The sequence below is a fragment of the Chamaea fasciata genome, unplaced genomic scaffold (genome assembly GCF_029207755.1).
Source record: "Chamaea fasciata isolate MVZ Bird 193981 ecotype frontalis unplaced genomic scaffold, bChaFas1.0.hap1 SCAF_10, whole genome shotgun sequence".
NCBI classification, from domain to species: domain Eukaryota; kingdom Metazoa; phylum Chordata; class Aves; order Passeriformes; family Sylviidae; genus Chamaea; species Chamaea fasciata.
The window spans coordinates 26,897,779-27,141,571 of NW_027094095.1; the positions used below are offsets into that span (position 1 = coordinate 26,897,779).

General features: G+C 41.5%; 10 protein-coding genes across 20 annotated transcripts in view; 5 read left to right on the top strand and 5 right to left on the bottom strand.

The window, feature by feature from the left end:
• Positions 1-841, bottom strand: part of KTI12 (KTI12 chromatin associated homolog) — a 1,627-nt gene extending 786 nt beyond the window's left edge. The window contains exon 1 of the mRNA XM_066192815.1: positions 1-841. This exon is cut by the window's left edge and continues 786 nt beyond it. Coding sequence (XP_066048912.1) covers positions 119-841 — 723 coding nt within the window. The 3' untranslated portion in view covers positions 1-118.
• The window catches only part of TXNDC12 (thioredoxin domain containing 12), a 9,750-nt gene extending 5,078 nt beyond the window's left edge, over positions 1-4,672 (bottom strand). The window contains exons 1-2 of the mRNA XM_066192816.1: positions 4,470-4,672; positions 2,397-2,457 (exon numbers count right to left, since the gene is read on the bottom strand). Coding sequence (XP_066048913.1) covers positions 2,397-2,457; positions 4,470-4,563 — 155 coding nt within the window. The 5' untranslated portion in view covers positions 4,564-4,672. The remainder of the gene's footprint in view (positions 1-2,396; positions 2,458-4,469) is intronic.
• On the top strand, positions 4,075-12,142 carry BTF3L4 (basic transcription factor 3 like 4). Of its 2 annotated transcripts, none has more exons than XM_066192818.1 (6): positions 4,075-4,137; positions 6,398-6,461; positions 7,315-7,428; positions 9,439-9,640; positions 10,830-10,889; positions 11,754-12,142. In XM_066192818.1, the coding sequence occupies exons 2-6, from the start codon at positions 6,408-6,410 to the stop codon at positions 11,798-11,800; spliced, it is 477 nt and encodes a 158-aa protein (XP_066048915.1). In that variant the 5' UTR covers positions 4,075-4,137; positions 6,398-6,407; the 3' UTR covers positions 11,801-12,142. The 2 variants fall into 2 exon arrangements, with proteins under 2 accessions (XP_066048915.1, XP_066048914.1); XM_066192817.1 differs by lacking the exon at positions 4,075-4,137 and adding an exon at positions 5,219-5,302.
• A 19,623-nt stretch (positions 12,143-31,765) lies between these two features.
• Positions 31,766-87,974, top strand: ZFYVE9 (zinc finger FYVE-type containing 9). Of its 3 annotated transcripts, none has more exons than XM_066192820.1 (20): positions 31,766-31,921; positions 41,791-42,051; positions 48,228-48,330; positions 52,955-53,059; positions 53,823-55,885; positions 60,990-61,089; positions 65,107-65,283; positions 65,619-65,788; positions 66,536-66,659; positions 67,810-67,932; positions 69,082-69,237; positions 75,969-76,193; positions 78,575-78,657; positions 79,401-79,505; positions 82,303-82,453; positions 83,580-83,660; positions 85,017-85,179; positions 86,005-86,110; positions 87,014-87,190; positions 87,710-87,974. In XM_066192820.1, exons 4-20 carry the CDS (start codon positions 52,990-52,992, stop codon positions 87,869-87,871), a joined length of 4,236 nt encoding a protein of 1,411 aa, XP_066048917.1. In that variant the 5' UTR covers positions 31,766-31,921; positions 41,791-42,051; positions 48,228-48,330; positions 52,955-52,989; the 3' UTR covers positions 87,872-87,974. The 3 variants fall into 3 exon arrangements, with proteins under 3 accessions (XP_066048917.1, XP_066048919.1, XP_066048916.1); XM_066192822.1 differs by lacking the exon at positions 31,766-31,921 and adding an exon at positions 32,350-32,409; XM_066192819.1 differs by lacking the exons at positions 31,766-31,921; positions 41,791-42,051 and adding an exon at positions 33,022-33,146.
• Positions 87,975-90,114: 2,140 nt separating this feature from the next.
• Positions 90,115-118,209, bottom strand: CC2D1B (coiled-coil and C2 domain containing 1B). 3 transcript variants are annotated; one of them, XM_066192823.1, is made up of 25 exons: positions 118,155-118,209; positions 117,745-117,847; positions 114,712-114,853; positions 111,945-112,060; positions 111,079-111,198; positions 109,827-109,964; positions 107,622-107,883; positions 107,003-107,127; positions 106,800-106,875; positions 105,553-105,663; positions 105,100-105,230; positions 104,751-104,823; positions 102,541-102,653; positions 101,589-101,754; positions 100,224-100,396; positions 99,996-100,121; positions 99,419-99,477; positions 99,064-99,180; positions 98,506-98,579; positions 97,809-97,867; positions 96,059-96,110; positions 95,323-95,422; positions 92,475-92,565; positions 92,018-92,148; positions 90,115-91,237 (listed from the first exon to the last, which is right to left on the bottom strand). In XM_066192823.1, the coding sequence occupies exons 2-24, from the start codon at positions 117,808-117,810 to the stop codon at positions 92,029-92,031; spliced, it is 2,610 nt and encodes an 869-aa protein (XP_066048920.1). In that variant the 5' UTR covers positions 117,811-117,847; positions 118,155-118,209; the 3' UTR covers positions 90,115-91,237; positions 92,018-92,028. The 3 variants fall into 3 exon arrangements, with proteins under 3 accessions (XP_066048920.1, XP_066048921.1, XP_066048922.1); XM_066192824.1 differs by lacking the exon at positions 118,155-118,209 and having other exon boundaries at positions 117,745-117,891; XM_066192825.1 differs by lacking the exons at positions 111,945-112,060; positions 114,712-114,853; positions 117,745-117,847; positions 118,155-118,209 and having other exon boundaries at positions 109,827-109,938; positions 111,079-111,189.
• Positions 118,210-118,702: 493 nt separating this feature from the next.
• ORC1 (origin recognition complex subunit 1) lies at positions 118,703-134,294 on the bottom strand. 2 transcript variants are annotated; one of them, XM_066191930.1, is made up of 17 exons: positions 133,977-134,294; positions 133,666-133,770; positions 133,124-133,251; positions 131,769-131,938; positions 131,204-131,585; positions 130,261-130,558; positions 128,789-128,893; positions 128,242-128,428; positions 127,595-127,701; positions 126,787-126,888; positions 126,053-126,224; positions 123,752-123,859; positions 122,850-122,999; positions 121,530-121,649; positions 119,902-120,068; positions 119,581-119,668; positions 118,703-119,074 (listed from the first exon to the last, which is right to left on the bottom strand). In XM_066191930.1, exons 2-17 carry the CDS (start codon positions 133,752-133,754, stop codon positions 118,880-118,882), a joined length of 2,568 nt encoding a protein of 855 aa, XP_066048027.1. In that variant the 5' UTR covers positions 133,755-133,770; positions 133,977-134,294; the 3' UTR covers positions 118,703-118,879. The 2 variants fall into 2 exon arrangements, with proteins under 2 accessions (XP_066048027.1, XP_066048028.1); XM_066191931.1 differs by lacking the exon at positions 133,977-134,294 and having other exon boundaries at positions 128,242-128,371; positions 133,666-133,788.
• Positions 134,295-134,784: 490 nt separating this feature from the next.
• PRPF38A (pre-mRNA processing factor 38A) lies at positions 134,785-138,519 on the top strand. The gene is made up of 10 exons (XM_066191932.1): positions 134,785-135,000; positions 135,084-135,243; positions 135,760-135,881; positions 136,024-136,109; positions 136,258-136,368; positions 136,893-137,005; positions 137,508-137,534; positions 137,613-137,710; positions 138,058-138,106; positions 138,192-138,519. Exons 1-10 carry the CDS (start codon positions 134,871-134,873, stop codon positions 138,232-138,234), a joined length of 939 nt encoding a protein of 312 aa, XP_066048029.1. The 5' UTR covers positions 134,785-134,870; the 3' UTR covers positions 138,235-138,519.
• Positions 138,520-139,500: 981 nt separating this feature from the next.
• Positions 139,501-183,988, bottom strand: TUT4 (terminal uridylyl transferase 4). Of its 4 annotated transcripts, none has more exons than XM_066192826.1 (30): positions 183,888-183,988; positions 175,074-175,736; positions 173,229-173,392; positions 169,705-169,821; positions 167,467-167,644; positions 165,210-165,298; positions 164,282-164,333; positions 163,637-163,706; positions 162,580-162,706; positions 161,992-162,111; positions 161,391-161,612; positions 161,064-161,238; positions 158,966-159,708; positions 158,351-158,501; positions 157,701-157,787; positions 156,202-156,305; positions 155,782-155,839; positions 155,584-155,687; positions 155,103-155,192; positions 153,085-153,198; positions 151,897-151,974; positions 151,327-151,504; positions 150,920-150,967; positions 150,746-150,828; positions 149,247-149,362; positions 147,463-147,623; positions 146,400-146,497; positions 143,441-143,966; positions 141,076-141,249; positions 139,501-140,052 (listed from the first exon to the last, which is right to left on the bottom strand). In XM_066192826.1, exons 2-30 carry the CDS (start codon positions 175,633-175,635, stop codon positions 139,961-139,963), a joined length of 4,881 nt encoding a protein of 1,626 aa, XP_066048923.1. In that variant the 5' UTR covers positions 175,636-175,736; positions 183,888-183,988; the 3' UTR covers positions 139,501-139,960. The 4 variants fall into 4 exon arrangements, with proteins under 4 accessions (XP_066048923.1, XP_066048924.1, XP_066048925.1 ...); XM_066192828.1 differs by having other exon boundaries at positions 139,502-140,052; positions 143,774-143,966; XM_066192827.1 differs by lacking the exon at positions 141,076-141,249.
• Positions 183,989-187,765: 3,777 nt separating this feature from the next.
• GPX7 (glutathione peroxidase 7) lies at positions 187,766-198,125 on the top strand. Its single transcript, XM_066192830.1, has 3 exons — positions 187,766-187,972; positions 194,219-194,480; positions 196,321-198,125. The coding sequence occupies exons 1-3, from the start codon at positions 187,766-187,768 to the stop codon at positions 196,482-196,484; spliced, it is 633 nt and encodes a 210-aa protein (XP_066048927.1). The 3' UTR covers positions 196,485-198,125.
• A 16,055-nt stretch (positions 198,126-214,180) lies between these two features.
• On the top strand, positions 214,181-233,153 carry SHISAL2A (shisa like 2A). 2 transcript variants are annotated; one of them, XM_066191934.1, is made up of 4 exons: positions 214,181-214,362; positions 222,052-222,191; positions 228,421-228,498; positions 232,555-233,153. In XM_066191934.1, the coding sequence occupies exons 1-3, from the start codon at positions 214,181-214,183 to the stop codon at positions 228,450-228,452; spliced, it is 354 nt and encodes a 117-aa protein (XP_066048031.1). In that variant the 3' UTR covers positions 228,453-228,498; positions 232,555-233,153. The 2 variants fall into 2 exon arrangements, with proteins under 2 accessions (XP_066048031.1, XP_066048032.1); XM_066191935.1 differs by lacking the exon at positions 232,555-233,153 and adding an exon at positions 229,203-229,268.
• The last annotated feature ends 10,640 nt before the right edge of the window (positions 233,154-243,793 follow it).

A 243,793-nucleotide genomic window follows, 5' to 3' on the forward strand; every position in this document is an offset into this window, starting at 1 on the left:
CCGATCCCCGACAGGTGGGAGCCAGGCTCTGCAGGCTCCGTGCTTGAAGGCACATTCTGCCCGCTTCGAGCTCTTCGGGGCCGGACCACCGCCACTGCTGGGTGGCAGAGGTGACCCTTCACTGGATGCTGCGGCTCAGGTACTGCAGGAACATGCTGGCCAGCTGGGGCAGGTTTTCATCGCTGGGCTGCATCTTGGTGTAGCTGATGAACTGCCTCCGCAGCCGGCTCAGCTCGGCCACGCTCACGGGCCGGCTCAGCACCAGCCCCTCGGCCACGCCGGGGACGCGGATGGTCTCCCCGGGCTGCGCCCCGCTCCTCTGCGCGGCCAGCACGGCGGCCAGCACGTCCTGGGTGACGCGGTCCAGCTGGTGCAGGAAGCCGCACGACTGCAGCGGCTGGGCGCGGGTGGCGCGGTGCGGCGGCGGCGGGGCGCTCTCGAACAGCGCGGCGCGGATGGCGCCCAGCGGCAGCGGCTCCTCCCCGCTCACCGCGAACAGCGGCCGGTCCCAGCGGCAGCTCGGGTCGGGCTCCTCGAAGGGCGGCTCGTCGGGGCCGCCCCCGCCGCCGGCGCAGTGCAGGAGGCAGCGCGGCGTGCCCGCCTGCCGAGCCGCGCAGTACAGCTCGTAGCGGATGCTCCGCAGCTCGTTGCCCGCGTCCACGATCACCACGTCCCGCCGGCTCAGCCGCCGCTCCACCTCGGCCCGCAGCGCCGCCCGGCCGCCCTCCGCCTCGGTGACGACGTGCGCCGGCCGCTCGGGGCCGCCCAGCGCCTCCCGCAGCTCGGCCGCCCGCCGGCTCTTGCCGCTGCCCGGCCGCCCGCACAGCACCACCAGCGGCATCGCCTCGGCAGCGACGGCCGACCCGGAGGTGGAGCGACTGCTTCCGCCGGGCACGCACGCCCAGAGCCGGCGCCGGCCCCGCGGAGCGCCGGGACAGGCCCCGCGCGGCCCCCGGCGCCGGGAATAGCCGCGCCCCAGCACGGCGCCGGCCCCGCCACACCGCCCTGCGAGGCGCCCCGCTGAAAAACGCCAGCGCAGCAGCGGCTGGAACGAAGGGACCGCGCCCTCGCCCGCTGGGAACCTAAAACCGAGAAGTCCCCAGCATCCCACGACATTCTGCGGTTTGCAAAATTGAAATAGAAGATTTGAAACTTCCTAGACCGACGGCTCTGGTGCACCTCACTTGATGCATCCCAGAAAATTTTGTGTCATTTTTCATCTCCTGATTTATGGTCAGACTTAAAAAAAAACCAACTACTTTTTAGGTTTATGTTTTCTTTGCCACTAGTAGCTTCTCCCAATCCTTCAATTCAATAACACTCAAATGCTGCCGAGTTCCTCACCCCTGCACTCAAATCAGCGAGCAGATCTGTGCATCAGCAATGAGAGAGTGTGGTTCACACCCATCCCATCCCTCGCTGCAGGGTCTTTTTGAGCAGGAACACTAATCCTGCCCAAACCTGAGAGCTCAGACCTTGCCATCCTTCCCAGCCTCTCTGTCTCATTTCAAAGCTTCCTCTGCTGCATTGCAAAGCAATGCTACAATTATAACTCAAAATACTGAAATCATCTACTTTTTTTTTTTTCCCCCTGAAATGCTAAAGTAGCGAGTTATAAAAGCTTGTAAGACTTCTGAAGTGTACCATCTGGGTTAATTCAACGTCTGCACTGGAGTGTACAACTTGCCAGATGGATCAGTTTGAGAGCAGAGCTAAATTAAACAGCAAACCTGGAAGGCATGAGCAATTTCTGCTCATGTCAGCATTGTCAGATCTAGGTTATAAAGTTAAAATACAAGGAGAATTTATAAGCATGCCATTCTCCTTCTTGCACTTCCACAAGAAACAGAAGAAACTATGAGGAAAAAAACAGACAAGATGTCATTTTTCATAGATAGTGTTCTTTTTAGAATTTAAGCTTAGCCCAAACCAGGTTCTGTCAGTTCAATACAGTTTTAAACTTCCAGATTTTTGCTGCAGAGGGAAACAAAATACCTCATGCTGAGGCCTCATCTATACAGGCACAGGGAATTTTAGGGAAGCTCTTAGCACTGCTGAGTTTAAGGGCATTGAGCCCCAGTTACACTTGCATTTGTGTGTTTGAGAACCTTATCTTTCTTTACTGTGATAAATAATAATTTTCTTGTTTCAAAGACATGCTAGGGCTTCAATCATTTAATTAGACTGCAGTGATGAAACCTAGTTGGTGCCTTAGCAAAGCTAACAGAAGTCTGTATTTTCTCTCCAATAAGCTAGAGGGATATGAAGAGTCTCCTAAACCACCCTCATTTTTGTTAATAGAGACTCTTTTCTGTGGTTAAATTTAGGGCTGAAATAGAACCTTTGTGAATGCTTCTAAAGACATATTTCTGTATTTAAAAAACTAACAAACATACCTGGCTGCTGCCTCTTTCTTCCCATCTTCTAGTGTTCTCCAATGAATATGATCTCCAAAACCTGCCAGAGAGAAGGGTTTATGAATGCTGCATAATTTAACATGCCAGCTAACAGAGGAAAACAGCCCAGCCCTCGAGAGTATTTTCAACTGGTTTTATATTCTTTTTTTAAAGCCAACTATAGCCCCACTTCTGGAAAGACTTCTGCAAATACTTACAGCCCACACAGTCGTATGAGGAATCCCATTGAAATTAATTAACAAGAACATACCATGCTCATGAATATTTCTATATATGTATGTAAATGACACTAAAATCCCCCAAACAGATATTAAAATTGAAGGGCCTTCTGATTATTCTCCGTTCTTTTTCAATCTGTGAACATTTATTATCTGATGAATGACAAATTAAACGTGTCAGCATTTGGCTTCCTAAATTCCATTGAAGGTGAACTAAACTGAAACTTAAAAATTTCTAGGCCAACATACGATCATTAATTGCTCTAAAGCTACTATTATGCTAAGTACTCCTGCCGATGATAATATCAGGGAAGAGTAAGAACACCATTACACAGATTTCTGAGTGTTACAGTGACTGAACGAAGCAGGAACTCTTTTATCTGGCATCCAGATAACAAGCCTTGTTATATCAATTGATTTAAGAATGAGTCAGTGTATGTTTAACAGCTGCAAAGCACCGAGTGCCAGGGTTGGGTTTGTTAAGCAGCCAACACAGCACATGGCCAAAAGCCACCTGGAGAGCTTAGATGAAGGAGATCCAGGAGCTGTACAGAGAGGAACTCGCTTGGAACACCTCCTCAGAGGTCTTGGTTCAAGTAATTAACAATTATTGCTCTGGGTGGCCACACATGAGCCTCGGCTTGCCCCTTCCCATCCCTAAGGGCTCGGAGTCGTCAGGAACCCGCCATGCCCAAGGTGCTGAGGGGAGCAGATTTTGGGAGCTACACAGAGATCAGGAGCCACAGACTGCCCAGTGCCGACACAGGGGAAAGTGGACATTGTCTCCAGTCGACAGCTACGGCAAAGAAGCTGGAGAAAGCCTGAAAGAGCATCAGCAAGTCCTCGAGAGACCTCAGTTCAGCATCCGGGAGGTGAGGACAGTGTCACAGTGTTTGTGTTACCTGATCCTCTCTGCTGATATGAGCAACTGATACGAACATAAGTGATGCAACACATCAAACAGATGAGCTCGCAGCAGGGTGGGGATGCCTCGTCCCTGTTCCTCCCACCCACACGGCAGCTGCTGAGGACACAGGGCTACGTTTGTACGAGTCCAACATCCCAGAGCAAAACCCGGCTGGATCAGCACAAGTCACATTTACCCAGAACATTGACACGCCAGCTATTTCAGTCAAAGGCCAATATGTTACAACAGGGAAAACCTTCTATTGTTCTAGCTGGGAAACACTTTTCAAAAGCTTTTCTATATTTAAAACAAACCCCGCTTTGTGGTGAGCTTCGGTGTGTTTTTAAAAGCATCGCCCAACACATTACAGAATGCATCTTTTGAATGAAAGTCATCTGGGGAATTAAAGGGTGAATGTCTGGCTGGGATCCACACCACAGCTTTGCTGTCATTGATCAAATTGGTTACAACCAGCCTTGAGGAGGAGATTTACCGCTACGGCACAGCCACCACCTGGGGTGAAGCTCAGGCCCCGGGTGAACCGGGCCATTAGACACGGCGATTAGACAAAGAGCCTGGGCAAGCCAAGAGCGGGGTGAGGAGCGGTCACGAAGGGCAAGGGAAGCCGAGGGCGGAGGGAAGGGCCATTCATCGCCTGCCAGGAGCCCGGCGGAGGCTGGGCAGGCACGGGGCACTCGGGACGGGGGCACCGAGGGGCGGCTCGCCCAGGGCTCCGCGGCGCCCCTCAGAAGGGCTCCAGCCAGAACCCAGCCGCGGCGGCGGAGACCCCGCAAAGCCCCCCGCACCTCCACACCCCGAAGCTGCGCTCTCTGCCCCCGCCCGGCGGCCCCCGCGGGCTGAGGGGACCGGACCCGCCCCGAGTAGGGACAGAAGTTGGGGAAAGCCCGAAGAAAGCGTTTGTCTGACCCTTTCCGAGCCCTCCCGCGGCGGCGGAGGCAGCGCAGGCCGCCAGCAGCAGGCACAGGCAGAGGACGGAGGCTGCCGCGGGCTGAACCTTCATGGTGTGGGCGCGGGCAGCGGTGGCACCCGGGTACGGTCCCGGACCTCCGGTCAGGACGGGACCCGCTTAGCTGGATTTTTTTCTTTTCCCGTTTTTTAAAGCCCAGGAAGTGATGTGTGGCGGATGTGGGCGGTGCGCCGCCCTCACGGCTCGGCCCGGGGGTGCCGGCAGGAGCGGTGCGGGGGGCTCGGGATGAGCTCGTCTCCTTACAGGGAGCCGCGACCCCCGGCGCAGGGGTCATCGCACCGGGGCCCCAGAGCCCTGGTTACTCCCCATGGGCAAACCCCAGCGTTATCCCGGCGGGAGCCGGCAGCGGTGGGAGGGGGGTGGTTCCGGATTTATTTTCTCCTTCCCAAGTAAACTCTTTTGTCACGCTGCTCCCCGGAGTTGCCCAGCTGTCTGGAAGGCAAAACGCGGGCGCAGCGTGTGAGGGAGGGTTCACTGAGGGGAACAGAGCGGGTGGTGACGCGTTTGGAAGCGCCGCGTCTCGGGTTTGGGTCACAGGACACCCCTCCCTGCCCTGGGGCCCCGGTGAGTGCTGCCCCCTGGAGACTACAACTCCCAGGAGTCCTTGCGCGCCCCGCCTCTATGTTAATGAGTGGGCGGGTGTGCCAATCGCCCGGCGGGTTGGCGCCGTCACGTGGTGTGGCGCTTCCTTTCTCTGTGCGCCTCTCTTTCCTTCCTCGGCCGCCATCTTGTTCTCGCCGCGTGTTGGCAGCGGGGGCTCCGCCGCGCTCAGGTGAGGGGGCCCGCAGTTCCCGTCTCCCGGTGTCTCCGTGTCCTGGTACCGCCGCATCCCCGCCGGCCTGAGGCGGGCGGGGCGCCGCGGTAGCTTGATCCTATTCCCTTGGGCCGTGCTGGGCCGTTCTCCGAGGAGAGGCCGAGCGAGCGACCCCCTTGTGCGGGGGCTGCCCTGGGTGGCGGGGCCGCGGCTCTCCCGTGGGACCGCGGTTACACGGGCCTTGAGGGATGAGCCGTGTTTTCCTCCCGCTCCCCGTGCTCTGGGGCTGCCCAGCGAGCCGCCCTGGGCCCCTTCTCCGCCGCCCCGCGGGGTCCCTCCGTGCGCCGGTCCCCGCCTCGCTGCCGCTCTTCCCCCGGTCGTTCCCGGCACAAAGCGGAGACTTCCCCGTCATTCCGGGATCACTGGTGACTCGCTGGGGCAGAGCAGCGAAACGCATTGCTTTTGCTGGAAGGCTTGAGGCGTTTCTTTCACCCATTATGGATTTTCAGGGCTTTCAGCATTTAAAGGTCCTACCTAACCCGTGGGAGAAGCACTGGACTAACTTCCCAGTCACTGTATTGGATGAAGAGGTGCAGAAGTTCATGTAGCAAATCTGTCTATACGCGAACTTCACAGAGTTTGGATCTCGCTTATTAGTCATAAGTATCATAGATTCATTTAATGAATGCTATTCTAGGCAGTTTAGTGATGAATCTGTCCCTGGGCCCTCGTAGAGATCGGGGTGTGTTCCTAGACCCAGTTGTGTATGTGCTGGTTGGGGTCTGGTTGGAGTCAGTAATTCAGTTAAATACTTCCAGCAGTAAACTGGCATCCTGGAAATGAGTACCTCGGCCTGATGCAGAATGAAATGTCCTGTCCAGTTGCCTCATTGTGGCACAGACACTTCAGCTAAATGCAGGTTCTTCCTACTGCAGGACCACTGTGGATTGCTTAGGTGGTGTGGCTTTAAAGCTCTGTTTATGTGTGTTTGTTTGGGTGATGTTCTAGAAGTTTGAAAAACCCACTGCAATTGTAAGAGTACTCTTAAAATGGACTGTGACTTTTTTTTGTTATTGTTTTGATGGTTAAGTTGAACTTGTTCTTGCTCTTTAGACGTAGCACTATGAACCAAGAAAAGCTGGCCAAGCTTCAAGCGCAGGTCCGAATAGGAGGAAAGGTAAGAAAACCACCAGAGATGCTTTTGAACACATAGGCTGCAGCTCAGAGAAAGGGAAGAAAATAATTATTCTCAGGCTTGACCAATGCAGGTTTTGTGTGATCTGGCCTATAGTGCAGCTGCCTGAAATGCAAGTTTCTTTCAGTTCACAGCTGCTGGATGAGCACTCTGCAGTGTGCTAGCATTGTTTTAATTCAGTGACTTGTTGTGACCTGTGAAGGCTCCAGCTAAGCTCACCTGTTGGGTGTTCCAGTTCTGCCTTTCTGGTCTCCCTGTTGGGGATTTTCATCTTTGTGCCTGCTTCAGGCACTGAGGCACTGGCTGTGCACTGAGCTGTTTCATTCCTCTGAGCTAGTGGTAGTTAATATGACCAATAAAAGGGCATGTCGTCTGTTCAGTGTGGGCACTCATCCTCTGTCATAGGGATGATTGCACAAGAGTTTGCAAAGCAGGAATTCCAAAATTGCTGTCTGTGGAACACTCTCAAAGTGTTACTGACTTGGTTGCCAAAGTGGGACCATTTAAATCACTATGTGTGCTTTGTTTCGGAAAAAATATCTTGGGGAGACTTTATTGTGTATTGCTTAATATTAAGTAGTGTTTCTGGAGTCTGGTTTTGTGCAAGGAAAAATGTGCTGCTGTCTGGTATTTCTTTGGTCTTTTACACTTGAAAAAACTTTAAATTGGGAATGGTGGCCAAAGCTGTAGGTAAAGGCAAATAAGTTGAGAAGCATTCCTGTCTACAGAAATGTCTCATAACTTGAAGGATGTTGCTCAGACTGTGGCCTGACTTTTCCTATTAGTGTTGAGAGATTTTGAGCAGAGCTGACTGTTGTCTCTTGATTCTTCCCAGGGAACAGCTCGCAGAAAGAAGAAGGTGGTGCACAGAACAGCTACAGCAGATGACAAAAAACTTCAGAGTTCCCTCAAAAAACTGGCAGTAAATAACATTGCTGGCATTGAAGAGGTATAGTGAAAAAATAAGTGTTTCCTGCTTGAAATTAAATTTTCTCTATTGTTTTGGTGGTGGTACGGTGGGGTTTACTTTTGGTTTTGACAACAGTTTTATCTTCCAAGGAAAACCATAGAGACCTGGTTATTGAGAGGTCAAGTTGTTTGATGTATTGTCTCTCTGGTGTGAATGTGTACGTACCTGGAGAAGGAAACATGAAGATTATGCTGGTCAGACAGTGTGTGGTGGAGGTAGTAAGCTCTGTGCTGTGCTCTGTGTGTGTGTCTTGCATTCATTGCAAAACAAAACTTCTCTTCATTCTTTTGTGAAGCTGATTACCTGCTCTAAAGAGAAGAGCAGTAAATGGACGTGGACTGTGCAGGCACATCTAGAGCAAGTGTGGTAGAGAAGATGAAGGAAGGTTTAAAAACACCCTGAGTAACAACTTGAGTCTGTATTATCAAAATTAGGACCTTTTACTGCACAAAAATTGCTGGAATTGTTTGCAGTAGTTACAGGAGATGTTTTTTATAACACTGCAGAGACTCTACAGAAGCAGCTTCTGTGTTAATGTAAGTAGGAATGTGAAGGTTTCAGATGTTCCTGGAATACCTCTAATTTACATGTATTAATAAAACATATTTTCCATAACAGTGTAGAGAGTGACCCTCACACATGGGAGGAGGAGGAGATTCCTCCCTCATGAGCTCAGTGTGGCTGTAGTTCTTGCACTACTTGGTTAAAGAAGTGCAATATTTAATGTGTGATTAATTAATTTAAGCAGGATTGCAAGGTGCATGCAGAAGTCACTAAGTGCATTCCTCCCTTCCAAAGGCAAATGCAGATTCAGTGTGATTTTCAGACCTGTAAGTTTTCAGACCTCTGTTACAGAAACAGTTTGTCTGTTTCCTTAAGCTTTATACAAATATGCAGAGCTATATGACTTAAAGAAAGACATAGTTCTTCTTAGTGTACATTCAGGGTTTTTTTCTGCACAGAGCACAGGATCTTTATTCAAACACAGTTATTAAGGATTTTAAATATCTCAGTGTAGGAAGATGATGCAAAATGCTTCTACCTTGATAGCAAACGACATAATTGTGGAATGTTTTATTCAAGTGAACGCAAGTTGACCTTGGTAAGCTTCGTGCAGATAGAAGAGTGATGTTGAGTCAAGCATGAGTAACACATCTGTGTCACTTTGAAAGAGGCTTTTAAGTAACAGGATGCCTGTGCTTGGAGCCTTTGCCATTTCCCCATGAGCAAAGGACAGGACATTGCTTAGTTTTGCAGGAAAGCAACACACCTGGATTCCCTGTTCAAAACATATTTGGAACGCTGCTGCTGTGGGAGGATTGAGATGTTTCTGTATTTTAAATCTTGTCTTTAGTTCTGAATCCTTCTTTTCTCCCTGTAACTTAAAGACATAAATTGATAATTTTTTCATGTAAGTTTAATACCACTGTTGTGTTGGATGGGGATTATTTTTCGCATAATAGTTTAGCCATGCCCCAAAGGAAAAGCTTTTCAACTTTCTAAAGCAGGCCACTCCCCTGGCTGTAAAATAGAATTCTCAGTGATTCAGAAGGCTGGGGAAGAGGAAGAGAGCAGGATCACTATGTGGTGTCCTTAGTCTTAAGAGCACTCATGGAATTATTGGGAAGGTATTGGAAGTCTGTTCTAGTGGAGTGGGTACATGATCCCCCAGTGCTGTGTGTGCATCCCTGCCTTAAGCCGGTGTGAGTCCTGTGCCTTTGCCAGCTGGGCAGAAGCAGGAATGTTTTCCTGGTAGGTGACACAGGTACCTGGGAAAGGCAGTGGCTTAACCTGATGTACAAAGTGCTGCTGTTGGAGTTTTGAATTTAGATGGTGTTAATTCCAGGTGCTTTTATCATGGTTATATTATCCTTTAGCAGGAGTGCTAGTTCTGTAATTTCTAGTATTTCAAATCTAGATTCTGATTATTATGCTTGTATAACAAGATGCTGCAACACTTTGGTAAATGTTATTAATATATTTAAACAGGTGAACATGATAAAAGATGATGGAACAGTTATTCACTTCAACAACCCCAAGGTTCAAGCTTCCCTCTCTGCCAACACTTTTGCAATTACTGGTCATGCAGAGGCTAAACCGATCACAGAAATGCTTCCAGGCATCTTAAGCCAGCTTGGTGCTGACAGCTTAACAAGTCTCAGGAAGTTAGCTGAACAATTCCCAAGACAAGGTAGGTCTTCTTGGAATCTTTCACAGCTGACTTGAAGGAACATATGAAGTACTTAAAGTTTTAACCCAAATTTAACAACAGCATGTGACTTAAAAAGTCAGTAGTGTGTGTGTAGGCTTTTATTTATTGGCCACTGTTGTGGAAGTAGAGGATGGGGAAAGAACTTTATTTTTATCTTTGTTGATTCAAGATTACATAGGCAGGCCCTGATTTAAACGAAATAGATAAGTGGCATGCTGTGATAGCAGGTGTGTATGGCAGAATGCTGAGGGGAAATAAAGTTCAGGTTTTTATTTGGAAAAACTCAACCAGTTCTTTTTGTCAGGTAATCTACTCTGTTTGTTTATACAAAACATATTTCTATTGCAGTTACAGAAGAAGAAATATGTTCTTCTGCTTTACAATTGGCTTTGGAATTCAACCAAGACTTGAAAAAACTAGTTAAAAATCAAAGTTTTAATGGAAAACTAAAAAAAAACAAATCACAGTTATGCATGTGATTTGTGATTTTGTATTAATTTTAAAACCTTGGGAGCATGGGTGGAGGGGTGTATGTGGTATAACTATTACTGTAATTTTTCAGTTAAATGAAGATTAGGTGTAGTTCCAGTTTAGACTGTTATGGCCGTTAAGTTGACTGCAGTTGTCTGTGTTTGGAATGGAATATACATCACCTGTTCTAATGTTTTCAACAATTAGTTGTTCCTTTCAAATCAGTTTTAATTTCTCCAACATTCATGTTCAGAGTTTTAAGTGAAAGGTAATGGGTTTGTTTTTCTTCTTTAGCAATGTGTAAAATACCTTCTAAAATTTAGAGGGATGGATCATCACAAGCATATTTAAATCATATATGTTGGTCACTGGTGGGGCCATATTATTGTTGCATTGAAACACTTCACTTAGAAGATTGAGTCATGCTTGGGGTTCTCTGTATCACTTGATCTTTGCAAACTCTTTATGAATACCCCTTAGCATCTGAAAATGGTTCTGCTAATGATTTGCTGGCAGAATGTCCCCAAGGACACCTTTTGATCATGCTGTTACCTCTCAGTGCCTGGTCATTTGTGTGTTTGTCTCTACTGGGGATTGGGGAAGTACTTGCTTTTTTCATATGTATGGTTTTTATTTTGTTCTGTGGGTGTCCCTGATTCTGTATCGTGAGAACTCAGCACCAAATTTCTTTTTATAGTGTTGGATAGTAAAGCACCAAAATCTGAAGATATTGATGAAGAAGATGATGATGTCCCAGGTAGGCACACACACACTTTTATGTCCACTCAATATTTATATATTTTGATTCATTAATTTAAATAAGTGTCTTTAGATGTGATTATGCTCCTCACTTGCTAAGGGAGGCTTCTTATATAGGACAGCATTAAAACACAGCTTGGGATTCCAGCTTTTGTAAAAGGGATTACCTTGTGCAGCTGCCTTAATTATTGAGTGAAACTAGGTTAAAATAGTTTCAGTGAGGTCGAACAGGTGTCTGAATATCCAAACAGGGGTTTAGGACTGCAAAATGACATAATTGACATAGTTACCAGGTTGGTTTTTTATCAGGGTTTGGAGGGGAATTTTTATTTCTGTAGCAGAAGGAAAAAGGCTAATGTCAGTGTCTGAAAGTAAATATGATAAGTTCTTTATTTATCAGTGAATAACTGTTTTATCAATAACCACATTCCACTGTATCCTTCGGGATGGTGTGTTAGCTAAAACAGTGTATGTGTGGACTAGACATTCAATTCCTCATGCCTTGGCAATGGTCTGTTTCTTTGTGACCTTGCATAAAAAAATAAATTCTCTAGAATGCCAGGCATTTAAAGAATGCTGATGCTCAAAACTGCAGCTAGTAGAGTATCTTTGAAAAATCAGATCTTAATCACTTAATGTTAGAATTTTCACTGTTGGAGTGTTTCTGCATTTCTAGTTCTTTGTGTATGTTTAAACAAACAATATTTTTCTAAAGCCCTTTGAAATCTGCCCATAAAGAAATGGTTTCTCTAAGTGTAATTAAGTAATATTTAACCTTTCCTGTAATTATATGCATTTTCGTTAAACTTACAAAGGTAATCTTACGAGGCATTACTGTATTAAATATCTTCATCTTTTTCAGATCTCGTAGAAAATTTTGATGAAGCATCAAAGAATGAAGCTAACTAAAACATTAATAGTTCTGGAAGCTGGCATGGACTAGATTTAAGAAATCAGCTATGTGGTTCCAAAGTTTTAAAGAAACAGAGAACATCATCTGTTAATAGTTCAGTAATATAAATATTTTGTATTTTTATGATGCTGTTTGTTCAGCATTTTCTGTCAGTTGATTTTGCATTTTGCACTTACTCCCAGGATCTACTCTTTTGGTCAAAAAGAAATGTCAGTGCAGTTTGAGGGGTGTGTGTATGTGTGTGGGTGTACATATAGTGGAGAACAAATTGGAGAACACCTATTTAACCATTTACCCTTTTCCTTTGGAAGTAGAAATAAAATGAATCTTCAGCATTGTTACTTTGATTATCACCAAATAATGCCCAGAGGGACTTAAGATTAACGTTTTGTCCTCATTTTGTGACCTGAAGGCATTAGACCATTTAAACTTGGGGTTAATTTGCTATAACTATTGTACTTGCAGGTTGTTTCTCAGTGTATGCATATTTGTTATCAACCTTGTGTTGGTCCCAGGTTTTAGGGGGGATGAGCTGTTTTAGCAGCTTGTTTGGTATAGTAATTTTTTTAAAACTTGGTCTCATCAAAGTGTGCTTTCTTTAACCTTTTTCAAAATTTATTTTTCAATTTGGTGGTGGTGGGTTTGGGGTTTTTTTGGGTTTTTTTTTTTTTTTTTTTTTTTTTTTTTGGGTTTTGGGGTTTTTTTTTTGTTTGTTTGTTTGTTTTCCTTTGGTTGGTTGGTTGTTTTTTTTTTAGTTTGTGGGGGGGTTTTTTGGTCTCTAAAGTTTTGATACAAGCTGATATTTGACTCCTTCCATGTAGGCTCAGCAGTATGTTCTCCTGTTGGTTACTAAAGTATTTCCAGTCAAAAGAAAAACACCTTGGTTCTCTGCTGTCGGGTCACTTCCTAAGCTTGGAGGTCTGGTTGGTAACAGTCCAGTGCACCAGTTTTGCACAGTAACAGGTTTTTGCTTGAATAACTTCAAGCTGTTCTCTTGGCATGACTGCCATTAACTAGCAGCTGATGGTCCACTCTCATTCTTAGGGCACTAGGAACTAAATGCACAGTGTGAGCAATGTTTAGGGTGGGAGGAAAGAGTTGTTGACACTTTGCCTTGCTTCCTGCTGGGCAGTCTGTGCAGTGACTAGCTCGAAAGGGATTTTTTTTTTTTTTTTTTTTTTTTTTTTTTGCCTGTAACTTACCTTGGCCTATAACCTACCTCTAGGTTTGGTGTCATCTATGTAGTAGCTTCTTACAAAACACAAATGCTCCTCAGGCATAAGGAGGACATTGGGAGGTACTGTTGGTACAGTGCAGTATTTATGACCTTTCTTTCAAATGCTTAATGTGAAGCCGTTTTCTCAGAGGCTCTTTCAAGGTTCTTGATGTAATGTGCATTACAGTATAGTTAGACATCATTGTAACTTCTGTCAAGGGCAGCTGTGGCTTACAAAAGCCACTTTTGTTTTTTTTTCTCTACATCTGTCACTTAACTATGGCTTAATTGGAACATATCAGCTTTTGGTGTAGGCTCATATGCTAGAGAAATGTAACAGTACAAGCAAACAGTCCATGAGTTCTGGAGACTTCATGAACCCACAGAAGTAGAGCTGTAGTGGTTCGTCAGCTGAACTCCTCGGTTCATTTTCTAGGCTTTGTTCAGTTTTTCCTGTTATATTTTATATACTACGTGGATCTTACTACAAAATAAAATGACAGTACAAAAGAGGAAATGCTCCCTCCTGTGTGTTGTCTGCTCCTCCTACCAGCACTGGCTGAGGAAAGCAGGTGGATGCAGCAGCTGTTTGAGACAGCACTGCATTCTTGGTGGCAGTGACCAAGGAAGACATGCAGGGCTAGGGAGGGTCCCATTAGAGCTCTAGGATTTCACACTCCCTACACTCACTCCTATTTTCTGTTTGGTGTTGAATGAAACTTTTGTTTGTTGAATGGCTGATCAGCTGCAGATGATTTGTTCTGTTTATAAGGAGATGTCTCCACAAATGTGTGCTCAGGCACATGGAATTACCTTCTGCTGCCTCTGTGAGCCCAGGGAGCAAAGGAAGGACACGAGGCCACAGGTATTTACAGTGTTCCTCCATTTGCTCAAGAGGCACAAGTGAAGAACCTTTTCAAGTAGCAACTGCACGGAGTTGGTATATGGGACATCCCCTTCCTAAATACTAATCGGATACTGAAAATTCCTGTTTGTTTCTTCTGATGTAGGAAGTATGTCAAAAGTAATTCTGTGAGAGACTAAAAGTAAGCCTTGGAAACAATGATTCCGTAAGTTTATATAGCTGAACTTTCTGATTCCTACAAAATACTGATTTAGTTTTTGCTCTTGAATTTACATGTTAAACCCTCAAATTTTTCCTATGTTGACAAGCAGTAAACCAACTAACTATGCTAGCTTATGTAGTTCTATTATCTTCAGTTTTTTCACTGTCTCTGGAAACAGTCAACCACTTATGATTTGCTGCTGGAAATACTAGAGCTTATCAATCATTAAACTGATTTTAATTAAAAGTAGCCCATCGAGGCTGTTGTGGGAAAAGCTCTTTTTCTTTTGTATTCATTCATGGTATAACACAAATAGTGTTTGTATATGCTGATGGAAATGCAAGATTACTAAAAACAGGTTTGGGGAGTGCTGGTAAATAAAAACCCCTCATAAAGGTGAACATTAGTTCTTTGCTTGGCTTGAAGTGTGATAACCACGATATTTCTGAAGCCCTTGTGCTTGCTTGCTCACTACTTAACTCTGCTGAATATTAAAGGTACTGGTAATGCTATTGACGTGTTAAATAACTTAGCAGTGATTGGAAAGTAGGAAGATGGAGCAGAAGGGAAATCGAAACGTCCCCTGGATTGTATGTGAGGGAGTCAAAGCTGGAGCAGTGAAAATCAAAGAATGGACAAATGTGTGAGACAGCAAACTGACCTTCCTGCCCTAGCTGCTGGTGCATTTGTGTAGTTCACCAGTTTATGGCTGGGAAACCTGGGTCTGGCTGGCTTCTCTGAGGCAGGAGAGAAGTCTGTAAAAACCTGCAATTGTTTCATAGTTTTCTCTATGAAAAAGAAATGCTTGTGTGTGATGGTTGCCGAGGTTACAGCACAGGCAGTGGTGCTGGAGACTTGGAGCTGGGTGCATGGATTTCCCATGCAGAGCTGGAGAACAAAGTGAATTTTTATTTTTAGCTTTTGTTATGTAGCAATATTTGAAGAGTGCACAGGAATGATAAGGATGAATTTAGAACTGCTTTGAAAATATATTGGTAACTTGCTCATATTTGTCAACTTTCCATGGGAACTAGGAGTTGCTATGAGCTTCCTTCTGCCAGGATCTTCACAGATAATGTTTTGGATTTGGTGTGTACAAAATGAGCACTGGAGGTCTGCACTGGAGTCAGAACCCATGCAGCTCTGGACAGTAGGAATTTACAGAGGGCTGAGTGAACTGCCCCTTAGGTGAAGGTGAGTGAGTGAATTCTTCCACTAGCACTTAAGATCAGTCCGCTTTTATTATTTGAAGGCAGTACTGGTTGGTTCAACAAAGTGAGTAGTCTTTATTCTGGGGATCCAGATTGCACTAATGAAATGATCCCTGGTTTGTACTTGAGCACATGAAGTGGTGCAGAAGAGAAGCACATCACAACAGCAGCCATAGCAGTTTCACAGAAGTGACAGCACAAGTGTAGGGGATGGTTATTCACGTTTAACTGCTTTCCCGTTGCATTTTTTAAAATCCCTCTCTTTTAAAGACCAGTTTGCAGACACTGAAGAACTTAATGGCTTTATCCAGAAACATGAAGGGTGCAGTATCAATCAAGGATTTGGGGAGCAAGCAAAGACACTAATTCTAAAATTGGTTGTCTTGGTATATTTGGGTGGAAGCTTGGGTTGGTATCTAGAAAAGGGTTATTGGGGCTTTCCTTTCACATCCACCACTGTTAGTGGGCAAGAAAAACCAGACATGTACATCTTCCAGGGCCTTGGTTTGCCTTTATTTCAGGAGTACTACTCTGCCTCCTCTCTGTGCTTTGTAAGTTAATGAATACCAAACTGGATGTTCCTTTAGAGTAGAGAGCTGCATCTCTGTGCAACTGGTATAAAAAGCTACTTCTGTGTTATAAACACATAGTATTTGGTGGGTTCTCTGTGCTGTTCAACTCCCTCTCACTAAGCAACAGACCCCCAGCCTGCTCAGATGCTGGTTTTTTGTCAACTGTTATCTGTCAGATTCTCACATATTAGACAGCATCTCCTTGAATTTTGCATTGCAGGTAGATTTTTGTAGCTAAGCTAAATTAGTTGCCTCTTTGAAGTAAAAGGCAACTATCTGCTCATTTGAGTTTTTGAAGCTGTTTTTGATATTTTTGTTAAACTATGAATGCTAAGGCAAACATTAGAACAAAACACCCCTATTCCAAGGCCTTTTGACCTTTCAGTGCGCATATCCCAGCTGAATAAAAGGAGTTGTGCAACCTCATGCACTTCCTTGCAACATCTTGCAGCTATAGTAACTGCTTATGTCAAAAAGTAATATTAGAAAGTATTTAATATATTTTTAGATTCTGTCTAATGCAACTTAGCTGACAAAGAAGAGCCAGTGCTGTGAGACCAGCTCTCTACAGACATTGGGAAGTGTGGCACAAACAACATTTTGAGAACAGCAGATCTCATTTTGAGGCCATGTGCAAAGCTGGAAATTTCCAAGCAATGCACATTATTGCCTGACATAGGTAAGTGAAGACATAAAATCTTGGCAGATGTCAGCAGGATGCCAGACCTTTGCACACCAAGAGTGAAGCTCCCTGAAAAGCTTTCACTGATCTCTGGCTTTTCTGCTGCCAACAGAGCAAAGCTTCCCAAGCTGATGCCTGATGTCAGCAGGACCAGCTTGCTCTGAAGCTACAGGAGCCCATGTTGTTGCCTTTGCCTCACCACCTGCCAAGGAGCTTGAAATTTCTGGGAGATAAAGGCCAGCCCCCTACAGGGAAGCGTTTGCTGGCAGGCTGGGTGGGGACAGCCAGCAGCAAAGCAGCCTCGAAGGCTGAACTCAACTGGCCTTTCGGCCCTGCTGCTGCTGCTGCTGCGAGGGTCATACCAAGTTTGGGAAGAGGGAAGGATTGGCCATCCTAAGCTTTGCGTGATGATGTTGTCAGACCCTCTAACTGGCAGTTTGTTTCTAAATTTTTTGTTGTGAAATAGGGGTTCTGTCCAGTTCACTCTGCCTGCACCATGGGCAGATAAGCTGCCCCATGTGAGCCCAGCGAGCCCTCTGCCCCAGCCACCCCACTGCTCCACAGCTGCACGGCCTTCCCAGTCAGCCTGTTCTGCATGTCTCCTTCTAGGTGAACACTGATTTACTGGGGCAAGCTGCTGAAGTTTTGACATTTCATGCTGCAGGTTCTTGTTCACTGAAAATCACTTTTAAAGTTACTGATGGAGATATTTAATATGGAATTTCCACTTTCGTGACAAGATCTGGTTTCAAATGGTTTCTGACACGTGTTGAATTGAAACTAACTCTACCTTGCTTACAGCATTGTTATAATCTCCAGTGAGTAACAAATGCAACTAAATTTGTGCTCTGTTCATTTTGAAACCTTTGCTCTATTGCTGGAGACTTGGTCTGCTCTGTGATTGACAGTTGTAATTAGTGACATTTTGCATGTTCACATGTTTCTGAAAGAATGCAAATGTGGCCTTAATTAATTTTTACTTTGAATAAGGATTTCTTTCCCTATACGTCTTAAGTTTCCCACAGCCTACTTCCACAGTTTGACTGAAAGACACCAGCTTTTCTCATGATCTCCTGCTGGATATTTGGGCAATTTGCTGAGACTTCTTTCTATTTTGACACAAAAGTGATGTCAGTCTTCTGAAAAACAAGGGATGTGTTATTTTCCAGTCTTCACTATATCACCTTTCAGCAGCATGATTTCAGTGTTGTTGTAAATTATTAACTTTTGAACACAGGGATATTACTGCCTCTAACTCTTCTCCTGCCCTTTGAGTTGCAGGGTTGCTTTCATTGGCAGTGTGCACTGAGAAATCATGTTGGCCACTTGCAGCCCTGAAATTGTAATGTTTTATCCCATTACACGGTGATTTTTCCAGCTCAGTTCTCCTGAGAACCTTGAAATAGGTTTTCCATAAAAATATTCCAGACGCTCTTTTTTTCTTTTAAAGGCTCTAGTCAAATTTGAAGGGATAATCTAGCTATTGTTTCTAGTGGAATACATGTTCTGTCCTGATGATTTTGTAAATTATAGAGGATTCTTATAGTGCAGTCTGGGTCACTGAGAGCCTGGTGAGTTCTTTGAACAAGCTTGCTTGTTCTTTGGCTACAAGCAGACGAACATCATTAGCATCTCACTGATGGAAACCCTTCCATGAAAAATGCACACAGTCTTACTGGTTTTAATCAGCACAAGCACTTCATGGATTTGCAGTAAACTGTAATAAAAGGTTGAGGTGTCTTATACCTCCATTTCCTCAATGGCTCACAGTAGCATCATCAGGAATGTACACCCATTGTGTTTGCCTTTGTGACTGCAGTTCTGTCATCTTCCTTTCTCTATAGCTGTTGTAGTATTGTCTGAGAAACAGGACTGCTGAATTTGACTGCCATCACAGCGTGCTGATACTTTCAAACTGCTCTGGTCCTCATGTTCCTTATGGTTCAGGATGGCCAGTATTTGTTGGAAAAAAAAAGGAAAGCACTAACCATTCAGAACAAGAATTCACTTGCATTGAATAAAAATGGTGAGCAATTCTTTTTATTACTTTCTCTGCTGAGACATTAATCTGTGTTAAAATTTGTATGAGATATGCCTTGGTTCAATTTTTGCCCTTTTATCTTAACACTTAGATAAGAGAGAGGTGATTAAATACTTGTCCTCAATTACTCCTGCCCTCATAAGCAGTCCCATGAAAAATTGCTGCAGGAGGAATTATATGCATTGGTCTACTTGCACAATAAAAACAAGCTTTAGCAGTTGTTCCTACCATATTTAAGTAATCCTGTTAAAGCAGAAACATTTGCGAGTTTTATGCTCGGAATGTCTCTCTGGTTTGATGAAAGCAAAATTAAAAATGTCAAAGATGCCAAAGAGCATTTTTCTTTCTTGCCCCCCACTCTCTCTCCCAAGAGTGCAGCTTCTTGATGTATGTGCTGTTATTTACTGTGCCCTATTTAATCTGTATCATAGTCAAAAATGTTTGCAAGGCTTTTGGCACTTTGCAATGGGGTACCAGGCTTTTTTAGCAAACTCAAAGCATTCATCTGACTGACTGGTGAGGTACAAACATGAACAACACACAGACATCTCTCACTGAGATCTTGAGGAAAAAGCTGCTCAGGCCTTCCCAAGTGCCTGACTCACAGCACTCCACAAAATCTCAATCATGTGATTTAACAAGGCATAATTAAGCCCAAGGTGGTTTTTTATAGGCTTTATTACACCTGGTAAAGCGATGTCCTTTTGCTTGAGCAGGGGCTTGCCACACTGCTGCGAAGGCAAACCATTGCCAGGAGAACAGGAAGGTTCCAGGAGAGCCATGGAGTTCATGGGACAAGCAGGAGGAGAATGTGTGTACACTTCCATGGGATTTTGGTGGTGGGGTTTGTTGTGACGGTAAGACAGATTGATTCCCTGTTTGCCGGCACTGCTGACTCAATAAATGACATGATCAGGAGGAGCATGCGTGTCTCAGATTTTTTTTGTGTTTGTTTGGATCTTTTCCCCCTCATATGGACTAGTGAAAGAGAAATGCACCAATGGCATGCCTGCCTAGAATAATTAGTGGTTGTATTTAGTCAGGAGATCTTTACATAAAATCAATGACACTCTTGTTCCTTTCACTCTACTTTTATGATTTAATATCTATAAGAAATCATGATGGCTTTGAGAGGACATTAAAGATCATCATCAAGTTTCACCCCCTTGCCATGTTCCAGTGCCAGCAGGATTCTAGACTCATCCAGTCCATGTCTAACACCACACCTGGCAAATGGGAATTTTAAGTATGTTTCCATGAATAAGGAGGCCAGCACAGGCTGGTATGTGAAGCATTTGCTAAGCTCATGCAACATGGGATATTTTCTACCATTAGGGGAAAGGGCTGGAGCCACTGCTGGGCTAATGCTTGGACCCCAAGGATTGCCTGTCAAACACGGACGGGAAGTGCTCAGGGGAGAACACAATGTTCCATTAATGTTGCATCATCGTATTGTGTAATGGGCCTTGCTGGATACTAACTCCTTTGTTAGACTGTTCTCTGTAAAAACGCTGAATAAAAGATGTCCCTTCACCTTAAACCTCCATGGGGATTGTAAAATTACTGACAGCTGGTTTCCAGTAGTTGTGAACGGCAGTGAAGTCCAGTTACAGGGCTCCTGGGCCTATTCCTTACAGAAAGAGCAACAATGTCCCAGCATGAGGACATGGATGGCAGGATCCATCCCACACATCTTCCCTTTGAAACAGACATAAAATTATTGAATAATCACTGTTTTGTGAAAGTTGCATTGAGGTGTTTGTCATCTGGCAAAGCACTCTTGTTTAGTGGTCAGCTTTCATTTTTATGGCCTGTTAGAATAAATGGCATTTTTACCAAGCTCAAATCTTTTCTCAATCAAAGTCTTTAGTAGTAGGGATTGCTTTGAAGTCAACTTAGAAAGCACATTCAGTTCTTTTTAGTATTTGAAGTTCTTTGCCTATTCCATAAATTACAGGCGTAATGTACTTCCCTTGCTGCCACGCATAAATTGTATTGAAATTCAGTCTGTCTTCCCCAACCCTGAATTTGTTAATCACTTGGACACTGCCTCACAGTCATGAAACTGAACCTGCCACAATTCTTCTGAATGATCAGAATTCCTTCTTGTAGCCTCATACTTTTTATTCAAGCACTCTTTTATAGCATCCACTTCCATGTAGCCATACTACATAAAGTCCTGGCTCAGTTTTGGCTTGGCTCCATTTTTCAGCCAAGAGACAGGATTTTAATTGTTATTTTTACGATGCTCAGCTTCTTGCAAACTATAGGGGGAGATGTTTGCTCATCAGGTTTTTTTTCCCAGTGTGAAGAACTCCTTTTTATTGGAAGAAAAGAAAAATCCAGCCAACAAACAATATTTTTCTGTCTGCCTAATAAAGGAACCCCCTCCTTGCCAAAGGGAAAATGAGGGAGAGGGTCTGCTCTGTTTTTGTTTCAGTTTCAAGATGTTTGGCTTCTTTCTGCAGATGGGTACTACTCTTACTCTTTGATGCTTGGAAACATGACCTTTCTAACCAGTCTGCTTTTCCCTTAATTCTTTTTTTGTTTTGCTTTGTTACAATTTATATAAAACTGTTACATAATTAATACAAAAAAATTGTTCAATAAAAAACTATATAACTCCATAAAGTGAATAAGGGATTTGGTGTGAGATATAACAAATGGGTAAACCAATTCCTTAATTTTCTAAGTTTTTAGCAACATTATTCCCTTTACACAGAATTTTCTCTCATGTCATACGTGGTACGTGAGAATCAGTGAAGGTGACTTATTTCTAAAGGAAAAAGCCCTTTTTTCTAAGCCTTTTCCTGCTTTGCGATTGCCTGTACTGTAGCAGCCTGGAGGGAAAGTGCTAATGCTGGAGCCAGGCCCTGTGTGTCCTGCACAGAGCACAGTCACTCCAGGCTCCTGTTTTTATAACATTTCAAAATTACATCAATTTCAGAAAAATAGTTTTGATGTCGTGTGAATGTGATCTTCAGAGAGTAAATTAAATGGGTTATAACTGTCTTCCCTAGTGAATTTATGGCGTGGAGAATTGCAGGTCAGCTCAGTTGACTGCCTCATTTTTCAAAGCATTTCACTATGGGTTCTACATTTTCAGTTAAGCTGTTGCTATTTAAAAAGATGACTTCCATGTCATTTGCAAAGCATGTAGAAGCTGGAGGCAATTCAGCATTTTGACACTCTTAATTAACTGATGGCCTGTCATGAAAGTAGGTTGTAATTAAATGATATAGTAATTTTGGCCGTGCTGCTTTCCAAACTATTTTTATATCTCAGCAGAATAATTCAGGTGGTGACATCATGTCAGTATATGTGCTTCTCCTTCCTCAATGCCTGCTTAGGAATTGTTACTCATGGTTTGAAATAGCTGTAAGAAAAAATTCCAACCAGTTCTTGGTGAAAAAGGAAATAGAAATTTTTAAAATTTCCTGTCACAGATTGTGGCCTGTTATCCTGTTGGGGTCTGTGAAGATGACTTGTAATATGTGACAACCTACATGTCCTGTAAAAGAGACTCACACGTTCAGGGTTTCTAGGGCAATCCAGATGGGTTCATGAAAAATGGTGGGAGAAAAAGGTAATTTTGATGGCTCCAGAGCCTGAGCCTTGGGATGCTGGTAATTATTGGAGTAAGACTGTATTTGGATTTGAGCCCAAAGTACTTTTGACTAATGAAGATTATGCTGTCTTCAACTAGAGAGGTGGGTGTTGAAATGGGAGTGCTTTTACTGGATAAGCAAACAGTTTTATGGAGGTATTCCAGGATGGACATGTCCCTAACACAGCCTGACAGTGTCACTATTCAGAAATGAGTGGGATTTGTCAGGAGCCAGTAATACCCACTGCATTTTGAGTCAGGTTCTTTTGATGTCCATTTTCTGATGTGCTGCCCTGGGGAAATCTGCCATCTATTCATCCCTTCAATCCTTTAATAACATCCCTTGTGCCAGGAACATCATAAAGCTGAATGCCGTGACTGAGGCGTTACTATGAATATGCTGAAGATCCTTGCTTGGTGTACGATGGAACAATCTTTGGGGAATAAGTGAAACAAAAGAGTGTGTCGGATATCCTTTAATTCAATGAAGAATGTGGGTGGAGAAGTAATTCAAATGAACAAGATGCTTTGGATTTTCGTTAATGCCTTGAATACTTCAGGGTGTACTTTAAGCTTTGTGTGTGTGTGTGTGAACCGTTTCACTGCTCAAAGAACTGATGAAAGCAGGAGCCCATCTAAAGCAGGAGCCCGTGTTTTTAACCATTTTTTACCTGCCCCCCATCACACCTTTTCCCTGAGGCATGAGCACTGTATTCCCTGTGGCAGTTCTGATAGAGGAGAAATAACCCTATGAAGAATTTTAGGCCTGTGTGTGGCTGACTGACAGCCACCTGCTGCTGAAAGCTCCTGCAGTGGCTGCCTTCCCTCTCTGCGCCCTCAGCAGTGGCAGCTGTTTTTGACCCTCCCTTACAGCAGTCACCAGTTGCCTCAGTCAAGTGTGGTTAAATTTGAGCAATATATCCCTTAGTTATTTAAGAAACAAAGTAATGCCTGCAATCTGCAGCACAGGTGTGTGAGCCTTTCTCTTTTGAAAGACAGCTTCAAATATTCTATGCCCAAAGGATGGTCGTTTTGATGCCCACTGCACCCACTGTCGTTAAGGAGAAGTAGGAAGGGAAAGACCAAGATGCCAACAGCAGATAAACCAAGAAAGTGTTGCAAAAGTGATGCCTGCCAGATTCTTTCAAAAATAAAATCCCTAAAATCACACCTTGAATGATTTAATTACCAAAAGTCAGTAGCCAGAGCTTGAGAGTCATGTATGTCCATGCATAGCAGCTATCCATCTATCTCCAGTGCAACAAAGAAGGGAAATGCTTAAGATAACAACGAGCCAACTACATCTATCACTTCCTTTCAAGTAAGTTTCAGTTCCTCCCTAAAGAAAACTCAGCTTTTCCTTTGAATCTAGAAAAACCTAAAGAATAAACTCATATATACTTATTTGATCAAACCTTTCACATAAGCATTGAAGGGGGAAAAAAAAAAAGTACCATAGGCGGAGGTTTATACTTTGGTTTACTTACATCGTCAAAAAAAGGCCACTCAAACAACAAAACCAACCAAACTGGAAATATGTAACTGCATGGTCATAGACAAGTTGACAATGCTACACTTGGACTGAAAACTTTGTCTGAAACCTACTTCCTACCTGAAACAGAAACTATGACCTTCATGGAAGATGTGTGCCCTCACTGCTCCTGCTGTCCCTCATCCTCTGCATTCCTCTGCCCCAGCACTCACCAGGCTCCTTCTCTCTATGTCCTCCCTTCTCCTACTGAGACTGGCAGCTTTCCCTCTCCTCCCTCAGGTTCACAGACCTGCAGATCTGGAGGAATTGGTGAAAGAAATAATGAGAAAAAAATGGTGTTATAGCATTTCCCCTCAGGGCCCCAGTGCTGCACACCAGTGCCGGTAAGGCACAGAGATGGGATGTGTCCCTGTTTGCTGTGCTCTGGCAGCACAGGCTATACAAGAAATCAGACACAGCAATTTCTGACCTTCATCTGTTTGTTTTGTCTGTGTTCCCACCTTGGACTTCGATTTCTATTTAGGTGCCTTCCACAGAACAGCAGAGCTTCTCTAATTGGTGACACAGCCCCCTCAGCTCTGCCCATAACCCTCACCCTGTCAATAGGGATAGAACTGAGGAACTAAAAGCTGAAAATGACACCATAGAAAGATGCAGAGAAACTTGAGATTTAAAGATACGTTGAAAACATCATAATCTTTACAGGAGAAGGATAAGGAGGCACATAGCAGAAATAAACAGAATTGAGGGTTATACAGAGAACAATTTTTCCTATATGAGGGAAAAAAGGGTATTAAGTTAAATTGTGCAATAGAGCATTTACATCTGCTGGAAGAAAATACTTTTAAAGTGCCACAATTAGTGCATGGAACTCACTGTTATAAGACACCACAGACTAAAACAGGATTTAAAGTGATTAGATGTTATTCTGTGTAAAATGTGTCTCCATTTATATAAGTACAATGACGAACAGATTTATTTAATTTGTGTACTGAATCTGTAAAAAATTCTGACAGCTTTTTTGGTCATAGAATATAGATATACTGGAAGAAACGAAAGAAAAGACACATCAAAAGATATCACTTCAACAGTCATAATAATGAGTTATTTAATAATACCAATGTTGATGTGATTTTTCAATTTGTAACAGTTTTATTTTGCACTGTATGTAATTAAAATCAAGTCAAGTTTGAATTGTAGTGTTTTGATTTCTCTAAAATTCTTTTGTCATTAGAATTTTCCTTGCATGTGAAGCGTCGACATTCAAGGGAGAGGGTTTCTGCTCACAAAAACAGTCATTCAAAAATCCTCCACAAAACATCCTCTGTGCTACTGTTAGCTGGTGGAATTCCTCTCTGCCAGTGTCTGGTGGGGTTTGCTCCCAGCCAACACATTGCATAAGCCTTGCTTCTAGGAGTGAGTGTCCCAAGCATGTTCACTGAAGCCCACACAAATGCCTGAGATGTTATTTGTAAGCTTCTAAGCTCCATTGTAGGGCCATTTCTGGTCTAGGTTGGAGACTCTCACTTTAAAAATCACCTGTTCTTCACCATTGTGCTCCCTATTGGCCGTGAAGTGTTGAAATTTTGGTGGTACATATGGAAAAGTGCGTTGGGCTGCCAACAACTCAGAAACTTCCTTATAGAAGTTGTGAGATACATCTTTATAGAGTTGTGCTTGGCCCTCCCCACTCACCAATATATCACACTCAAGGCAGGTTTTTTAGATCAAACTGGCATGAATTATGACTTTTATCCAAACAATGAGAATGTCAATTCTCTTACCTTCCACCATCCTCTGGCACAGCTCCAACATTATTCCTGGAGTACTGTCAGCCTTAAAAGAGTTTTATATGACTGAGGAAGTTAAATAATAGCACATCCCAGGGATACCCTAATATACATGGGGGTATAATCCTGCAAAATCAGGAGTTCTACAATTCCAGGCCAAACCCTGAACGGCATTTTTTCAGTGATAATGAGCAGGTTGTTTAATCCTCACAGGGCGACTAGCAGGTTTCAACTATTTGTAAATTACTTTCAGATCTTCAAATGGAAAATACATATTTGTCAGCATTTTAGGGAAATGAATATGGAGTTAATGTTTCAAACTCCTATTCATTTTTGAATCTCAAAGTTCTTTTGTCTCAGTGAACCAGAAAGCACATATTTAGGTGGTGATTTCATATCTCCCAAATGATGGCTTTTCATGTAATCATCATAACAACCTTTCCCTAAGAAACTCTCAAAGTGGTTTCACAGACCTTCCTAAGAACTTCTGGAAAACTTACTCTTGCCGTTGATAGAACTACTTTTAATGCACATAGGGAGAGGGGATCAGGGGGGTTAAATGTCACTCAGCAAGGCAGCAAAGAGTTGAACAAGAACCTGATTCTCCTGATTCCAGATCCTGGCAGGTTTTTTGTTACTGAACACAGACGTGTTCATCTGGAACAGACTCACAAATACATGAACCCCATGAGTATTCACTAAAGCCACTTCCAGCTTCTGGCCAGAACAAGAATGTAATCAAAAAGGTACTTAAGCAATTCCAGGGCTTCTAAATATGGATGAATAACAAAATAAACAATAAGAATTAAATGCTCCAGTTGTTTATTGGAACTACTAAATCCTGTAATTTGACTTCTTGCTTAGCAGAAGCTTTCAAATTACCTAAGTATCACATCTCAGGCTCAAATACCGAGTCCAAAAAACAACCCTTGAAAAGCTGTCCTGTGAGTATAAGTGAGCTTGTACACAGATTTGTGTCTTCACCCCCTCATCTCTTCCTTGCATTAACCTCAGCCCTGCCATGACCAGGATGATCCTGCTACCACAATGACTTCAGGTCCCTCCAGATTCTGTGCAAGGCCAGGGCATTGACTGACAAACTGGCTCCTGTCACACTGAGTATGGACCAGCAAAGCTGGACTTGCTTTTGATCAGCCCCTCTGTGTCTGGCCGTGGATTGACACAAAACCTGTAAAATTTCCTTGGAGACTTACCACCTTTTCAGCTATGGCAGAAATTGGCCAAGGGATCCTAAAGATACAGGAAAGAGGGAGTGGGAGAGAAAGACAGACAATTTAATTGAATATGTGCTATTTCCTTATGAAGTTTGGTGTAATAATCTAAAATGGGTGCCAGAGGGAGAGAAAGAGAAAAAATTGACATGTCCTTGAAGTCCAAAGCCCTTGCTCAAGCTCCCATAGAGGTTTAAAACAGATACAGACACAGATCTCTTACAGCCTCTAGGCCAGTATCTGGAGTATGGACAGAAAAGCAATGGATGTTTCAAGATTTAGCCAGCATAGATAGTAAAGAAGTTATACCCTTTTCAAATGCACAAGCTATTGAGTTTACAGCTGAAAAGGATTATCACACAATCTTTTTTTTTCTTTTTTCTTTTTTCTTTTTTCTTTTTTTTTTTTTTTTAACTCCTAAGGATACACGGCACATTTAAAATTTAACCTGGACAAAATAAGAACAGGTATTCAGCATGGAATGACTATAAACTGACTCACACAATGAGACGGTGACCTAGCAGGCCTTTTTTCTTCCAAGAGATTAAGTCCTATCTGGTGGAAAATGCATCATAGATTAATTAAGTGCCCATGTATTAGTGGCTTTATCGTATGACTCACTAATACTGAGTTAACCTTAATATAGGATTCTGAGAATCTTAAGCCAAGGATTTTATTGATTCACATTGTTCTGGTGCAGGTAGTACTTGAGTTTAATGGATGAAGACTGCACAGAATTTAGAAAAAAATTCAAAGATTCAAGGCTGATGAGGTAATCAAAACGTATTAAGACACCACCGGAACTGGGCCAGTCCCTCAGCCGCTAGAGGGCAAAGCCAGAGCACTGCAGTCGGCAGCGTCGTCTGCTCGCCTCTTTCCAAGGGTGTTTTCAGCGACGGCGTTTATTTTACTGCAAAAAACTGGTTAAATGATCGCTAAGCCCTTCACTAGGAACGGCGTTAGTAATGAATACTTAGAGTATTGTTTCTGTCAGAGTGTGGCATGCAGGCAGTTATTAGCTACTGTGCAGAAAAAAAAGGCAATGTTTTCTTCCATGGATCTGTGAATAAAATCTTCAGTTATTTAAGAGGTTTGGACTCAGGCTCACAGCGCAGGCCTTTCCTACTCGAGATCTTGCATATCACTAGAAGGCTGAGCACTTGTATCAGGAACTACGTTGGGAAAGTAATGAACATTTTGCTGCGAGATTTCCTAGTTTTTTGATGGTACCAGATCAGATCAAGAGACTCCTGAATGTTTCAATGACAGATTTTGGAGACGTCCAGAGCCTTACATACAATCCCCTACCCAAGTCAGCCTTTGACCTTCTAATATTAAGAATTCTTGTTCTCTCCACTGGTTCTTGCCCTCTCCTGTGCAATGCAAGTTACCAAACATCTATTCTCTGCTCACACTAAATTTCCACTGCACCTTTCAGAGATCAGGCGTGGGTCAGCTTTGGTGTGGACCTGAGAGACAGTTTGGCACAAGATCACTGTGCTGTCTGTGACAGTGGCCAGAAGCAGATGCCAGAGGAAGAGTTTAGTAGCAGGATAATCATGTAGTCACACTTGTCAGGAGTAACCTCCCAGTTTCCAGCAATGTATGTCTCAGGCTTTCCTGAGTGAGAAAAGTTATCTTGGCATGCAATATGCTTCAAAGGCTTTGCCTTCTGTGAACGAGTCCACCCATCCCTTCAACCATTGTAAACATTGCCATCCCCACGGCTGCTCCCGTCATGTGCTGAACAGCACATGAGCTGTGTCAGATGATGCTGAAGGGGATGACAGGTTGTTACTTCTTAGTGCCCAAGGAAATCGACTCCTGCATAGACAGTCAGCCAGAACCCGCTGCTACAGACACAGAGTTCTACCTCCCGGGGAGCAGACTTACAGGACTGAACTCCTGCTTCTGTTCAAATTAAGTTTTTATGACCTCCTGATTTTGACATTCCCAGGGCTGGGAAATCCAGCCTGTCCTGTCTTAAACTATCTCGGTGATTAATTACCTTCCTCAGTAGAAGACCTCACAGGAAGATGAATGTATCTGCATACACTCACTGAATCTTGGAGGTCCTTAAAACCTTTGATTGAGTCATCCCTTTACCTTTTTATTTTATACTGAAATAGATTGAACCTTTTCACTTTCAGCCTAAATCACTCTTATTGATCTTCCCTGAACCATTTCTTTTTCAGCTTCTATTAAGGAATTAAGGAATTTGGGTATCAGACTTCAGGAACAGTGGGACTAGTACCACAAAAAAAAAAAAAAAACAACCAAACAAAACCACAAAAAAACAAACAAAACCCCCCCCCCCCACAGATATCCTTCTCTATTCTCCTGTTTATAAACCCAAGGATTGCATTATCCTCGTGGCTACAGCACCACACCATCTGCTTATTTTCTTCTGATTATATGTGATGATTCTTGAGGTTTGTGAGCATTATCATGTAAAAGCACAAATTCCCTCATCCTATAATCACCCCCTCTATTCCTTGGTGCATGTTTTTACATTTGGCTGTACAGAAATGCACATTACTTCTTATCAAGCTGCCTCAGCTACTTTGAAGCATGAGTTGTTATTTATGAATCCCTAATGCTTACATCACTTGCAAACTCTTTAAGTGATGATTTTATGTTTTTCTTAAAACCATTAATATCAATACAATACAGTGTAGAACTAATTGCCATAGGATGCAGAAACACATTCTTTGATGATGACTTTTTATTTTCCCACTTTGTAACTGTTAGTTAAGAGTCTCAACAGTTTAATAAGTGCTGTGATGAGTTGGTATCATTTTGGCTTCTTAATTAAAATGCTGCAAGTTACCAGAACAAATATTTTGCAGATCTACTTACCTTCATCAACCAAACTTGTAATACCATTTAAAAAATCAAATTATTTTCCCAAGATTTATTTTCCACATTAATTTGCATTTATTGTGTTTCCACCCTTTAATTCTTTTTAATCAAGCAATGTAGATAATGTCCCATTTTATTACCCAGAATTCTTGTCAGTCTGGCAGGTTGTAATTACCTTGGTCACCTTGTTTACCCTTTTAAAATATTGGTACAATATTTCATCCAGTCCTCTGGAACTTTAACAGTGTTCCAAGATTTATTGAAAATCAACATTAATGGTCTAAAGATACTCTGTGCCAGTGCTTTTAAAACTTTTGGATGCAAGTTACCTGGACCTGCTGATAGCCAACTTCATTAGCTTCTGCTTAACAACCTCCTCAGTGCTTTTTATTATGGAATGTATTTCTTCATCATCACCATCATCATCATCATCATCATCATCATCTGATACTTGTGTATCAAATGGCTCTTCCCCAAAAACGGACCAGGAATAGTTATTGGGTTCTTCTGCCTTTCCTACTTAACTGGTGTTAAGCATTCCACTATTTCCACCTAGAAACAGAGTGAAGCCATTATGAAACTTCCTTTTCTCCAGGTTTCTGCAAGTTTCACCACGTAGTTTAAAAATCCTTTTATTTGTCCTTAACTCTGTTGTTCAAAAATTACTCTGGCATCATTTTGAATCCCTAGAATTCCCTGGAAGTCCTAGATCCCAGTGCACACACATTGTTACACAAATCTTTGTATTGACTCTGTAACTCTGTGATTGCTCCCTGCAACCAGGGCACCTCAGAGGTTCCCCTCACCTTTCTAATTGTGGTCCTCTCCCTCCTTTTCCCAACCCCTGCCTTTTGCAAATTGGAGTATCCTTTTCTCTCTGCTCACCTTTATGCCTTTTCCTTGGCAGCTTCTCATAAAGAGGTGGGAAAAAGAGGCAAAATACTTGGGAAGAGAGGTGGCAAGCTCAATAGCAAGCTGTCATGTGGGATAGCATCAGGCACCATTTCTTATGACAATGCTGTGGAAGCTCATGGACATGGAAGAGCTGCAGATACATTTTTTAGAGTTTGTAACTAGGACTCTTGTGCCAAGTGAAAGGTCATGATCCATGTCTTACAACCTTGCTGTGGCTTGGGATCAAAACGATTGGTTTGGTTTGTACACTGTTTCTCACATTTCATCAATATGGAAATGTTTCCTCTTCTAGCAGAGGGAGCACATTGAGAACACAGGATGGGCAACCTCCCTGCTCTAAGCTCAGGTGTCTGGCACCACAACTGCCTGGAGCAGCACCCTGGAGTTTGTGGAGTTTGCTGCTCCTCTAGATACATCTTCATTAGGAACAAGTCATGTGGCATCCAAGATACCCAGAAGGGATGGGAAATGAGACCACGTCCCATCACCTTAACTCACAGAGATGATTCCCATTGCCCCTAACTCCTGTTTTGCATGCTTTCATGTGACAGCCTTCTTGCAAAACAGCCAGTTATGACACCCTTCAGGAAAAACCTCTCCATGTTTGGTGAGAAGACATCCCAATGAATGGCTGTATCCAGAGGAATAAAAGTAGAACAAAATTATTAGTGATATGCCTCTGTGAGACATTCATAGATGGCAAAGCTATGCACTTGCATGCATTTGGCCAGAGGTATTTGGCCAGAGGTTATGGAGTGTTACGCCGCTCACTCTTTAATTAATTTCCTTTTCTTTTCTTTTTTTTTTTTTTTTTTTTTGTCAGGCATGTTGAGTATTTATCAGTCTGAGGTGTTTCATGAGAAACATTTTGAGGACAGTAATGGTGTATTGCACCAATGTGAACCCCTTATCTGTGCTTCACAAGCATGACAACACTAATTGCTAAAGAGATAGCAAGATGGGGTTAACCAGGAATGCTTTATGGGAGAAAATAAATTCCATCTCCATTAACATGCTACTCCCAGCTATGATGGATGAGCATTTTTTATTTCCTCAGCTATTTGCCCATGGATTGATGATTCAGTTGATTGGGAGTATCTCATATTTTCTGCTTGAAAAGCACATAGTTCCACCAGAATCAATGAATAAACATTAAGTGCTTCCCTTTCATTTCAAGCAGGATGGGCTGATGCTCTTGGAGCAAGGAGGCCTAGATTTTATCACCGGCGCTCATTATACTGCATTCACCGACATATGTGGGAAGTTAATGGAGAAGCCCAACCTGCTGGGAAGTGATGGCCAGCAAGTGTGAAGGCCTGGGAAGAGGGAATGGCCGTGTAACTGCATTAGCAGCCACCACACTCACCTTTTCCTCCTTCCTGGGCTGACATGGCGCTCCTGCGGCTGGGAGGTCACGGACCTGCACAAAGGTGAGGGGACAGCGACTCCTTCCCATTCCCCTGGCACCGAGCGAGCCTTTCCCGAGGGGGAACCGTGGTGAGGGGTTCCTGAGGCGAGGGATGGGCTGTTCCTGAGGTGAGGGGTTCCTGAGGAGGGCGCTGACGGGTTCCTGAGGCAAGAGGTTCCCGAGACGAGGAGTGAGGGGTTCGTGAGGGGCTGGGCGCCCGCTCGCCCGGGTGAGGCTGCAGGCGGCGGTGAGGGCGCTCTGTGCCGGTCCGCAGCCCGGGACCTGCCGCCCCCCGCCAGCCCTGCGCCCTCCGCACCGCGGCACACGCGGGGAGAGACATTTCCTGGAGTTCCCGAGCGCCCGCAGCCGGGCGGAGAGTCCCGCTGCCGGCATGGGCGGCCGCCGCCTCCTGGAGAGAGAGCGGGTGAGACACCGGGCGCCGGGTCACGGTTTGGAGTAGCCGGTCAGCTCGCCTTCGCGGCTTCTGTGGGGAACGAGCGCGTGTTGGTGGTGGTGTTTTTTTTTTTTTTTATTTTTTAAATAATAATTTCTTTTTATTTCTGGAAGCCTCTTCGCTGAGGATTGAACGTGTCTGCCAGCGAATGGCTCCGGGCCTCGCACCTCTCGGGGCGGCTGAAGGCGTCCCGCAGGATGGTGTCCCTCTCCGATAGCGGAGACACTCAACGTGAAATGGCGAAATAACACACCCTCGGCTCCCAGCCGCGAGTCCTTCTGACCAGGTTTTGTGGAGTGGTCACACTGCACACAATGCAGCCGGTGCCCCGAGGCGCGTCCCTCGGCCGCGGGGCACCGGCAGCGCCCGGCGGTGGCGGTGGGTGCCCGGTGCCGCCCCCCGCCTCTGTGTGTGCGTGTGCGCGGCTGCGGGGGCCGCGGGCTCGGCGGATCCCCGCGGGCACAGAGCGGGCGGCCGCTCCCGCTGTCCGCCCGCCGTGGGGGTGTCGGCGCGGCCCCGGGGCCCGGTGCGGGGCTGGCGGCGCGGACCCCGCGGCGCGGGGCGGGGGCGCGGTAGCTCCGCGCCGCCTCCCCGGCGGTGCCGCAGTGCCGTGCGCTACCGCCGGGGCCGGGCAGGGGGCGCTGCTGCCGGGCGCTGTGGCGGCCTTGGCCGCGGAGGCAGCGAGCGAGCCCGGCTGGCGGCGGCGAGGGCGCGCCGGCCCCCAGCGCTCCCGGGGCGGACCCGGGGGATCCCCCTCGCCATGCAGACCCGGCGGCGCCTGCTGCCTCCCGAGGTGAGTGAGCGGCGTCCGGCGCGCCGCCCGCGGGCCCGAGAGGCCGGGCTACCCCGCTCCCCAGGCCCCTGCCGCCCGCAGCGAGGCCCCGCGGGCGGGCGGGCGGCGAGGGCTCCGGTGCCTCGGTGGAGCCGCCGTAACGCCGGCAGCGCCCTGGGCCTGCGGGCTCCGGGCGCCCCCTCGCCCCGCCGCCCTTGTCCTCCGCACGCCACCAAGGGGAAGGCAGCGGTCGCCCCCCAGCCATCCCCGGCAGCCGCCGTGGTCCTCCGAGCCCCCTCCCCGCCGTTCCCCCCTCCGTCCCCGGGCGTCCGGACTGCGTGACCCGCTCGCCCGGGGCACCTTTCCCCCCGCGCCGGCGATCCCGGGGATGGGGAAGGAGCTGCTGCTCCCCCCGGGACGCCCCGGGTTACCGGCGCGGGGCAGGGCGAGGTTGTGCCGGGGCACCGCGGCTGCCGGCCCGGGCAGGGGAGGGAGGATCCCTGTTTGCATCTCGTGCCCTTTTTTTATGGCCTGATCTCCGCTCTCTCCCCGGGCAGGGAATGTTACTTGCTCGTCGCGATGTGTAACAAGTCACTCCTGCAATGGTGGTAGTGGTGGAGGGGGGATGGGGAGAGCGGGCGGGATGCGTTTTATAACATCTCTAATTACGTGAAATTGTGGTCATGTCTCACTCTAAGAATAACTGGCACTCTTGGCATGTCAGACTTTTTGCAGAGGTGGGCTAGTTTCTTGCTCATAAATGTTACGGCTAAATAGGTGCCGTGGCAGAGCGTGGCTCAAGAAATGTTTTTATCTTCTTAACCAGACAGACAAACAAGTAGCAGATGGAAATTGATAACTATTATGTTTTCGTGCTAACAATCTTCTTTATTTATAGACAGGATATTCCTTATTATTTTATGACAGAGGTTTTTCAGAGGGCGTCATTTTTACACATATTTTCATGAAGTTCAGATATTAAAAGTTAACTGAATTCCGTCAGTCTTGTTATGTGTGGTTGTCTCGGATTAGAATTTGTGAATAACACTGCCCTCAGTTTTGGGGTCCAGACTGAACCAAACCCAGAATGAGCTCTGTAAAAACAAATAAAATAGTAAAAATAAAAAAGGTGCTCTACCTGAATAAAAGCTCTTATTTTCTTTGGGCAACATTTAACTGACTATGCAAGGCTTTAAAACATTGTAATTAACTTCTATTAGGTAGTAATTTTTGGTTGCATGGAACAAATCTAGATTTTAGATACACCTTCAGGGGCTGAAACATCCAAATCCTTTGTTGCTGCCTGAACCCTCCGTGTGCTTCTTTTTATAAAGTTACAGCATGTGATGCAAAATGAGAAGAACAGTCTCCTTGACCTAAGAGAGACAAATTAAAAAATCTCTTCAGAGGTTTGGGGAATCTGAAATGGAAACCGAAGAAGGGTCTAAAATTTCAAACAAGCCTCTGTCTCTAATTGAAGCCCCGATCAGCCCTGAACAAGTTACCATGTTCTGACACACTGTGATTTATTTGCATTGCTTTATGGTGCCTCCTTTAGTGTGCGAGAGAGGAAGAAACCCACCCCAAAACCGCCGTGCTGACTCCTGATATTGGGTGTTATTTTTGTGTGTTAGCTTTGAGTCAGTTACGAGGCTGGGGATTAAATCCTTTCAAACACACACTCATTTCAGGATCTGAGGCCTGGGGCTAAGGCTGAGATGAAATACAGTTTTTTTAGCTTGGCATAAAGTCTGACTGTGATTGTCTCAGGGAACAAAGGTGGAGACCGAACAAAGATGCAGCATTAAAACTTGTGGCCAAAGAATGATAAGCTTTTAATGTCTGTTGTAGTCTGTCCACTCGCTGTGCCAGCTTTGGCACAAAACAGCTTGCCTGTTTTTCAGTGTACAGGCTGTCTGTAGAAAATTACCTGGAAATTATTTTGCTGAAGGATTAGAGTGGCCTTTTGAATACAAGTTGGCCAAAAAGAGGTTTTGGGAAGAAGTTGTGTGTTCATGTTTTGTCGATCAGAAAAATCTTTTTGATCTACTAAGCTGAGAATCTTCCCAATAAAACTGATTTTCTTAGCTGTAAATCAGTTGAGGAGTGATAGTTTCAGTGCACAGTTAGTCTGTGTGCTGATGAACCTGTGATCTTTTCCAGAACACTGTTGTAAGACTCCAGTGTATTCATAGGCTTCTTTGAAAGTGTTATATAAAGGCTAATGTTTATTTTTGTAATGTGATTGAGATTAAAGAAATTGAAGGGTGGCCTGTTAATGGTTCTATTTGTGATTCTTTAGGAGACTCGGGACTTTTAAATGGCCAGAAATGTGAACTAATATGGTTGGTTTTCCCTCCTGTTGTTTCTCTAAAGCACTGAGAAAGGTGCAGTGGTACTACTAAGTTGACAAAGCTTTTTGTATTGATAAGCAGTAGGAAGTCAAAGGTAAATGGCTGAAAGTAACTGAAAGTATTGGGTTTTAGTTGATAAGAGACAGCTTTTACTTCTCTGTTAGCTAGAAGTGTTGGCTCTGCCTTGCAATACTGGGAAAATTGTGTCAATTAATGCAGATGGATAGGAAGATATAAAATATATATCAAGGATCCTTCATTGACATAGTAGTTTCTGCCTGAATTGGAATTAATTATTGAAAATTGAATTCAGGATATGTATTGATACAACTTTTTGGACTAATGACCACAGCAAAACATGCTGTTAGTTTAAAAAAAAATAGCACACTGAAAAATCACTGTGATAAAAGTAAATTACCTTTATCATAATGCACACAAATATAATTTATATGTAAAGAGTGATTATTTGTCTTATCTCTATAAATAATTTTATTTTTACATGCAAGTAAAGTACATTCCTACTTGCTGTTTGTCTGGCTGAGTTTCACTTTAGCTGCTGTTCAGGCTGCCACAGCAGACAGGCAGGATAGGAAAAACACTTTTAAGGTGAGTTTATATGTATTCTTTCACTGAATTATTCCAGTCTGGTTTATTACTGGATTATTCCATCAGTAATTATATTACTGCTGTATTGCTGCAAGAGACAAGCAGAGATGGCTAATATTAGTACTTCTTTTTCAGAAATAACAGCCCTCCAAGTAGTACATCAGCATCAAATAGGCTAAACATGAGTGGTGGAGGAAGTCCATAAAGTGTCACTTAAACGATTTTCAACGTAGTTACTAGAGAAATCTCATTAATTTCAAAAACATAGGTTGAAGGCAAGCAGTGCTGGCCAGGAATTTCAGGGTGTCGATAGAGGGTAAATTGTTCCTTCTCTATTCCTTTATCCAGATCTGCTCAAGGGAGAGGGGAGGTAAAGAAGCAAGTCCAGTCAGCTGAGATTTGCTCAGGCATAGTTCTGTTTCAGTAAAAGAAAAAAGAGGAAAAAAAAAAGGTGATAAACTATGTGAGAAACAGGTGTGGAGTCACAACCTGTAGATCCTGTGTGTTTTAGGAAGTGTGGAGCTGGAGTGCTCTCTGAAGAGCTTGTGTGATACCTTCAGTCTGAGGATAAACTAAGACAGTAGTTGTGTTAGTTGTGAAGGCCGGGGAAAAGAGAGCTTTAGGAAACTTCAATTGTTTTGTTTTCATGTGAAATTTGATGATTTGGAATTGTCAGTATGCGGCAGTATGACCATACCTTATGCTTTGAAATTCTGGCCTTAAAATATCGAACTTTTCACATGTTTTGTCCCCAGCGTACACTGAGCAAAGGAAAACATGGACTTGAATACTGCATTTCCACTTGAATTGGTTTTTTTGTTTGTCTCTATGTTTCTTGAGTAGAAATGATCAACTTTCAAATGGAATTATTTGCAGATAATGCTGATAGCTATACCCCTCTATATTTTGTCTCTGTGTTGTATACAGAATATATAAATATCTTTGTGTTGCTTGCTATATGTGTTAATATTGTTAATACGATACCTCTGATATTTTGATGGCAACTGAAGTTACAAACCTATTTATGAATCAGTGGGGTATTAGTAGCATCAGTTGTTTAAGGGAATACACTGAAGGTCCAGAAGCATTTCCAGTAAGCTCTACTGGGATTGTCTAGGTTTGTCTGTCAAGAATTTTATTGCATGCTGCTTGTTTCCTACACTTCTTCCCCTTCCTTTTAATACCCACAGGAAGCTTGATGAACTTTTGTTTTTAAGAGCTTGATGGCATACTGGAGTTGAGTAGGGCTTTACGTTTGGAAATGGTATTGCCCGTTAACAAATTTTTCAAACACTGTTTTGTGGGATTCCTGTTGCAGTTTGGTTCCAGCATAGTGACAAAGGTGGAAGGCTTTCCCATGGAGGCTTGAGGCATCAGCTGGTGCTTTAGGCAGTGCTGCTGAACCCTGTGCAGGGGGTGGTTTTGAGGGTAAAGCAATGCAGTAATTGTGCCTTCGCTGGTGTCTTCCTGGCTTTTGGCCTGACTCAAGCTGAACTGATGTTTGCAGTAGTTGCAAAAAAGCACTAAAGCTTAATGTACACAAAGCTGGAAGTGTTTCTTCCTGTGCTATTTTCTGTGTGTGAAAATGTTGTAGAATTCATTGAATAGTTTGATAACTATTTTAGGGCTGTTTTCCCAGCTATTCTTCATTAGAGGAATTAGGTATAATAAAAGATGCTTGAAGTGTTTTGTGCTTTTCTTTGCTTGAGCTGAGAAGATCCCTTGTCCAGTTAAGAGCTAGAAAAGAAATGCTATATACCAAATTATTACCATGCTGACTGGTAGTGTTTCAGAATTTTCCTTATTGACTACTTGTACTACAGTTTTGCAGAAGAGGCTTTTTTTTTGTTGTTAGTAAAATGGTAGCTGGGAGGAACTTGTCATTCCCTCTTCCCAGTGTACAAAGAATCCAGAGGACATTTCCTATCAGGTGATAAATTGAAATTAGGCCATGGTTGGGTCAGAGATTCATGTGTGCTCTATCAATTACAGAAGAGCTCTAGCTGCTCTGGTAGTACTTAACAGCCTTCTGGATTCTTGCAGTTTTAAAAGATACTGTAATTGGTAAGTTTTTATTTCCTGCTACAATATACTGAAGGCTTTTTAAATAAATAATAGAACTCAGACTTTATACACACTTTGGGTACAACATTTCTATTTCACTCCAAGTTTAAAATTTTATTTGGGGAAGTAATATGGGTGAAATGCATTAGCAGATTCATAGCAGATTATCAATGGAAGAACATACACTGGTACTTTTTTCCAAGAAGTAATGTGATGCACTTAAAAGAAGTTGGTAAATGTTCAGTGGAAGAAGATCAAAGAGCTTTCTAAATCGCATAATACCTTCTTTATCTGTGAGTGACACTGACTATTAGAGGAGCTTTTCTTGTTTCCAGGTTCAGTTTTGTTGTGTCAAAACTCTGCTTTGAACTCAGTGTACATGTTGTCTTACCTGTTTGCACTCCAAGTGTGAACTAGGAGATTGATTTAGGAACGCTAAAATAAAGGCCAAGCCATTTGAAACTATGATTTTACGGTGTATGTAGTTACCATAAATTCAAGGAGAATTGGCAAATCATATGAATATGCATAAAATTTATTACTTGACCAGTTGGCCAGTCAGATAATTGGAAGTTTATAAGATACTACATGACAAAAATTGTAGATATTTTCAGATTTGTGAGGGTTTTGTTTCTCATTTTTACTGTTTTCTGTGCTTCTCTTGCATTTCTTTTAACCCAGTCAGTGAAATTTTTCTCTCATCTGTTTCCTTTTCTTCTTCAACAACTCCAATTTCTTTTTCCTCTGTCTTTTTTAGACTTGTTGGATTTTAAGAGGAAGGTTGAAGACTGGTGTCAGTAATAGTAAAATATGGGTCCTGGTTTCTGAGGATGTAGATTCCTCTGGTCTGTGTGGTGCACAGACCTCATTCTGATCTTGGGTGTGCCACACATCCAGTATCTCTGGGGTGCACTTTGGTGAGGAGCGTGGGGGTGAAGGTAAACCCTGCCCCAGTCATCTGCTGAAGGTGCCTGGCAGAATTAAATTTGTATTCCCACTTCAAGTTCTGCAGCTCTGAGCTTTGCATATCAATTTAAACAAAATGAAGTTAATCTTGTTTCTCTGCCAGGTCGGGAAGTGCAGTGAGTGAAGTGGTGCACATTTGGTTTTTCTGCAGATGTTGTAGAGAAGCAAAGGCAAGTGGGCTGCTGTGGTTTATTGCAGAAGAGAGGTGAATAACTATGCTGGTGGTTCTTAAATAAGTGTGATATGAAAGAGAAAAGTTTATCTTGTGTGTTATTCTCACCAACTGCTGAGTAGGGGTAGTGCTGACCTGTCTTTTTAGTGCATCACAGATCCAAGGAGCTTGTTGCCTGACGCCTTCCAATGCTGAGGACAGAGAACTGGGCTTGATTAACCTGGTGCTCTAAAGATTTCAGTGGTTCTTGGATTGAGTCAGTGCAGTGTGCTGGAACCAGTAATAAAGGAGCTGGAACACTGGGAATCTGTTCCAGATTTGTTTCTAATGGCTACGACTTATTTTCCACCCGTAATGGTTTAGATTTTGTGAAAGATTTTGTAAGTAGCAGGGAATTTCTTCCATAACACGGAGATGGAGAGAAGTATGTTTTGTTTCAAGTTGGAAGATGTGTTGAATGAGTTTATTATAGTGTAAATCTTTTCTGATGTTATATGTATCCAAGTCCTTGGAGATACTATATTAGTAAGCATTTTGTTCCACCATCTGTGGAATGAAAGAATCTAGTTCTTCTGTAGATGTAAATCCTTTTTGCCCCACAGTATCTCTTCCCTTCCTTCCCTCTCTGCATTAGTCCCACCTTTCTCACCATAATTCTGGGGATTTGTTCCAGAGCTGTGTGAGTATTGATTGCCCAGCAGGTTTCTGCCAAAATACATAGAGCAGTTTGCTTTTCTCTGGGAGGGCAGTCACTTGGATTTGTTTTTACTGTGTAGATACTCATTTTCTTGACAGATATATATATGTAAATATCAGCATAAAGAATAGTAAATGAACAATATAATCCCATAGTTTTAATTTCTATAGGAGATTAGATTAAAGATACAACACCTGAAAAGTGGCAGCATCTGAACACTTCACCAGTATGGAAGTCCTCTTGTTCATATTTCTGAGGCTGTGAATACTGAGCTTTCTTTGTAGGCTGGAGGAGACACAAAAGTTCCATGGTTAAAAGACACCCGGCAAACCAATCATGCCAATGTAATTTTTTGTTCCCTATCTGCACTGTAATGCAGATAAGTGAACATTTAATATGAATTGAGATCATGTAAGAGGAAGGTGATTTTTATTCATTTATCTTGCAGTCTTTGAAATTGCACGTTCTCCTGTGATACTGTAGAAATACATGCTGTGGCTTGGAGCTAGCTTGCTTCTGAGGCTTGTGTTTTGTAGAGAAAGGCACAGGTATCTGATTTACACCCTTTTTGGGCTTTTTACTCCAGTGTACAGCTGCTGTTTCTGTTTGCCAGCCACATTGATAGTCCTGCAGAGCATATTGGTTGTCAGTGTGTTACAAACGTACATTGTAAATGCTGTGTTGGTTAATTCAAAATGAGTATTTTAACGGTCTCTTATTTGGTGAACTTTAAGTGCATGCAAAGCCGACTTCTTAGGTTATATTATTAACAGATTACTTTAAATAGCATATATATTGAAACAGCCTCTTAGCTGAAACACCAAATTGTATTGATTGTAGTAATTTCATACTGTGTTTTTGTATAAATGATGAAGGCTGCACAAAACCCCAGCATATTTCATGGGTTTCACAGTGTTTTCTTGACTCTTTTATAAATGTAACTTTAAAAGGTTGTTACTTAAGCATCAGTCCATCTGCGTGCTTTTCTGCTTTCAAGTAATTGTATTGGTATACTGGCTTAATGGCTTCTATTTTGTATTTACCTTGGTTTCACTTAGCAAGTCACCTGTAAAATGCATTTTAACCCGTCTCTGGAATTTGCTCCTAGGTTTTCTTTTTATATGCTCATGTGGAATGAATGTGGGGTTTATTATGATGCCAATTAGAAATTGTTTCTTGAGACTCATGGGCAATAGATAAATGTATATGTAGTGGTTTTGTTCCCTTATTAATTTCCTGTAATACCCCTTGTGGCTATATTTTTTTTCATTAAGCTTAATTTCTGTACAGATGGCTTTTAAATGGAATTGTACCTTCTAATTTGAGGAAACATGCAGTAGTGCCTCCTATGTAGTTAACAAAACTTGTCTTGAGTAGAGGTTTCAAATACTGAGATGCTGGAGGGAAGTGGTCCTGGATGCTGAATACCCACTGTGTATATGTGTCAGAAAATGCATTTCAGGCTACAAGGCTGGGGGTTTAAATGAATTTGTGAAGGAGCTTAATGATGGTCAGTAATGATGAGGAGGGGTAGGAGGCATATTGGCAGTTAGGACAGTGTCTTAGGATATGGCTTTTATGTTAGCAATACGGGGGTTTTTTTGCTTTTTTGATGGCCATCCCTTTAAAGCCTTCCATTTCTGTTTGCAAAGTGGATGTACCACCATTGCTGTTGGGTTTGCTCCCACTGTTCTTAACCTCATGTGGTTAATAAGGTTGTTTACAAGTATGTTTATACCAGTAATGAACATTAATGTTGGAACATGGGGTTTCTCATGTTTTTCTTTTTTTTTTTTTTTTTGTCAGAGAAAGAAGAAAGCTTGGGTAGGGAGAAAACAAATGGAGGCAGGAAGAAGTGAATGGTGAAGGAATGTGAGAGGGGAAAGGAACCCTCCAGATGAAGAAAACAGGAATATGCCACAGGCTAAGAAGGAGGTGGGGATTCATGGCTGAGCAGAATCAACCACTCTATCAGTGGACAGAAGAAGTGGGAGAGATTTCTCGGTTTTGATCTATCTGAGAAATGTTGCATCTGAGTTTAGAAGAATTTGGAGTTCCCAGAGCTCTGTAAGATTTCTGATAACTATATTAGTACTCATAACTCATTAGTAAGGAAGATTTTCAAATGTTCTTGGGTTTTTTCTGTTAAGTCTTTATTTCCTGTGAGTGCTAACAGAGATACAGAATTATGGACACTTAGTATTACAACTAAAACTTCCTGGAGCCCAACATAAATTTCAGGTAGATGTCCTGCTTGCCTCAGTGGCACAGTATATCAGTGGAAAGAAAAAAGCTTTACAGTGCACTTAAATGCCTGTTTCTGGTGGTTGGTGCTCAGTCCCTCCAGCACAGTTACAGGCATGTTAATGGCCCTCAGCAGAGATGAGATGCAAGCTCAGAAATAGCAGTTTCAGTACGCACTGTTGCCATGGATTATTGAGTTGTATCGAGTGAGTTACTAGTTACAGATGACTTAAGACATAATGCACTGTGAGCATCAGCAGTGATGTTAGACCATGATCACCAACGTGGGAGGGAACTTTGCTACACTTGACAACAGCGTTTTATAATGTGTTTGGTGTGAATGTGAATATAAAGGTCTACACAAAATGGGAATTAAGTTACCTACTTAGAGATAATTTCAGGGAGAAGAGAGTATGAGATAAAAGTCCATATTTATTTCAGGGATGTATGGTAATCCAGCTTTACATAACATAGGATTTGAGAAAGACTAACCGTTTGGTGTCTCTAATTATGCTATTTCTTTAAAAGCGATGTCAGAATTTAGAACACTGTTGTGTGACACAGTTATCAGATGGGCAGAGATGACCACAGGAGTGCTGGAAACAGAGCCTGTTGATAAAGGTGGTGTTAGTAGCTGCCTGACTGCTCTCCAGTGGTCTTTCAGAGTTTCTGCCTGTTCGGATGGTCAATTCTCCGACGAGCAGCTGAATGTATGAATTGTGTTGCTTCAGCAGCTTCTCTCCCCGGTGGGTACAACTCGGAATTGATGGGCTGCTAAATGGTAGCAAAGCACTTTCCCTTCTTGCCCATTGTCCTTTGGATCTGTCCCATTCTGGTTGTGTGGCAGTTCTGGCTTCTATTATCAGCTTTTGCTCACTGACACGCAAGTCAGCCCCTCTGGGCTTTATAAAAAAGACAGTTCCTTAGGAGTTGTAGGCTTTCAATTAGAGATTCATGGGGACCTCAGTCACTTCTTCCCTTATTGCCCAAATCTAAGAAAGATCTGAAACAATGTTGAGTCTCCTTGGGTTTCATTCTTGTCTCTACCCTACATTAGAAAGAAGAAAAATTCATAAAGTATTCGAATACAGGATTAATCCGCTCTGGGATAGAGTGTGCAGCTTTAAATCATTTTATTCTTCAAATGTGTTAAACATCAGAGTTAAACCCTTCTCAAATACTGAAACATAAAAATCATCCCATAAACCTACTTGTTCTGTATGTTTACTTTAGTTTGTATTTGAATAAAGATAAATAACAGCTTCAGATCAGTATGTTAAATGGATTAATTTTTAAAAATAACTGTGTTGTTACATTGATGACATTACTTGGAACCCATGCACAAATTAAGAAACATGATTTCATATTAAATTCATGTTTAATGCACTGTGCAGTAGCTTTTTGTGGCTTACAGTATTTCAGACTTGGAAGTTGCATGAAACAAAGTGCTATAAGACATTAGATACACAAACCACCAAATTTTGTAGTGACCTCTACGAGCCTATGAGTAAGCGCAGGAAAGGATTTTTCTCTTTTTCTTTTTCTTTTTTCTTTCCAGCTGTATTCCTCTGGAAAAACTTGCGTGGAAGGCAGAAAGCGCTGTGGTGTAAACCTATCTATTTGTTCTTCCCCAGAGCAGGGCTGGATCCTTTTCCAGGCATCCAAGGCAGTTACATAAGCAGGAGCTGGTTCCTGTCTCCAGGTGCTGAGGCCCGGCCTCTGCAGCGGGCTGAGGCTGCCTGGCTGGGGTTTGTGTCAGGAAAACAAATCAATTGCTTTCCCCTTGAAATAGTAAAAAAGGGTAGGAAATGGAATTGTATTTCTACTGTAAATGGTTATAAAGCAGGTGTCCTTTTCAGTTGGGCTGCTTTTATTTTCTGGAGCACAAAGGTTGATAACGCTGCTGTAGTTTGTGTTGTCTCCCTGTTACTTTTGACTGTGATACTTCCTATAATGCTGCTTTGAAGTTGCTGCTCTTTTGACTGCCTTACTACTGCTCAGGCATGTGTGAATGTCTCCTTATGGAAACTTGGCTGGAGACAAAAGTGGAAATAATGGCTTTAAAATGGCACGGGGGAGAGTCAAGAGAAAAGATGCAGATATTGGTAAAATAATTAGAGACTGTTCTGCTTTAAGCATCGTCCACAGACAATCCGATGCAACATTGCATTAGTTTATCTTTTGTCAGCATTCATGGGTAGTGGGCTGGTACAAAGTGTTGTGTTACACAGAAATAGCCTGCCGTGCCCCAGCATGCTCTTGGGGTGCATTTTCATTGAATAGTAGGAAAATCAGCAAATGATGGAAAGTAAAGCTGAAGGATGCTTGGTCATCCTGAGCTTTTGGTGCCAGGAAAGGATTAGCAGTGATTGTATCTGCTTTGTATGTGTTACATTTTTGCTGCTGTATTTAATATTTCTAACTAAATGGATTTATGATGAGTTTTAATTGGATTTTTCTAATCTGAACTGTGCTATAGACCATATAATTAAAAAAAAAAATCTGTTGTGATTTGCTGAGTTTTCCTTAATAATTCAGAATTTTGAGAACAATTATTTCCTTTTTTTTTTTTCTGGTTGCACTGAACAGCTACTATTTTAATTTATTGATAGAACACTTATTTTTGGAATGTTTAATTTGGGGCCTGATCGGAAGTCCTTGCCATTGCAGGCATTTTCAGGTGTGTGACAGATATTGCTGCTGCTGTGTCACAAACACCATGTAATGCCTGCCCTTCCCTTCATTTGGCACGTGCTAGGTAGTAAGAACTCCATGTTTGGGGACAAAATTGTTGGGCATGTGGTAAACCACCATTATTCCAAGCATTACATTACTTGAGTGAAGAACCCCCTTTTCTATTTGTGAAGGTTTGGCTTCCAGATCGCTTGATTAGATAAAACAATTAATTTTACATTTTTACTGATGCGTGTCCTGAAACTTTCCACCTGCCTCCCCCTTTGTTTAAGTACACTGATTTCCTGTTCATGGCACCCCCTGCTATGGTATTTCTTGTTGTAGTTTGTATTTTCTTGCACAGTTGGGGCCTGAGCACATCCCCTGTCTGTAGTCTCTGAATCTCCTGTCTGATACTTCCAGAGTGTAGACAAGGTAGGAAGTGAAGATACCAGTGTTGAAATCTGGATTTGCATTTAAGATAATGCCTAGTTCAACTAATCTAGCAATAATAAAGTGCCTTAAAATGGCTGCAAATGTCTCCCTGCCTACTCAAAGACATCTTCTCACTGGTAGCACATTATAGAGGATCTGTAGTGTAGTTAAGAGTTGGATCTTTGCCAGTAGATGGAAGCATTTTTTAGCATCTCCTCATGCTCTGAGCATTTTTTGCATTTTTTTACCATAGTATCCAAATTGCTTCTTTTTCAGTCTCTTTCCATTTATTACAAGCTATTCCAGTTTCTGCTAGTTCAGATTACTTTCATTTAATGTTGTAAACATTTTATTGCATTCTTTTTTGTGGAAGATATTTCTCATTTTGTATTTTTAGCGTTCTTTTCTTCTCTTCTTCATCCTTTCTTTATTCTGAGCACATCTCCGCTTTTCAAACTTCTCTTCAATTTCTGTTTTGCTTTTGCAGTAATTGGTAGTCGCCTTCTTGGAGCTCCTGAGGGAAATCAGACATGTAGGGTACAAGCAAAGCAGCACCTGAGTGACACCACTGTAGGGCAGGAGACAGAGGAGTTCAGCCAACCACCAGCAGAAGAGATAAGGAACTGAAATGTTCCGAGCACCAAACTGGTTGGGCAGGGACACTGGGCCTCCTTCACTTGCAGAGATCTTAGGTCTCAGTGCGCCCATAATCTTTAGGTGGAAATGTATGTATTTTTTACAAGATCCCTTTTTTGGCAGTGTGTGTGATTCAGAGAAAACCTAATAATCACTAGATTATATGTTGTTGTGAGTATTCTTGGCTCTCATTTGTAGTTATTCCTTTTGTCCTCGATTTTCATTTAAATATACTTCTCTTACATTGAATTCTTACTGTAAAAAGAACTTGGCTCTGTTGCCAACTTGTTCATTTTTTCGTGAAATCCAAATGTTATAATTTACTTTTTTTTTTTTTTTAAACTTGCTTTTTGTTTAAATACACTACGTTCATGTCTGTAAGCACGATTTGATTTTTGCATTGATCTTTGTAAGGGGAAATGACTGCTGAGAGTAAATGTTGAACTGTAAACAAAAAGCTCCAGGACCTCCAGGTAATATCTCTTCAAAGCTTACTTTGGAGACTGGCAGCCATTGATTAGATCTGTGTTCTTCTCTGTTGAGTGGTTACACACAAAAAAGTCATTACCTGGGAAGAATGGAACAAGGCAAGAGGAGCAGAATAAACCCAATGAATAATAAAGCTGTGCTGTTGCCCTGAATATTGCTTGCCTAGAAGGTTTGCTGGCTTAGGGCATGAGTGCCAGCGCAGCTCGTTTCAGCTGTGGGTTGCTAGGACTGATCCATTTCTGATCAGGGAAGGTTGAACTTTGTGGTTAATGTATGACTGGTTCACGTGATGCAGCTGACAGGCCCTGCCGTAAATCACAGACAGAATTGTCATTAATTGATCTGTCTTTTCACAGGGGTCATGAAAACTGAATCGTTTTCCTGCACTGCAGGGTGAGAGGGGACATGGTGGTGGTACAGAAAACCTTCCCCACTGCCACATGTACTTCACATCCCTTTGAAAAGGCTTCTTCTGAAGCCTTTGAGTGGAATTAAATTTCCTTCACTTCTGTTTTTGCATGCATGTGAAGCCAATCTGAAGAATGTTGTGATAAGATAGCATCTACTATTGCCCAGATAACCAGAACTAGTTTTCATTTATAGAGGTAGAAATACACATAGCATCAGAAATTTTACTTGTATACAGGAAGAGTTCTGCTGGCATCCGAAGCTGTGGGATTCTGAGTTTGAAAACAGTGCTACTCAGAGTGCTACTGTTCAGTTCATTAGTTTCCTGGAATTATTACCGTAGCTTATTTCTGAGAAGAATAACAAACAACCCTGGGAAAAACTTAGTGTAACACTGAATATTGCTTTCATGCATGGAGAATTGATTTTTTTATTTTTAGCACTGTTAATTTTGCTGGAACTTTAAGGGTTTTTTTCTGACATACGTCGTAGCTTCATCAGAGTACTAATAAATATTTCACCTACCCAACAGGTTAAAATGTCAGTGCTAGCAAACCTTAAAAAATGAATTTAATGTATCTCATTCCTTTTCTTATTGCACTGTTTGTCAGAAGCTTGTTTCTGTTTTCTCTGCCCATGGCTCTACTGGATTTTTGAGCTGTGTTGGTTGTTGGGATGCAGCCTGGGAAAATGAGCATCTGACCTACAGAAGTGCTGTGGATTGAAAACCAAAAGTTTCTTCAGATGACTTTTTAGTTTTTCTCTTGGGTCCTACCTGCTATTGAAGGTTGGTGCTATTGTGGGTTTTGTGAGAAGAAGCCTTTAGGAAACTAAGGGAGCCTAAGATTGTACGAGGAATAATTTGTAGACAAAACCACTTGTTTAGCTGTAACAAAATCAGTGGGAAGCTGATGAATACAGTTTACAGAATTCAGAGGGCTGTGAATTTTTGTTGACTATCAGAGCTACCCGCTCTTTATTTTTGGAAGGCCTATTGTAGTATAATATAATTGATTTCAGAGGCTAGTTTTATAAATTGTTACAGTCAAGGTCATCAGGAATATAAGGACAGTTGGAGTTGCTGCATTACACTGAGGGTTTACAGTTAAATGAAGAATAATGACAGGTAGGTAGCAATGTGCTTTTTATTAGCAACATTTTTCACCAGACTATTGGAGAGCAGTGGTGGCACAGTGCACACACATCCCTGATTTTAAAGCTGCAGATGTAATCCAAATCATCTGAAGCTTGCAGCGTTTGCCAAATATGCCTGTGCTAGCTGCAGTAATGTGTTGAAAAGAGCATGGTTTGTGGCAGAATTACCAGTCATAAAATACATGTTTGTATTTTCTTCGTAGGATCAAGTAGGACACCCTGATTCAGCAGAACTGGCTGGTTGTGCTGCAGTCATCATGAGAAGGCACAGGGTCATTTGTTTCTTAACATATGTATAAGAAAAAGGTAAGAAGCAAGTTCTGCTAAAGAATATAAAGATTCAGAGTTCTGCACCTGAAATGTTTTTTATGTATTCTTATGGATACATATTTATACACATACGCCTTTGTATATGGATGGATCTCTTATAGAGGAGATGATGGAGGATTTTTAGCAATTTGTTGGTTTGTTTTTTACTGAGAGTAATTACCCCATTTTACAGAAAAGATTGTGTCTTTTTTTGTTTGGGGGGGGGGGGGGAAGGCGGGCAAAGTCTTTCTTTCTCAGTCTGTGCTGCAGCCAGATCTCATCAGTTCTAAATAAAGCTATTGCTCAACTCTGAACAAAGTGTTCATTACAGCTGAGGTGCCTGACTCGCGGGGACAGGTAACTCACGGGTGGCCCAAGGGAGCTGGAACAAGATGTGCACTTGACCATTGTTTGTTGGGGTTGAAGGAAGTCTTCAGGAGCCCTGGGTCTAATAAATCAGTCTGTCCAGCCAACCTGGACTTCTGTGCTGTCATGCTGTGGGAAAATGACATTTTCTGGATGTGTGATTTTTATCAGGAGGAATGAGCAATGTTTGATTTCAGGTTGATCATGCCCTTTGTGACTTCCATCTTAGGAGCTTTTCGTAGATTTTTTTTGTGAGGACTCTAATAAACTATTTGAGTATTTTGTTTAGTAGGAGATGACTGAAATGTGTAGGTTCACAGTTTGATATTGAAAGAGTTGTCTCCACAGGACAGCATGACAGAAAATCCTGAGATCCTGTTCTGGTTATTTACATATTCTCTGGTTTTTAGGTCTTTCCTGTGAGGCCAATAGTTGAATGTCAGTATTATTTCCTTTCAGTGCATTTTTTATTAGTGTTTTAATGTGATTATGAGCTGATCATCCACTTCTAAAGACAATTTGAAAGACTAAAGGCTGCCAGTTCCCATGGTGAAAACATCCCAAGGATAATTTAGGACGTACAGTGCAGAAGATGATGGGTTACATAATCCCTTATCACAGAGCCCAACACAAATACGAGTCTGGCTGCTTTGCAGGTATAACACAAGGCCAGTCTCTTGTACAGTTCATTTCCCAGGAGCAAGCTGGCACGTGGGATAGCTGAGCTCCTTGAGAGGCAGTCTCCAAGGCTAAGCCTCTTCAGAGTAACACCTAATTTTCAGGAAGGTTTTTCTGTCCTTTACTTCTGTCTCCTTCTCTCCCCCACTACGCAGCTGAAGTTTGTGTTGTGTCTGAATGCTGTGATGACAAGGGCAGTAATTCTGGGTCGATATGACACATACACATTTCTGGTACATGGGCCTTTAAATTTGGACATCAAGGGAGAGTGAAGCGTGTAAGCTTCATGGAATGTAAGTTCCTTAGTTTCAGAAATGAAGATGATGATAAGCCCGTGCTGTTGTTGTGAGGAAACTGATAAGTAAAACACACTTCCTGAATTATGCATGATCCGTGATCCAACAGGAGCTTGAAAATAATCTAATTTGACAGGCTGCATGTTTTAATTAGCTTTTTGCCCTGAAAGAGAGAAGATGACTCTGCAATGGGTAACTAGTGATCTTGAGCTCTGGACTGACATACCAGTGGATAGTAACTATTGTATTCTTTTTTGTATACAGGGTTAAAACATAAAATTTTACTATTTTTTCCATAGTTAGTATTTTCTGCCAAATCTTTGCTTGGAGGACTGTATTTTTGAAAAAAACATTCCTGTTCTCTGCTCATTGGTGGTTTATACTTTCTTTTCCTTGCAATGGCACAGGATCCTCTCCTTTATATATACTAATAGAATATAGTAATTTAGGAAGTATCTCTCTTTTTTGGTGGCATACAGCTAAAATTACCACTGAAACTTCTTTCTGATTTGCTCATGTTTTTATTCTCCTTTTTCCAGAGTCTAAGTGTTGTGTGTTTGCTCATCAGCTTCTCTCCATGCCATGACTCAGGATATTTGAGCAATACTACAGAGTTTCACAACTATTAAGGATCCTTTAAAAAATATTATGCCAACTTTTGTCCTAAGAGGAACTTGGGGGTTAGAGTAATTCTAAAAGTCTTCCGAAGTTTTATAGTGGTACATGTGAGATGCAGTCAAAAGTTTCAAAAGACTTGTAAAGGAAAATGCTTTTTATTTAGCTTGGGGATTTAATAAAAATATCCAAAATAAAATTAAATTCTAAACCACAGGGAAAACAGCTACTCAGTTATTACAGCATCCGGTGTTAGAGCATTTTATTTTCTCTTTTGATCTTGAGTTGCTGGCTATGGAGAGTTGAAGCATTAGATCTTCAGCTGGCAAATATGTGAGTTGCTGACAATCAGGAAGCCTTGCTGATACCTGTTAGGAACATGAATACTCATTCTCCTTCACTGTCAGACAGAGGAAAGGACATTAAGGACTTCTGTGGATTTGGCAGTGTGTTTTGCCCTTGGCAGAAACTTGCAGAAAAGCTTGGGGGGTTGTTGTGTTCTTTTATATAATAATAATAATAATTTTAGATGTTAGAGCTGAAGATTTGCAGCTGACCTTTCTTGAGAAACACCTACTGCAGCAGACAATGAGATCTCATTTAGAGTGGCTGTCATCTTAGTGACTGTGAGTTTAAAAATAAAAGGTTCTCCGTATATCCTGGTACATCAGTGAGTGAAATAACAATAGTGATATAAAAGGTCTTTTCTCTCTTCAGTTGGAACTCATGAGCACAAAAATTCTTTATGACATTTTTCAGTCTTGCACTGCCTCACTGACAAATACTCTTTGCATCACTGACCTCAGTAGCAGGACTTTGCCTAGGAATAATACATGTCTTCATCAATTGTTTGCTAGGAACAGTGTAATCATTATAATGTAAATTAAATATATTATAAATGGATGTGAAATCACCTGGTATTTTGTACAAATCAGTCCTACTTTTTGAGGCTCCTGAAATGCAGCTGGTGATCAAGGTGAGCAGTTTTTCCATTGCTTATGTTATGATCTGTGCATCTGTGCACAGTAAATGATTTGGCAAATCATCTGTTTTCCTTGCAGAAGGTGTTAATCTAAAATCCCAGAACAGAGGACAAATCTAGGAGTATGTCAGATGACAAGTCTAGTTTATCTTGGAATTATTTTGCAAATGGTCTTTTTTTCTGCTCATGCTTATTGCAATTCTAAGTTACATTAATTTTCTTTAAAACTAGCTTCTGTGTATATCTTTAACACATGCCTTAGTCTAATTATATTAAATAGAAATGTATTTATGTTGTATCATGGTCACCTTTTAAAACAGCCATGTATAAAAATTTAAGTTGACCTTGAAAACTTGAACTCTGCATTTTGTGATATTTTAATGCACAGTCTTTTGCTATCAATAACCTAACTGCAGCTGTTGCCTCTAATAAATACAAAACTGTTGTACCATAAATATTTATAATTTGTAAATACAAAATGTTGTAGTAATGGAAATAAAGGCGGTTGATGTTTTCTTCAAATCCAGATACTGTGGGAATAATGGTAAGGTATTGTTTTAAATTGGAAGCTTCCTCTAATATGTTGTGTCTCTGGTGGAAAAAAGCAGGTTTTTAATTGAGCTGTCAGGTCTTACACTGCTTCATGCTGCAAAACAAGGTTCTCACCCTCTCCTCCTCCATTGCCTTATTTCACAACAGCTCTGAAATCCAGCTCTGAAGAGAATAAGGCTGTTTTGGATGGTGTTCAGAGAACAGATCAAATCAAGGTCTCTCTGTGGTTTATAGGTTATGGCACACATTTCCCACTGAAAATGTCTCTACTGGTAGTGAGTGTTTGGATAAAATGAATCAGGGTGTCTTGTTGTTACAAGACTTTGGTAGTGAGGAGTCCATGTTACTGCTGTTAGGGCAGAAAATTAGTTATTATGTGAAGACAGTTATGTAATGATTCAGGGTTGGGTTTTTCGCTTTGGTTTTGCTTTTTTTCCCCCAAATTTCTCTCTTGTCATCTTCTTTTCTAGCCTGAGAGCATTATGTCTTGATGAGACTGTTTACTTCTGTGCATTTTGCTGGATTTCCAGTGGCTGCCTTTCAGGGAAGCAAGGATTATTAAAGTAGACATTTTAAGAGGTAGCACAATTCAAGTAACACCCATTAAGTCCCTTAACAACTTTTACAAGTATGAATCTTTGAAGCATCTCGAGAGAAATGAGGACTGACACAGAGTACTGCTAGCCTACTGTACATTAAAAAATCAGAAGCACAGGGAGTTTAAACTCCTTGCTCAAAGCCACATGAGCTAATTGGTGGTAGCACAGATCTGAAAGTCAGGTCTTCAGATTTTTTAGCTGGCCTTTCTGGTTCTCTAGACTGTGGGGTTTTTTTCAGACTGGTGTCGCAGCAGTTTTGCTCTTACCATTATGGTGATCCTGATAGCCAGACACATTAATGTGAGAGACTGGAGGTAATAAAATCCAAAGCAAGTTTGGGGAGGTTGTTAATCTGAATGAAGCAAGTTTCAGCACAGAAATAATTTTTATTCCTGGAAAATACTTTTGATTTATGTCTGCAATGTATGTAAAATTTGATTTACAAAGGACTATTCCCCTTAAATCAGGACAATATGTAATGGAACACTGCTGACTGAAGGTTAAGCATCTGATTGTAATTTGTTCTCTGGCAGGTTTAGACAAGGATCTGGTGGTCGTTCCCTGACAAATGGAGAACTATTTCCAAGCAGAGGCATATAACCTCGATAAGGTTTTAGATGAATTTGAGCAAAACGAAGGTGAGTCATTTCAGACAGGATTGTAGATGCACATTTCTCTTCTACAGAGAACACTATCCAAGAGGGGGAGATCTGTGATACCCTTTGTGGGTTTGAGTTGCAAATTAATCTCAGAATTTACAAAAAACATCTGTTAATTTTGCATGGTATCTTGAGAATTTCTTAGTAGCATTCTCTTCTGCTTCCATTCATCTTGTTTGCCTTTGTAAAATTTCTTACTCTTTTAACAGCAAATGTGCCATACACTTTTAAAGAAAGGTTTTGTGAAGCTTAATCTCAGTAGCAATATTTAAATCATTTATTTTAAACAAATCAGGCAAAACTTATTTTAAGCTTCTTTTGCAGAAATATTTTATTAGGTCACATAAATCATATAATGAAGGTTATCATGTTCAGTGCACATGTTTTGCTTAGTTTAATTGTTAATTCTTTGCTGTCAAGGAAGTTGAACTGTTCATTTTATGGGGGTGAGAATCTTTCTAGGCACTTGTAGCTGATATAATAATCAATACTTTAAAGTTACTTTTGCAAATTCAACCTGAAACTGTTTGGAGTAGCTCTAAACTTCTTGAGTTCTAGAAACATTATGGAATTACGCTGCTAGTGATTGACCAAGGATGTTGGTTATGGCAGGTGAGCTTTATTTTTGCGCCTATATTTGAACACTTCTGCATTTCTATTTGGGACATTCTAGTGCAGCAGGATTAATAGAACCTGTAGCTTTAATATGACAGTAAGTTTTCTTGTTTAAACACTTTTTCAGATGCCACTGTGTCACCTACTCTGCTGGGAGCAAAGTGGAATCAGATTCTAGATCCGCCCTCTCGTCGCCTGTCATTCAACTCGACTGTGGCCAACGTGAATGAAGCTCCAACTCCTAATGAATGTCAGCAGAGATTAAAGTCTTTCTCCTTGTCCCACTCAGTGACTACGCCAACAGGAGGAGGAGATCGCTGTGCTAATGGAAAGGATTTTAGCATAAACCCAGAGACCTCAGTCATGTGGATTGATGATCAGGCAGCAGCAGATGATCAGTTGATTAAAAGAAATAGCAATCGGGATGATCAGTGTAACTCTGTGGAAGCAGGAGAAAAGAAATGTGGAAATACAGCTTGCTTGCCGGAGGAGAAAAATGTGCTAGTGGTGGCAGTCATGCACAACTGTGACAGAGGAACACTACAAAGTGGTGATGTGGTGGATTGTACAAATTACAACAGTCAGTCCCTAATGGACTCTATTAGCTTTACACTGGATAATGAAAACCGACAGAGTGACCAGTTTAGCGTTACTGTAAATGGATCCACAGAAAAGGATATTGATACAGAAAAGCAAGTAAACAGGCTGTGCACTGAAGATGACTCTCTAAGTCATTTGGTTGATGCTTCATCTGAAAGCCTGACTGCTGCATGCCCCTCCTCTCGATTGAAGGAGGATTTTAATATGAGTAAAGATTTGCTCTTTTCAGAAGCTACAACTGCAGGGATCAATGCAGTGACTCTCTTACAGAGACCAGTTGATGGTACTGCTAAAATGCAAGAAAATTGTGTGTCAGTTGAAAATTTCACTAGTAAAGCCATTCCTCAGAGAACAGATCTAGAAGCTAAGAACCCTTCTGGTTCCAGTAGTGGAAGCTTAATCGTAGAACAGGAAACAACCCAGCAGTTGCAGTCCAGGCTATCTGGGCTCGCTGAAACCTGTCAACCCAACGTGGCTGGAAGTGGCAGTTACAAGGAATGTGTTGCTGAGGATGTTAGTGCCACTGAAAGCGAAGTCATTGAATGTGATAAAAATCTCGGCACAACAGAATTGCACAGCATGGCAGAATGTTACCCTGAATCTCAGGAGATGACTAATTGGGAGCTGACAAAGTCGAATGAGATGAATAATAAGCAAACTCTAGGAGAGAATGAAAGACTTCTGCAGACCAAACAGCCTGATGATGCATGTGGGAATAGCAAAGAAGATGAAGATGGGGTATTGGAGGCAGGCATAGACTTAAAAGGGTGTGGTACAGATGAGCTTGGAGGATCCAGTCTCTCTGATGTGATGGCTACATCAGCAGCAAGCTCTCTGTCTAATGGTTGTGATTCCTATGGAATGCAGAACCCAGTTGTTGCTCATGTTCCAAAGACTTTACCCTCCAAGGAAGACTCGGTAACAGAGGAAAAGGAGATCGAGGAGAGCAAGTCAGAATGTTACACTAATGTTTATGAACAGAGAGGAAATGAGACCACAGAAGGGAGTGGTCTTATTTTAAACAGCACTGGTGACCACATAAAGAAAAACTATTTACATAATCTTTGTAGTCAGGTTTCATCCATGCAAGGGCAGACTTCACCAAAACCAATGACTAACCTGCAATATATCAGTGTTCCTTTTGGTGGTGCAAGACCTAAGCAACCCACAAATCTGAAACTGCAGATTCCGAAGCCATTATCGGACCACTTACAAAATGACGTTATTCCCCCAAATTGTGGAGGTAATAGTAAAAACAAAAATGTCTTTGGTAAGACACAGTTAGGGGATACAGCAGACACGTTTCCTGGTGAAACATCCTCAAATGCCTCTGGTACTGGTTCTAATGGGGAACATTTGGACGAGTATGAATCTGGAGTCTCTAATAGTTCGTGCCTTGCAGTAGCCCCAGATAGTCCAGATAATGATCTCAGAGCTGGTCAGTTTGGAGCTCCAGCCAGAAAGCCTTTTACGACTTTGGGTGAGGTGGCTCCAGTGTGGGTTCCAGATTCTCAAGCACCAAACTGTATGAAATGTGAGGCCAGATTTACATTCACCAAAAGAAGGCACCATTGCAGAGCCTGTGGGAAGGTAAGTTCATGTTTTGTGAATCAGCTCAAAGCACCTTTTTTTCCCCTGATACTGCACAACGTTGCATCAGAGGGTTCGCTAAGCTACTGGATACAGTTACCTGTGACATCTCTTCCTAAAAAGCTGTGTCTGAGTGAAGCAAAAATGGGAATTTCTGAGCTCTGATCTAGTCAGGGTGCCAGTAAAGAATAATTGTTATTAGTCTGAATGAGCAGTATTTGCAGATTGCCATGATCATCGTCCTTGGGTTTATGTCAGAACTCTCATAAAATGACTAAGTGCAGGAAACTGCTTTACAGAAATTACTGCATCAATAATCCCATTACAGTTACTGAAACAAACTTGTGCATTGGGAATGGGCTGTTGGATTGCTGGCATTCCTGCTGGTTTACACAGCTGATCAACTCAGTTCTTCTCAGTCTTTACTGTTCTCATATTGCCTACATTATTTTAAATAGTATTAACATGTATTAAACATACATTTGCTCCGGGGGGGGCGGGGGGGGAAGTGGTTAACTGTAACCTGGTAGATGTCCACAGGGTGAAAAATGTCATAATGAAGGCAATTAAAACATAATTTCTGTATCACTTTTTGTTGTGTAAGAAATACTTCATTGTAAAGGGTGTTTTAAAATTTGATGTATGTACCATCTAGTGAACTCCAATTCTTATGTGATGAGTTTATTGTAAATTATTAACTTGTAAAGTATTTCCAAATATCTTTTACTGAAATACATGTCAGTGACATAAGTAGGAACTCAGGGAAAAAGTAATGATGATTCAAAAGCAGTAAACTAACACTCTTGTCAATTAGGTATTAATGAATACTGTAAAAAGAAATACTAAAACCAATGAGAACTGGAATAAAAATAACTTTGGTTCATTTAGGCCTCATTCAGAGGTTTTTGAAGTTGATTACAAGACCTCCTGGCTGCTATGGGTGATAATTTTTGCTGCTAGAAGAGTGCACGGAAAGCAGAATGATGTGGATAAAGGAGTTAAAAGAAGCAAATCTATCAGGAAAGCTCAAACCCTTATTCCAGCTGGTTGTAGAAGCAGCCCAGCAGAAGCCCCAGGCTTGCTCCTGTGAGATGGAACACGTGTCCCTTTAGGAGCCAGAATACACAGCTCTCAGTCTCTCACTGCAGAAATGCTGAGCTGCCTTTCCCAGGACACTTTGAAAGGCTGAGCACATGTTCCTTGTGCACTGCTCCAGGACTTGCGGTTGGTTCTGCCCATCCTGCTGCAGCTTGGTTGCAGTGGAAGTCCTGATGTGGAGGCAGTAGCCACAGGTGATCACTGAGCATCACATAAAGCACATGCTTCAGTGTATTTGTGGTTTATATCATTCTTCTCATGGCAGTAAAGGAGAATCTGTAGGGCATGGTAGTTAAAGGCTTGTCCATGATTGTAGTTTTGATATGTTAACTTATACTGTTACTTAGGTATTTTTTTTTTTTTAGTTGAACAAATATAACTTCAATTTTCATGTGCAGTAAAATTTTCTACTTGTTTTTGTGTCTTAAACAAGTTTGTTGCTTGGATTTAACTGCTTCTCTGTAACAACTGAAGCCCTCAATTGCACAAATGAATGCAGAAAATTATAATATCTGTAGATGGATCAAACATGAATTGATGGAACAAGGCCAAAAATTTCTATGTATTTTTTTTTCTTTTTCTTTTTACATTCTTCTAACAAACGCTGAGAAGAACCACAAGTGCCAGTGGGTTTTTTTGATTATATGTGGGAAAAGGATAAAATGAAAAATCCCTCTGCTCAGTAGACAAACAGTTCAGTAGACTTAGAATGGATTGTTTTTAGAAGCTTTTGTTAGCAAATGTTTGTCTGGGCCAAATTTGCACAAGTGCAGCCAAAAGATGTGGCAGAAAGGACTCATTAATAAATGCTAAGGATCAGTGTAAGTCAAATAATACTTAGCACTTACTGCAAATTGCTTTACAGCCCTTAATTCCTGTAATGATTCTGAGCTGAGAGAGAGAGAGCAAAGCTTTGACAGACAAGCTCTGATGAATGTGGCTGCAGTGGCTTGAGAAATCCCAGTTCTCAGCTGTCTGCTCCTGCTTTCTGTTCACCATCCCCAGCCCCAGAGCAAGTCCTGTGGACCATGCGTGGTGTAGGTAACTACTGAGCCACAGGGATGCTTCCACTTTTTTAATGTCTCAGTCTCACTTTAAAGAACTGGGGAGACAACACCTTCAACTCTTTCAGTTCATTGTTTCTAAAGGAAGTCATGGGATTAAATGTTTTGAACACCAGCTTTAGCATAATGGTTTCTTTTTAAGCTTTATTAGCATCATGACAAATGATTTTAGTAGGGAGGAATGCATCTGTTTCATTTGGGAATAAACACTGCATTTAAAAATAGTTGAGTGGCAACTGGGAAGTCTGTCCGGGTTTTTAATTTCAGAATAATAATTGCAAAGTTAAAGGGTGGTATGAACCGTTTGGATTGGTTACAGTAAATTTTGAGTTAAAATTAAGAACCCAGTGAATGTGTGTGAACGGATTCATAAATTATATGTTATGAATTTATGTACTTTCTGTTGTCAGATGAAATCATCACCCTTGATAGGACAACCAGAAAATTTGTATGCAATCCTTTTTATTTACAACCAAAACTGTATTTTTCCACTAAAATATTTAAAAAACCCCAGCAATTCCCCTAGCAACTAATGCTTTAACAGCTCCTGGTGAACCTGAAAAGCCTAGTAACATAAAAACTTGCTTTGACACAGCTCTGTTGTTTTTTTATGGCATGATGTACTGAGATAATTACTTGGTGATTGTTAATAACAAGTCTGACTTGTCAGTTGTGCTGGATTGCATTCTCTGCGTTACTGCTGCTCAAGGCTGATGCAGCCTGAGAGAGGAGGTGGGGATGTTCTGTCATTGCTTCTGTTTTCTCTTTTAATATTTAAATCATTACATTTGGGAGCTTTCATGGATGCACAATGTGTTGTTTGGAAAAGGGTCCTAAATTAGATATTAATTTGTGTTGGGCCTTCATTTATGGTTCACAACATTGATTTTTCCATGTTCAATACCGAATGAACTTTTGACTGGAAGTTTCACCCATTGAACTGAAATGCTGTCAAATGTCTCTAAAATACGCTGTGATGTTGTTATTAATATTCCCTAGAATACTTGTAAATTGGGTTAAGATGTAAGTGCAGAAATCAGATTGTTCAGGTGTATTTAGTTTGGTTTTTTAAAGGTTTTCACATATGTGAAAGGGTGGATTTTATTTTTGCATTAAAATTCCAGTGTATGCTTAATTATATTTTGTTTTTGAAATGTTTGAGTTGTCATAATTAGAAAACATTGAAACTGGTTCTAATGAGACAAGGCTGAGCTTTCTGCACCTTTGATTTTCAACTCTCATGTTGAGTTCAGAACCTGTATTTGCTTATTTTAAACACTTGCCACTAACAATCAAGTGCAGATTCCTTGCAAGCAACAGGCTGCAAAGTAGTTGTAATTTGGTGTGATCTTTAACTTGGTTGAAATTTAATTAGGCTTAAACATATTTATATATAAGAATCCTATGTAACTTCTTGTCTATATTACAGAAATAATACTGCTGGGGTGATGGATTTTTTTTTTTTAATTTAGAAAGCATTATAGATCATCATAATGCATAGTGAATTGCAGAGATAATATCCACCCATAATTAAATTTTGAAATTCTCTCTTGATATCTGAACTCATTTGTTAGGCAGCTGCTGCTGTTTCTAGATCTCCTGAGTGTGACATTACCTTTCTGCAGGAAATGGATGTTCATCAGTATCTTCACATCACCTGAAGAACAACCTTGAGGAACTGCTGGGTTTTTTTTAAAATAAAGACAATATAATCATTTGAAACAAATAAGAAATCATTAGCGCACGTGTTCTGCAGGATTTTAAGAAGGCAGTTGCTATTGTAGGATCATATCTGCGTGCAAGTGTGTTTTGGTGCACAAGCCATGCTCGTGTTTTATGGTTTTGCTTGTCTGGAGGAAGCCTCAGGACTGTTTCCTGCCCAGGACTGGGGAGTTTTTAGAGCTGGCTCAGGGGAGAAGGAGCAGCGCTGCAGCTGCATCTCCACTGCACTTTCTGCTCCCTGGGCTTTGCCCCAGCCCCTTTAGCAGCCAGGGTGCACAGAATGCAGTCCTTGAGTCCTCCCAACTCTTGTGATGCTGTGGTGTTTGTATTCATGTCAAAATGAGCTTTTTTCTAGGAGTGGAGCAAGGTTTTCTTGCAGTACTAATGTCATTCAGCTTTCTTAAATGTCTTGGTTTATATGTTGAACACTTAAAACATTTTGACAATCACTATTCTTCCTCAACCAAAGAATAGCTTGCTGGATATGAAGAGATTAAGCAGCTGGAGTTGCTAATAAAGAATCACAGAATTTTTAGGTTGGAAAAACACCTCTTGAGATCATCAAGTTCAGCCTGTGACTAGTCACCACCTTGTCAACCAGATCGTGGCACTGAATGCCACGTCCAGTCTCTCCTTAAACATCTCCAGGGACAGTGCCTCCAGCACCTCTCTGAGCAGCCCATTCCAATGTTGAATCACCCCTTCTGTGAAGAAATTCCTCATGATGTCCAAAACCTCCTTCTATTGTCCAATTCCATGTAGATGAATTGTGCTGCTGCAAAAAATCAGTTAATTAAGTTTGAATTAATCTGTGCCATAGCAGTCTCTCACATATATGGAATACTTGTGCATTGGATTCCTGTTTAATTCTAGGAAGTACTCATGCTTCTTCTAAAACTGAAGTTAATTCCCAAATTGTTAATTCTATGAGGGATTGTAATGTGGTAGGTATTTATTATGCCAAACAAATTTAAAAAACCCCACAGTGCAGTATCAGGACAAAATGCATTTATGTGTTCCACACAATAATCATCAGGATTAGTAGTGCAGGCACCCTGGGTAGGTATTGGTCACTGTGGCTTTAATGGGAAAATACTGATTTTTTTTTTTTTAACTTCTGTATTTTGCATTTCAAGAGCTTTGCAGACACTCAGTTGTCCAGATCCATCAGTTTGTCCCGTATCTGTGCCCAGCCCTGAGCAGTTTCCCCTGTGTTCCAGGTGTTTTGTGCTGCGTGCTGTAGCCTGAAGTGCAAGCTGCTCTACATGGACCGAAAGGAAGCCAGAGTGTGTGTGATCTGCCACTCAGTGCTGATGAATGGTGAGTGGGGAGGGGATCCCACATGTGGCACTTCCCTGGCTTTGTGTGCAGCTGCAGTCAGGGCATTTAAAAAGAAAAATATCAAAATACTTCATTTGTATGGGTCGGTATTCTAAAAGAGTAACGGTGCTTGAGAGGCTGGCGTGGGATCCCTGTGAAGAGTAGAAAAACTGGTAAGGTTGCAGTGAGTTTGACAGCTTTCATTTGGGAGTGCTCTACCAGGATTGCAGAAGCTGTGACTTTTGGGGTTTTTTTGCTGTTGATTCAGAAGTGTACTCTGCATCTTTGGTTGCCTGAGTAGATAACCTGCTACGCATTTAGATGGAATGCCGAAGAGTAGAGTAATGCAGTTGTGCCTGTTCTAGATTGTGCACTGTAGGAGATTGGGAAAGTTGTATTTATCCACAGATTAATCCAGCTCCTCTTCTTAACTCCTTGGTGCTAGAGTAGGAGGTCTTGTCTAAATACAGGTCCACAAAAGTAGACAGCTGAGCTTAGATTGTTACTTTCAGGCATTCCTGGAGAGTGTCAAACCCAGGGTGGTGCTGTGGCTAAAAGCCTGATGAGAAACATAGGACACAGGAGAGAGGTCACAAGTGGTTCTGCAGTTAACATGCAGAACTGATAGGAAGTTCTATCACCTCTGCTCGGTGTGAGGAAAAACTCTGGGTTTGACCAGCAGGCTGTGGAATGTATTTTGTGTGTTCTTTATTGTATTAACACTTTAGAGCTGTGCGATAAATATGGGCAAACACAGAGCACTCTCTTGAGGCCTGTGAAAATCTCCCGAACTTCCCACACTGGCAGTGATGATCTGTCCAGCTGAGTTATGCCCATGGCACTGAGACAGCTGCTGCTGGAAGTCTCAATGTTTAGTTTTTCTGTCTTGAATTGAGAAAGCAGAGAAATTGGATTAGGTTGAGAGAGGGCCCATGTGAGTCCTTAAATCATGAGATAACCTGGTTCGTCGTGAGGAATTCCAGGCATTTTGGCTTATTAGTGGGAAGGTGAATGGGTGTCTTGGTCCTGGGGTATAAATATATATCTGGATCACTGAGACTTGATGCCAGAAGTGAATTCAGTGGTAGAGGAAAGTCTGACAAGTGCATTCTAACATGTAAAAGGTAGAATGAGGACTCAGAAAAATTTAGGCTATTAATGCAAACTTTTAATTGTTAGGATAACTGTTCAGTAATTATCAGGATGATTTATCATGGAATCCCCATTGCTGCAATTGTTTAGCTAAACTTTGGAGACTGTTAGCAAAGATTCTAACCAAGAATTGGTTAGGAAAATTGTGGTTTGTGTCAGCATCACACAAAGTAATTATGGCAGTATCTTTCCGTATTACTGCATAGTGGATTATTTGGGCTGTTTTCAGAAAGATCTCTTACTTTGTTGAACATTTAAACTAAAACACTAAACCTAAGGTCATAGCTTTATTTTTTCTCTGATGAATTGAGTATTGGTTCAGGTTTGGTTGAAAGTAACTGAGTGCTTAGTCTTGAGATGAGAATATAAAATTAGTAGACGGTATCTGTTATTAAACAGGAATATAATTTTCTCAAAAAAATTTCAAAAAGTTGAAACGTTTCAAAAATATTTACCATTTATCAGTGTGCAGTGGTAGGTTTTAATTATTCTTTACTCTAGGCCAAATGTGTAAGGTGTCAGGAAATCGTAGGTTATAGTATCTAGAAATTAAAAATGAGTCCCAGTAATGGTGCTGAAAGGGTTCTAAACTGTTAAATTTTGGGATGGAGAAATGAACACATTTCAAGGTGTGCAAGAACAAGGAATTACAAATACACTAAACAAGACAGCTGGCTCTGTGGCGGTGAGTAGGATTAATTCTCATCTGGGGGAAGGGAAGAATCTGCAAATATTTTGGTTGAAACCAACGTGTTGTTTTAAAAAGACCGAATAAAACTGATCATATTATAATGATTTCATTTGGAAGCCTCTCTGTCCTGTTGCCAGGGCACACGCACATTAATGGCAGCAAACAGTGACACCAGTGCCTGGTTCCTTCCAGGGCCAGTGCTGTGCTTGCCCTGTCTCCTCCTGTTCCTGTCCCTGCTGCCGTGCTTGGTGGTGATGCTTTGGGCTACTGGTTAGCTAACCTGATTGTATCCCACCCCTCCTGATCCTTCCAGTGTCTTTGTCAGTGCAGGTTTGGGGTTTTTGTCCCCGTCAGTGCTGCAGGTTAAGCATTAATGTTTGCACAGTTCTGGAAGTGGGGGTAGGAGCTGTAAAAGCAGTTGTTTAATTTGATTGCTCGGTACCTGGTTTGTGTTTGACTGGGGCGTGAGGGGAGGGTTGTGTGTGTTTTCTGGCACGTTTCCATGGCCAGGCTATGTGTTTCATCAGTTTCCAATGCTATTTTTAGCGTATTTTCAGTTGGTAGGTATGCTGACTTGGCACTTTGCTCCATTTAAAGGAGGCTTTAAGAATGCTCTTTTACTTTTCTAATAAAGGAGCCCTGGATGTGTAACTTTGTGCATTTTTGAAACTTTCTTCTTTCAGGACTGTGTTAGTTTAGCACAGATAGTCAGGAGCAATTGGTGATTTCCTTTGAACTGATAACTAAAATAGCCAATTGCATGCAAGGATACACCTCGGGGTCACAAAAGTTAGAAAGAAACTTGAAATAGCTTTCTCTTTCTTCCGCCTTCACAGGAGGTAAGGCAGTCCTGGCTCTCCCCTTTGGAGGGGGCCCGGCCTGCCCGGGCTTTTCACGGGAGTCCCGCCCGGCCCGGTGACTCCAGGCCGGGAGAGGGGATGATGTGCTCCCATCCCGGCCTGGGTCGGTTTTTAGCAGCTGGAAAACACCCTGGCACTCCCCTCTGGCGGGGGGAGCTGGTCCGAGGCCTGGCCGAGGGCCTGGGCACTTTCTCTCATCAGGGGAGGGGAGCCTGCAGCCGCTCCAAGCATGGCCCACCCTGAATGGGTTAATGTACTAGTTACTAAAACTGGTACAGAATTGCTGTTTAAAAAGCGCTTCGGTTCAAGTAATTTTCTCAGCTGGAATGCCAGTACTATTTTCACTGAGAAGCATTTCACTATTGGTTTTGCAGCTTGATGGGGGAAGCAGGAGTGTTTGTGTTCTGTTGAGTTCTGTTTGGGTGGGGTTTTTTTTTTTCTTTTTTTTGGTCTTGTTATTTCCACGTTGGTTTTCTAACAATTTGCAGCTGAAGGAACCCAAGGATGTCCATGCTCTGAGAGCTTAGGTGCCATGATATTTGTGCCTGACTCAAAGAATGCATTTCTTTGTAGCACACTGAGATGGTTGTGGGTGCAGGCACACATGTGAATTTTCTGGCATCTTGCTACAAGCCTTCCTTCGAGGTGAAAAAGAAGTAGCACTGTGGAGATAGTCTGGTTTACTCACCGGAGGAGATTTTCCTGGGATGAATGTTGTTGACAAAGGAGATTTATGTCTGATTTTTTGGCCGGTTGAATTAAGGCTCAAGTCATGCCTTCCGAATTAATAGCATAAGGGTTTTTTTTGCAGTTAGTAGATGTTGTTCATCTGTACACAACTGCCCTGGACACAAAGAAATGCAGGGTGCTTTTTATCATAAATGAAAGCTAAATCTGCTCAAGTATTCTGTGGGTTATGAAACATTTGCAGTAGGGGTGTCTGTTTCTCCATGCATTGTGATACATTTATATACATACATATATTTATGTACACATTGACTGTTTCAATTAAATCTTTGAAGAAGAAACAAAATGAAGCATGAGGATCTAAGCATCACTCAAGTCAAAGTGTATTGTAACCATTTTCAGAAAATACTTCCCTGTGGACTGATATTTTTATTGCATGGGATCAGGGCAGTTTCTCCTTGTGCTTTTCTTGCTTGATTGCAGTCTCCTGGGCTGTTACATGAAGGGAAAGGTGGCTTTGGGAGGTGGCAGGATCCATACTGACAGCAGCTGAGAACTTCTCACAGTGTTTTGGACTGTTAGATACCTTCCTCTGTATTGATGGCTCTTGTTCTTTGTTTGCTTTAGCTCAAGCCTGGGAGAACATGATGAGTGCCTCAAGCCAGAGCCCTAACCCTAACAATCCCGCTGAATACTGTTCTACTATCCCTCCTTTGCAGCAGGCTCAGGCCTCGGGCGCCCTGAGCTCCCCGCCTCCCACTGTCATGGTGCCTGTGGGAGTTCTAAAGCATCCTGGAGCAGAAGGTGAGGACACTTCCTTTTTCTTTCAGTTCACTTGTAGTAAGAATTTGGAAAGAATATCTGCACTTCATCCGTTCCAAAGAAGGGCTAATGCCTGTTGTGCTATCCCTGCCCTCAGCAGGGACATCAGGTTTTTCAGGACATGTAAACTGTTCTCAGTGGTTGTGTCTGTACGTGATGCTGCCATACGGAGTGCACTAGGTGATGCCTTAAGTTCCTTCCAATCTACTTTTTAATATTTATTTTTTCCATTTTGCTGTTTTATACTCAAGATTTTCCATTTTCCTAGCCAGTGTTGCTGTGAGATGTGAAATGCTGTTTTTTTGCATTCTCTCCAGTGGCTCAGCCTAGAGAACAAAGGCGTGTTTGGTTTGCTGATGGGATTTTACCCAATGGAGAAGTTGCCGATGCAGCAAAGCTGACAGTGGCTGGGACAACTTCCACAGGAACCTTAGCAGTGTCTCATGATCCATCAAAGCCCATGGCCAACAACACTTTATCACCAGAAGTAAGGGAGTGTTTGGCATTCAAAATCCTGCGTTTGCCTTGGTCGTGAGTGGTATATGAGTTGCTGTGGTGACTGCAGCAAGACTGATGTAGGAAATCTGCTCAGGCTTGTCTTAATATGTTGCATAGCAAGTGTTGTCCTTGTTTGAATGTTTACAGAGTGCTGAAACAACCGTATTTTTTACAATGAAATTAATATTTTTGGGGCAGAGCACTAAGAATGTTTGTTGTCTGTGTGGCTTGCAACTGTTTGGCTGTACAGCTGGTGTGTGAAGGATATTTGTGTAACGCATGTTTAAAAAAGGTGAGCTGTGGTCAGGACGGAGTTTGAAGCTGTAAGATTATCATAATGTGTATCAGAAGAGTATCTGTCACAAAATGATGTATGCAGGAAAGTGCGGATAAAATCTAACAACGTTAAGTCCACTCTACCCTGTGGAAGTGGAACTGAGACTCTACAGAATGTTCAAATGGGTATCGGTGCTGCATTAAGGTTTTGTGAAGAAATGGGTATGTGTGGTGTTAGAGAAGGGAGGTGCAGGCTCTAGGCAGATTTTCTAGCAGTAGTTCACAAACAGGAGTCATCACATGACCACCTATTGTTACAGAGCCAAATTATTTGGTGCTTCTGTTTCTCCAGCAGACACAGACTCCTTCACCTACATCTGTAATAATTTACCCAGCCAGCTCTTACATTTTTATCATTATTACTGTGTTAATGTTGTCCTTCCTTGTTTGCTTCTTGTAGACTGATAATGCCTCTGTATTCTCGGGAAATATAACTCAGGTTGGCAGTCCTGTTGGCAGCGCAATGAATCTGATTCCTGAAGATGGTCTTCCTCCAATTCTCATCTCCACTGGAGTAAAAGGAGGTGAGGGTATAATTTGGCAGCCAGCTTTTATGCTTACCAGATGCAACAACCTAATGGCTTCTGTGTTTATTTTAAAAATAAGATGCTGGCAGTGTGCTGAGTATTGGAAGGAGTTGTCAGTAAGCGCTCGTGGGTAAAGGTTGGGCCACTCCTTTGCACGATTGGTCCTTATTTGCATCCAGGAAGAGCCCCACCTTGCAATGCAATTCCTGGAACAAGTAAAACATGAAGCAAAAAATTAACTGCAGTCCAGAAACATGTGCTAATTTCTTCACTAATCGGACTGTGGGGAATGTTTCACACAGAGATAGGTTTTAATTAGACTTATGAATATTCATGCTTCCCTTCTCTGAAATTCTGTTGGAACATGGGCTCTGTCTGAGGCATCCCCAAGCACTTCATTCAGCAACACTATTGCACATCTTGGCCCAGAGTGCAGCTTTTAGTCATTGTGATGTCCTCTTATAGAGGATCCAAATGGAGGAAGCTTCAGAAAATTAAAAACTGAGTTTTGAAAGATGAGAAATGTGTATTTGTTATTTGAAATTGCTTTCCACAGTCTGATTCATGACATCCTTTAATGCATTCCTGGAATTAACTTGTTTTCTCTTCTTTGGTTGTTTTATTTCTATTAGATACTTTGCTGACACAGTGCATTTCTAATGCTAAGCTGGAAGTAACCTTTTATTTCAGGATAGTGTCAAAACCAAAATGTGAGCAGCATTTAATTTCAAAACAGATTTGTTCCATCCTGTGTGTACTGTTCATGGTAGTCCAGGACTGATGCCCTTCTGCCTTACTGTGATTCAAGTAACAATTCTTAACTTCTTTGTCATTCGGGATTTCAGTTGACATTGTGACGCATTTCTCAATTTGATTTCAATTTTCTCCTCTTGTTGATACTGAAAAATAGTTATTTTCCTGAAACAAGCTGCAACTTTCTAATGGGTCTACAGAAGGTATCTCATAAATTCTGTTGAAATTTGAAAATACCAGTCTAGGAAACAATCAGTCAAACCAGCAATACTTAAATTAAGTGTTTGTCTAAAAGGTCAAAACAGTAAAAAGAATTAGAATTGGGGTTATCTGATTATAATATAGAGTCTGTACCAGTAGTTTATGGATTTCATTGTGTTTGCTTCTTTTGTAGACTATGCTGTGGAAGAGAGACCTTCTCAGATCTCTGTCATGCAGCAGCTGGAGGATGGTGGCCCTGACCCTCTAGTATTTGTTTTAAATGCTAATTTGCTGTCCATGGTAAAAATAGTAAATTGTAAGTGTTTATTATTAAATAAGTCCTAGTCTATGAGAGGGGAAATGTTATCTAGATTATTAGTAGGAACAGCAACATTTTAATTAGGTAGGATAGTCTCTAAAAATGTGTACAGGTTGAAAACTTTGTGCTGAGCCAAATTAAGTTAAAGAGCAAAAGGCCCTTTTCTGGTGACTTAAGGATCATTGCAGATAATTTTGTATAGAAAATATAAACTTGACTGATAGAGGCTCCAGTCTCAGGTTTGGAGATCAATGTCTCCTGTAGAGCTTGGTAGGGCAGGGTATTTTATCACCTATTTTCCTTTGGTTGCTTTGCTTATTCCCATGTCATCCCATTCTGGAAAAAGCAGATGGGATCCCATAATAATGCAGGGGTTCCATTCCCTTGTGCACCTCCTCTGTCCCTTTCTGTCCTGTGCCTGTGTGTGCCTGTGCTGAGGGTGGAGTGGGGAGGCAGATGGAAGGCTTCTCATGCCAGTTCCTCACCTGATCTCTGCTGGATAGGAACATGATGGAGAAATTGGGAAGGACAGTTTTATATTAATAAATTGTTTATAAACCTTTCAGCATCTCTTAGATTGCAGTTTTAGATATGTATAAGTAGGTAATATATTATAGACAGGTTTTATTTCAATAACTTGGTATTCTCAAGAAATGAAGCTCAGAGCATGTGTCATTATTAACATCCCTGTGAAGCAGAACAACACAGTGAGGTCTCATGGAGACACCTGACATCCAGCTCTCCATATTAAGAGAGATATCACTGTTGGAAACTGTTTTAGCTGTCAGGATCACACAGCCACCAGCCTGGCCTGTTCCCAGGCTCCTTCATTCACATTTAAATCCTGTCCTTTCATTTGAATGCAGAAACAGCTAAAAGTCTGCTCTGTGGTGTTAATCCCAAGATCTGACTGGGAGTTGTAATACTCTGCCTTTTCCTTAGCTGTAAGCTGGGAATTATTGAGCTGCTCTTGTTTTGGATGTGCTTGCCCTCACAGTAACAGATGTAGGACGTAATTTGTGTGACAGATAACACAACAATACATGCTGTAAAACTGATCCTTGCAAGAGCTGTCTTCCTGCAGTGAAATTTAGGCCTCCTTTTTACATTTCTGCTCTGCTGATGCATGGTTTTCCCTCTGTGCAGATGTGAACAGGAAGTGCTGGTGTTTCACCACGAAGGGCATGCACGCCGTGGGGCAGTCGGAGATCGTCATTCTCCTGCAGTATTTGCCTGATGAGAAATGTTTGCCTAAGGATATCTTTAACCATTTTGTGCAACTTTACCGGGATGCCTTAGCAGGTAGGGAATGCTCTCTGGTAAAAATGCTTTGAATAGATGATCCTACAGGGTCGGATATGTTTTTGTCACAACAAATGGCTCTTTTGGGGAAAAAAAAAAAAAAAATAGAGAATAAGGATCAAAGCTGATCGAGGGATGAGTTGTTGGTTATCAGTATCTAGTGTTCTGGTCATCTCACCAAATAAAATGCTGGTAACCTGGGGAGCTGCTCCAAAGATCTTCCAGCTAGAAAGAAAATGTTAAGAATTCTTGTGGATAGTGTGTTCAATATCTCCTGACCAGGTAGTTTGGAAGTTTGATTCTCATAGTGCCTGTATTTATTCCTACATTATGGAGAATCTGTTTCTGTCTTAAAATAATGTATGTATACGTTGCCCAGAATGAACTGTACAACATTTCAGAAATGATCCCTGAATTTTGAATTCTTGTATCTTGTTTGCAAGATTTTTATATAAACCATTGCACATTTTGTATTTGCTAAGTAAATAGATTTCCACTTGTAGGTGTTATTGTTGGACCTTAGAATTCAAAAATCCTTGCATAAGGAAAAATGAAAGTATTTGGTTCCACAGATCAGAAAATAAAGCTGTTTTCCAGAGGTGAGATTGGATCACATTAAGGTTTTATGCTGAAAATACATTTACAAGAGGTTCTGCTTATCATTCGTAATGCCTTTGGAGTGATTGAATCCAGTACTTTAATAAAATAATGAAAGGTACTTGTTCCCTAAAATATCTCTGTGCAGCAAAGGTCAGCTTGTCCAGAGAGGTTGCCAGGTTCAGAATGTATTATTATCTCATGTCATAATGGATCTTGTGTGCATGGCAAACAACTACTGTTCCAAACCTCAGTTCATTTTCTTTGTCTTATAATGATGTTATTCAGAGGGAGATAGAAATGAAAAATGGCAAGCATGTGTATATAAATGTGTGTATATGTATATTGCAGATATAAATCCAGCTTGGTGTATATATTGCTATGAAGTTCTTTATAATTACACTACAGAAATACATAATTTATAACTCCTACATAATGTATTTGAAATTCTTTTTTAGTACTGTAGTGGTAGTAATTTGATATCCTACAGTTCCACTGGTGCAAAGAGCTGCTTACTATTGTGCAATTCTTAATCAGAAACCGAATGTCGCCGTTGAAGAATTCCACTGTGTGTTTTCTGTGGGTAGGATCTGCTGTGTGTTGTGTTCCAGGCATGAAGGATGAGTCGACAGACACCTTCAGTTACTGTGTAATGCCTGCAGGTTTTGTAGATAGTGCACCTTGATAAACTCCCAAAGCACTTTGGAATGCTCTCTCCATACCCATCCTTTTTCTCTTTCCAAGGCACGCGTTGTTTGAGAGGCAGAAGGATCTGTTAGCATATTTGTAACTTGGCTGCTTTAAACATTATCCAGGCAGAGAGGAGGGGATGCTGTAGGGGTTTCAGTTTGGTGTCTGTAATCCCTTGGAAGTGGTTAGCAGTTGTGCTCTTGGAGGTGGAGCCGTGCTTTCTAAGCTGTTCATTTCAGAAGTACTGCACCTCTCCTGGCAATGAGATGATTTAGACATTTAGAGCAAACAAGAATTCCCAGTAGAATTTAGAGACTATTTAACAGCCTGCCTCACCATTTCATTTTTCATTATATAATACATTGGTTTAAATATATTCTGTATCAGGAAACTGAAATAAATTCTGTGGATGTTTTTTATTTATTTCCTTTAGTATAAGGTTTTTTTAAAACAGTAATAAAATAAAAAGGCACATACAGTACTTTTTATTGGAATGGAGACAAGAATTATTTTTAACATTGTCGGTTTTGCTTTGAATTGATTTTAGATTTCTTGGTCTTGTTTTCAGTAGAAAAACACAGCATCCCTTTTTGTTTGTTCAATTAAAGCCCAATCCGTAGCAAATGATTTCTTCATGAGTCACATGAATTTAGGAGTTTGAATTCTGTGTTCAAGCCTGGAAGCACAAAGTACATGTACGTACTCATGCCTCTTCCCAGATGTTTCCTCTTTCCTGAAGGGATAGCTTGTTCAGGAGGCAGAGTCCTGCCCTCTGTGCTGGGTATTGTTTGCAGGCTGGCTCTGGTAGGGTGGCAGCAGAGAGATTTTGGAGGGAAAATGGCATTTTTCACTATAGGCTGTATGCATGTGAGTTATAAAAAAATAAAGTCAGTTCAGGCAAGTCTTTGTTGCTGCTCACTTTTCATCACTTTACTTTTCCTCTGGCCCCTCTGTCATCAAGCTCCCTGCTGTGTTGCTTTTCTTGTTTAGAAATTGGAAGCTAATGATTTCTGTTGTGGTTGTAGTAGTTGTGCTGCTGTAGTAGTAATCCCATGATTATCCTTGTCTGTTGGCTATAAGCCTGGCAGTGAATGGGAAAATGAGAACTCCTGTCCGTCTGAATGGGTACTTTGAGGCAGTTGGATGTGTTAATGTAGTGCTGCCAGAGATGCCCTAGTGCATCAGCTCTGTGCTGGAAGACAATAAAAGCTACTGTTACTTTTGTAGTGGAAATGTAAATCTGACAACTGCCTGAAATGCCTTTGTGCTCACCCTGGTTTTTGGGGATATTCCTTGTGAGGCTGGGTCTATCCCAGACACAGTTTGTGCATTTTTTTTACTCAGTGGGGTTTTGATATGGTGGTAGTTAATAGGATATCTTTAAAGAAGCCCATGTAGATGTTCTGAACAGAGAACAGGTTAACCAAGCAATACACCCCTGCAGCTGGTCTGTGGAAAGGTGGAGACAAAATCAAACTTCATATGAGGTGTGTGAGTGATGTTAGGAAGACTGCCATAGAGTAGCCTGAGAAAGTTTTGGATGCTGGCAGCTGCTGCTGTCACTGATAGTAAGTGAAGCATTATGGCCCTTGGCAATAGGAGTGAGTTCTTCCCAAATTACTTTCTGATGTGTTTCAGTAGAGATGCTGGCCATGGCCAGAACTTTGAATGTGGAGCTGATGTGGTTTTTCTCAGTGCTGGCATCTGCCACAGATGTATTGGGGCATCATTCATGGTCTTGGCTCTTCTGTAGCACTTTGTGGCTCTTGGAGTGGTTGGGTTTATGTTCCTTTTCCAAAGGGAATGTGCTCATTTGCTCTTGAAGAAAATCCATCTGGCAAGATTGCTCGCAGGTGAATATTGCTTTGCATCTCCTGCAGGACTGGGTGCTGGGCTTTTCAGGATGCAGCAGAGTTTGGTACATGGCAGTTCCTGGCTGTTCCGGACAGGAGTGGAATGAGGCTGGATGGATTTCCTCAAGCCACAAACAAATGCCTTGTCTGAGTCTGGGTGCCACTACCTTTTCTTGACCTGGCAGTAACCAAAAGATAGGAAGCATACATTAAGAATTTAGCCTCAGTGTTTTTTGGTAAAAGTACCTAACTGGCTTCACCACGCATTGAGGGCAATAAACAAATGCAGGAATCTTTTTTTTCCCCCATCTACCTTTCCTGGTGTAGACTATTTTGAGGCCAGAAGGGATTGCCAAATCTAAGAGAAGTATTCAAAACACCATGGATAAAAGCATCTTTTTTTTTTTTTTTTTTTTTATGGAGAACTTTGAAGAGATGCTTTAAGATTTAAAGTCAAGGATAACTGAGTATAATTGAGAAGAGTGTAAGTACTGACCTACCGCAGACCTGCTTTAGATGCATCATGCACACTGTAAGCACTTCCTAAATAATGTCAGTTGTCTGATGTCAGGTGCTAGAACTTAATATATGGAAAGGCACCTTTCTGCTCACTCTGAGATTGCCTCATTAGAAAGGAAGTTGTGATATGTTTTAAATTAAATTATATGCTTTTGCAAAGGATAGTTATTTTTGTAGGTTTTTCTGACGCCTACACTTTCTCTACAAGCCTCTGAAACAGTTCTGTGCTTAAAATGTGTAATGGTGCAGTGGGTTGGGTTTGACAATGTCAGGCTGGGAATAGCAACTTCTTGGTGGGGTCTTGGCTTGGAATCACCTTCAGAGACAGGGCAGGAAAGACTGACAGCCCCTGGTCAGGGCAGAAATGTTTGAGGGACAACCCAAAAGAGGCTTTTTGACTTGGTTGTGCTGACTGAAAAGGGACTAAGGAAGTCTGTAGGAAAACACTTGCTTCTTCCCATGCTGTCCACATCCAGGCTCTTAAGCTGTTATAAATAATGAATTGCAGCGCAGCCACCTAATCCCAGTAATTTGTCCTCTTAAAGTGATGGCAGGCTCTTGGAGCTTGCACTGTGCAAGCTGCTTGTGTCAGAAGGAGTAATTTATGATGCTGTGGCTTATGGAAGGAAAGGGCTGAACAGCTGAGTTGCAGATTCCACTCTAAGGGTTTTTTTCACGTTTCCGTTGGCTGAAAAATTCTTATTAAGGCATCCCAGGCGTGTGAGCCTTGAAGCTCCATCTCCTGAAACGGAAAAAATAAGTAGTCATCCCCTTCTGCTGCAGCACTTGGCACCAGTCTCAAGTGGAAATGTCTGGTTGCTTTGTCATTCCAGTGGGCAGTGCCACACGTCTCAGATCCGTACGGGATTGTACGGCTGCACTTTGCCTGGCCTCTTGCTCACGTAAGAAAGGGGGCAGAATTCAGGGCAGTTTGGCAGTTCATACACGTCATACACTTGAAAGGTGAACAGGATTACTGTGGTCATGTTGCTGGAACTGAGAACCTCACCAAGTAACTTCATTATCAGGCCTGTAGCTCTATTTGGGTAAGAACAGATGGGAAGGGGAAAAGGAAGTATAAATGAAGAAGAGGCGATTAGTGAGGGTAGGTGGGAACTGCAAAAGAAAAAGAGTGCCAGCAGCTATTTTAGTGAAGTGAAAAATCTTTCTCATGAACACCGGTGGATACACTGGTTTGCACTCACTAGCAGGGTGCCCACGTTGGTGCATTGGTGTTTCACTGAGTGTCCCAGCACAGCTGACAGAGCTGCATTTGCACACGGGCAGGAGCAGGGATTCTCAGCAGCTGACATTTGATGTGGCTCTGTTACTCATGGTAGCTACTTTTCATCAAGTATGCTCAGCTGAGAAGCTGTAGCTACTCTAAGAGTTCTGGAGTTTTATCTGGATGATCATGTCAGCTTTGGCCTGTGTGTGTCTGGAAAATTAATTACAGGTTGGCTTTGCAGGACAGTGGCAAGCTCAGAATGAGCCTCAGCCTGCTATGCTGGGCTGCCAAAGCTGTCACCTTCAAACAGGGAACCTAAAAACTTACTTTGTGCAGCATTTGTGGGTACAGAAAAAAAATCCACAAGAGAGCCCTGAAATTTGAAAAATAAGGAAACCCCTGAGCTTATTTGTTAGTTGCAGTATAAAAGGAGCCTTTTGCTTACAGACCTGCCAGTCACTATGTGTAAAGCTGGAGGACCCAAGGTCATGTGAAGGACAATATTGAGTGATGATTGTGCCAAGGTGGTCTGGAGGGGTGCAAAGCAGCAGGGCCACATCTCCAGAGAGAGGGCTGGAATAGCTGTATTGTTATAACTGGGATTACTAAGGATGTCAAAGTATCATTTCTGTGACTCATATTTTTACTTAATTAAAACCCGGCATTTGTCTGTGTGTGTATCATGTGCGTAAAAGGAAGAAACTCTCCAGGTAGTGTCCAGTGGATGTGCAGATGGAGACCTGCACATCACCACTTCGAGTTGAGATCTAAACACTCTGTTATGAGGTGGTGGAGAAAGAGCAGGAACTCCTGCTTGGCAGTCTGTCTGCAGGTGGGAAAGCCTGGGACTGCTCCAGAAGCCCAGGAGGTCTGCATGAGTACCTCAATCCCATGCAATTCCTCATGAGTGGTGTGATCAAGCACACCACGCTCTCTGAAATTGCCTTATTCTTTGAGAGCAAATCAGCACCATTAATATTCAATCTTCCTATGGAGAATTGTGATCAGCTGTTCTGTACATTATTTGCATGCTGTTGTTGCCATTTCATAAAAGGAATCACACCATGGTCCTTTGCTTCGATGTTAAATGCTGTGTTGGATGCTATAATAACCTAATCAACATTCAGACTCATTCAGCCATTTGAGTGTAAACATTTTTGGAAATTAGAAGCATCAAAGAGTAAAAATGTGAATAAAAATTAGTGATGTTTCTCCCCTGTGTCTCTCTCAGTTGCATTTTACATTAAGTGTACTAATGAAGTAAAGAGTCTTTTGTGTAATTCTTGAAATGACCCAGATCTTCAATATGTGTCTGAGCAGGCACCCCAGTGGTTTGCCTAAATGGAAGGACAGCCAGGGGACATTAACTGTTTGACCAGGTGCACATCCCTCCTTAAATTGCAGCTGAATCCAAAAGTTTATCTCAAACAACAGCAGCTTCTGCAGTGGAAGTGCCTTGGATATCTGTAGGGCACTGAAAAGAGGCTTTGTGTGGGTGTGTCTGTAGTGCCAGGGGGAGGTTTCACCTTGGCAGCAATACTGGCCTGAGCTCTCCTGTGATGTCCTGAGAGGGCAGTGAGGGCCTGGCACAGGTTTCCCAGAGCAGCTGTGGCTGCCCCATCCCTGGAAGTGTCCAAGGCCAGGCTGGGGCAGTTTTGCACAGGAGGTAACCTGAGCACCCGTGTGCAGCAAATCATTGTTCAGGTGTGCTTAATACACATTACTGTTCCAGGAAACAAAGTGAATTTAACATGGAATTTTTTTCCCCCTTCTGAAAAACTCCTGACATTCCTGATACAGCTCTCAATCCAGTGAAATAACAAACTCTTGCTTTTTCCCCATAGGTAACATTGTTGGCAACCTGGGACACTCCTTTTTCAGCCAGAGCTTCCTTGGAAGCAAAGAACACGGAGGGTTCTTGTACGTTGCAGCGACCTATCAGTCCCTGCAGGACCTGGTGCTCCCAACCCCACCATACTTGTTTGGCATCCTCATCCAGAAGTGGGAGACTCCCTGGGCCAAGGTGTTCCCCATCCGGCTGATGCTGAGGCTCGGAGCTGAATACAGGCGTGAGTAGCAGGCACTGCCGGAGTAACTTCTGCAGGGGAATGGATGAATTCTGCTTCAGAGCACAGCCCCCAGCCGTGGATTGTTAGCTGTCAGAGCCACCCAGGCTCAAACAGGCAAGGAAGAGCTGTGTGTCAGACCCACGGTGCAGCACTGAGGTGCTCATGGGACCTACAGCCTTTTTTATGACTCGGCTGGGTCGTCAGGGAGGTTTTTGTGGAGACAGATATAGTTCTGAGCATCTTTGTATCCGTTTAGTGACCTGAGAGTTTTGTGCAGGAAAGTCTGATGAGGTGGTGTAGTTAGCACAAGGGAGAGAGCCTTTGAGGTGTTAAACTCTTCCCATGCTGAAATGAAAGACCATTTGCTTTTAGGTTTTTAAAACAGTATTCATTTTCCAGAGAGTAACAATACCTGTGCAGGGACAACAAACTTGGCAGTTTGTTGCAAAAATTCTGCTGCAACTAATAATACATGGGCTGGAGAGAATGTTTCATCTGAACAACATCTTAGCAGTTACCATGAAATTAGCATGAAATTAAGATAAAATAATTTTCAAAACACATTTACCACTGTTGGAGTAAAGACATTGCTGGCAGTTTGTCCACCATGAGGGGCCAAAAATTGTATGTCTCACTCATCTACAGTTTTGATTGGTATATCTCATTAATCTAAATTACTATGAGAATGGTCTGTTGTTAATTTTTCCCAGAGCTCTTTCAGAACATTTTAACAAAGTAAGTTTTGTAATACGCTATACAGAGATTTGTCACTTTAACTTTTAAAATTTTGAGGACGTTGGGAATTTTCCACAAAATACATGCATTGCTGGAGGAGAAAAATAAAATCTTCAAAATTTGCCTTCTGAGGATGAGGACTGAAGGTTAAACTTGTCCAAAGAAACATTCATGTTAAAGGTTTTTAGGTTTTTGTGTATCCACAGGCATTTTTTAAGCAGTGCATTTATTCCCATCAGTATTTAGAAAAACAAACAAAAATGCTCATATTTTGGATGTGACATCTGTCTCTGAGCACAGAAAGAAGTGTTTTGATAGTGACAAACAAAAGTACCTGCTCTGATGTATTGGGAAGCCTTTGCATCATTCCTACAGCTGTGGATTTGGATTTAGGCACATTCCCTGGAGCTGTGCCAGTTGCGACTGCAGGGCACCGCCTCAGTTTCTCCCTGGAAGGCGCTGCTTTTGTGGCCCATGTTTCCTGGGTTTCCCTCCATCCTCCTTGCTGGTGGAGCTGTCAGAACCCAGCCATTTGTGCAGTTGCCGGCTGTGCAGTTGGGATGCAGGAGGCCCTCGGGTTGCTGGGTGTGCAGAAAACCTCTGCTGAGCAGCCACAGCTCAGCCCAGCAGCTCAGGCCCAGGGAATTCTGTGCATCTGGGATGGAGCTGCGCTGCTGCCTCAAACCAGGGTGGCAGACACGGGGAATTCAGCCCTTGCTGGGGCCTCAGGGCACTGTGCATGGCTTGGTTGCCGTGTGCTGTGCGGTGCTTTCAGGTATCGAATCAGTGTGCAGAGGCTGGAGCTGATTTCCATCGGGAAATCCTCATGTTATTCACATGATGCTGAGCGCTCTGCAGTCCCTTCTGACCACACTGGGAACTGGGAGTGTGGCATTTGGGGAAATCAGGCTGAGTGTTTGCCTGAGGATAGCTTAGGAATCCTCCTTCAAACATGTGTTTAGGAAACCTTGGCATTATGTACCAGTGCATGAGTCACGTTCCAAGCGTTGTGATGGCTTCTGCTGCAACATAACGTAATGCAGCCTGATCCCTGCCCTGCACTCAGAATTGCATCACAGATGTTTCACAGGTATGGATGTCAGCCAAGGAATGCAGATCTTTTACGTCACTGACATACCATGAATGTCCTTTAAATTGTTTTTGATGTACCCCTGTGGAGTTTGCCACATGAAATAATGAAAACAGGAAATAAAGTAATCTGGGTTATCACTTGAATGTCACGTGTCGGCCACAGAACTGAAAGACTGATGATGCTGTAGTGGAGAGCAGCAGGATGGTTGGACAAAAATAGAAGCCATTTCAAAGTAGTAGCCTGAAAAAAGCACTTAGAAAGGTCATTTTTGCCATCAGGGCCCAGGTCACTCAGCTCAGCCCTGCAGTGTGGCACCTGTAAACTTTCCATGTAATTATTCTTGTTTCTAGCATGGTGGGCAAGCAGCCATAACACATGTAAGGTCATTATAATGTTGAACCCTTCTGCACTTTTGCTTTTTGAATTCCAGTCTTCCCAGTCTCTTCTTTAGCTGCTGCTTACCACACTCAGTTGAGGAGGTATTTAGGTCTGCTTTTGCAGAATCTGAGTATGTAAATTTCCATCTGACCTGTTCTTTCCTGTTCTATTCCAGTTTATCCATGCCCACTTTTCAGTGTCAGATTCCGTAAGCCTTTGTTTGGAGAGACTGGCCACACGATCATGAACCTCCTTGCAGTAAGTCTGTGATGGAATTTGTGCTTCCATTGGTGTGAGTGGATCTGTGTGGGGAGAGGGGGGCTCCAGGTGCACTCAGGAGCTGGGAGGTCCAGGATAAGCAAGAGGAAGTAGTGGGGATTTGGGAGAATTTCCCTGCTGTTACTGAGAGGGGGTGTCAGCTTTCAACAACAGAGTGAATTGTAACAAGGTACCCTAATCAATATCCCAGACCTGGCAGCTGGAGGATGTTTGGATTCTTGAAATAAGTGCATTGTTTGCTCAGAGCGCTTCCTCAGAAGTGCTGGGTCATCACAGTGTGCAGTCACAGCTCTCTGATTACACAGTGCTCCGACTGAAGGGACGTTATTATCTCTTCCTACTTTGCAAGTATTTTCAATACAGGAAATTCTCTTTGATGTACGACTTAATCTCACTGCTAGAAAAACTAATAACTCTATCTAGTAATAGAACAGAACACAGAGAGCAAATTTTCTTACATACAGTGATGATATTCAAGGTGGGAGAACATTAATTTTGATGTAAGAGAATGTGTGAAATGACTAACAGTCACAATGATATTTTTTTCATTTGTGTACTGCAATTATATGGGTTCCACACTGTGGTGTCTCTGTCCCTCCCTGCCTTCTAGTCAGATTACAATTATTTGAATGGGCTAAGTAGTAGTCACCAGGATAGTTATGAAACCGACAGTGCTAATGATGATCATCATGCCTAACTTAAAATCTTGTTTTAATTATCAGGACTTCAGAAACTACCAGTACACACTGCCTGTGGTCCAAGGTTTAGTGGTTGATATGGAAGTCAGAAAAACCAGCATCAAAATACCTAGCAACAGATATAATGAGGTAACGCTTATAATACATACATTTGTGTACAGTTTCTTTGTGATTGGAGTACCTGGGATCTAGAGGAACTTGTATTCTGTTCACTACCACTAAGGAAAAAATGCCTCAAAAGCAAATAGTAACTGTGTGATGCACACAGCTTTTGGAAGTGAATGAGCCTGGCTTCACAGGAAGAATGCAGTTCAATTTAGTATTAACTAAACTCTTAAACTCTTTTTCTTCAGGTTTTTGAACTCTTTACATAAAGTATCATATGTTTGATTTGAGCAAGTAAGTTGACAAACTTTACACTCGAGGTAAACTAGGAAAAAAAATTGCATTAGTTTTTCTCATTTGTGTTGTGTGTTCCCACTCAAAGCATTTCGTAGTATTTGTTGGATTGCTGATTATTTTATGTAAAAGTTCCGTCAACATGAAAATTTTATACTTGATTTCTGGTGTGAGAAAATCAGTCAGCATCTGTAGGAGTTAGTGCTGCTAACTAGAGAAAGCTGGGGGAGGAGGTATTTGAACAGTAATGAAAGGGAACAGTGGAGAAGGGGATTGATTTCGTGTTCTGTCTGAAGAGAAGGGGGTAACTTGGTAGTTTGAAACCTGTCAGAGCTGGAGTGAGAGCAAACCTCCTGAGCAGAGTGGTATTTGTAAAAATTCTTGAAAGAGCAGAGCAGAATGCAGCTTTATCTCAAGAGGGAATTTCCCTGCAAGAAGCATTTGAGTAAAAAAAGTGAGGAAAAAAAAATTGAAAAAGAAATGTTCTTTTATGAAGTTTGAAAAAGATGAAATTGATGAAGATAAAGGGTCTGTTAAAAGGTGTTTTAATTTTTGATGCAGTTGTGCCAGAACAGAAGAGGTCAGTGAGGTTTGAATGAATTCAGTCTGGAATGGCACAGACAATGCAGTTCAGTGTCAGCTGTGCCTGGTGTTTGCAAGGTCTCGGCTTCACTGGTACCAGACAGGGACTTAGCAGGACTGAGAGGGAATTCCTGAGTCAGGGACGTAGCAAAACCTCTGCGTTGTGCTTGGGTTCTCTTCCCGGTGTCATGCAAGGATTCAACTTTTTAAATGGAGAAATTGTTACTTATTTAACATTGTTCATAGCTTATGATTCTTTTGAAAAGTTGTATTAATAGGAATTTTTCATGAGTTTACTTTGAATTAAGAGTCACTGATTCACAGAATATTCTGAGTTGGAAGGGACCCACGAGGATCATCAAGTCCAACTCTTAATGGCTCATACAGGGATCAAACCCCTGACCTTGGTGTTACCATCACCCTCCTCTAACCAACTGGGCCAGTCTCAAGATGAATTAAGTACTAAGACCTTTACTTTTATTTAATTAGAAAGGACTGTTACTCAGATGTTTTCACTATCTAAAAAGTGAAAAATTAATTTGAAATCTCATGTGTGTATTAAATGGGGAGAATTCCACCTGTGATTAATGAATTACACATGAATATATAGTTTTTCTATTAAATACATACTTTTGTCTTCAAAATTATTTAAATTTTCTTAAGCTTAGAGGTCCCTAATTGCCTGCTTAGTCCCTCAGCAAAGATGACTGTAATTTCTTAATCAGTTGCCTTCTAAGGAAGCACAGTTGCCACATCCAGTTGTTTCTTGTGCTGAAGGCAACTGCTGGGCTCCACAAATGTGGCTGCTGTGGAGCTAAAATCCAGTTTCTGGAGCATGACACGATCAACTGGATAATGAAAGACACAGTTGTCTGATGCAAAATCCTAATTAAGTTTCCTCCCCAAACATTACACCTGTGCTCATTTGTCAATAGCGAGCATCAGTTAATGTTCCTGACACTGTAATTAGGGTTTTACGTGGAACTGAGAGAGACAAATGTGTTGTGTGTAGCCTGCATGCTTATCAGCTCCAGGAAGCAGAGGTGGGAGTGTGAGTGCTGTTAGGAGATGTCAAATAATTCCGCATTTTTCTGGGTTTTCACTGCGGGGGGATTTGTGTCATTTAATTTGACTTATTTTATTTTAAGCAAACATGTCATTTTCGTGTTTGAAAAAAATTCCAGAGTTGGGTGACTCCCTCAGTTTTCCTTTGGATCAAAAATCACTGAGTCTTGAGCCCCCACAAAGAGGAATAGTGGAGAAAAGAAACTATATAATCTACCAAGGGTATTTAGTCAAGGCGTGTAACTCGGTGTGCCTTAGATAATAGTCAGCAGAACTGAAGGGCAAATGTGTCACAGACTTTTTTGGATGCTTTCTGGAGGCCTCATTTGCCAGGAAAGCAAATTTGGATGTTTTTTAAAAGTCTTAAATTGGGAACATTGATCCCAGTTTCACCGGCTGATGCAGGTGAAGCAGAGATGCTTCACCGAAGCTTTGGTGTCTGGTTGTGGCAGAACAGGAAGAAATGGCCCCAGTCTGAGAGCCCACGTGGCACTGAACTGTGGAGGGGCGTTCATGATTTGGGTCATTAACAGCTGTAGGTGTGTAAACAAGTCAAGTATTTCCTCCCAGGGTTTTTCTCATGGTTTTTCCCCCCCGTGTGTATTTTTAAAACCAGGTAGAGGTAACAGCTTTTGCAACTTCTGTAGCTCAGCTATCCCTTATACCATTTACCTTAATTGCACAAAAGATGGCACTTTAAAGCATCCAGGCAGTTAAAGACCTGAACCCTCTTCTCAAAAGCAGTTCATGGTTCTGAGTGCTAAAACCTGACATGGAATATGAGAACTTGAGAAGCTTCTGATTAAACCACTCCAAGAAGCACCTATTTATGGAAGTGCTTGATGAACTGGGTGGAAATGCTAAAGGTTTGTGTTTGCAGATGATGAAAGCCATGAACAAATCCAACGAGCACGTGCTGGCAGGGGGAGCGTGTTTCAACGAGAAGGCAGACTCGCATCTGGTGTGTGTGCAGAACGACGACGGCAACTACCAGACACAGGCCATCAGCATCCACAACCAGCCCAGGAAAGGTGAGGGGAGCCCTGGCTCTGCTGCTCTGCACGGCTGCTTGGCCCCTGTGTTGCTGCCCCAGCTCTGTGGGGCTTTGTGAATTGGCTGCAGCTGGATTTGGCTGGGTTTCACCCAGTTTTTGTTAGAGAAAATCAGTCTGACCACTGGTGTCCCTGACTGGGCAGCTCTGTGCTGGAACTGGCTTAGGCAACACGTCTCCATTAATAGTGAGAGCTGGCTTTGGCGTTACTGGATGTGCAGGTGAGGTGGTGGTTGCCTGTGCTTCACCTACACTATGTGAAAGAAAGACTAGATTGAGCAGGACAGAAAGTTAAATAGGAATAACCAACCACAGCAGCATTGTAATAATGCATTTTCAAGAAACTTCTCATTTTCACCTTAATTAGACCATCTAATTTCCAGGGTATATTTTTGTTACAGTAGGCTGAAAGGCTGCAGCAGCTGTGTGCTGAGAATTTAAATGTGGGTTTGGGGACATTTCTGGCAAAGACATTTATACAATCTCCAAATGAGAACAAAACAGGCTGAGCTGGATGTTTTGCAAGTATCACTGGTGACTCCAGCAAGTGTACTGGTGTGGAATGTCACTTGGGACTGATGGTCTTGTCTGACTTCTGTTAACTTCACCTATGGGACAAGAAGAGGGATTTCCAGCAGGAATTTCATGATGCTTAGTAGTCATTGAAGATAATTTCACTTTAAGGCAGGTGGCTTTGAGCTGTGGCCTTGCCAGTGGGTTGGTGTTACAGCATGATCCATAAACAGCTCACTTAGAGTCTGCCACCTGTGTGGGAACATTTAGGGAGTTAATTGTGTACGTGGTTAGCCAGAATTAGTAATTCTGAAACTCAGAGGTATGTAGGGCATGGAGAGGGAGAGTGATAAAGTACAGGCATTCATTAACTTAGACAAAAACTGTTGTCCAGTTTAGAAAATAACGGGATGATCATTTGCCGTTGCATATCCAAGCTTATGATGTGCAATACAGGCACCATAATTCCAAGCAGCATTTGTCCTGATTCAGGGTAATCACCTCTCTGGCTGACTGAGCTGATACCTGATTCTTGGGTGAGGCATTGCTTTGACGAAAGCCTCACTAAATCTCTCCTGTTGTTGCTGTTGCAGTGACTGGTGCCAGCTTCTTTGTGTTCAGTGGAGCTTTAAAATCCTCTTCAGGCTACCTTGCCAAATCCAGTATAGTGGAAGGTAAGAACTGAACTGCTTGCTTAAAACACACTTCTCTCTTTGCCCAGCTCAGCTCTGCAGCTAGCAGGGATCTCTCTGCTCCTATGCCTTGGGCCATGGAGTCTTGCTGTTGGGTCAGCTTTATCCTACTCCTTAGCAAAAACCACCCTGCTCCCTTTAACAAGGAGGAATTAGTGCAGATGCTGCAAAACAGGGTCACAAGAAAATGAGGGTGAGATATGAAATACTTGGCTTGGGAGCCTGTGATCGATTCACTGGTTTGGGCTGAGTGAGGAAATTGTGAGCCCAAGAAATACAGAATGTGTAATCCACCAACCAGCAGAGGAAACCCTGCTCAACTTCCTCTGCTGCCAAATAGCTCTGCAGTGTGCAAGGGTATGAGTGTGCATTGTTTATGTGCTTGTACGTGGGCAGATGAGAACATGACAGGTTGAGGGCACTGAGCTGGTCCCTCTCAGATTTGGTTTGTTGTATCACAGGAAGAGCTGCCACGGGGGTACTCCAGCTGGAAGCTGTTGGTGCCTGCTAGCTGAGCTGCACAGCTGTGCATTCAGGTCCCTGCAGCTGTGACAGTGCAGGCAGGAGTGGTGTAGCAGTGCTCCTGCCCTGGGTGGTGAAGGATGCCCACGTGAGCAGTCAGTCGGCAGAGCCCCAGGGGTGAGCAGGAGCTCCTGGTGCTGCACCAGCTCCAGGCTTGCAGCCCTGAGTGTGGTCCCTGGGCTGGCAGGCAGCCCACTGCCAGCAGAGCATGCAGGTCACTGTGCCATTTCCTGTGTCTAATGGGTGGTTAGGGAAAGACAGAGGCACAGGGGGACTCAGTCTCTACGTGGGGAATTGTTCCACTCCTGTTACTTTTGCCATAACTGAGATTGACCCAAAGCGGTGCTGGGTTAATTGGCTGGACTGGATGATCTTGGAGGTCTTTTCAGCCTTAATTCTGTGAATCCAAATTCTGTATCTTTGCCACTGTCAGGCAAGCACTGACCTCTCAAGCACTGCCACTGCTGCTTCCAGAGCAGCAGAGGAGACAGCTCAACGGAGTGGTGTCACCTGGGGTTTCTGAGGGTGGCCTAGGGCAGGTGTCAGGTTGTGAGGCAGACTAACAATGGGGACTTTGCTGCAGCTGACTTCACCAGGGAGCTGCCCTTCTCTTACTGTTGTGTTTTCTCTCGTCAGCACTCAGCAGGTTTGCATTTTAGGAATGTGAGAGTTCAGAAATGGGCTTATGGAGAACTGCTGTGCTGAACGTGAACATTTAACCTCTGTTGCAAACAGGGGAAGGATGTTTATCTTTTTCTACATAGGCTCTGTTTGGCATGGCTTGTCTTGGCTTATGAGGATTTCTTGGTTCCCCAGATGGAGTGATGGTCCAGATAACTGCTGAGAACATGGACTCTTTGAGACAGGCCTTGAGAGAGATGAAAGACTTCACCATCACCTGTGGCAAAGTAGATGCTGAAGACCCTCAGGAACACGTTCACATTCAGTGGGTAGAAGATGATAAAAACTTTAATAAGGGGTAAGTAGAGGAGCAGTCACTTGATATTGGTGCCTGTTGAAAATTTTAATTGATCTTGTAAGGCACATGAGTCCTCAAATCAATAGGAATTAAAAGTCTGCACCTCTTGTGTGATAAGATGCAATTAATTGTAATGAAAATGGAATTGAGATACCAGAGCTTTGGGGCATCAATTTAGAAGATTGGCAATGCTATGGATTTTTTTGGCATTGCCAGTATCCAGTTACTGGAAATCACTAATCTGTCTCCAGCTCTCAGTGCTGAACCCTGCACAGTGTGGTCAGTTTGCTCTGTTGGTGCTTAGTTTGCATTAAGTAGAGCTGGACACAAAATTGCTGAACATCAACAGTATCTTTGGACACTTGAAAGTTAAGCCAAAAGGAAGGTTGTTAGGATTTGGCAGCTGAAGTATTTGTGGCAGTGAAGTGCTGTTGTGATGGATTCCGTATTTCAGGACTCAGCACCTAGAAAGGAGGATACTTCTGTAGTTTCAGGCTCTCCAGATCTATCTTAGGTTCTGCAATCAAGTCCTGGGCTGTGTAAGTTGTGTTTCAGGTATTGCTGGCCTACACTGAGTTTACAAATGAGCAGAAATCCAACCTGTATGAAAAGCCTCGTTACTCTGTCAGAACCTTACAGGATCTCAGCTCTGCTGCAAAGCTCTGTTGAAAACCTTCAGGAAGGTCCTTCCTGCACCTCCATTGTGCATGGGACCCCTTCCAGGAACTGCCCTCTGATTCCAAGGCCATTCTCTTCTGCAGAGGGCTCAGTCAAGCTCAGGTCTTGAGCTGAGTCAGAGCTCACCTTCCTCCCTCCCTTTTGCAGCGTTGTGAGCCCTATTGATGGCAAATCCATGGAATCTATAACCAGCGTGAAGATATTCCACGGCTCCGAGTACAAGGCCAACGGGAAGGTCATCCGGTGGACAGAGGTGGGTGTGTCAGCCCGGCACTGGGGCCAGGGCTGTGTCCAGCTGCTCCCCCAGTCACCACAGGAAAGCAGCACAAGCTTCCCCACGAGCCTGTGGTGCCCTTCCTGCCTGCACAGGGTGGGATCCTGCAGGATAAAACATCCTCCACTGAGGCAGCCACAGCTCGAGCTGCACCAGTCGCTGCTGCTCACATCAGGGTGTTCAGCATGGGGGGAACCACAGCAACACTTGCTGCGTCACACTCAGGAACAGTTGGTTTCATTTGCCTTTGTGTTAAAAGCTGCCTTTCTACATGGAGACAAATCTTAATATAAGGTGTTTTTTAGAAATGTTATTTTGAGTCACTTTCTCTAAAATGCATGTTGAAGTGCTGTGGCATACATCCCTCAGAAACTGCTTGCATGGCTGATGCTGCCTGTGACTCTGCCAGTACACAAATGCTGATGTCAAAATATTTCTTCAAGTGTTTCACTTCGCCTGCTGAGGAGGAATCAAGTTCTTTACTCTGCAGCTTGGCTCTCATGTGCCCTTTTTTGCCAGGTCACTTGGGCTAAACAGAAACAAGTTCAGTGACAAAAATGGCAGAGATCTTTGGGATGGTATTAAAAGTGTAATTTTTCTGTTTAAAAGCAGGTTTTTATTAAAACCATGTGCCAAACATAGTGAATTTCCATAGCAATGCTTTTGACCAGATCTGAGAGGTTTCAGAGGACTATTTAAATTTAAATATTCCTTCTCAAGTTTTATTTTTTCCTCCCTAAGGTGACTTGTCTTCAGGGGTTTTTGCTGGGCTTCCCTGAACAGTTACTTCTGAAGTCTTCATTTGTAAAAGTTTAAATGACATCCAGCCTGAATTTTCTAGAAATGCCGAGTTTTATGTCTTGTGTTGACTCTTCCCTTCAGGTGTTTTTTCTGGAAAACGATGAGCAACACAGTGGTCTGAGTGACCCAGCTGATCACAGCAGACTGACTGAAAATGTGGCAAAAGCTTTCTGTCTGGCTCTGTGTCCTCACCTGAAACTGCTGAAGGAAGATGGGATGACTAAGCTGGGTCTGCGTGTGACACTGGACTCGGATCAAGTAAGTCTTCAATGGTTTGGGTTTAACTGGGGAGTTGTTCTCTTGTTCATTCCCCAGAATGGGAATAAAGCACTTTAACCAGGAGAATGCTGAAGTACCGGTATCAGATGCTAATCAGGTGGTGCTGGCTGCTGTTTGGTGTTTTGGGACATCTGTTACAGCCAATGCCCAGCCTGAATTAATGTAGGCTTGACCCCTGAATTAATGTAGGCAGCACCTGCTCTGTGCTCAGAGAAGACTCTTAACTGGCCCTTTTGCCAGCAATTACTGCTGTGTGAGGATCCTGCTCATCCCAAGGAGCTGCTTTGAAAAAACAGGAGAAAAAAGAGGCTCCTTTTGCTCAGGCAGCCACTGGGAACACCAAGAAGCACAAAGACAAGTGGAAGAGCAGCTTTAGTGCCTGCTTGGTCCAGTTGGAGTTCCCGACTTCCCTGGGAGATGCCACAGCTCCTCCTCCCTTCTTGCCCCCTGACTCACAGCCTCGTGTCCTGTTCTTAAAACACTCTTTGTATTTTTTAGGTTGGTTATCAAGCTGGGAGCAATGGACAGCTGCTGCCCCCTCAATACATGAATGACCTGGACAGTGCCTTAGTGCCAGTGATTCATGGAGGGGCCTGTCAGTTGAGTGAGGGGCCAGTCATAATGGAGCTCATCTTTTATATTCTGGAAAACATCTCATAAGAGGACTTCATTTTCTGTTCAGACCTGTTCCAGCAGCAGTTGTATCTGAATCATTTGCACTTTAAAACTGGAAAATTAAGCTTTTGTTAACACTATTGGGGAAGGGGGGGGAGGGGGGCGGGACAGTTGTTCCATAATTCTAAATCTTCTATGCATTGTCAACAACCAGAGGATCAGGGCAGCTTCTATACTACAACATGGCTATGCTATCCTTGCAGCTATTCCACTTCTGTTACTGTTTAGAAAAATGCTCATGTTTAAAGACTTACAGTTGTGTACTCTCAATGCTCAAAGGGTGCGAAGATCACTGGGGCGTAAATAAAAAGTGAAATTCCAACCTTGTACTGTCTGTAGATGGACATGTAAGAAACAATCAAGACCTCCATTCTGACCTCATTCTAATGCCATTTGTGGTTATTCTGTAGACATTAAAAAGTAACGTTTACATTATTTTGACCAGATTATTGGTTGAAATATGCTTGGAGAAGCCCTTGAGAGATAGGGAAAGATTCCCTAGCCATAACCCTGTTTGTCTGTGCATCCAGAGGAGCAGGACAGGCATCTCTGAAAGTTACTGAACTGCAGTTGTGTATGTGTAATAGGCTAGTTTCCTTTTCTCCTCTATTTACCACAAAAGTCCGTCACTTGGGCCCGTTTCTGTGATCTCCCACAACAACTCTGCTATTCTGTACTTTGTTTACAAACTTGTCTGAGGCAGAGGAAAGATCAGCCCTCAAGTGCAGTTCCATCTTGTTCCTTGTCCCCAGTAGGTCCTGCTTTTTAGAGGCAAGTCCCACCCAGGGCAGCTCTGTCCCCTCCCTGCTGTTCGCCGTAGTGTAACGCCAGTGTCATGTAACCCAAGCCAGCTTGCACTTCTTATTGCAGCCCCGTGTCCAAGCTTACCTGTGATACCAGTGTAGAGTGGCTGTTCCTGCATGTTCTGCTGAAAAAGGCTTTGTGGTCAGTTCTGAACACGTGCACTCGGCCCAGTGCTCTTGGTCTCACCTGAGAGGGCTTTGGTAAGGAAAGCAGCTGCTCGTGTCTGCCAGGGCATTAGGGAGCTGGAATTGAGCATCAGCCAGAGGAAATGTGGTTCCATGTTCTTACTGTCTCCATGGAAAGCTGCTAACCAGTGGCAAGAGCTGTAAGCAGGAGAAGGGGTTTGATTTGTTTAGCCAGTCATGCAGAGCAGCTCTTTGAATCCTTCCCAGGAAGAGGGGTGAAGGTTTCTCCTCCTGTCTAGAACTGATTAATTTGGGAAGAGAGGTGCTAATTTATGGTGCAGATTTGTGGTGTCAGACATTCCCTGTTGCCGTCGGTTCTGGGGGAAGCAGCGGGGCCTGGCTGGGCTGAGCTGTGACACAGTAACACCAGTGGCCTTGCAAAGGGAAAAGGAAGTGCTAGGCCACTGGGAGACTGAGGCTCTGGTTTTCAAACAAATCAAAACCATTGGCTGGGCAAGGGAAAGGTGACTGCACAGAGTGACACATTTTATGGAAAGGCAGCTCAGAGTCTGCACAGAGTGCACTTGGGAATAAATGGCTGCTGCTTTTCAAAAAACAAAGTATGACAAATTCAATGTTCCAAATCACAGCTGGCAGCACCCAGCCCTGGGAGAAGACAGGCCAGGGAACTGGGGCCAACTCCACAAAAAGCTAGCCAGCAAGAGGGAGCACTTTAAAGGGTGCCAGATCCAAGTGAAGCCTTACCTCTGGCATTTGGGAGAGGGTGGATGACTTAAAGCACCTCACTTAGTGGTTCCTGCTGGCCAAAGCAGGAGCTGCGACCCAGCTCCTGCTCCTGCCTGTGCAGCCCAGCTGCACTGAGGCCACCTGATCCCCCTCTGCACCCTGGTTCTGCACACTCTGGGACACAGCTTGGCATGACACGGTGTAGGCACGGTTCCACAGCTGGAAGAGCATTCCAGAAACTCAGTAATAATCTTCCTCCTAGAGCCTGCACTCCAGCTTTGCCACAGCAGCAGCTTTCCAGTTACTTTAGTTGCATTGTTATGCTTAATAATGCAGTAGAAGAGGTGAAAAATGTTTATCTTCTCTTCCTTTGCCCCAGAAGTCTTTTGGGTTTGAATTCTGTTTGTGCAAAACACTATCAACTGGTGACTGACATGTCTGCTTCAACCATAGCCTTTGAAATGACCTTAATTACCATGTTGTTAAGAAATGAGTACTTGTTTAGAAAAAAATTGTACTTTTAAAATTCAGTTAGTTAACACTGCAAAAAACTGCATATTATATTTTTATTTTCAACATGTAGTTTTGTATATTAAATTTATTGAAATTAAAAACTAAACACTGTATTGTCTTCATCTGCTCAGGAAGACAGAGGCAGAGCTGCCTGACCTGTCTGAACTCTGTTCTGTCTCCCAACCTGCCCATCCCTGGCACAGGCACATCCTCCCCTTGGAGATCCCTGGTTCCTGTTAGCTCACAGAGATTTAAAAACACAAACAGATTTAGTACCCTTTCTTGTATGCTGCTGATCAAAAAGCATTCCTGAAAATAAGTCATGATCCAGTTTTCTTAAAGGACAAAGTATGACTATTTTCCCCATCACCTGGAAGAACTGTAAAAGCCTATTTTTGTAAAAATACAAGGAACATTTGGGAAGCAGCAGAGTCTAGTGTACTTTTTTCTTTCTTTTTTAAATTAAAGCCCCAACACCATCAAGGATGAAGGCACAGTACCATTCTGCGCTGGACGAGCAGTGCAGCAAGCACGGCACACAACTGGGGGCCAGAACAAAAACAGATCTGTAAACACCAACCTGGGGCCTTTCCTTCAGAAACAGACAGCCCTTGGTGCCAAAGGCATGCACAGAAGAGGGACTGGCACCCCTGAACTGCTGCCTGAGAGCTCTCCTCTGGTTTAGGAAACAAAAAAGACCCCAACCCAAATAGGCCTGGATAGGAGAGAACAGAAAAAGCAGTAGCAGACTGTTCACTGAACCACGCCAGCTGCTCAGACACTTGGGAATAGGAATTCTGGTAAAGGTCTTACCTGGGACTCAACTGAAAAAGCTCTGGCACTGCCTCAGGGAATTTTTAAGGGGCCAAACCCTTCTCACAGCACTCTGCATAGTTAATGTAACATTCGTCCTGGTGCTACATCAGTAGTCCCACATTAAGGCAATTCTGTCTATTTTGGGTAGAGCCGGTCCCAAGCCCTGCAGCAGCACATTCCCAGAGCCTCCCGTTTGCCTTGGAGTTATTAATAAGCACTATGGCTGTTATCAAAATAGACATTAGGTTCAGTAGTGCATTCATTTAACATCTTTGGTGCTTGCAGCTTAGCAGCATCTTCCTGCCTTCGCTCAGCCCACGACTTCCATTCCAACATTCCCATGGATCTGGGGAAAACAAACAAACCCATCAGAATTCCTTGCTGCAGGATGGAACAGATGTTCAGAGTTCAAGGTGACATTATATGGAAAATGCTGACACCAAGGTTCTGGATGGTCAACAAGAAAAATCAATGGAGCAAAATTATTAAGCTCCAGTGATGGAAAGTGCTTGGGCAGGAGGCCAAGTTGTTATTTCAGGTATGACCATCAAATGTGTCCCTCAGCCTGACTGGAGCTCACAGGACCTCCTGACCTCCTTGGCTGGGAGGAAACCACTAAAACAGGCCCTTTGATACCCAAATGGCGACTCCTGTATTAAATGAGACTTCAGTCTCTACAGTCCGACACCATTTGCCACACCTTTGCTTCCAAACAGGTGACATCACTCTGAAGCTGATGAATAGTTGCTTAACTGCCATTTATAAATGTAAAGTGAAACCATATGCTAGGGAAAAGGGAGCACAGAGGCTTCAGGAGATCAAGGAGAGTAAGATGGATTACTTATCACTTACTTTCTAAATAATATTCTTAGTAAAGGTGATCCCAGGAGCTGTCCCTGTATTTCAAATGACTTATCTCCAAGATGCTGCTTCACAAACTAATCAGAGATTCTGTAACCTCATTTATGAAATGAGTTCAACTCCCCACCACAAATATAAAGAGGAATGCTACTGAAGCCAGAGCTGTGTAATTAGGTCAATGCCAACAAAAGGCATTATTCAAGCAGAGTTTCTCTGTAGCCCTGTCAATCCTGCCCCAGACCACCTGTGGATGCAGCGTTCGTACCTCAGACAGAACTAGCGTTCAAGGACCAGCCAATTTTCCGTAACTGTTTGAAGATCTTGACCACTGAGGGGCTCCCTGAGTCTCACTTTTACCTCCAGTTTCCCTCCAGTGGGCTTTCTGCCGTCAAAAATCTGAAATAACCACAAAAAGAAGTGCAGTTGGGACAAACAGGGATTATCACGTTAAACTATAGAGCCTCAGGCAACCGTGACTGCATTTGCCCATGGCCCCAGGGTGACAGAGATCCCTGCAGGTGACTGCAGTGCTGGGAGTGTCACAGCCAAGCACTTCCTCAGACTGGAACTCAGCAGAGCAGGTCCCCCACAACCCAGGCAGGTTATCAAATTGCTTAATACAAAACTCAACTGCACTCACATGCTGTGAGTAATCCAAATAATCATTTCCCCTTTGGGTTTAAATACTAAGAAGAAGAACAAACCTCATCCCAAAAACGTACCTCGATGATCTCTCTAACTTCACATTCTGATTCCAGCTTATCCAGCTTCAAGTGTGCTGTCCCCACGTGTTTGTCACTTCTGAAAAAGGACCTGTGCCAAAGAAGTGAAGGGTAAGGATTGCCAGAACATTACAGAGAAAACAAGCCCGGAGGCCATCACCATTTGCTCCATCCCCACATCCTGAGAGGGCTGGTCAGGACATGCTCCTGGAACCCTGCACACCACGGTGCCAGAGGCAAACCCTTAAAAACCAGACTACAAGGGACAAGATAAGAAAGTACTCATTTGTTAATTATTCTTTTGCAACCAAGGTAAAGATGAGGACAGCAGTGAAGAAAAACGATCAACTAAATCAGCACTTGGAGGGGCAGCAGCTTTTGTCCCTGCCCAGGGTGACCGGGAAGGAGGTCCCAGTGGCCAGGACGGGGCCATCCTCTCCTTGGGGCTGTTTAACAGAACAGGCTGAAGGAATTCTCAAGGAAGTTGCATCTGCCAGCAAAACAAACATTTCACAGGCACCTGCTGCTTTTGGCAAACTACTTTTAGGAAAAACTCACATGAATCATTCTGTTTCATCTCAATAAATCCAAACAATTTCAGTAAATAAGAACATTTCAGCCATTGTTTTGATTCACCTACATACTGGTAGTTTTAGGAGTCAAAAATTGTAATTTTAGAATTTCCAGTCTGCTGGAGTTAAACACAGAAGCGTTTTTATCCCGCGAGGAAAACAAAACAACTTCTTGCTGTCGCTTTTGCTGAAGAGTTTGATCAGCAACAGGTCAATCCTGACCTGAACAGAGACAGGGGTTGCAATGTTACAATCCTTATCTAGACAAACTCCTCCAAAAAGCAACAGCCAAGACTAAACCACCCGAATTGCACAGAACTGTTCAGCTCAAAGCACAGCATTTCTTTGCCTGCATCCAAGCATCTCCCTGAACCAGGGATTAAAGGTTTGATAAACAACTAAACTCTAGAGTTGAGATAAAGAAGATAACACAGCAGGTGTGGCCAAATTTTCTTGGAAATTTTCCAAGATTTCAGGAGCTTCTTTTCTTACCCACTCTGTTTCAGAAAAAACAGGCAACCAAACCAAAACATAAAAACCCCATCCCTCACAACCCCAAAACACCCACCCTGCTTCCTATTATCATTAAGAGATACTAAGATATTATTAAGCAAGACCTGGCATATGCAATGGAAACTCAAAGACTGTTAATGGAGCCTCATGATCACATCATTGGTGCAGGAGGGGACTGAGACTCCCCATCAGAGGGGCCACAGCAGACTCACAGAATCATTTAGGGAAGTTCAGAATTTCTCAGCTCACATGTTGGAATACTTCCTTCACTTCACAAGCACCTTGAAGTGAAGGATTATGTAACTGTACTGCAGCATGTGGGACACTTTGCTCATAAACTTCAGAGAATCAGCAATTCTTGCTGAATTTTTTAAAGCATTTTTTGATTTTATAACTCAAGAAACAATAAAGACTGGGTCATCCCTGCTTAGTTCCAGGGGATTGCTGTGAAGACTGAGGACTTGCTCTAGGCTGTGGCTTCAGAAACAGCTCTGGAGAAATCCCCTTTCATCTTCAGAAGCTTTTAGGAGAGGCTCAAGAAGAAACTTTTCCTTTGGAAAAATACATTGCTGGGTTTTTACCTGAAAGTGCTGTTAAACTGAAGTTTAATATATGTGACCTGAAACAAGTGTCCTTTGCCCACTGAGCAAAAATAATTCCTGGGAGATGGTCAAAGAGCTATCAGGGACCCCAAAGCTACAACGTCCACAAAAGCACTTCTGAAAGTATTATTCATTTGTAGTCTTAGAAAAGACAGGGAGCAGACAGTCTTTAGAAAAGAGCCTGGATCACTTCATCCTCTCTCCTGACGAGATAGCTGGGAAAAGGTGATAAAAACCCCATCTTAAACAAATGCAAACACTTCACAGCTCTGTGCAAAAAAAAGACAGGGGATCTTGAACACAGAGCAGTGGAGCAGTCAGAACTGACAGAAAAAGAGTAAGAAAATCAACTTTTGCTTCAACAAAGATGCCAGTGTATGATCTGGAGTAAAACATTGGCGCTTGAGGTCCCAAACAGACACCTGCAACTTGAAAATCATCTCAGAAAACCTATGGATGACTTCTGCATGGCCCAGTAACAGCAACAAGGAATAGCAACAAGAGCCACCAGACAAAAATCAGGTTATCTGGTACCCCGTCACAGCCTTGGATCACAACCAAGGCAGGGAATACAGGCCACTCCCGTTCTGAATAACTCAGTTATGAGCCTGGACTGAGGATGATTTCCCTGAACTATCACTTGTGAACATTCATCCTGTGATCCTGCTCTCTGAGGTGAGGGGCGTCTGTCTCTCTGAAGGCAGCTGCCAGCGGTGCTCAGGAAGTATTGCAAGATCCAATGAATGAAAGTACAAAAATACAACTCTAGTTCTGCCATTATCTGTCACCTGCTGTGCTGCTGTTCGTATTTTGCTGCCACTTTATTATTCTACAGAGTTATTCCACAGAATATTTAAATTTTCTAGTCCTGATGACTGAAACCAAACTGGGTAAGAATACAAACAAACTGAAGTAAATCACTGCTTTCTCAGTCTCACCAACTCCTTTTAACACACTAATCCTCAGCTGATCTGAACCAACTTCACTGAATCTGTCCCTTTCTTCACCCCCACAGGGGAAGCTACAGAGCTCAGGCACATTCTGAAAGCTCTCAGACACGAGTACCAGACAACTCTTTAGTGCTGGCTTAGAGATTGCGCTTCATAAACTTCAGCTCCAACACTCTTTCCAGCTGTTAGGAGAAGCAACCTGTGGACTCACCCTTTGTGAAACACCTCAAATTTAATTCCTTTGGAGCGAATTGCGCGTCGGAAGCCTCGGTGGTTCCGGTTGATGTTCAGCTTGAACAGCTGGTTGTACTCTGCAAGTGGAACAAAGGGGAAGGAAAGAAAGCTGGGAGTCAAATGGTGGGCAGTGTTCCACTCCATGACACTCCTCAGAGCTCTTTCATCTCAGTTTGCCCCGCATGTGAGACACTTCACAGCCACAGAACTCCTCCTCAGGAGGGTCTTTCAGTCAGTCACTGGGACACTGTGTCCCTGTGCCACAGTTCATGTCACCCTCACCCTACAGGGACAGAAACCAAACTGCAGGAACACCAAGCCACTGTGAGCTGACAGCAAGGTACTGGAGGGATAAAACTAGAGAGTTTAGGTCTTTCAGCAAGTAAAGGGTGTTTGTGGCTAAGATAGAAGGTACAAAATATTAAAGAAAAAGCAGAGTAAGGCTGGAATGACTGGGAAGGGATGTTTTGGATAATGTAATTAGTAGCGGTTTAATTCATGACATGATAGCTACCACCAGTATTGGGATGAGGGGGAAGAAATGGCCAATGCAACTGGACTTCACCACCCCACAAACCCTTTCCTAAGAAAGAAGGAAAAAGGTGGTAGGGGGAGGATCTCTGGCCTGGTTCACAATCTGACACCAGACTGTATTGTCCAGGAATTCCCAAGGTGCAACATTTTTCCTGCTGTCCCAGAAAAAAAGGACTCACCTGGACAATTGTTATTGTTAATGACAGGTGTTTTACTCTTTTGAGGTTGTTCCTACCAAAAAAAGAGACAGACATTACATAAAACTGTCAGGTATTGTTTGAAAACAGACTAGTGACCATTTTTATTGCCAGCTCTATTTTATGACTATAGCAGAACTGTAAGGTTTTAGGGGTTATCTAAATAAGAAGAGTCATGGTATATTCAAGACTAAAATACTTGGATTTCACTGTGGTAACAAGGATAATACTGGAGAAAAAATAAGCCCAAACATTACATTAAATATGAGAGCCATAGATAATCTACACAGTCACAGTCAATTCAATCCAATCATCATAAAGTTACTGACTGGGGCTGCTGAACTCCATGACAAACCGTGCACCTTCCACGACACAGTAATTCTGTTCCTCCTGCATTAGCTGGAATAATGAGCTACACACGGAATTCATCACAAATCATTCAGGGAATTGGCCTACTATTATTTTCCCTGACAATCAATCTGCCACCAAAATGAATTAACTTTTAACCTGAAGTGGAGTACAAACTAAATCTCTGGGGAATGAACAAGGACAGTGTGGCCTAATTATTGCAGCTACTTTGCAAAACTGATTTCAGCTATAAAGGAGAAAGGTGGTATATTTATTTGACTGTTGGCTATGGAGTAGAGATCTGGTTTTTCTTTAAACAAAGGAAAATAGATTAAAAGGAACTATGCTGATTCTTACTCATTCCCCAGAAAATTATTCATACAGACCAGTTCTGGTTTCAGCCACCCTAACTGAGTTACTCCTTCATTAAGGCCTCATATCACTCAAAGCTGAACACAAACCTGGTCTGAGCATCACCAATTTCCAAGATTTATTGGGAGGTAGAAGCCTAGGCTCTGCACACTCCCAGGGCTAAGCCTCAGTCCTGCAGGAGCAAGGTCTGGTTTTGCCCTACATACAGAACAGCAAAGCCCCAGGACTCTTACTGACAGTAAGAGACCAGTCAGTCCCTCCTCAGAAGCCCTTCTAGCTCTAAGATTTGAGTATTTTTTAGGCCAGAGACTGCTTTTAAAGGTGAGAGGAACAGGATGACACTGGGGAATTCCAAGGAAAGAAGTAATACATATGTGTATACATATTTTTATATACATACACATACATACATGCACATACACACAAGTGTTAATCAGTAAGGGCAAGAAACTTGCGTGGTCCAAGTCCTTTCTCCATATTTATATATATTTGCTAATTAAATCACCATTTATTTGACGACAAAGATTAACTCTTTCAATCCATTTCTACAATTGTTACAGAGGCTCAAATGCAATGCCTTTAAAAGCTTGATTTTTTTAACCCAAGAGGACTTAGGGAGATCACATCTAAGGTGGCCCTTGGCAACAACTTTGTGTGCCCTGGTGTTTGGTGTGTTTGTACCCCTGAAAGAAATGAACTTTGACACGTATTGCCGACATTGGAAAGAGCCTGATTGTGCCTTCAGGGGGAAGAGGTGGGCACAGCTTAGCACTGGGAGTGCTGCTGACACAGAACCTGCCAAGGGTAAGGGTGGAGAGCATCGAGAGAAAGGTGCAAAGCTCAAACCTGCAGCCAACACGCTCAGCAGTTCTGTTTCTCAGAAAAATAAATCTGCTTTAATGTAGATCCAAGCAGGGTGTCTACAAGTGTTCCCCTTTCCCTGGAGCCCTCACAAGCTCGTGCAGTGGCAGGGGAGACAGACTGAGGGGCAGAAGAGGCACAACACACTCACCGCACTCGGGTACTGAAATTCAAACTTCACAAACGCATCCAAATCTCTTGGTGACACACCTGGGTGAGACAACAACCAGCCAATCCCAACAGCCAGTACAGACACTGTCATTGCATCTGTCATGCTGTCATGTTGAGCAGGATTCTCAAGAGCACCCAACTGTTTTACAGTAGGACTCGTGACCTGCCCCTTGACAACTGAAAAACCCATCCATCAAACCAAAATCCACGGAAAGCTGGCATCCAAAGGAAAACACCTGGGGTTTTTTATGCTGTTAGTCCTACGACAGTTTGGCACAGATGGTTTACAAGCTCCCAGGAACAAGAGGCTAAAAGCAGTAACACTGGCAGGAGCAAACCCTGTCTACTGAAGGGTCAAAATACAACTCGTGGGCAGGCACTGGTAACAAAACAGGAGACAAAAATGAAACCTTAACTGTGACCCAGCTATGAGTGAACCCAGGAAAATTTAAAGTTCTCTCTGTCCAGACAGAACCCACATCCTCTTTATTCACCTGTCTGCTTTTTTAAAAATACTGTTTAAAGGTTTTGAGGGGGCATGAGCCCAAAAGGTGGGTACTTTGTTTTAATGAGTGCTGGCTCCTAAAGTGGCCTTCAAGATAGAGAAACTTTATTCCCCATTACTTTTCTTACCCACTCAAGAGGAAAAAAGCCCATGTGCCCTTTTGAGTACACACCTGGTGGGGCTGGTAAGTTTATCCCTCTGACAACAAGAAGGTGCATTTCTGTGCTGTTGAGATCAGAAAATATCCTGTGAAAACAGAAAGACATTCTGAAAAAAGCACATTCATGCCACCATCAGCTGATCCACTGCCAGACCAGGATGCCATGGCTATTTGTCAGAGCTTTTTCAACAGTGCACTCCTACAGAGATCATCTCCACAAAATACAGCAGAGCAAGGCAAGAGCACAAACAGAGCTAAAAATATCTCTGAGGCCAGGAACAAAGCCCAGGAGGCAAGAGGATTGAAGGAAAAACACAGAGGAAGGAGGAATGGCTGAAGTAACAGAATATAAGAGGGGAAGCTGGAGGCATTCTGAAAACAAAAGAATCAGCAAGATAATTTAGAGAACAACTTCTCTGTATTTAAGTTGTTGAGAGTATCCTTTCAGGAATGCTGAGCCTAATCCTGGATGCCACCCAAGTTTGCCAAAGCCCAGAATTCCCTAAACAAGGGCAAAAGACCAGGAAAGTCATTCCAGCCTGCCTGAGAAATCCTTTTGTTTTTCTTCACCTTATCATTTTAAAGGTTCTTTCCTCAAAGTGATGGCTTGGAGGATCCATTCCTTGTGCTCGTGCAAGCTGTAGGATCTCCATATCCTTTTTACAACCTTGGGCCAGTTTCTCAAACCTGTAAAAAAAGGAAAAAACAATCAGTAAAAAAACCACACGTGCTGGAAATCAAACAGAGCACAGAGTAACCCCCAGCCAGAGCTGAGAGCAATGTGGAGATGCAGGAACCACAGTCCCAACCCTTCCACACAAGGATAAACTTACCAACTCAAACCCCAACATCTTTAGTGAGTCAGGCAGACTCAACCTCAAATAACTGCTTTGGGGGATGATTGAGAGCAGGAACTGGGTCTTACCGAGTTGTTTCCGCTACGTTTCCCAGATGCATGAACTGCTTGGAGTACTGCAAACACCTCTGTCAACACAAACAAAACCAAACAGATTCACTCAGTGATCCTCACGCACAGCTTCATGACTGGCAGAGTTTTCTGAGGTTGATGATAACCTAATTTAAGAAAAACCAGGCATTTTCCCAAGTCACTCAAGGACATTCACCACCCCCTTCCTCAAGTCCAACACACAGCATTTGTTTGAGCTGTTCTCCCTATTACTTTTTAATTACCTGATTTGTAGATATGAGGTTCACCTTAGGGCTAGTCTTAATATTCAGGTGCTATTTTCAAACTGGAGTGCTCATATTTAACACTGATAATTTGCTAGTCCCAACCCTTCAAGCACACCCTCTGGCTTCAACTAGCCATAGAATCCAGCTCTGAAAATTCTCCATTTTAGGACACTCAATATCAAAAGTATTTTAAAAGAAAAAAAAAAAAAAAGGCCCCACTGGAGCAATGATGGGATTATAACATTAATAAACTCCAGAGAAATGTACAAAAGAAACTCAAACATTTCTAAAAAATATAAAATGGTCACCTCATGTTGGTCCTTCAGCAATTTTACAAGCTGTGCATAAACTTCATCTGCCTTCTGTGACAGCCTGACATCTTCATGGTGTACGAAGATGAAATCACCCTCATCATCTGTAGGAGGTGATGGCAGCTGCCACACAAGAACATCACATTTCAGAGCCTTTATAAGGAAAAGTAAGCACTTAGATGTCCAAGAATATGGAACAAGCAGCTTATTAACAGTCCTACTAACCTTGGAAATATCAACAGTTTTGCCAGATTTTGCCTGCTCAATCTTTAGGTCAAGGCCCTTTGCTGTTCTGAGATACGTCTTCGCCTGTTCGAGGTTGTTTTCCCTCTTTGCTTTGATGGCTGCCTTCAGGTACTGCTTCTTCCTGTTCTCCAGAAATTCCAGCTGTTCCCTAACTGAAAAACAGTTGTACAGGAACATTCACTCATCTTACAGCCAGGAAAAGATCAGTGAAAGTACAGATGTCAAATCGGGACATTTCTGTACTGCACTCAACTGTTTCTTGGGCACTTTCAATTTCAAACATTAAAAAAAGAAACAAGCTACTTGCTAGAACAGCATCCTTCATCAAAAAAACCTCCCAGCACTTCACAAGTATCACAAGAGTTATTACAGCCCCTAATTTGCAGGCCTGAGATAGACTCCAGCACAGCTGATTGGTCCACGGGAGAAGCTGAATCCAAACTTTCAGCTCTCCATGTTAACTTCTAAAAACCAGCAAATATCATGAGCATCCTCTGGAGTAATTTCCTTCCTCTCTCCTGATGTAGCAGAAAAGAACCCACATGAACCAACGTGCAGGCCCACACAGACATATTACCTCTGCTTCTTTGTAATCCCTTGTTCTCTTAGTTTCTTATTAATGCTTGAGTCTCTTCTTTCCTTGCCAAAACAGTAAGGACAACCACACCAGTAAGATTCCTTTACATTATACCAGGTCAGTGCATTAGTCAGCCAGGCAGTTCTACTTCATCCTGAGGGAACTACCCAGGGCTGAAGAGAAGGAGAACGGGATAACAGCCAAGGCATCAGCAAGAGCCTGAGCACTGCTTGTGTGTGCCCAAACCACACTGTGAGGTGGTGGCTGTCCCTTACTATCCGTACGGTTCACCTTGTACACACAACTGCTCAGTGATCTCAGCAAGGCAAGAGCAGAGATTGATGAAGCCCTGCCTGCACTGCCAGCCTGAGATCCTTGGGTGAAGCACCAGGCAGAGATCTCTGTCTGATGGAGGGAGCTCCATTAGATCAATGAATAATTCACACTGGCAATCTGTCCCCTTTAATTAGAGTGTATGGAGAGTTCAGCTGTGAGCAGAGTTAAACATTATGAATCGATACACTTGTTACATCAAAATTAATTAAAAACCTAATCAGCCTTATAATTATACATGCTGTCTCTGTGAAATAAAGCTGCATGGCTGGTGTGGGTCTGCCCTCCAGCACACACATACTGAGGCTCCTGTCAGAGGAAATCTATGACACACATTGACAGGCTCACACCTAAATCAGAATGATAAAGTCTTCACCAAACTAGAGCAAACAACTTGCAAGTGGAGCACTGGGAATGGTGATCCTTTCACTTACCAGCTGGAGGGAGATCCATTGACTCTGCCTTGTCCAGGGTGGAGGGTGATGCCGCTCGTTTCAGGTGCTCAGGAGAGCTCTCCTGAGCCGCAGCACATGGAACTGGAGTTGGCTTAACAACCTGAGTTGGCTTCTTGGCAACTGGGGCCTGGGGCAAAGGCTCATTCTAGCAAAACAAAAAGAATTGCATAATAAATGCATTAAATCTATTCTAGGGTTGAGGACAGCATCTCAAGTATCAACAACCATGGTTATCACTGTATCAGCCTTTGGGTATCCCTTTTGAGGGCAGCACTGCATTCCAGACAGCAAATTTTAACTTCTGGAGGTTTATGAGCCATGTCAGACCAGCGGGCAGCTGACCTATGCAAGTCATAGATGGAATAAAAGGAATGTTCAACAAGGCGGTGATTTTTAAAAAAGCAAAGGCATGCAGAAAATCATCCAGGAATTCTCTCCATTAAAAGCTACTCCAGTTGAAGGCACAATCAATCAGCAGCCAAATCCAGAGAGAGACAGAAATCAAACCAAAGTCTAAATGCTGGTGCAGCCTGACAAAAAGCAGTAAGTGTTGAACATCCTGGGGAAGAACAAACATAGGAAGCTACTGGGATGCAGGATAAAAGTGCAGACTTAAGTACTTTAGAGCAATGTGAAGAAGTGGTGAGGATCTGAAGTGTTTGCATTGAAAGTAATATCTACATATAAGACAGCTATGAAAGAGCCAAACCCTGCACTCACAGGCTCTGTAGGTACTGACTGTAATAACATCTCATCTCTCTCCCCTACTCTATAAAGGAAACTGAAATTACTACTGAGATCCTGTACTCCTCAGACTTTTGGGAAATGTGTTTCACCACAGTACCCTTACCTGGAAATCCAATGGCCTCACCTCTGCATGCCACAAGAGATGACAACTGAACTTTTACACATCCTACCAGGCAACACTAACCTCCTCCTCTTCATCATTCTCCTCCATGTTTGCCAGTTTGCTGGCACTCTCCAGGACAGCAGCGATTGTGCTGCCACCATCTGTTGCTGCAACACCAGGAAGAGGGGGAAATCCTGTGAAGGAAAGGAACACAGAAGAGAGAGTTGCATAAGCCCTACGGTATGTCTTCCATGGATTACTTGTTTACTTTAAAGCTGTTTCTATCCAAATACCTATTATCTAATGTATTTTAGAGTTCAGTCTAACTAGACTGAGGCCAAGGCCAAAAAGCCTTGTTAAATCAGATCTGAGTTGGTGGGCTTAAGATCAGATTTCTCACAGATACCCAGCTTAAGTGGATGATAGTAAAATGATGCAGTAACTGAGCATTTTCCAAGGTGAGCAACTGGCAGCCAGCCGAGCAATCTCACAACCTCAAGATTTCAGTAGTAGGGATGCCCCCAGAACCAGCAGAGAACTGAGTCTCATTTTCCCCCCCTCACTGCTGCCTCATTTCAGCAGGCACATAGCCCAGCAGAAAATCAATGCTACCCCCAGAGTAATAAACAATCCACTGCTGACAGCTGGGTAACACACTCTGCTGAAAAGGTACTGCAATGCAGAGGTAGCAAACTAAGGCGGAATCAGAGGAGTTAAATGAGAAGTGTATGAAGAATAATAATGCTCTTCATTGTTTTGTTATCCTCTTAAGGATGGGAGGAAGGCTTGATGATGGAAGATAAACTCACTGCCACATGACCAGTTTAGTGTCAGCTTCAGAGAACAGAGACCCAGAGCCATTACTATAAAATGTCTGGTAAGAACTTTTCTCATTTAATATATAACAAGTATTCTTGCTGCCAGTCTCATGAGAAGTGCTAAGAAACAGTGACTAAATTGCTTCTAAACCTAGAGATGGCTGCTACAGCACAAATTCGAGGTACTCAGGCAGGCAGAACAGAGAATCCTGTGCTGCTGCCCTGTGTGAGATTTGATCCATTGCTCAGCAGCATTTCTGTTTCCAGGGAGTCCAAGGCTGGTACTTGTCACCAGCCAGATGCCATGAAGGGCACTGCCACCCCAGGATAATTCCCTGGTGGTTTCAGTGACTGCCTGATAACTGTCTTCAATGTAAATCACGTGGCCTCTGAATGACGGCTGAAAACCACACAGCTGATGTGCAAGGACACTGAGCAGTTCCCCGTATTTCCAGAGGTACAAATATGGAGTACCTCACTCCTGCAGAAACTGGTATTTACCAAGAAAGGGATCACATTCTGCAAAAAGGGATGCTAAACTGCCTTTCAGGGACAGCTTCAAAGCAGGAAACCTTCAAAACCACACATGACCTGTCAGAGCTGGCAGTGCCTCCTCTACCACCACTGCAGTGCTTGCCATTGTCACATCTGACTGTGACAAAAACACCACAAGGTCCATCTCTATCCTCTAACTTGAAAAACCCTGCTTTGCAGTGCCGAGTGTATCCAGAAGAACACATCAGGCCCAAGATAAAAGGAAAGATGTTTCCTAGGGGAGAAATGGTATCATGCAAATGACAGGCAGAGCATTCACAGATGACCTTGCCCAAACTTTTCCAGACACAGCACTGAGTGTTCTGAAGAAGAACAAACAGGATACAGCATCTCAAGAAACAGGCTCAGCTGCTGCCTCTGCTACTGCCTCAGTGTGACCACGGGCATGATTTGCTTCATCTCTGCTGACTTTTACCAGCAAGGAGAGCTGCAATGCTGATTTGATGTCACAAGGTACTACAAGGAGATATATTATTTAGGTATCAAATTCTGAGGCTCCTGATAGGAATCAGCAGAATGGGGGACATCAGGAAAATTTTTTCACTTTTAAAAATCTCTTTCCAGCAAAACTAAGAAGGCAATATAACCCAAATTTAGTCTTTCCTCTAGGAGGGCTGACACAGAGGATAGACAAGTTACATTTTTAGCACCTGCCTATGGTGAAGTTGTTGTGATGCCCTGCACTTTTCAAATAGTGCCAGTTTTAAGTTCCCATATGCAGGAATATTCACTAGTGTCAGCGTTTGAGAGAATATTAATAAAAAATTTCACAATACCATCAAACAGCAAGGCCAGCTACTCACTGAGAAAAAGGAGGAGCTGTTCCACAGGATGAGCAGGCAATATCTGTACGGCCCCTTCAGAGCCTAGCAAGTGTACAAAAGTTTAGGGATTAGGACGTTTTACATTCACACTTACCAGGAGGAACAGGTAGCTCAGAAAAATTCACTTTTCTCCCTGCCTTATGGGCTCTTATGGCATCTTGGTATTGCTGCAATCAAAGGCACCCAGTAAGACAAAACAGAGCTGACTGTGAATTAGCAATCATCTGTATTTAACCAGCATAAACACTGTACAAGACTCAGTATTTTACTACAATATGTGCATTGTCTCTATTTCTTCCTCCGAATGCTTTCCAGCTTCCCCACTGGACCTCTTTTCAAACAGAGAGACAATACACAAATTATTTCAGCCTTGGAAAAGTCTTCAGCAAGAGAACTAATTCAAATGGCTTTGCTGGCTGCAAAGGGCCACACTTGAGCTTTACCTTGGCTATCCTGTCGTGCATCCTGCCCTTCCGATCGTCCCCGCTGGCTTTGGCCTGAGCTGCTGCTGCCCTGTACTTCTCCAGCCGCTGCTGCAACGCCTCCAGCACCGTCCTGGGCTGCTGCAGGGACTCTGCAAACCACACACACAGTTAAATGCCACATCATAGAGATTTCAAAACACACAAAACAAAAAGCTGCCTTTCTCCTCCCCTTACTCAGAGAACATCACTGGAAAGTTTCACTATGAACACTGCTGTTTTAAAGGAAGTTTATTAACTTTTAGTTCCATCACTGATCCAGAGCAGAAGTAGACTGGATCAGCAGCAAACAATACTCAGGAACATTAGCCAGGTTTACTCAGTCCTGCTCCAGTTCATGGCAGAGGTCAGACCTTAAAGTGTTTCCCAGTTGTGCTATTTCTATGATTTACTAGAGAAATGCAAAAGTCCTACCTGAAGCTTCTTGGGTCTGAGGTTCAGGTGTTGCAAGATCCTGGGAACTTCCAACCCGAGGTGGTACTTTTTGCTTGGATGCATCCTGTACATGCCCTAAGCTTTCAAGATCTGCAAAGGAGGGAAAGCAGGAAGTTTCACAGAATGTTCCATATACAGCAATTACTGCTGCACGTCACCCAGAAAACCATCAATTTGATCACATCATCTTCCTGAAGGCTTTTTGGCTTCCAAACAATATCTCCACGGCTAGCTAAGTCTAAGGTTCCCCTTACCCACAGAACATGCTTTATAAGAGAAAATCTCAAATGCTGATTTAATTTTGGTTAGGGCTGCTTGAGGGGGAAAAAAAAAAAAAAAGTAAAAGTAGTTCAAGTATTCTAAGAATTCTCTCCCCAAAATATAACTTGGTATCTTGGCAGATGGAAAGAGTGAACAAGTCTGCTAATTGACTAAAATATTCTAGTAACAAAAGATGTGCTGGAAAAGGGAAGAAACTCTTATCATCTATTCAGAAACTCCAGTTTCTAGTATTGTATAAGATAAAACTAGAAGATTATTCACTGCAAAAATCTTGCACTTTTTAAGGCAAGGTTATGCCCTGGGTGAAGTTTTTTTGCAATGTCATTTAGTGATCAGCAAACGTGAGTCATGAATCTCACCATTTAGTGAAATAACCTGTCATTTTGTTTCTTGGAATAAAATAATCTACTAAAATAAGTTTTTTAAAACACTGGGATACAAAGACCAAGTATTAATTATTGGTGGGGATACTGCATCTACTTAAAAAACCACCAAACCCTCTCTCACGAGGACTGAGGTACCTTTAATATTGATAATTTGCTTTAAAAATTAGACTTCAGTGCACTGCAATCTGTTTGTTAATCTGAACATTATTAACTTTAGTTGAAGCACGTAGCACCATCAAATATTACAGTAAATTTTAAGAATGTGCCATTATCCTTCTTTCCCTTCCACTTCAAATACTGGCTGCTATTATCTACACTTATAAAACCAGGAATATCAGACATCAATACTTGTTTGAACTTGTAATTCACAGAGGGTAACTGCAATATAAGTAATGATACCTCATTTCGCTTCATTGGTCTTGATTAGACTGAGAACATGCAGTGAGCCTCACTCCTAAACGATCTCCAGCTCTTTTAATAGCTTTGCAATCAAATGCAGAATCATTCCATTACAGCACAGAGACACTTCTGAAAAGGTTTCCTGAAGGCAAACCTTACCCTGAGGAGATGGAGGCATATTCTGGAGGTCTACTGGCTGCCCACTGTCCAAAGCTTCCAACACCACATTAAATTTCTAACATGGAAAAAACAAAAGGTTTATTCTGGTCTGTCCAAGACCTGCCACAGTAAATATGTGACATTTAATGCATGTGGGTACAGCACAGGGTATGTTCAGCATTTGGGATTTCTTGAGTGCATACCTTGCCTGCCTTCATGTATTCCTTTGCTTTCTCCAGGTCCCCTTGCTGCTTGGCTTTTAGAGCTGCTAATTTATACTCCTTCTGCCTCCTAAGCAGGATTGCTCGTGTGCCGCTGTGCTGGGGATCTGGGAGAATGAGACAATGCTGAGATTGACACAGAGCACACAAGGTTTGCATCCCTTGCTACATCCATCTATGCAAACCCACATTTGTCCCCTTTTGCTCTAAGTCACAACAGCCATCTTACAAATATCCTTTTTCCTCCAGTCTCCACAAGTCCTATCTGACATAAGAATTCCACTTATCCCAATTTAAAGAAAAAATATTAGGTCTTTAGGTCAGCATCTCAAAACTCTTTAAAGGCTGGAACTCCATATGTCAAATAATGAAGGAGAAACTGAGGCACAGGAGAAGTTAGGGATACTGATCCAGTGCACAGAAGAGCTCTAAAACAATAACTGATTCCACTGCCAGAAACTCAGCATTCCATGGACAACTCTGAGAGATTCAGCAGGGAAGTTCCAACATAAGCAGCGCTTTGCTACATACAACACAAACATCAGGGAGGATGCAGCACTGAAACAGGGTTGCAACTGCTTCTCTTCTCAGATCACTGTACCTGTTTCCACAGCAGGAACAGCAGCAGCATGACCTTGCAGAGACTCTGATTCCAAATGCTCCCCTGCCTCAGGAGAAGCCTTCTGCTCATCATCTGCAGCAGACTCAGCTTTATTCTCTGGTGAATCTCCTGATTTCTCTAGCTCTGCTCCCATGGCTTGAGGTACATAAGAAGAACTCTTTCCAGTTGCAACAGGAGGTGGCATTTCTTCCTCATTGATTTTTTTGCCTTTCTTCACTGCAGCCAGCATGGTTTCCAGTGTCTGGCATGGAAGAAACAACAGAGTCAATAGGCATTTTCATCAAACGTGTTACTAGCATAAACAATTAGAAGACAAATTCATCCCCTTATATATGACAAGCTCTGTCACACACACCACCACAAACTGCTGCCCTTCAGCTCCCTGTTTTTCTGAAAGAACTTCAGTGCCAGTGAAAGATGTCCAGATACCAGAGCAACACAGTGCAAAGCCCTTGTTACCCAAAGCAGGTAACTGCAGGTGCCTCAGCACCCAGAATTACTGGAGAGCTGATGTGATCCACTCAGCTTTGTCACAGAAAGTCACCAAGGAAGCCATTTAACCAACTGTAGATGGATTTTGTGCATCTTTAAAATACAATAAAATATGCTATTCTGAAGTGTCACTGCCTACATGGATCTGGGGAAGGAAGGGGACTGCTAACCTATTTAATGCAATGAGAAAAGCCATTAAAGAGTAACAAAGGAAATGGAGCCTCAGCGCATCACCTATGGTAAGGAGCTCTCACCATCTCTAACCTGGGTTAACCGCTGCTCACTCTTTAAAACCCCTCCTCCACCCCAAATATTACCTTCCTCGGTATTTTTAGTTTTAAAATTTAATTTGAGGTTCAGACAAAAGACCACCATGTACTTCAAGCCAAAACAAAAGTTTTACTTCTTTCATCTTCCAAAGAAACTGAAATGGAAGCACAGAAAGACAACAACAACAAAATCTCATCAGTGCCAGAATCACTGCTGTTTTTGTTTAGTCATGGCATTGTTTGACCTGTTGAGTAACAGTGGCAGAGATACTTTGAAATGACTGCATGTGAGACTGGAGTTCAGACCAATCCTCTCCCTCTTCTCCACGTGAGGGTGACAGACTGAGACTGAAGTTCACAGTTCCAAGAATGACATGTAACAGAGAACTCTGCACCATTTGTTGACATGCAATTTTGCTAATTAAGTAGCTGAGAGCTGTGAAGTGAGATCTGGTCTATTATCCTCAGTTACACTGCTTAGGCAGAGGGAAACTCCCTACCCTGAGAAATAAAGGAAGTGGCACGATGCACTAAGCTCATTACTGGATGGAATAGCTGGTCTGCCCATCCCTGTGGCTCTCAGAAAGGCCAGGTGGTTTCCTGTACATTCCTGTCAGAGCTGGCAGGCAGTGGACACTCACAGACATCTTTTCTTCGCTTTTTCTTCCCTGAGTTTGGCCTCAGTTGTTCCCTTTGCACCCCAAGACAGCTGGTAGCCAGCGAGCCATTACATCCTGCCCCAGTGCACAGCCTTGAGCTGTAGAGCTCTGCTGCTGCCTGAGGTGATGCAGGAGAGCTGCTGAAAGCAAGGGGAGAGAAAGGCCCTGCCCAGCAGTAAACAAGCACTGCAGCTCACTGCAAGCACGCCACCTGCCTGGGACCACGAGAGGCTGGAGAGACTGCTCTCTGCTGCAGTTCTTAATTGCCTACATCAAAAATGCTGCTCCATTCCCTTCCAAGCACAGCCAACACACCCAGGGAAAGGCAACACCTCCCTCTGTCTGACAGAAGTGAGTGGAAGGTTAGTACCTAAGGGAAGGCAGCAGTGATGAACTGCAAGGTGTATGTGCTAGGAAAACTCCTAAACTTTGCTTCAAGGTAACACTGAGCACTCACCACAGGTCAAACTCAGATCCAGGCAGGTGGGTTTAACTTCAGCATGTACCACAAACCCTGCCTCCAGCTACCACCTGCCACATTCAACAGAAACAAAGCTGACACACAAAAGGCAGCTGAAGCCTCACCTTATCTGGGTTGTTTGCTCTATCAGGTGGGTAGTCAGTAACAACAAATGTTTTTAAAGTAACACCAGGCAGCACACGAAGGTTTTACTCCCCTGTCAACACACACACACAGCTGGAAGACCACACTTCAGAGCTGACTCTGCCTCACCCTCACTCACACCCTGACCATCCCAACTCACCTTCAGGCCTCTCTCGTACCGCCGAGTTTTGGCCCCCTCCCCCGACTCCTTCGCGTTGCAAATCGCCGTCCTGTAGTCAGCAATCCTCCCCTCCAGCGTCTGCTGTAGCTCACTGGTAACAGCAGGAAGTGAGGAGGTCTCAGAAAAAACAATAAAACAAATCAAGAAAACTTATTTCATCCAGCTAGACGAGTTTTCCCACCGCACTGAAAAACAAACACTCCTCTCCTACACAAACGCACACACACACAGAGTGCCGTGAAGTGAGCGCAGGGAGGAACAGCCCCTGACACAGAGGAGCGTTTGTGCTGAGCTAACGGGCCCTGCATCCACCTCGGCGCCCTCTCAAAAGCCTCACAGAGAAGAATGGGTGGAGAAACTTGGGAAACTCTCACTCACAGGGTAATTGGAGCCATGTGGTCGGTGAGTAGGTGAGGAGAACACTAAAGTCTCTCAAACCCCGCACAACAGAGGGTGTGAAGGGGTATTCTGGCACAAATCTTGACTTATTCTTTTCTTAGTTTTAAACCATGCTAGTTTGCTCCCTTCTGGGCTTCAACCTGGTTTTACAACAAGAGCTCTTTTTCCTCCTCCTACAGGTTGGAATTAGTTCAGTGACAAAAGCAGCCTAAGTCATGAGTAGCTACTTACAAACTCTCCACAGCCAGAGAGACCCTGCAGATGGCTCCTGATGCAATTACTGCCATTATCTCTATAGAAACCCTCTCAATCCCATTTACTAATGGGCCCAATGTACAAGGCACTGGAATCTGCGGCACACAACAGAAACATGCAGTGACTGAATAAAGGATTTGACTACATGAGGACTGACAAATAAAGCTGGGACAGATAATAATGCTACTGCTAAAAAATCTAAAACGATGTCAGATATCCTGAGTTATCATGTCTCACAATTTCAGCACATTGCCCAGTACTCTTAGGGAGAAGATATGAGCTCTAGAAACCTGCACTGCAGTCTGCATGCTCCTATGTAAAATGAGGGACAAGACATGCTTGACTCCAATTGTTTACCTCTTCAATTCTATGCTAACATTAGCATTCATCCTTGGAACAAAGTTAAAGGATCACCTGCACCCAGACAGCACTGGTTTCCCCAGAGGAAATAGCAATAGTGTAGTTTTTTCTTCCTTGGAAGACAAGACTTCCCTATATTCTTGATAATGACCCTCATACAAGCCACATGACAACAGTGATTGAGCAAAACTGTCAGAAACACGAAGCTCATTCCTACCGGTGACTGCAGTTCAGGTAGTTCATCCTCTGGTTCGGCTGGGGATGGCTCTGTTGCTGTCATTTCATCCTCACGGCTTTCTGTCTCACCTTCTTCCCCCAGAACTTCTTGCAGCTCTGCCTAAGGTAAAAGTAAGCCAACGAAAGGCTTTTCCTCAAAATTTTCTTTGTCCTCAAAAGACAAAAGTAAAATCAAGTCTCAAGTGTCAAAAGCTCTGGACAGATCCTGAACCCAAGTGAAGAGTCTGAAGATCTTCTATTCTAGTCCTTTTTAAATTCAATTTTATTTTGTATTATTAATTTAAACTGGTCCCAGATACCACTGAAAAGCCACACTGCAGCCCCAGGATCACCACTCAAGCTGAAGAAGTTCAGAGAAGTACTTTTACAAAGATTATGCAAACCTAAATCTCAAATCTCCAAAAAGCCTCTACTAGCAATGGCAGTCAAAACCACTGCTTAACACTCCTTCCCTAAATCCTGCCAGTTAGATGAGTCACTGAAACAACAAAGACTTTCTGAGGTGTTCTCTCAGGCCAAGTACTACCTGAAGCAGCAGCAAAATGGTGGCAGACATCACTTTAAGGGGACTGTCCCTGGCTGTCTTTCATCAGCTGACATGGAATGGGATTCCTGCTCTTCCCTCAATTCTCTAAGACTCCCACACATATAAATGTTAGGAAACTCTTACTCTGCTGTGCAGGGGGATGGATCCTGCATCTAATGGTGCTTTTGCAATGTTTTAGCTTCTCACCACAAAGTTAACAGACATTTTTGCTAAATGCAGTTCTGCTAAAACAAACAAACAAACCCCCAAACAACAACAAAAAAAACATACTAAAACTGTTTGCTAACAGTTAGGCATACCAATAGGTCTGTATCTTTCTCCAAGTCGTCATCATCTGTATCTTCCTCTCCATCTTCATTCAGGTCCTTCATACACTCTGCAGCCATCTTTTCAATATGATCCATGGGCAGAGGAGCTGTAAAAGGAAATCCCAAGGAGCCATAAACCCAAAGTTTATGCAGTCACTGGGTATAAATCCTGAGGGAGCTGCTACCAGCTGAAAGAGAGCATTGACTTCCCCTCCTGTGCCCCCTTTATTGCACAGTGTCATAGGTAACTGAGAGTGTGATGATGGATAAAGGGCAAAGCCTGGGAAGTGAGCACCCAGGAAAAGCAGCACTGGTGTTTCTGCTGTGGCAGTCAAGGCAGGCAGTAAGACACTTTTCTGCACTGCTGTCTCATGATGATGAGATTCAGCCTTTTCCAAATTTTTCTTGGCTCCCTCATTTTGCAATTTTGCTTCTGGTCTTCATCTTGAAAACTTGACTTAACTCCTCACTGCTGAGTTCTCATCTGTGCTTCATCCTGTGCCAACCACATCTTCCTCAACTCCCAACTTCCCCCACATACTCTCAAAGGTGAGGCTGTTTGCCCACAAATGCCAACTGTCCACGTAAATGCCTCTGATACTTCCCTATGCAGACACATGACTGTGACTCACCAGTGGCAGCAAAAGCTGCAGAAAATACAGATCTCCAGGACAGAGCTTTACAGCCAATTTAAACGGATCCCGTTCACTCCCTGCTGAATCAGCTGAAAATTAACCCAGGTACAAAACTGTTTCTGTTCAAACAATCTAATTCACCCCCTCAGTGCTTCAGTATTTGTACCAAACACATTACTCATAAATTTGACCCTTAGCAAAACTTGGACTGCAGGCCATATCCAACCCAGCAACTGGCTGAGCAGAAACTGCAGTAGAGGCAAAAAATCTAATCAAGCCTCCTCAGATGGTTTTTCAGCTCTAATCCCATGCAGCAAGATGAGGCCACAATTTCAAACACGTGAGTGGCTGCCCAGCTGGCACTTATCAGAGAGAGCAGGGATCTCTGTGCTTAAGATGTTCCAAGAGTGCAGCTTTTGCTGGAGGAGGAGGAGGCCGTTCCCCCACACCCAGTCAGAGCTCCAGGATGTAATCCAGGAGGGAATTACTGCACCTGGTGCTCGGCCAAGAACCAAGCACATGAGTTGCACTGGAACCCTCTTTTGTGCCCTCTCCCAGACAGGATCTGTTTCTCCCCTGTCCTCACTGTAGCTCCTCCTTTCCTGCCTGCATTCTGTTCCTACCACTGCACTGGGAGAGCTCTCAGGAGTCCCCAGTGCCAGCTGCTCATCCTCCATGAGCTTCTAACCCACACACTTCCAAAGAAAAAAAAACAGAATAGCTGCACTTTACTTTGGAAAATCCTTTTTGAACCACACATTTAGAAGACACAGTAAATGTCAGGCAGAGTAAATGTTAATTTTGCACAGTCTGAAGTTTTATTTTCCTCTTTCGAATAAAAAGGCCGAAACAACGAAGTAAGTGACATGATAAGGGTGAAAGGGAAGTCAGCCCTTGAAAATCTGACAATTCAAGAGCTCCTGATACACAGATTCACCCTCAAAACATTATTCTGCATGTTTCAGCCATGAGTAACCTACGTTCAATGGCAGAAGTTCTGCTATTATGCCTACCTGCACAATTATGCTCACTAGTTTTACGGGTTTACTAAAATTTTGAAATGTGGAGAGTAGAAATTATTTAGAATTTAGTTTCAGACACAAACATGTCCTTTGTTCATCATCAGCTACCGTGTTTATAGAGTTGTCTTGCCTAAACATTTCAAAATCCTTCATTTCTCTACTGGTCTGTGTAAAGTTCCTTCAAATATTACAGGGAAATTACTATAGAGCTGCAAATAAGGCTGTAGGTGCACTATCCCTTCCTTCCTGCACCTGCTCACACACCTCTAAGTCCCATTTTCCCTGTCCCACCTCAACCACTGGCTGCCACCCCAGGCCTCAGGCAGGCAGGGAGCAAACCTGGTTCAGCTGAAAAGCTCCCACAAGAACATGGGTTTGTTTTTGCAGAGGAGCTCCTGAACCAGCTCACCCTGCAGCTCCACAAACAGGGACATGCTCAGAGGCAGAGCATGCTCACTGGAGTGTCCCTCACAGCAGCAGCAGCAGCCTTGTTTTATGGCAGATTACAGCAAGCCTGTAAAACACTGCAGGGCTGCATGCAAACACCACCAGACAAAATTAACAGATACTTAAAACTTTTAAGAATGGTAGTCCTTTCCAAGAGACACTCTAACCTGCATAACATAAGCTACAGGATTCTCCAAGTAATTGCATCAGTATTTGCCTCTGAAAATGGGATTCAGTTTTGGTTACAGACTCCAAGTAACTAAAAATATAATGCTCATTATGTAAATTCATTCTTCAAACAAAAACAGAACAACCACATGACAAACAACTCACCCTCCACAAGAAACACAATTTCCCTTCTGAAATCATCTAGCGCCTACTACACCTTTTTATGATTTCATATGCTAAAAAAGCATGTCTTAATTTAGTCATTAAATGGGCCAGCCACCAGAGATCTCTTTCCTGTATCTACAAAAGCATCAACAACAACAAAAAAAACTTTTACATTGTTTATGGAGTAACAAATGAAACCTTTCAAAGCAAAGGAAAGAGCAGTCGCAAACTCAGCCTCTACCAGTGATTTAAAAAAAAAAATAAATAATAAATTTAGATACGTTTATTGAAGGTAAATAAAATTCCAATATTTTAACTTACTTTTCACCTTTGGTTTTGGTTTTCCTTCTTTCACTTTTGCTCCTGTGATAGCAGCAAGCTCTGCTTCAAGGTCCCCATCATCCTCACCTTCCCCTGCACCCAGCAGCATCTCTTCAGGACTGAAATCCACAAACAGCCCCAGCTGGAGCCAAGGGAAAATAACAATACAGAATAATAAAATACCCTAGTTAGAACAAAGATGACACTCAAAAATGTCACACTGCACGGATTATTTAGATATTTTCATGCATTTTGAATTCTGTTCATTTTTTTTTTACAGCTCACTTTCATACCACTTCTATTACCACAACAATGCATACCAGGCACCTGTAACTGGTGTAAAGTACATAACTCTTTATACCCCACAAGTATTCCCTTTAAAACTCTACACAAACCATTTCTTGAAATCAATCTTATTTAATAGTCCGACATAACAAGGTAGAATTAAATGTTTGTTTTACTGAGCCTCATGGAGCAGATACCATCAGGGAAGCTCAGGGCAGTGCCTGTAACAGCTCAGCTAAAAAACATTCACTCAGGGTTCACACACAACAGGTCTGACACGTGCACACTGCAGAGAGTTCACCCTTATCTCTTGAAGAAGCTACATTTATAAACACAGAACTGTTCTGTCTTCTTCCATCAGTTTCTAAATCCCATAGAAACAAACACAGCCATTAAAACCCAGCATGCCCACACTGCACTGGAGAAAACCATCAAACTGGCTGGCACAGATCATCAGCTAAGAGACAACATCTCAGGCAAAAGTATTAATAACAATAATCAGGATATGACAGTAGGAGTTCTCACTCTCTTGTGGCAAAACATTCCAAAGTACATCAAAGGAATCTCTGGGGTCTTAGTCCAAAAGGTATCCTTTTAAAATGCCATTTTATCACCGTTTCTGTATTTCTGGTTAAGATACTAACTGCCCCAGGAAAAAAAATTATCATAAGTATGTTAAGATCTTCTATATACATGAATGAACAAGATTAGATTCATCCTATGAGGTAATTGAAGCTTTCCTCAGACTTTTCCAAAGCACAAACCCTTATTGATCCTCACACGGCCAAGGAGGCAGCACTTCAGCTTCTCCCCAGCACAGGAAAAAAGATCAGCTATCATTATTCTAAGGGTTGGCAATCTCCTTCTGTCTCGAGGATCTGAAGTGCTGGAAGAAGCTGTCTGTCAGTTTATAAATTAATGTAATAATATATTTTTTTAACCCAGTAGGAATGGAAGTGCTGGTGGCTACTGCCCAGAAACATTCTGTGCCCCTCTTCGGACCATTTTGTAATGCCAAAGGAGAATGTGAAACACATAGCTGAGAAACACAGGCTCCAAGGACCAGCAACAGCACTTAAAAATCAGCAGCTGTTTGTTTCCCAGCCCTGATCCTGCCCCTGCCATTCCACAAGGCACTGGGCTGATCAGTCAGCCACCCTCTGCCTTATCCACCACCCAGCTTTAGGGCAAAACTAAAGTATTAGCACACTTGGCCAGAACAGAAAGAAGGCGAGGACAAGATTTAAATAGGAAAAATTTACAACGGTGATCTAAAGATTCAAGTTCTATGGAACACACACGGGCCTTGCATCAGTGTGCAGAAGGGACCAGGAGCACACAGGATCTGCACGTCACCACACCGCAAGTGTGGACAGTGAAGCAACTGCAGCAACCACGGAAGTCAAGAACACAATTCAGCAGTTCCAGCTCCAAGTCCCAATTCATTCCATAAGGAATATTTCCAATGAAATTAATAGTATTGAAGTAATGTTTAATAAAACAGAAAAATTAAGTTATAAAAAGCTTGCAATTGATACACTACACAACAAAAAAACATTTTAAGCTTAATTAATTTGAAAGCAAACAAGCCATTTGTTTCAAGAAACACTTATCCATGCTGTAAGACAGGCTGAATAATTAACTGTATTGAATTAGAAATCAGTAAAATACGTTAATCAGATCCTTGATTTACTGTCTTATCTTTTCAGAGCGTGGTTTCTTTTTTTTTCCCCCAGAAGGAGGAAAGATATTTTCACCTTTTATCTTCTCTCCTGCTCAGGTAAGTTATACACTACCTCTGAGAAATGCAAACTTTCACACTGGAGCCACAGTGACACTATGGATCACTAACTACAGCATTCTGCCATCAGTATGAGAACACTGGCTCCTAAGAAATCACCAAAAGAGAACACCTCAGCTATTTTCTCTATCCTAATAACCTGTTACAATCCCTTTTCACATTTCTCTACATTCTTACCAGTTATTCCACCTGTTACTTGCCTCTATTCTGCTTTCAAAGGTTTCTGAAATTCCATTCTGGTTCTAACATATTCTTTAACTACAGTGTTTTTCTGTCAGTTTTCTACCCAGAATTTTGCCTTGACTGTATTTCTAATTTTGACACTGTCGCCTGACTTTCTACACCCGCCAACCATGACTAATTATTGTTTTTCTCCACGAGACTTCTGAAACTCCATCCAAAGGTAAATAATCATGGGAAAAAACTCCAACATCTATCCGTTACATGAAAAAATGACTAGAGAAAGAGAAATTAAAATCAACTGTCTCTTGTTTAGCACCTTAATATTCTCCCATATATATCCCTTAATTTGTTATCTGATATTCTGCTGATTTTATTTTTGTTTTCCCAGAGATGTAAGGAAAACCTCCACAGAGTCACTGAAGTTATTATTAAATCTCAACATAGCTCGGCTGAGAAAATACTGTAAGCATGAGTCATGAGGTCTCATGCAAAGATTACAGCGTTACAACACCGTGCCTTCCCCAAAGACCTCCACAGCTGCCTCTCAGATTTTTACTTGAACAAGAATGCATTAAAGATGGAAGGAAAACAGGCACCATACAATCTAATTTTTCCACGATCTTGCAATGCTCTTAACACATGGGAGATCCTGCAGGAAAACAGCAGCAAGAGGTCTGAACGAGACTATCCCGAGGAGCGGTGGGAGTAGGAGGTTTCCCTGCCTGCTCTGCAACCACATCTCCCTGGCCCTTCGCCCTCCTTACCTGCTTTGCAACTGCAGCTCCCTGGCCCTTTGCCTGAGGGCTCTTTTTAGGTCTTCTGCCGAGCATGTCGGTTCATGAATTTCAGAGGGCCGTGTCTACAGGACTGAGAGCACACGGAACTTAAAGTCAGTACCCTGCCTGTGCCAAGGCAAAGCCCGCCGGACGGAGGCGGGCAGCGCGACCCCGCCGCTCCCCCGGCACCCCCTCACGGGCTCCCCCGCCCTGAGGGCAGCGCTCCGCGGGGGCCGCAGCCGCGCTCCGCCCGGGCAGCTCGGCGGGACCCGGCGGGCAGGGCCGGCTGCGGGCGCTCCCCGGCCGGCGCAGGGACGGGCCGCGGGGGCGATGGGCCGGGAGCCGCGCGAAGAACCGCGGAGCGGCCGCCCGGAGAGAAGAGCCCGGCCCCGGCTCACCTCGGCTCCCGCCCGTGCGGCCGCAGCTCCGCCCGGCGCGCTCGCTGAGGGCCCGCCCGCGGCCCCGGCGGCTGCGCGGCTGCGCCGAGAGGCGGGCCCGGCCCGGAGCCGCGGCCCCCGGCTCCGTCCGCACCGGCCCCGGCGCGCAGCCCCGGCTCCCGGGCGGCTGCTGCCCGGGGGTCCTTCGTCGTGATCCATCTAAGGAGCTGGGTATCTGGAGGGCACGAGTCGTGCGGTATTGTTACAGTCTCCTCCGTTCCAATATCGAGCCTGCCTTGCAAACTGGAAGTTCCTTTTAATTATGTTAGTGAGGAAAGTTTAAGCATATTTGAACGACGCCTTTTGTTGAGTATAAAAGTCAGAGAGGAAAATCCACAGTGTGCCAGACTCCATTACTTTTTAACAACAAAAACTAGTGATGCTGGTATATCCATTTCCAATAACTCATTTCAAATAATCCATTCCAAGTTCATACACATCAATTAAAAGGGGATCAGCTACCAGCACTTAAAAATACTTCTAAAAACAAATAGTTTGAAATACTTAAAACGCTTTGAAATTAATTCTTTATTATTAAAAGAATGCTTTCATACATCAAACAAGTGAAAAAAGCATTTAAAAAAATACATCTCACTCTTTCCATTTTATCAATAATTAAAACAAAATAAAAATAGATGGCATTTAAAATATTTATACATACTAAAAGCAATAAAATCTCTTTTGCTCTATTCCTCCCTGAGTGCGTACATGACATCGTCCTGGCCGAGGTTGAGTCGCACCCGCATGTGCAGGTATTTATTGCTGGCCTCCACCAGCAAGAGCCTGCAGGCACCAAGTCTCGAACAAATTGCCATCATTTCTGACACCGTGGGGCTCTGCAGGCCTTCCATCCTGCACAAGGCCACGTGGTGGTGGTAGATCTGTTGAGAGAGAGAAAAAGGACACAGGTTGTGTTTACTGCGGGCCGCAGCTGAGTGCCAAGGTGACACAGAGAGGAGCTGCCTTCCCCCCACATCCATGGGAGGGGAGATAAAATTGCTCCAGCCCGTTCAGATGCTGTTATTTTATATAAAAATGTTTAGAACTACATCTTTCTGTAAATATTAACATCTAGCTTCCACACTACTCATGACTAGTCCAGTCTTCACAGCTCTGCTGGCACCCAGTACTTTATGGGTCTGCTTAAAAAACCAAAGCCACCAGTGATGTATCTGCCTCTATGAAGAAAAACGGTGAAACACAAGTTGGAATCAACTTTCAGTTTTCCTCCTTGGACTGTTGCCTGATAATTTCAGCCTCTCTTTGATTTTTCCTGTTATAAAGCATGTCAGGGTAGAAGCATGAAATGTTTTAACATGCAGGCCAAAAAAAATAAAACCACCTTGTGACCCAGATTACTGGTGTCAGTAACAAAAGAGCCCCGTACCTGTTGAACTGTCGCCTCCTCAACTCCTGCCCTGCGAAACTCTGCCAAAATTGCTTTCAAGAAGATTTGTTCGTGCAATGAAGCATTCCTGAGTCAAAAAACAAACCAGACAAAGATCCATTTGTGAAGTTCAGAACCTATGAAACATCAGGAGGAAGTCTGGAAGGGAAATTGCTTGGGAGCTACATAATTAAACATGGGGTGGCCAGTTTATGTCACAAGCGGCCATTGTATCACAGCCTGCACCTCTGGCATCACAGATTTTGTTTCTGAAAAACTAGTACTGTGAAAGAGACACAAGAGCAAAGGAAATGTTTTTACCTGATTGCATTGACATATGGTGATGAGAACATTTCATCTATGGCCTCAGTCACGTGGGCCATCCTGACAATCTCCGGGCTTCCCTTCTGCCTGGTGAACTCGCAGATCTCCGTGGCCCTTCGGCAGATATCCAGGCACCGCCGGGCGTCCCCGGACAGGGCTGCCACCTGCCAGAGAATGGGACAGATTCAGGACATTTCCAAACAGCTGGGGAAAGAGCTGAGCAAGAATCAACAGACAAACCAACTCCAAACACCCTGAGCACCCACTGGGAGAGCAACGCATCTCTGAATTATCTTATCACAGTCCCACATCCTGAACAACAAAGCTTACTGAGCAAAACCAACAGAAGCAACTCCACATCTCCCACCACCCCACCCTGATCATCATAAATTCAAGGCTGAACTTTTTTCTATAATGCAGAAGTCAGAGGTTTGAAAAAAAATTAAAGGTGAGCAGTTCACTTCAACACCAAAAGCTTTCAGAAGTACCAGTTTAATTATCAGTGAAGACCTTTACCATAATCCAGGTACATGCAAAAGCAAAAAAAAAAAAAAAGGGGGGGGGTGGCTGTGACACCAAAAAACTCAAGTTTATCTATACTCATTGAAATACTGATTTTATGAGTACACCTAATAATTTTAGAAAGTCTCAAAGAAATATTCAGCATAGTCGATTTACAGTTACAAGTGCCTGAAAATTTTTAGGTGTCTGAAATTTCTGAACCTAAATACTTGTTAAAACCCCAATTGCGCTTTACAGGTTTAATAAAGCTATGAACATTCACTACATATAGTACTGGCCTGGTTTTCCCAGTAGATGCTGGTAATGTACAAAAGCCTTAGAACCCAGCTGGGGCCAAGAATGAGAAACCCTGTAGAAAATTTAATTGCAAGGTATATTTCTGTATTTTCTGAAGAAAACTCATACTAGAAAAACACTGCAATTATTCCCTGTGTAAAATCATCACCATTATTCTTACAGAGAGGTGGTTCTTTTGCAACAAAACACATGCTTGTATTTACTTCTGACATATTCATGAGCACTCTTTATTAATCCTATGGTGATGTAGGATGTTTTGACATAATTTTAATAGATTACTTTAATATAGAGCTGCTAATATAACACATTAGCAGTGCACATATCTCAGTTTGAGAAGCTACTGATCCCCAATGCATTGCTTACGTTTTGTACAACTGAGTATTAAGACTTGCAAACAGAACAGCTATTATCTATTATGACAGGGCACTAAACATTTTGAGAAATAAAATTATTAAGGCTATTTCCACTGCCACTGGCATGCTATCTTTTTCAGGATTCTCCAATGACTCACATTTATGCTAAACAGTGGAGACAGCTGACATCTTATCATCACGACTCTTGTCATGCCTTCAGCTCTTGGAATATGCTGCTGCCTTCTCAGAGTAGGTGGAAAAAGCAAGGACACTGCTCCAGCAATGTCTTCTGAGAAAATACCCTAAATAATGTATGATCTAATTGTGCCCCACTTGTCTCCAGTACAGAACACAACCACAAGCCAGGTCTAACAGCTGTACAAAACTCTCCCTGCTGTCCCCACACTTTTCACCCGGTGCAACATGAAGGACATTCATCTGCTCTGTGCTCACCTTTCTGGAGACCAGCTGAACTGCATCCTCTTCAAATGCCTTCACACCCTTCAGTCTGGATGAAATGATTTGCTGTAACTGTTTGTAGGTGTAGGGCTGAAAGGACATTCTGGTGAGGCCCTGCAACAAATGACACAACACAGTGAGAAGCGTCTGGAAAATTCTCAACTGCTCAAGCATGGCCTGTGTGGTTACTTTTACTTTTTCTGGTAGGAGCAATCAGTCTTTTACATCCTTTCTCTCCTGGTGACGTGCTTTAATCAATCACATTTGTGAAACAAATGTACAAATCCAGAGAACTGTGACTCAGTGGTTGGATCTCCCCACTGAAAGGCCCAAGGAGCAAGTGAAGCTGCTATCAGAATTCAGATTTCTCTTATAAAAAACTTTTAAACAAATCAGAGCTCCTCAACACAAAAAAAAATTTGATTACATCTGTCTACACATTATTTTTTAATACAATAACAGTAGCAGCTGTGGAAAAAAATTAATGACTCCTTTAGCAAACCTGTGTATATGTGCGTTGACTTCAAGTTAGCCATCAGCCAAGAACTAAAACCCTCTTCTGGCTCAAGCAAGTAAGAGCTGCCCTCAGATGAGGACAATCCATGTTACAGATGGTGCACTGCCTTTCATCCTACAGGAGACCCGAGTTTTGAATTTCTTATGCAAAACTCTTCTCTTGTGACTATATGGACTCAGCTGATCTGCAGTGGGCTCAGTGGGTGGGGGAAAGCAATTCACACCCTGGGGAGCTGTTTTTGAGTCATGGAAGGATAGAGGCACAGGGAACTGTTTTTGCAAATCACTTTCCAGAGCCATGGTGAGATGACCTAGGAAAATGTATTCAAAACAAGTGGAGAGAACATCCAATTTTCTTTGTTGGATACCTTTATATAATCTACTAACTGATGATGGTAAACAGAGAAGTAAGGGGGTGCCTGGAATGAAAGGGTAAAGAGGAAGGGAAATCAGAAGAGAATTCTTCTGGGCTCCAGAGTAAGCAGCTTAACCATGAAGCACGGCATTTGATTATCCAGATCTTAATATATTTAAATAAGGCATCCATATTCTTATTTCATTCTTACAAGAACATAATGCATGTACACAGCCTAATACCTGATTAGCAAACAGGCTCCTGAACTTACTTTGCTAAGATTTATATGTTCATTATCAGTCCTCTGGAGAGGGAATTATAAAAAAACATTGTTCAGCTTCTGATATAACCAATCCTACTTTTCTCCTGGGCTGCTTTTGATTGCACCCAGTATTTAATCTGTTCTCCTTTTATGGCGCAGCAACAGAACTGCTGGGACATACCAGCCTGCTTGCTACTCTGTTCATCATGATCCTCTCTGGCAGGTCCATGGTGTTGGCAATGGCCAGGATGATGAGCTTGGAGTGCTTTTGGGTGGGCCAGTCAAATAAATTGTACATCACGTTCTGCTTCCGGGTCCACAGCAGATCCAGCTGCAGAGATACAAAGAGAAGAATCAGACTGGGAAAAGGAATGGCCTCTTATTTACAATAACTGATGGGGGTTTGAGAACCAGCTCTGCCACAGAACATTCCTCACACGACTCTGAACAAGCTGTCTCTGTTGCTTTTCCTTTATCCATCTACTAATAGGACTGCATTTGCTGAGTTAGGGCTCTAATCTCTTTTGGAAAAGCACAGTCCTATTGGATGCTTGAACAGTAAATGTTAAACAGCTGGAGTTTGAAAACACTGCTGTGATACTAATACTACATGTAACAAGATTCAAAGACCCTCCAAGTGAGAACCTGAATTAGCTTACAGCAAAAATAAGAGTGCATATGATTATTACTGAACATAGCACATTCAAGGTTTTTCAAAACTGGGTGTGACTTATTTCTGTGTGAGTTTTCCCACTGGAAAAGCAGCAGCTTCCAGACAAAATACAGAAAGTTGAATCCTCTGGGATTTAGAATCAACAAACAACTTATTATTCCATGTCTTGGAATAACAGAACATAAAACCAATATGAAATCCAAGGCAGAGAACAAGATGGCAACAGGATACTCTGCCTTTTTAGGAAACTGAATTTAAATAGGTAAGAGGAACTATTTGCATCTCCTCTCTCCTAAGTCTATTCCTGTTACATCACGTGATACACTCACAGCATGCATAATTTCCCATCCACCAAAAACTCACTTCTTACAATCCCTGGAGGAAAGAAAACAAAGGATTCTTTGGCTCACCTCATCCACTACCAGCACTGTGGTATTCCTCTTTGGTCCAGGTGTACTGAACAGCTTTGCCAGCAGTACTGCAGCATGGCTTGCTGTCACCTTCTGACCTGTCAAGAACTGCACAAGGATTGAACAAATATTGCAGGTTAATCACAGCAAAACCCTGGAAATACAAAGTTTGACTCCACTAAATTTTGCCTTTCCTTAACAATCAACACCAAGCACCTGGATTATTTTTTCCACAGGGGAGTAAAAAACAAGGAGAAAGTAGCTCATAAGACACTCTGGTCTACCAAGAACTGCCCATAAAGGAGAAGAGAAACAAAACAATAAAAATAAAGGCCTACAGAATTCTCTGCTATCTTAGAATCATTAAGAAATCCTGAACCCACCCAGTCTAGAGGGCTCTAAACCCAGCATATCTCTAAGGTATCTCTAAATGTACACGCCTACTGAAAACCCAAGTCAGCTGACAAGAATAGCCTGACTTGAGTAATCCTGGACTGCTGTTAAAATTCTAATGAATCATCAGCAGGATCTATAATTACATTTATTCAACTGCGAGCTAAAAAAGTACCTGCACTACCTTTTGCAATTGTGTGGCAGAACAGATGAGCTGACTGTACATTACCTCTTCCCTTGCAAGTCCAAAGATATCCAGAAATCAAAGCACGACATTTCCAAATTACACTGCAGATGCTGAATCAATTGTTCATCATAGTGCAAAGTCCAGCAATAAAGCCAAATGGAGACTGCATTTGAAAACTATCTCTTTTCTAAAATCTCATATAAACCTAAGATTTGATGATTACTAAACAAGTTAGGATACAAGATTAATGTATAATCTCTACTTATTTCATGTTTCCAATTCAGTCAGGACAGTCCAAATCAGTCACAGACAGAAGCTGAACCCCAGAGAACCCTGATTCTGCAGCTCTGGAGCCGAGTATCCAACACACCACGGAGTTCACCTGCTGTGGTGGAACTGGACTCTTACTGTACCCAGCTATTTAACCTCATCTCTTTCATCTGTCCAGGGCTTCCAGTCCCTGTTCCACCTCTAAACTTCCCTACAACAGTGAGGTCACTGCAGAAGGGAAGCTCCAGAATTTGCTTCATTCATGCAAAGAGAAACACCAGCAAAGTGGATCTCGACCTGCAGCAATCAGGAGAGCAGCAGCAGCCTAGCTCTTAGTTAGGGTTCTCTCACAGCAGCTGAGGCAGAAGGAATTGGAGAAGTACGTGGTCCATGTCACTTTGTATTCCCCTAAAGGATATTTCACTGGGCTACCTTAGAGTTCAGGACCAGTGAGGGGCAACAGATTGTACTTCCAAAGGCCTATTCTTTATTCATTTTTAGATTTTGTGCTGAATGGGGTTGGAACAAAAGATGTTAAAATACATTCACATTACCATGAAATAAGGTAATTGTCAGGAAACCTCCCACTATGCTAAAGAAACACAGTGGCCTGGCCTCAGCAAATCCCTCAGCAAGACACTGTCTAAGCTGGTTTGAGGACAGGATGCAAAGATGCAAATTTAACTGCCAGCTATGAGGATAGGGACATTAGAACACTAATGTATGCCACTCCCTGCTCAGAAAGATGATGTCAAACTTAAATAAATGGAGCAGAAGTTTATATGAAAATGGAGCAGATGCTTCAGGAAACCATTTAATTTCCAGGTCACTGGTTTAAAGTTAGCCTAGACAGAGAAAGCTTTTGAGCAGTTACTGTCTAATGCCTACTGGGTGATCTTAATCCAGTCCTCAGAAGATTAATTCCCACCCATACAACACAAGCACTGTCAGTAGTCCCAGACAGATGCTGCAGACTGGTTTGTCATGGATATCAGAAATACACTTTTGTTGACAGAGGTGACCCCTCTTCAGCTGAACTACTATTATGGCTGACCAATTAACCATTATGACCCTCTCAGTAATTACTCTACTGCTGCACTGACTTTCAGAGTTATCACTTAGCAATTGTTTAAGCAGATGTGCAGAAAAAGTTACACCATAGGAAAATCTAAAAAGCTGGTTTAGATTTTTTTTAGATGAGTAGATGCAATAAACCAGACTATTTCTTAGCCACTATCCTTATGCAGCAGAGAACAAAACAGTTCAAGAAGTTGGCTAAGGCCTTAAGTTAATTATTTTCTAACCTGCTGTAAGATAAAAGCACACAGTCTCTTGGAGGGATTGGGAAGTACTGATAAGATCCTTGAACACTGTAACATATCAAGGATCTGATGGTAAAGCGTAAGATCTCTTCTTTCAAACCCAGGAGCCACTGAAAATGCTTTACTTACCTCTAATATCTGCACATAGGCTTGGTGAGGGTCTGTCAGCTTCATGCCATTGATCTCCACAAACTGGAATGGTGGCAGCTCATCATTTTCTGCAGCTTGCTGAAGACACCGAATCACTTCATGAACAGTTGCAGTTTTCCCTGTTCCAGGCACTCCAGAAATGTACATGCACCTACAGAAGGACAGCATCTCTTCAGCAGCCTGAGCAAAATGGTAACACTCTTGGGATTAATGAGCTGGAATTCCTGACCTCTGACACCAGTCTGGAATGCTCCTCTGACACTTCAGGTAACTCCCTACATCTTACTTTATTTGCAAGCTGAGACGCATAACACCTTGGAGGATCATGAGGATTTTTATTATTACACTTGGGAGGATCATAAGGATTTTCATTATTTTTATTATGATTTTATTTTTATTATTTTTTATTTTTATTATTAATTGAAGCAATTAACAACTAAGACATTTTATAAACGTAATTTAACTTTTTTTTTTTTTTAAATAAATAGTTTTCCAGACTTCTAAAACTGGCCAGTTATAATTTGGTCTTTAATTTGAATCTGCAGAATAAAGAAGCCCATATTTTTTAAGGAAGAAAACCACCAGGAAAATCGAGCGAGGAACTTTAAATGAGGACAACCTTTTAAATATAAAGTATTAAGTAAAAATATATTATGTGACTACTGTTATGCCATAAGTAGATGTGATCTTGGTCACAGTCTATCCAAACTCACCCTCCTGTACCATCAATAAGTTTGCTTTCCACAAAGTTATAGATATCCTGGAATTCTTCCTCACGACAAGGCAGAGATTCTGGGACAGCAGAAACATGCAGCCTTTGAATTAAAAAAGAAAAAGAAAATTAAAATTGCTGAAGAACTGATGCAAACAAACAGGCAGATGCTCACCTTCCTCCCATGTGGAGTTTTCCAAATCTCTTACATACTTTTAAGTCTGAGCATCAGTGTCAAGTATACCAAAAGAAATAGCCTAGTCTCTCTCTATGTGTTCTTAATTTATGCAGCAAAAAAGATCTGGTTTAATTCACAAACTATTTATAAGTCAGTGCAGAAGTAGGAAAAAACAGGAGAGACTGCTTATAGGAAACAGAAGTAAAACCCAGTTTGAAAGACAGTCAGTCCTGAATGCCTTCTTGTTTCCACTGTGAAGATCTACAGCGATATCTGTAAAGTTTTTCATGCACCAAGAAGAGACAAATATTGTACCTGTACAATCTAAAGCTAATCAGAGAGGATCTTTGTTTTTCTAATGTTGCACAGAATAAAGATACCTAATTCTGAAGAACTTAGCATGGACTGGTTAAAATAATCTGAAATAGTGAAAACAGTACTGTAAATACTTCCATTATTTGTAAATCTAGTATTGTACTGCAAATTATTAAATACTCTTCTTGCATGAGAACACCAGGCATTTTTACCTGTTTTATTCTAAATGATAAAGATGACATTCCCCATTTCAGCACAGCCTACTTCTATGCACACCTGATACAAAATCAAGATGATTTTCCTGAGCACAGGTTACCTTAATCTGGCTTCTTCCAGTACACTGGCTGGTTCCTGGGCTGCCTGGATGCGCCTGGGAATTTCTGGAGTTGCATTCCTGGGTGTTCTGGGTGTTCCCTGTGGAGGCTGCAAAGGGAAATTACAACCTCAAACAGATTTTCTACAAACAGCAATTTCTATCAGGAACAAATCACTCATGTGAGTTTCCCAAACATTACTTATGCCAGAGTGCAAGATGAACTGAGAACCAGTATTTACACAGGGAACTACCAAACAAGCCTTATGGTGTTTTCTTCCTAAGAGAAGAAGGAAACTGGAAAGGGGGCGGTGACAATTACACCTTTTAACTCTCTGAAGAAATTTTGAGTTGTTAAGTCCTTTTCTGAAGTGCTGCCTAACAGAAAGATCTGGTTCTTAAGAAACAGCATCCAAGCCAGTAATTTCTTTGTTTAGGCTACAGTTTTCTAATCAATATTGTCACAATATTACAACATGCAAATGGTTTCAATATTTGCATAACCTATTCATATGAAAGATTAAATTAATCCAAATAATGCTTCATTAAAAGCTAAGGGGTGCAGATGCCTAACTCTGGTACACAAGCATCAAGCACTCAAATAACTGGCTCAGAAATAATAAAAATCACTCTTTTATGTGGAACCTTACAGTTTTCTTCAGTGTCTTTGCAGGAGTGTGAACTGCTGACTTCCTTGAAGATTTTGGGGTGCTGAATATCCTGCTGGATTTAGTTTTCTTTTCTGGTGTACAGGGCACATCATCCTCCTCCTCTTCCTCACTACTTGAAGAGTAGGAACTGTCAGAGCCAGAAAGAAGGTCTTCCTGGTCCAACATGCTGTAAGAAACACAAATGATTTAAGCTTTAAAAAAAAAATACATACAAGTCTACACATCACAGAGCAACATTTGTGCACTTTCAGCTTTTCCTGGAGCTCTTGTAAACAGCAACCCAAAACGTTTTCCACTTCAGCTGCTCATTTTCCAAGGCTTTTTAACAGACTGGTTTAAAGTCAGTTTTCTGAAGAACCCCATGAAGAACAGTTTTATGTTTCTGAACATAAACCAGTTTTCACTCCAGCTGCAATTAAACTGTGCTTCTAGAACCATCAGCGTTTCAATATGAAGCCAGACAAGCTCTCAAGGCTTCAAGCTCTCGAGAGCCATCAGAAGAGGAGCTCTTGGCTGCAGGGTTTACCTGATCTGCTCTGCAATGAGAGCACTGGTTTTCTGTGCACATGTTCTGTGAGAACGAGGGGTCAGCACAGGGCTCTGCCTGCCTGCTTTCTGACATCCAACTGGACTGGAAAGAAAGAAAACAACGCTGGTTATATTCCCTCTCTTTGCATCACACTTGTAAAGACACAGAGAAGGCCTTTCAAACTTCAGGCTCAATTGTTACCACTGTCCATGCAGCATGAATTCTTATTTGTTATGTACAGATTGGCTATGGCATGGATGCTGGCAGCACAATTTCCCCCCTCTTGCACTGTGTCTTCAATACATCTTTGCAAAGAAAAGCAAAATATTTGCTGTATTTTGCACTGCCAAACTGAAGGGACAGGGGCTCGCAGCAGCTGTGGTTTTATTTTATTGAGAGGTGGGATTTTTTGCCTGTTTTTTTTCTTAGGAGAAAGATAAGAAAAAAGATATTTCCTTTGGGCATCTCTCTGATTTGCTCTTTGGAATGTACTCTTCTCTGTGTGTTTTGATATTTTTTGGTTGTCTTCCTGGGTGCTTCCTCATCCCTGCCACTGAAACATTTTACTGTTACTACACAACTTTCCTACTGGTTTAAAGTACAAAATGAGATGAATTACACATGCTTTCATTATTTGTTGACAGTTCCTATAAGTTTTTTTAGATCTATAAATACTACTGAAATGCCATTACCTTATCAATGAAAGGTCAACATTTTCATGCTATATATAATTAGTGAAAAAAAAAAGGTGGAAATTCCACTGTTGCATCCACATCGTTACTCTTAGAAAGCAGGAAAAGGACTGGTTTCTGGCTTCTTACAACATTTTGCACAAGAAAGTCTGTTCCATTCTTCTCCTCCCCCAGTTTATGCCATTTTTAAAGACTGTGTGAGGACATACATGAATAGTTGTGCTTTCTGGGCTTTGATTTCTTTCCTACATAAAAATTAGCATGGAGGTATACATACAATCCTCATGAAGACTCTCCTGAGGCCAATCAAACCACTTTCTACAGTCCAGCACCCCTCAACACTTGTCACAAATTGGGCACATCTGAGCCTTGATTATGGAGTGCAGGGAAACAGATTTTCATCCGTGTTGATGGGTACAGAACAACAACCAACATGGCTTCAGTTTCCTTTCATATCATCCTGCCATTCCCATTTCCAACATGATCTCTCTGTTCCTGGAACCATGAACTGCTTTTCCATCTGGAAAGTCAAATCCTCTTTGTATCTCTCTGATCATTCATTCATCTCCAAGTAACATTTTCTAACGTTTCATCACAGTGCCCTTGTCACTGCTGAGGTTCTCCCCCTTCTCTCCTTGCTCTCAACAGGCAAAACATGGCACATGCAGAGCCTCCACCTACTTTTTTCCCCAGAAGTCTTCCATAAATGTGTTTTAAGAGAGCTTCATACAACGAGGAATCCCATACTAAGATAATAATAAAAATGCTGTCACTTACGATAGAGTGTTGTCTTTCTCGTGAAGATTCTTGTCTTTTTCACTGAAATCTTTGAACTTAGTGTAGGGGGACAATCTCATGGTGTCAGTGAACCTCTGATGGTGCTCTGCAGTCTCAGATGTTGACTTGGACTTATCATTGCTGCAGGGGATCTTGGGTGGTGAGCCCAAAACATCACTTGTGAATTTCACCTTTCTTTTCGTGGCTGATGGTTTCAATGGTGCTATGGCATCACAGTCATCGTCCAAAAGACCCAAAACTTCACATCCCAGCAGCCTGCCTTTGGATCTTGTGGGACCTAGAAATGAAAAGCAAAATGAACTTTCGTCAGGCTTCAGTATGGTTGGTTTGGTTAACTTTCAGAAGACATGGTACAGCTGGCTCAGTGACTGTTGTTTAAATGAAAGCAGATGGACATTTCACTCCAGGAACAAGGAACTGGATCACTAGAAGGCACTTCCTCCAAAAAATTACTAAACAGAAGGAAGAGAAACAGATTTTTTCAGTTTTCTAATCCACCTCCATCACTTACAACTTTAGTCAGGTTCCATGTTAAAAATACTCCATGTTACACAGGATCAAATGTGCTTAGCCAGCCAGCTCAATGTAAACATTTTAGTGCATAATTAGTCAGAAGATTAAAGAAAGTGGGACACTGAGGTCAAGTGAGGCTGATGGGTAGCATTTCAGTCAACAAGCACTTTGATTTAGATTTATCAAATACAAATAACAAATGTGCAGCAGCAGCTGGATATAAGCAGTAGAGTGCTTGAAACAACAGACGAGACAAACAAGTGAAGTCCCTACAAGGCTTGGGCTGATCCCAAAGCCTGAACAAGGTAACACTGATGTAGAATGTTACAACAGTTTGAACTAGCCAAAAGAGAGAAGCACAAAACATATACAGAACTACTGAATGGGCAGAATATTGCCATCTACATACTGTTTAACTCCAGCTTCTTCCGTGCTGTTGGGGTTTTGATGTGATCATTAGCCACCCTTTGAGAATGCCTCTCCTTAGCAAGGGAGGACTTGGAAGTAGAATGTTTGGATTCTACTTCCATATCAACGTTTTTTGATTTTGTGGCACTCCGAAGAACACTCTCTGTCTCTTTTTTCACAGGTGTAAGCATATCTGAAGGGATAAATGCTTTTGAAGAGTTTGTGATGACATCTCTTTTCTTGTTAGCTTCTTTCAGCTTAGAGAATGTGTCCGGGGACAGAACTTTAAAGCACTTCCCATCCCAGGACTGTTTGACATAGAAGGTTTGCTCCTTGTTTAATGTAATAATAGGCAGCTCCTCACCCAGATGTAGTGGTAATACCTGCAAAAACAGGAAATATCAAAACAATCATACATTAACACTTCCTGTTAATTTAGAATTCAGCTCATTTCTATTCACAGATCTTATTACTCCAAGTCATGCAATCCTTAGTTTCTCATTTACACCACGGGGCTGTTGCTGTTTCTTTCTTCCCTCTCTGTGTAGAAGGGTTGCAATACATACCATGACGCTTTTAATAATGGTCTCTGCAGCTATATCGGTGTCATAGCCAAGAATTTGATCAAAAAAAACCTCCTGGGCAGAAATCTCTCTTTTCAGCAGCTTCCGTTTGTTCTGAGGGATCTCCTCCAAACGACAAAACCACTGCACAACTGCACGTTTGTGCTGAGCCCCTGCAGCAAGGAGAGGAAGTCAGGGAACATCAGGATTCTATTCACAAATAGTGCCAGACTTTAGCTGAAGTGCCAACAAGGGTTGAAATCCTGCCTGGACACAGCTGAGTAAGCACTTGGTAAGAGACTGCAAGTCCCATTTTCTAAGCTAAATTAAAATATCTAAGTTGAGAATTTTAAAGGGTTAAGGTAACGCCTGCACAGGGTCTCAATCACAAAAGTACTTGGAGACCAGCTCCAGACCACCAGTTCCCCATCACAAACGAAGAGGTTCCTTATTTGCATAGATAGGATCTCCTCAAGCCCCAATAACTAAAAGCAGTGACATAAAAGGAGAACTGAGAAATTTCAGGACGTTACTTGCAGTGCCAACTGTACTTTGAGAAGCCAGAAACATTTTTTTTTTTCACTGGCTGACAAACCAGGGAATATTGCTGATGAAATATCTTGTTTTCAAGGAAGTTTCATGGGTTTTGTCCCAGCATGAAAAGAATATTCAGTCATGCTACAAAGAAGTGCATTAGTAAATAAATAAGGTGGAATTATACATATTTATGTTTTTAAAAAGGTAAAGAAGATTAAAAACCCTCAAAGTATTATTATTACAGCACAAAAGGCAACAAAAGCTGCTCAAAGTAATCAGATATAGCCAATGAGTAGCTCCCAATTCAGACTCAGACAATTTTTGTATCACCCACCTCCCATGATTTATCTTTTCATATCCATCTCTGTATAAATAAGCAATTCTACAAGGAACAGAAGTAACAAGTCCCATTTATTTAGCCTTGTACTTTACTGTTAAATTGCCTGATGTCTAATGAGAGGCAGACTTCAGGGCTGCAGTGCTCTTGCTCCATTTGGATTCTCCAATCTCTAAATAAAGCATGAGTTCACACTTTCTTTCTCAAGGACCACTGCTTTTAAATTAGACAACTAATAAAAAGACTGCAAAAATTACAGTGTACCTTAATTTCCATTTATGTATCAAATTTTGATGGAATTAGCCATCAGTCCCAAATATTTGGGGGAGCATGTGAATACAGATGCAATGATTCCCAAAACTTGATTTTCTTCATAAATTAGGCCAGTGACATAGTGTTAATGCTAACTACACTCCCATGAAAAAGGTAACTTTAAAACATTTTAAAATTTCTCACACAGAATGTAATTTTTTCATTCTCTTACCATCTTCATATAAATCCATGAGCTGTGCCACGTAAGGCTGATCTGCATTCACCCCTTCTACTAAAATAAAGTCTCCAAGGTGTATGCAGGTTTCTGTTTTGGTGCTTTCTGATGTAATAAGGATCCCCCTAGAGAGTGATAGACACAAGAAGAGAATTTCACATTCCTCATAATTCACAGATCATTAAGGCAAATATCCTGTCAGCTTTACAGTTAGTTATGCCCCTTCTTGCAATGCTTACAACTTAGTTCCCTGATCAGAAGATTTTATATGTAGATCAGTTAGTTAAAACTTACTCACAGATTTGGTTAAGTTTTTTTTTGCTTATACAATTATTTTTTATTTTACAATTAAAATTTTTGCTTATATAATTCAAGAGCTTGGTGACAATGTTTCTGTTACATATATACAGTGTTAGATCAAAATACTCAAAACCTTACTGGTATTGTCACTGACTGACAAGCTAACCTAAACGCTGTCAGAAAGGTAAAGAAAAATCCATTAAGTTTCCCTTAGCAAAACAGAAATAAATGTTATTTACTTGTACTGGGAAGTTCTCAGCTTTCTGTCTGAATTCAAGGGTTTTCCATACCAGGAGTAGATAAGTTTGCTTTTCTGCCGAGTGTTCATGATTCCCAAGGAAAAACTAAAATAAATAAGCAAACAGTTTTGGATTATTGTTTAATACCAAAAAAAATTAAAGACGGGAAGATACATAGAGCTGCTATCGATTCTTTCAGCGTGCATGCAGAACGGTGGCTGACAGAGGCCCACCTTCCCCAAAGCCCCAGACACCCCTTTGTGAGGGATGAGGAAAAAAAGAAGACATTTAGAGGAAAAAAAGGAAGATACTTTTAGTAGTGATTTGTTGTTCAATTTCTTTTCCATTCCCCCGCGGCTCCCCGGCCCCCAGGGCCATGGCGGGGCCGGCTGCCCGCCCTGAGGAGACCGAACCTCGCTGCGAGCTGGCTGAGACCGTCACCGACGTTTCACTTTCACTCAGTTCTTATGGTTTCGTTTTGGGCTTTAATTCCCTTTTTTTTTTTTTTTTTTTCCCTAAGTAAGAATTTTCCTCTGGAAAGTCGGGGAAAGGCCACACACAGGCAGCCCCCCGTGCCCCCGGCCCGGGCAGCACATGGCGGCTGAGGGGCCACTGTGCGCCGGGCGGACACGCTGCGGGACACCGAGGGGCTTCGGCAGCACCGCAGAGCCACCAAGCCCCCAGAGCCCCTCACCCGGCCCCTCACCGGCCCGATCCCCTCACACAGCGAGTGAGGCTGCAGGAGATCACAGCGCTCTATCCGCTCCCACCTCCCCGCTCCAGCAGGGTCGTCCCAGAGGGCATTGCACGGGATCGCGTCCGGACCCCTCTGGGATATCTCTAGCGAGGAGAGAGTACCCAGCCTCCCTGGGCAGCGTGTCCCGGTGCGCGGCCACCCGCAGCAGGAGCCCTGTGCCCGCTGTGTCGCCCGTGTCCCCTCACGGCCCCAGCTCACCGCGTCCCCTCAGCGCGTCCCGCCGGTGCCGCGATGGAACTTCGCGCCAAAGCTCGCGCGGAGCCCCGCCCCCGGCGGCGCGCGCAGGGGGCGGGCGGAGGCGCGGCCCCGCCATGTTGGTGCCGGGCGGGCGCGGAGGCGGCTCCGCCCCGGAGGCGGAAGCAGGAGCGGAAGGCGGCGCGGCCCTCACGGGAGCGGGGCTGAGGGAGGCCGAGCTCGGAGCGGCCAGCGGGGCTGCGCGGGGGCCGCCATGGCCAACCGCACGGTGAAGGACGCGCACAGCATCCACGGCACCAACCCGCAGTACCTGGTGGAGAAGATCATCCGCACGCGCATCTACGAGTCCAAGTACTGGAAGGAGGAATGTTTCGGCCTCACGGGTATGGCGGGCGGGAGGCCGGGCCGAGGCCGGGGACCCGGGGAGAACCCGCGCTGACGGCCCGGCCCGTCCCTTGTCTCGCAGCCGAGCTGGTGGTGGACAAGGCCATGGAGCTGAAGTACGTGGGGGGCGTCTATGGAGGGAACATTAAACCCACGCCCTTCTTGTGCCTGACGCTGAAGATGCTGCAGATCCAGCCCGAGAAGGACATCATCGTGGAGTTCATTAAAAACGAAGACTTCAAGTAAGTTGTGGTGTGATTTTTCCCTTGTCGAGGTTGACGTACCGAGGGGAAGTGCCCTAAACAGCCAGGTTAACCTCAGTGCAGGGTTTAGCTTTCAGTGCACCCTGATAAACTGTGCTTGCTCAAAATCAAGCCTTTTTTCTTGCTTTCGAAACTGCTCTCCTTGTCACCTGGCCTGTTGGAAGGGCTTATCTTTGTGGCATGTACTCTCTGTGGTAATAAACCTCTGCCTGAAGTATTTGGAATGAGCTGCATTAAGGGATTCATGGTAATATTCGGTTCTTCAGTATTTTCTCATCTTTGTCAGTAATAATGCCCTCATACATACATTTTTTTATGTACAGTGTATACATGGCTTTGATAGTATTGAAAAAGTGATAGAGCAAATCTAAACGGTTGTGTATTCTGGCCAGTGTACTGATTTTCCTCAGAAACTTGTGGGGAAAGAACTCTTTTTTTAATCCAGACTGCTAAGTGTGCAGGAAGCCGAGATCCATGGAAGGGTTTCCTTTGCAGGTATGTGCGAATGCTTGGAGCACTGTACATGAGACTGACAGGCACTGCCATCGACTGCTACAAGTACCTGGAACCGCTCTACAACGACTATAGGAAAATTAAAAGCCAGAACAGAAATGGGGGTAAACACTCTTATGTCTGTTTAGCAATATAAATCTTAAAAACTGTGGCACAGCCTGTTGACATAAGTTGCCTGAAGTGTTTCTTCTTTACTTTAGCCTGCAGTGTTAATTTTGTATTTTAAATGCTATTTTTCACCCCCAGAATTTGAGCTGATGCACGTGGATGAATTTATTGACGAGCTGCTCCATGAGGAACGTGTCTGTGACATCATCCTGCCTCGACTGCAGGTTGGGAGATGTAGATGGTTGTGGAATTCCTAACTGCACCAAGTTCAGTAGCTGGATCAGCTGCTGGCTTGTTGTGTAAGCTGTGGTTGCCTCCTTGGGTGTTTGCTCTTACTTGGGTTGTGTTGAATGAAGTTGCGATTTCTCCTAGAAACGGTACGTTCTGGAAGAAGCTGAGCAACTTGAGCCTCGTGTTAGTGCTCTGGAAGAAGACATGGATGATGTAGAATCTAGTGAGGAGGAGGAAGAAGAAGATGAAAAGGTTGGTGAACTGTTTGGTGAACTGTTTTGGAAAGGAATAGTTGAAGCTGAACCCCTTTAGGACACTTCATAGTCTATGACAAATATTTGAGGGGAGGCATCAGGAGGCTGCTGGCAACTCTTACCTCCCCTCATATTTTCATATAAGCAGCTTGTGAGGACTTGGACCCTGAAGCAACGCTCAGGTTGCCATGTTTTCCTGTCTCTTGAATTCCACAAATCTGTTCGGTGTTAAGCTTATTTAGATCAATTGATTTACATGCATATGTAATGGAGAGAACTGAAGGTGATGATGGAAGGTCCTGTGACCACCAGTCAGTGCTGCTGTACTTCTTCAGAACCAACACTGAGTTCCAGCTGGCAGTTTTGGGCAGCACCACTCACCCCTGAATAAGAAATACTTGGGGATGGGGCAGATTGGCTGCCTGACTTTTGCAGTTTCTATTCATTGTTCAGAAATCTTTACAGATAGCATAAAACTTTGCTGAAACAAGCCTGACAGATCCTCCCTGCTCTTGCTTACAGCTGGAACGGATCCCATCCCCTGACCACCGCAGGAGGGGCTACAGGGACCTGGACAAGCCCCGCAGGTCTCCGGTGGTGCGGTACCGGCGCAGCCGCAGCAGGTCCCCAAGGAGGTGAGGGGACTCTCCCTTGACCAGTATTTTTACTTGTTGCGCTGTACATGGAGCACAGCAGTGAAGGTGGCAGTTCAGCCAGAACCTCCCACACCTCCCAGTTCCTTTAGCACTTCCTGAAGTGAGGCATTGCGGTGCTCAGCCACAGTCAACCCCTCTGCCTGCTTCTCCAGTCATTCTCTAACTCTTGAACTCGCTGGCCAGCTGTAGCTAAATTTGACAATACAATGAAGATGTTAAGGAGAACCAAGTACTTTGTTTTCATAAAAGCCAAAGGCTGCAGAGAAAATCCTATTAATTGCTCTTACTGATATTAAACCAGGAAGAATTAATCACTAAACTGTTACTCACTGCATAGTCCAGTCCTAAGTAGGTCCATGTGGAGCAGGCCAAAAACACTAACGGGAAATAAAAGCCCTGGTGGCGTTGCAGAAGGATGTGGGAAATGAAGCTCTTCTGCTAATGATTTTAGTGACTTTTTGCTTTTCTCCCCCAATTGCAGGCGGAGCCGCTCTCCGAAGAGAAGGAGGTACTGCTTAATTCTGTTATTTTAGCTGAGCAATGCGCATTTGTGGTACAGCTCCCTCACAAGCTGCCTTTCCCTCAGCCCGTCACCGCGCCGGGAGCGGCATCGCAGCAAGAGCCCCAGGAGGCACCGGAGCAGATCCCGGGAGAGGCGCCACAGATCGAGATCCAAATCTCCAGGTATTTCTGCCACTTCCACAATAACTCTGGCAAGTCTTTAGCAGCAGCACATTCCACTGCAAGAAAAATCTGTGTCACCATATTGAGATGGTAGCACAGGTGTTAAATCTGGATGATAAAACTGCTGCTCACATGAAAGCAGAGCTGGGGAACTCCTGTAATGGCTGCAAAATTGTCTTTGAGTAGGTTTCCAGATCCTTGCCAGGAGGTTAATTTGAGTGCCTGGTTAAAGCAAGGGTTGGTCTGGCAATATCTAGCACATTTGGTCACTAGAAGCAAATTGCATTAGCAAAACAATGAAGAATTCCAGTGGCAATGGAAATAACTGTTGCCTTTTTATCTCACAGGGCATCACCGTAGTCACAGACACAGAAGTCATTCCAAATCACCTGAAAGGTAAAGGCTTGGCCTATTTTTTAAGTGCAATTTGGGAATTAAAGATAGGCTTTACAGTATTGGCTTTTTGTTTTTTCTGTTTCAGATCTAAGAAAAGTCACAAAAAGAGTCGGCGAGGGAATGAATAACAAACAAAACCCAGCCCACCATTTAAGGGCCTTGAACTGCAGTCTAATGCTGTCCTGTTTGCTCTACAGGACAGCTGGCTCTCTACTGGCTGCTTTAGCAGTCCCTTTCTTTAATCTTTCTCATTTTGTTGTCTTGGATTTTTTTTATTAAAGGTAAGCTAAGGATACATTTTATGTAGTTACTCATTCTTGTGATAGAATTTGAAGGTTGTTTTTTTAATTGTTTTTCTTGAAGCCTGTAAAAACATTGAAGAGCAATAAAAAAAGGAAGGTTTGTCTTTAAAAGCTCCTGGCTGTTTCCTTCATAATGTTTTGTTGAGATGTCCCCTGGTTCTCAAATCAGGGCATTGTTTTGTCAAGCTGCCCCTGCAGTCAGGTGCCAAAGGAAGTCTGTATTCAGTCACAAACACTCCCAGCCCTGGCCTCTCAGAGCTCCAGTACAGGAAAGGAAGCAAGGCTGTCACAATCCAGTGTATTTACTCAAAGCTCACTTGAAAGTGCTGTCCAACAAGTGGTTGTCATTGGGTGCTTTGTAAAAATCACCCTTCAGTGTAATCTGCTGCTTCTGATGATGCCATCAGCGTTCAGAAGGTTAAAGGAGTACAAAGCACTAATTAATTCCTTTGGAGTAAGAAGTTCAGTATCTTTAAAGACAGTACATACACCACTACTTTGAGCACAGTTTGTGGCCACCCTGTGACTGGGGACAGAATATGACGCCATGAGGTTCAGTTCTACCTTCTCTGAGTGAAGTTAACTTTTAAAATTTAGAATAAAGCTCTTACTGAAGATGTAATCTTCCTCTTACTACACTTGGAAATCAGTTGTGTTAAGCCCTTGTCTACCATGTCTTTATTCACGGCCCTTCCTCAGGAGCAGGGACAGGCAGGTTTATCCCTGAACTCTGCATTTAGGGCTTCAGGATTCTCATACTGCCCTGGGAGTGCTGACAACACAAATAAGCGTGCCTAGTGAATTTATGGAAAGCCCTCTTTAAAACTGCTTCCCCGTACAGCCTAATTTTTCCAAGGTATTTGCGTATTATTTTGCAAAGCTGATAAACAAAAAGCAGGTGTGCTCTTCCTTCAAGATTAACACACACATTGGCTGTGAACATCACAGGCAAGAGCACCAGCATGGAGAAAAACAGGTCTAGTGCTTGTACCACTTGTTAAAACTGCTCATCTTCCCAAGATCTCCACATTACAGCCATTTTTATTATTCCCATTAAAGTGAGCATGCATACAAATAGGGAAGAGGAAAAAGCCTTATGTCCTTTTTTTGCAGTTTTATTTTTCTTTTTAAAAAGTTTTTTGGCACTACATAGTTCTGTAAAGAATAGAAGTGACAAATTTTTAAACACATGAAATCCCCTTCTAATTTTATTTTTTTTTTAGAACAATATATATAAAGTCTGAAGCAACCAAAGTATGAATACAGCTAATAGAAAATAAAGAACTTAATTTTAAAAATTCTCTCTCTTTACAGTTTATCAAGATAAAACAAAACACAATTCCCCTTAAAAATAGGGTAATAAAATAGATGAAATTTGTATCACTCAGTTTTGTGATACTAGTAAAAACTATAGTTCATATCTATGTACAAATGATACAGTTTAAAAACAGTCTTAAATAATCTTGTATCTAAACATGTTGCATTAAGATTTTAAATCAGAACCTGAATTTCTTCCTCCCCTCCCCCCACCCACCCACAATCCCATCCAATTTCACTTTTTCTGTTGAATGTAATTCAGATTCAAGTGTGGGTGTCCTTGAGACAGAAGCGAGAACCGCTGGTTACTCTGCATCAGTGGACCAGCTAAAAGAAAATGGATTACAATTACTTCAGCAAATCACGTATTTAACAGTGCTTGGCTATATTCAGTGTACTAATCTAACTTAGAAATAAAGCCATTTACTAGACTGACACAAATGCTCTCTGTACAACTAACCCATTTAATGGGACAATGCAGAATTACTTTAATTCTATCTCCAAAATTCCCTAACAATCACAAACACATTATTTTGTTGCTTTACTTCAGTTATTAAACAAAAGTAATTTCAGGATTTTAAGAAATTCAGTTTTTACTTGGAAACCCTGCTAGAGCCAATGGGTTAGACTTTGAAAAAGGATTTGGTGCCTGTATCTCTCATTTTACACCAGGTGGCCCCAGCAACATGGAAGCTGCACATCCTCCAAGTAAAATTTCAACATTGTTTCTCTGGTAGTGGGGTCTTTTTCCTACAGCCTTTCCCCATCCTGCCAGATACTGAACATCTTTACCTTTCATAAACATCGGAGTTGAAATCTAGTCAGTCCTTCCCAGTTCCCTGATGAACTGAGCCTGACCTAACTTTGCTGCTCAATGCTGCTCTGACTGTGGATGGGCTGGACTAAACTTCCAGAGGTCCCTTCCAACCTCAATTATTCTATGGTCTTGCAAGTTTTTATCTATGTAAGTCATTTCACAAAGCAAGGTACAAAAGCCAAATAAAGTGAATTACAACAAAAATTTCTTCATATTCTGAACATGCTCATGGGCCAATCAACCTCTATTGAAGCAGAAGCAGCTCTACAGTGAGCCAGCAGCAGCAAAGAAAAAGAGGCTGGAAGTGCAACAGGCTGCAAACTGGCTCAGAGTTCAGAATTTTATTTTAACCCTTCCCTCCCACAAAGGCTTTTATTTGTCCACAGAGGGAACTGAAGCACTGATTTGACTCTGGGATTCCTTATGGTTCCAGGGAGCCTAGGGAGTGACACGATTCCTTGGCTTTTAAAGCCTTTGAGACAGTACAGAGACATGGTGCATGAGCTGTTGATTCACATACTGGTTTCTAGTACCTTGAGGGTAGAAAGGTTTGTTCGGTGGGTAGCTGGCATTTCCCTGCTGCATGTAGTTCTGAGGCATATTGTAAGGCCACGCTCCTCGGAGGAGAGGAAAATGGGTAGGGGTCCCATGGTCCCAAGGGACAGAAGGAGGGTTCATTTTACCAAACTGTCCTTGGAAACCCTGATCTAGTTTTCAATTGAAAGGGAAAAGCACATTGCAAGTTGAAATAATTAAACAGTAAGTCACAAATACAATTTACATCTTAAATAACAGTTTGCAGGGGACTTAATGCGATTAGTCTGATGTGCTATTTTTTTTTTAATATATACATCAGTAAAAATTACCAGCTAAATGACTTCATTATTCTCTATAATAGAATTATTGGGAAGAGAGAGGAGAGGATGAATCAATATTAAAATCAAGAGCTACAATTTCACTATTTTTATGACTTTCTCATGATGAAAAATACAAGGTCTGAACAATGTTCTGAACTACTGTCTGATCCCACACAAATATCCACTATCACTGACAGAGCTGTGATATGAAAGCTATTACCCTACTGCAAGAAATAACTCTCAGATATACACTGGAATTCCACTAATACTTACATGCTTAAGAAACTTGCTATCTAGATCACTGGACTGACTTAAAAAGTTATTTTTAGAGAGAAAATATAAACTTTGGAAATAAGTATACAAATTGTAAAGCTACTCCATTTACAATTCTGATATCACTGCAACATTAAGGATGAGAAATCAAGCATCCAAGGAGGCAAGACCCACAACATGAGGCACAGCTCTGGAGTATGCATGAAAAAGAGTTGTCTGTCTTGATACTTCTAATGATCCTACTTCTGATCAGTTGTCTACTGAAAAGAAAATTAAAGTAGGTCCTTTCAAGTCAAGGTTATGTGAGCCAGGACAAAGCTTCCTCAAACTTACTGTTCTCAAATTGTCCTGAGGAGGTAAGAAACCAAGCTTCAAACAGACAGGAGTCAGTTCATCTCTAGTGTGCATTCACCTTAATGGCATCTAAGCCAAAAAGGAATTTGAATCAATTTTATTTCCAAGAGGAAAATTACTATGATTGGGAACTAGGAAAAGGAGTGTGATGAGGTTGGAAATTGATGGAAGATGAGGGATGGGAAAAAAATACTGTGACTGACAGCACATGGAGAAGGAATTAGACATTATGGAGCTTGTCTGAAAGAAGGCAGCTACCTTAGCGGACATGTGGATTGGAAGGAGCTGCTTGAGGGAAGAGGACAGATGAGAAGATCCGAAATGGAGAGATAGGGACAGAGCACACTGGAGACACAGAAGACACAGGGGTAGAAGTTCCTAAATATATTTAAAATATATTCCCCACAAAGCTTTAAATAGAAAATCATATATCTCCAGCACCATAATACATGTTTGAAGCCCACTGGTGACTTACTCATCATCCAAAGCTGTAGACTCAGCTGAAAATCTACTGTTACTGACAATCATGTTATTACTGCAGAGAAAGGCTGGGCAGGAGATTCAGCATTTCATCTCAGGATGAACAACTGCAACAGTACACTGTATTATGGATTTATTTTTTTAAACATAGGAGGACTTACACACCCAGAATAAATCAGAAGACCACCACCACGATTAATGATGTAAAGGTTAACAGTTAAAATTTAGAGGCTGCCAGTTATTTTGCAGAGAAAACTGAAATGGGCTTTAATCATTATATACTGCTTTTTCTCAGCCTCAATCGTACCAGTAGTACTAGGCTCTGCTATGAGGCAAGAGGCTGCTGCCCACTTGTCACAGGAAAATGTATTGTCAGGAATCAACATCGGGATTATGGAAGTTAAATGTAGCAGGGTAAGCCACAGGGACGAACAGAATGGATAAGATCATATTATGTTGTACTTAAGATGAGGAGATGAATACTCAGCTTGCACAACTGTAATTCTGCCAGTCTCGAAGTTCATGGATGCAACCTCAGCATTTGTCTAATAAACTATGTAACAATGTGTTGATCTTAGAGGTCTTTTCCAACCTTAATGTTTCCATGATTCTCTGATATAAGGAATCCATTATTTGTCAGCCCATTCCCAGAAATAAGAGTGATTCAAACAATGATGAGGAGGTTTCTCAGTTGAATGCAGGATTTCTCATTGTTGCACAGCCATTAATGGCAGCCAGGACTAAGGCCAAGAAGGTATGGTGTTCAATTCTAGTTTTTTTTTTTCCTATGAAAATGTTAAGACACGTAAAAGTCATGATTTGGTTTCTTAAGAATCATATTTTTATCAAACAAGCTGAAAGAGGTAGCTGTTCCTGTAACAGTTAACACTTGTACACAAAGTGCAAGAGGTTTGATACAACAGAGAAGAGTTACCTGAATTCCCCACAGTGCCATTGTTCACCAGTGAGTTTGGAGTCACAGGATTGTGCCAGTGTCCCTCATGAGAAGTGCTGGGGATTCCCATGGGCCTGGCAGCAGGCTGTGCAAAGATGATACTGGGATCATTCAAGCTTACACTGCTCTGGTTATTTGTGGTGCTGCTGCTGCCAGATCTCATAGAAAATGGAACATTTGTAGAATGAGGAGGGTTACCCGGTGCAGAGTGAATAACAGGCCCATGAATAGGCCAAGAAGTGTTGGGAAGCTGAATTTGGTGGTGATGGTGCATCTGAAGTAGTCCCAGGTTATGCAAGGTGGAATACTGACCTGGGGGAGATTGGGGAAAGTTAAACAAAGGCAGCTGGACCTGATGGGGTGGCTGTGCACCCTGCTGTGGCTGAGGAACGTGCTTAGACTGGGATATTGATTGTGGCTGAGTCTGGTTAATGGAGGCTGGCTGAGAGGAATTCTGTGGGAATTGTTGAGGTTGTGGAGAGTAAGATGACTGATGCGAATCAGACTGGAGAAAAAAAAAAAGTATGCATTTCTGATTAGTTCACTGGCTATTTAATGGTGTTTTCTTTAATAAGCCCCCACTGTATTAGACTATTTATAAAACAGCAAAGCACTCCCCAGCAACACCCTAAGCACTGCACCCCAGTTTCTGCTGGCTTCAGTAAGTGCAGCTCAACTGACACTGACTTTCACCAACAAGTAATTTGGTCTGTTAATGTGGCACATCCCACCATCAGAAACACCATTCTGAGTGAATATTAGCCCCAAGCTCTTCATTAGGCTCCTCACACACTTGTTTCTGATTTTTAATCATTGTCTTCCCTACCCTACTTTTGTACAGCCCAGTCTCTCATTAACTAATTGCCTTACTTCTAAATAGAATGGTTCTTATTACTGCACAGTTTTCTAAGTAATCCCAAAGTAAGCTCCTAATATTTCTTTCATTTTTAAATATGTTAAACAAGAAATGCAAATTCAAAAACCCAGTTTCAACCTTCATATCCTGGTGTTATGCCACGGCTAAAGGCACAGTAATAGCAATTATTACAGCCTTTGCAGAGTCTTGCAAAGCTTTCCCTTTTACCAGCAACAGAAACAGGTATGAAGCTATTTTACCTGTTTGGAATTGCAACTGAACAGAGAAGCACTTCAAGAACTGGAGTGGTTGGGGAAAGTTTTACTCAGTTTATGTGCCAACACTTAATGCCAGTATCTGGATTCCCCAGTCTGGTTTTAAGCACTGAGACAAGATGCTGATGGAATAAGTGCCTTCAGAGACATTCAAATGACACAGGAGGAAGACCTGAATGTCAGATCTCATTTTCCCCCTGAGACTGACTCTTTCTCTACAGACCACAGCAGCCAAGCTCCAAGTGCCTCAGCTGCTGTTGAACACATGGAGTTAAAGGTCTCTTCAGCTTGTCACTATCCCCGACTGCTCACCTGTCCATTTAAACCAGCAGTCCATTTAAACTTGTCTCCAATAACCAGAGGTGTCTGCAGGACCTGCCCATGCCAGAGCATCCCCTCCAGCAGCACACTGTGTCTGTGCCTGGGCAAAAGCTGGGATTGCTCCCTGCTGCTATTCCAACTGTGCCTGTGTGAGTGCCTCCTATACTTTTCTATGGAACCAGGAAGAGAAGGTAAAACCTGGGATTTGAAAGATGATCACTAGTTTAACACTTTAAATGTTATAAAAATAAAGCACATGCACTGACCACAAGCATCCCTACAAATATCAATCCACCACAAGCTTGCACTGAATGTGCCAGCAGCAGGAGAGGAGGCATATTACACACCAGCCTCTTGATCTGCTCCCCACTCTCTCCCTCTTACTCCACCAATATTTCCTCTTCCCATTCTTCTCAACCAATTCCTGGACAGAACATATTCACCAAGAAATCCTGGCCAAATGACAACCATGCAGCACACAGAGAGTCCATGACATCCAGGTGACACAAGAATGTGCACACGATGTGTCTGCCTCTGAGTGCACCCACGTGTTCAGTTCAGTTCCTAAGGCAGAAATATAAGGCTCCTAAAAAAAATTCCCCTGTGTCACGTTCAGCCCTTCACTTAGATTAGGGCTGTATCAGTCCCTCTTCAGCAGCACACTGTAAGTCATAAGGTCTCCATTACTGGAGCCAGCAATCCAATAAATGCTTGCTGATCAGTCAGGAGAGCAGCAAACTGAACAAAGAGCATCAGTGATCAGCAGCCCTGATTACTGTATTTGCTTACTTGCCAGCTTCATTAGCAGGCACACGCTTCTCAGACTAACAGCTTAAAATAAATTAATTTCTGCCGTACTGTCTGCTCCAAAAATATTAAATGCCAGCAGTTGTATTTGCTCAAATACCCTCTGCTACCCATCTCCACTCAGAAGCAGGTTAAACGTATTTTAAGCAGCTCTGCAGAGACTTGAAAAAATTCTAGATAAAAACCATCAAAAATTTCCCCATTGTTCTGCTTGTGCTCCTAGTCTGCTCTGGCAGACTTTTCAATGAAGTACAAATCAGCTGTGTTCTGTGTCTGTACATGTCAGCCCTTTAAGGCAGATCTCATAAAAACCAAAGAGTCATAGTTGTCACTAACCTAAGTCTCCAGCATGTTAACAATGAGCTATGCTTTGTCTCCCTTAGTAACTCCAGAACACTACCAGAATAATGAGAATTTGAAAGGCATCCTAGCTTAATCTGCCCTTTCAGAATCACAAGCTATCTCATACCAAATCTGACTATGAGGTTTCCATACTGAAAAACCATCAATGCTCCCCCAAGACACAGTACATCATAAATCGAAGTTCCACTAACTGGCAGAGTGAAATGTTGTCATTATCAGGTCCAGAATCTGTTGAGATAAACCATGCAAACCTGTTCCCTGCCTGGCTGGTTTGCTACAGCTTTGCTCCCTGCAGTCCCCTGCCCCCAGCACTTACACATTCTGATGACTGCCTGGTGCGCAGGGGTCGCTCCACCTGCTGCTGGCCCACAGCCACCAGCTGGGAATTCACCATGCTCCGCACCAGCTGCGTGCCTGAGCAAGGAACACAAGTGTTAATAAAACCCACAGGGTGATGGAATAATGAGCAGAACTGGGAGTCAGCAATACCTGAACTCTCATGTGACACACAATAGGTAAATCCCTTTCATCTCTCCTCTCCTTTAAGTGGAAACTTTTCCCTCTACTGGCAACAGACAACAGTAATAGGTATAGGAGCTAAGCACAAAGTCTATTTTTGAGTAAAACAAAGTCTAGTAGGAACAAGGCTCACCTGGCTATCAGGCAGGAGCTCTACTTTATATACGTTTCCATATTACTGCTGTGAGCAGCATCATTTTAAATAGCAATAGTGTGACAGCAGAAACTTCTAGGCAAGGAAAGTAAACTAAAAAAAAAAGACTAAAAGATAACAGAACACAGAAGCAAGGCTCCTCTGAAGTTCACTTATGAATGCTTCCTCTACTTTTTCAACTACCATAGGCACCCACAGGCCTAATTTGAATGAGTTTGCAATTAATCTTCTCTAAGTACTATCAGTAATTTGAAAGCTGGATTTAGCATAATTCATCTGTATGCTTTTTTTGAAGTGTTACTTAAAGAGCGCTGATTGTTGCTGAAAATACATTTACTTACCTCTCACAGATGATGGAGGGTTAGCTAACATTTGAGAAACATTTGGAAGAGGAAATGCATTCAATTATTATTATTATTACTATTATTACTTCTAAATGCACCAATTGTGAGTGGAAGACAAATAATGCAATACCCTGAAGTACACTGTATTTTACTGTTGACTACATTTTTACCACCCATGCAAAGACTGTACTTCAGGAGACATTACTCCCCTTGCAGAAAAGCAACACAGACTAAAAGCTGTATCTGCAGCTTTACATTACTTGTGAGATTATTTTTTGAAGATAATTACCACGTCTGTACAGAAACCTAGAGAAAAGGGATCTCAGAGCTTTCAAATTATCCTAACACATAAACTAACTTACCTGGCACACTATTATTTCTCTGACGGGTTTGTTTGAATTCAGGACAATCTCTCCTTACATGACCCACATCCCCACAGATGAAACACCTTTTCTCTCTTGTTTCTCTGTCATCTTCTTTCACCTCCTTTTCATCATCTTTCTCATTCTCCTTTTTCTTCAACCTGAACAACAATTTTCATTAGCAATATCAAAAACAGCCCACACATACAAACACATAATCTCTGTAGAGCTGTTGTGCTGTTGTGTTCAAAGGGAATGGTTACATAACCAACAGCTGTACCAGAATACAAATATCTCAGGAATCCCAAAAAACACTATCAGACTCTGGGCTGGCTAACAGCCTGTAAAAACTTAATGAAGTTAGAAGCTCCTCAGACTTGTCCAAAAGCTGTTTGACTGTATTAGGGCAGAACTATGCCTGAAGTTAAGCAGGCATAGCTGGGGAGCAGTGCTATGCAGCAATCCCACTGAGTCAGAATACACCCAAAATAAGTGAGCTGCACTTGTTCATACAATCTCCCCCTCACTGGACAGGGCACATTTCTGTCACTGTCTGAGCCCAGACAAAAAGTGCAACAAAGCACTGAGGCTCTTTCAAACACTCAGTTCTAACACAGCAGGAGAACTTGTGATCAGGAACCAAGACAAGAAGTAAAGGTCTTTTTCCCCAAGGGATCTGCAGGATTGTTAAATAATAATATTATTTTATGAGCTGTATATACAATCAGAGAGAAATTCAGTGTGGCTGTGCTGCAGTAGCAGTTTGTGTGAAGAGCAGATCACAACTTCTTTTCCTGAAGCAGATGTAGGGAAAGAGGTGATGCAATTCCATGTGCTAATACTTGTACAGAGAGCATCTGAAAGAAATGGTCCACCTGTGACCACAGGGTTCCAGTGCACTTTCATGTGTCTTGAACTCTGCTGACTGAACAAAAGGCTGTAAATAAAGATTTTGTAGCAGGAGGAGACCAAGAATCCTTTGAAGAATTATGGGGCAAACAACTGAACATCTGGAGCAGATGAAAGAGCCCAGATTAATTTGCATTCTAAGGACTTCTACAGGCTTTAGGAGAAGTCAGACAACCTAGGCTGAGTGGGTCATTAAATAGCCAAAGCTGTAAGAAGTTAGGAGTGCACATTTTCTGTCAATTCCTACTAAACTCTCTTTGGAAACAATGACCTGCACGTACCAGGGACTCCTTTTGCAGGAGTTCTGGACCCAAAATTCCTAAATGGAATTAATGTACAAGTGCAAGATCACCAAGTGACTGGCACTAATATGATGTTACAGAAATGCACCTTAACTATGTACATTTTAACTAATCCTAGAGTTTAATAAATGAACTTTTACCTGCCTTGCAGATATACGTTATCAGATCTACAGAACAATTCAAATTCAACACTGTCCTCTGAACATGATCACTACAGGAAACCCATTTTAACACATGATAAATTTTGCAGCCAGGTGGTATGTTCTCCATCTGAATGTTTACACTATAAAAAGGTAATTTAGTGACCTAAGTTTTAACTTAAGCTCAACTACATATTAACACACTATAGACTCTTGATTTTACTCTGTGTGCTTCCATAAATACTTCAGATTTAAAGAGGTGATCAGAAACTGTTCTAAGAAAAGAAAAAACAAGATGGGAAACTGAAGATCAGACATGAAGCTTTGATTTTCTCTGCAACTGAGCTATTTTTCATTTCCATTAACCTTCAAATATCCAAATCCCTCATGATTTAATCTCCAAGATTTCATGATAGCTCTGTGTATTACTTACCTCCTCCTCTTTGGACAGTCTTTCATGTAGTGACCAATTTTTCCACAGACACGACAACATCTGTCATTGGGTGCCAATTCCCCATCTGTCAGCACTTTTGAGTCAAAAAAGTATTCCTATCAAAACACATCAGACAGATAAAAAATATATAAACCATTCACTGACAATACTGAGGAATGAAAGTCAAATTGTCAGCTTTCATCTTTTATTGCTCCCTGAATGTTACTACTTCTGAGATTACACCTGGTCCTTTTCTTCCCCTAGGTAATGGCAGCTTTTTCAGAGATACGGAGCAGTTTGGGCTAAAAAGGGCTATTTGGTCTTAGGGATAGAGGCTGAATTTGCAGAACAGCTTATCCAGGCTCCAGCCTGCTGCCCACCTTTCGCCTCCCCAAAGGCTCTTCAGAGAGCATTTTTTTCACATGTGATCTCTTTTGGTATCTGAGCCACTGCCTGTGTGCTTTCCAAAGCAGCCAATGTCCCTTCCCAGATGACGTGATTACATCCCTTTAGACAGAACACAGCTCAGGTGGGAAACAGATGGGGCACCTGCAGACTGACCTGTACCCCTCCCCTCCCCTGGAATTTGCTCAGGACAGCTGCAGTTCTGATGTGTGTCAGCACAAAGGCCACAGTTTACAGCCTCTGAGCAACAGAAATACTGTGAAAGTACTGCCTTGCCTGAAAGACTAAAATAGAGGTACAAACTCAGAAGAAAAACACAGATAAAGCAAGCTAATGGAGAAGAGAAGATAGGGAAGGATAAAGGGAATTAAAAGCTTTCAAAAGATTTTAAAAATTCTTTAGAAACTCAAGTTCTGTTAAAAGCCACTGGGAGAACAGTCCTCTAAACTGTTTTAGAAAATGCCTTTCTATGTTGATCTTAAAAATATTACAGTATTTTATTTGTTCATATTAAAAAAAATAGTTGTCTCTTACACATCAATGACTGGACCCTGCAGCACAGAGCAGTACTTTCTCCAAAATGATATTGCATGAACACATTCCTAACCCTGACTCACTATGCAAAATTTAAAGGTCAACTGTTAAAAAAAAAAACAACCAATCATCATCCTTTTCCTTGCTCAAGCAGTAATCCTTACTATCTCCATCAAGTGGAAAAATAAATGGAACATCTCTTGGATCTGTTTTCTCTAACTACATGAAGAGCCAGTAAGGTTCCTAGAGCTGTTTCTGAGTTTTACAGCCAAATTTGCAGTTTTTGGCAATACTTAACATCATGCAGTGGGAGGTTTTATAAAAAACAAAACACAAATTAAACTTACTTTCCTCAAACCTGCCAGTAATACCCATCACCCATCCCACTGCTCCTCTGAATTTTATATTCCAGGAGCCCAATATAAAGCTATACATTTAATGCAGACAAAGTATAATTACACATATTGTGCATATCCAACTGATAAATATGTACAAGAGATTTGCATCAATTCAGTCGACAAAGAAAATCAAAAACGATACTAAAAACTCTGAGAACTTACAGCTTCTCTTCCAACAGCTGGGTAGAATGGGGTACCAAATAATTTTCTCCCATTGATAAATGCCTTCATTATGAAATTGGTCACTATTGAAGAAAGACAAAGTTATTGGAAAACAACAAAAAAAGCACAACTCAATTAATGAACATTAATCATTAGGAGACATTAACAGCTTACTTTTCCTAGAGACTCCAGCACCCAGATTATGATTCAAGTCAAAAGGATCTGCACAAAGGAGAAAAAAAAAAATCAGAGTTGGAAAAAATATGCTGCAACAGAATTTTTTATTTTAATGCAGAGAATTCCCTTTTACATGCTTTCACAGAGTAAATTATAGCAAAGCAATGTTGACAGTTCTAAAACTGTGACTAACCATAATACAGTAAGAAGAACAATTCACTGACATTTAGCAAAAGTTACAGTCTCATCAATTTTGTGAGCTGTAGGACTTGCAAACAATGTTTCTCTTTAAACCACTTGACTGCAGTTTCCTCACATAAAGATCCTGCGCAAAGAGAACAGCCTCTCAAGCAACAAAGTTTCTCACTCCTGGTGAATGGAAACTCAATTCAGCAGAGGAGTACCTTCGATTGCAATGCACTTGGACGTCCACTGCTTCTCGAACGTGGTTAACAGCTTCTTCTGCCGGATGCTGATCACGTATTCCTTGAAGTCAAATTCCTCAGTGTAGAATCGCAGCAGCCCCAGCCAGAGCTCTCCAAGGGATTCAGTGTTCTTTCCAAGAGAAGGCAGACGCTTCTTCTGCATGCAGTTGAAGACAATTTATTCAGCTACAGTTACTGCAGTACTGCTTCTCCTGAAATACCTCTCTAATTGCAAGTTTGTCTGCTGTGAATAGTTTCTTTTGGGTAAAGTAAGGTTAAGTCACTACAGTTAAGACTAAACCTCGATTATTTTTAAGAATAAAAAGTATTTTTCCTGATTTATGTTATTTAGAAATGACTTAAACCAAGCATAAGCAGAAACTCATTTTAGCCAAAAAGGACTCATTTGGGAAGTAGCAACACTACGGATATGTTCGTTTAATCAATTAATAAAATTAATCTTTTATATATTACACTATTAAAAATTTATTACTTTTCCTGAAAAGCAAGGTTTAAATTTTAGTTACTCTTCTGGAATTAGAATATTACCAATTCTTCCATGTCATCAAAGAAAAACGCATTCCAGCCATCCACCATTCTTTGTGGAATCTGTTTGCCATCAAATATCTGCCGGAACAGAGAGTGACAGTTACCACTCGATTTCAAAGTCCCTGTAAAATGCTTGCAGCTCTTTTGGTAAAAAAAAGAATATAAAAATATAAATACTTAAATTTTAACAATTGCTTCTTATACAGACAGAATTTCCCATTGGTAAAAAGTCTGAAAGTCTTTTTGCATTGTTGCTGCGGCTCTCAAGTTATTTGGATATTTAATTTTACTTGTCCTTTGCAACGAAGAAAGCACGACTGAATTACCTTGTCAAGATTCCAACATCTCTCTTGCCCACAGATTCTCTAAGGAGACTTTATATGATTTCTATTACATTTTGACTTTAGCACAGCCAAGGGGAAATTCCACTGTTATTTAAATGCACTCTCGGGGTAGCAGTAAAATAAAAACCCCCGACCACTACTAAAGTATCAGCAAGAAAGTCTATGAGTCTCAACTGCAATGCTTAAGCCAATTTTCCTCTTGCACAAAGAAACCAAAAGAGGCAGAAAGGGATAATTTTCAGACGTGCTTGGGAGTTCCAGAGTGTATCCAGGAAGAGGTAATAGCTGAATAATTATATTTTCCCCACCCATACAATGGGGGTGCAGAACTTTTATTTTCTAAATAAAGTTTCCTGGCACATGTGAAATATTTCTTTAAAGTTGTACCAAAGCATCAATTATCTTATTTTCCCCTCATCAAATAATAAAATAAACTTTTTCTCTTACAGATAAAGTGTTGAGCAATAAATAACGTTTCTGACAATAACTGGTTGAAGAGCTGGACTCACATTTCAAGAGCATCTGGTGCAGTCTCATAATTACAATTCCCTTCTCTCCATACCACCTGCCAATTTTTTTCTATCCTGTTCAGCATATAAACATCATCGTAAGACCAAAATCCCAAAGTAAATGTAATAGCAGAACTTAGGCACAACAGACTCCCAATTTTGATCTAATTTCCTTGCTAAGTTTTACCTACTAAAACCAACAGGGAGTTAAGAACCTGCTGATTAGAAGGGCCCCATATTTCATTTATTCCCCCTGATCCTAAAATCCCAGACTTCTCATATTTGGCTTAAAGAAACAGTCCATCTATTTTCATAGCCTCATTTTCTGAACCTACCTCCTGAAGAACTGGAATAACCGGTGGATTTCTCTGCTGCAGAAAGTACAAAACCATAAGAATATAGGCATACGAAGACAGACTACCACGGGATGCATCACCAATATCGCAGCGCTGAAAAAATACATTTTAAACAAAATGCTGAATTTACATTTCACTGTTCAAGACTAAGAACTATGTCAGAGAGCAAACAGAAACCCCTAAAGTAACAGCAAATACATTCACCTCATAATTAAAAATTGTTTTATGAAGCCTGAAAAATAAATGCACCCAAGAGTCAACTGCCATCTGGCAAATCCACAGCATAATTTGTCTAACATAAAAACAGAAAAGCTTTTCATAGCCAAAATACTTAAAAAAAAATTTATAATGTGACAAACTGAAAAAAAAAAACCAAACTCAAATCAAAACCCCCAAAACATAAATCCCAGGTTTCAATACCATAAAATTTAATTTTCCTTAACTCATGCTGCAAGAGCTGTTTCTATGGTTCCTTATTGTTTTGGTTCCCCCTCCCCTTTTAAAAAAAACAATTCACTAACAACAAGTATTTCCATGCTGTATTGGCAGTACAGGCCATACGTGGCATTTTGCTAGCAAACATACACATACCTAATTAAACCACGGTGCAGCCTGCACAACACAGTGCAAAACAAACATCCCTGACCAAGTCAGGGAGCTGGAACCAGATGGGCTCAAGGTCCCTTCCACCCCAAGGCTTTCTGTGACTGATCAGTGAAGTACCTTACTATGCTTGAGTATCTCATTACAGTATAACCTTTCCACAGCACCTGCTTCTAAGCTATCCTGTGTTTCAAGCCTGTGTCATATCAAACAATGCATTTTTAACCTCCTAGGGCTGGAAAAAACAGGGATTTGCAAATTACTTTCACATTAGCAGCAGCAGTGACAGCTGTTCCTGAGTTTTCTGCCAGTGCAAACAGAGGAGGAAGCATTCTGCTTAAAAACAGATTATTTGTATAGCTATGTAGTCACTTCCTTACATGTACATTCAGGACTGTATATCCCACAACCTGTAAATTTCATCTTTGCAGTAATATTTTTAGAACGTGCACAATAGCATGCAATGCTGCCAAAAATGTAAGATTCATTATTATCAATTCAAGGCATTTTTAATCTAGGCACAGAAGAGACGTGGCAATATTGTGGACTACTGTGACCACATCAAGAAAAAAAATCATTGCTGGTCTCAGTGACAATATAATGAACATATCCATTCCATTCTGGCACAAAGTTATTTTATTCATCTTGATGTATTTTATTACAGGAACATCTGGTAGCATGATGCACCATCTCTATAAGCCACTTTTTATTTGCCCCAGTTCCACTAAGCTTTCTTTGGATGTGCTGTATTTAATACTGCAGCTTGAAAAAAAAAGCAATGCCACGTTTCAATTATCAAAGGCTGTATAGTGTAACACTTTGATAGAATATCATAACAAAAGATGCAAGAGATCTGACATTTCCAAACTCTTAAAGTCAAGTGTACACCCTAGGCACCTCACATAGAGGCTCAGGCATTCACTCATCACCATACCTACCTAATCCTGACTTTTATACTAAGTCAAACAAGGCAGTTGTGCCAGAAGAAAGCAGCAATAATCTCTGGGCTGGTCCCAGATATGAAAACTTGGGAAGCCCATGCACATCCACATGCCCCTACATCTTACAGTCACCAATTTCTCCAGTTTTGTCTGGGGCTTGGGAGAGGTATTTTGTTTGTTGTAATTGCAACTAGTTTGAAATTGAAGAAAAAAAGGAAAGTTTTCCTTTCATCAGCTTCCTCTTACACAGAAATCTTTCAACAGATAGCAGAAGGTACCAGGATTTGATTTTGACACACACAGTCAGATGGAGCACAGTAAGCTTAGGAAAGTGTACTTCCTATCAACAGCATTCTTCTGTCTCCTCTCCAGTTGGTATTGGAAAAAGGCAAACTCAGTGGCTGCGGCAGCAAGCACTGTATTGCACAAATAAGTACCTTATTTTTGTATTACCTTTGCAAAAACTTTCATTGTGTAGCCCAGATATTGCACCCTAGGATCAATAGCTGCGTAGGTAGCCAGCATCCTGGTGTTATGCTGTGCCTGGAAAAAGGGGAAAAGAAAATTAAACTGGTGTCAGGGTGAGCCAATTATGTAAGAAATTGTGCAATTTCACAGTGTCAAGTGAAAGCTGGAATGAGCTGTGCTATTCATCATGGTACACAGGCCATGGTGGATGTGTGGCTTTTCAGAAGTATCCCCAGAACAAGACATTTTGTGCTGTAACCTGCTCTGCCATCAGTTCACACACAGCTACCCAGGTCAGGTTGAGGGTGTGGGCCGCTGAATTTAAATAATGTAAAAGAAAAAACACAAACACACAAAAGCATTTTCAATCTGGTTTCAAAATTATTCCCTCAAACGGTCATTTGGGTAAGATAGAAAGAATTAAAAATCTTTCTTTGAACACAAAAGGACACAAGCAGATGCTCACCAGTGTATTGTACAAACTGATATCTCCTTCCAAGCCACTCCGCCTGTGCTCAAACTTCACTATAGGCACTTTGGCTGTTGTTATAGGCAAGATGTTCCTCAAACCTGGGGAAGCAACACTTTAGTACATAAAACATTTCCATTAACAACATTTACAGAAAATATAACTGCAAAACTAGTAATACTTTAAAGCACCTACCTGGATGCTTCTTAAGAACTTTTGCCAAACCTTCTATTATTTCTTTACAGTTTAATTTCTAGGAAAAACAAAGATCACATCTTCAGACATTAAAACATGGATCCTGTTGCAATAAGCACATTTGCTATCACATATTTCATAGATGAAAAGTCTATGTACAAAAAGAAGCAAGCATCAAGCTAGCACATGAATTTACAAGACCTCATATGCTCTGTGCGGACATCCATAGTACACTGGGTGACTATAAGGCATTAAAAGTAAAACAGGCAGGACCTTGCTTCAGTTGTGCAGCGTGCAACAAGCCAATGTGCAGCTACCAAATCCTCCCTTTCCTGCGTACGCAAACTTTAACTGAATTGAAAAACTTTAAAGAATCCTTGAATTTAAAATAGCAGATTTTATCCATTTCAAAACTCTTACCTCTGCATTTTCATGACCTTCCAATGTCATGCAGATATCTAGATCGCTGTCCCGAAAACCAAATCCATTCTTTGAGGAGCCAAATAAGCAAAGCCTGGCTTTGTCTGATCAAAAGAATAGACAAGAAAAAGGTAAATTCTTTTACAGTTGAATGGTTAAGTGCTTAGCATTAAATATTGCTTAACTGCAATATGCAGGTGCCCATAAAAATGAGCTTCAAGAGGGAGCTTACACTGTCTCTTCAAAGACCTCAGCTTTGATAAAGGAGGAAGCACAACACTTCAGAAATTATTTACAGAACGTAAGGCAGGATAAAGACTTACTTTATGTATTTTTTTATGACTGAAGTACATTACAGTTACTATAATCATTAAATGGCATCTCTAAATGTGGTGCAATGTTTTGTGGTACGCAACTGCGCTTTCCTGCTTTTAATAAATCAAAATAATGTGCAAACCCAGTCACCAGTACAGCTTTACTCCACAGATAAGACTGAGCTACTCCTAGGGTAGCCAAAGTAATATTTGTGGTTCCATTCTAAGTTTATCTAGGTTGCATATTTTTCCTATGACTAGGTAAATTTGGTCAATAAGTTTTTGTAATCATAACATACTCTTCAAGAAGACACAAGTAGTAAGATTACAATACTTCATGGAACATTCTTTCCCAATTGCTTTGTTTACATTTTTGTTTGAAACACAATATTACTAAGTATTTTCATTCTTGGATGGCAAAATCATGTTGTTCAAACAAATTCTTTCCTAACTGTAAAGAATACATTGATCTGTTCAACTGAAATTAATGCTAAGAAAATAGATCAAACACCTATTCACAGCCTTTTTTTCCCCTTAACTTTAATAGAATTAGAAACTTGAAGTGTTTGAAGGCTTTGTAACAGATCTCAATCCTCAGCTGCTGCCAGTAAGTGAAGGCCCAGCCAGTGGATGAATTCCCAGTTCCTTGATGACAGGTCAGCCATGGCAGAATGGCCTTCCACGGACTGGAATTCAGGGAACCTGTGTTTGGTACCTGGCTCTAGCACTGTTTTACACCTCCTACAAGAAAATCACTTGGCATCTCTGTGCCTTGACTTCCATCACTGTAGTAAGACACTTTTGCTTGTTTTATATAAGGGATGTGAAGATAAACTCATTAAGATTTCTAAGATACTCAAGGACTGGTGACTAGGCAACAAAAATCCTTGGCCCATGACCAAAGCTAACACTAAACCCAACCAAACTTTCTCCTTGGCCTGACTGGAGCAGCGCTGTTCTTGCATTACTACTCTGGCAGCTCCTCCTCCACTCTAGGGATGTTTCCATGGAATAGCATAAAAGGATATTCAATGTTGAAGTCTGCAAGATAGCTTTACAAATGGAAGGAAAAGAGATGTCCCTGCTTCAAGCAAGGAAAATAAAATGAGACAAACCACATCTTTATGTTCTGGACAACATAACAGGAAAAAGCATTCCCAAGAATCACTACCTAAGGTTACATACCATTATACTCTTTTCGAATAAATCTCTCCAAACTTGCCAGTATTTGTTCTCTGTTTTGCTGCTCAGATAAAGGAGGGGATAATTCATCTAAGTGAAAACAAATTAAAACACAGTCAGACATGACATTCAGCACCTCAAGAATGTTTTTCAGCTAATTAAAAGATTGGATGGGGGTGTTTTTGTTATGTTTGCTTTGTTTAAATCTGTGGTTTTCTTTTTATATCGTTAGAGACTTCAGGATTTTATTTCAAGACACCAAATTTTTCAACCACAAAGTGCCTTGGTGGGCATGTGGCATCCAGCCAAGGTTAACCCACCACAGCACCCCCAAAAGACGCCACAGAATTTCATAAACAGAAAAATGAGTTTTGTCCAGAGCCTGATTCTTGGTAGCTATTTACCAGCAGTTTTTTACAAACCCAGTGAAAAATTCCATAAAATATCAGTTTCTCAAATCCATTATAAGGTATCACAGCCATGGATTATCTGAAAATTAAAATAATGATCCATTTGTAGTCTAGGGCACCTGAAAGAGCTTCTTCCTACTGAATTGTGAATAACTGGAAATAAGTAATTTAACCCTAGAGTTTTAAGTCTTCCACGTTACAGATCACAGTATATGGTGGAGTACAAACACTTTTTGAACTTACCAAAACATCTTTTACACACTATATCAAGTATGTCCCGAAATCTGTCTGTCATTGGTGGTAGTGGTTTTAGATCAATTTTCTTGAAATCCTCTGGGCAATCATTTTTGGAATGTCCATCCCGTTTGCAGATGCTGCATACTATAGTCGGTGGCTTTTTTGGGGGGAAAAAAAAAGGAAAATTCTATTTGTGCACTTAAGACAGTTCAGCAGACCTAACATTTCCAAACAACCAAGAATATTTAACACATGAACAACAACAGAGCCTCTACAAAGAGCAGAACACCTGTCAGCAAGCTGCATTTAGTTCTCACAGTGCCTAAAAGCACCTGGAAATTCTACAAGAAAGAAGGAGAGGAAACGCAGAACTAACCAGAAAGAAACCCAGATTTTTTTTTGCGTGGAAATCAAAAAGCTTAAAATGAGGGAAACAGACCATTTAATCCAAAATGTCACACAGGGTGGTGTGTTTCCAGTCGTGAATAACAGGTACTCCACAAAGGCCAGAGCTCCCACCCATAACCCAGACTGAAACAATCACTGTGGGAATCCCACCATCCAAGCACCCTTAATGACTTAAAAGTAATGGCCCGGTGATACAGGACCAGCCCTGCTTACCTTTCCTGAAGTAAAAATAAACTTATCAAACACATAATGCATTTCTTCTGTTGAGAGTCTGCCTTCCTCTTTGAGATCCTGGGTGTCCAGCCCTGCTTTGCAGCTGGCCGAGGTAGCTGGGGTGCCAGTGCACTTGGCCTGCGGAGACGACTCCGCCACCAAACTGTCCCTGCTTTCAGCGTCAGAAAACTCATTACTGGAATTGGTGTCATCAGGCTGATGTGCACTGCAGTTACAGTGGTGGCTGAGCTCACCCTCAGTTAGACACATTGAGATTTCTAAATCATCCCTCTCTTTAGGTGATTTTTCCTTTAATTCACAGCATTCATTGGAAATAAGGGATAAAGCTTCTTCTTTGTCTTCATCATAGCTAGAGTCCAATGTTGAAAGTAGCAAAGAGTCCATGTTTTGGGAAGTACATCTTTTGGCTACAGCTTCTACCACTTTATTACATTCAACTTCATTCTCTGGGATGTTACAGCCACTTCCTATAACTTCTTTATCTACAACACTTTCCTCTTGTGGAAGGCAGCAGTTTGCTACAGGCTCTTCAGATCTTGTGGATTTCTTATTATTCATTTTCCCTTTTTCTCTTTTCTTGGTATCTGGCTTGGATTTAATCCCATCTTTACTTTGTGGACATGCAAAATATTTATATGCTGTCCTAAATCGCTCCAGGATGTACTCAAATACCATCTGGCTATTCAGACTTCGTGCAACGTTCCTCTTTAGTGCAAAAGGATCTGGGAAGAAAAAGAACAATTTAATTAGTAATCTTAAACTTCCACATCTCACAAAGCAGCTGAAATCCCTAAGTTATTACAGGGCAGTTAAGGAGATTCTTATATTATAATCCAGAACTGTATCTGGATACACTTAGAGAATGAAAGACCCACAAGTTTTTTCAGAATTCTTCCATATAAAACATACCCACGTGCAGCCATGAATGGCTATTCTAAATTCTAAATAGTGTTACTCAAAAAGAAAACCATGGGTATATTGCACCATTCATTATATTACGGCTAATTTCTCAACTACAAATTATAATAAACATACAGAGGTAAAATAAATAGAGGCCAGCCAGAGGCTTTTTTCCTCCACTGAAGAAGGATTTTCAATTCCCTTAAGAAATTACTTTGTCTAAGAGTAACAGTAACAGTAAGGATGTAAGGATTGTATGAACCAATCTCACCAGGATTCATTCTTAGTCCTTCCTAATGATTTCTAGATCAAACATGTTTTCCAAGCAAAAAGAGCTCCTGCATAGTTGCTCTAAGTTTGCCTGGAAGATAATACCAAACTGAAATTCTGTTACTTCATAACATCAGCAACAAACTTAACATGGGAAAAAAAAAGTCAAAAATGAGAAGTAAAAAAACATAAAGCCAACAACAACACAAATAACCCAACAACAGCAGGTGTCAGAACCAGAATGCAATCTGGTTTTTTGCAATTATTTCTCATTTCTTCCTCAGTGATTTGTCCTGTCCCCTTACATCCCACATGTTGAATAAACAACTCCCTACTTTTTCTAAGCTCCAGCTAAAAGTGATTGAAGAAAAGAACTGGGAGAGGAAATTAAAGTCACAGGAGTGATCTCAACATCCACTACTCAACCTGTGCCTCGAGAATTCATTGCTTGTTTTTCTGTTCTACTTTTCCTTCTCACTCCTTGTACCTCATTGACTCATCCTTCAATGTACCTCTGTACCTCATTCTCTGTCTGTATGATTCTCTTTGTCCTCTCCATCGCCTCAAGTGTGACAGATTGCCACTTCAGCAACATCTCTAGAAAGTGTTCAAAAGTCATTATTCATGCTTTTATAAAAGTATTGCCTTACATGGTTTCTTAGCCTTCCTCAAATACCCAATTTCTCTGTCCTTAAGGCCAATTCAGAATGCCATGCATTGCTCTGTAACTCAGTGACTTTCCCTGCTTTTTAGACAGAGAAAACTTGTCTTTAAAGAGACTGAACTGCTGACAAAATACATCTACTTTAAAAAACTTATTGTCCAGATTCTTGTAAAAGATTTGCAAGTTAAGCAAATAAAGATGCTAATGCAGGATGACTAGAGAAGTGGGAAGGGATCAGCCTACCTTCAATGGCTATTCGCCTCTTAGGCCAGTTTTTATTCTCTCTGGTTAAGAGCTCTTGTACCCGTATGCTGATGACATATTCCTCCAAAGCAAATTCCAGTGTGTAAAACTTCAAAAGTTCCAACCACAGTTGCCCCAGTGAAACTTGGTGAGGGGTTTTGAATGCTAAGAGAGACTGAAAAACATGGACACAAGTGCTCAACTGCAATAAGAAATTAATATTCCACCTTTTTTTGGCCTGATTCCATCCAACATCAATGTTTAAAAATAAAAAAATAGGGATGAGAGATAGCAAATGTCTTTCAATTAAATAAAGTCAGGACTTACAATCCCATGTTTCTCTTTTGCATTGCTTTGGTTGTCCACTTCTGAGCTTGTTGCCTTCTTGCCACCACCTTTCTGTTGTTCAACTTTAGCTTTGCTTTCTGCTCCAACAGAGTTTTTTGCTGCACCATTTGCGGGTGGTTTGTACTCCCACCTTACAAATTCTTCATCTTCCACCCCTTTCAGCTGGTGGTCATCTGGCCTCTTCGAATCAAAGCCTTCAATCTAACAACAATTAAAGTGGCTCTGAAACAAGACTGTATATAATACATACAACCAACAGTTTTCAGCAAATGTCACACTGACTACTGTGGTATTCATATCCCTCAAGATTAACAGCTATCAGAGACAGAATTTCAGAGAAATAAAGAAGAAAATTATTGCCTTTTCTCCAAAACACAGATGATACAACTATACAGCCTGCTACCAATGCCTTTTAAAGAAGTCTTCAGAATCATCAAACATCATCTGTGTGAGCATTAAGTACCAAGGCATTTTATTTATCAATTCCTTTGGCAATCAAATTCTGCATTTTAGTGAGGTTTCAGAACACAGAAATAATGCCAACAATTTAATAAAGTTACTGTATTACCGAATAACTTACCCAATTGCCCAAATAGGACGGTAAAATACGCGGTTTTCTTTGTTGAAGAAAAAATATCACCATTAAGGCAAAGGAATATGAAGGAATCCCACCTTCAGCCTGACAGTCAATGTGACAGAGCTGTAAGAGAAGAAATAATTACTTTTCTGATGTAACACCAGAATTTCAGTTTACAATCTATTATAAAAGGACAAATACTAAAGAAATGTGAGAAACATACTAGAGTAATATACAAAATGTTGTATCTCAGAAACTGGGGAGGTCATGCCATGCCACGTACAGACAAAATACAAACTGTAGCAACACAGTACCTTAAGGAATACTATCTTATTATTCTTCTTCTTATTATTATCTTAATATATTATTCTTTTCAGTTTCACCACATTCTGTGATTGTGGAACATATTTATGGCCTCGTCTAGAATTTCAGTCAACTCTGAAATGTGTTATTGTACAGTGGGACCTCATATATGGAGGTGGGGTGAAGCAGTGGCACAAAGTCCTTTCTGCAGACATATTCATGGTACATTATACACTACATCGTACACAGTGCTTAACAAGAAGTCTTGAGGATAATTAAGTAACTTACTCTAGCCCAGTAGCGGAAAGCCAAAACCAAGGGGATCAGGACAGGCTCCAGTTTACCAAGTGCAGCCAGCAGGTCAGTTGTAAGGCAAGCCACGTCATTCCTAGCACTTACTTTACACGTCAAGCCACTGCAATCACAAATGCAGAACAGATAAAGGGTTATCACTTTGTGATAGAGATGATGCTTGGGGCAGAGAGGAGGTGAGGCATCACACCCGCTGTGATAAAAACATCCACCAGTATCTCCCTATGCAAGAACCTGAATTTTTTTAACAAAAAGCTACAGAATCTGATTACATTTTCTTTACTATTAACTTATCGACTGCATCTGGAAGTTATGGAAGTTCATTGCAGCCAAAAACACAAAACAGCATGAAGAGTTTGCTCTAAGTTCTGCCATTACTTAATTATGTTATCTTGCACAATTGAATTGCCAAATATATCATCTGCATTCCAAACACTTAAACTAATTAATTCATTAATTAATACTCCAGACCTGCTGTATTAAGAGTTGGTAAACCCACAAAATAGCTTCTCTAAAAACTTTTCTTTAGCTTCTCAGAACGATTATTTCTATTCTGTTACAAACACAGGAAAAGACAAGCCCACTCTTGTTGCATTTACATCCCCAGAGTTTCAGTCCATACCTCTGGCCAGTCTAGAAATCATGTTTCATTTTGGAGGTTGCTACGTCTTAGGAATTTACTGAAACTGTCAGATGATGTGTCCTTTCTGGCAACATGTATCTTATAAAATGTTTTTAAAGCCTTGGCTTAAAACTGCTGGCAAAAATTTTAAATAACTGAAAACCACTACACTTTTCCCCCAGTTAACTAAAAGGAAAACGGTAATGTCAGATTCCTACACCCAGTGAGCTCTGTGTAGCACAAAAACAAAAGCAGCTTTCTTTCTAGATTACATTTCTGTGTATGAGCAATTCCCTTTTAGTACAAATGTTAGCTGAATGTTACAGTAATACTTCTTGTCAGGAGTGCAGGCAAGCAGCTGCTATGAACAAGCACAGTAGCTCATTATAAACGCTTTTCATTCACACATACCTTTTAACATCTTTGCAAAAGACAACAGGAACTTTGGCATGGAAATCCGACTCCACATCTGAGTAGACAGCTAAGCAAGGAGGGAGAAAAAAACCACTTTGTTTCAGAGTTTCTTACAGTTTTCCCAATTCTGTCTTTAAAATTATTATATTTATACCATGGTATTTCAGAATAACTCAAAGTGCTGCATAGGTAAGCAGTACCAATATTTTCTGGTTACTTTTGATGCTCACCACCAGTATGAGACAGCAGACTGTGCTCCTGACAGAACCACAAGGCCACAAATTTTAGAAGTCTTGGAACAGCTCTCACTCATGTACATATGCAAATGGAAAGCAGCTTTTGAGTTTACTGCTTAGAATTCATCCTACACAAGGTTAAAAATTTTTGCTTTGCCATCTGACATTACTGCCCCAGCTTCTGGCAACCTGAACTGGACTAATGGGGCTGCCGTTCTCTTGCTGCAGCTCCTCATCTCTCACTCACACAAGCACTGTTGTTCATAAAAATCACATTCCTAACAACAGCCCAGATAATTTGGTTGAAAACCAATCAAATTTTCTAAGTTTACAGAAAAATTGAGCATAAAAACAACTAAGCAGCAGATGGAATGTTAAATAGAAATGGGATGCAACTAAAACTCACCACTGTTCTTCAAGATCTCAAGCACCTGGATCAGAACATCTGGTTGACTCATCTACAGTGAGAAAATTAGAGCAGGTTGCATTATTGAGACTATTTATTTTACTTTTTATTTCAAACAACTTCGGTTGCACAAGTAACCGTGTCCTTCACAGTTTTGAAGTCTGGACATTCTGTGTCCTTCAAAAAAGTGAAATCATGCAACAGTATTAATGAAAAAGTTAACTGCACCTGTCTATACCATGAAAACAGATGCCAGTAAACCTCACAGCCAGCTTTCCTTTAGCTTACAGCTCCAGTCAACACTTCCGCTCTAGTTCTGCATTAGCAGGATAAATAAAAGCACTTGCCATATATTCAACAATTTCATTGTCAATGTATTCTACTAGAAATGGACAGCAATAAAGAATTTAATGTCAGGACTTTCCCAGGGGTTTTTAAAGGTTATCATTTTAAAACATGTGCAAGTGCAGCAGTTGAGTGTCCATCAAGAATGTGCTGCTAATATCAGATGCTAAACATGAGCCAACAGCTTCATTACCTAAAGAACGTCACTTTCATCCCAAATTTTTAAAGTGGGGGGAATCAAAATCTACAAGAGTTTACAGTCTGAATCATGAGCTCATGGAAGCACACTTAGCCAAGCCAGCAATTCTCATACTGCTACAGTGCTTACTCAAAAAAAATTTATAAAAAGCCTAGCATAAGGTTGTCCAACCAAAACAAAAAAAAAACCCGAGAATTAAAGTTATCTAAAGAGCAATGAAAACTTCCTCCACTGCACAGCTGACATCAAAACAAAAATTAGATGCTTTGTGCTATTCAAACATCATGAGCCCCAAAAGAAGATGAAGGCAATGGAAAGGAAATAAATGTGGATGGCCTTGATTTAAAAACCAGTCTTAGTTAATTCAAGATAGTATCTACACACCTTAGGGGGGAATTTGATATCAATGTTAACATCGCTGGTCTTAAAAGCAAATCTAGTTAAACAGGAGCCATACATCCTCAGGGAACAGTCTGGAGAGAGAGAGAAACATAATTATTTAACAACTAGTACATAAATTTTTCTTTAGTGGATGATATATACCTTGATTTAGATACTGCATCTCACAAATGGCACTCCCAGATTAATGAGCACTGAACCCCTTTCTCACTCCTGTGAGGGTTAGGCATTTACATAACACAGCATCACAGGAAAACAAATAAGTCAATACTGTAACCACCAAATGCTCAACATTTTCCAAGCTGTTTTAAAGATTTTTTGCAATGTAGCTTTAGTTCTGTTTGTTTTAAATACAAAATTAATTATGAAGTAACAATAAGCGTCACCATCTCAGTGTAGGATTTTCTGTAACAGCTTTTTTTAACTACAGCTTGATTTCACTGTAGCACTTAGCCAACTATAAAATTCTTTGTTGCCTAACAGACTTCTGTATGAGGCATCAATCTGTTGATTCCATCAGCAGGTTCCAACACACAATTCATTACAAAATATGCATATAAAGCATAATTTCAATATAATCCAAGGCACAGAGTAGTGTCCATTCAGTGTTTTAGATAACAGTTACCTGCAAAGATGCAGAACAAATCCAAACCAACTTGGAAGTAGCTACTCAGCAATAATATGAGAAATGCCATCCCATTCCATAAACAATAATTTATCCCAATTCACAATGAAATTTTTCTTCATCAGGAAAGATGAAAACTTTCCTGTAATAGAAACTAGGGTCTCCCATACTTAAATCAGCTGAAAAATGAGTGTTCTCAATCCTTCCCAAATCCAACACCCTGCCCAAGCAGGGTCACCTAGAGCAGGTTGCCCAGACTGTGTCGTAGCTGGGTTTTGAAAATCTGCATGGATGGAGAGTCCACGACCTCTCCAGGCAACCTGTACCAGTGTTCAACCACCCTCACAGCAAAGAGGGTTTGTCTTGTGTATCTTCCTTTATGTGTGCTCTGACCAAATTCATTCAATTAGAAACATCAACAAAATTACCCTTAAAAGAGAAAATAGATCTTACACATACAGAGATCCAAGCCTATTTTCACTGTTTAGAAACCAGTCCTCTCAGAATGAAAGTCTGTATGGTTAATAATGATAATTTGCAATTTCTTCCAATGGCTTATCATAGTAGTAAGAATTTTTGCATAGTTCTAATGTGAGCTCAAGAGAAAATCATGCCAGAAGATCAGATGTTGTCTACACAGTGCATGAATTAAATTTTTTCTGAATTTACAACTTAGGAAAACACATTCACTAAAACATAGCTGGCTTTGAAAAGGAGAAAAACAAACTGTCATTTACTATTACAGACTCCCCTTTCACTACTCCTACACTTCCACAGAAGCTCATCAGTCCAAGTCAGCCAGACAAAGTAACAGTAATTTTCCTGAGTATTTATGTAAAACTGCTATGTGAAAAAGCTTTGTCTTAGGCTTCCCACTATCAGTGGAAAGCTCCCTAGAGTGCCAGAACAGAAGTTTGCACTAGGTGCCACTTATAGAGCAAACAGATGAGCAAATCTCCACCCTAAAAACCTCCATTCTATTCAGCACCTTATGTTTAGGCAGATACTTCACAGAGCACCTAAAACTAAAGCTGATCACTCTGCAGATAAAATCTTTCTTACTGCTGTATTTTTCTAGAGCAAAGGGAAAAAAAGGTATTTCTAAAACAAATGGACCGTATATAACAACGCCCAATTCCAATAGAAATGAAATAAAAAATTTAAAGCTTTTGGCAGTGAGATAAATATTTCCTTCTGTTCAGATGCACTGAACAGCAAACCACTGTTAGCACAAAGTCAACATCACTGCAGCTCCAAAAATCTAATTCCAAACTGCCAGTGTATTAACCATAGGAGCTGATGGGAAATCAATGCAAGGAAGCAAATGTAAATATTATCCTTCTTGTTATGTTATCCCACCACTTTCAAGAGGATCAATAAACATATCAGAAAGAAGGACAAATAAGCACAATCATGTTTTCCTCTTTTGGTACATTTGTTAATTCCTTTAAAATCAACTGCCAGCCTGATTTCAAAAGTCTGTATATAATAATATTGTACACTATCAAGATAATTTAACCCTAAAGACACTCATTCACCATTAATGAAAGTATCAAAAATATACGTAAAAATAATGAAACGTTTTCACCTAAAGCAAATGGAGAATACTATGAATACCTGGTAAAGGCTGTTGAATAATTTTCTCCATCTCATTTACAATTTCTTGCCGAATTCTGAAGTCCTCATCTGAGATGCCTTGTTCATTTGCTGCCTCAATGAGGGTGAAACTCAGAGCAGCCAGCTGTGCAGATGAGGGCGGTGGGAGCGCCCGCAGCTCGTTTTCTTCTTGCTTTTCCTGAATAATTAGTGGATGATAGAAGTAAAAACTGGTATTTTAAGAGGAAAAGGCTATCTCTTACTGCTCTGTGATATTGGAACACGCTGTTTGCTGTTTGTGCCCTGAACAAACACTTCCAAAGGCAGGAACTCTGCCTGGCCTAACTGGCAAATACAATAGTGTAGTCCCAGGAATGAGAGCAGATGCTCAGTGTTAAAGACAGAAAATGTTGTTTCACAGCTGGCAGCTAGGGAGGGAATCTTCTGTATTCCATTCCTGAACCACATTTTCTGACAGTTCTGAAGCAGAATTCATCCAAGAAAATAAAAAGCTGTAATTGTTCCGACATAATAAAAGTAACTGAGCTAGAAAAATCACACAGATTGTTTTCAGAGTGGATGGTACTTGAAGAAAAGTTATCAGAGGCAGAAAAAGTATTCCTAACTCCAAGAGAATTTTATAAATTGAGCCCCATTACTGTTTAAATAGCTGATGCCAGAAAGTACTGGATTTAGTGCACCCAATCCAACAGCAAGAACATGTCAGATGCATCAAGTCATTTGGGACTCAAGTTATTTGGGACTAAGTACAACAACCCCTTGCTTCATGAATTCATCGACTACATGGAAGATACGACTGAAACAAATAATAACCATAAAATAAATATGCACTAAGAAAACAGTACAGTATGAAAATGTTTGTTTAGTTCTAGGCTGCATCTCTTAACTCTTCTGCTCTTATCTGAACAAATTTAGCATAAGAAGGAATGTGAGCATTTTTAAAGCAGTATGGGATTTTTTTTGCCACCACGTTAGGACTTTTCTTGAATTGGGAAACCACAGCTGCTCTGAGCTTGTTTGATTGTCATGTATCTCACAGAGCTGTAAACAGGAGCACTCTAGGAAGTAACATCAAAGACGGTTACATAGGTATCATCATGATGCTGCACACAACACAAAGCTATCTGAGGTAAGTGTTAAAAAGTGAAACTGCTCCCTGTCCTCCAGAATTCCACTCAGTGTTGAAGAATCCTCATTGCTCAATTCTCATCTTCCTGCCCAGATGAAAAGCATGGTAAGAAAGTGTTTACAGATCAGTCAGAGAGCTGGCTCTTTTATTTAAGCACGATACAATTTAGGAGACAGTGAGAGAACCAGAATCCTTTACAAATAATCACTGACCATAATGTAAAAATGTTACTTACTGAGATTTAATGGATTTATGGCATTTTTAGTCTTCCAGGTGATGACTTGCACACGTTTTAGAATTAGAGCATTAACGAAAACCAGAAGTATGGCAAGAAATCCATGGAAACATGTGAAAGCAATTTGACTGAATTTTGAGGAATGGTTATAGAAAGAGTAATTTTAACCATCTAAATCACAAGATCTAGCATACTGGAGAATCTGTAGCTCTTGATCAGCATTTACAAAAATGGGCTGGCAAGAAAATCTTTGCATCTTTTATCAGATTTCTTGTATGTAACAGCTCTTTAGAGCAAACCACAGCACCGTGGTATCTGATAAGGGAATTGGTTTTCTCTTTGTAAGCCTTAGAACTGTTTTTTAAATTAATCACATTAATAAACCCAGAGCGATGATAAGTGAACTGAATCCTTCCCTCCTATAACTCTTCTAAACTTCACAAGTCAGCCAAATTAAAAAAAAAACCATAAAAACAACATCCCCAACCCCACCTCCAATTCCTTGTGTCTTGCTACCAATGGTGTTATTTTCAGAAAGCAGAAAAAATTAATATATTTTTATGTAATATATATTTCTCACCTAAGTTGCCCTGCATTCTGTTACTAGTATGATGAACTGCTCACTACTCAGAGACACTAATTCAGCAGCAATGACCAAAAATGTCCTTTCCTCTCTGCCTAGACAAATCAGCAAGCCTTTCCTCTTAAACAGAGAACAGAAATTTGTGGATCTCTGCTCAGCACACAAACTTTCACCTAAATGAACATGATCAAAGAAAACAAACCACGTAACAAAAAAAAAAAAAAAAAATTAAAAATAAAAGAAAAAAAAACAGAGGAGAAAAAAAAAATAGCCATAATTTTGTTAACTTACCATTATATTTTTCTTATGACGTTTTTCCTTAATATGCTTATGAGCTCCCTGGATATTTTCAATGTGGACTAAGCAGAGCTTGCATAGATACTGACAGTTGGTGTATTCTGGGGAGCGCTGAGGAAAAATGGTCATAGATTAAAACAAATATTTCTACCAGTAGGGTCTGAAAAGCACAATTCTTTGATTAATAAACTGTACTTAACTATTACGTAACACTTTTAACATCAAGGTGCTTTGCAAACATTAAGCAATCCTCAAAAAACAAGCAGAAATGGATTTTCACCTGTATGACAAGAGGGGAGAGCGAGAGAAGGAAGTGAGATGACTTGAACACTACAATTCTCAGTAAATTTAGTGAGGTAAGATTAAGACTGAAGAGTTTATGCTTCTTAAGGCTGACCAAAAGGCCAGGAAGCCATTCCCCTGTCAGGTGAAGCTTTTAATTAGAGGATAAATCTCAGCATGTCCCCGCCTTTCTCTGATGAGGAAACGGCCCCAGCCCAGCCATGTCCAGCCCTGCTGTTCTGTCACAGGGCGCTGATGCACCGGCTCTGCCCTGTTGGAAAGGGTGTGGCCAGGCAGCCTGGGGGAACACAGCCACTTCCTAATGCCTGTGCTCGGCCAAGGTGGGATCCTCCGGCAAGGGCCGATGCTGTTCCACGCTGGGAAATACTCTGGGATGTTCAGAATTGGAGACACCTGCAGAACAAGCACCTTTTTGCACAGACAGGCTGGCAGAGGTGGAGTACGCAAATGGAGAGAGGCTGCCTGGGAGATCCCCAAGGCTGCAAGAAGCACCCAAACCTCCAGAGATGATGAGGAAGAAGGGAAGCTGTTTTCCCAGGGTCCACGAGGGGATTCCATGGGGTTTACTCCGCCAGGAAACCACTAAGACCTGCTGGGCTAAAAGGCAGAAAGGACTCTGCAAAGAGAAGGGGTTGTTCCCCAATACTCCACTTTATCTGTCTCATCCTGCAACTGTATTTTATTGCTCTAACAGATCACAGCTACAGAGATTGGAAACCTTTTGAAAAGCTCATTGCAGAGACAAAAGGGTTCAAAAAAAACCCCACTTCAGTTTTTCTCCAGACCTGTTATACTTTTTCCATAACTGGGGGAGAAAAAAACTACTTTAACATTTTCATCCTAATTCTAATACATCTATATTTACTAAACCCCAAAAGTATACTGAAAACACCAGATGTTTAAACAGTGACACAACAATGAATGAACACCATTTTAAGACACTGAGGTGGACCACAGATCAGTTAAACAAATCTCACCTACCATATGGAAACCTACACCACTGTTAAATTTGGGCAAGTTTTTCCACTTACTGCTTACTGAGTTTAACCTTTTGCTTTTGGAAAAAAAAAAAACAAAACAACAGTCTGATACTCTCCAACTACAGAGTAAATATCAATTTAAAATATTGTTTTAATTACTAATTCTCTTTACCTCTATTTTTTTCTAAGACAGGTACCTAGCAAGATAAAATTGAACATCCATTTGGAAAACAACTTATAGACAGTTACACCTGGCTACCTGGGAAGACCAAAGTATTTGATGCCTGATGACTGAAGTAAATAATAAATATTTTACCATTCTTTTATAATAGAGTATCAGCAGTGAAAGTATTTTTGAAAAATTTTGCATTCCTTCACAATATTGATCTGCAGTATTATGCTAATAGATGTTGCCAGTAAGGCTGAATCACGTAATAACTTTTATTTTGCCCTTATTGTGAAGATTTTAAAAATTATCTAGCTATGCTTAACTCCAATGAGAAGGGCAAAAACTCAAAATAACATGACAGAAAAGTTACAGACTATTATTTGTGTAAGATGGATGCACCCAAATAAGCTATGTCTCATGAAATTTGTCCTTGGACACTCAAGGAGCTAATCTACAAAAGAGCCAGTTGTATTTTAAAGAACTCAGAGAGAATGGGAAGGTTCCAGATGATCAGGAAAGAGAAACTTAAGAATATCTGCAAAGGGCTAAATAAGACGAGCCAAGGAATTAGACACCAGTGAGAATTAGCATTCAAAAAAATACTGTAGTAAATTTTTAATAAGCACATAGGGAAAAAACAGGTCAGAGGTGACAACCTGATCTGCTACAAACAAATTGCACTAACCCAATCTTAGGGTTGCTTTTTTAAAGAAAAGTCACAGCTCTTGAAGAAGCGGCAGCAGACATTGTATTTCAATTTTACAAAGTCTTTGTCACTTGTCATAGTATCAGTCTCAAAAGGAGACCTTAAATACTATCTAAATAAAAGAACAGTAAGGTGGGAGCAAAACTGCTGAGACAACTGTCCTCAGAGCACTCATACCTAGAAGCATGTGCCAAGTATTCTTCAGCAGGGGTCCTTGTAGGGGCAGAAATCTCCACATTTTTGTTGAAGAGGTGGGGAATGCAACAGAAGGTGTGCTGACTATAAATGTAAAAGATATTAACTTGGAAGAGGATACAGAAGTTGTAAAACGACAAAAATTTAGAGATCACAAAAAGTTAGAGAAATGGAATAAATAAGCTTCAAGTAAATAATATCACAGGAAAGTATCATTCCTTAGGTATTATCAACTGCAAAACATACAGGGCTGGAAACACCTGATGGACCAATTCTGAAGGAAAGGCTATGGGAATCATTGCTGCTCCAACTATAAGCCAACATCCTGCTGCTGCTAAAAAAGCAGAGATCTTAAATAAAAATGCCATATTTCAGAGAGATGAAGTCAGCTTTCCTCTTTATGTGTAAGGCTTCAGCTGAAACTGCATGTCCGATTTTGAACACTGCTTACACAATGTGTGTCTAGAGAAAAGCAACAAGAATGAACCAGGAACTAAAAATTCCCAAGACCAATGAGCAAAGAGAGCCTAAAGAAGGCTTGACTGCAGGAATGGGAATGATTTTCCCATGTGCAGAATGGTATGAAAAAAAAGTAATAAACTTTTGGTTATTTTCCTAGGATCACGTATGAGGGATTAAAATGCTTCCATTAGGTATTAACAAAAACTTTCGGGTTACCTACACTGACTTCAACATTTGTTTCACTAGAGATAATATTAAGAACAATTTAGGTGAACATTTTTAAGGAGTCATCTCCAATATAGGGACTAGGACCGGTCAGAGGTAATACACTAAAGAAAGCCCAGGGTTCTTTTCAGTCCTGCATTCTGAGTTTCCATAAAATCAGATTGAAATTTTGTAAGATAAAATCTTATTTAAATACTGGAGCTGTAAACCTTTGGATCTAGAAAATTTAAAAAACACTGCTCTGCAAAGGCTACATGTGCCACAAAAGGAACACTAGGTTTCCAATCCATATCATCTGCCACGAGGAACAACTAGTCAACTACTGGAGACAATATCTTAGATCAGAAAGTGACTCATTATTCAGAAGAAAGAAACAAGCAGCAGGCTGTAGTAGAAATACCACCCAACCAGAAATATGGTGATGATAATGAAAGAGGACACACATTTTCTTTTTTATCTGATAAATAACCCAACCTACTTTTTCAAGTCGAGAGATATAATCTCTTTCCAGACGTTCTTCAGCTTGTTTCAATCCTAGTTGCTGTTCAACTGTCAGATTGGATTCATCAATAACACCAGTGTTTTCTAAATAATCCGCTTCCAATGTATGTTCTTTTGTTGATTCAGAATTCTTTATTTTACCTAAAGCAAGAAACAGTTACTGTCTTCAGAGTAATTCAAGGAGAGGAAAAGGGAAAATTAGAGTACAGAGTGGCTAAGAACCAGACACAAATTAGTGCTACATTCCAGTTTTTTGTCCAAACACTGGCCAAGATCACCTTAAACATTAAAATCGTTCCAGTATGTTAACCAGTATTTTAAAAAGACTTCAGAGACTAATCTGCTACTAAGAGTGCTGTCAAAAACGCAAATTCAAAAGGTAGATTAATTTTGTGTTTCAGTCAAATTCACAGTCTGAAATTGTTCAAAGCAAGGAAGGGTTTTGTCATCCAGAACAGAGTAAAAAAGATCCCGGTGTAAAAGAAACTGCAAAAGAAAGAATAAATATTAGGCATAAAATTATTGTACACAACACATTCTGTTGAGGAAGTAAGTCAGAGAACTGCCTCAAAGACGTTCACCCAAATGACCTGAGAGTCAGCAGGCAATGCCAGCCCTCAGCCTGGAAGCTGCTGGAGTCACACCTGAACACTCACCCTGTGACACCCCTCGCCCACAGGCAGCAGCCACTGAGCTCCCCAACGCTGCTGCTCCCAAACTCAGCCCAGTGCCACGGGGCCAGTTCCTCCACATGCCTATGCATTGGTCACAGAACACTCATCTCTGCAAACATCTACAGCTAATTATTCCAGTCACTTTTACAGAAGCAAAAGTGAGGGTTATATGTGCTTGGTCTTTTCTTCTCCTTTTTCTTTCCCTTCAAATGAGATCGGTGTCCCCAGAGTAGCAAGGAATCAAAGCTGAGCAAGTTTTCAAGTCCTGGTTTCTCAGTGACAGATGGTCCCCACAGTACATAATGGTGGTCTACAAAGAGCTGACTGATCACAGGATGCTGCCACTTGAACTTGTTTTTCCTGTTAAACACTATTAAGACAGCTAAAAAACCACACACTTTATTATTTTCCTTGTATTCCCATACAAGGAACTGCTGTAGCTGTGGGAAATACTTCAAACAGGTGGTCTACGCTGGCTGGCATCTTAAAACAGCATTTTCATTAAAGAAAAAAAATGCATTCTAAAGAAGGGTGACAAATCCTGAGCTATGGAATTAACCTGGTGAGACAAAGCTTGATCAATATATTTAATTTTGACACTGAAAATAATGTGTAAGAAATGCACACTGATAAGGGTAAGCACTGAGAGGTATTCCAGAGCTCCCTAAATCAAAAAGCCACCTGCCAAAGCCTACTCTAAACATTTTTAGTAACAAAAAGAGCACAACGGTCACAGAAAAGAAGTAAATATTACCCCTCTACCTACAATGAGAACTTTTCTTGCCCATTTTCTCCCTGATCTTTCTGAAAAGCAGTAATAACCAGCATTTCCCTAAGTGGCAATGATATTAGGAAGGGCTCCCCCTTCATAAGACACTATATTCACAAAATTGCCTAAAACCCACGCACACTAAGTGGCTTACAAAGATGTTTAGGTCTTAGGCATAAGAAAAAGGGACAGCTATTATCATAATTTCTTGTTCTCTAAGCAATGTGCTTTTATTAACATCATGTTCTCTCTAAATGCAACCAGCAACTTCGTACATGTGAAAAAAATAACACGAACAGAAACATTTCAAAGCCGATTTCAGACTGTCAGCAATTGCACCAGAAGAAAATGGAATAAGACAGTGCTAACTAATACTTACTGAAGTCATCAGGCTTCTGTTCCACTTTTCTTTGATCTGCAGCAGTCTTACCAGGATCACAAGCCTGGTCAACACTAGTCTTCAAAGTATGAACTCCCACTGGATTTTCCAGCATCAGTTTCCCTTTCTGAGTAGCTGATAAGCTTTCCATACTGACCCCATTCCCTGAAACATGGGAGCCTGGAGCATTTTCTCCCACTGGTTGGGCTTTTGTCTGTTTCAGGTTTTCCATTGCTGATGATAAATTAGAAAATTTTTTGGCTTTTCCATGACTTCGATCCGGAACATTTGATCCCGAATCTTTAGTTCCAGGAATACAACTATTTACTTTGCATGATTTATTTTCTCCTTGTTTTTCAGAACAAACATCATTCTGTTTACTTTTTCTGCTGCTATTCCCACTCGGAGAACTTCTCCCAACGTCCTTCACAGATTTGTCATTTCTATTATGTTTATAATTTTGATTAATTGTAACTTTGACTGTTTTGCCTTCCTCACAGACAAGACGGACAGACTTCCTCGGGTCATGATTTCCATTCTTTGAGCTCTTGGCCTCTTCCATTATAGTGAAGACCTGCTTCTCCTGTCTTGAGTGCAATTCCTCAGCAATTTGTGGTTGATTTTAAATCCTCTGTGCAGGCAAGGATTGTAGCTGATTGTCTACTGAAGAAACAATGATAAGACATTTTTAAAATTAAAGAAAAAGACTGAATCTCTGTGTAGTCAGCACATTAAATAAACTTGTCTAAAGGAAGGTGTTAATACAAATTCTTATAGGAAGCATATCTCCCCCGAAGGCATAAGTGCATTTTCACAATACATTCCAGTATTAAAGTAAAACTCATGAAAATTTTGACCATTTTGATTTGCATTTAAAAGAGGAGGGAGGGCTATGAAGAGACAAAAAAATGACAGAACATGCTAAAAACACTCTGTGATATACTCAGAGATAAACCTGCCAACAGCTTGCTTTTTTATTTCCTTCCTATTTCTGTCTTTCTGAGCAAAAATAAGAACCAAGATGTCTGCAACTACACTGGGGGGAAAAAAAATTAACACATCTAAAAAATACCACTCAATGAACACACAGCTCAAATTAGCCACTAGAGAAAACTAATTCAGTTTCCAGCAAGCAAGATCCATTTTATTAACTGATTTTAAAAAGCATTTAGAGATATAGCTCCAAGTACTAATAATAAACCTGACCTATCACCTGTACCTCCTAGTCTCATATAAATTAACTGCCAGCAATTAAGTAAGATTTTTCTTAGGAAAAAAAAACAACCAAAAAACACAAATAGTAAATATTTTGTTTAGCTGCAGATTGACTTTCCCCATCTAAACCTCAGGCCTTTAGGCGGTATATGATCATCTGAGATTTATGTTGGAGACAACTCAAATGTTGTGTTTCCAGTGGGTTCAGCACAAGTTGGTCTGTTTGTAAGGAATTGGTCTTATTAATACAGAAAATGAAGGCAAGAATCTGCAACAAGAACTTGGATTTCTTTTCTTATAACAACATTTAGACAGCAATTGAAAACTACAAGAATGAAGCATCAGACAAAGAAGAAAATTATTTTTGTAAAACCATAGCAAAATATGGAGTGCAGAGTCTCTGTCTTTCCTGTCCTGCTGCACGCTTGGTAGGTAAATGCATGGAAATTTCTGGGTTTTAGAGAACCCATCACTTATCATTCAGTGAAGAAAAGAAATAATAGAAAAGTCTATTAATTGCAGCTATTAAAAGTACCACAACATACTTTTGTACTTTAAAAGCAAGAACCAGAACGAAGAATCAGATTAAAATATCTGCTAAAAAAAACCCAAAAACACAAAAAAACCCCAAACAAAATAAACCCCTTTCTGAATATTATCGGTATAAAGTACTGCAATTTTTTTTCAGGCTATGTAATACACTTACTATCTCTCATTTTAATGAGACACAAATCAGAAAATACTTCAGGACACAAAGCATGTACCAAAAATGGTTATCTTATGCCTCTATTAATATAACTGAAAACATGTGTCTTTCAAAAGTGAAAAATCAAAGAAACAAACAAAACTCACAAAAATTTTCCTGAAGATGCTGTTAGCATCACATTTTTGAGTAAAATATAAAACCCGAAGAAGAAAAAAAAAATCTCCATTCCTAAATTTATTCCAATGGCCAAGTATTTTATCTCACAAATACATTCAGTTAATATTGCAACTATTTTCTATTAAACACTGACTGCACCTGGTTCTTACTTCTAGATCGAATATCGCGAAGATTAAATAATATTTGCCTTTGGATTGCGGCCAGTCTTTCCCGTAGCAATTCTAATCAAAAAGCAGCAGGAACTCCTGCCCACAGGGTGGGAAGGAGAGCCCACGGTCCCTCCAGGTTGGCTACATTCAAGTTACTCCAGTCCCTGAGCACCAGCATAAAGCTCTGCTCTAGAGAACGGTGAGCTGTCACAGCTCTGTACACATCACTGCCTTTAAACTCCACGGTGGGTTTGGTTTTTAATTTCACGTAGCCAGAAGAGAACTGATTTTTTTCACCATGAGCATGATTTTTTCAAATTCGAAACTAATCGTGCTTTACTCGTTCAACCTGAAGAGGGGAGAAAAACTGCACAAAAGCACCAACCAACCCAAAGCACAGGGCAGTTCCCCGTTGAGCTCCGGCCGGCAGCAGAGCGGGGCAGCCCCAGCTGCAGCCCTTCCCTCCCCGGGCCGTGCTCCCTCCCTCCCCGCCCCGGGCAGCTCTGCCGGCAACCAAACCGGAAAACCAATCCAGATTAACATAAAGCTGGCACCAGGCTGGAGGAGGAGGAGGAGGAGCACGCCTGGCAATAACAAACAACTCGCAGGGTGGGGACGACTCCTGTCGGCACTACTTCCAGATTAAAGCTGCCATGAAACTCCGGCATTGGAGGAAAAGTGGGGCTGCGTTTTGGTTTTGTCCGTGTCGCGTTGCGAGAGTCGAATTTTGAAGGCAGGTTTTAAAAAGATCTGCAAAAATTATTCAAATTATTGATCTCATCCATTCAATTAAATAAACAATTATGTATTCAAAGAGAATATATAATCTTTAATCAAATGTACAAATGGGATGGGAAAAAGTAACTAAAGAAACCGCTAGTAAAAACTAGAACCCAGCTAATGAACTGAGTACTGTGATAGTGTTACATATCAAGAATGTAATCAAATGTAAGTAGACAATATTAACAAACAGATACAGTCTTTATTCCTAAGAAATATGAATAAAGAGAGGTCACGACATTTCATATGACAAGAATACTCTGTATGAAAAAAAAGTCAGGAGTTCCACAATGAAATGCAGAATCTGAAATGCAAGTGCAATAATAATGTTGCTGAACTCTAGAATTTCTTGTTCTTTCCTTTTGCTCTTTAATACTGAAATGATTTAGCAAACAAAAAATAATCTAAACTGCTGCAACATATTCAGTAGTAACCAAATTACCATCTCACAACAAACTGCAAAATAAACCAACTAATAAAACTTAGTATGAGAAACAAAAAGAGACCTCCCCTGAACCCAGGGCAGACTCAAGAAGATCATCCTCAGTCAGATATCAGCTATCTACATATGACAGAGGGAGAGAGGGAAATGGGGAGAGGGAAAGGAGTGCCTCAAAAAAAAAACAACTTGGTTGGAAACAAAGCACTGGAGTGGAGTGAATCAGTGCTGAGGTGGCATCTTTGTAGAAACCTGGATGGCACGTCTTATTCACAAGCTCAGGCTCATACCAAATTGCCAGACCTGGAATCAAAGAAGAATTTTCTTCCAGCCAGGCTGGCAACAAAACCAGAGCATTTTGCCTGCGTGTGCAAAGTGGGGTATGATTAACCTGCTGAAACCATTTCAGCATATTTCATTTATTCAATATCCCAGTATTACAAGGGACTCAGTTTCCCCTGCGTTCTGAGTCTACAGTGCCAGTCACTCCTCTGAGATCTAGTTCAGCTCTTGGCTCTTTTAAGAAAAATAAACTGGCTGAAATACAACAGCTTGAGGTCAGACAAGATACCACCTGACTTTAAACTCCAGAAAAGTATAAAAAAAGCTCTACATATCTACAGCAACCAAATTAAAAATGTTTAAGATCAGCTTTGGTTAGAATTCATTTTAGGCTCACAAAATGAAGAAACAAGAATGTTTCACTTTCATTTCTGCCAGTTTCTTTTGTTTCCTCCACCTTGCAGACTAGCATTAGAAAACTCTGCATTTGAATTGCAAAGAATCAGAGTAAGGCTTCCTTCCAAACGGGGGGGGGGGAAAAAGAAAACCACCAAAAAACTTTCAGGAAGATATTTCTACCTCTTCTACCACTTCTTCTTCTCAAGTTGTTCCACTGTATTCAAGTCCCTCGAACACATACATTTTGGGTCAGACTTTGACATAACAGGGCCTCTTCAAAGATGAAGGCCAAGTTAAACTGGGAGCTCTTGCCTTCTGAGTTGCTCTTTCGCAAAGCTTTTTTAAAATCATTTCATTAGCGGCAGAACTGACTCTACCTGGTTTCCTACGTGTTCATTCTGTGCTCCTCTGTCACATCCCAGCCCCTTGGGCAAGCAGGGCAGACCTGCTGGAGCCCTGTCTGGTTTGTAGCTACTCCCTGCAAGGAAATGGAACTTCCTCCTGCTTCCCCCTCAGCAGAGACCTCTCCTCTGCTGAGGTATAATTGTTCCAGAAAACAAGCAGAAACTCAATGACCCTTTGACATTACTTCGAGTATGTTCTAAAATATGGTCTCAGTTGGCTGAAATGTCCAAAAGTAGGGACTGGAGTGTAGAAAGGCAACTAAAGGGAAAGAGAACAGGCTTGTAAGTTTTGTTTCCCCGGGGAGTACTAGATGAAATATAAACACAGAAAGTACTACAAACATAAGTGTTATCACTCTTTCTATAAAGCATTCCCTCCTTTGAGATAGGGAGACTTGCATTTTATCCAAGACCTGCTTTTATCTCTCCTATTATGATTGTTCTTAAGCTCAAATCTCCCAGCCAGCCTTCCAACAGTAAGTGGGGTGATTAACCTCAGTGCCCCCCTCACCTCATTACCAATACAGCCCAGGTGAACAAAAATAAAAGGAAATTCTGCAAACAAAGGTTACAGCCACAGCCAGGAAAAATAGGAAAGGTTGTCTTCTGCACTCTGCTCAGAGGGCAGCACAGGTGACATCTACACACACCCCTAATGTGCTGGGGTGTCTTTTCTGACTGTTTACAGCCTTAGGCCCATTTTTCTGTCTGAGAACAAATCATTCAAACCTCTCCCATGTTCTTTGTCAATAGTTTTAAAAAAATTATCACACATTTTTGTTTGGTTTATGATGAACTAGACATAACTTAGTACAAACTACTACCCATGCCTGATGCATTTCCAAAGTACTTAAAACTAAAACTACCAGAGATTACTGGCCACTAAAGCGCTTCAGACTCCACCAGCACTAAACCCATCGGTATTCTTAGTAACAAACGTAAGTGCTGCATAGTGTTCCAGAACTCCCTCTTACTACAGGCTATAGAATTTATCCTAGTGAGTGCAATACTGCCAAAATCTACCCAGAAGGAAGTCAGCACAGTGCATATAAACTTTAACACGCAAATCAAGGATGCAACAAAACTGGCACTCTGGGCTCAGTGAAGATAGGAAGCTCTGATGCTGTATTTAAAATGCGGAAGATTGAAAACTCTAAGGAATCATCATTAGATAACAGTGTATATATACATAGGTAAACTATATATAACATGGTAACAGGATGGTATCCAATTTACAAAAGTATTGCTGAATAAATGAAGTAACAAGAAAGGCTTTGGCTGATACAAAACTTAGTAACACACACAGGTGCAAATATCTTACAATTAAACTATGAAGTGTGCAAAATATGCTGGATGGGAGATCCATAAGGGATCTGCTTGTTACAGATTACTCTGCATTGACTCACTGTTTTTTCTACAGCACTGTATGACTCACTGAGGAGGTGAGAAAAACTAACCTCATCCAATACCAAGAACTACCTCTTTCTGACCCTACTACTACTGCTGCCTCCCGTGCCAAGCTCGGGAAAGCCATCCTCTCCCAGACACACCAGCTGTGCTACAACAGTCTCCCCTTCCTATTTCGTAAAGGCTCCTCACGCTTTTGTACATTTTGATTCTGATGCTGCATTTTACTGCAAGTCCTTTCCATCTCAGACCCAACTGCAGCAAACCCTGAAGGCTGGAACAGGGGCAGCACCTGCCCCAAATCTCCCCGTATGCTGCACCATTCATGCTGAGAGCAGAGCAGGAACTGACACAAGGGAGCTCTAACTTCAAAAACAAACACAACATCAGTCCAAGTATCCATGAGGAGGCCGGGAAAGCACAATACAGCACTGGTTTAGAGCCTTTCAGAGGTTTCCAGAGGTCTCACACGATCACAAAACTGGTTTAAATGGCAGCCACACACTGAAACCAATTTTTTCACCTTGATCTTAACCTCCACTTATGCTCAGTGCTATGCTGAATGACAATACAGCAGTGTGTATTGTGGCATAGAAGCTTATCTGAATCATGTATTTAAGCAACAGTGGGCCCTTCACCCAAACTGGAATCCTTGAGGAAGGGATGCTCTTTGAACTGCTTCACACCAGCTGCAAAGCAGTTCACAAACCACAGCAAAAGCAAACAGATCTTCTACCCGTATCCTCATGCCTGTTCACCAGCATCCAGCACCTTCCCTGCTGAAAGAAACATGCTGAAAATCACGACTTCAGGAAAGCTGTCAAGAACACAGCCGCACTCAGTGGACTGAGTCACAATCGTTTGTAACACAAAACTGACTCCAGACTCCCGTGTCAAGCTTTGCTGACACCAAAAACTAAAATCTGAACGTTACTTCTTCCTGGCAGTAGGATTTCATGCATCAACAGGAATGAAAATAAAATCTAAAAACATCTGATAAACCGGGTTTTTTTCCAAAGACTTGCTGAAACCTTAGAACCAAACTTACAAACCAAGGATACAGTATGCATATACATGCCTGTATGCACGCATTTCTGTGGAAATAAATTTTAAAAAAGAGTAAAAATTAAATTTGTGTGCATTGTTACAGAATTTAGGTCTTTTGTACTTCTAAGTTAAACAATTTATCAAGCAATACACAAAATAGTCTTAATGTGCCAAAAGCACCAGAAATGTTAACTTCCACTGGATTCCTTCCATTGTGCAAATTAATCCACTAATCAAATTGCAGGATCTTTCTTTCTGTGAGTTCTCAGTACAAGTCAGTACCAGTATTGCATTATTTCACTAAGATAGTGAAAAAAAAATAAAACTTAATTTAGTAGAAGTGCTTTGTAAAGTTTAAAAAGCCAGGATTCCAACTTAAACACAGAATATACTCTCAGACACTCTAACTGCTTTATGGTATCAACATGAATATAAAAATCCTGAACCATGACTGACAAGCAGATCCACAAGACAGTTAAGAGAGCACCTCAGGAATATCTTGCTTTCAAGTACAACACAGGGAAATCCTGCCTCCCTTTCCTTCTCCCCACTGCAACAATTCCCTTCAGAGGAAGAAGTGGATAAATGCCCTGCACTGTTGCAGGTGTCCCGTGGCACCCAGCATCCAGCAGTTTCTTTACCACTGCAAGCTGAGGTTTGAAAGTCCCAGCTGTCCTCTGTGCAAGAACAGAACACAGGAAGAACTTTCTGATCCCTCTGTGTCTATCTTCTGGGAACATATCCCAATATATGTTCTGGGAAAAAGTAATTTTATCACAAAATTAATTTTATGAAGGTTTTCACTAAAGTTAAGTAGAAAAATGATTAAAAAAAGCTCATTGCAAAATTGGTTATTTGTAAAAGAGACCTCTTACTCCTAATATAGCACCTTCTGCCAGGTACTGTAATTAAGTCATAGTTCCATGGCTGGCTTACTTTTCTTGTCACGGAAATAATTATGTCATAACTACCTGGGGTCAGACTATCCAAAAAGCAACCACTGAAACCGGGAGCAAAGTCAAAACCATAAACAACATGTATCCTCTATTTTCAAGCAAATGCAACGACCCCTGAATCCAGGGCATAGTACTCAGGACGCCAAGTGACACGGAGGTGGCACGGATATAAAAAAAATTTTAGATCCATACTTAGATCCAACTATCATTTTAATGTACTAATCTCTACCTTAGCTTAAATCCGATTATATTGTTTCTCTGTGTGTTACAAGCTCATCCTCCTTTGATATACCGAGAACCAACCTTAAAAGCCAGGAGGGCCTCAGGTAACATGACACATTCAGCCAACTGGCAAATTGCAACATATTGCCAAAGCAGCAAAGTCGTTCAGCTGTATTTGTATACAAAATAAGCCAACAAAAGAAACACGACGACGTCGGCGAAGGGATGCCTGGGTGTCACTCCCGGCAGACGGTAATTCACGGCAAGGAGAACCTCTCACGGCGGAGCGGGCACGTCTCCCGCACACGGGGCATTTCCCCGCGGGACTCGCCAACTGCGGTGGTCTCTCCCCCCGGCATTATTTAATTCCACAGGGCGTGCGAACGACAAACCGCACGCAGCGGCTGCGGGCCGGATGCGCCCCCGGGGGCGGCCCCGGTCCCCCGCTGACCTTGGGGCGGCCCCCGCCCCGCGGCCCCCGGCGCTTCCCCCCGCCCGGGCGCGGGGCCCGAGGCCGCGGCGGGCCGTCGAGGCGGGGCAGGGCTGGGGCGGGGGGCGCCGGCGCGGACAGGACCCCCCGAGCCCGCCTCCCCCCGGGCCGCCGCCCCCGGCCGCGGGGAGCCCCCGGTACCTGTGTGCGGCGCTAGCGGAGCCGGCGCGGCGCCCCCGCCATGCCCGGCTGCGGCTGCTGCAGGCCCCGACGGCAGCGGCTCAGTCCGCCCCGGCCGCCATGTCAGCGGCGCGGTGCATTGTGGGGCGAAGGCGGGCGGGAGCGCCCCGAGGGCGGCGGCGCTGCGGGGCGGCGGCGGCGGCGGGGAGCGAGCCGGGCACGGTGCCCGCACCGCCCCGGCCCTGCCGGGGAGCCCCCCGTGCCTCGGAGCCTCCCCCTTGCTGAGGGGACGACGCGTCCCCCTCCCCGTCTCCCCCCGCCTTCAGGGCCTCCCTCCCCTAGTGCCACAGCGGCAAGCGGAGATGAGGGGATAAGCAGCGGGGTTTTTTTCCTTAATTACCCCCCCAACAGCCATCGTAGTTTTCGCCCTTGTTTCTCTTCCTCGGCCTCTTGTTACGCATAGAGTCAGCAAGGTTGGAAAAGACCTTTAAGATCACCCAGTCCAACCGCGCACCCCGCCGGTGTATCCCCGCAGCCACTCAAACCACAGCGCCCAGCGCCGGGTCCAGGCGCCTCCTAAACACCTCCGGGGATGGTGACTGCCTCCATAAGGCAGCCTATTCAACGCCTGACCCCCCTAACGCGGAGCAATTTCTTTCTTAGGATCTAATCTGAATCTCTCTTTGAATGGTTCAGCACAGAACCATTTCCTCTGATCCTCTCCCAGCGGGCACGGCAGAAGGGGCCGGCCCCTGCTCGCTACACCCTCCTGTCAGGAGAGCGCTGGGGCATCTGCTGCCCGGGCCCTGTGGAGCAGGTGAGGGTTCGCTGGGGCCCGGGCATCGATCCCCGCTTCCCCCGGGCTTCTCCTCCTGTGCTCGGTGGAGAAGGGCAGGTGTCCTCCGGGGACCTGGGGAAATGACTCCCGGCTCCCTGACCTTGGCTATGAAGCTGGCCCCGGCAGCAGGCAGGGACAGCGGCTTGGCCAGCGTGTCTGCTGGCAGATCCGCAGGTCTCGGCGGAGAAGAGCCAGCCTGCCGGCTCTTGGCAGTGCTGGACGGTGACCTAAAGGCACTGGCAAGTGCTTGTCTGAGGCAAATCCCTCTGTGATCCAGTACTACCCCTTTCTGGCAGTGAAATGTTGTGTTGTTGGCACTTCCTAGCCCAGGCTAAGGAGGCCTTTCCAGGAAAACAAGGCACGTAAAAGATTAGTGTTGAACTACGAAGGGGTTTCAAAGGAAACTATTAAAAGTAATATGAATAGTAGTGCTGGAAACACTACCTCAGGGAATCTGTGTAGGCAAACAAAAGTTGCAAAATCTGTAATACAGGATTCTATAAATACTGACAAGGCATACTTCTGAACATTTGTGAAGTCAGCACAATCCTTAGATGTAACCTGGTTTTTGGCTGGGTTTTTGGGGGGGGTGGTTTTTTTGGTTTGTTTTTTTTTTTTTGGTTCACTTGAAGTTCACACTTTACAAAATTAGGAAATTAGACCTGGGTAGTTCAGGGTATTGCTCATGGGACTCACCTTTAGGGACGTGGGCCAGTCCAGGGCAGAAGTGACAGAAACAGCAGTGCTGCTGTGAGGGCAGCTGAGGTTAACTGGGTGGTGGTTTCAGCCTATTCCGATCTATTTGACAAAGATTTTTATTAGGTTTAGTAGGCCAAAGAGTAAATTACAGAAGTAACTAGATTCTACTTGCTGCTGGATACAGTCCTCCTAGATCAACATTGAGACATGCTAGTGAGCAAACACACGCCAGTTTGCAAACCTGACTGGCATATTTCCTTCAAATAGTTGGATAGACTTTAATATGAACTGGTAACGCAGTTTGGCTCTGAAAACTTGCACCAGTATAAAGCCAACAGTCTTTGACATAGTCTCTTTCTCTGTGTTCGGGAACAAAGTCTCCTTCTTTGCTGATGTTAAAGAATGTTTTATTGCAGGGAGCAATATAGAAACATGGCACTAAATGAGGAAGCAGAGTTCTACTGCCAGTGGGCCATTCCTTAAAGAATTCCCAATTCAGTGCCAGTGATCAAAAACTTTCATATCTGAGCTCAATTTGTAGCAGAAAATATGACTCTGAAAGCCACTAAATTTTATCTGGAAATCAGAGATGACAATCATCAAGCTGTAGGAAGTAGATTTTATAAAGTCCCTTTCTAGAGCAAAATTTTCTGCTTATGTTGCAGTATGATGCCTCATTTTTAGTTCCATACCCAAGAAACTAATGTATTATTCCTCAAAAATGTAAATGTGTTGTAGATTTGTTTTCAATTTTCTGACAAAAAATGCTTATGCTGATCATCGATGGGATTATTTTTTAAGATTAACAATTTACTAGGTTTTAGAAATATTTTAAAATTGATATACCATAATAAAGCCCTGTTCTCTTTCTCCAGCTGTGTCTGAAGAAACTATAAAGCTTCTTAAATAATTTACTTGTAAAATGAGGAAATCATACTTGAGTTTCATCTTGGTCAACACTACCAATAGTATGATACATCAATACTACAGCCAGGAAAGTATCCAGGAAAATAGCACTTATCTGCAAAGAACTTCGCATTCTCATCACAGTATATCTTTCCTGTAGACAGCATGACAGAAGATTCTCCATCCATCCATCCATATATTTCCGTAGCATATTACATTATTTCTTGATGTTGGTTGTCTACTTAAACTGAAATACATAAAAAATGTGAAAAATCTGAAATGCTTAAAAACTGTAAGTAAGTTTTTCAACTAGTTATATATGGCTTCTTCCCTTACAGTAATGCCAGTCATGCTTGAATTACCTTAGCAAATTTAATCAAAATGTCAAAGATCTACCAAAATTCAGTTTTTTAAAAAAAATCAAACACAAAGTGAGATTACAAAATGTAATTTGCTGTTCAAAAGACAAATTTCCAATATGCCTTGGAGCCACTTAATTGTTTTCTGTAAATTACTGCATTTTCTTTTTCTTTGCCAAGAACTATCAGAATCCTAGCTGTCCATGGCTGACCAGTTTCTTGGTCCAAGAAGAAATCAATGACCATCAAAAGCTTTCTATTGTTGTTACTTTTTAAGTACAAATCCTTTTCTTCCAGCAGGCATAGTAGCAAACTAGAAATGGCATTTTTTTGCAGACGACCCAAGAATGACATCAGCGCACTGAGGCAATGTTTTGGCTCTGAATGTCTGAACACTTTGATACCAAACTCAGTTCCTGATGCTTTATGGCTCGCTCTTGCTTGAAAACCCTCCGGTAGTGTGGTTTCTCCCATCTCACACACACCCGTGGTCTGGCCACTTCTCACCAGCCAGGTGCATGCAGAGCTGAATTTCCTGCAGGCCTGGCTGATGTGGCTGTTTTATGTATGTGGCGTGTTGGTGATTCTGGTTTTGCTGACTCTGTGCTGTGACTCTTGTTCGGAACACTCGCCTCAGTAACCAGTAGCAACCAAGCCACTGCTGTCCTTTGACATTACACCGTAGTCACCACACGCTGTAGTTAGTACACCAAAAAAAGGGAGCCTTTGCAAATCCATAAAAAAATCACAACGACATAGTTAAAGCAGGATCTTTACTAACACCGAGGTCATCGTTTTGATTCTTGTATGGGCTATTCACTTAAGAGTTGGACTCAACGATCCTTGCGGGTGCCTTCCAACCCAGAATATTCTGCGATTCTGTGGCTGGCATCCCGCAGACTGAGCCAACTAGTGCTTTAAACCCATAACCATTCAGTGCACCACGAAGCGCTGGGTTTCCGAGCGTGTGCATGCTCCGGGGAGCCATCCCTGCGCGGGCAGAGCTCCGGGTGCCGCAAAAGGCCCGTTTGCAGCAGCGAGGCGTTTGCGGCAGCGCGGCCGGGCCGGGGCCGGGCAGAGCGCGGCGGCCGTGCAGCATGCTGGACCCGGAGGGCAGTGTGGAGCACCAGCCTGCCTCCTCCTTCCCCAAAGTCCTCCTCATCCCTCTAGCCATGCTCCTCGTAATTGCAGCGCTCCTGCTCTTAGCCTTTTCCGCTACGCTGCAGAAGGAGCCTGATTTTTACACTTTTAAAGTCGTAAACATCAGGGGCAAGCTTGTGTCTCTGGAGAAGTACAGGGGCTCGGTAAGTGCGGCGGGGAGGGGCGGCTGCCGCCCGGGCTCGCTGACAGGCAGCCCTTGCATGTCCGCGGAGCGAGCGCGGGGGAGAGTGCTCGGAGCCTCGGTGCACACGCGTGTGCCCCTGGGCTGCCCACTCTGTGACTCTGCCCTTTAGCGAACACGTCTGGCTAACACCGGCTCCTCTTCAATAAAGCGTTTGCAGTCTAACCCCCGTGTGTGTCCGCGTCTTCTCCTGCTGCGGCCGCCTGTAGACGTGGCAGGCGGGGAATGCTGCCCTCCTGCCGTTCTTGCCGCAGGATGGACTGCTCTGGATTCTGCCTGTTCCATTGGAAGCTCAGGAAGTTTGTGTCTTTGTGTAACTTACTTTTGGAGTTTATTTCTGCCTTTTAACTGCATGACTTCTTGTGTGTTATTTTTACCTAAATCCCATTCCTTTTTAGTGATCTACATTAAAAAAAGAAAAGAAAAGAAAAAAAAAAGAAGAAGGGATATGTTCTGTGGCTAATGGAGTTAACATTTCACCGTAGTTAGTAAAAACATGAGACATTACAAAGTATCAGAGTATAGTGAAATTGTAACATCATGCAAATTCCTCTCTGGCTTTTTGGTGTGACAGCAATATGATGAAGAGCACGTAGGTACATATGCTTTTATGATGTCTTCTAAATTGTATTTACATATTACATTAAGTATTTCTAGGCAGAGATTTCATTTCATACCATTTTAAAACAACGTTCTTGACTATAATCTGATTTAATTTTATTTTATCAGAGGTTTAATCATCTAGAAAAGATGGTCAGTACCTATGGAAGAGTGAAAAGAGAACTTAGCACACTCATTATGCTTAATAATATAAGTTCTTATAGTCTCTTTCACAAATTATAGAAGCTAAAATCAACATAAATCCCACAAGTGCCACTTTTAGCACTCAAGTGACATATCTGTGGTGCAGTCAGGCAGTCCAATAGACTTGCTGCTGCTGCCCAAAATGGCAGCACCACTTCTTGTTTTCACCCTTTTTCTCCAGCTTTGTATTTACATCTTCCTTTTTCCCCTCCTCAGATGTCTGAGCTCACTGGTCCGTAGCAGCAGGTCACTAAAACATTGGCAGGAAGGCAGAGAAGCTATATAGGGAGATGCACATTTTCTTGAGCTCAGCAGAAAGGGATACTGGTGGATTTGGACCAAATGAGAGGTCTAAATCCTATCTGGTCAAAGTCCTCATCCACCTCCATTCACAACTGAGATACAGCAGAACTGGTCCCATGCCCACTCAAATATCTATGTTGGAGAAAAACATGGAAGCTGTTTAATATTGAGCAATATTTGTGGTTTTTTAATGAGCTCCTTCCAAAGGCTCTGTCAATAAATCCTGTTATACTGGGGCATGTTTTGTCTGCACATCATCTGCTAATCTGTATAAGCAAATACCACCTCCATCTCAGGGCCAGAATCCACAAGGAAAGGAGTTAAGGGGCAACTTGGAAGAAGTCCTTGCAGGCACTCAGCGGAGGCTGGGAGTGTTCATGCCCTCTGGAACAAGCTGCAGAGCCTGATCTGGAATCTCATGAGCAGGCAGGTTCAGGGTGTGTGCTGTATCCCAGTGCTGTGGTTCCAGGCTATCCTTGAGGTATGGCTGGTTTCATGAAGGGGAGCTCTAGAGCTGTATCTGGGAAAGATAATAACATTGATGAATGGTATTCCCTCTCTGCTAGGCCACATGGAACGGTTTATTCCAAAAAAGTGACATTCAGCTTCTGTGTGGAATAAAAGATAGATTTGCATTCGGAGATCCTATTAATGTTCAGGCTACCTGCTCTTTGCTAATGTACGTGCACCATTTAAAAGAAAATTACAGCAATAAAACACATCCCTTTCTGTCATTATGTTGTCAGAACTCAGTATCAAGATAGAAAAAGGTTAATTAAAACTCCCATTTATTTCTTAAAATAAACTTGCTTAAATCTGCAGTTAGATAAGTAATGTTAAGGAGTAGGTTTATCATAATATTTTAAAGCTATTAAAAGAAAGCAAATATTATTAAAGTGCTATGTGTGTGCTGGTGGTGTTTTAAGGAAAGTGAGTCACTAGTTAGCTCCTGGAACAATAGTCTGTTAATTGCTAAAACAGCTCTTACCAGCCTTAAGCTTTCTGGCAGATGTAGAGAAGACATTTTCTTCAATTCAGTCACTCAGCTAATTTATTTAAATAACTACTTAATTGGTAGTCAAGAAACTTACTAGGAACTGAAAAAATGCAAAGGCTTCCAGACTCTAAAAAAAATTAATAGTCTGCTAATTCTAAAACCACAAGAGGCGTGCAAAGTATAAACAATCAGTGCAATTCATGACTGACAGGATCATTCTTCAATAAATCATTATTATTATAAATTTGTGTCTATTCACATCATTGAAACAATTTTTTCATAGTAAGAAAAAAAAAGACTGATATTAATTCACTTTCTATTCGAGTGTATCTTGATATGAACCACAATTACCCTCTGTTATATAGTAAAGAAAGGAAGCACTATTACCACTGAGAAAAGAGTTCCACAACTGAAATAGATCAAAAAACTGTCTGGCTCACTGTGCTGTGGTGGCCATCCTTCTGTGGTTTTTCCACGCTATCATAAAGTGTTGACCCATCACTCGTCTATATTAAAAATGAAGGACAGTGATTATGGTTGGACAAGAATCAAGAGGATCCAAACAAAATTAGTTTTCTGTTTAATCTAATTCAATAATCTTATCTTTTATTATATGATCTGTATCTGCTATGCTGTAAGAGGCAGTATTCTTACCAAAAATAGTACCTGTCTGGGAGTCAGAACTCCCAAACATCAACTGTTCCCTGCTGTGTTTGTGCCTGTCTTAATGTAATGGTACCAATCCACCACCCAGCTAAGTACAGTGTGCTGGGGTGGAATTAAGCAGTGCCAGTGCAGTGCCTTTGGAAATCTTGAACCATAGGTACTATAATCGTGGAAAAGCGTTAGGCACTATAACAATTGAATTATTATTTATAATTAAATATTATTATTGAAAGTATTGCTAGGCACTTTGGACTCAGGCTTGCTGCAATCTGAGAATGTGGCATTGCTGAGTGTGGATAAATGCACAGCCACTGAATTGCTGCACAAATATTGCTGCTTGTTCCATGAAGGTGACAGCTCAGTGAGTTGGTGGCATCTGACACTTGTGGCAGGTTCTTCCATCAGTCACTTTAAGAATTAATGCCAATTGAGAATTTCTGTGTCTAAAAACCCAAGTATCTGCTGTCTCTGCTGACAGATCCGCAAAGGATTACTTGAAGCTGAGACAGATTCCTAAATCTGTCCCAGGATTTTTCCCTAAAGGGGGCACTCTGGTGTGAACATTAAGTACAGCAAGAAGAGTTTTTGCACTGTTAAATAATTGAGTTCACTACCAGAGTGCATGTATTCACTACCATGAATGCAAAGGGAATGAGAGTTTTAAGAGGCCAGACAACAGCTGATAAAGAATTCAGCTGAAATGAAATAATTTTTTGTGAGGTCCATTGAACTGTTTGCACTGCACACTAGGTGGTGTGCTTGACTTGCACTGTCAGAGCCTAAAGTCAGGCATGTTGAACTTAATTTAAATCATTAATAGTTGTAAGAAGTCAAAGTACAGCCTCTACATGAGAGCAAAATGAGTGACTGTTATTTATTAAAAAAAATACAGACCAAAAAAATCAGCACATGAAATCACTTCTAATACCAGACATCTGAAAATATAACTCAGGAAAGATTTTTAAAGAATCATTTTAAACATTCATTGAGAAATACTAATAGATCACACAAGTTTTCAATATATATGTTAATTATACTTTTAAGAGGTTTGCACTATTAAATTATGGAATTCAGTAATGGAGAATTCAGTTACAGAGAACGCATTTTTCTAAGGAGAAAAGAGAAGCATAATGTGTCTGCCATCCCAAGAAATGCTGAGTGTAGCTTCCATTTGTTTTGGGGGAATATGTTTGGTAGTTTGCACTGTTGTCACTGTGAGCTCTCAAGCCTTTCACCGCCATGCCAAGTAACCACTGGTTTTAAATGACTGTAAATTAAAATAGTTGGGGTTTTTTGAGTGAATTCTTTCAAGCCTTCTTTTTACTTAAAATCAAGTAAAGGTTGTAAAAGCTTGATTGTTTTCACTGGCAATTCATCTTTCATATCTGTTTTAATATGAACACAATGCCTACACAACCTTGTTTCCCCCAATCCTCCAATGCCAAATTCTTACATTACCCTTCTATTTGAGAGAAGGAAACAATAGAGGTGAATTCAGTAAGGTGTAAGAATACTTCTGCATCATGGAAATTCCAAGGCTTAAACTGTATTTTAAAAAGCTTCTAAAATTTCATATGGAAGAACTACATGTGACTACAGCTCTTAGGGATACAATTTATCTTTAGTTCATACTAAGCTACAGTTATCACTATGTTTTATAAATCAGATTATGTGAAAAGAACAGAACTGCCAATAGCTATTTTTTACATCCAACATAAAAATTCTATTTCAAATGCTGAGAGTCTGCAACAGGAATGCATCATAAAATTATTACCTCTTCTCTGAAAAAAAAAAAAAATTAATCATATGCCATAACCTTGGATGTTTTAGGAGACTGAATTTAAAATTTCAGACAGAACTTGTAAGTGTGTCTGAATGAAAGTGATGGTTTGGAGGTGAGATGGCTGCAGGTCATAGTTCATATACAAGTGTACAGGGGTTGTTTAGATTGTATCCTGTTGACACACTGCACCACAAAGAAGATTACACCAACCTGAGTTTTGAAAGATTTCCTGTCTTCCAGGGAAAACAGTATCACTCCAAATCCACTTTAAATTCAGTAGCTGGACTTTGATGATCCTCGTGGGTCCTTCCAAGTCAGGATATTCTATGGTTCTATGAATAGCCATACAGTTATACAAAGTAGAAAATACACAAAATAAGTGCTAATGTTTAATGTAAGAAATTACAAATACCAACATCCCCTTAGCTTTTTCTTTACTCATTCTTACCCCTTCTACACATTTCATTTTATGATCCCATATATTACCTAGAAATGTACCTTTATACGCCACTTAATTTTCTGGCTTTAAAAACACTATGCACATGTAGCCTTTTTTTTTTCTTTCTTTTTCTTTTTTTTCTTTTTTTTTTTTTTTTTTTTTTTTTTGCTAAATATAATTCATTTCACACATGCTATTTCCTTAAATACTTTTGTATGAAAGTATTAGAATGGACTTAATTTATGTAGAATGAGCGGCAACTCACACAAAATTTGTGAGAACAACAAAACTGTAAGTCTAAAATTCTAAAAGTTATTTAAGGATAAAATATCTCAAAAACCAAGGAAAAATTCCTCAAGGCTTTGAGAAACTGTAATATGTGTTAGTTTGGGGTTAGGTCACTTGATACCCCCAACAAATTCTGTTGTTCTGTAGTGCTCACCTGTGTGTGACAGCTTCCTCCCAGCTGGGTCTGTGCTGGCAGACACGTGCCTGCTGCTCATATCTGACTGACACAACACACACAGCACCGAACGTGATCCAGTGCAGGAATGACTGCAAAGGGTAGTGGGCAGCCTTCACTTCTTGGAATCTCTAATTGAGGCAGTAAACCCTTGTGCAAAAACTGTTGCCATTTTGTCACAACTCAGTAAATTTACTCTAGAAGTGATGGGAACTTTTACAGCCCACACTGCACAGACCAATCCCAAGTCCTGTAATTTCTTCTGTTAACTTCCAGGTCAAGACATCTACACTAGCAATGATAAATGGATCAGCCATTTCTGCAAGGGCATTAAATTTTGAGCAAGGAAACACGCTGCAGAGTAGATGCTTCACAACGGATAAATAAACAACAAAAATTACATTGATTTGCAAGTTTCTTTCATGCAACGTGGTATATCTTAGCTGGATGGTCAATTCTTAATTATGCTTAGAAACTATCCAAAAGGCAGTATGGAAAAACACAGATTCTCAGTAAATTGAAGATTAAGATTGCTTAGCAGTTGGTTGATTATCTTAATGCTTGCCAAAGAGGAATACATAAAAAAAAATTAAATCTTCCTTTTGTGAACAGAGCTCAACGTAGTTTCAAATACGTGCTCAGTCACAGTTCCCTAGACATACTTTTTTTTATTTCAATAGTCTGCATGTCAGCCTACCTGTTGGAAAACTGACATGTGCAACATATTTTTAAATGTGCTCTCTTGTTCTTCAGGTTTCTCTAGTTGTCAATGTTGCAAGTGAGTGTGGGTACACAGACAGCCACTACAAGGCCCTACAGCAGCTGCAGAGAGACCTGGGCCCATACCATTTCAATGTGCTGGCATTCCCCTGCAATCAGTTTGGGCAGCAAGAACCAGACACCAACAAAGAAATTGAGAGCTTTGCACGAAAGACTTACAGTGCCTCCTTCCCCATGTTCAGCAAAATCGCAGTCAGTGGAGCCGGTGCAATTCCTGCCTTCAAGTACTTAATTGGTGAGTAACCTGGGATGCTGGAGGGTTGTGTCTCCTGCATAAAAGTCCTCTGACACAAAATCCCATCCAACAGAAAAAAGAGATCTCTGATTGTGCTCACAGAGTTGTCAGGCTCGAAGAGGTCAGAAGTCATGTAGTCCCTCCTGCGCAAGGCAGGATTTCTCTCTGCCACCTTTGTCTTATCTTCCAAAAAGATCTCCAGAGGTGAAGACACATCAATAGCAGATGTCCTGTAAAAGCTGGTCCAATACATTTATATGTGGAATACAGGCCTTGAAATACTCTGTGCATACAGCACCCTGATCTTGCTTCTGACACTTTGCAGCCTCCTGAGTGCTCCTCCTGTGACATAAGTGCTGCAGGTTGGATTCGTAAGATTCATCTCAAGAGCTGTAGGGGCAGTAGAAGCAAATCACCTCATAATTTACTTCAACAATCAAAAAGTGAAACCAGGCACTAGACAATGTCCTTGAATAATCCCTTCCTCATTCCTCCCCAAGCACTGGAACAGCCATACTGTGCAGTTCCTCCAGTTCCAATCTGCTTTATGGCCAGCACTGACACCTGAAGCGGTTTTGCTGGTTCTTACCAGCCAGCAAGGCAGGATATTCCTTATCAAGGCACTGCTTTTCTTGCACTGAACAAGTGCTCCAAATACCATTTAAATGCTGTATTAAAATGTCTTCACCCAATGTGAAGGAAATGTCTTTCAGCAATGAAATATAGGAAAGCCCAGTGTGACACAGTATCACCTGAGCTGCATTCTGCACGGACCATATCCCTGCTTTTTCTCTCCAGCACCACAGTGTTCTCCCAAATCCCACTGAATTTAAAGGACTGTAGATATTATTTTTGACTACTTCAAGCTCATCTCCTTCCAGGTGTCTGGAATGAATCACTCCGCTAGCCAAACTTCCCTGTAATCCTCCTCACATCCTTCCATCTCTGTTTTGCCCAGGAGAGTTGTTCCTGCAGACATGTCCCAGGAAACTTGCAAAACTTGTGTTTCCCTGCTCACCTGCCCGCGGGGAGAGGCTGTGTCTCTATTCAGCACAATGACAACATAGTTAAAGGTGTAGGTCTGGCTGTGTCTTGATGATACATTGAAATAACTTCTGATTCCTTCTGAGGTTTGCCCAGTATATAATCAGTGGAAAAAAAGATGCTAATTTGTCTGTAACGTCTGTACTTGCGCCTTTAGGGGGATGAGGTTCCTGGTCTATTTGAAAGTCTTGGAAAATTTGTCAGTCACATTGCAGAAGAGTAAAGGGTAAGAGTGTGACTCATGGAAAAGTGTATGTGATCAGGAAGAGGAAAACTAGTAGATAAGGATTAGGTGGAAACCAGCAACAATTACTTTGTTAATTCTTCATGTAGCATTTCTTGAAACAATCTTCTAAAGCACATGGTACTGGGTGCTTTTGGTGGGAAAATTCTGGATAAGCAAGTAATCAGTCCTGGTACAGCTATATTGTCATGCCAAATTCCATTTTCCTATCAGTGTTCAGCTGTATCAGGTGTATCTCTATGGCACAGCCCCAGACACACATGCCCTCACACACTTCAATGCTGAATATTGTGCTTTCTCTGGGCTCAAGCTTCCCTGTTTCCATTAGTCTCCAAGGGACTACTGTCTAGTTACAGCTGTCAGAAAATTAATCTTATTCAGTCTGAACTTCCTCTTAATTTTACATTCCTTCTTTCTCTGTGAGGTTAATCATCAAATTGACATGAAGAAATGTCAGGAATTGGCTAATGTGGTTTGTGGTTTTCTAATATATAACCTTTTTTTTTTCTTTCTTTTTTCTTTCTTTTTTTTTTTTTTTTTAAATCCTTGTAGATTCTACAGGAGAAGAACCAACCTGGAACTTCTGGAAATACCTGGTGGACCCCAATGGGAAAGTAGTAAAGGTGTGGGACTCTACTGTGTCTGTTGAAGAAATAAGACCCCATGTTACAGAACTTGTAAGGAAAATCATCCTAAAGAAGAAAGATGAATTATGACTTTCAAAAGTCCCAGCATGCCAGTTGCATCTTAATTGAGAATTAGGGCTGGACTTTGTCTTTTTACATTCCAAAAGAGAGAATATGGGGAAAGGAAATTATGACCAGTTGAATCTCCATTCGCCATCTAACAATGTAGAAACCAGCAAGTTAACATGGTCAAAGCAATATAATATTTTTCTCTGACCAAACTCAGTTCGAATTTTCTAGGAAAGAAGAAATCTTTAGCAATTGTTTCTTCCCCAATTCAATTATTTGTTGTTGGAACACTAAAAGGAAGTCAGTTCGTGTAGGAAGAAAGATCAGAATAATGAGAATGTCCTAGCTGGAATTTCCTGATACCTACAAATATATTGTCATATTTTGGTTTGAAACTGAATAAAATAAACAGCAAAAAGTGCATTATTGACTTAAGGCATGTGCTAGGAAAAGGGCCAAAACAGATATCTTCAGACCAGGCAGAATTTGCATGTTCCAATTACCCAGCCAAACATAGCTAATTTCATCAGTCTAGAAAGTTTACAAGGGCATGGGGAAAACACATCTATAAAGCTTAAATGAAAGAAATATGAAGACAAAAGCCCTGTAAAAATTTTCCAGAAGCCATGAGAATTTCTGCATTTTTTTTCACCAAGATTATCAGATGATATTTAAATAGTCATTTGAACATCTGTAGGACCAGAGTCTACATGAAATGACTGTTTCTTTCTTCTACTAGCATTTTGCCTTAGAATTACTCTCCCCTCATTTAAAATGATGTTAAATTCATTTTTCACTTTATAACGCTATCCAGTTTTGCTGCATGTACAGACAAACATCAGACAATCAAATTATTTTTTCCATGGAAATAATTTTTCAAATATTTAATTCTTGCATAATGTTATATAGTTTAATATCACATTAGCGTTACAAATGCTTAGTGGAATCTTTTTCAACTGTGGCAGTCAGGCATCTGCTCAGATTTCAGAAGTCCTTAGCTCATGCTAAAATTATAACACTAACATTGGCAGCCTCATTGTTCCTTGACAGAGACCCTTTGAAAATCGTGTCAGAAGAACTCTTTTTACCTCAACAAAAACCCAATGTTCCCATCCTGTTACCCTCAGGATGCCTTAAGAAGAATCTAGCATTGCCCAACTGCAGTATTACTGATGAGTGAAAGCCTTTTTTGTGCTTTCTGATGCTTTCAAGTAGCACAATGTTTGTCCATATAGTTGTCAGGGCTCATGTGTACAAATAAACCTTGATAAATGACCTGACCATGGTAAAGACTTTTTCCAACTCCTCACTGCCATTAGAGCTCTTCAGCATCCAAACAGGCTCTTGTCGAAATCGAAGGCAAATGTTACGGCAATGCCTGGCTCACAGAACAAGAGGGGAAAGAAGAATACTGACTGGGCTTGTTCTGTGGAGTTCTCCATGGAATTAAGAACTCCAGGTACGTTAGGACTTGCAGGAAGAACAGGAAGGGCAGAGATTATACTGCACAAAACAATCTCAAATTGCCTGAAAGAAGCTGAGAGCAAGTGTTTTTAAGTTTTAGTGGAAAAAAAAAAAAAAAGAGGGGGTGGAAGAGAGAATAAAAGGAAGGAGTAATAGAAGAACAAAAGTAAAAGGAGAAATCAAGTAAAAAGAAAGAAATGAGAAGGAAATGAAAAGACAGTTTGCAGCCAAATAATCTTTGGGACAAAAGCAGCATGGAAATGTTCAAGTCTGAACATTGATACTAATGAGTACATTCCAAGCTCTATCAGCTACTTCTCACTTGAACTGTAACCTAACATAAGAGTGCAGGAAATTGGTGCTTGTGGCAGTGAATATCTGTATTTTCCTCCTCTGATGGTGAGAGCAGTGAACTTTATGCTTGATTCAGTCATTTAGTCTATTCTTACACGGATCACTCTAAGACAGTGATTGCTAAGGATATCACAAAGAAGGAAAATCAGGCCCAGCTGATACTGTGCAGGGACAGAGAATCCAGCTCCTAGAAAAGGAGGTCTTTATTACTCCACAGACTGTTTCTCTTTTCTCTGTCCTTTGAGGCTAATGCAGTGCCCCAGCACACTGTTAGCAAGTGCTGCTGGGCTTAAAAATTTCACGTTAAAATGTTTGTTTCTATTTTATACCTAAAGCCTGGATGAGACCAAACCAGGCTATGAAAAATAGTTCAAGCCTTTTCTATTTCAATTCTGTGTGTCCACCTTCGAACAGAACTCTGGATTTACATAGAAACAATCTTCTCTATTAGACAAGTTCTACAAGTCTGAAGAGTTACAATGGCAAGGATCAGTTGGGAAGGTTTTGTCCTACATGGCCAAATATTGTTTGTGCTGCTTTTAAAAGCATTACAAGGTGCAAAAAAACTTTCACTTGTCAACAATGCTGCAATTGGACAAGACTAGATTCTTCCTAAAGCATCCTGGAGTTAAGAGCAGGGAACCTGAGCATTATGTTTTTGTTGAGATAAAGTGTTCTTCCTGACAAGATTTTCAAAGGGCTTCTCTCAAGGAACAACGAGGCTGCAATTGTTAGTGTTATTATTTTAGTGTAAGTGAAGAATTCCTGCACTCTGAAGTCTGAGCAGATGCCCAAGTGCTAAGAATAACTCCAGATCGATGCTGTTAGAATTGGTGTTCTTACAAGTTTGGCCATTTGAAGAGAACTAAGGTAAGTATTACGTATGCAAACCTTAAAAAACAACATGTTTGAACAGCCATATGATTTTAAGCACATAACTACTTTCTCTGAACTTAACAGCTACATTTTCATTATTAAATTAGGCATGGCATAGGTTCCATCCTTTGTTGCACTAAATCAGTTTGTAGAACAAATGCTTTGGCCTTTTAATCAAAGTTCTGGAGTAAAAGTAAATATTCCCAATAGTAGATTAATACATATCTGGTCACACTGTAAGTACTTCATGACTTCCTGCTTAGAAAAATTGCAAATCAAATTACACTGAGTTGAATTTGACTGTTGAGACTATAGAGAGAGCATGCAGAGATCAGAAATTACTTTTTTTGCCTTGTGAATTCCAGCACTGTTTTAATCTGACAGAGATCTTCCCTACAGCAAGCTCTGAAAACTGTAAACCAGCTCTGAATTTATAGCACGAGACAATTTTCCTTGCCACTTATCTGCTTTGCAGAGAAAATAGTAGTGTGTATTAACAGATGAGCACATGGATGTATAAAGAGAGGTTACTTTGATCATCTAAGACTTGATCTCCTACAGTTTGCACCTTTACAGGTGTGAAGTCTTGGCCTGTTGATTTGAACATTAAACTAAGCACCCAGACAGGATTGTATGCAGCCACGCACTCCCTCTGGCATGCCACAGGGAAAAGAAATAATTTTAAAGCCTAAATGTAGGTTTATAATTAGAGCACTTTTGATCTTTTGAAACTTTGTCTTATAAAGATTGTAATAATCAGACCTACATGAAACCAAAGCTCTGTTTTGAAATGGAATATGCTACATTGAAATAGAGCATTTGAATGAAGAAATAGACAGGGGTTTAAATGTCCTTTTTTGGCATTATAAATAGAACAAAGCCAAATATCCTAGTTATCCTGACAGTCACGTCTCCTGTTTTAGATAAATGCTGGGAATGTTTCACTTGAGTTTCTATTGTGATTTTAGTCAGAAACTTCAGTGGCAAACCAGATACAATTTCTCTGTGCTGGATGGTACTCAATTTATCCTTTCAAACACAATAGCATCTCATTCAAGGAATTGCTGATGTTAGTCATGATTTTCAGAAGACTGGACATCTCTTTGGTTAAGCAAACAAATTTTATGCTACTTTTGGTTATTGACTCAACCAAATATATTCTATGCACAGATAAATCTATACTCATCTACTCATAGGCACAGATGTAATTTAACAGGCTTATTTCTGACTCATTCACAGAAAGAGTCAAGTAAGCAGAGAAATCAGGTATTCTCTGTGGCAATTAACAGATCCTGCAGTAAAAGCATCACTAACAAAGCACAGATGAGTTTACAAACCTTTTGACAGATGAGATACTGAAAGCACCAAATTTGAGGACTAACTCTTAACCATATTAAAGCTCCATAGCAGAGACATACACAGAGCAGAAGGAAATCACTGAGCTGTACCAAACATCATCTCAAAGCTGGTCTGTGATCTGGTGCTACACCGCAAATTCACCTGCCTAGGCAGCTCCCAAACACAGTGATGCCCAACATATAGGATAAAAAACAACAAAACATCTTTTATGCCAACTCTGAGCACCCTGGCATAGACAACAGTGGAGGCTTTTCTAGTGGCAGTGGCTGCCCTTTTCCAACTGGCCCTGCACAGCAGCTGAAGGCAGCCCCAAGTAACTTTCCATCCTTAGCCTAGAAAACCTGACCCAAGCCATCGGTCCAGCTGCCTGAGAGGTAAGATGGGCTGTTTTATCTCAAAGCCCTTCACAATACCTGCTCAACAAGATCTTCTAAACATACTCCCAGGAACAAGAACGATTGAAGGATCATTGTGTTTTGAATGAGCAGACTTGTATTCTCGAAGGTAAGCACAGACATGAAAGTTTTCAAGGTGACTCTGCTGATGGAGATTCTTTTCCCCCACTCAAGCAGAACTAACAGCATCTACCTAGTCAGGGAGAGATTCTTCCCCGAGCACTAATTGATGGAACTGTGAGAGTAAAAACAAATGACAGTATTCTAGAACAACAGAAAAAACTGAAGCACAATTTTGTGGAGAACAAACTTGGTAATGCCTGATCTGTAATTGCAGTTCTGTGGAACACTTCCCCATCATACAGAAATTACAGATATTCCAGCTTCAGGGAGCTGTAGTTTTAGCTTTCTTCAGTGAAAGATGCAGTAAGAAAGCTGTTATTGTATTATATAAAACAGTCCTCTGGAGTTTTTTTGTCCCCCTTGCCCCAAAGGCATTGCTGTTTCATCACAATTAGTGCTTTCATCTGAATTATAGGATGAACCATTCTATTTTTCTTTATCAAGCAAGGAAATCTGACAATGATAAATAAAGAACAGCTGGCAAGGAAAATATCCATAACCCACAGATTGTTTATCCATCCTTTGGAAAAGGGCACAATAGCCAAACTGTTCCTTGCAAGTAAAGAGCTTGCTGAATTCACTGTTTAAATTATAAATCAGCTTCTCCAATCCTTAGTTAAAGTTACTTATTCTGATTTGTCATTATTTCTATATTCAAGGTATTGTTTATTACTGGTGTTTTCCTGTCCTCTGGAGAGACCACTAACCACTAGAGATATGTAGGGAAATGTTTTTCTGGCATATAAGCATTTTATATTTGAAATCTCCTCTTCCAAATCCAGGCACAATATTTTAAGTTTTCAAGCAAAAGTAACCCCTAAACCGTCAGTTTGGTTAAGCTGAAACATTTAGCTGGATACAAATGATGAGGAAGATTTCAAAGCTGATATTCATGTTTTCAAACTTTATAAATAAAATATTAAAAATGAAAATAATTTCAAACCAAGAAATAGAACCTAAATGCCAAAATAAAAAGCTTTGATGATTTTAAAACTTAGAAAATTTATTTTGTGAATTTTGTCAAAATATTTGTCTACAAGTTTCAGCTTAGGGAACAGTTTGGTGAAAAATATTGACAATTCTTTGGAAAAAGTCTTGCTAGATTCAGAGGCTACCAATCTATTCTGCCTTTAGCTATACTGAAGTCAACAGGAACATATCATTGTGTAAAAATTGCAATATCAAGTCTCTCTCTGATTATATGAATCACTTGGTTTTATTGAATACTGGGAATTGCAAGACACCATTTCTAGTTGTTAACTGCATGCTCAGTAAATGTGTCTGTCAAGCTATTAAGAAACTGGGAACAAAGAGTTCATTGAAACAATTTCAGAAAAGCAAAACATTTCCAAGAACTGACTTAAAAATAATATCATATGAATAATTCATGCAGTTAACATGTAATCAGCATAATTTTAATAATTTAAATAAAAGAAAGGGTGTAAACCAGATTTCTTTTTAAGATTTAAGAAGGTAAGAGAACATCAATAGACAGCCACCTGATAAGGGACAAACTTTTCCCAAGTTTTAGGTGGGAAGTGATATGCAGTGAAAAGGTGTCATTGTATGTACAGATGGAAAGTTCAGGGTAAATTATTTCAATGACAGAGGAAGATTTTAGTGCAGAGGCATATTTTTGTTATCAAGCTCTAATAAAAACCTGAATTACTGCAGCTATGGCAAGTGATGTATAATCCTCTGTCATCTACTGGGAAAATTTTCTGCCCTGTGAATATTTAATCTGTGTGTGACATAGTTCTCTGTGAATTTTACCTGTCAATTTAAAGTTCATTGCTTTTCTAGCCTTTCAACTCTGACCATTTCTTTTGATTCTTTCCCTGATGTCTACTTCTGACACAATTAAAGGATGATAGCCCACTCTACAAAGTACCTATTGAAAAGTATTCTTAAAGCATCTGGTAGTAGGTCAAAACACAATAGACAAAAGGAGGAAAAGGGGTTCAATGGTCCAATTTTATTTACTTTTTCTGCTTTTGTTCACGATTAGAGAGTACTTTCTCACTTTCTATCAACAGCAGGACAACAAAGGATAAAGGAGATATTTAGGATGCTTATGTTGCCAATGTGTTGAAAGGGAGCCCTGGATGGAAGAGGATCATTCTAGTTTGGTGCCAGGGCTGGTAGTTTAACTAATTAGATTTTAGAATGATGAATTCTGCTTACTTGGTGGAGTCATTCTGACTTGGGTCTCAAAGAAAGCTCTGGCCATACTTTTGTGCTGTGAAACTCAAGATGAGGCTCAGCCTCCTGTGCTTCTGCTAGAAAAACCACTCCACTTCCCAAGATCAAGGGCAACTGAATCTCTGAAAATCTCTCTGAAGAAAACCTCTCAGGAGTCTTTCCCAAGATGTGCTCTTCCTTACGTTCTGTACCAGGTACAGAGGCTCAGTAACAGCTGCCAATGACAAGATCAATGAACGAAAATTACTTGAGTCTCCTTTGCTTCCCAATCTTACTGCGAGTACTTGTCTATTTTATATGCTGCAAAAAAACATTTCTAAGCACTTCAATATTTATTGAAAATCCTCCTGAAGAATCCTTGTCCAAAATACTGTGTACTAGTCTGAAATGTGCCTGGTCCTTCCAAGAAAGCAATAGTCTCAACCTCTTGTTGGAGACAATTCTTTGTCAACGACACACCTAATTAATTTCTTCCTTCCAAGAGCATTTTGTACACATTAAAGCACTGCATATGAAAAACCTGCTGCAGATTTCTGCATCGTGCAGTGTTCAGACTGGGTACTCTCAGTGTTGGACTTGGCTTCTTGCATTGAAAATGTCTCCTTTCTGATACAAAAACATATGAATTAATCAGTCTGTTGTCTTATTTTCCTCTCATTTAGCAGAGTTGATAATACTAGGCAAATATTTGTTACTTAATTAACAAGTGAATGAAATTACATCCTACATGGAGGCTGGTCTTCAAATATACAGTATAATATGAACATAAGTCCTAAATTAACAAACAAATAATATTGTATACCTTCAATAGCTATAGAGATGTGTTGGAAGGACCAAGTGCTTAGCATCTATAAATATTTGGCTTTTTTTGTGTATTAAATCTCTAGCAGCCAGTTATAAACTCATGTTCTTGTGGCTCTCAGTTGGCTTAAATGTCAGAAATTCAGGGAATCAGCTGTTCTCCACAATCAAACTCATCTTGAGCTACAGTGACTGGGGAATAATGAAGTAAAAAACACTTGAAAAAAGAGTCAGTTATGCTTCTAGCACGTCACTATCAATGCTACTTGGTTAGTGATCTTAGTTCATACACTTTGGTAGCTCCAAAATAAGTTTAAAATCTCCTCAATATATACACCAACTGTGATAATTACAATTCCACTGGTCCCCTTTCCTGTTTGCAATAATTACCTGTTGGGAAGAGCAGGGTGACGTCTCTGAGATTCGATGGTGACTCACCGAAGAGTGACCTCATGGCAGGGGACTGATTTTGTTACCACTATTCTAAATACATTTCAGCCCCTGATTTATGAGCTGAATGGATTATTTTCTAAAATGAACAGACAGTGAAGCATCTGTTATTTCCAGAGAAGTAAAGAACGCTCAGCACTCTCCTGTCAGGCTGGGTTTGCCTTTGTGTGCAGCAGTGAGGCACCACACTTGCTATTTCTCTTCCTTTTGCATTTCCGTATGGAAGGTGACTCCTTTTAAAGTTATTCTAATAATTGGTGCAAGTCTTAAATACGAGCAGTGAGATGACATTGCATTCTTTCGAAAGAAAGCCCACAAAGCTTTTACACTCAAAGGCAGGTATTTCCATATTGCTGATAGCACAGAACTATAGAGTATCTCGATTTGGAGGGGACCCAAAAACTCATTGAGTCCAGCTCCTCAAAGAATCATCTCATTCACATTCTGCCAAAAAACGTGGGCAATTTCAAGATGTAAGGACTCTTTATGTAGTTAGGCTTTCAAAATTTTTACACCCAAGAGATAATGTGGAAAGCCTTAAAGGTTACATGGATTATTACTTATGTTTGGCCTTGTATAGGATGCTGACTTTATTTGTTCATATAATCACAATTCTTGCATTTTTTAAACAAGATTTGAGACTTTCTGAGAACAAATTGCAGTAATATAAAAACATTACAGATTTCCTATAGGCATTATTCTGAATCAGAAAAGAGATTAGAATTTAGAATGGGAGCTTCTAATGTAAAAAATGTCTAGTGTGATAAAAATTCTGAATTTTAGACCTATAATGAGATAAAAATACAATTTTCCATTGGAATAGGCAGTGCAGTGCTTGTGTGTCAGCCTGAACATTTTGAATGTAAAATTTAAAATGCAATTCAATTATAAAGTAGCAAGCAGTGACGCAAGAAAACCCCCAACAAAACATTGAAATTTCATCTTCTTTTATTCTTATCTTTCTTTACGTTGACACAAATGCTGATTTAAAGTCCAACAATAAGAAGAAGCATGTGAAATCACAGTCATACCTGTGCACTCACAACTAGCAGTGACTGCGCTGGCTCTGAAGTAAAGAAGCTTCATACCATATTTATGTTTACAAGGCTGTACATGTGCCGGATGGAAGCATTCCCCAATAACTGAACCAGCTGATTGGGAAGAAGATCCATGTGCTGCTTTAGAAAACTTCCTAATATGAAGTGAATCAGCATGGACTGCTAGGAGACATCCATGATCAAAACTGGTGCGGTGACAACGGCCTTTTTTTGCAGCTTTTTTTCTACTGACTGTATAACTCAATTATCTGCACACAACTCTGCTCATAGGCTCAAGCTTTTCATAAATCCATCCAGAACTTCCAGCCCAAGACAAGCTCTTGCAGTTTTTTCTTTACCTGAGGATGCCTTTCTTCTTATAATTCAGATTATGTAATTATGGCTGAACACCAACCAGGCCTTGGCTGCCTTGCTTTCACAAATTTATACTATTTGGACAGTTATTCTATGAACAATTAAGACTTACTCCATCAGGATGGAGTCTTAATTATCCCAATGGAAAAGCAATTTCACAGCAGATGTTTTTGTTAACCTTTAAATTCAAACCTAGTTGCCGGAAAAAAAAACCAAACAAGCAAAAAACCAAATCACAACCCTCCCCAACCAACCTAAACAATTGTCCTTTTTAAAATTTTAGAATACAGATTTTTCAATTTTTAAAATAAATTCTAAGTTCTTTATTCTAAATTTAATACATACTGAATGTAATGAGGTTCAAAGCAAAATATGAATATTTTTAGTAAGATGAAAAACCAAGAATGTTTGTTACTGATGGAGGAATTATAGTAATTATAAGGAATGGTAAAGTAGAACATTTTTAGTCTAATATGGTAATAACTATATTCTGAAACTTATAGAAATCTCAGAGCATCATGAAAAAAAGACTTGATACGGATCTTATGGATGAAGCCCCTAGCACGTGGGTGAATAGCATTTCCCCAAAAACATGTAATAAGTGAAAGTAAAGCAAAGAATGGAACTTAATCTTCTGCTTCCAAGTTTGTACAGATGTCTCTATCACCAGAGAAAGCAAACTATTATGTGAAAGTTGATTATTTTGGCACCAGTTAAAGTGAGAAATCGACAGCAACAGACAAATGAAGTAATTACATTCTTTTCCATAAGACAAACAACAATGCTACTGTAAATTAAGGTAGTTTAACTTGATTCTGCTTTGACTACTTCTCTTGAGATGTCCATCATGCCCATGACAATGAGCTGCACTGGTGCATTCAACTTGAGTAGCAACAAAGAAACAATTCCTGTCAAAATCCCTGGTGCAAATTCTAGACATGGAAGAATGATGAGAAGATGGTTAGGATGAACAGATACAATCCATCTCATAGCTTCATCCAATTTCTAGGAGAACATCTGATTACTAACACAGAGGAAATGAATCCCTCATCTGAGATGTAGCTGGTGATCATTTCACCAAAGCAGGACTGAGGAGGTGGAGACCTGACCAATGGCTCACTTGGCCCAGCTTCAGAAGGTCCAGTCTGTCACTCAGAGCAATTCCATTAATTACAGATTGTGCGGTAATCAGGTGCTCTGATAATGAGGGATACATAAGATTAAGAGGTAACTGTTGCATTTTAATAACTATTGAGCAAATGTAGTTAAATGGAAAGACCTGTAGTGTGTCGAAGACATAAAAACCATTAAACCTCTATTTATTATTAGCAGTCTATATCCCTTTAATGTTCAGAACCATCTTATCAGAGGATAAGCTGTATTAGGTGTTCATAATAAGAATATATTTTTAATTTTTCCTTTGGATCATCTGCTTATGTTGGACAATGACTGCTTGCATCCACTGCTGAAGTGAAAAGGAATTTGAAACTGAATAAGGCTTTCTAATTTCAGCCAAAGACAGGAAGGCTATGGAAAATGGTTCTCTTTACAGCATCCCCAAATCTAGTAGTGTTCAGAGACAGAAAACAATCTCACCTTCAGCACCAGAAATGAGGAACAAAACTGAGCTTTTGAAGCTAGAAAATAAAACTGAGTATCTGTCAAAACAACTGCTGAGAAAGGCATGTCATTGCTTGTGAGCAATGTAACGATATCAGGAGTGAAACACCCTCACATCACAGAGCTCTGGAAAAATGAATCAGTATCTGTGAGGTGATCATAAGCATTACCAAAAACCATGGCTGTACAGAATACAGAAGTAATTCTCTATTCCCACTAGGTATGATTAACATTCAAAAATAACCATTTGACCATGCATTAGAAAAGAGTAAGAAAATAAAGTCATTAAAAACTCATTGTGAAATGAGCTGAAATCTCTCCAAAAGTTGTGTGGTTATCAGCCCTAAGTCTGACATTTCTAAATTCTGAGTAACCCAATATTCTTTGAATGTAATTTTGTACATGTAATTTCTTCTGTTTGAAAACAAATAGAGAAAACAAGAGTAGAATTTCATATTGGCAATGACATGAGTCGTCTGAAACATTTCAAACCAATATACAGAGTTTTGCCACGTGAATTAATGAAATAAGGAAGTAATTGTTTGTCATCATATGTGTGAAAGAGAACTAAATGAAGCAGACATTTTTCCAGAGGATTTAAACATATTTGCTGGTAAAATAGGAAACAAACAGACAACTTATGTTCTGTTTGAAGCTTCATAGGTAGGGCACAGAGTTCCTGTTACACCAAAGGCTGGTCCTCTTTGCCTTGTCCTTTCATTTGCTTCTTTTCTACTCGCGTTTCTTCACTGTCTTGGGTTGTAATGCAGGATGTAACCAGAAGTATTTGTTCTATTGCCATTTGTTGAAACCAGTTGAGGAGGTGTTTTCTTTATCTCTTCCACGAACCATCCTCCCTCCAGGAGATATCTGCTGTTCATGGGCCATCGAGGCTCCCTGCATGACTGATGCAATTACATCGTCCCACTGGGAGATGCTCTGCCCAGGGGGAGGAGCCCAGCATTCCTACCTGGATAAAATCTGAGAGTCAGAACACCAAGGCAGCCTGTTTGCACTGGATTCCCAGAGGAAGACCAGACCCCTCTCACCACCACTGGACCCTCAGAGGAAAACTAAAACTACACCCTTCCACAGGATCATTGCTTCAACAGAACCACATTTGTCCCTCCAGGAGTGGACTGCTACCAACAACCTGACCAACAGGGTGTCAGGTCGTATTCTGTCAGTGTTTTCTTTTTTTGGTTGGGTTTTTTTTTTGTTTGTTTGTACGATTACTTTTTTTTAAATGTTCCTAGTAAAGAACTGTTATTCCTATTTTCATATCTTTGCCTGAAAGCCCTTTAATTTAAAAACTATAATAATTTGGAGGGAGGGTGCTTACATTCTCCATCCCAAGGGATGCTCGGCTTTTCCTGCCAGACACCTCTCATCCTAAACCAAGATATTCACCCTATCCCTGTTCCCTGTAACTGCCAAATCCCAACCTTCAATTCTTACATTTGTCAAGCCAGTTCCAGTTTCTTACCCCAAAATGGGTCAGAGCCCAACTCTTTGGCCTTAACACCTTCCTTCACACAGGACAGAAAACTTCAGTCTCAGCAATAAAGCTTTTTTAAAATAAGAAACAATTGTAAATAGGCTCCTGTAGAAAGTTTCTCCCCTGCTGCAGACTTTTAACAAAAGGTGATGTTACCCCCTACACAAAATATAAAGACAGTTGTGTGGGAGGGTTAAAGAGGAAGAATTATTGCTGCTATTGGTATTTGCCTCACTTTGAATTATAAATTAGAATGAAAGTTTTCTGTGATGACTAAGTGACAGAAGGGATTCTGAGCCAAGGAACACAAAAATATGCAAAAAATGTATTCAATTTTATAACAAAACAACTTCTGGTATTTTAAAAATATGCTTAAAAGGACTAAATCTAAATTATTTGCCTAAGAGTTTGAAAAAAATGAAGAAAATGAAAATCTTTAGTTTGAGTTTGCCATGAAAATGGTGGAAAGGTATTTTATTGTATTATTTATTCACTGATATTTAGAAGTCAGTTCTTCAAACCTGTTTACTTAGGTATTTTTCTTTAATTTTCAGTTTTAGACAAAGTAAATTCAAAGCGTGGTAGAAAGTGACAATTCATATGAGCCTATGAATCTATAATTTTCTCTTTTGTTGCTTAGTGTCGAATAAAAGCTGAAAAGATCAAGAAACTTACATGTTTTACAAGTTCTATCTCTGATGGAGATCTTGCTTAAATAGCCTGAAATAATAGGCCCATCATTTCTAACTCTCTTGAAATTTAGTAACTGTTTCAGAATTATCTCCATTATCATCTCCTACGTACAGAAACTACATACTTGTTAGAGTCCTTTAAAATTTGCATCCTTCTATTCAAGTAGAAAATGTGTTACAACATGTATTTGTGTCTCCAAAATTATAAATAATTATATTTTACAGGCAAGGTAAATGAAAGCAAAGGTAAATGATCGAGGCAGTGTCAGATTGAGGGTTTTTTTGTGAGTAAGGTACATGCCAGTTTTGTGCTTTCTACTCAGATAAGTAAAAACTATTTTCCTTTCTGAAAAGGAAAAAGAAATGAAAACCACCACACAAAGACAAACTGCAGTCAAGATTATTTGGTTTGGTTCATTTCTGAAAACTATTTTATGCTTCTGACTGTTCTACTTCTAGATAGGAGAGTAAGTGTAAAAAGGTAAGATTTGCTTCACTGAGTCATTATTCTGAAATATTTACCAATAACAGCACACAGACATTGTAGATAATGAGGCCATTTCACAAACACAAATTACTTATCAGATCTCCATCCTCATTGCAATATTACCGGTGTCACTTCCTACTTCTCTGTTTCACTGATTTTTCCTCTTAAAATTTTGACTGAAACCTCCTTTGAGCATCAGCTTCCTCATGCTCAAAATTACTTTCTCCCTCTTCATCATTTAGTCCTGTGAAGCAGAGACAGTTGAAAGTCAAAATCTATACCCTATATTGACTGGGGGAATCAATTAGGGGATAATGTAAAGTACAGTTAAAATGACTAGGAAAATTGGTAGGCTCAAGAGTGACATGAAAAATTCATATAATGATATTTGTACATGTGTTAACTTGCACAGAGAGGATCTCAAAATACAAACACTTTTGCATGCAAGTGTCAGACTACTCCATCACTATCACAAATCTACAGACTTACAGTCTGGGAAAGCAACTTGCTTACAGGTTGTTGAATTGAGAGCAGAACTCAAGATTCATCATATCCCCTTGACAGATTCCAGTCCCTCACTAATACACACAAATCTTTTTTAGTCCGCTGAGTGACAGCATCTCACTGTACTGCAAGTACACACCACTTAAAACTTCTGTGCCCCTTTCTGTTTCGAACCTTATGCTGTCATCTGCCTTCCTGAAGTGCCTGCTGCTCATGTAACGTGATAAAATATGTTTATCTACACTAACTCTGATGTCAATTCAACTTTTTACTCCTAATCAGAGCTCATTACACCTTTTTGGCATGACGATTTTGTTTAATTGCATAATTTGCCACAAGATTACTTCTGAAAGTGATTTATGTGGATCTTTGCCAATTAATAATTAGGTTATGCTTTCAAGGAAAACCTTGCCATGTAAATTTGAGGACTGATGCTGATCTAGACACCTATATCATAGTTCATAATTAACTTTCTGTGGAAGGTTGGCTGGTAGAAATGTGTCTCACAACTCTTAATATGAGTGTTTGTTTTCAGGTTTTAAGTAGTGGTCAGTGCAGACGCACAATTCACTTTGAGTTGTCTCTAAATGGAATGGCCAAATCAGGAAGTTTTAGCTTCTCTCTCAAGCCTCCTTTGCTCTAAACTGTATCAGCCAGAAAAACTCCTGTAATTTGCTGGAAAATTAAGCCAGCCCAGTTCTGCTGACCAGTATCTTGTGGAGTCAGGATAAGTAAATAAGAGGCTGTACACTTTTCACATTAATTGTAGTTTAGATGAAGATAATAACCATTTTTAATTATTACAAAAAATGCTGCTGTTCTAATTATTGCGTAGACAACATACATACATTTACATTTATGAGCTCATCTGGAGGGCTTGAAAGCAGTTACAAGAAAGAGAAAGCTGCAGTTCCATGGCCCCAAGTATTTTGAAGACAGACTTTAAGAACAGCTGTAGCAGTCTCTTGGAAGCCAATGTGGGTAACAGTAAATCAATTAAAGATTTGCAGAAGAGTCTGGGTTGCAAGCATCTAAGAAAGCTGGCATGTTTTACCAGAATTAGGGCTAGAGCTTCACTGAAGAAAAGACTCATATTCACAAGGATAATAGTTCAGCACACAGAGAGTAGAAGTATCCTGTTCTGGGTACAGTTCTGAAAGCTGCTCCTGAATACCTGGATAATTTATCTCTTACTTCCAACTGTCCTACAAAGATCTTGGATCTGTGTTTCTATGAAAGCTGGATGACCTCATTGTTAGGTTGAAACACACTCCTCACTCAGCAGAGAGAACTGGTCTTGTCATCTGTGTAGTAACTTAAATTGATATTGGTAATAATGAAAAGGGACTGCAATATATTTTACGAGGTCTAAACCACTAGCTCTTACTGGAAGGGGTCTGTGTAGCTGGAATGGTATAAGAATGTGATGTTTTCTTCTCATATAAGAGATGATGCACATGCTCCACTGGTCAGTGAAGAGCCTCCCACTCCCACTTCAAATCCTGTTTCTAAATGTCTCATCAAAAGAGAATGCTTTTTTATTTCAATCCTCCAGCAATTACATAGTTAATTCAGTCATTGAGGTAGACAGCTCAAAGACAATTTCAAATGTTTCATACAAATCTTTCCAAATAATTGGAGCAAGAAAGCACGCTAATTATTGTCACCCAGTAATCATGGCAAATACAAATTGATTGCATGGTATAAATGAGTACACTGATTGATGAAACAAACAAACAAAAAAGGATGTTGACACCTCAGAACATTTCAGCTTTCTTTGAAACCAAATTTCTCCAAGTTTGGACAAAGGATTCACCCCTACTCCAACTCTGACGCAGGTCTACCTTATTAAGAATGAATGAAAGCTTGTGTAAGACTGAGCATAAAACTGTGATGGGTAATTTAATTTTTTCCACATCATTGCAGTAATAATTCTGAGAGGAAAATAGTTATCTGAGTTCTGACTAACGAGAGAAAAATCTCCAAAAGTAAAACAGCAATGTGAAATACAAAAACAACCAAGAATGTTCTATATTCCTAAAAGTCTCTTGACTACTCGATCTGGGAATGCTCACTTGAAAATGTGAACTGAATGACTCCTGGGTTCATGACTCTCTGTCCTGGTTGTTAAATTCTGGTATGAACAGAACCTCGTGGAAACAGATCAAGAAAGTACAAAATGAAGAAAAAAGCAATCCCAGATGGATAAAGAGAATCAGAGAGAAACACAAGGATGGCAATTCACATCTTGGAAGAAAATAGTTGCTAGAAACTGAACAAGGTACATAAAGACATTCCAAGAGATTAATAGCTATAACACTGGAATTGGACATTTCTCCATCCTGGGAAGTTGTAAGACTTACTTAGGTCTCTGTGGTGGACACAGGATTGCCAACTTCACCAAGTCTTGAATCAATCTCCAAAACCATGACACTTACCCCTGCACTTCTTAGTTTCAAGCACACCACATGTTTTTTAGCTGCCTGATTCATACACATGATTTGGGCAAACAACTGATGGCTTTTGGTCTGACATTTACCCATCTCTCCCTCATTAGAGACTTTCCTCAATCACAGAAACACAGTCCCCATGTCTTTGTGAATCAAATGACCAGGAGATGGGTCTATTTATCTCAAATAACACAAGACACACAATTAAATCATGATACATACTGACATTATTGACATAACTGAGGTGAAAAGGCTGCCTTCTGGTCTTTGGTAGATCATTTTCCTGTACACATTTCAAATAAGTCAATCCTCAATTCTATCATGAAAATGATTGATCTGCTTATTTCTGATTTCTTCAGAACAACTCAAGTGATGAAGTTACATCTCACAAAATCTCATCGTCATCTAGCCTTTTTCTTTGCTGATATCAAACACTCATTGATTTCTCCGGATCTCCCCTTTTCCGGAGTCTTTGCACCAGGCACACCACTGTCATTCATCCTCTCACTTTGTGCAGTGAATCTTTAAGTGTTGAGCCTGGTTTTGAGCTTGAGCTTTCCTCCCCCTCATCAAGCCAAGGGGGCCTGAGCCCTACAAAAGGCTGACCCCTCCCCACATGCTCTCCCTGTTTAGCCTGACCTGAGACCCCACCCAGGTGACGGGTAAGGACGGACCCCTGAAAGCTCTCCTCCACACGGGACCCATCCCTGAGGGACAGCCGTGCCCCAGCCTTTGAATCGCAGCCCGGGGCGGGCCGGCTTCTCAGGGCGTCCTCCCGCCCTCCCCTGCCCGCGCTGAGGGCGCGGGCGGCTCCCGCCGTGTGGCGGCCCCGGGGCCGGTGGGCGCGGCGGTCCCGCCGCCAGCGCAGCCCCCTGCCCGCCCGGCTCCGCCCGCCACAGCCGCCTCGCCTCGCCTCGCCTCGCCTCGCCTCGCCTCGCCTCGCCTCGCCTCGCCTCGCCTCCCGCCCGGCTACCGCCGAGCCCAGGCGCCGGGCGGGCAGCGGGCGAGCGGGCGGGCGGGCGGCCGCGCCATGAGCGCCGAGTGCAGCAGTTACCTCAACGCCGACAAGGTGCTGGTGAGCGGGTTCAGCTGCCCGCGGGCGGGCGGTGACGCCCGCGCCGTGTTCTGCTGCGGCTTCCAGGACGTCAAGTACTGCTGCGATGACCCCCACAGCTTCTTCCCGTACGAGCACAGCTACATGTGGTGGCTCAGGTAGGGGAGCGGCGGTGCCTGCCGGGGTGGCGGCTCCGGGCGGGAGACGCGTGTTCGCCCGAGCTCGGCTCGGGTGTGTGTGAGGTACTTGTAAGCCGGGCACTTTCTGGCTGCCTTTATCCCGCCGAGAGTAGCGGTAGAGCTGCATCTTCAGCCCAGAGAGATTCTTGCTCGTGCCAGGGTAGTTTCTGAAGGAAATAACTCGTGGTCTTGGTAAGGAGGCGCTGGGAAGCGCTCGGTGCTCTGGCAGAGCATCCGGAGCGTCTCCCGCGCTATGGGCGTGAGGGGAGCGGCTGTCTCGGGGCCTGGGCGCGTTAAGATGCTGCGTGCCATAAAGTTCCCAGTGACTTGAGCTACTTTTCCATGTAAGATAAATCACTACGTAACTTTCCACTTGGAAGGGGCGGATAATGAGCCTGGTGCGCTCCCGGGATAGTGCAGGGATCTGCCTAGCTCTGGCTGGATCTCCAGCAGCGGCAGGAGGAGCTGCACTCAGCCAGCCCGGCTGCTTTCTGTGCCTGATTCCCCGCGGGCTCCACAGCATCCACTCTGGCAGTGTCAGGATGTTAGTACACCTCTGCATGGGGCTTCCTCTCTGTTTATCATGGACTTGTTACCCTCCTTGATTTTATCAAATCCCCTTCTGGGCTTGCTTATGCTGTCTGCTTCTGCAGCCCTGGTGGCAGCAGTCACTACCTGCTGTTTGAAGATAGATCCTTTTACCTGTTTTATGCTGTTCCCTGCTATTTTTCCTGAGTGCCCTCTAGTATTATGATTGTGAGATTTGGTGGACAGCAATTGCCGGTTCAGTTTATGCACAGTGTTTAAAATGTGAGCATTTGGTGTATCTATTCTCAGCTTTCACCTTTCCAAACTGAGCAGCTTTTGGATTATCGTTGAGGCAGATGCTACATGCTGATCGTTTTGGTTGCATCTCATCCGTACTGTTTTTCCCTTCACAGGGCTGATCTTGGAGGCGCATAATCTGGAGCTGCATGCCCAAGGTGTGGGTGTGGCAAGGTTCTACAGAGTGGCCAGATGTTGCCTCCAGTCTCTCTCTCAAAATCCATTCTGTTGGTGGCCAAAGTGTTGATGTCTTTGTCTGCCAGTTCACATTGATTCCATGATTCCAGTGAGCTGTCACTGAAGACTCTAAAACTTTTCCCAAGTTCAGAACTGCCTGCTCTGAGTTTATTGCTATGTAGGCTTGTTACACTATGTACCCTGAAACACATGTACATCACTTTTGCCTGTTCACTTAGTTTTCTGCAAGTCCTGTAGCATTCTGTGCCCTCAGAATTTGATTGCTTGTGGGGCTCAGGATGATCAGAAACTCAGATTTCCTTCTTCACCAGGTCATAGATGAAGATATGAATAAAAATCAGTCTCAGTGACTTTTCTTTACATTGAAAAGAGACCACTTAAGCCTTGCACTTCGCTCCTTATGCTTTTAAGCAGCCTTAAATTTATAGCAAAACCTTTCCCTAATCCTATGTAAGTTCAGTCTTTTTAACCCCACTTTTAGTACAGGGCTTTGTCCAAAGGCTTTTTGAGACATCTAACTCTTGTCTGCTGGGTTCTTTTATCCATCTGCATATTGACACTTCATAGACTCCGGCAGGTTAAAAAGGCAGTGTTTTCCCCCCATCCTGATGCTGATCCCTTCATTAAAGACTTTGTGTCGGGAAGCTACAAGTGCCAGCAGCTCCCTGTGGGTAGAGCATGGTTGGGGGTAGAGGCTTTACCATCAGAGGACCTGTCCCTCCTATTTGGGGTGGGTGAGTTTGGGTAATCACAGCCAGGCTCAGATTCAGCACTGTGCGACCAGAGCCCTTCAGCACCTCGGCCAGCAGCTCTCCAGTTCCACACGGGAATTCCCTCAGGGCTCCTGAGTTAATGCTATCCAGTACTGTGGACTTGCTATTTTATTTCATCTAATATTTAATGTATTATTATTTAAAATCTGCTTTGTCTGGTGTGAAGAGTGGGTTGATTGTGGGGATCTCCCAGTCATCCACTGCTGAGACTGACACACAATTACTTGATTTCTCTGATGTGAGAGGACATCTTCAAGTGTCCTTTTTCACACTTCTGCTATCAAATCCTCAAACTGTTTTAATGTTGTATTTTTGCATAGCCTTTGACTGTTTCAATCACAGTAAACCTTCTCAAGATGGCAGAAGAACTGAAGGAATAAGGATTGCATCAGAACATCTCATCTGGATGTTGTAGTGAAGACTCTTAAAGCTTGATCATTTCAAAACCACTTCCAAGAACTGAATTCCAGGAGGGGCTTTAATGAAATACCTCTCTGAAAGCTCTTCCTTTAAAAAGATATTGTAGGATCCAAGAAGTGCTTAGCCTTCACCTAAGTCAGAAATTTGAGCCCAAACTTTGAAAATTAAGAAATGTTTTTCTTCTTTCTACTGTAGCCCTAAGCTGCTAAAAGGACTCAGAAATTGCCATTTGTGGAGTTTAAGTTGTGCTCAACGACCATAAATGACTATATTCATTGTAGGAAATAGGTGAATAAATACATTTTGCCTTTCTAAGCAAAGTTACTGAGTGGTTAGAATTGAACTACTTCCTTTAAGTGTTTTCAGTAAGAAATAGAATAGTTTTTAGTTATTAATACACTGGAAACATTATAATATTACATCATTTTGAAAGCTGTACATTTTCACATGACATTTCAATCAGGAGTTTAAAGAAAAAATAAAAATAACATTTTCTGGCCTCTCAGAATATTTTGGTGATCACTAGGCTGGTACTGATATTGGTTGGTAACAGCCATATGATAAAATAATCCTTAAAATGCTTCTTTCAGCCCTTCAGGATGCTCTTTTAAGACTTGAAACCCTTAAGATTTAAAACTAAACAGGAGTTAGGCAAACCAGCCAAGGTGAGTCTGGAGATGGAAGGGGAAGGACTGGGAGGCTGACGGGGGAACTGTTTTAGGTTTTGCTGCACTCCGGAACTTTGGGGTTCTTTTCCTACATCTTCATTTGCTTGACTCCCCCCAGATGTTTGAAAGCAGTGACTGACTGCACCACGAGTGGTTGGTGATACCTCAGGGGTTACTTCAGTTTGGTGGCACACTAGGTAGAATTTCAGGAAACTGTTGCGCATTTCACTGTGTTTTTCCTGCTGTGGGAGGGACGTGGCCAGACCTGTTGGCATCCAGCTCTGACAGAAGCAGTTCATGGAGAAGCCAGCAGCCTTGGCAACCTGAAGCAATAGTTTCTTGCAGGCCTGTGCTCTTCTTTTCTCTTGCCAAATCTCTACTGCCTGTACTATGTTTAGAACTAGACACTGCCCTATCCCTTAGCAACATGGAACCCTGTTTTCCTTTCCTACTTCTGCAAAAACTGTGATATTTGACAACATCCTAACACCTGCTTTACTGGGAGCTGCTGGACAATCATAAATAATAGATCATTGAACAACTCTGACACATTTCACATTTTCTGCAGAATTTATTATATATAATTACTAATATTATTTTTTTCTGTATGTAATTAATAATATTAATTTCTGACTTGTACTTTTGTTTTGCTGGTATTTAAAATAAAATAATATAGTTCTCTTTTTTTAATCATAGATCTTGAAAGACTTAATTCCTCAAAGAAGAGGGAAGGATGCATTTTGCTGTCTCTTACAGTTGGGAACAGGGAAGGCAACATTAGGAAAAGGCAGAATTCATCAGGAAGTTATTCAGTTTTGAATCCACAAAACAGATGCTATAGAACACCAATGAGCCAAATACTGAGCAGCTCAGCCTCCAGAGCAGTGTGCTGTGCATGCACATGCCGTTATCACATCTGCTTTACCTCCCAAGCTGAGTGGAAGGGGAGAAATGCTGAACGTGTGATATTTGTACTGAACTGCAGCCATTATGTTCAGTCAGCCTTTTTGTTTCTCTTTGTTCTAAAATATTTTGTGTTTCTTTTTGTCACTCTTCTGTGAAGTTTTATTTTTATAATGGCATCTTTCAGTATCAAATAGAATTCTAATATCCATTCCAAAGCTGTATCTTTTAAGTTGCATGTAATAATACATATTTGATTAAAATTCTGTCAAGCCACATAGAGATTTTACTCAAAATGCCTTCTTAATGAATACCCATAGAGCCATGGTGGCCTAATACTTGAAGGCAAGCTTTGCTTGGCTGTACCAACCTCCAGGCATCTGTTTTGCCTTTCCAAAATAGCAAGTCTTTTGTTTCTCTATGCCCATTCTTCCAGTCTCTCAAGAATATTTATCTGTGTGCTTTGCAAATACTCTGAACAACACGTCACTGCAACAATGGCATTGGGAACATTTGATTTACTCGGATCCGGGTGACTCATGAGCTTCCTTTTAGTCCATCAGTGGGCAATACTGCCTCTGCTTAGCCAATATTTAAATTTTCCCTGGCTTTTGATGGTGTGGATGGACTGATTTTGTGAACTAAAAAGAACTGTAGGTGTGTGATGCTGAGCATCCACTGACAGGCAAGTCGACAGACCAACTCAGCAGCTCTCTGGACACAGCCTGGGGAGGCTGTTGGCAGAGTGGAGCCTCTTTGCTGAGTGGAGCCTTTGGCTGTGCTGCAGGCCTGGATGTGGCACTCAATGTAACAGCAGTGAAGTGTGGGATATGGCTCTGTCCTTATGTGGAAAATAACTTGGGAGAGTTCTATTTGGATCTCCTATCAAACTTAACATTGTGCGTGTCGGGGTTACCCTAGGCCTTCACTGCCACCTTTATGCCAGATCCTTGCTTTGGGGTTGAGTGGATTGTTAATGCAGGGGGTTTCGCTCACTAATGAAGCCACAGCTGTGGGCAAGAGGGACTTACTAATTTGCTAGTTTAGTGTCTCTGCTGTCAGAAGATTGATCTCAAAGACTCACCGGGAGACCTGTAGACTGTTACCATGTGACTGCTGGGTGGCCTTCAGACAGTGTTCAAGGTGAAAAATGGAAGGTGGCAAAATGCTTTTAGCAAGGGCTTTTTAAAGCAGATATGCAGCACCATGGTAATTGCTGTAGAATCTAGATGACATGCTGTAAGGTTCTCTTTATTTTCAGAGGAGTGTAATTGTTAAAGTGGTCAGTGATCATGGCTATTTGGTATGTTGTTTCTGATTACAGCTTCAACTAGAAGAAAAAGAAAGAAAAGATTGTGTTCTGTTAAAGAAATGTCAGAATTCAGTGCTGCGGAAGACATATTCAATTTCTCTGAATTAGATAAATTAAGAAACAACCCTCCATCCCCAAACTTTAACCAAAATAATTCTTATAGAACGTAATTATACTTTCTCTGTGGGTTGACGGCTTCAGCAGTTTGAGAACAATCTGGTATTGAAACATTGTGTGTTTAAAAAGAGTAAGTACAAATTGTCCTGATTCCTGATTCATTCAGGAAGTGGAATCAGAGTATCTGTTTGGTTTTGTGATGCTGGTGAGGTCTTCTTATGTTGCTGCTGGAGCATGAGAAACATTTCTTGTAGCACATAACCTATGAGGAGTCTTTGACCTGGAGGGTTCCTTAGGTTTTTCTTGCCTTTGCCTTTTGTAACTCCCAAAGCGTCTCACACAAGTTGTGTAGTGATACTGAAGAGGCATTGTGCTGTGCACTACACAACTGTATTGTTCAGGACATCTTCTACAACTGCATGGAGGAGAGCTACAACCAAGAAGTAACAGATGTCTGAATAGAAAAGTATATAATCATTAATATGTACTTGATCTATTTCATTTTAAGGCAGCTGACTCTGCTTAATGTTTGGATAATGGTGAGCCACCTTCTTAGTCCTGCAGTGTGGACTGGAATTTAAATGGAATCTTACAACAAGGCTTGTACTGTCATGACAAAAAAAAGCACTAATAACTGTTTCTGGAGAGCCTTGTTTGCATCACATGGTTCTATGGCTATTCACCCTTCTGTAATGTGTATTTCTTCTGTTTGTCTATTTGGGTCAAGGTGTTCCAAGTGCAAATGCAAAAATAAGGCCAGAAGCCAGGTGACATCTCTGAGTGTAGGTCATATTCAGATTCCATAATAAGCAGAATACTGCTTGCCTGCAAGTTTGTTTTTGTTTTTGTTTTTGTTTTTGTTTTCTTTTGTGGGTTTTTTGGGGGTTTTTTGAGCCAAAAAGCAATGAGGAAAAATTTGTTTAGTATGTGCATTTATGCACAAACACATAAGGATAGCCTATTTAATGCAGATAATAAATACCATGAAAAATCTTCAGAAGAGTAAAGCTGTTCTTTCCATATCCATTTTTCTGATAAGAAATTATTTTAGCTATGCATGGGGCTAAATGTTGTCCACACTTCATTACTGAACCTGACCAGTAACTAATGAAAACCACATCTGAAAGTCACAGCCATATCTGCTGTTCTCATCCTGCTGATTTTTTAAGAGTTTCTCCTGTGGATATATCTGTATGCTGGTGCTGTGGGAGCTTGTAGAGAAGCTTTGCAGTATCTAGAATGTAAAATTCATAAAAACATCCTGGGGCACAATTCTTCTTCTCTTCCTGCAAGGCTGTCGTAGAGTTGGCTTCTCCCTGATAGCAGTGATATATAAAGGTGTTTCTGTGACTAGAGGATGGATCTTGTAGAATTCAAGACATTCATCTCTCTTCTGTCCTTTTGACATCTGTCAAAATTGTAAATATATCAGAGCAGTAATATAAGGGTTCTCAGTCCTCAGACTCCTCATCTGTGACCAAACGGCTGGTGTTTAATTTCACCAGAAGTCAGGATCTTTGTCATGGACTGTAGAATAGAGGATGGAACATGGAAGGCATCAAATGGCCCAGAAGAGTGTAGGAAATGATAGCTAGACTGTGTTACATTGGGTCCTTTATTTCATCATGAGAATTTTATGTTAGGAAAAGACTCAAAAATAAGGGTTGGAAATCAGGAGAGATTTCTGTGTATCCATATACTGTCTCACTGTATGCCTATGGGAGATGTATAAAGTAGCTTTTATCCTGCAGAATAGCACCTTGATAAAATCTACGTAAAGTACTCTATGTTTGGCCTCCAGAGTCATTTATTCCTGCTTCTTTGATGCCTTTGATATTGTGAATAAACTAATTCAGCTTTAGTTTTCCTTTTACTGTGGCAAAGATCATGGGAGAATTTCTCCAGTCTTGACTGGAGATTTATTTCATTAATGCAAAGGCACAACAGTGATCTCAGTACTTCACCCTGCTCTGCAGAGCTGCTAACAGAATTGAATAACATGGATTGCATGATTTTTTATACTATAAAAATGGCATTTCAGACTGAAAATCCAGCTTTAATAGTCATGTTGTTTGAGCTGCCTGGAGCCCTAGAATCCCTCTCTGTGTGTGCACTGAAGAACTTTTTGATCTCGCTGGTATCAGTTACTGCATTAAGTTATTTCTGATTTTCATGAATACACTTTAAGTCAGACTCAGGAGTAATATGCATGAAATGTCACTGAGGGCCAGATGTTCAACTGCTGTGTAACGACATTGACCTTTCTGGGGGCAGTGAAATAACTGCAGTTAGTGCAATTGAAGTGTTGAGCTCTAAACTTCTCTTTACTGTAAAATACAGAGTTACTCCCATGCCTGAGTACAAGTAAAATCCAGACATCATCTTGACCGTTGTTTTAATGGGTACCCCAGGCTGTTTGTACATTTATTTTTTTTGTTTTTCTCTCTTACAGTGTTGGAGCACTCGTGGGCCTGTCAATAGCAGCAGTGGTCCTCTTTGCTTTCATCATCACTGTGTGTGTTCTCTGTTACTTGTTTATCAGCACCAAGCCACGCAGCAAACTGGATACTGGTTTGAGCTTACAGATGACAGGTAAGACTGGTTGCTACTGATGTGCATTAACACCTGCAGAGGAAAAGCCTTACTCTGTCTTTAAATGGATGTGGAGGAACCCAACTGTGTGTGTTTTCTTTCTGATGGGAATGTCAAGATGTAATCAAGCTGTCCTGCTGTTTAGCCTGCTCTGTGAAATCTGCACCAAACTCAGAACATTTAGGACGAGCTCAGTATATTTATTTAGTGGTAGGAAGAATGTAAAAGTTTGCAATACTGAGTGAGGGTAAATTAGCCCCTTTATCAGAAAGAGACTTACTGACTCAGTTGCCCTGGATTTCCTGCCAAGTGTACATAAACGTATAGTAGTGATTCATTCTAGGAATATGAATCTCAGGAAAGATTTTAAGTGTATTTTCTTGTGACAGAGAGAGGTCATTCTTTTTTTTTTTCCCTTTCTTCCTGACATAGGATCCAGACCTTAAAGTCTAAAACTCTGTTTCAGTAGCAGCCTTCCATATCTTTGTTCTCAGACTGTGTTGGCAGATGCCTGCAGGGAACAGTGCATATAGTCAGCACTAACCCACTCACACAGGGAAATTGCTGCTCCTGCTGCTGCTCCAGTTCACTACATTTGTGAAATCTGACTGCAAGTCTCCTTGGCAAGATGGGATGTGATAAATTTCACCCTTTGTCTTGGGAGTTCTTAAATATTTAAATGAACTGCTTCAGCAGTTCAATCAGTTAAGTTGTAGGAAATAAAAGGAATGTTGCACTTATTTAGGCATTGGAAGTTCAGCAAGTTGAAAAAGAGGAATAATTCTTAGAAACAAGTCCCCTCAGCTCCAATTTTCTTTTTACTTGTTATTTTGAAATGCCTCTATACCTGCATGGCAGTAAATGACCAACGAGTTACTGTAATTATAGCCTATTATAGAGCACCCCACAAGCCCCCTCCTGAGTGTCTAGTTAACACAGTCCACTCCATATCAAGCTTCCTATGTCTAATTTTGTTGTCCAGAGAATACAGGCTTTGGTTTAAATGTGGTTCATAGAGCTGTAGAGCTGCAAAGCCCCCCTTTGTACCTGTATGAGGTGAGCAAGCTGCTGAAATCACACATTCAGCAAACTGCTACTCATCTGCAAATTGCAAACCTCACACTTGACCTGGAGAGAGAGTGGAATTAAGACCTGCTAGCTGGAACAGCCTAAATAAACTCTTGGGTGGGATGAACAAAATGCTCTTGTGCTCTTCTACAAGATGGTTGTGTTTTAATTATAAACTGGCATTATGTTTTTGAACGTAAACAGTGTTGCTGTTTAACTTCTTCCCTCAGGTCTTCCTGCTATGGCACCAGCTCTTTATCCACTGCCAGGACAGCAGTGCTGGATTTCTCATGCCTTTTGTTTTTGTGCCAGACATGTTTGGCATGTGGGGAGCTGGGAAGGAGGCCGGGCTACGGCATCACTGCTGCCAAACAATTCCATCTTTCCATACGGACTCAAACCCTGCTGCAAACCCACATCCTGCTTGGGTAGCAAAGGTTGTTCCTCTCTTCCTATCATGAGGTGAACAGCATTCCACTGATGACCCAGCATTCCTGTAGCATTCCAAGTCACAATTCCAAACCTCACAAGGCCAGGAAGCTGAGGGATTTTTGCTTTTTCTCAGCCATCTCCCGTGTGGTTTGGAGCTTTGCTTGGACAAATTCCTTTGTATTTAAACATGGTTTTGACTGCTTTCATCTAGTGTTTTTTGCTTTTCTTATTCTGCTTCTTTGGCTGCTTCAAATGACAGTTATTTCACACCCAAATTCACATAGCTTTGGTTGACGGTGAGGTGGGTTGCTGGAAATTGAAAGCCAGTTGCTTTGCCAAGGTTGAGAGATCTTTGGAAATGTTCTAGGATTTCACTGACAAGCCTGAATGCTTGCCTTCGTCATCCTTGGCTTTCTTTGGCATGGTAGTCTTGCAAGGGCTGAGTGTCTGATGAGATGGCTGGTTAGCTGCTTGCAGCCCTGGGGAAAATAAAAGCAGCCTCTCTCCTCGTCTTTCAGTTCTGAGAGTGCAGGATTATCATGCATAAGCAATAAAAACAAATTTAAAAATTAAAACAGTTTTTAGAGGCTTCAGAAAGCTGCAGGCCTGAGGACTGTGAGTTTTAAGTATGAACTCAGTTCAAAACAGCTTTTTCTGAACTAGCATAATTTTGCCTTTAGATGAAGGCTGTGTCACACTTTAGTTGTTGTGCAACATCTGCATCCCTGGAGCACTCAGCACTCATTTTTGAAAGCAGTATTTTTATTATCTTCAATTTCACCCATAATACATCAGCTCAGTTGGAGTTTCATATCTCATTAAACATACAATTGGTTATTTTATGCCTTTCCTACCTCTCATAATAGCAAAAGTTGGTCATTGTTCTGCAGGCTTATCCAGGATCTCCTAAATACAGAAGTGAAGTGGTTGAATTTTTACAGAAATGATCTCAAGATGGATGATAAATCTAACAATAAACTGAATATGAAGCCCTTTATTAAAGTCTGTGATTCTACAAAAGGCATATCAACTGGAATTTGCCTCTGTTTAGCCTTAATCATATGGTCTTCCATAGCATCAGCACAGATCTTCCACAGCATCAGCACTGAGTATTACAGATTGGATTCTTGAGTTAAGGATGTTTTAGCTCTAGCAAAAATGTACATTTCATTTCAATCTGAGCATTGAATTTCAGGAAAAAGGAGCTCAGCCACTGGTATAGACAAGGAAGAACTACTTAAATGCTACTGGAGTTAGACATTTCTATTTGTAGAGTGCAGAGTTGATCCATAATATGCAAGACAGTATGTGCAGGCAAACACATACAAATGAAGATTCTGCATTTCAGTTGCTTGTTAAGCTCTTTCCAAGAGAAAGTGTTTGTTATTGAACTCATTGTAGATGTTTTTGTTTCTCCCATTTGAAGGCTGGAGACCTGTAACTAGTAAAAAAAAGGCCTCAAAGAAATCCAAGCCCTGAATATACAAACATGATGTATTTATTCAAGGTGAAAGGGAATTTGGTCATATGCTTTGTTCATCTTCTAACTAAAAACTTCCCTTTGTGCAAAAGGTTTATCCCCTTCAAAATGTGGGGAGCTAGGAAGTCACAGGATTTAAATGTTTTGTTAAGGCCGAGTGAAAAATGCTGGAACATCCCCACAGTGCAAGAGATAAAGAGGACTGAGTAAATATTGCATAATCATCAGGATAAGAGTGGTAATCGGGCAGAAAAGGGGAAATCCAGAGGCACATCTTGGCTCTGGGAAAGGTGCACATACACTTGCTTTGACCAGGCAGCTGATGAGAGAGGAGTGATCATCTCTGCTGGCCCCTGAGAATGGGCTTTGCCATCAGAGATGGAAGAGGTGGTGACCCAAACAGTTTTTAAACACATTTTCTGAGTTACCCCAGTATTTCTGCCAGGTCTGGAAAGACCTTTGAGGTCAAGTGTTCCATACCACTGCAAAGCATGAATAGCAAATTACATTTTATGATGGTAACTAATACTTTTCCCTTAAAACTTAGCACAGAAAGATCCCTGTAATGCCTTCAGAGTCAGACAGCAGGGACCTTTGGGTCAGAGTGTGAAAGAATTGTGGCCTTGTAAATTAATCATAAGTGCTGGGTGAAATGTGCTTTAATAGAAGTTATTAATTCCTTGTTCTTGCAAAGCAGTGATATCACAATATGCAAAAGTTCATGGTTTCATTTCATAATAAGGAAAAACACAGCTTGAAAAATAGCCAGATGACTTTCCTGTCCCTATTTCTCTCCTTAATTAAAGATTCCTCATGGGGAGAGATTCAAATATATGAAATATTCAGGTATTTTGATGAAAAAGCACGGAAGTCTCACACATTGTCCTTCTTAGCTCAGTACAATTATCTGACTATTGGTTTTGAAAGCAGATAGCTGCCGTCTGAATTCAGATGCACTGCTTGGCTTTTGGAGTGTACATTCATAATTTTGCCTTCTAGGTTTAGGAGTAATTTCATTTGTATAGTGTTCTTGTAGCTGGCTTAAAATTGTCCCCCGTTAGGCTACTTTTATCTTTGCCAGTCATCTACCTCAGATTTCTGTATGGGGAAAAATCAACCAAATGGGCTCAACTGTTTAAAAAACCAAAATACTCTTTTTTTTTCTTTCTTTATATATATTTATGTATATTAGGAAATGAAGAAAATTTCCATTTTGAAGCTGGGAATTCAAATTTAGTGGAAGGGTACATCACTAGAAAAGATTAAAATTTGAAATGTCTTTATTGGACTCCTTAGCTTTTAAATTTCCCAGACTTTCTTGTAGCAGTGAGATTTTTGCAGCTCATTAAGAGTCAGTTTTCTACAAATACACCCTTAGCTGCTGTAGGCTGCAAAAATAAAGTGCCTTCCTCTGTAACTGATAAGAATTCTTTTTTCTTCTTTTTGAGTTTGTTTTTTTCCCAGCTGAAATAACTCAGTTGTTTTCAACTAAGATCTTAGCTTAAATGCTGTTGTACAGTTTTTAATCGCTAAACTATCAAATCTCATTTTTGCATTTTTGAAACCAAACTGCCGTTTTTTCAATTCAAACAAGAAAAAAATAAAATGCAGCTTTCATAACGCCTAAATAACAAATAATTCCTCTTTCCCAATCTGCTTTGCTTCAGTTTCTTATTAAATTAAAATATTAGCATTCTCAACTTTTCATCCCTTTTTGGATATAGGGAACCTGCTTTTCAATCCCTTCTCCACACACTGGCTTGGAGTGAAGTACCCTGCCCAGTTAAGTTTATATTTTCTGTCTCTTTGGGTTGTCTCACACTCGGGAAAGTGGAAAATGATGTCAAAGACAGTGTTGAACTAAAGGGTAATGGGAAATTCAGGGAGGCCTGGGAGGAAGATTGATGAGCTCCATAAGGAGAATTAGATGACAGGATAAAGCAGGGAGAGGCTTTGGAGCTGGCAGATAAAGGAGAAAACTGCGAGGGGCTGAATGCTGCTGGGAGCTTTTGGAAGAGAGGTGGGACTGATGGAATTGAGAGTGGTAGAGCAGGGAGGCAGCGATGCCAGAGGGGATGGAGAATGTCCTGGGGGCCAGGACGTGGAGCTGTGGGTGGGCTGGGGAGCAGGAGCCTGCTGCTTGGGGAGAGAGATGGAGAGGGAGCCTAGCAGAGGGGGAATCATGTGCAGGTTTGAGATTTAGGGCAGAGAAAAGGGAGGAGAGACTCCAAATCTGACTTGTTATTCCTGGGTATGGGGATGGGCATGGGAAGCATAGTAGCAGAAAATAAGAACTGGAAACAGAATGAGGAAATTGGGAAGGAAATGAAAGAATGAATATCAGGTAAGAAAGAAAATAAATTAAGTTGAAAGTGCATTTAGGAAAGTCTTTTCTTCTAGAGCTTTGTTTTCTCAGCTGTCAGCAGGGATCAGTGGAAACTGGCAGAGTATTTCTCTCCTCCCTTCCTGCAGTGATCCACTGCAGGCTGCCTTTTCCTTAGTTATTCTGATCAGTTGGGCAAACTCGAGTTACCTGCACTGAATCAAAAGATTTCCAAGCAGGTGTCTGTATCAGTTAGCAGGTGGATTTTTAACCTTTACTTACGTTTACCTATGAAGTTGTGCTCTGAAAAACAATATTCAAATGCTATTAATCTTCAAAACCAAATGCTCAAAAGGTGGGAGATGCCAGAACTAAAGATTTTTTTTGGAAATTGGCAAAATGCTTAACTAAAAATAGTTTTATGTGCTCCTGTCATCTCTTAATTCTTTCTATAAAACATGGGTAAAACACTTGCAAAGAAATATTGTGAACCTCCCCACACACTCTCAGAGCTTTGGGGTCACTGGATGAAGGTGTACTGAAAGCAACAGTGACTGATTGCGTTTGGAGAGATATGAAAGTTTAAGATTTCTGGTCTTTTTTCTTGAATATGGGAAAATTTTAATGTAATTTATTTCAGGAGACTTTCTGATTTCCTGCTACAAGCCCATCTTATACCACAGTGCTGCTACCACAAACTGCTCTTCACTTTGATGTTTATTCCTTTTTAGCACAAGTAAGTTAATAACTGCAGCCTCCCTGAGGCCCAGGAATGCAAAGTGGAATGGATTTGATCTGTCTAAAAATTGTAGAAGATTCCAGGAACTGTGGTTTCTCTAGTGCACTGGGCATATCTATGTATTACTACTTGCAACTGATGGCAGAACAATGCTATTAATTCTTCTAAAAATGCCTTTGTTTCACAGACAGTGAGGCCAGAGGGAGTTCTGTATGTTAAAGACAGAGACACTGAATGGATTCTACCAACGTTGTGAAGAAAAGAGGTACCGTGAGAACATTTATTTTCATCTTATTCTGTTGTATTTGTATCCTCTCTACTCTGTTTTACATGGATTTTATAAAATGATTATTTATGTGGGTTTTTAACTTTCTGAAAAGCAAACTGTCTCTGACTGATTTATTTATACACTGCCCTGATGCTGTCCTTGCACTGGGATGTATCTGCAGAGACTTGGACAGAGTCCTTCCCCAGACAAATCTCTTCTAGATTTACTGGCACATGGATACTCCATCATGGTTACGTGCCAGACAAGATTAAATTCCCCTTACGCTGTTATTGTCCTTTCCCTGAGCTGTCCTGGGTGCACCAGAGCTTACTAAGGAGGCAGACACTGTAACTTACCAAAAGAATTTCTTTAGTGAAGAATTGCCAGAAAGGCTCCTGTGTAACAAAGGGTGAAAGCAGTGAAGTTTCTGGTGGGCAGTTTAGTCTTCCATTGCATCATGGGGATGTGGGAATGACTGCCAGGTAAATTCTGCTACAGAACTGGAGAGGGTTATCTTGCAAGAAAGTTGATTTTTATGCTGAAATCATGTGTAAAAGTCAAACTGCCTATGGCACAGACCATGCAGAACAGTGTTTAAAATGTACCCCACTACATACAAGTGGTACTTCAGACTTAAGAGGAATTTATGAATAATGCAAAGGACTTCAGATGGCATGAAACATGCATTTTACTTTCTGCAGGGGGTGAAGGCTCATGGCTCAACAGCCACAGAATGTGAGAATAGCTGCAGATCAGCAATGTCTGTCACAAGAAAAATAAGTGGTCCTGTTTGCTCAGCAGTTGTTTTTACATGGGCAGGAAAATAAATGAGTCAAGAGTTTCCTGTTTCATGTATTTTCTGTTGTACCCTTAAGAAAAGCCACACTGTGCATCCCAAGTGCAAATGTGTCTTTCTCAGAGCTCTTTATCAGCATAACAAGTTGATTTTGGCTCCTTGTCTGTATAAAAACACTGAAGTGTAACAAAACTCATTTCAAAACTCCTAACCACCTCCACACGTTTGGTTTTTTTTTTTTTCTGCTGCTGCAAATGAAATGGCTTGTGGGAGAAAAATGCCATGGAAAGACTAAAATGGATCCTGTAGTCAGAAAGCCGTCTGTAGTGAGAAAATACAAAAATATCTGAGGCAGGCACCAAGCACTGAGATGAGCTGAGCTCTGTGAATGTGGCATTGCTTTCTGAAGGCCATGAGGCTGTTGTTTCCTCAGGCTTCTGTTTGCCTCCTTTTCTGTCCTGGTAGAGAGGCTGATGTTTATAGGGTGTCTGCTAACCCACTGTTGCTTACAGGGAGAGAGGCAGCTGCAAAGGACTCGGGTAGGGTTTGAATGCCTACATTATATAAAGACAAAAAAACCTGGAAGCTTTTCTTGTGGATGAATTACCCTTTTTTTTTTTGTTGTTGCCAAAATGAGGTTGGCATTGTAGTGAAGACTCAATTGGAGCTAAATCCAGGAAGGACCTCATTTTGAGCTAAATCCTGGAAAACTGTGTCCTTAGCCTGTGAGCCTTTTTGCTTCCTGATTCAGAATGGAAAAGGAGGTGAGGATCTTTTCTGAACTTCAACACATAATATGGCTCAGTGTTAGTAGAAATTCCAGGTCTCTCACTGTTTTTTATCCCCTGCTTTTCACATGTGCTTGTTGGAGATTTCATACCCACACCTGTCATGGGGAGCCACTTCACAGTGCAGCATTAAGCCAGAGAGTCCATCAGTGGCTACAAATTTCTACTGCTGGGAGAAAGCTACAGGTGCCAATTAGATTTCCTTTAGCAGGCATATTTTCCTCTGCCAAGTTCACTGAGTTTTAATTAGGAACAGGACCCCTTGTGCCTGGTGTAGTTCAGCGTACAATTCAAGCTTGTTTGCCTGCTCTTTTCCAGCAAAAGGGCAAACACAGATCTGAGCTTTACAAAGGGAAAGGAGAGGAACTAGGCAGATGAAGGCATTGCTTCTTAGAGTGATAATACATTAAATGATTAAATAGTTGAGCTATGCACAAGAAAAATCTGACACAGATTTTGTGAAGACAGATCATGACAAACCAATCTAATTTCTCTCTTTAAGGTAATTTTGCCTATCAGGTAAGTGGGAACAAGTGGCTATGATTACAGATCATTGGGAAAATGCAGTCAAAGAGAAATTTTCAGTGACTCATTCTCAAGCTCATTTTTGGAGGGAAGAAGGATGTCTTGGAAAGTGTCTGGTACATTATCCCAGATAAGTAGTAAGAGCTTGGCTGAAGTTGTAAAGAGCACATGAATAAAACTTTTGAATGACACCACCCTGATAGGGGTTGCAAGACTGGGCCTAAAACTACCTTTCAGAATTATCTCAGTGCCTATGAGAAATGTTCTGAAATAAAACAAAAAAAGTGAAATACAATAAAAATCAAAGTACTTTAGTTAAAAAGGAGAAACTAAATCCTCAAGTATAACTAAAGAAGCTGACTAAATAGTAAAGAAATGCTTCCTAATGTCCAGTCTAAACCTCCTCTGGTGCAGCTTTGAACCATCCCCATGAATCCTTTCACTGGATACCAGGGAGAAGAGATCAGAGAATCACAGCATGGTTTGGGTTGGAAGGGACCATCAGTATCATCTAGTTCCAATCCTGCTGTCACAGGCAGGGACACCTTCCAGAAGACCAGGTTGCTCAGAGCTCCATCCCATCTGGCCTTGAACACTTCAAGAAATGGGGCATCCACAGCTTCTCTGGGCAACCTGTGTCAGGGCCACCATTCTCTCCACATTCCCCTCCTCAGGAAGCTGGACAGAGCAGTGAGGTCACCCCTCATCCTCCTTATCCCTGAACTAGACAAGCCCAAAGTCCTTAGGCACTGCTCATGGGACAGTCCTTCCACCTGTCCTTCCAGCCCTTTCTCCAGCTTTGTTGGTCTCTTCTGGATGCTTTTGTAGTACCTTAACATCCTTCTTAAATTGTGGAACCCAGAACCGCACTCTGCATTGACAGTGAGGCTGCACCAAGGTTCAATATAGCAGGATAATCCTTTCCTCTGAGCAGCTGGTTGTTTGTTGGTGTTTGACACACCCCAGCGTGGGGTTTGCCTCCTCAGCTCCCAGGGCACGCTGCTGTCAGCCAGATGGCAGTGCTGGGGAAGGGTACAAATCTAAGTTTACGTGTATGTCCCAGGTTTTTATTTAAGCTCATCAGGAATGTGTAAGCATCCTCAGAGTCTTCAGCAGAAAATAATCTAGAATCTACAAAATGTATCACTGATAATTCAGATGAGCATCATTCCTCTCAGTGAACCAGTATTGAAGTGATGTTTTTTGCTGGTTAGGATGCTCTTGCTGCTAGTTGCCATCTGCCTTGAGTCCAAGAGATTTCATGCTTCAGAACTTGTCAGTAGCTGAGTTAGCTGAAATTGTCCAGCCAGACTTCAGTGCATGTCCATTTTTTTGCATATCTAGACAAGCATTTGCTTCTAAACCCATCTGTACCAGCAGCTGTTGTGTTTTACCTCAGAATTAATCCTGCTTTAATGAGCAGTAGAGCAATTTATTTGTATAGAAATTCCTCAGGTGTAGTTTGAAATATATTCAGGTGTCTTTCAGGGTTAAAGGCACACGTTGTGAGTATCATTAAAAAGAAATGAAATGCGTGGTTTGATGTAGATATTAGTGGTGCATCTTCCAAAGGGCACTGCATAGAAATGTTAGATGGATGTCTGTCTTTATCTACAAAACCTTTTTTGTTTTGTTTCAGCACCACTGTGTGTGGGCCTTCATCACATGCAAGGGGAAATCTTCATTTGCCCAGTAGAGGAGCAGCGGCAGAGTTACCCATCCACAAACTCCCCCAGAGGAGGCACTTGGTGTGTCATAGCTGGAGTAATACCCTTTAGGGGTGCAGTTCTTCACAAGACAGAGACTCAGAATATAATGAGATACTCGGAAAGAAGTCATGCCAGTCAAATGGATTGAGTTGTGTGGTTTCTTCTGGATTTTTTGTAGGAAAAAAAAATCATCCCCTGTTCAGTCTAACTCATAACTGTTATTGGTATTTTGCAGATACAGAGCTGCATCCTCCACAAAGGCCCCACCAAAACAAGCTGTTGACAGAGCCAAGTGGCTTCAAGAGATTTCCTGAGCCACAGGGATGGACTGTGACTGTAAGCCACGAGAACCTGACTCACTCTTCCAGAGGTGTTTCCCGGCTCTTACAAGCACTGTCGATTACCAGAGGCCAATCTGAAGCTGTGCCAGGATGTGTTTGTGTGTGGTTGCTGTACTGAGAAGTTGTGTGTTTTGATTTGCACGTCAGCTACTGCTGTCAGTCATTCTCATGCAAGTTGTCTCTACCCTGTGCAATTCCAGTGAGATATCACAGTTGTCAAGCAGAGCAGAATTTGGCACACCATGTTTACCAAGCTTTATTTTAAGCTTTTCCTGTGTGCCATCTCAGTGTGGTGTCTTCATGTCTTGAACATGGTTGTCTTTAGCCAAATGTGACTGTTCAGTGCACAAACCAATGTGAATGCAGTACCTCAATAAAATCTGGCATTTGTGTTGTATTTTTCTTAATTTATCATTCCCCCCCACCTTTGTTTCCTCAGAAGATTCTTGTGAATCTTGAAATTATTTTGATGGGAGAATTTTATAACAAAAGGTGAAGTTAATAAAGAATGAATTTTTGTGGGGAAGTTTAGATTTTAACAGCCGTTTTCACTGGCATTGGTATACACTGAAATGAATTGAGATAAACATCCACAATTGTTTTGCAGATTCTTCATCAAAACATGTTGGAATATTTATTGGGAAGCAAACTAAAATTTTCCAGTAATATTTCAGTTTGGAGCACTAATTTGTAAAGTGTTGAACTCCCTTCAGGTAATCAAAGAGCTCTAATTGCACATTTTATTTTCCCAGTAGTCTTAGGAACAACCAACACAATCTTAACTGTCATATTTGAGCTGTCAATTATTTCAAGCTTTCAGTCTTGAAATCATGAACACTAATGATAGTGATTTCTTTTCATCTTGTGAGGGTTTTCTAAGGTGAGTGATCAAAAGAATTTCAAAACTGTTTAACCATGCTGTTGATATTAAAGCAGTAGACAGATTATACCTTCCATTTGCAGGTGAGGCCTAAAACATTTACCTGCTGTGTCAGTTTTGTCTGTGGTTATACTTCAACTTGTTAAAGACAAAATCCTTGTCTACCATTTGGGAGTGAAATCTTTTTGTGTGTGAGTGCTTGAAATTTAAACTCCGTAGCTGTCTGGTACTGTGCATCAAAACCCCAAAGTGCTTCTGATCTCATCTGCTCTTGTGTGAGATAATGCACTGGTGCCTCCCACTCAAGTAAAGAATGTGGTGTATGTTCTTCTAGTAGCTGTCTGTGTATAATATCCCATTAAACTGCTATTTGCCACTATGGACTTGGGGAAAATTGAAACCACATCGGATGCATAAAGAAAAATGTTTTTATAACAACAGGACATAAACCTGATCTTCCGGCCTCATAACTTTCTTGATTGGGACTGTCAAAGAGCAGAAGGGAAAGGATTTATGAGTTTTGCCATCTGGTTTCCTTGGAGGATGCCAGCCATGAGATAAACGTTCAAAATGGGGCTTCATTTTGAACCACCAATAAAAGATTTATGGAAGATGAAAAAAAAAAATTAAGTTATTTTAACTTCATACAAATTTGAGTCAGTACTTCTTTAATTTTTAAATTCTAAAGATACTTAAAAGCAACAAGATGTACTCGATATTTTGAATGTTGCAAGATCAAAATATCTTTGATTTCTGTCTCTTGAGCAATTTCAAAATCTTTGATTCCTCAAATAACAAGGTCGTTTCCCCCTCAGATACTGGGCTATTTATTCATTTTGAGTCTTTTAGACACCAAAGACACCAAAGTAACAGAATTAAAAGTATAAAACAGAAGGCAATTCTGTTTTTTTCTGTTCAGGCAGGTTCCAGTTCTTTGCCTATGTCCAATGTCTGTTTTTGTTTTCTGTCACTGTGTTTAGGAAAACCCATATTTCTTTGCCCTTTTAGCTAGTTGTTTTGTAATTGAGGGTTTCTAAATGTCACCAAAAAGTACCTCCCACGCAGGTTTGATTAGGGAATCAGCACACTGCCCAGAACAGCTTTCAAATGTAATGTGCAGTCACAACAAGGGTGACTCCCTGTGCTTAATAGGCATAATAAGCCTTAATGTACTTGTTAGACATAGCCTTAATTTTTGCCCTGGGAACATTTTAAGCTTAAATTGCTTAAATTACCACATAAAGCAAATTCAGGGCTGTTGTGCCATCAGCTGTACAGAAGCTACTAAAAGTCACAGGAGTTGCTGTGAGCATTTCTTACTGTTTTTCAAAGTTAAGGAGTTTTTCTAATCATAGGCTCAAAATAAAAATTGTGTGAAATAGGCCTGTCAGACTGAGGGATGTAGAAGGTGTGTTTGTGTCTGTGCACACACAGATACCAGCAGAGCAGCACGAGCAGCAGCCCCTGAGGGATTTCAGTGGGACCAGGCTGGCTGATTCCCACTGGCAGTTGTGGGCCTGGCTGCTCCTTCCTTTGGAGTCACACTGGCAGAAGTGGCAGCTCACTGCAGGATGATCTACTTTTGTCATCCATACCATTCTCTAGATGCTGCAATAGAAATAACTGCCTGTTCACTTGTGTTACTTAATCTGACTTTGGGTCAAAGCAGAAAATATCTAATCAATGCTGCCACACAATCAGTCAAGCACGTAATTATTTTCAAAATTAATCACTTTTAAGTGTAATTTCTGAAGGTTTTGTCCTTCACAATTTTTAAATTAGGGAAGAAAGACCAAAGAAAAGTCACAGTTTTACTGAATGAAAATAAGGCCTGTTTTATTTTACTAACATGACAAATGCTAGAGATTCTCACAACTGTTACATCCTTCAAGTTTGGGAAAAAATGAGCCAGGAAAAGCATAACGATTCAGCTACTTCCTAGGAATAAGAATGAGAAGCTTTAAAGTTCTGTTCTGTTAGCCTGAAGCTCACAGGAATCCTGTCTTTTGATGTGAAGTGAGGAATTAAAAAATTTGTCCAGTAGATTTTGAAGTGCTCTTGTTCTTTTCATAGTCATTTCTTTGGAAGTTTAGGAATTTAAGAAAAAAGTACCTATTTTAACAGAAGCTGAATAGTGGGGTAGAGATCCACCAATACGGTATTAAAAGCAGAGGATGAGAGAATTCTACAGAGGACTGGCTTTTGGAGGATCGGCTCTGAGCCATATGAAGGTATGTCTGGTTCAAAAAAAGAAATCTCTGCTGCAGAAAGAGATGGAAAAAGTTAAAAACCTCATCTGAAAAACCACCATCAGGATCTCTCCAAGTTCCCAACACCATTTATTTCTGGATCTTTGGAACAGATGCTGGTTTCTAGTGCTCAGCGGGATTATTGCACTTAGCTTCCCTCTCCTACCATTCTGTAGTTCCTGAGTGTGGCACACAGGTAGAGATAAGTATGTGTGCAGAGTGTGTATAAGATACCTTTGTATGGGAAGAACCTACCCAGACATCTCTGAAATCCCTAAGTCTGTGACCAGTATACTGAAATTTAGATCTCACATGTATTATAAACCAGCTACTTGTAAACATCTTTTTAGTCCTGTCCATTATTCCTATGCTTTTTCCAACCCACATCCTTTAGAAAAACTGTTGAAGAGCCTTGCTTTATATACTGAGAGTACATTTTGATGGCAGCAGCAAAACAGAGTGGTGAAATTGAATTAGTGGAAACAGTGTAAGTTCAAAGAGATGCATATAAGCACATTTTTGCATCTGATGTTTCAGGGCACTAAAGCTGAAGAGTATCTCATGAAACCACAGCTTCCCTTTCCCCAAGGTTAAAAAGAAGCCGGTGGCAAGAGGGTATTAAGGACCATGATTATTTTCTTTCCTCCATCAGCAGTGCTGAGGGTTTTGCCAGCTGGGTCATGCAGAGTAAACTAGAAGTTTTGAGGGAAAATGGGTTGTTCAGGTTTTGGTTGGCTGTGGATAAACTTCTGCAGAGGGGCATGGACTTGATGGGGCAGCATCTTGAGCCTCCTGAGCCCTTGTCCAGGCAAAATCTGTTTCTGTTCCAAAAGGGTGGGCAGAAGCAAGAGCCAGGGTTTGTCCCCACAAATAGAGGAGAGTGAGTAGCTGGCTTATGAACGTTTTATGTTGTCAGTTCTTATGTTTACTCTGAAAATCTGGATTCCCCAGTTAACACCTTGCACTGACCAGGTCCTTCGCCATTACTGCTGCCTCTGTTCTCCCTCTTTTCTCACACAGCGTGTAGCAGGTGGAAACCTTTTAGGTGTCGATGCAGGGTCAAGAGAGTGCTGAAGTGGCTCTGCAATGGTTTTCATGGGACTGTACTCCAAAACAGAAAAGCCCTGTGGAAACCAAGCCTCAGGTTGGATCCATCCCTGCCCAAAGCTGTGTCTTACTCCGGGGAGAGTGAGATGTTCCTCTTGTTCCTGATGAATTGCTACTTGTTTCTGCAAACAAATGCAAGGTTACGTATGTTTCCCTTAATGAATGTACTGAGAAATTGAATCGGTATTTTTGAATCAACCACAGAAATTTCAGTAAATTGGATCTGCTTTTTTTACAGTGCAGAATCAAAATGTCAAACCGGCACAACTCAATTATAGGAGAGAAAATAAAACAACATGCTGAATATCAGCAAGTTATTTCAAATTGCCAATGCCATAACTACCTGTGGGAAATGAGAACAAACAAGGCAAAGATTCAGCTGTGGCAAAATTGGTTCAGAGCAACTTGTTTGCAAAGTTTCAAAACTCAATTTTTCACCCCATCTGAGCTTTATAGACTGGCTGCACTCTTCAGTTACTGGCTTTGCAAAAGAGATGTTTTAACTGCAAGGAAGTGAGGCGAAGTAACAGAAGAATCAGTATTGGTGCTTTTGGTCTTTTAAAAGGTAAAGGAAATTCTTGTTCTTTCAGTCTGATGTTGGTTTGCATTTTGTCCTTTTTAAAAAAGATCCCAAAATCCTTTCTCTAGAGGAGAAAATAATGCAGCTGGGAATTTTTTCTTTGCATTTTTTCAGCAGAGATGATTCCTTATTTTAATGATGTTGAGAGACATGGTGCAGTGACTTTAATGTCACATGAGACTGTGTCTGAGTGTTCTCTACAGCATGAAAAGCCAGAAATTGCAAGTGAAATATATGGATTTATTCATGGTGAAGACAACAAATTCAGAATCTCTCCACAATTAACAGGAAACTCCAAGAAATAGATTATGTATTCATGTGTTTTTTAAAAATAATAAGAACGGTTTAAGCAACAGTTGGTAAAGCAAGTGCTGAAGTTGTTGGCTCTAATGACTGAATGTACAGATCACCTCTGAGTAATATGTTTATTATAAGGTACAAGTTATTAGATCCTGTAATTCGTGAACATACTGTATTTTTTATTTTCTCCATTGCCATGGGAAGGCAGGAGCTGGGAAAGGAAAGGTCATGAGGACTGGTTAAATCTTTTGGGTGAAAAGATGGGGAAATGGTGACTAGTCCTGCCAGTCCTGCCCCAAGGATGAATGTACTGAGTCTGAGCAGGAGCTGCTGGTACAGCTGGTACAGCACCACTGTGGTAAAACCGTGGTTTCCTTCAACCTTTGATGAGTTTTTGGGTTTGTGGTTTTCGTTCTGCCGCTTCCCTTTGCGGCTGATTAGCATGTTAATGGGTGGCAGTTGGTATCAAGATCCCTCTAATATGTCACAAGGAGAGAGCTTGTTCTACTTGAGGAAAATAATATTCCTTGCAGGTTATCAACAGGCAATGTTTCATATTTATCAGCTTTGCAACAGCAGGTAGTGTGAGGAGCCTGAAGAGTCCTCAGTGGTAGCATGCAATAAAGCCAAATAAAGTAATTTTCTAAGTTATTCAGAATATCACCATATCTTAAATAATAATTTTTAAAAAGAAGTTGTAAAGCACTGAGCAGTCTACTCTGTAGTGTTAGACAAGGAACGTGGCATAATACTTTAACTCACCAGCTAACACTTAATTATGAGCCAGCCAAAAATAAAACCATCACAATACATGATGTCCTGTGCAGCTGCTTTTGGGAATAGCATAAGGAAGCATAAGATATCCCAGGACAGAGAAAAATGAAAGTGCAGAGTTCTGTTTCAGTGATATAGTGGGACTAAATTAAATCTGTAAGTTACTCTTGGGGAATTCAAACACCCACAGAAGGAATTCACTGGCAGATCACTGGGCTGTGTCTGGGCAGTATCAGCATGCATTGCTTATCCCACGTGGTAACATGCAGGGAAAGGGAAATAGGAGCAACAAGCATGAACAGTAAAAAGAGTTTACTCCGAAAGATGGAGTTGGAAAGGACTTGGAGAACAGAAAGCCTGTGGAAGGCATTGTTCTGTCTGGTCATTTACACCACAGACAAAATGTTTGAAATTGTGTGGACATGTCCTGCCAAGGACACTGGCCAATAGATAGCCATGTCCAGCTTCATCATAACCTTGGCTCCGACTTGTTTGGGCAAAACAGTGAGGTGCAGTGCCAGGGATGGCCATCTGTTTCCTTGTGGTATTTGAAAAGCACACAAAGAAAGAGGAAAGGAAGGACCAGGTAAGACCAAATCATTCTCTGCCCAGGGCTCATTGATCCAGAGGGGATGCAGGTGTGCTGCTGTAACAAAGAATTCAGTGAGGTTGTCAGATCTCAGGTTGCCCTGCTCAGCAGTCACCCTGTGACTCACAGGAGTGGCAGGTCACCCAGGGGCATGGCACTGTCAGGTGCTCACATCCAGGCCTTCACACACTCCTGTACTTTTTCTGGTGTCTAACATGGCAGCAGAGATGTGAGAGAAAGGTTTTTGGGAGAGTTATTTTTCAGCCTTCCAGATTTCAAATTCTTCCTGCCTCAGGAGGAAATGGTGTTTGTGTAGGTTTCAAGTCTCACAGAATAAGATGATTCAGGAAAAACTATTTGAAGTTTTGGATTCTGTGTCATACCTCCCCTAATATTTACACTTTTCCAATTTGTTCTTCTCTTTCAGGTACACCATGTTCAGTTCAGTACCTGAAACTCTGGAGTTTGGCTGGAAAATATTAGACTAATCCCTGGTAACTTTCAGAATCTAAGATCATCTGAAATTTATAAGGTATGCCTTGAAACTGGTTTGGAATATGAATATTTTAACAAATGTTTGTGTAACACATAGGCTTTCCAGTCTAAGGACTAGGAAGAGTAGGATTCCCCAGTATTAAAGGCACATGACAGCCTTTTAAAGAATGAATCCTCAGGAGGCAGGAATGCTGCACATGCTTAAGAAAGGAATGGAAGGAAACACCCAGAAGCCCATATTTCTCTGGCAGTTAAGGAGCAGACTTCACGTGTCATTAAGCATAAATTGAGCCTGACAACTAGATCCGTGGTTACCCATTATTTTGTTTTAATGAGAAGCGTAAGTTAAAAAAAGAAGAGTATTTCTTAAAGCAAAAATGTCATCACAATCTTTGCTGCTTACTTTAGCATAAGGAAATACAGTAGCTTCATGGTGCTCTTACACTATTAGAGACAATTTCAATGTCATTTTATTTCTCTACAGAACGTAATTAACACATGTCTAATATACCAAGACCGTTGCTGGATCTTGTACTATTTCAGGCGAATGTAGATTTTGTGACACTGCTATCACAGGAGCTGCTTTGAGGGGAGGCAGTTGCTCTTCTGCTGCCAAGGCCCCACAGCTGCTGTTCCACTTTTCCTCTGTTGACTCCCTTTCTGCTGCACCCCTGCAGATGATGTCTGTAAAGCTGGATCTCCCAGCAATGATCAATAAGCAGATCACCAGTGCCAGAGATTTGGCAGGCTGGTGTGGCAAGAGAGAGCTGTCCTTCCCCACACAGCAGCACCAATCTCCAGCCAGTCACAGATTTGCTGTCAAGTGTGACAAGCAGAGAAATAAACCCTCAATAAATTTGTTCAGACATTTTTATTTTCTGTGTACTGGGGCTGAACAAAATACTTAAGGACTTCCAGGCAAGCATTGCATGCCCCAGCCAAAGTAATTTCCTCCATTTTCCATAGCATTTTCAGCAGCAAAAAGTAATGAGAAATACTTGGCTACTGTGATTTTCAGCTACATCTATTCAGTCTTCCAGAACTGAATGGTTTAGCTGGATGCTGAAATATCAGAGTAAAATTCTCTTTGTCCATTAGTGTTCCGAGACCAGCTGTACTGGGCTTCTGCTTCCATTGGGAGCTCCTGTAATATCCATCAAACATTTTTCAAGATTGTGTTTAAACTCCTAGGAAAGTACACAATTGTGTCACTCCTGGACAATGCTGTGTGAATCAAGGGTGCTTTTATCAGGACAGAGCTGAAAGTAGAATGTGCCTGTTGCTGCCCTATGTGCACTACTTAAATTGAGTCTTTGAGAGCCCATGGTGTGAACAGCTCCAACCAGTATCAGAATTAGGCCTTCAGTCTTAACTACATATTGTGATCCTTCTAAAATGGAGTTACTTGAAGTACTTCTATAAAAAGGAATAGATTTTTTTGTCACCAATGTTTGATTTGTCTAGCACTGTTGAAGACCCAAGGTCCCATAATTTACAAGAAATGTAGAATTACAGTAATTTTTTCATTATTTCATTGTGTCACGTTTTCATTCAAAATTTCCTATTTATCCAAGGACATTCTAAGTACCTACTTGAAACTGGAAAGCACCTAAGTGATACAAGTGAACACACAGAAGGAGAGGTCCACTGTGATATCCACGGTACACGGGTGTTTCACTGCAGTTGACTTGGGTGGCATTAGCACTGAGATGCCTTGAGACTACCTTAGCTCACCTACGTGCTTCCTGTCTCAAGGACTTCTTCAAAAACTCCTCTGGATGGTTGATAGGATGGTGGGAAATCAGGGGAAGACCAACTTCCTCTAGTAGCTTGAAAAATGGAACCAAAACACGTCTTTCAAAAGGTGCTTTGGTTGTTTTTCTGTGCCCAGACTCCTGCATTTCAAACAGGAGCGAGTGGCTGTAGATGTGCTGCGATGGTCAAGTACTGTCTGTTGCAAATTGCTTCGCTCCTGAACCCAGTTACGGTTGCTAAGTGACAAAAACCCTAATTGTCTCTTATGACTTTGACTAAGCCAAGCATTTAAGAGCAAGAAAGTGAAGTGCTAATGACGATGCAGCTCTCCTGCTGTCCGTGTAACAAGGCAGGTTTGGTACTAATCTGTTTTGCAGAGCAGACGAAGGTGTTTGTTTGCTGTTCTTCTCCACTAACTTTATTATTCCCGATGGTATTATAGAGAATTACATTAATTGCTATGGTAATCGTAACAGGAAGCAATTACCTTCAGCAAACAGCAATTACTTCACCTTCCCAAATTTGTTTGCGGCCACACCTGCCCATAATCCCAGATTTATAAAGAACATTTTTTTCTGGAAATTAAAAAAGGAAAGATACTGCGTGCTCTTTAGTGGGGAGGGTGTGCAAATCTGTGTGTTAGGATCTTACCCATGGCCAAACCCCAAGGACAGAAACAGATACTTAAAAATCTCATTACTTTTGTAAGCATCTCATCAGGGGTGGCCTAGGACTGCTTTTAGTTGAGATTGGTAACTGGTGTAGACAAAAATAAAAAATACTTGGGAAAAGGAAGTAAAGTAAAAGCTGGGGCAATCTTGGTTTCACTTAAAATAATTCATAATGTTCTTACTTTCCTAAGGACTTTTAAGAAGGCATCTATGTGAATATAGATTTAGAAGATATTGGAATAAAAACCATTACAGGGCATGTGTTTGTTGTTCTAACATATGACTGTTACTGGGTAAACTGATGAAATACTGTGACATTAACAGTACTAAAGTGTTATTGAATGCCTTACAAGGGCATTAAATTATATCTAAAGATCAAATTCCATAAGTTAATAATGTGTACAATAGCTTTCCCCTGTGTTTCTTTTGCTTTTTAAGCAATGTCACTTACCCAGTTAATACTTCATAAACTGTTTTGGCTTTTTTTAATCCTCTGTGCCTGACCTTGGTTGAAAACTTTTGTTGATAAATAGCTCCAGTGGTGTTTATTATTCAAAGCAGCATTCCGCAACATCACTAATATTTGTTAAACTCTTCAGAATGAGAACCCCCCCAACTACTAATTACCAAGGTGCTGTGATGCTCACATAAGTAAAGTGAGAAGCGTTTAGTCCTGTTTTTCACTTGGATAGATTGATATCATTTTTTGCTCTGTGCTCTCCCGTGCAAGGGCAGCCCTGGAAAATACCCAGGGGCACATTAGCAGGGGATTTTGTCTAGCCAGGATGAAGGTGGAGGTGGAAGATCAATAAGAATCGATGCCTTGTTTCCCAACTCTCTGCCACATTTAGAAGTGCTCTCCAGGGGCTCCGGAGCAGTTCAATCCAGAGCTGGGGCCTGGACTCAGCACAGTGGGCTGAGGAAAAATGAAAGGAAGCTGGCACTAAGTTGGCTCACTAAAATTTTCTGGATACACGTTGTCCCCCAGGTTTGGTTCGCCAGGGCAAAAATACATTCCAAACCCATACGTTGTATTTCATCCCTGTAGCAACCCTATTTTCTCTGGAGAAACAGCTCTACAATGTTAAATAATGTTGATGTTTTCCAATGCTCCTTACTTCTAGTGTAATGATTTCTGGTCCTGGCCTGATAGGCAGAATAAGTGCAAGCCCTGGGGGTTTTCTGGGTGGGAACATTTGCCAAGCCCTGAGCAGCACAACTCATAACGGTGCGTTAAGGCCATATTTGCTTTTAATCTCTGCTTCACTCTATGTGCCAGCAATTTTGAGGAATAACTGACATTACCTTGGATCCAATGGTCTGCCTGCACTTTTTTAATGAGCAGACATGATCTCACTCTGCTTGCTAGGAAAATGCCATCTCCAAACAATAGGTTAGCAAAGCCCCGAGTCTGGGCTGATATCTGCATTTGCTCAGCTTCAGGACTGTGCTGCATGGCTCACAGCCAGCCTGAACCACAGGCTGGGGGAGCTCAGGAGAGAGCAGAAGAAGAGAAAAGAAAGGTGGACTGGTCTTAAGGAAGTTGAAGTGGGGTTTATAAAATGGACTGTAGCCTGCTTCTCCACCAGACCATGTGAATTAAGCACTTTCCTGCATCTCTAGATACCTGGATATAATTAAAAATCTTGCTTAGTATGAATTAATGTGATTGGAGTCAGAATTCTTCTTGCTAACTGCTTTCTTAAAATGAAATATAATCTAATTATGTGTAC

Excerpts from the sequence above, each read along its gene's own strand:
- BTF3L4 (XM_066192818.1), top strand. The coding sequence starts at position 6,408 with ATGAACCAAGAAAAGCTGGCCAAGCTTCAAGCGCAGGTCCGAATAGGA. Across the intron at positions 9,641-10,829 it reads TGAACAATTCCCAAGACAAG|TGTTGGATAGTAAAGCACCA; the intron begins GTAGGTCTTCTT and ends TTCTTTTTATAG. Across the intron at positions 10,890-11,753 it reads AGAAGATGATGATGTCCCAG|ATCTCGTAGAAAATTTTGAT; the intron begins GTAGGCACACAC and ends CATCTTTTTCAG.
- ZFYVE9 (XM_066192820.1), top strand. The coding sequence starts at position 52,990 with ATGGAGAACTATTTCCAAGCAGAGGCATATAACCTCGATAAGGTTTTA. Across the intron at positions 53,060-53,822 it reads TGAATTTGAGCAAAACGAAG|ATGCCACTGTGTCACCTACT; the intron begins GTGAGTCATTTC and ends ACACTTTTTCAG. Across the intron at positions 87,191-87,709 it reads TGACACTGGACTCGGATCAA|GTTGGTTATCAAGCTGGGAG; the intron begins GTAAGTCTTCAA and ends TGTATTTTTTAG.
- CC2D1B (XM_066192823.1), bottom strand. The coding sequence starts at position 117,810 with ATGCTCGGCAGAAGACCTAAAAAGAGCCCTCAGGCAAAGGGCCAGGGA. Across the intron at positions 114,854-117,744 it reads GAGCTGCAGTTGCAAAGCAG|CTGGGGCTGTTTGTGGATTT; the intron begins GTAAGGAGGGCG and ends CCTTGGCTCCAG. Across the intron at positions 97,868-98,505 it reads AAACTTACCAGCCCCACCAG|GTGTGTCACCAAGAGATTTG; the intron begins GTGTGTACTCAA and ends TGTCTCACCCAG.
- ORC1 (XM_066191930.1), bottom strand. The coding sequence starts at position 133,754 with ATGAACACTCGGCAGAAAAGCAAACTTATCTACTCCTGGTATGGAAAA. Across the intron at positions 123,860-126,052 it reads CCTATGTGCAGATATTAGAG|TTCTTGACAGGTCAGAAGGT; the intron begins GTAAGTAAAGCA and ends ATCCTTGTGCAG. Across the intron at positions 119,669-119,901 it reads CCATATGTCAATGCAATCAG|GAATGCTTCATTGCACGAAC; the intron begins GTAAAAACATTT and ends TTTTTGACTCAG.
- PRPF38A (XM_066191932.1), top strand. The coding sequence starts at position 134,871 with ATGGCCAACCGCACGGTGAAGGACGCGCACAGCATCCACGGCACCAAC. Across the intron at positions 136,110-136,257 it reads TCATCCTGCCTCGACTGCAG|AAACGGTACGTTCTGGAAGA; the intron begins GTTGGGAGATGT and ends GATTTCTCCTAG. Across the intron at positions 137,535-137,612 it reads CGCTCTCCGAAGAGAAGGAG|CCCGTCACCGCGCCGGGAGC; the intron begins GTACTGCTTAAT and ends CCTTTCCCTCAG.
- TUT4 (XM_066192826.1), bottom strand. The coding sequence starts at position 175,635 with ATGGAAGAGGCCAAGAGCTCAAAGAATGGAAATCATGACCCGAGGAAG. Across the intron at positions 173,393-175,073 it reads ACAGAAGCCTGATGACTTCA|GTAAAATAAAGAATTCTGAA; the intron begins GTAAGTATTAGT and ends TTCTTGCTTTAG. Across the intron at positions 156,306-157,700 it reads TATTCGAAAAGAGTATAATG|ACAAAGCCAGGCTTTGCTTA; the intron begins GTATGTAACCTT and ends TCTTTTGATCAG.
- GPX7 (XM_066192830.1), top strand. The coding sequence starts at position 187,766 with ATGCTGGACCCGGAGGGCAGTGTGGAGCACCAGCCTGCCTCCTCCTTC. Across the intron at positions 187,973-194,218 it reads TGGAGAAGTACAGGGGCTCG|GTTTCTCTAGTTGTCAATGT; the intron begins GTAAGTGCGGCG and ends CTTGTTCTTCAG. Across the intron at positions 194,481-196,320 it reads TGCCTTCAAGTACTTAATTG|ATTCTACAGGAGAAGAACCA; the intron begins GTGAGTAACCTG and ends AAATCCTTGTAG.
- SHISAL2A (XM_066191934.1), top strand. The coding sequence starts at position 214,181 with ATGAGCGCCGAGTGCAGCAGTTACCTCAACGCCGACAAGGTGCTGGTG. Across the intron at positions 214,363-222,051 it reads AGCTACATGTGGTGGCTCAG|TGTTGGAGCACTCGTGGGCC; the intron begins GTAGGGGAGCGG and ends TCTCTCTTACAG. Across the intron at positions 222,192-228,420 it reads TTTGAGCTTACAGATGACAG|ACAGTGAGGCCAGAGGGAGT; the intron begins GTAAGACTGGTT and ends TTTGTTTCACAG.